The sequence below is a fragment of the Dromaius novaehollandiae genome, chromosome 3 (genome assembly GCF_036370855.1).
Source record: "Dromaius novaehollandiae isolate bDroNov1 chromosome 3, bDroNov1.hap1, whole genome shotgun sequence".
NCBI classification, from domain to species: Eukaryota; Metazoa; Chordata; class Aves; order Casuariiformes; family Dromaiidae; genus Dromaius; species Dromaius novaehollandiae.
The window spans coordinates 55,978,479-56,266,836 of record NC_088100.1 but is presented as its reverse complement, the minus strand read 5'-3'; the positions used below and the strand labels follow the sequence as shown (position 1 = coordinate 56,266,836).

The 288,358-nt window shown below is 39.1% G+C and overlaps 1 protein-coding gene across 1 annotated transcript; it reads left to right on the top strand.

Annotated features, from left to right (window-relative positions):
• The first annotated feature begins 100,966 nt into the window (after positions 1–100,966).
• MAN1A1 (mannosidase alpha class 1A member 1) lies at positions 100,967–248,127 on the top strand. Its single transcript, XM_064508926.1, has 12 exons — positions 100,967–101,748; positions 136,656–136,752; positions 147,285–147,400; positions 158,641–158,721; positions 184,220–184,314; positions 217,689–217,812; positions 219,441–219,534; positions 223,554–223,669; positions 236,185–236,404; positions 237,199–237,371; positions 242,914–243,029; positions 244,502–248,127. Exons 1-12 carry the CDS (start codon positions 101,161–101,163, stop codon positions 244,626–244,628), a joined length of 1,947 nt encoding a protein of 648 aa, XP_064364996.1. The 5' UTR covers positions 100,967–101,160; the 3' UTR covers positions 244,629–248,127.
• The last annotated feature ends 40,231 nt before the right edge of the window (positions 248,128–288,358 follow it).

The following is a 288,358-nucleotide window of genomic DNA, read 5'->3' as shown; positions in this document are numbered from 1 at the left end:
TAATAACATTTTAACTAGCGCAGCAACAAATAAGAAGGTTAATTGAATCTCAAGCTTGAAGGCACAAATTGATTACCTGCAGAAGTTAGCAAGAAGGATCAGCACTACACAACTGACTAGATGTGTAACACCCTTCTTTCAGAGCATCTCGTGTTGAATACCACTATTCCTTCTATTTTCATCTCTCTTATTTGGGCTATTAAACATGCTGGTACCTTTCTGACCTTTTTCATACACGCATTTAGGAAACCTAACTCTAGTTACAAGGAAGACCTGTAGAAACATAGAGGATCTCTGTATTTCATTTAAGACCTTGATGTGTTTCCAGATCTTACATTGGAAATTTGTCCTTTTGCTCTTGAAACATCAGAAAACTAGTTTTCCTATCTTCATCCAGAACATAAATACAACAGAGTACAGTGTAGTTTTTGCCAAATTCTGATCATTCAAATCCACATAGTCAGATTTTGTCATTTATATATTTCCCTCACTCCCAAATATTTTAGTTTGGTTTGTTTTCGCTTTATAAGCAAAGACTCAAATTAAATATTTTGCCTCATCAAAGCTGGAAAATATTAGGTTAAAATAGGTAGCCCATTTTTCATCAGAATGTGTTACAGGATTTGTTCCTTCACTTATATGTCACATCAATACAGTCTCAATATGTTGTATTATTACGCTACTAAATGATAAAGAATTCCAAACAGTATTTTTCAAAGTTATTTGTTCCTTACATAATGTGTCATTCATATCATTTTATATCAACAAATATAAATAGGTATGCTTTCATCTGTCCTCAGTCATTCATCCATCTCTGATTTTTCTTATAAGGTAAATTCTTCCAAATATTTTGGACAGCTGCAGAGAATTTTTGGCAGGGATAGAAACACCTTCCAATAAGTTATGTCATCTTTGATCTATAATCTACAATGTAACACATAAAAACAAGAAAATATATAGTGAAATTTATCCAGGTTGATTACAAACAAAAACAAATTTAAAGAAACTTGAAAGAACTTAAAGATTTGGCATCATCTGTATAGAAAACAGACACTGAAAGCCAAACAAACAAATGCAAGGAAGTCCCAACATTGTGGAACTGTGGAAGCCCAAACAGAATTCTTCTTCCAGAAAATACCAGGTGCCAAAATGTTTGGGTTTGTGTTCTCTCTTTTGAAATCTGTTGTCAATCCACACCTACCCGGTGAACTCAGGACCTCAGCTTTACTGACCGGCCTATTAGCCTTGCAAGAGGATGAATTAAGATGATCTAGAGCAGATCTGAGACCAGTTTGCTTTAGCCACTTGTTAGCAGTATTAAATAGGAAATTCCATCATAAGGGTTCCTCTCGTTCTGTTAACACTCAGAAATACCAGAACTTCTCCTCAATACTCAGCCAAGTCAAACTGTACCTGACTTCAGGCCAGGTTCCAAAGTACATGCAAGTAAAAGGAAAGACTTACTCCAGTAGCCTTCAGCTCAAGCTTTTAGAAGCAAGAAGCAATCAAAGTATACTAAATTCCTATCAAAAAAAATTTAATCAAGTTGGGATTCCACATGGGTTGAAAATTCAACATTATACACTATTCAAAAGCAAGTTTATTGCTCCAGTGCTTATAACGAGCATCTCCGTTCTTACTGTTGCACTTGGCATTCCATCAGCCTTTGAACTAGTTGAAATGGGGTAGAAAATAAACCATGGCAGAAGTAAAGGTAGGGTGGGAACGAAAACAGCAAAGCAACAATTGGCCATGGGAAGGCTTGGCAAGAAAAGGCGTTTATTAAAAGCCATAGGAGAGGTGACAGTGCCAGGGGGGCCGGCAGGGTGTTAAAAAAAGAGCCAGTATGCAGTCAGCAAGAGCAGCAGCAGAGCTACAGAGCTGTCAGACAATAGTGACTAGGAACGTAGGTGGCAGTTAGGCACGCATGCTGGTAAATAATAATAACACAAGATATAATTTGACATGCCATGAGGAAAATTTATGAATATATTATTCCATTCAAATATAAAAATAATGATATTGTGAAATGGTAACAAAAATTTCAATTAAATTATAGGTGTTTCATTCTAACTCTTTCTTGGAACACTGTTAAACAATATACAAAAATCCAGCTTTTTTTCTGATGTATATACATGCAAACTAATATGGTGGTACAGCAGAAAGGAAAATTCACACCAAGATACTTCACTTTGGTCTGTTACAGACAGTAAATTTCTGTTTTATAAATTGTTCATATGCATGAAAAAGCCTCTAGGCAGGTGCATGTAAACAAATCTCAGGTCAATAGAGAAGTAAGCAGGACAGCTTAATAAAATTAAGCTACTATCACTCAGCTCTCCTCATCTTCAAAGTGCTAGCTCCCATGCTAAACAACTCACCCCCATAACAATATCAGCCAGATATTACCCTCATGCTGCAGGTAAGGTGACTATGGTAGAAAGGGCTAAATGGTCTGCCTATATCTACAAAGGAATACCAATGACTGAATTGAAAGGGAGGACTGATTGGGCTCCTTGCCCGGTTCTTAAAATCCAGGTCTTTGTCTTGCCAACCATATGCACGCTTTCCTGCAAAACTGCATAAACTGATACCATTGCGGTTTTGCTGCATTAGCAAGTCCAGTCTCCTCAGCCTCTCTCTTGTGGCCTCAACCCTCTTAATTAAGATTCAGGATGACCCTAGGGACTGCTGCTCGGAGTCACTGGGCAGTCCCACATGAAGCCCTGGTGCACTGAGGAGAAACCTTTTGGCAGGTGACCTGCTCATTAGGGAATTCGGAGGGTCTGTCTTTACTAACAGACTGTGGGTGATGGCTTTCCACAACCTTTCTTTGAACTCAGGCAAGAAAACCTATGAGGCAAACTGCTGGTGGTTTTTGCCATTTTGTGTGTCTGTTGTATAAGACTTGCTTACTCACACCCAGCAGGGAGAATTACTGTCCCTGTCAATAGCTTAATACTGTTTCAACTGGCTAGGATCTGATATTTCTCAGGCACATACCTATGAAAAACAGGATCTTCCTAACAGCAGCTCTCTGTGCATTTACACGGCAGGGAGGTTAAATGCTAAAAGTATGTGCCAAAATAAATATGATTATTATCCTTGCCACTGTAAAAAAAATTACTCAAAAGTGAGATCAATACAAATCTGTTAAAATTGTGTAAGATGATCTTTTAAATCAGGATAAGGATTTGTACAGAGCTAAAGGAGCAAACAAATATATAATGGGAAATAGTAAGTTATTGTTATTATGTGGGAGGAAGGTCTGACATTAAGGATTTTCTTTCTCTAAATATTTGTGAGCTGTGTAGTGACTAACATTAAAATACCAAAACAATAGTTAAATTCTTATATCAGCAAGCAGAGGCAGTGGTATAAGACTGATCACTAGGAGGTACACGGATAGTCAGAGACTGACTGAGGTAACAATATGGCCTTAATGAATGTACCCAGTAGAAATATTCTGGCATTCCAAAATTATGTATTTCAAATAATAACAGAATTTATATCTAGAACAGTGTAAAATGGGGCTTGCCCTCTCCCCTTAAACACTGAATCTTTGAGGCCAGCCTAATTATGAGATGACTGTGCTTTAGTTTCCATATCATTTAGTAGTTTCAAAGGTAATATTGTACCTGCTTTACTTATCAAAGGATAACACTCTGCTTAGTGACTTTATGTGCTGAGCATTAAAACAAAGTGGATATAGTTGCCTGTGGCAATAGCAAAAATCAGCTTCTCTTCTCCTTTCTCACGTTCTATATGTAACCAGTAATCAGTCTCACTGCATATCACAATTTAGAACAGTATTTTACAGAAACTTGATTAAAATGGCACAAGTTGGGAGGAGGAGGAAGAGGAAAGCAAAATGAATTTGCAATTGCCAGAGGAAAATTCATTAACCTTGATGGGGGGGTTTGGAAATTGCATTCTAATGCATCTGGACTTTCCTTTTGATGTCTGATGCATGCTGCAGCTCTGAGCACCCAGTCACTCAGACTAACACCTGCCTAGAGAATGCAAGAGCTCCCATCCAGGGCATGCATCATGTTTCTGTGTGTGAAAACCAAGTGAGAGGGGTCAAGGAAGGAAAGAACATAAGGAAATGGGGAGGAATATGGGGAAGCAGCTTGCTAAATAAACACTTCATCTTAATATAGAGTTAGGACATGCCTGGGGCTTGCAGCCAGGCAAGGAACCTGAGAAATGCTCCAGAGTCAAGTAATATAGGCTTTTTTTTTTTTTCTGCACAGCAAATCTTCCATTGAGGCTGATTCAATTCAGTGATATTCACTATATTAGCACCCGAACACAAAAATGTAATGCATTTCAATTTGCTTTCATGACTTTTCATTAGTCAAAGATTGGGTGGAACAAAACAACAATTTAAATTACAGATGACAGTACACAGTGACAAAAGTGACGCATGGGGAGTGATGGGGCAGGAAGGGGAAGAGCATGGTGTGTGCACAGTGAAGATGGAACAAGAAGCTGCCCTCCTGTTGGCTTGCCAAGTGCTTTGAGAAGCAATATTTCTTGCCATCCTGTAAGCCATCTTTGCAGTTGTGCTGAAGCACAAATTCAGGCGAGTTACCCAAGTCTATTAGGAGGGCAGGAGACTGCTGCCCAAAGGGGAAAGGGCCACCTACCTAGGGAGAAGGAGAAAGCAGAAGAAAAGGTTGAAGCCCAAAAGGTGGCAGTGCAAGAGATGGACAAGTTCCTACCACCAGGAGTAGCTCCACACTACACTCTGGAGAAGCAGCAGCCATGCCCACGTCTGTCTCCTGCTTCTCTCACAAAAGGATGCAGAAAGTTACAGGGTAATTATTTATTATGAGGAAAATATGTGACAAAGAAGAAAGAAGCTACTTTGCAGAGTTGTTAACATCCATTTCCATTGTTGTTATCTTTTCCTATCTCCTCACTTTTTTCTTGGCCAACAGCTCATTTTTTGTGTGTGTTTCCTCCACCATCCACTTCACTCTTTTTGGAGCACATTGGAGGCTTCTAACTCATCAGAGAAGCTAGATCAGAACAAGGGCCAGTCCTACATACAGTGAAGAGAAGAGGAGATTTTCCCCTCAAAACATTACCTGGTTCCTTCCTTCCACCCTTTTCAAACCATGTATTTCCCTCTTTGCATCGTTTTCCCTTTCCAGGAGGTAGTCTCTAGTCACCATGAAGCAACAGTGATGGGTAACTGCAGATTGCCAGAAACTGCAAAGAATACTGGGGAAAATAATTGTTCTCTGTTCTTATACACTTCCCTACAGATCTGCTTCTGGCCAGTGCTGACTACCAGGCTGCCAGGACACCAGACTAGGCAGACCTCTGGTCTGACATAACACATCTTCTCTTAAGTTCTTAGGAACAAAGCTGATAAGAACTGACAGTGCCAAGGCACCTGGTTTTGGTTGTAGTTAATGATTAATCGAGCCTCAGTTCTTCTTGGTCAAGTTTGATTTTAACTGTTGTATTATTTGTTCTACAGTCAGGTTGTCCAAATATGTTTCAGTTATTGGTACAACAAAGAAGCTTCATAAAAAGCACAGTACAGTCGAACAAGATGCCAATCACAGCAACAGTGAGATCAGCCACCCGATCCCTTTGCATGCACAAGGGTCTGAGAAGCCTAGCGCAAAACGTGAGTCTGCAACCCTCTCTTGAATAAAAATCCAGTGTAACAAGCCAGTCCCTGCATCACAGTACAGAGGGCCACCACTCCAGTTAGGGAGCCCTGCGTACATAGAGTACTGTGGTTCCAGACAAACAGGAAGCTTGGTTTGTCCACCATCTGTCTGCTCTGTTCCTTCTTCTATGAATAAACTTCATGCGACCTGGCCACCTCCAGCTTCCAACTTACTTGTCATAATATAGTCATGCATATCTGCCATGAATACACTTTTTCCTGTTGTGGAATTCTGTCACTGAAAACACTAACCTGACTACACACCTCTTCTCGTTGACAGAGACACAGTAGTGTGGCACAAAGATGGAAAAGACTGAGCTCCCTCTCCATCTAAAGTAACAGCCTTTCAATGCAAATAGCCAGGCTTTATCTGCAAAGGCAACTTAGTAGGAGAAAAAAAATAAAGCAAGTGTCCCTTCCCTTTTTTCTGTGCAGCTAAGGAGCAATTTTGGCATTATATTAGGGTTTAATGGAAAATCAAATATACTGGATTCACCTTTTTTATGCCACACATCAATTCCTATCACCTACGTTGTTATACCAGGACATCTGCTTTTGCATCTGAAGACATCCTTCCATATTGGATTGTGGTCTGTTTTGGTACGGCACACTGAAAGGTCCATAACACATAATGCAACAGATCTACAGGAAAAGCTACAGTAAGACAGGTATGCAAAAGAGAGTTTAGAGTAATACAGCTGTAGATGTGTTAAGTAACAACAGTCAAAGAGTAAATTTGATTCTAAGAGCTCTTATTTCAAATTCTACTGTCATTCATGTTTTCCTGCTTCGGTATGTAGTTCACTTCCCAGCCCTGACCTTCACAGCTTTCCTGACAATACGAACAGGAATCCATACACAATATTGGCTTCTCTGTCTGTATGCCTCACTGGCTTGTTCTGGATGTGTCATGCAAATACCCCGTAGATAGATATTTCTGCCTCATATGCACACGCAGGTTTTAGACATTCCTGAGAAATAATGTACATACACTTGTAGCCTCTGGAGCAAGTATTTGCTTGTACATAGGTGCACACACACTGACTGTTGCATGTTGACTTCTTTTATGACAGGATTCAAACACACTTTTACCTGTAACAATAAGTTGTTCCTCTGATATTTTGATCTTAATAACCACCTGGACATTTTTAATACTACCAGCAAGGGTCACTTCAACACTGCAGGCATGGCCTCTGCTTTTACCCCACGTCCCAGTCACCCTCCCCTCCATTTCTAAGGTATACTACTTTCTGAATCTCATGCATTCAGACTAGGCTCCGAGATTAGAGATGCACCTGGTTCACCTTAAAAACATTCATGTTACTTTCATGACAGAGTGAAGAAATAAATGAAATCCAGACAAACAGTCTGGGCTGATTTACTCTCTGCTACTGCTCATTGCAAAAGCTAGGGAGACCCTGGTCTGTCTCAGGTGCCTGCATAGACAGCAGGTGTCAGCTCTTTCAGAGAGCAGTTCACTCCATCTTAAGATCAGTGGGATAAATCTGCTTGTGGAGGGTTTTTTCCTCTCTTTTGACTGCAGAGGGATTCTCTACAATTAGTTTGGATTAGATGACCAGAAACAGAAGAGATGAAGCTACTCTCAAACTATTAAGCAACAACTATACCAGATTAGTAGCCCTCACAGAACTCAATTGTACTTGATTTTAATTAAACCATTAATTCCTCTTGGCTTTACTGTTTTTAAGGCATGTGGTAGTCACTGATCCATTCTGAGCACTGTTGCTATCCTTCACATCTGGGTAGTGTAGTTTGACTGATTCCCAGGAAAGCAGCCAAGTCATGTGTCCATTCAGCATCCCGTTGCCGAGACAAACTAATCTCTTGCCAACTTTTGACTTATGCCTGGTTTGGAGCCCCAGCTGGAACAACAACCAAGTCCTCCAAATCTAATACAACTCCTGAAGTTATCAACAGGTTTTGCTGACTTGCCCAAAATGTTTTAACATGTCCAGGGCTGTTCATCTTTCGAAAGTAGTACTGCAGAAAAAGCAGGCCCCCAGTGCTGAGGCTCAAGTCCTTCAGAAGGCAGTGAGAGAAACAGACAGCAGGAGGATGGCTGTGAAGGTTGGATTCTTCAAATAAGAGACCTAACTACACTGGCAAGCTAATGATCTCAGGAAAGAGATCTGACAGGCCATTTAGGAATGTCAATAGAACATCCAAGAAAACAAACATTATTTTGGTTGATTTCATTAGTCTTGGACCAAATGTTGCTTCCTAAGAGCCAGCACAATTCAGAATGGCAAGTACTTTATCCATGTGACAGAATAGTAAGAAAATTGCCACTCAGGCTTAGGAAATGAGCCTTTTCCATTTTCTGACATCCATTTATCCAGAGGAAATCAAGCAATATCTGAAATTACGTAGGCCTTATCTTGAAAAAAAATCTTATTGAATCATAGAAGCTGTCAATACAGTTTTAACCTTTGAAAAACACTTTCTTTTCAAAAGGAGTCATATTGCCTTTTGCAAGAGTAATTCTTGGACTGACCCATGAAAATATTCCAGAGAGTTCTTTCATATTACAGTATTTAATGCTCTCTAAAATGATCTCACCCCTACCTCTACCAATTTGTCAGTTCAAAGAGTGGCATTTCACCTAAGTGCTATGACAGCAAACCTCAGTAATTAGTTATTAGTAACAAAATGTTCAAGTTACCATCTACATTTAACAAATCAAAATCTGAGCAACTGTCTCTACACAATAACATAATAACAAATAATTTCTCTGAACAATTCTAGCATCTAGAAATTTAACTTCACCTTCTTATAGAATATAGCATTTCTAACCTTTACTTTTTAAGCTACCTAAAAAAAAAAAAAAAAAAAAATGCCAGTACAGAAAAGGTAACACAAAACCAGAAAATGCACATGATGCAATATATGCTTCAGATTGCTCAGAATAAATATTAGAATAGCCTATCTTGCCCATTCTTCTAATACAGTTTTGCTTTTCATGAATTATTCGTCCAGTCTAATTCAAGCTAAGTAGTGACTCTTCCACTACTTCTCTTGGAGCTATCTACAATCTTACAGAAACTACCGTTAGGAATTACTTCCAGTTATTCATCCTTGGTTTTCTTGGTTTCTTTTGCTCAGTTTTAGCCTATTATTCCGACTTAATCTTCTCTCTATGCCCTGTTAAGGTGTTCTTGTAAGGTATGAATATAACCACAGCTATGTAGAAAGCATTCTTTCACACAGATTTAAGCAGGCAAAAAGTCACTGAGTAAGAACCAAAGCAAGCTTCTTACACACTATAATAATCAGTATAAGCTGTCTCACAGTGCTAGATCTGATTGATTTATTCACCATGAATGAGATACCTGATGAAGCTAGCCCACTTTTTGTTCACAAACCATTTGCAATTACGTGATTTAGGAGTCTTCTCCGTAAACTAGAGGGTTTACCCTACAGTCAGAACTATGATTACAGCACATGTAATCCATGCTAGCTTTAAAATCAAGCTAGCACTGATATGGCAATGAACCAATTGCTTATGAGCTGTGGAGGCCACAAGGGACTTAGTGTACTTAATGAGGCAGCCAGTTTATATCCCTCCCTGTTCCTCCACGCCTGGGGATACCAGCTTGTACTATCACTCCATACCAGCTGTGGGAATCAAAGCATCTACTTCAGAATTGCCTGTCATTCTCATGGTTTTTATACCATCACAATCACTTTCCCCCTCCTGTTTTTCCTATAAGAGAAGCTAACACAAAGAGAGGAAAACCTTGCTCAGGAAATTGGGGATTATGCAAAGTTTAATGCAAATGGAAAAAGCTTTCCACAGTATCTTTCGATTTTAGCAGCCTTCTGTATTTATCTTGAAAAGCACGTATTTCTGACTGACATGCAGCTTTTAATTTGCAGTGATATCCTAACAAGTCTTATAGTCTCCTATAGGAAGAGAAGACATTGTGCTGAAGAAATGGAAAGAAGACATCCGGCAGCTATTCACCTGTCATTGCTTCATATCAGCTGTTCAGAAAGTCAGTCCCTCCCTTCCTACTCCCCTTTAACTACAGATATTCCTATGCTGATATATCTACCAACCAGTACATAAAATATGACAAAGACTACATCTTACAGTGTTTGCAGGCATAGGGCTAAACAGGAGGTATTCCCTCAAAGTCGTGACTGAGTCATCAATAAGAGAAATAGAGTAAGTACCACAGTCTAATTGTCCTCCATGACATCCATATGTATTAAATACTGCTACTGTCAGTTTGCTTGCCAGTGAAAAAGGTGCATACAATGCAGCAATCTGCAGGTTTTGAGCACCATCAGTTGCCAGCACTGCAAAACAAGTAATGCAAGAAATGCCTCTCAGAGACAATGTATATCAGTTCAGCTATTTACTTGATTCACTCATACCTACAAGGTGAACAAGCATCTGAAATCCTACCATACAGATGAGCAGACAAGCCACTCCTCCATCATTTCAGAAACAGGCTTGTGACGTTGAGTGGCTCTATTCAGAAAAGGTGGGATTTGGTTCTTCTTGAGTAAAAGACAAAATACAGTACAATAGTTCATGAACTAATTTCAGATGAACTGTTCCTGAGACTTAGACCTTGCACTACTGATTGCTACTGAACTAAGCAGGAGCCACAAGCTATTGATGAACCAATTAAGATCCAGCTGACTGAGTGCTTTAAACATTTTTAAAGTATATCTGAACAGAAGGTTAGGTCATGTTTCATCTCCCTTGCCTTATACAAACATGTGTTCAAAGTACTCAGCCAGTGAGTTCTAGGAAATAAGAGTGTGCGGGAGCAAGGGGTTCACTGAACAGGAATTGCACACAGTGACAGTGACTGATGCTCTGATCATCTCTCCTCCTCTCTTCCTATGCTGCTTTCCATAGCACTGCTTATTCCCTCAGTTCTGTGGTTCTCTCTGTCCTTTTCTCTAAAATTTGTCCCATCCCAGATTTTATTCCTTCCACTCCTTTTTGTTTGACCTTTCCTCCTTGCCATTATTCCTTTTCTTCAGCTCTCTGCCCAAATCCCTGCATTTAATTCCTCCTGTTAAACTAGGTCAGCCCTGTTGTCCATGTCAGCCAGTGTTTCTCATACATTTTGCAATCACTGGCTATTCCAAACACTTGCAGCCAGTAACCACAGCTGGTCCTGTGTGCTGGAGGAACCGAGCGGCTGCCAAGTCAGGGAGAAATGAGTTCTTGCTGACTATTGACATCTAAGACTTCACAGGCTCACCCCCCAACCCTTCGAGCTCAAAAGCATCACAGTCAAGTCTGAGAAACATTGATCTCACCTCCAGCTGTGGCCAATACCAGATGCTTCAGAGAAACAAGACACCCTGTTTGGATAAATATGCCAAAATTTGCTGTGATCACACAGACAAAGCCCACAGCTAGAAGAAGATGAAACGTCTCTCCTGGAAACAAGGTCAAAAAGCTGACCCTCCCCTGAAATATATATCAGCAATATCAAGTTTGGAAAGAGCTCCATCCTTGTGGAGGAAATAAAAGAAAAAGGCTTCACAATACTGATATTCAGAGACATATCCTAGAAGAGAAGGATTTTTTCTGTTTTGTTCAGTGATGACTTACAGCAATGAACCCAACCTGGATTTTCATTTTGAGCTACAAATTTATTTTCCCTGTAGCTTCCGTTACTGGATATGCCTCTACTGTGCTATTTCTACCACGTTATTTGCTTTCTTTCTAAACTAGAAGAACATCTTCTGCTTGTTTTACACGTCTAAATCACAAAAAGAAAATACAGTCTTTTCCTCTCGTATCACCTCACTTATCACCTATCTCTAGATCTCCTTACCTTTTCACATTCCTATTTCTTTATAAAAATGAGGCTACCAGAGCCAAACACAGTATTGCAGGCAGCAAAGGATAATGCATCACCATCACTTGTATTCTCTGTACTGTTCTTTTCACAAATTTATGTTTTATACATACATATATGTATATATATATGTATATATACAATACATTTTTTTTTTGGCCACTTTTGACTTGTCCTCAGACATCCAGGGAAAACAATTGGTAACATTTCGTTATGTTGAAAATCAGTCTTCTAATCTTGCTGTGTCTTTAATTTGTGAACCATGACGGCAGCTCAGGTGAGCAGCTTTTATTAACTTTGTGAGAGACTGTGTCAAAGGCCTTTATAAGGCCAAATAAATCCTTAATCTATATTAACCTGCTGAGCTCAGGCAGAGTTAAATCTCCTCAGCATTAAAAAAAAAAAAAAAAGAAAGAAAGAAAAAAAAAAGTTCTTTATCAATCTAGCTTTCAGACCTTCCATGAGAAAAATCTCAGATGCTACTTCAAATAATGTTTTAAAAATACTGAAATTGTTTGTCTTTTCAACTTCATTCTCATTCTCCAAATTGCTAAAGGTAACTGGGTGATATCAGTATGAACTGATACCGATGGAGTACTGCATTTGTACATTTTTCAGTATTCATATTTCAAGTATACTATTGGCTCTTCACACACTGTCACTCTCAGAGAAATGTTCTTTGCTTCCTCATCTAAAAGAAAAGAAGATGATATTTCTAATATTTTCCAGGAAAAGTTATTATTTCCATACAGAAAGCCAATTATCTATTCTGCCAGGTACCACAGATGAGAAAAAGGAGTTAGTCGTTTAGCTGTAGCAGTACTCCTGTATCGTCAGTGGCTGTCTTTGCATCTCTGCTTCTAGTTTCCATTTGCAACAATATTGTGGATTTTGCAACAAAATTCTTTTTCCTGCCTCAGCTTGATGCAGCCTCATTAAATGTTAAAATGCACAGAGGAGTGTCTTCTATAGTAAATTCTATATATCAGCTTTATTTCTTCAGCTGGAACAACTGATAGAGACTGATAGTGATTCTGTGTCCCTGTATCTCAGCTTCTCTCCCACATTTCCAGAAAGGCATTCCGTGGATTTGTTTCAAAGAGCTGAGTTTTGTTCTCTCCCCTTATTTATGCTCCTGTCTTTGAGACAAATGAACAAATGAGTCACAAAAGCAAATTAGTGAAATGAAATGAATAGACAAATGGAAAAGAAAAAACAGCCATAAATAAGAAATCACCTATCAACACCATGGACATTTAAACTTTGGCAGCCCCTCTGAGAGGCAGTTGGAGCCAAAAGTGAAAAATTAACTCATCTCTGTTGCTGTAGGAAAGCAGTAGAATTACCAAGTGGATTAGCACTGAAAATCAAGCCAAGCTGACAGAACAAACACTCTCCTTTTGTGATAGTACAGTTATTGTGGTGACAAACACCCTCGAAAAAACTTTCCAAATTCTGCAGTCAAGTTTATAGTCCCTGCTCTCAGTCAATATTGGTCTGCAAGTACTTTCAGTTCCAGAATCTAAATATATAAAGCATTTAAAGATTTTAAAAGCAAGTAACAAAATAAACTTCCCAAGGAGTATTAGAAGAAAAAACAGAATTAATCTCAAATTTTATCAATAATCTGGTGTTTTTGTCTGCAACTGAGCCATCACTAACTCTCATTTTTCATTTTGATACAATACTGGTTCTCAAGCACTGAGATGGCTGGTTCTGATCATCCCCATTCCCCACTATTTTGCAGCTAGCTTGCCTACTCAACACCTTCCCTTGGATGACTCGTCCTCAGCTACAAACAGCCAAAGCAGAAACCTCAGTGCCCCCACATTACCTGACACTGCTAAAAATTTAAAACACTCCCTTTCACTCTTACTACCACTGCTGCAAGCTGCATCACTAAGTCTACCCTCCTTCCAGACATGCACTGTAACACAGCTCACACCCAACCTGTGAGCTCTTCTGTCTCATCCACTCCTCTGGGAGGGATCTGTATGTGTTGTGCAATATCTCTCCACCCAAGGGAAAATATCAGCTTTCAAAGTCATCTTTCTTACCCATCTGCCCACTTACAACAGCTTGGATTTTATCCTTTAACTCCTCTACTGGCTCCCAGTGTTTCAGTAAATCAAAATCAGCATTTCCATTGGGTGCCTAAACTTGTGTCTTGGTACACTTCTCTTTCTTTCCTCTTCTACCAGATGCAGCATATCAGGCCCCTGGATGCTCCAGAAGTCTCTGAGCTTCCCGCCTGGAAGCTTCTTCAACACTGAATTCCCTAACCAAGATAAATCTGAATATCCTTTTCTTCTCCAAATCAGTGTTCAAAATCCATCTATCTCCATTGTTTTGCCTATAAAAAGAGGAGTCAGATAATTAATGATGGCTTGGGGCACAAATGGGGACATCTATCAACTCACAACAACAGTTAAACAGCGCTCTCAGTGTATGCTCTCAAAATAGATCTATTTTATTGCATTGCTCTTTTGAATCCCTATCAGGTCACATCTTTCCCTAAATTGTGCATCTTTCTACAGCACTGAATACAGTGGGGTCCTATTCTTAATTGGGGCCCCTGGGCACCAAGCATTACAAAACAATAAATAATAATGTTACACATGCTTAATGCTGATACATATAACAAGGTTTTTAGAAGAACAAGAAGTTTGATTAGATAACATGACAAATGCAATCAGCTGAAACCATGTTCCCATTGCTTGCCTACATCGCATTATTATGTTCTTAACTCATGCTCATTAAATCGAAGGACTAAAATCCTAAATATCAGACTGTATCTGTAGGCACATGTGAGCACAGATCATTCACATTATCAGTCTTATGTTCCTGTTGTTTGTTTCCTTATAAACAATTACCATAATTGTCACAAAGAAGCTATGTTAATACAAAGGGAGACACATGATCTACATTAATCGGAAGAGAAGGGCAAATAGGCCAAGAGCTAATTTCCATATTAAAATATGATCCCCACTACAGAGAGGTCAAAAACTCCCACGGTACCAGAAATCATTTGGAGGACTAGGACTCAGGGTGAGCCTCACCACCGACATCCTGCCTCTCACCAGCAGCCAGGCCTAATCGCAGGCCCTGCCGTCCCCCCAGCCCTGGGCATCCCCAGCTACTGGAGGGAAGAGGCTCAGGGCACCTCCATGCAGAAGCAAGCTTCCTGCTCTCTGTCTCAGTCACTTTTTGCTAGGAAAGGAGAAAAAGGAGTAATGGCAATAATGGCAGTGCCGTGCACCTTTTGTGTCACAGCCTAAGTCAGCTCCTGCACTGGTCAAATATATAAGCAACAGCAGGAGCAGCACCTGAGCTTACTCCCCTCGCTCAGCACCCTTAGGGCTGGGCTAAGACAGACCCCTTTGCTTGCTCCCTCTTGCCTCACAAATCTTGCAAGTGTGGCTGCACAAATCCAGACACGAATGCCAGCCACATCTGGCTTCCTTTCACACTCGATTAGAAGAGATCTAAGGGCAACTCAACTTATTCTAAAATAGGTCAAACTCGGGGAGCTGCCCATCTCTCTCCCGTGACTATCCCACCCTGCTAGCACTCTCCTGGGAGGCAGCTTTGAATGCTGTCAGGCTGAGGAGGGCATTGATCCGCATCTCCTACTTCCAGGGATAAAAGGTTTTATATAGAAGCATCACTACTCTTTCTTCTTAGCCGTTGCATTTTTTAATGAAGTAGCCACAGCTACTGCACTTCACGCTCTGCTGGCTCCTGTCAGCAGCTAGCCCATGGGCACCTGGGTGAGCTGGGAACAAATTTAGAGCACCCCTGCCATACGAGGGCCACCCGAGCAGTACAGAGTGCACATTCACCACGCTCACATATCCTGAGAGGCTTACACACGAGATGGGGGCTCAGGCACCCTTCTCCGTCATGACAGCAGTGATTTTAATCATATGCATGTCCTTCACCACTCCCCAGTTTCTAGCTGACACTCACTCTCCTTCAGCCTTTTACTGGTGAACCTGTATACAGGACAGATAATGGAAAACGAGCTCTTGACTGTAAGTTAATGCAAAACAAAGTCTTAACTGTAAGTTAAGAAAGTATGAACTACTAAAAAAAAAAAAGAAAAAGAAAGGCTGAGCATTTCAGACTGCTTTTGTTTTTCTTTAAGTGCATGCTGAAGTACTTTAGTCATTCACTCTATTTCATTTGAAAATACAGTCATGGGTTTTGTCTCCGACATTAGCTAGGGACAGCATTAAGTCTTTTAAGAGTAACATTTATAAAACTTAATCGGGGTATCACTGTGTTCTGTCATTGAGGCTACACCTCACATAAACTTTGTTTTGCACAGTTAGGCTTTACATAAAAGCCTAACTGCTGATACAATGTTTGGGGATCATCTTCCTCAAACAATGAAAACAACAGACTTTTCAAAGGAGATCAGAAACACGCTCTTTTCAAGAGCTGACATGAGTGCTTTATAATATAGCCTAGCTACAGATAAGAGAGTTCATTGAGGTATTGCAGCCCAAGATGGGGAGTCTTTCTGCAGCAGCTGTGATAGTTAACAGCTCTTATCAGTACAGACAGGAGCATTTTAACTGCTGAGTAGTAAACACCATCCAGCCTTTCCCTCCTGCCCCGCAAATTAAAACTAGGAAAAATAGCCATAGTTACCAGTAAAGTTTTCCCCTGTTTCCTGCCCTGCTGCCTATCTTTTACTGCAGAGTAAAAGAGAAATTATTGGATTTTATCATTGCACTACATATGCTTTACCAGAGTTCCCTTCTGCCTCAGGCATGAGACAAGCTTAGTTGAAAAGGAAAGCTATGGAGAAGATTGTCGCTATGATGAAAAAAGAAAGGGGGGGAGTAGAAGGACAACCAACAAGGGTATCCAGCCTTGCATTATCCATCAGCAAAGTAGCCCATCTGCCTGCCACAAGCTGTATCCCTAGCACAAGCCTTCACTGGAGCAGTTAGTAATGCTGCTCTCATTCACACAGCACTGATGGTCACTGCGATCACTGCAAAAAAAAAAAAATTCTTCTATGTTCTTTATTTCTTAGCATCAGCCTTACAGTCTTTTCAAATTTCCACAGAGGAACCTTCTTAATTTGAGGTGATATGAGATGCTGCTGCTAAAACAATTTGACAGTAACATTCAAAGGGCAGTAAATACATGAGCTTCACCTGGGGGAGATATTCAAATACACCAACTACAGAAATAGACTACACTTATGAAGCGTGACATGCCACACTTCAGAAGAAACTAGATTTTGGTAGTGTGTTTTTGATAAAACCTTGTCAGCTTAGAATAAGAAAAGACAATCAACCCCAAGATCTTTAAAAATCTGTATTATAGATCCCTATTTTCACTTTTCTTATTAACAGTCATTCTATGAGCAGCATCAAAACCTTTCTGAGAGAAGGAGTTAATTGCTCATTGAAGTGATGGAAGTTAAGCATAAAAAATAAAGACCTATGATGCATATAAAAGAACTGGCAGGCTTGGGTTCAAAATGACTTATATTACTCATGAGTGACAAAACCTCAAGCAAATTTTACAGGTCATCCTAAGTGTCAATTAGACTGCCATGCCCCAAGACACCAATACTTTTTGCATCTCTTCACCAATATAACTGGATTTCCTCAGTGCCGTGCATCTAATAGTGCCTCAGAAGAAAATGAAATTGTCACTCCTAAGACAGAACAAAACTTAAACCAAACTCCGTTCAGTCCTGGAAGCAACTCCTACTGGGAATCTCACCTGATTAATGATCTTCTGGACCAGATGAATTTGGAGCACTAGACAAAGTGGGTTTATACCACTCTGGAAACTGGCTCTTCCTATGATAAATGTTACAGGCTATGTTAAGCACTGGGCTTTCTTGCAGTTCAATTCATTTTTGAAGTACAGGATTTCCAGCCCACAGCTACTCCAGATACAAAAATAATAACCTATGCACATGTGTGGAACACACGAAAGGCAATCGGAGAAGGCTGCAAAGCTTTTCTGAGAGCTACTGGCTCCCTCCTCCTATGGACATCTGGGGACTGCTGAGTGCCTTTCTAGAAGAAAAGAGTACCAGTTCATGAGTTAGTCTCCAGCAAGCAGCCCTGACCTGCACGGTGTCCAAAGATAAGGAAACAGGCTTTCACCAGCTCTGTCTTTAATGACTCCATATAAACTTTACACAGGATGATGCTTCATCGCTTGGTCCCACAGCTGGCAACTTTGCCAACACAGGACTCATGTCTCTTAAAAGTATGTTCATGTTAAAAAAACCCTGCCTATCAGTCATAACTCTCACATGTGCCTAATCAGTGTAGTCAGGCTGGACGCTGTTGATAACTTTCTTAAAGCATATTTATTGCCAAAGTCAAATACTTTCATCCATCAGGTAAATAATTTGGATGAATAACTTGGAAAGATGAAGAGCTGTATTAGAAATCACAACGGTTTTATGTGAATATATTATTTATTGAATTATTATTATATGTATCACTAAATGAAGAGTAATATATTTTATAATACAGAACATCTAAAGGCCATCATTTTTATTTTATTTTTACCCATGCAGTGGAAATAATGTTAAAGGACCATCACTGATCTGAAATGTGGTCATTTCTACACTTAAAAACAGAAATTAAAACAAATTCATATACTGCACACACTCTATATTTCATCTTGCCACTTTCCATGAGTTTTATGACTACATTTTTCAATTAATTTTTTTCTCTTTCATTGATCACTGTGGAAAAAGACAACAGGGGAAATCGATTAAGGCTCTGTCAGGCCTTGTCACATTTAATAACAGTGGGTTCAGGCATTGCCATCTAAATCAAACCGATCCCAGCAGTTTGATCCCTAAACTTCTCATCCTGCAAATAGGCCTTTGCACAGACAAACCCTTAGGCTTGCAGGGAGCTTGCTAGAGATTTAGGATATGACTGACCACACAGAAGGGGCAATGAAAATGATAATGTACAGGCAACAGGAACCCAGACCAAAAGAAAGGGGGTGCAGGGAAAGGGGGGAAGGATCCCTCTCTCATCACATCTCTGTAGCAGTCTTACATATCACCTGTAACAATATCAAGCATAAAATAATGAAAACAGAAGAAAGATTTTTAAATTGGTGGCTGTTCTCCATCACCACTGTCCAAAGAGGCATTTGCACATAATAAAAAAGTACTTTGCAAAAGGATATTACTACACAGATCATAAAAGCAAGATGTTCAAGTTAGATTTTGAGATGAAACACTGATCTGTAGAACTTTACATTGCCAGTGATTCCCATGCATTTCCACTGAGGGCAGGTTTTATCTCAACACAACAGCTTTAACTGCTATTGACTTTGCTTTTAGGTGATCCAAAACCCTGGTTTAAAATTACAGTCTTGAAGTAGTATTAACCCTAAGGAAAATAAGGCCTTCTAGTCAGAGTGCCTACTGAGTGCCTTAGGAAGCACACAGACTGGGAGGACAGGATTCCTCTCAGCTAAATTTTGCAATCTAAAATATAGGCACACAGTGGATGCTAATGATCCCTCCATAATTCAGAGAGGGGCAGGCTGGTCTATGCCCAATGGTGACTCATTTTACCCCAAAATAAATGGGATAAACATCTCTCTGGAAGTGCTCAGTCTTCCCCCATAAAGAAAACCTCAAGACAGCCTTAAAGAAGTTCTATCAAACCTCTGGAGAGCTAATGTTAGAAATGGCTAATTTGCAACTTAATCCAGCTTGGAAAGAAGTTTAAATGAAACCAAAAACAAAAAAAACAAATCTTGTAGAAAAGGAGGAGCAGCCACACATGGAATCAAAAAGATATTGGCATACCTGTTTAAAAAAAAAGAAAAGGTCTGAAGAAAAGATGAGAGCAACTCAAAGGAGAGAAATCACAGTTTATCACATTTGCATATATTTTCCAAGATAACTTGAAGCTCTCAAAAACTGAAACTCCTGATAGATGCCTCAAGAGGCTTCTTCATCATGGATAATCTATCTCCTCAAGGGATGCAGTACCAGTCTTATGCACAGTCTTATGCAGTACTTTGACTAAAGCATATAGACAGTGTCCTCAAAATTTATTGCTGGGTGAGAAAAGAGACCTGCATGTCTCTATTCTACCCAGTTATGAATGGAATGTGAATTAAATTTTCACACTTTCATATCTGGTGTCCCGTTTAACACAGGCTGCAGTACTTCACTCAGCAATATCTTCATTGTCTTCTTATCCCTTCCTTACCACAGAAGGTAATGGCAGTGAGACAGTGAAAAACTTTTTACTGACTACGATCAAAGCTGAATTAGATCATAGTCCAGTGTTCTGCTTTCCAGTCACTTATTACATAATCTTTGGATTTGGTAGCAAAAGTCCACATATATTTTTTTGTTTTAGTCTAAAAAGCCCAGAAATCCATAGAACTATTTATTGTAAAAGGCTATTTCAAAAGCAATATCCGTATGTCCATACCTTTCAGATGTACATTCAAAGAAGAACGTGCATTCCCTACACTAGAGGACACAAAACCAGGCTCCATGTAACAACATCATGATGAAACGCTGTTTCTTTAAATCAAGTTTATATGTAAAAACCATAAATGCACCAGCATAAATCAGTAGTTTAACTAGAATATTGTTTCCAGCTTTGGCCATTACTAAATGTTTCCAAGGAAAAAAATAAACTACCTAAAGTGGGAATAATTATGAATCAGTATGTCACTGAGTGATATTTTTCCCCCAGCTGATTAAGTCCATGCCCTGAAGCATGAAAAAAGATAATCCTCATATTCTTTCTAGCACAAGCTTAGTTGTTTTAGTTGCTTATTCGCAGAAGCAATTAACCTTCTTGGATTACAATAACTGTTTCAATATTCAATATTCAGAGACAATTAGATCTCCAGACTAGGCTGTGTTTTTGGTGTAAAATGTACTTCCCTTTTGAAAAGCTCTCAGGGAGGTGGTCTGTCACTCAGCATGCTAGAATCCACATTCATGCATAATTTTGCTCATAGAGAATCCTTATGAACAAAAGCAAGATAACAAACACTCTGCAGAACTACTCTTAAGGGAGAAAGGACTCCCTTATTTGTCAAGGACTCTGGGCAAGTGTGAGGCTGAAATACGTAGAAATGTAAGGAACAGCATAAACTAATTCATGCACTCTCAACATTTACACACCCATTTTATTTACAGGCTAAAGAGGGAAAAATCACAGAGGAGAAATTTTATGCTGCAGAAGAACAAAGTATACTTGTATTTATGGAAAGAGCATCAAGATCACCAGCACTGTATGTAAACAATACCACAAAAGAATAGGATTGCTTTTCCCCAGTATATTTCTGAAAAGTGTCATCTCCACATATTTGATTAAATAAATTGCCTGCAATCTTATTCTTTTGGATGCTCTTTTACATCTAATTGTAATCCTAACGGACCTATGGCACCATAGCTTTTGCTGCTATAAATCTTACTAATGACAACATTTTTACAGCTTTTTTGTTTCATACCCCAAGCACAGCAAATTGTCAGATCACTTCATGAAGAAGTGGCAGGCTATTGTTCTTCCCTGCATTCATGAATGCATCATTAATACTAATTTAATACCCGTAACATTTTAGTGGCTTCGATTAGGTAGAGAAATCTCGCTACAGTATGTAAGGGACAATAGTATGCTAGCATCATTTCACAGAACACAAGCGAATGTTCACAAAAATTCAATCACTATTTTCTTCAGTGGAAACTAGAAAAAAACTTGCAACTTCATTAAAAGCAATCCTTTCCAGCCCTCCTTTAAGGATAAATATTTTTGTTTTGAAGTAGAATAAGTGAATTATTTATGTCAGTCTAAACAGAGTGGTACATTAATCCATGGTTCTGTAGCTTCTGCCCAGATTCAGCTGACTGTAGGCTATAAAAATACTCAAGGGAAGTTAGTTTCATTTGGATTAGCACACATATTTAGTGTATAATAACTCACAATATGGAAGGATCTCACACTGGGACAGAAAGAATGCCTTTTAATAAAAGAGATCCGGATTGCAGTGAAGCCATGAGAATTTCTAGTCAATGGTGTATGAAATACAATTTAAAAGTTGGTTATTCCATAAACTATCTTTCGATATCAGTTTAGGAAAAAAAATAGACTTCACTATCGCAGTGCATGTCTATTGCGAGAAGTGAGAAAAGGGCTACTAGAGTAACAGTTGTTTTATAGGGCCAGAAGCAGGGAAACATCCTAATTTAACACGTTAAACCAAAGGACTTTAAGCAGAACTTTACAGTTAAGCTTTCTCTAAAGTGTTTTCCTGAGGGCCCTGGTGAGGTAGTCATTTCATCTTTAAGGCCCACTGTTTTCTCGTAAGCCAAAAAACACTGAGAAAAGGCAGATGGAATAGGAAGATGTTTTAGGGATGATAGGGCTGCTAATGTCCAGAGGAAGTGACAGAATTCTAGTGTTGTTGCAACTGGCATGGAAAAATGAATGAATTAAAAACAAAATGAAAAGAAAGGAAAGAAGAATTTCCCTGATAAAGGGCTTTGAGAATTGGTAGATGCAGATTTTATTTCTGCCTTCCCACTTAGTGAGGTAGGCTAAGCTCTGCTTGTTTGACCCATTCCCTTCTTCACCTGCCCCCCCCCCCCAACCACCACTACACACACACATTCAGTTTAGAAAGTAGAGTTTTCAGAATGGGGATGAAATTCCAGTTCTCTAAGTAAAATGCGAATATATAATAAAGGTGTAGAAATTCAGTATGATCAGTTTGGAGCTCACCTGTCACACACACCTTCAAACTGTTGCAGTTTCAGTTTATAAAACACGCAAGTTTTTCTCATGGATGCCTCTCAGCTTGAAAAGGCAATCCTACAGGCAGCTTCTGTCACCATAAAAGTGGACATATTTTTAGATCCTGATATGCTATTCCATTACATGTAGGTAGTCCTTCATGCCCAGACTCATTTCCTGTGCCTTCAACAGGGCTCCCACAAGTGGCTGCAGGAATATGTCTTCACTCCTCAGAAAGCAGAGGCAGCCTCTTAGTATTTCCTTGTGAGTCAAACCCAAGATGGAAGCCTGTAGGGTTTTCAAGGCACAACTGAAACCTCCTCGCTGAGAGGCTCTGGTGGACACGGCATTTACAGCATCTTGTTTGTATGAATAATTTAAACCATGAGGGTGATGTCTGTGCACACTGAAAAGCAACTGCATCATGCTACCGTGTATTCAAAATGTCCAGAAGGCTTTCAGATAAAATTTTTCTTAGTTTACAGGCACAAAATGATTTTTTTCCTAGCTGCTAGCTCTGAAAACTTCAACTGAAAGTTCATCTGAAAGTCAAGGAAGGATCCCATTTATTGCACATTGCAAAGATTTTGTGAGCCAAACTGCACTCTAAATTACAGGTATGAAGCTGCATTTGTCCTCAAGGTCTTCGTTTCTGCCTTGGCAATTTGTTCTTGTAACTGAAGCTCAGTTAACAATTGTTGATAATGTATGAGCCAGATGGAATCCATTTTGCCTTCCTATAACTATAGGTTTTGTGATTTGAGCAGGAGTGAAGCTATAATAAAACCTTTTTATCAACGAGAGTGATAACCATCAATGCCGACTCAGAAAATGTCATTTCTATTCTTGTTTCTCAGATACCAACTGCCGTTAAACTACAGCTCCAGGGACTAACAAGAACCAATTGCATAATGAAGGTGGTCTTCACAAGTAATTTCAAATAAATATTTGAAAATACTGTGAAATGGTCACTTTAGAAAAATATTGTCTTTCACATGCAGTCTCTCATACTAATTTCACACTGAAAATAAGCAGAAAAGTCCTGGTATTAACTTCAGTATAATAATTTTGGAGGAGGGGGACATAACACTCAACATCTGGTAGCTGTGAGATAACAGCACATTTCAAGTATGCAGAGAAGCATGAGGGAGCTTTAGTTCACAACAAAACGACAGCTGTACTGGCCCATTTGAAGTCACTGTTAAAGGGACTGAAGTGGTCCTCCTAAGATCGTCCTGATGGACTGCTGTAAATCTATATGTCTCATGAAAATCTATTGTTACTTTGGGTAAATCCCTAGCATTCTTTAGCCTACCTGACCTTTCTAATACTGAGACATGTAAAGTGATAGCCAGATTACTTCGATTTCTCCTCCATCAATGACTACAATATTCCTTTGGAGTTGCTCTCTATTAGGAAACACACACAGAGATCAATACTCGGATCTTTATCTGTTTCAGCTTTATTTGCTTATTCCCCACTGTGCTTTCTGTGGGGGAATGATACCTAGTACTTTGTTTTACAGGATTTTGAACAACACCGAGATAATAGTTCAGGAGAACAGCTTGCTTGAATACTAAACTCATATGCACGTAGAGCTAAAATTAAGATAAAAAAATTGCTTTGTTGGTAGAGAAAGAAAAGAAATTCTAAGTCTTTTCCTCAGCTCTGATCTTATCCCATACCTTCCTGCTTGCTTTATATGAGGTAAGAAATCTCGTGCCTTGCTTTAAATCTCCATTACAGTCTCTGTGCTAGCACTTTACATCAGCCTTTGAACTCACAAGCAATGGATAACTAAGCTGTGAAGTAATGAGAATGCTGCAGACAGATGTTCACAAATTGCTGTGCCCGCTGAGGACATCACGGCCCCTCTCCCTGCCTCTCGGTTACAATCTCTTCACTGGATGTTGTTGTCCCTAAGGTCTGCCAGCAGAAGAGGTGGTAAGATAGCTTCAGGCAAAGTCAGTAAGGTATTTTTAGCAGCTGCAGATGGCATCTCACCTCCTCTGGGAACAGACTTAGAAAAGCAGAGCCCCTCCACCACCGGATGCTGATGAGAAACAAGAGGCAGCAGCATCTCCCACCAGCTCCATTTGATCCAGCATAAGCACAGACAGGAGAAGGCTAGCTGTAGACATTTAGGTATTTCATTTGGCTTTCAAGTCTCCACAAACACGTGCAGAGAGACCTGAGCTTTATCTCCTATGACCTAAACTATGAGTCCACGCAACAGCAACCTGCATTCCTAGGCAGTACACGGCTGAGCTCATGGGCTGCAAAAGGACATACAAGCCCAGGCACAGCACTGTGCTAATGTAGCTTGCAGCACAGCCCTGTTTCATGCATGTGTGTAAACACAACCTAAAAACTTCCAAATCTTATTTTGAGTCTTCATGAGAAGAGAGATATGTACTTGTGGCAAAGGCAGCAGAATGAAGATAGTTGAGCTCTATTCCTAGCTCTTCCATGCTTTCTCATGTGTCCTGGGACATCACAGCAGACCTCCTTGCCTTGTTCTTCAGTCTTCCCATGAGCAAGAAGTGGTCTTTCCTTCTCAGGGTTGTTACAAGCGTTAGTTCATTAGAAGGGCAAATATTTTAAGAATCTCCATAGGAGGACTTGCATTAGGATTTATTCTTCCAATATGCCTAGCAGGCTGTGCGTGATTTAGCTTACACACTTCAGAGGGACGTTCATGCCTTTAAAGGTAAGCATGCATTCAAAAACATTGTTGGATCAGGATCAGAGTGCTCACCACCAGATGGCACCCACAGGTGGCCAGTTCTACACTTTTTATTGTGTACTTCTATGATTTTTCTTGCGCAGTAGCAACTAGACACGAGAGTATTACAGGACACTATCCTGGCAGCTGTGACACAGTTTTTCCTTTGTCAGTTTAAAGCAGTCTAACATTTAAAATCAGATGACTCAATATTTTTTATGTGAACAGTCATCTGAAAGCAGGCATATCTGTAGTACCACACACAAGTCAGACCATTACCACATTCCCACTTCTGCTTAGGCTGATTACTCTACTACATATTGCTGTGCTCCAGATTTCATTTCTCTGCATGCACTCTCAAATCCTAGTACTGTGGACTGAAATGGAAAGACCTCACAGCACCAATAACAGAGGTACCAACATGAGATACTGTAACTGCTTGCTGTGTATTGCAGCAGTGAGAGACACAGGTTAATAAGTAGGTCTGGGCACAATATCTGCAGCAGCTCCTTCTGAGAATGTACCAACAAATCATGTCAGTCTGTACACTGTTAAGCTGTTACCGTGTCAGTAATACAAATTCCAATTTATTGTGCACATTTCCAAGGCCAGATGCCACTCTGCTAGCGTCAGAGGTGTTCTCAGGCATACAGGAAGCCTGAGCCACACAAAAATAGCTTTTAATATAAAGTTTATTCAAACTATTGTCCAATAAACTGGGAGGCCACTAATCTCCCAGGTTTGCACGCTTCTGAAGAATTAGTTTGGCTCAAAACAGAACCTTAAACTCTGAGCCCCTGAAACCATCAGAGCCTCAAAACATTCCTCTCTGCATTCATATGTGCCAGTCATATAGCCTTAATATTGCATGGCAATTCCCCCAGTCTACTGGCAATGAGCCACCATCCTGTCTTACATTGAGTCACATAATGAAGGCATGTGAATAGATGGTATTTAAAAAGAGAATTAACAACACAAAATCAGTGCTATGTTTTCTCCTAATAAGGTACAAGGCATTCAGATCTCCAGAAAATTGTATGGCACTCCATAGTCCTATGGTGCATCCATATTCCTAGCATGACAACTCTCCTATAACGACTCTTGTCCCTCTATTCTACGTTTCAATAGTTTCTCCTGCCTGAAACTCTCATGTAGGGCACTATTAGTATTACATAAGCAGTTAAACTACTCTTCAGTTTTCATGCTTCTTTATGCAAGCTGATATTAAACAGGTTCCATCAAGAAAGATAGGTTCAGATATGGAAATACACACACACATACAGATTTAATAGTTAACAAAAGATTAAAGCTGTTTGAATAAAACTTTCAGTAAAAACTCTCAATGAAATTCAATATAGATAAATGTAGAATAATGCAAGTGGGGAAAACAATCTAAGTTTTACATCTGCAGGAATAGATTCAGAACTGACTACCAACTGGACTGAGATTGTGACCTTAGGTAATCATTCAGAAAAAAACACCAGCATGACACTGAGAAGGAGACAAATAAGCAAACCAGATGCTAAGAGTCATTAGAAAAATAATAGAGAACTAAACTGAAACACTCTTATGTTACCATATAGATGTCTTCATGAATACCATGTGGTGTTCTCATTCCCCTTCTTGTATCAAAAAGAGGCTGGGAAAAGATAACACAAAAGGAAAACAAGGATGGTCACAGTTACAGAATGGCTTCCATATAAGGAACAACTGCAATTACTAGTCTTTGATCCAGAGTCCATCTAGGGGGATTGCAGTAGAGATCTATGAATCTGTGAAAAGGTGAACAAGGAAGAAGGGTCCGCTCTCTTTCCAATAAAAGAACCAGAGTTAACCAGATGAAGCTAGCAAGTGGCGGGTTAAAAATAACCACACCAGAACATGTCTCTGTGAAAGAGCAGTAAAGCTGTGGAAGTCCATGCAGCAGAATGCACAAAATTAAGAAGTTCACATGGGCTCACAGAGTGACTGGACACAGAAGAAAACTCCAGAAACACCACATGGCTCAAGAAGTGCATGATCTGGAACAGGTTGAGGGCATAATCTGGGCAACTATCGCTCTGTGCTCGCTCTGCTTTCACATACATCCCTGTACCTTACTGTTCCACTAAGGCAGGTCTTACATCCATTCCCATTTTAAAAGGGTTACAGAAAGTAGTTTCTTGGATTGACCCATGTTATTAAGGACAGAGTGGTATCTGATTTAAAGATTCCTTTGCAGTATGCTCAAAAATCTAAGTATAAGAAGCTTTTGCTTCATGTAGGAACCTCAAGAAACCAATTGCAGGAACCTCAAGAAACTTCAAGAAATCAAATCAGGCTGCTTCTGTTTGTAGAGAAGCATTGGTGAGCACAGTACTTTGCAGAGAGTAATTCCTCATCCTGCAGACCTTCAAGCCAGAATATAGACATGGAAGACAGTCCACATGAAGCAGAATAACCTAGGGCTTGACCCTGCCTTGTGACTTTCCAGGACACTTTAGTTATTTATCCCAAACTGCAAATACTAATAGGGTGAATTCCCATGGAGGAAAGGATAACCTAAAATGGAGCGGATGTGATAAGCTTAACCAAAAAAAGAATATCCAAGGCATCCCAGGAAAGTAAATGAAGAGCTCTAAGGAAGAATCAGAAAGTGGAATTGTTATCAATAGGGCTAGGCCAAGGAAGCATATAACTTAATGGAAACACAGCTTTTCTTTGGGAAGAGAAGAGAAAATTGAAAGGGAACTTTCAGCTCCTTGGTTCTTCCAAAAATACCTGAAAAAGCCCACAGTTAAACAGGTGCAAACAAAGCATGTGCCCGAAGGCCTCTCAGATCAATAGCTGTCAAAGAACTGAACTGGCCCATCTAACTCATTAGGCTGTTAAGCCCCAAGCTCTTATGGAGCCCTATCAACCAGCAACCACTAGTCTTGGCTCACATGCTACCTTTGTGCCTGCAGCCTCCCTGACTCCTAAGGCAGTTTTACATCACATGCACTTAAAACAATAAAATGCTTTCCTTTTGCCTGATTACAGCTACAGAAAGCACAGAGAAAAGCTCTGTTCTCCAGCCCACTGCACCAAAGAGACGCTTACCTGGAAGGAAGGAAGACTCCTGGAGACAGATGAGAGAAGCTAGCTGTGATTGCTGATTGATAAACAAACATCACCCTAAATCACATTAATTAGTTTAAATTAGAGTCTCACATAATGCTACACAGTGGCAGGAATGCAGTACTGCAGTGCACAGTGAGTGGGAAATTACAGGTAATTGCTTGTGGGCATTTTTTCAATCCTGTTTATCATAGATCTGAATAGACTAAAAGTGTTAGTATTCCCCTGAATACAACTGAGCAGTAAGGCTAATACCCTAAAAAACAAAAGTATAAACTATGGTACAGGAAGGAGCATGATGGGGAAAAAGTAAAATAGGAATGATGAAAGTGCTCAATAAAGTCAAGAGAAGGACTTGGATCCAGTAGTCCCCAGCAAGCCTGAAGACTGACCATGGTGTTGTACAGAACAGCAATTCAGATGAGTTTGCAGGTTTGGAGACTTTTTATTTATTTATTTATTTATTTGTGTTTTGATATTGATTTAAACTATATTTTGCAATGACTATATTTCATATAATGACTATATAAATGATTGTACAATGGATTTTCCTTTCCCATCTTTCCTTCTGATTAAGCTAAAAGGTCATCAAGGCAGGAAGTTATAGTGAAATGAGTCTGAGTTTGAATTGTAAGCACAATAGCTACTCTAGGCTATTTCTGGGCTTCTTCTACACTAAGAGCATTGAGGGAGTGGCAGTTTAGACTACACAAATGGATTCTCGGTGTGGGATGAAGCATCCCTTCGGAGAGCTAATTGAAAGAAGCAATTCCACAATAGCTGTTCAAAGCCAGAACTGAACTGGAGACAGTTTGGCCAAACCAACTGTTGACACAACAGCCAATATCCAAATCAGCTGTGTGAGCCAGTCTCTGGCACTCCCTGCTTTCTTTCTTGCTCAGGTTCAAATCTAGAAGCCCCAGGTCCCTGTGTGGAGAATTCAAATCCCTGCAGGTCATTCCCTGTGCTCTGACCCCACTCTCCCTGGGCACAAACCAGCTGATTCTGAAAACAGAGCACACCTGGGTTATTTTCTGTATATAGACAAGTCCTTGAGTGAGTCTCAAAACCCTAATTCTTATATACAGACTGACATAGGAATAGTTTGAGAGAGAACAATTATTGTCAGACCATATGTAGCTGGAAATTCTTTGAAAAAGAGGCATAAATCTATGCATCTGTTTAGAGACTTAGTTGTTCAGCTGGGTGCCTGCAAAGCCTGCAAACTGTGTGCTGTTGTTTGCATTAATTTAAACCTCTTTTAACACATTAGAACTAACACTCTGTGAGAGAATGAGCATCTTCCCTTGTTTCCAACACTGCCAGAAGAGTTATCTAAGTCAAATCAGAATGATGAGGGCATTTTGTCTGCAAAATTCCATGTTAAAAGATGTTGATGGATAGGCAAAACAGAAAACGGTGGAGAAAGGAGGAATACTACTCCACATATGAATGACTTTTTCTAGGATCAGGATTAAGGTCCTCTCATTTTACAGTGATGTGTAATGCCATGTCCATCTGAAAATAAATAGTGTAACCCACGTCCATCTGAAAATAAATAGTGTAACCCACATTGGATTAAGTGATCTTTAAATTTTCTATATGAATTGGATCAGATTTGATGTGGAATTCATTGACACAAGCAGCAAACTCTAAAATGCTCTTTTCATCCGGACATTATTCAGAGAAGAACTGCACTCAAATTATTTCCACTGATTGGGCCAACTTAAATGTCAAAAGCACAAAGACGCATAAGAGTACATGAGGTCATATCATTTCTTTTCATTCTGATAATCTAAGATCCTAATGGTATAGGTAGCAGCTATTTTAAGAACAAAGTATATACATTTCCATCTATGCTTTTCCAAAACTACTTTCTTTACTGCACCTGACAGTCTTTGCAATGCTCTCCACAAACTATAAACGTAATTAATTGATTGTAGGCTGTATTAAACTGCTCCAGCAGGGGACATCACATGTACAGCTGTCAGCTGCAAAACTCATTTCTGTCCCTCAGAGCTTTGTCTTTCATGTTTACATTATGCCGCACCTGGAAGACATTTTTCACCATTACAAGACACATATAAACAGTAGCTCAAAAGCATAAATAAACATACAGAGAGGCTACTCATTAAGACCCAAGCATTGATTACAGAAAATCTTCAGCCCCAGATAGCACTATGCATACAGCAGAGGATGACTTTTTTTTTGATCCATGCTATTAATTCTGTGAAAGTTTGCAAGTCTGCTGCCAGAAATCAGTTAAGTCTAAAATTTTCCCTTCTGTAACTCCTTCAACTACACTGAATGTTAACTGCTTGATGACTGGACCTGTTCCTCTTGAGATGGTGGTGATCATTTAATCTATCAGGTACAAATACATTGCTCTTCATTCTGCCTGAGGGACTATGCTGACACCATTTCCATATGTAAGTTAGCACTGCAGAGTATCAAAGCCTCCCATTCATTCAGCTGTTGAAAATTTATGGCCATAACTCAGATTCCACCTGCTGTCAGAAACAGACAACAATGAATGGGTGGCAGTGGGCGACATTTTTTTTTCCTTTTCTTACAAGCTGATAATCATTGAAATTAAAATCATAACTTTGTGTTAGGCTGCGGCTTCTAAAAGTCTGCTGAAAGCTACTTTAGAAGAGTGCTTAGGAGACCAGGAGTAATCAGCTGCCTATGGACCTGATCATCCCCATGATAACAGGGGAACAAAATCATGAGTAAATAAACAAGAAAAAGTGCTTTAAACAAATAATAAAATTCTCCAAGAAAGCAGCAGAACTCCAGACTGGAACTTCATTCTACCCTGTCTAGTTCATGAATTTTGGCACTATTTTATAAAGTTCCCCATCTCCTGAGTCTAATTTAAACTAATATCATTCATTAGACTATGGGTAAAAGCTGAGGAAAGCTTACGGTTTCAGGAGACTGCTCTAAATACGTTCACACAGAGATTGTTTCTTTCTCTGATATAACCTGCCTTGAATGTGAAAACTGATTTTTCATTACTTTGTTCTATCTTCAGTGGATACCTTTTTATTTTGCTGTTGTAGTTATTCTGAAACTGTTATTTATTTTAAAAAATACAGAACTTAATTTACTTTTTAAATCTCTTTGACTTTAAACACAGAGATATTCTCTAAAATCAGTTGTATTTCGAGGTTTCCTATCTTAACTCAATCTATTCATTTAAAAATTGTCATGTTCAAAACTACACCTAGTTCATATTCTTCAAAGTGCTTCAGACACTGTGCAAACTTTTAAGTATGTCATCCTTGCTAAAATAGGCACATTTCTTTTACATAATTCTTAACCCCTTTGCATACCACTACCTTGCTGTCCAAAAGCCATGCTTCAGCTCAAACTTGCATATGCATTGCTGCATTCAAGATGGTAAGAAGCCCTCTGGTAACTTACCTCAACTGACTTTTAAAAATGACTCAGCACTGTTATTTCCCTTCCATAGATGGTGAAACACAGTCAGAGGGTGCAGTTTCATAACTGGTTAAGCCCAGGTAAATTCATGCCACCTGTGAATGAAGGGCTCCTTCATTTCTTTCCTCACTCCAGGTCGTATATTCCTGGGCTCTTCCCTGTATGTGAGAGCTCATAGGGGCACAGAGAGAGGCAGCAAACTCATCTGACTGAAAACTAACCCAGAAAAGAATTGAGAGTAAACAAAAATTAAGACAGGAAGTATCATTTAGCATGTATTAGTGCTTGGCACAATGAAATCTCCAAGTGATACATGTTCCCCAAGGGCTGAGAGCATACAAATGGGATCCCATGATACACACCCCATGCACACAGCACCTGCGTCTGGGCTTGTATATTGGCTGTACTATACAAACATTACCAAAGCATGAATGTTTAATAATGCAGTGAGACAATGTGAATGATATAACTAGAAAGCAAATCCGGTCATGTATTGACTGCACTATTATGAAACAAAAAGAGTATGTTAAATTCGTGCTGACAACAAAAAACAAAGCAGGGATCTCTCAGCTTTTTCTAGGAACCATCCGTAAAGGTTAGTTGGCTTAGAGCAATAGTAAGCCAACATCTTTATATGGAAAATATGTGATGATGTAATGCGGTCATCCCAAATGCATGGTCATAAAAACTCTATAGCATGCCACACTTTGTAAGGCACTATAAAGATTTTATGGCCATGCATTTGGGATAAGTGCTTTGCTCACAAGTGGTGGAGCCACAGGTGAGTTATGCAAGTCTTGGCAGACAAGTGGCGTAGACTATAAACATTTTATAGCACTCCACACCAACTCATATAATAACTGGAGGGATGGACCTTTTCAGTCCCCCCCCCCCTTCTTTTTTTTGGTCCATTTTGGAAGTGCAGTGGTTAGAAGCAATGTTGTATGAGGAACAGCAGAACTCATTTCCATCAACAATGCCCTACAGCAGCCATTTTTATAATGAAGTTCAGTCAATTCCATTTGTATGGCTGAAATGGGATTTACAGATGCCTGAACTATTGCCATCAACACAGATGTGATGGACATGTGCTCAGGAGAGGTAAGAAGGACAACAGTGGCCGCTCTCCTGGCAGGCTTAAATACCTCTTCTCCCATAGTCTTTGGCACCTCTGTGCGCACATTGCAAAATGGAGCTCAAATCATTCCTCTGCTTTCCTTTTGACAATCTCTATGCTTTGGTTTGGGCGGTTGTTCGCTTTTTTTCTGTATATCATGTTATGCAGCCAATATAAAGCATGCTCGCCATGACAAAATAGCCCCTTCTACAAATTTGGGCTCCTTGGCTACACAGTGACTCTGATAGTAGCCAGTTAATCTCTGTCCCCCTCCCCACCTTCCACTTGGCAATGTTATCAATCAGGCACTTCCTCAAAGCACAACCTAAAAGAAAGTGCTACAACACATACCCAGGAATTATTATCCCATATGCTAAAGGGGAGTTGCCACCTTCAAGGAACTACTTGGGAAGTTAGCCAGCCTGGAGGCCACCACAGAGGGACTGCAGCTGGTTAGCTGAAGGGAGAAAAACTAAACCTCTAGAATTCAAAGCCAGCATGATTTGCTGAGATGGCTTCATCTTTTCTTTTATGCTTGTACATTGCATTTGTCTCTTTTGAGTGCCAGCAAATTGGTGTGTTTCTCTGAGGGCCAGAATTCAGGTTGTGTTTTGCTGTTCCACATGCCCTTAAGTATAAGTAATTTGGCAGAGAACTACTCACTATATATTAGCCTATCTGGCCATGCTGAACAGGGAAAGTCAGCAGCCAGATGAAGGCTACTGAAATTTTTTTTCAAAAATGGAGCTTACTTGATTTTTAAGAGCTTTTTATTTTCTCTTCCATGCTATCTGGTCAAACTATTGACCAATAAAGGAGGAGTATCCTGAATTGCATACAGTTCCTGTCATATCACTCTTTTTGGCTGCTGGAGTAGTACTGCAGGAGTCTGCTGCCAATTTCACTAAATCCGAATACTGAGACTTCGGTTTGTGAAAACAACTATCTTGAAAAGGATGTTACAGCATGTAATACTTTTGCAGCCTGTGTAACATATGTGTTGCAGTATGTATATGTGTATAAAGCATATTTTAGTGCTTCAAGTAAGGAAATGAAGTGGAGGACAGATTGAACACCAAATGTTCTTCAACCCACAGAGAGAGGGGAGGATGTCTGCATCAAGTAGGGTGTATATTTTATGACAAGATTGGAGGGGACTGCAAAAGAGTAAAAAAGAGTACAGATAAACAAGAATAACAGGAAAAACAAGACAGAGTAGTTTTGCTGAGCAAGAATGATACATGCAAAATATGAAAGAAAGCAAAGAAAATTAGTTAAGATTGTGTCATATGGGAAGTGGGCTTACTCTTCTTTAGTGTACAGTTTGGGTCTGAAAAATGCTGTGCAAAAAATTGTGGCATTTTCCCACACAGACCTGCTCCCTATGCGTTCCATTTTGGAGACAAAAGATATAAAACCTTCCGCTTTCCACCTCTCTTCAGATACCAAAAGCAGCAAAGACACAGGGAGCTGATTTATATTTCCTTTTGCCATGCATCAACAGAACTCCTTAATAGCTTCCAGTCACCTGAACAAAACTGTGGAAAACATGGGGCTTTACAGGTGGCACTGAACATCTCGTTCAAAGACAGCAGGCTTGCTGTGGTGTAACTGAGGGCTTAATTTGGACCATAGAGAGCTTCATTACTGGCAATTACGTGGGAGAAAGAAAGAATCCAGCGTGAACTTCAAGTCCAGGTTGAGTTCACAGGGGCTGGCAGGCTGGAATAAAAATAAGCATCTTTTTCACTGCACACTGAAGACATTTGATATGGAAATCATTAAGAGATGATAGGGACAGAACCCCACAGTGCCATTTTTAGAACCATTTTTCAGAGCAGAGCTGCACTTTAAACTGCTGCCAGATAATCAAAGGCTTTGGGAGCATCAAATGATACTACTACTACCTGATGCTCTTACCTTTCTGCCAGAGACCACCAATTTCTGTCACCAAACAGTAAAGGGGGAAAAACAGCCAAACAGAAGAAAACAGATGAAAGGATGAAACAACTGCTCTCTTTTCATGCTGTGTCATGATCTAGGAGAGACTGTCAGCATCTGACTTCACAAAAATAAGGTTAGTGATGTCCAGAGCCACCCAGCCTGGCAACGTGTAGCTCACTGACTGCTTTGGGAGGTGCTCCTGAAAACTGTACACGTGTCTTGCACAACACTGAAACCGACACTTCATGCCTTCACCTTGGACACTTTCCCGACTGACTAACCTTCTTCTGTAACAACCTGAAAGTTTCAGCACTGGGAGACATCTCAATTACAGAAGAAAAGTAATGTTGCTGGGGAGGTCCATTAATAACTAGCCATACAGCTTTCAGAGCCGTCAGTCTCACAGTGTTTGCATATGTGCTGTCTTTTTCAGGCAGCAGAGCCTAGGGCAAAAAGGGGGAGCTTCTTTTATTCATTTTGGCTGTAGCAGCACCTAAAACAACTTAACTGGGGGAGCCAGCACACAGGTAAACTGAGTAAGACACAACAGGTGGGCAAAGGAGTTTTTCAGAGAGGTCAGGCTCTCTCCCATGTGCAGAAACTCTTTCCTTGCTCTCCAAGACTGCCAGTGGGTTCTGCTCTGCTGCTGTAAGGGGGAGCTTATCTAGCTCCGCTCGCAGTGAAGCATGTGATTAGATTAGACAAAATATTCACATGGCTGTTTCAGAAATCTTCTTTCTAATGTGTTTCTCTATTGCAATGACAATGGCTCTGTATGAAGAAGGCTGCTGGTCAGAAATCACAGGCTTTCAGAAGCAAGGGATTGCAGGTGCCTGAACTGAGTCAGAAATACAGGGTGCAATGCACTAACTGATGTAGAGTGGTGACCTTACCTACTACTCCTGGAGATGAAACCAAAGGGCCTAATTTGGGTTGCATTTCTACCTTAGGATAGCTTGAGTGCATTAGTCACCGTCAGGTTAAAAAAAAAAAAAAAACTTTTTGGTTGTGCAGACAAGGGCACAGAAAGGGAACAGAGGTACAACACCGAAGTCACAGTCATGTGTAAGAGCTCATTTTACAGCAATGAGTGTGATGGTAAGCCAGTCACCAGTCACCTCTAGCCAGTCGCCTGTCTGCCTGAACATGCAACACTGGGAGGTGAGAGCATTGGGTGTGCCAACTCCGTGAGTCCTACTACCTACTACTAAATCCTACTACCACCTTTCTGTCTTTTAAGTATGTGTATTTGACACTTGTAGGCAATAGAAGACTTCTCTAGCCAGTTCTGTTGGGTAAAAAAACAAAACAAAACAAATACCCTTGGCTCATTACTATACTTTTATTAATACATGGCTCAACATAGAGCATCCCTGGTTTGCCACTGTATACTTAACAGTTTAAAACTTCCACTGGGAGACTGTAAATACTGTAAAATAGACCGGACAAGTTAAACGTGACACTTTAAACAACTGACTATTTCCCAAAAAAGATATGTGAAGTGCTTCAATTGTTCAAACCCTATCCTCTGTCATCTGAGTGCTGATGAAAACTGAAGGTCTCAGCTCTGCAGTGGGATTGCTGGTGCTCAGTGCAAGGCTTTCTTTAAATTCAAGGCTGGACAGATTACTAACTCACAGTACAGACCTTTCCACTAATGTCATATATTATCTTAAACTGACAATTTTTCCAGTTATGTCTTGCTCATCTCACCACATGAGGAAGGGTTTGTCTGACATTATCTTTGTCATTCAGAAATATGCACTTAAAAGAAGAAAAACAATTGTCAGAATAAAGAAGAGGAGAATCTTTGTAGTTCAAATTTGGAAACTTCCATAACTATTCCCATTAATCTCATGATTTAAAGCAATGTTTTTTACTTCCCTCCCCCTAGATAGATTCAAATCAAAATAACACCAAACTGGCTTGAGCAGATCTAACCACCCATGTGTTCTGTCTTCTCCTTGTAAGTAACAGGGAACTGGATGAGATTATGAAGATGGGAATGAGTTAACTATGTGTTGCCAAGTTTTGTGATGACACAATTAGGATGCAATTACATCCGAGCATTTCAGACTAACCTGTGAAATTCAGATCTTGTCTTGAGTCCAGATTTGCAAAGGGGCTGGTTTGGGATCTCTTGTCTCTGTTTTGAAGAGTACAGAGCAGAAAGAGTTACAGAGGATAAGGGCATATAATTAAGAAAATCAGGCTAATATTTAAAGAAGATCAAGTGAAAGCTATCAAAAAATTCTTCTGACCATGGAAAATTCCCCCAAAGGAAGGAGTAGCAGTCCTATTACTTGAGCCAGTTAATCTATTCAAGACTGATGTTCAAGAGAAATAATCTTACACTGGCAGAATGATGGGCTACATGACCAAAAGCTTTTCCCTTTGCTGTGGGCCATTTTTTCCCTCTGCACACCAGTATATGTGTCCTAACCTTTCAGTTGGGCATTATTGTAACTGAGGAGAAGGAGGCAGATTATGTCCTTGTAATCTGATCACCTGAGATTTCCCTAGATAGGAAACGTACCTCAGGCTCACATTAGCCTGTCACAGCTCAACCTACGCTGTCAAATGACCTAGGCCAAAGTTTCACCCCCACCCACCTCATCCTTCATCAGCTTCAAGCAATAGCAACAGAGCACTCCAGTGTCTCCAGGCAGATGGTCCTGTGCTCTTCTCAGATCAGTGAGATTGCCAAATGATATCACCCAAATTCACAGTGGATCAGGAAAGACTAATTTAAATTTGCCTGCCCCACTTCATCTCCATAAACATTAAAACTTTCTATTCGGCCCTCTGATATCTCAGAGGTACAAATACAGATATCCATTGCAGTATAGCAGCAGTATCTCTTTATGAGAAAAAAATTGATCTTCATCTCTTTTCTAACATATCCACTGGCTATTAAGAACAGTTCTCATTAGATCACTCAGTAAAATTATTGTATCCATTTTAGAATTAAATTTCCAATGAAAACAACAAATGGTGGGCACAGAATTGAAGAAAAGAGAATTTAATAGTTTTTTCTCATTGGTCTGCCATGCCTCTGATATGGCAAATCATCTTGAAAAGTAGAAAAACAAATAGTAACAGCACTATGATCAAAGAAAAGTAGTTCATATTTCAGATACTAGCAACTGAGACAGCAAATGTAAGCTGGGACACTTGGGATGTTCCTGTTTTTCTATTGAAAAGTATTGTGAAATCTGCAGCCGGTTCCGAGTCATAAATGAACACACAGGGAAGTTATTCATCTTCCTGTCTCATCCGAAGGAAAACATTTCCTAACAAACCACAGAGCCAAAGATAAAAACCCTAAAGCTACATCTATACTAGTAAAAGAAACATGCCAGGGCCTATTTTCTGGCTCTGAGATCAACTGGCACAATGTGGCCATGTCTCTACTATTAAGCTCTCTTAGCCTCCAGAACAGGGTCATCCAAACTGCCACTGTGACTGCAGTCCCTGGCTTGCTCAAACTCCTACACTGTGCCTGGAAATTTTTGGGGAAACTGATAATTAGCATGCATAAAAAGAGCATCAGAGACCATTCCAGCAAGTGAGGGGAACGTTGTGGCATTGTTTAATTCACTGGTACAGGTGTAGCCTAAGTCTCACAAATCAGAGCTAGATTGTAAATTCTTGGAAGTAAGGGAAGGCAGGGAGCTGCATCTGGGACTTTTATATATGGGGGTATATGTGGGGCTAAAACAATTGTCTGATTCATTACAAAAAAGAGACTAACTGTGAAAGTTATACTAGGATTAAAAATCCTGACATTTCAGAGCTGTTCAGATTTAGGCTATTTGGGTCTGAGATTGCGGTTAAAGTGTATCTCTAACTGAAACACTCCACTGACATCAGCCTTGGCTAATGAGCATAAGCTGCTCTACCTCTGTAACCACAATCGTAAATATTTATTAAAGTTAAAAGACTATTTTTACCATGTTGCTTTGGTACAATGAACTGATACAGAATTTATTGTACCTGGAGAATTGCCTCTGAAAAATCTTAATAAGAGCATGAAACTAACCTTAAATAGCTTCTTGCTTATGGATGATAACACTACCAGTTTCTTAAATTCTGGTTTGCAAGATTACAGAAGTAGACTGAAGCACATAGCACCCATACAGAATTGCAAACTGCCTGTGATTAGGTAGTCCAGTCTATATCCAAACATTTAATCAAATGCTGACCAAAAGATCAAAGGGAATTAGAGATGTATGGCTGTGAAAGGAAGACAGGATTTCTTTCTCCTTTGCCCACTGTGATCCTCAGTTACTTTTATATCACTAGCTAGAAATTCCAGAATACTCTTGCCAGCAACAGGAGCTAGTTCTGTCTATGCTCCTGAGCTTCAAAAAGAAGCAGCTCTGAAAGCTCAAACTTGATGCAGTCCTTGGAAATCTGTATATTCAGCATTTTCTTAAATTGAAACCTATTCAATGGGCAAGGCACTTTCCTCAGTTACTCAAGAGAAAAGCCAATCACACAACATGAGTAATCACGAGCAAAGTGAACAGTGGGGCATGGCAACTGCTAAACAAAGTCTCACTCAGGGTGCCAGCCTGTTCTTCTCTCCTCCAGCCCTGGGACTCCCCTTACTTCCAGAGATGCACCTATAGCTCATCCTGCTCCCATAGCTGTTGCAGTCATAGGCATCAGCCCTGCAACTCCTTCTGCTTCTGAAAAAGATTCAGCATGAGAAAAGGGTTGCAAGGCTGCTTCTCCCTCAGGGCAGTGAGGAAGCATGCAATAACATTTGCATACTCTCTCAGAGAAAAGCAGCAATCAGAGAAGGGTAGCAATAAGGGCAGGAGCAAGCACCCTGCTCAAGTCAGTACTATGGGAGACAAAAGAGGTATCCCTGTAATTAAAAGCCTGGAGGCAGGACACAGGCTGAAGGACAGAACAAGGTCTCAAGAGCGCAGCATTGGGAATGCTTAGGAGAAGTCTCATAAAAGATTTTCTTTCTCACTGGGATATCTGAATTAGCTGCGCATTGCCTGGCTTGTTTTTCCTCTGTGCCTATTTGCAGTATGAATCCAAGCTCTGAAATTTAAATGGCTACTTGACATGTCTGTATTAAGCAATTGCACCTCAATGAACTTCCTTCAGCTTTGATTGTTTACCAAAGTTCTGACCCTTGAACTTTATTTCCTTACTAATCTTATCTTTTACAGAACTCTAGGAGCCTGACACATGGATCCGTGTCACTGAAGTGACTGAACAAGGTAAACCTAATAATCCAGCCTGCATTTTTACATATTTACATAGAGGGTTGAAGCGAATGCAGGAGACTAATCTATGTTTGATCTGAAAGGACAGGAGAACATACTGTCCTGATCTTGTTAGAAAGAGCTGGAGCCCCTCTACTTTCTCTCACAGTCTCCTTATGGTAAAATACTAGAAATGATAAAATAAATGTGATTTGCAGATAAATGAATAGCTTGTTTTTAAGGCAATGGCTGTATTTTTGCTAAATATAAATTTGTTGACAAAAGGCTCAGAATAATAGTTACTAGTAGGCCAATATAAGCACCTTTAAGCTTCTTCACTCTGAAATATGTCTGTCTGTCTCTAAATATGCCTCCTCTGCTCCTGCTTCACACACACTGAAATAATCTTGTTCCCACTCCTGATCATAGCTTATATAAGCAGCAGAAAAAGAGAAATTGTTAGGAGCAGTAGTATGGAGGGATAAGGCAACATGCCTCCTTCCTGTTCCTCACGCTATAGACCTAACTACTATCCTCTTCCCATTTGCTGAAGGTTAAAATGAGAAAAATCAATACTCATCACCAAAAGAAACAGGTGTCAAGAAAACAGTGGAAGCTCTCTCTACATTTGTATGAAATTCAGATTAAGAAGTCAAGGTGGGAGGGCAAGGAGGTACTTTCCTCCAAGGCAAAACTTAAATGTCAGTAATGATTACCAGTTGAAGCTGTGTTACTTTGTGCTTATTTCTATGCCCAAAAATCCAAGCACAAGCTTAATTATAGTACCAAAAGCAGGGATAGAGGATGGGTTACCACTTTTTTTTTTCTTCAGGGAATTAATATAAGCAGTGCAAGCAGTCTCCCTTTGCTGATAAAACTGTGCCTACATTAGAACATCTTGCCAGTGTAGCTATAACAGCAAACCTTTCCCAACATTGGGTAAGTCCTAGTTTATAAATCAGAGGACAAAGAGATCCTTATTTATTTGCCAAAGAAAGGGCAAATAAAATACTTCTGTTGATCCCTGCTTTTAAGAAAGGTTCAGCCCTTACTCCATGTAGGATGAGTTATTCCTGCAGTTGTTATTTACACATGTTAACACGTGCCTCTGCCATTTTATCTGTAGCCATAATCTCTAAATTCAAGGGTAGTCCTCAGACTGTGCTCAGTCCCGTGGCCAGCTTATGCAGATCAAAGTTTTGCCTCCCGTCCTGCAAGCTTACACCAGAGAAGAATCTGATAATTTTATAGGTGTCCCTTGTTTGTATTAAATGAAGGAAGACTAAGACTTACTAAGTGGGCTGAGCAATGCCAAGGGCACTAAGCTGGTTGTGTTGTAGGCATGCAGCTATAGGTATGAGAGACAGTTGTGAAACACTGTGTATGTCACATAATTACAGACAGGAATGCCCTCGCATGTCCCAGTTATCCAGTCCTCTCTTGACTGACATTTCCTGAACCAGGCAGCATGGAGGGCTGTGATGGCATGCCTAAATCATAAACAGGCACTTCTTTTCGTAAATTATGTCATTCCCTGTACTGTTACGGAGAAATATTATGAAGACAGAAATAAAGGATTTGCATAATTACTACCTGGGTATTTCCAAATGAACATATAATGATTGTGCAAATCATTACCATATACTGGGTCCTATCATCTTTCCTAGAGAATTTCCCCATATTCCCTAATCTTTTCTATCTAATTCTGATTCTAGCAGAAACAGTGCTTCTTTTCATGATCCACTTCTTCAGTTCTTCTCTGTTTTTTCCCACTATGTAAAGAAAATGTCTTCCAGCCCCCCAAAAAACAAGCTACTTTCTTGTAGATCTTCCATATTTTAATAATTAGAGCAATGCAGTGTGACAACATAGGAAAGCGAGCTAGAAACTGAGAGTACGTAAAATACCAAACAACTTAAGTCTTTATCAAAAACTGAAAAAGAATTTTGTTTTTGGGTTTGTGTATTCTGTTTTTAAAAAGTTTCCTCCTTCAGCTTTTAATTTCCATTTAATTTCCAGTATTTTCTAGTGCTGGAAAAAAAAAACAAGAACAGAGCCAAAATAAAGCAGGAGCTTGTCCTAGTGGTATTCTCAGCACTTTTTGAAACAGGGAGTCCCAAGAATTTGAGTTTGCAGTTGGTTTAGGTGATTGGAAAATACATTCATACTCTTTAAGTATTTTCCTAAACCAAACTTTCAACATTTTTGACATTTACACTTTGCCAAAATAGATCTCTTTATGTTTAACTAGATCTCTAATCAGCTTGTATGCAGCTTTTCTTGTTTTATCATTACATAGTATTGTGGTATTCATATCCATTTTTGCCTTTAGAGGCACACAGTTCTCCTACACTTCTGTAATGGAAATTAATGTAAGTGCAAAATTAAATCCTCAGTTCTACTAATTTAACACATATCCCATACAATAAACAGTTGGGCTTCAATCCTGCAAACTTTTACACATCTAAGAAAAACAGCTTCATTGAATTATATGGAAAAATAATAAACTTAAAAGCTTCCACCTGCGTGTTTTCAGAACCAGAGCTGCATGCTAATATATCCTCCTCATAGATTTTATAGGTAGGGAGAAGGCCATTTATCACTGACTTTTGCAGGGACAGGACATCACCCATACTATTTCACTTGCAGTAATATCACCTTTCATGATCTGCTGTCCTCGGAGAGGCCTGGTTTTGAATCTCTTGTTAGTTTGAAACAAAAGATTCATCAGTGTAGGCTACCCTTGTGTTAACCAAGCTCGTTTCTGTCTGGGGACTCTAAATCCCATGCTCTAAAGGAATCTGCAACGCTTGAAAACTTTACCAGCACTCCTTGCACTATCCTGCCTGCCCTTCATTGGGTTGTCCCAGCCCGTGGCAGGGCTCACAGGAGCCAGGAGCTTGTGCTCCTCACTGCAGCTAAGCCTGACGTGCGAGTGCAAATTTGTCTCCACCAGCTATGCCAGATTACATACTGGGACATGAACAGGGATAGAGAGGTGCGGGCACACATCCTTCCCTGCTTTTTCGGCCACTGCCAAAAACAGGAGGTGGCGACAGCCAGACCTTCAGCCAAGCACGGAGTGACCGCTCTTACAGACATTCGATGCTCTCAAGCTGCAGAAAGAGGCAAGGAATTGCTCACGGAGCAGTGGAGGGCTTGGGGACAGTGATATCTTAAAGCACTGCAATTAGATCTGCCACAGCCAATCTGTCATGGCATTGAGCTCCCAGTTTAACAAAATTTCACTGTTCTGGAGAGTAAAATGAAAGCCAGCCACACAAATCAAGCAATTAGAGCTCAAGTTTTCAAATCTGCATGAACCTCAGAGCAACATCTATCAAAGATTATTAGTACCACAGTGAAGAATTAAAAGCCTTATTGTTAAGACTTCTCATTCATTGCTGTCCTATTTACTTCTTATCCATTGCCCTGTCCTATTATTTTAGTTTTGCAGTTACGATGCCTTTCCTCATTAACCACATCCCACCTATCAGATTATTTTACCTTCCTAGCACAGTATTTCATCACCCTTGTTCTTTTGCCCTGTGTTATATTGCTTACCACCTTCTATTAAATTCTATGCTTTTTTATCCTAGTTTCCTGTCCTTAGCTTCCAATATAGCGAATTGTTTATGCTCTATACTTGTATTTGCATTGCCTCTGTAGAGTATCTTGCATACATAGAATATTCAAGTGAGAAAAAATTCAAGGACAAACAGAGTTTACACAAAGTTATTTTATAGATTGAGTCATTTTTGCTGAAGCAACTAAACAGTTATTAGTACTTTACATCATGAATACACATCCCATAGAGCACACAACAGAAGACTTGTTCCTTGCCCTGAAGAGTTTTGTTTTAAACTATAAATCAACAATATAGTTAGGATATACTAAGGATATATTACCATAATATATAGTAAATAGCCTGTGCTTGGATCAGTGGGTTTCTTAGGGGCCTCTTGTCCAGTCATGCCACTCGTGTTTCATTCTTCAATTTGCCTGTTATAAATTTCTTGATGATTAGAAAGAGGATAAAATGTTTCCTAGAAATACATAAAATGTTTCCATACTGCACTTAAATTAATTATTTTTAAATTATAATATCTAAATTCAGTCTAATATCTAAACTAAATTATTAGTGTTGAGGTGTATGTCTGGTACAGACCACCTGATCAGGAAAAAGCAGGTAAGACCTTCTTCACACAAATGGAAGAAGCCTCACAGGCCCTGGTCCTCATGAAGAGCTTGAACCAATCCGACATCTGCTGAAGGGACAATACAGCAAGGCACAAGCAATCCAGGAGGTTTCTGGGGTGCACTGATGACAATTTCCTGACACAGGCAATCAAGGAGCTGATGAGGGGAGCTGCTCTGCTGGATGTCATATTTACAAATGAGGGAGGACTAGTTGGGGATATGAAAGGCAGAGCAGCCTTGGCTGCAGTGATCACAAGACAGTGGAGTTCAGGATCCTGTGAGAAAGGAACAAGACAAAAAGCGGGATCACAACCCCAGACCTCAGGACAGCAGACTTTGGCCTGTTCAAAATACCTGACTAGGGGGTGGGAGGGTGGGGGGTTGGAGGCAGGGAGTAAAGGACATTACAGAATCACAGACTAAATGTGAGATGGAGCCAAGCTCTTCTCAGTAGTGTACAGTGAAGGGACAAGAGGCAATGGGAACAAACTGAAATACAGGAAAATTCACCTAAACATAAAAAAAAGCCTTTTTTACTGTGAGGGTGGTCAAGCACCGAAACATGTTGCCCAGAGAAGCTGTCGAGGCCTCATCCTTGGAGATATTCGAAACCCAACCAGATGCAGTCCTGGGCAACTTCTTCTACCTAACCCTGCTTGAGCAGTTTCCAGAAGTGCCTTCCAACCTCGGCCATTCTGTGAGTCTGTGAACTATCTTTATTTGAATGCTCAATGAGTAGGATCCAAACACCCAACCTTAGGCACCCAACTTGCGCTTACTTCAGTCCTCCAAATGTAAAGGTTAAAGTTCCCTCTCTAATCAATGGAAAGAAGCTAACATTTCCTGCAGCAAATTTTATCTGCCGAAGCATTAGGGACACCTAAGTTAAAGCACAAGGTTGTTAGCTAGATTACATAGACTGGAATTTATCCACTGGTTTTTCTGCTGACTGAGGGCTGCAACTCCAAATAACCTACTGATCCAGAGAATTTGACCAAAGTTCAAGTGTTGCACTTATCAGGGAGTTATTATTTAAATAACTGGGAGACAGTACAAAGGTCTCTTCCATGGCAAAGTTTATCCTATCTTACTGCAGTTCAGCTGATTCACTGCAATGCCTTACCCTTAAGTAAATTGCCTGTGTGTTTGAGTCAGTGCTGAGGGTGGGGTTACATGATACAGGTGAGCCTATTTAACACTTGCTGTCACCAAAAAGGAAATGCAAAACAAAAATAGACAATTCCTTTCCTCATTCCTGGCTAAGCAGCCTTTTTTGCCCCACCAAGCTTCTTCTGGCGTGCATCTCATGAATAACTGACTTTGTGACACAAGAGAAAATAATGTTTATTTTTCTTTTTCACTAGGTTGATTTTCTACTAGTTTAGCAAGTTTGCATTGGCTTGGAGCAAGATCAGAGGAACCCCAGAGCCAGCTCAACAGAGGGTTTATGATTGTGTGGTGAGGAGCAGTGGGTAGAAGAGAGGAAGACAAGACTTGGAGCCAGGGGGCTGAACTGCCCAAAGGGCAGCACTGAACCTCTGGACTGGCTTGTGTGGCTTTACCCTTAGCAACCAGGAATCATAATTCATAATGTCCCTAGCTGTAAGCAGGTGACACAACGGAGATTTTCAGGGATGGACAAAGGAGAATATGGCATTAGAATCACAAAATCACAATGGCATTTTTATCCTTTAAGCACTGGGACAGCATAGCACAAAGTACACAGATATTCACGTGCAGGGAAAAGAAGAGTGGATGATCAAGGTTAACATCACTAGCAGAACAAGGCAGGGTTTAATGTCACACTGTCAGGACAAATAGACTGAGTGGGGCCAAACTGGGGAGAACTTTTTTTTAATCAAAAAAAAATGGTTTGGCTTGATATACCACAAGAGAAAGAGCCAAAACAGAGGAAGGAGGTATTTTAATAGTTTATGCTTCATTTCAGGCTTGCATGTATTTCCATCAATATTGTTAAGCTTTAGGCAAAGTGCCCCATAACCAAAATAATTCCTCAAAACAGAATGTTGCACCAGGCAATACATATCTTTGGTCTATATTTCCTGGGCTCCCTGCATCAAAATTCATCATTTTCAATGATAACATGGCAAAAACATAATTTTTTTAAGTTAAAGAAAGTAGTGTTTCCTATAAGGTAAGTTGTTTCCTCCTATCCCACGAGTGTCTATTATGATTAATTATTCAAGTGCCCTCTGGCATGGCTTTGTCCCATGCCGGCTAGTACTCTCCTAGGTAATATACAGGCATGATTTGGAGGATGGTACATGCTTGGGACTATTCCTAGTAGGCACTTTGGATGCAACAACCAACCCATTCTGGAGAGGATGAGAGGTTAAAAATGGAGAGAAGAGCTATACTGTGAATTTCGTCTCAGGGACAGAGGACAGTCCCTGGCCTATTTTATTAAATAGCTCAAAAGTAGTCATAGAGGCCATGCTAAGTATTTTTAAAAACTACCAGTCTATTAAGTGATAACTGTTTGAAATCTACATAAAACAAATAACTTTACTGTAGTGGTGCTTGTAGATCGCTTGGTGCCCGGACCCTGTGACAGATTGTGTGAACATATAACATAAAGACAAGTGATGATTTTTGGTTTCAATCTTTCTGTTGTTATAATTTTTTTTAAGGTTTAGTCTAGCATCTGGTTGAGGATGGGGTCCAATTAAAGTTCACTTCCCTGAATTTATGATTAGCAAACAAGAAAACAATCAAGGCAAAGACAGATAAGACAACTGCAAGGAAATGGCAGATAGCTATAATTATGTTTGCTTGCCTAACTGGATTGCACATAGGTGTTTTTCCCTCATTCAGCAATTACTGGGTGAGAACTGTGAGAACTGAGTGAATCAATAGAAATACTTAAATAATGGTATAGTAGACAGGCATTATCTACAGCATGAACATGGAAGAGGTGAAATGAAGTTATTTAGTCAGATCACCTAAAACAAGTGTTAACAAAACTTTTAATACCTCTTCTGACTCCTGACCTACTTGTAATTGGCTTATGCGATACACAACAGAACTTCAGGATATACTTCTAAACCTAGGTAGTTTCATTACAACCTCAGAGAGCTACTGAAATTCATTATTTCATTGCAGTTCTCACAACAGTAACAGGTTTCTCAGAACTTTGGTCATGTCATTTTGTGGAAATCTCACCTTGCATTAGGAAAACAGTTCTAGGAATCATATTTGTGAAGAGCATAGAAATATGTGCCATCCTCCAGTCCAAAGAAATGGAGACAAAAGTAAAGGGACTAAGAGCTGCAATGGAAGTTATGAGAAAGTAAAACAAAAGCAATCAGGGGAAGGGCTCATAATTTATGGAATAAGATTATTCATAGTGAACCTGTGTGAGGAATGAGTTTTAATGTCTATACGGTAATGCAAGAAATGCAGTAAATAAGCAAGAGGAGGAAGTTTTAATACGATTATGCTTATGACTTAATTGCTGCAAAAGACTTGGCAAACTAGTTCACTTGGCTACAACATAAATATAGACAAGTAGTTTCTGTAGGAGAAGTGTGCAGGGAAAGAGAACAATAGATGTTACCTTGCATATACTGAATGTATACCTTTGCTCTGAAATCAGAAAACAAAAAGAGTAGAAATTATATAAGGATAATGGAATATATACAAGGTCTTGCAGTACCAAATCAGGACTATGAGGATGGGTAAGCATTTTTTTCTGAGTTATCCAGACCATAAGATTTGGTTTAAGAATTTTAATAACTACAGCAGGACACAGCCAGTCCAGCACATTCTTAAAATAGAACAGGAATAATTTTTTTGTGTACAGAAAACAGAGAAAGCAACTGAAGTGGAGGTGTCAATAGATTAGATTCTAAGCAGTAGGGAAGGAACTGGTTGAGAATGGGAAGGTGAAATGCAAGCTGGGTGAGAGCATATACAAAATAATAGATAAACAGGGCTCTCCATCTAATGAACAACAAGAGACTTCAGGAAGGCAAATTTTAAGAAATCTTAAGAACTGATGGCTAAGATCCAATAAATCTAAAGTTCCTTAAAGAAGGAGATACAATCGCAGTGCAGAATAAACTGAATAAGGGTGGTGGCTAAATTATTAATCCTTTGGTGATCTTAAATTCAAATCACATAGAAAATGTAAATTAGGCATAACTAATACAGATGAGTATGAAAGAAGAGCACACACAAATAAAGGGAAAAAATGGAAAGACCAAGGTCCGAAATGAGATATCTTTAGCAAGAGAAAACAAGCATATTGAAGAATATGCCACAAGCACAGTAGACAGAGAAGCCCAAGGAAAGGATTCCCACTCTGTGGGAGGCAGGCATTTGTGACCTGGGTCCCCAAGAAAGAAAAAATGCAATTCTCATGTCAGGCAGTTAGTATAACCAGCACCAGTGATAGTGGAGTAAGAACTCAGATACAGCAAGGAAAGAACAGACTAGAAAATATTTTGATAAATTAGTTGTTTTCACATCAGTTGGGCCTAATGAATTTCACTCTCATGTGTGAAAGAGAACTAACTCAGCAACCTCACAAGCATTAGCAGTTGTCACTGAGATCTCATGGAGGATGGAGAGATATTCCAGAAAATCAGGCAAATATAATGCCTATATTTAAATAGGGAGGGCAACAAGGAAGAAGAAAATAAACAGCTTTTTCTCAGAAAAAAATGAAGTAAATAATCAGTGTGTAAGCACCTGGAAAATAACAATGGGATAAATACCCATCTAGAACAAAATCATGTCAAGCTAATCTGATTTGTTCCTATGACGCAGTAATGGTTCTTGTAGACAAGAGACAGGCACTACATACAAAATACCTTGATTTCAGTAAGGCTTTTGACATTGCCTACCCTAGCTCTCATAGGCAAGCATGGATTACATGGCGTGCTACCACACTGAAGAAGTGTATCTAGGGGGTTCCAGAAGGGTCTGCCCTGCATCTTACACAACTTAATGCTTGCCCCGATGATTTGGATGGAGGATGTGCAGCTAACACAAGCTAGAAGAGTTGCAAACGCATGAGAGGACAGGATTAGTATTAGAAAGCCTCTTACCAAATATGAAAAACGGTCAGGAAGAAAAAGGATGCATTGCAATAAGGACAAATAAATAGAGTTCTATGCTTAAGCAGGCATAATCCACTACATAAATAAAGAGTGTACAATAACCATATAAGCAGTCACCATGGAGAAAAGGATTTGGGGCTATTACGAATTACCATCTGAACTTGAGTCAACAATGCCACAAAACTGCAAAAAAAGCAGATAGCATCCGAGGATCTACAAACATGAGTATCAGCTATCAGCATAAAGGAATTCTTCTGTTAAGCCATGGTAGGGCAGTAAAGCACAAATATAGCATATGTGAGGAACTTAAATCTTCTCCTTGGAAGGTTTAAGAAAGACAAGCATCTGTCAGAAATTATCCACCTTTGAACAGAGGAATGGACTACCTGGCCTTTCAATTTCTCTTAACCGTATCATTTACCATATCTGTGATCAATGAAACTCATCAGTACAAATTAACATTGCAGCTGTAGCTCTGCCTCCACCAGTACTTTCCCGGCTGTAGGAGGGCAGCAGAAAGCACCAAGTGCTATCCTCCAAACAGCATGCCCAGTGAAACCACCCTTTTGCTCCTCTCTCTGGGAGCTCTGGGCTTACAAAGGAAAGCCACTCAAATACTGAACCTATAGCTGCAGTGTTTGGGCAATTTGAAACTGAAAGAGAGATGGGCCTACATATCTTGATTTTAAATATATTTTTCTCAATTTTTCTCTCAGGATTTAGAAGGGAGGAAGGAACAAAGCAGAAGAGCATGCTGATGTTTTGAAAGACACCTGTGAAATACGTGCACTAACTAGCTAAAGCACACAGAGCTAAATCAGGCCTTGCAGTCCTCTAATCTCCCGTCATTCCCACATGATTCTCCATCTTCCTCCTCCCCCAAGAGCTTCCTTCCTGCTCCCACTCCCACTCCCCCCAGCTTTTGGGAAGGTCCCCCCCAGTTCCCACACTTCTCGCAGTGCAGCCAGGGGCGAGGAAGGGGCCAGGCCACCGGCCAGCCTCCTTGGGCCTCAGGGGCTGCGCAGGGGGTGCCGCTGCGCAGGGGGTGCCACTGCTCTGCGCGGATGAGGGGAGCAGGGAAGGAAGCAGGGAAAAATGAGAATTTCTGCTGCCAGGAGTGACATCATCCCAGCAGCAGAAGTCTTTGCAGGCAGGAGAGAGAAACTGGGTGAGCAGTTGCTACTCCAGCAGGCTGCTCCTGTGGGCAGCTGCCCACACAGCACTTTTAGAAAGCCCATCCTAAGCTGTCCATAGAGGCGACCCACAGACTGTACCTGCTGCCTAGAGGCTCTGCAGCGCAACAGCTTTGCACCACTCCCTTTGTGCTCAGGGAGCAGCTCATCTCACTCTCATAGAGAGAGTCCTCATTTCCCAACACACTAATTTTGGTTTGCTTTTTAACCAGAAGAGAGCATCAGTCTGTAGCAAAGGGCTGCATCATGGAGCTGCCAGTGCTACAGGCGTCCTCCTCGTATAAAGCTAAACAAACACGCAAGCAAAATTGGAACAAAATCATCAAGAAGAATATGATGCTTCTTTGAAATTGTCATTACTGAAGAAAATCCCAATGCAAAAAAAATTAAAACTTCCCAAACTCCTATTTAACAAATTTAAATAAACAATACTTGAAGGAACAGGTACAAAAGCAGAGTTGTTAAAGCTAAAATACACAGCTTACATGCATTTTATACCTAGAAATTAGAATTCTTTCCATCATTGCGTTCTAGAGACTTACACACTAATTTAGACACAATGCAGCAGTACTCACACTGCAGTAATAGAATATTGATTGTACAATGTTCAGAGACAAAGAACTCATGTTGCCGAACTTTATACACACGCATGTTGCTGCAGCAAGAAATCCACATCAATATTCCTTGCCAAATAAATCCAACCAGCACTGTGCCTACTGGTGATTTAATTATAAAATATAGAATTTTTGGTAGGACACAGTCAGTTTTGCATTAAACTAAAATGTCAGTAATGGAAATGACCTTGACAAAAGGAAAAAATTAAATTTTCAAACCAAGGAAAATATGATGTTCATTTAGCTCTACTTCTTTGTTAGTTTATTAAAATATGAAATATATACTTTAGAGCTGCCAGCAACTTCTGTAAAGATAAGTAATGTCCCCATAGTGCAGATTTCGCATCCTAATCTAAAGCAGCTTGCATTTTTGTAGGTCTTTGTTGGTCTGAAGCCCATTGTTAAAAAGGGAATAATGACTATACCCTGATTTCTAACTGAGAATTGAACCAATGGTCACTATGTATGCACTAGTCCTCAGAACAGCTTCCCAATGTACCACTCAAAAACAAATCAAGGATAGCAGAGGAGTAATTTGGGACTAATGCAGACTGATTGCCTTGTACTCCTTGCTCCAACCTCTCTTTCTGAAGACAGGCCATACATCCCACCTCACAGGTGAGGAGCATCTCCACCATTGACAGCTGCTTGGCTGCTTGCTTCTGTTCCACTGCTGAATCTAATCATCTTCCCAAAGGTCTCCTCTTAATACCTCTATGGGATTTCATGACAGTGCCATGAATATAATGCCAATTTGTATGTACTTTAAGGCAATCTCTATGTAATGGTGGTTATGCAAAAATTATATACATAGTCAAGTTCTTCTCTGAGTCTTTTGCTTCACCATTATTGGTAGAGAGAGCATTAGGCACTTAATCAGCTAGCACTGACAACTCTTAGACAAAATACTGGACTGATGGTCTGATCACCTAAGGCAATTTCCATCTTTCTGTTTTCTCATTTGGAATAGAACATTATTCTATTGTGTCCACTGAGCAATATTCTCCCAGTGATGCGTTATGAACATACATACCCATTGAGTACACTCTGGGACTGTAAGTTGTTTAAAAAGTCTTTACACTGTTAAAATCACTGTAAACAAGTTCAAGACACTCAGAACCTTTGCAGTCATTTTTAGCTGCACAGTGCACAGTACTTTAGAAGCAAACACTTTGCATACTTCCGAGGTTTTGACTCAAGATGTATTTCAGTACGTCATGGAATACTGTCTATTGATAAAATAATAGCATACAAATAAAGAATGAGATCCTGACCTCATCCATTTGCTTCTCCTCTGCTCATTATGCTTTTCATGCCCTTTCATCCTGCTGAGACAAATGTTGATTTCTAGGTCATGTGTACTGCTTCCCTCCAGTTAATATTTCCCATTGCAATATACAACAGGGGAGCAAAAAATATTACAGTTTACATATCTGTAGTCTCCCCTGTATTCCCATTAACGGTTAACTATAAAACTTGACTTAGGATTCTTAATTTTAATCTTTTAGAGGCGGAAAGCTCAGTACCATTAGCTGTTCAACCTCAACCTTCTACCAATACAAAATATTTCCCTGAGAATATTTATGGTTATTTAAAATCTAAACATGTCTTAATCATACCTAAGAGGAAAAACATAGTATCTGTCTTTTTGATTGATATTCATTATGATCTACTGTGTAATTACCTCAAAAATGTTTACAGAAGATATTGCTTGCAACGAATTTTATATCTCTTTGTATTGTCCCTTCAAGGCATGAGTTTCATATACTATGAAGCAAAAGAAAGATGCCTTTATTACCACAGTTCATTAGAATGTGGTAAACTGTGCCAAATGAAGAAGCTTTTTTTTCACAGACAATTATTGTTATTACATAGTGCAATTTACATTTTGCTGAATAGAAAAAAAGGAAGTTATCTTCTAAAATTAAGCTTTTGTGAAAAAATAAGTTTGATTCTAAACTACAGTGCAGAAAAAGCCTGAAGGCTCTCTAAAATTGCAGCTTTGTGTATGAAATCCATTAACCTGCACCAGGACTGATTTAACTAATCCTGAACATTTGGGAAAGAAAAACCAGCCTTCACTACCATCTAAGTCACCTGCATGCACAAATAAAAGGATTTCTGCTGGTGGAGCTAGTTTACAAAAAGAATCTTTCTGCACTTGGAAATATTTTTTTAGTGGATGGACAAATAGACACTATTTAGAGTCTTCGTTGTGCATGTCCCATTTTAATAGCTGTCAGGATTCAAAGGACAGACAGATTAACTCCCTCCTAAACTGTTGGTGATCTACTTCTGAGGGAAGAAAAAGCTGTAGAAGGGCCTATTTGGTATAATCCCCTTAGGATTTTGCCTAGTGGAGAAGGAAGTCCTGCTGCAACTCACAAAGGTAAAGAGGCTTTGTGCCAGATCTTAGACTCACTGAGCCAGATTTCCCACCACTTGGGAAAATGAGAAGATACCGTCTTTCACCAGCCCAAACGCAAGGCAAACAGCAGGCTATCTCCCATTGTATCTCCCTGGAAGAAGCAGAGGAGGAAGAAACTGTAGGGCAAGAGATTTAGTCTCAATTACTGACTTACATTGGCCACAAAAGATCTCTCATGAATGGATCTTACCTTCTGACCAGCTTCACCTCGCTCCCTTCCCACCCAACACAGCTGCCTTTCTCAGCCTTTCCCCATACATGCCGCAGGATCCACTGAGTCCAGTGTTTGTTGCCAGGCCTCTTCTCCAGCAGATCTTTCTGTCTGAAAGACTCTGCATTCGCACAGACAGAGTTCGGAGTTGAGAGACAAGCATCCTAAAAAGACTTCAGTAAAAGAAATAGAGCAAAGTCAGGACTTCCAAAGCAGAGAAGTAATTCACACTGGGAAAGAACTAGTTGCTCCAGGCTACATTTCAAGCATGATAAATGCAAATGATGAATCTATAGTGTTAAACATCAACAGCTAGTTATGATGGCATGATCAAAAGTCAGAGTTTGCAGGGAACTGTAGCACCAATAATATTCTTCAATGTATGCTTAGTAGTGAGGGACTTTTATGGAAAGTCTGAGATCAAAAGCAATGGAGCATGGAAATCAGTGCACTCAGAGAGCTCTTCCCAACCCCATGCAAAACTAGCAGATGCTGTTCTTCCACAAAGGTATCTAGGAAGTTACTTAGATTTTCCAGTACAGTTTACCCCAGAGTCACATTGATCCTTTGTGTTTTGGAAAGACTTCTAGATCATCTCCAGAAGGTCAGAGAAAAGAGAAGCCCTGACATCAGAGGACACCACAGACTATGTGAGGGAAGACTGAAAAACAAGGCCAAAGAAACATGAGTTAGTGATGCCTATGTCTTGTGAGGCATTACTCTCTTTTTAGCAATAAACAAAGCCTTCTGCAGTTAGTTCATTAATAGAACAAAGGAAGTAATTGAGGCAAACCTAAGGGAAGAGCAGGCTGAATTTAGACCCAAAAGATTAAGTGTCAATCACATTTGTGTTCTAAAAATAAATACGGACAGGAATTTCAAATAGCAAAAACCACAAGCCACAAATGTCAGAAATTTTAAGAAACATTTGGCAGCCTCCACTGTGATTGACTCTGGACCATCTTGAAGTAAAATAGCATGCCAATAAAAACAATTACTATCATCAGGGTCTTATGTCAAGGTGAAGTTTCCATAGTCAAAGCAAATCCAGACTTGATCATGCTTTAAAATGGTGTCAAACAAGGTCATATTTCTGTTTGACACTGCCACTGACTTCACTGTTAGCAAGAGTGTAGACAAACTGTAGATAGATACAACACTGGCACTGCCTACCTAAATTGCACATTAGAAGAATTAGATTTTAAATAAAGACATTGTTCTTCCCAGTAATAGAGGAGCTGATTTGTAAGCTGTAGCCAAAAATGATAGAGTTAAAACTTTAGCGAATTTTAAGCAAAAAGGTCCACAGAGATTTGCAAGAAAATTTTTCTCCTGTCCTCTCTCCCTGAAAGGACGTTTTGCCAGGTTTCTAACAGTTTAACCTAAATAATTCTCCCCCCTCCTCCCACACCAGAAGGAGTAGCTCCCTCTCTTTCTGAAGTCCACTCACATGAAAGACGGGTCCAAATCCTTGCCCAGCTCCTCCACTCAGTCATCCACTCCCAAGATAAAGTGCTCCATTAAGACAAACCAATATAACAGAAGAAATCAGATTATATACTTTGAAAGTGACATGCAAGTTAATAGGAATACCCAGAAGGGAAAAACGTTACTAATCGCTAAGGTCAGACTACAGACTCTCACTCCTATTTCCAATTTAACATACTGATGTGAGGGCTGGAAATCTGCCCATGCACAAGAAGGCATCAAAATGTCTTCAGAAGCAAATAACTCAGGAAAATATCAGGTAAGCAGGAAATTAATTTCTAATGAGTGTTACAACTGGCCACAGAGTTCAACAGCACTGTATTTCCACAGGTATCTAGAAGGAAAGTACCTGGGACTGGGACACGTTAAAAATGAAGGCAGAGAGTCTGTCAGTGTCCATATATCATTGGGCTGATAAAGGAACATTAAGGAGGCTGATGGACAGTCATCTGTTAAACAGCACTTTGAGAGAAAACACACACAACTGTTTTAATATCAGATAAGCAAAAGGATGTAAAAGAGCGACCCAGGATAGACAATGCTGGCCGAGCTCTGCCTATGCTGTAAGCAATGTTTGACCATGTAGGAAAGATTCAGGATTGCCTACTGGCTTTTAGGATAAATGAAGATTTAATTCATCACACTGCTGTCTGGCTTATAGTCAATTCTATGGAGCTTCTAGGTGTAAGTTGTAATGTAAACACTAGAAAATGGAGTTTAGGAGTAGGAAAAGGGAGAATACTTGAGCAAACAATCTACTCATGTATCTGAGGAGGTTGAAGTAGACAAATTCTACACTCATGAGATGTATTACAAATCCCATTACTTTCAAAGGCATCCAGTTGTCTTACAGTTGCAAAGAGGTTCCTATGGAAAGAAATAGAAATTGGACTCTGACTAAAACACTTGAGATTATTTTTCCTTTTATTTTAATCATTTGCAACGTAGCAGAATTCCTGACTAAGTAAAATAGTCCTCTCTGTATAAATATTTTACAAAACAGTGTTCTAAAATAGTCAAGATTAATTTTCTGAAGCAAATCATACCATACTATTTGATATGTGCTAACATTAGGATCATGATATTGCAGTTCTTAATTTTTTGGAAAGATTTTAGAAAGAAGTATTTTCTGTGCAAGCTACACTTCTCTTTTGTGTGTGTTTGTGTAGGTATGAATAAATAAGGACTGTAAATATAACATAACTGACACCTTTATTGAACAATTCTTTTAATGTGTTCTTGAAAATGTTGAAGAGTTATATTTTTCTTGTGGATTTCAGGAGTTTTGATCTGTTATTAGCAAATTCTCTGAATGGTACGTTCATAAAATAATTTTTGTTTTTATTTCTCCTGGTAGTGCAAACTTAAAGATAATGTATTCTGTACCAGCTCCCCAATAAGATAAAACATATAATGACATTATACAGTAATTTGGATATTTTACTGACTTTATATTCTGGCAATATGTTTCATGCCTCATTTGCTAGGAAACTCATTAGATAAGTGCATACCATGCTTTAATGCAATAGGTTCAGACTTCTTTCTCAGCTAACTTGAGCCCCTGCTTATTTTCTGTACTTTCATGCTTGAGTTAATAAATTGCAAAGTTTTACTCTTCTGTTTGCTCTGTTCTCCTTTACATACCATTTATTGGTGGCTCTATGTTTTGAGAAAGAAGGAAGAGATGAAAAGCAAATTATCCCCTTGGGCTCATGGAATAAAGTTTGCCTTCATACGATCTGTATTCTTATGGGGTGTTACGTTTCACTGAGCTCTCAATTTGTGACAAGAGCATACACTGAAACACAGATATATCAATAGGGGGGAACATCCAAGACCAAACCACAGAGAAGTTTCAAACCCAAACAGTTTTAGCCATGAATTCAGATTTAATAGATCACTTAAATCCATTGAGAGAACTGATATCAAGATCTACTACATTCTAACATTGGACATAAGTAGATTACTGAAGTGCTTATAAAATGTAAAAGAACACTACCACTGTTTAAATATAAGTAGTGCATGTGCATACATATGCATGTGCAATGATACATGTCTGCTGCTAGGTTTCTTAGTTAACCAAGTGACTATCCCACGAGGGGGAACTCAGGAGTGGGTCCTTCAGCAACCCTGTGCTAACCAGGCTCAAGATCTTTAAAGGCCAATGCAGACAGAACCATAGGGGTGCAGTAACTATGGGACACTTGCTTTACCCATCACATCAGCCTGTCTCTGGCCACCCCCTCATGGATACGCCACCACTGGGTCTCTGTACTGATCTCACTGTGTCATTCCTGTGTGACAGGAACAGCAAGGCCAACTGTGATAAATCAACTACTTTGGAAAATATCAGTCTATCAAGTACTATCAGTCCTTGCTTCCCACTGATCTGTGGTGGACACCCAGTACATAGAATCATGGGAAAAGTGTGCTGAGTGACTCAGTGGGTCAGTTCTCTGACTGCAGGCAACCGTGTAACAGATATTTAGTTCACAGGTGCATTCAGTAAACTACTTCAATCACCCCTACACATCAAAGTCCATAAAACACTTCCCAAAACTATATAATAACCTTAAAACTGATAGCAAGAAGTGAAAACATGCCTGGGTAACAAGAAAGAGGGACTGCCAACAGAAGGTAGACGCTCCTTAGGTGTTTGGGAAGTCCAGCTGTGAGCAGCCTCAACCTCCTGTTGAACTTTACCCACAACAACTCTGCTAATGAGGACTGAAGGGCACCTCTAGACTATGTTGGAAGCTCCTGGTTTTGTTGTCGTTATTAATCATTCACATCCAATTTATATATACTGTTTGTTCCTGCAGCAGAAGAAAAGCAGCAAAAACTGTTTGAGTGCTTATGGAAGCTAGAACTCTTTGCTTGAGGATCTCCAGCCCCTGCCCTCAAACCTGCAGTACACACCAAAAGCTCCCAGACAGCTAGGAGACGTGTGTACCATGGCCCTAGCTCCATTGTTCAGAGTACTTACTGGGGCTAGACCTGTAAACTCTTCATCAGAGGGTCACGAGTTTGCAATACAGCACAAAATAACAGGATCACTGTACCATGACCCCGAACAAATAGCTTGCCCTGTCTCTAGCAATTCTCCATAATGTTTTCTCACTGAACTATAAGCTGTTTGGAACAGTGTATGTACATACAGTGCCTGACAAAACCAAGCTGAAATCTTATTTAGGTCATTCAACTAGAGTACTATCAACAATGTAATATTTGTGGTTAGAAAACAAGAGCTAGCAGGAGTGTCAAAGCATCATGCATATAAAAAGAAGTGGAAAATGCAAGTTCTAGCCTTGCAGGGTAATTATTTGGGGAAAAATCTTTCAGTTTTAGGGAGAAGACATATCTACACTCTCCTGGAAATGACTATTTGAGAGGATGTAGAACACACAAACTAGAAGCATCTCTAGTACTGCGTTTTTTTCCTAAAATTAGGTCCCTAGATAGGATCATAGGATCATGGGGTAATTCAGGTTTGAAGGGACCACAGGAGGTCTGTGCTCCAACCCTTGCCCAAAGCTGGCTCAGCTGCACAATCAGACCCAGCTGTTCAGGCCTATGTCTGGCCAGGTCTAGAAAACCTCCAAGGATGCAGCTGCCACAGCCTCTGGGGACAACTGGCTCCGCTGCCGGCCTGTCCTCATGGGGAGAAGACTTGTCTGTACATTGCTTCCAAACACCTGGCTCTGCTGTCCCAACCCCTCCCTGGGATGTGGGGGTCACGAAGCCCCCACAGCCATCTCTCCCTCTGGCTGACCCAGCTCTGGCACCTCAGTCTCCCCACATGGGGCCAGGGCTCCAGCCCCAATCAGCATAGTGGCCCATGGTGAATTAGCTCCAGTTTATCAATGTCTTCCCTGAACTGGGGGGTCCAAGACAGGACACAGCACCAAGACGCGGTTTACTGAGCACTGCTGCATATGCAGGGTGTTCCCTTCTCTTGAGGGCCTGGCCATGTCCCTGGTCACACAGCCCTGGGCACTGCTGGCCATCCCTGCTGCCTGGGTGCTGCTGGCTCCTGCACAGCTCTCTGGGCATCCAATCCTTAGGGCTTCCCGCAGAGCTGCTCCCTGGCCAGTCCATCCCCAGCCAACATCACTGCTGCCTTATGCACTTTGCATTTGTCCATGCTGAATCTCATGAAGGTCCTGTTGGCCCATTCCTCCAGGTTGTCTAGGTTTCTGTGAATCGCAGTCCTGCCATCCAGGCTGGGCCCACCCCAGTTTTGTGTCACCTGCAAATTTGACAAGCGTGCAGTTGGTCATATCCTCCAGATCACTGATAAAGATATTTATTATACAGGACAGGTTGCAGGGCAGACCCCTGCCATACACCACTCGTTAACAGCCACCAGGGAAAGTATGGTCCACTAACCCAGACCCTTCAGCCATGCAAGCTGTCCCACTGCATCTCAGTTGATCCAAGGGAGTCATAGTTTTGGGCAAATACCCAGAGCTCCAGTTCCTCCTGCACTTCTCCCAGGCTGTATGCATTTGGTTACACACATGAACAGGGGGCATCCTGCAGACCCCCACAACCATTGGCCTCCTTTTTGCTGCAACTCTTCAGCAAGGATGGAGCAGGTAATCTCAGTCCATCCCAGAGAAGTGTTGAGAAAGCTCTATGAAGGAAAGTGTATGTGATTATCTCCACTGATTTTACCAGGACTTAGCATGTTAGTGAAATGTTAATTACATCACTTGCGGTGCAAGTAGTTGCTTTGCCTCTGGTTCTCATATGCATAGTACACGTTGCTGTCAGATATTAGTGAGATTATTGTAACCATAAGGGTAGTCACAATAGCAGAACCAGAGAAATAAAATTGTAGTAGGAATAAACCATTCACTAATTTTATTACCAAGGAAACAGTGTAAGTTGTATCTTCTGCAAGTCTAGTCTACCTATTTTCTCAGGCTTTCCATAGGCAGTAGTGTACACGTGTAGTGTGTTAAAAGCTTGTGCAGACAACTGACTAACCATGTCCCTGAGTTGCACAGCAAGGAAGAAACCTGCGTCAGCTCAGATTTCTTTATTTTACTATTTTTCACTTCATCAGCAAAAAATATGATGAAGTCTGAAAGGGATAGAATTTATGGGACAAAAATTGTGTATAAAAAAGCATTTCAAATGCAAATGTTCAGAATTTTCTGTGTATTTTTAAATGGTGCACTCATGCTTAAAGTATTTATTTAGATATTTTCCCATAAATGCCACTGTTTAGCCTAAGCGTTTCACAGGTAAACATTAGTCATTTCATAATTCTTCTCTAATCTGCAAGATAAAACTCAAGAAGAACATAACTCTTGTTTCCCCAAAATATATAACATGTAAGTAAGAGAAAATGAAATGTATAATGGTTGATAACTACCGCAGTCAAAGGAAAAGGAAAATGAGCTTATAGTTCCTCAGGATTATCTACAAAACATAAGAGTTCAAACAATAATATAAGCATGTAAGAAGTGGTAGCTAGCTGAGAATTTCATTTTTTGCCTGTGATGCCACCTGCACTCTTTCTCTTAATCATTCCAAAAGAAAAGCACTGAATAGACTCAAACAGTGTCATTAAAAAATAACCAAAAATGATCTGCCAGTGAAATAATTCCTTCTTCTTCCCTTAAAGAATACTCCTCTCCAATAACAGGAATATTCAGTTCTGGACGTTACAAATTTATGAAATATACAGATAATTAAAGATCCAAATATCCAGTAGTTCTGCTAGGAATTGTCTTTCCCTCTGATTCCCACTGAATTCCCTTTAATGCTTTGAACCCCAGTATTTTGGTTTCTCTCATGTCCTGGTGTATGGTTTGTCTGGATCTATGTCATTGCTTATATGGATCTAAAAATAATTATTTCAGGTTGCTTCCAGAGATAAATCTTATTGTAACTAAAATATCAATCCTTATGGAGAAGAAGAAAAAAACCTCAGTAATTAATATAAACAATTTCTGTGTAGCACATAATAAAGGACAGTGTCTGAATAAGGCTTTTTTGGTATTCGTAGGGATGACCTACATAACTAGCTCTGGCTTTTCCTTCTCTTAAGTAATGCAGGAATCTCATACTCATACTGATAAATTCTTTATACTACACCATCATGTATTCCCTTTACATGATGCATCATGCATGGCTTTTTTTTATGTTATGTGTTTTAGATACAGTCCCATGCACTTATGTTTTCCTGAGGGAGGGAGATTGAAGAAGATGTGTGAACAGAAGGGGGAAAGTGTTGGCATGGCACAGCACTTACCTATGCAAGCATAGGCAGCACACGGTCTCTTTATCTTAGTTGTGCAATAGTTGAATAATTCTGGGCCCACACATCTCTTTTAAAGTATTGGAACCACTTAAAAAGTTATACATAAAGCAGGAGAGAGAGAAATGAAAGCAGTATGTACTCCAGGGTCTTCAAACACTACACATTTTTTTTTGCAAAATGCATACTCTGACATCTTGTTTCTGCTTAACTTAATGACTCAAACTCAAAATTTACAGGTGATGTTCACCTCTGTAACATCCTATCAGCCTTTTCATGAGGAAAAGACTGATTAAAGCAGAATTGTCTCCCCAGAACAGAGCAGCGCAGAGCGCCAAAGTTATTTGCTTTTCCCAATGTTCCTGCTGTATACTCAGTTTGGTTCCCCTATCATGTATCATTTTTTTTCAAGAGCCTTTAAGGTACTGTGACCAAGCTGCAGTATTCTGAAACTAATTAATCTGTGGCGCATTTGTACGAAGCAACTGCATCTCATTATAGATATATATCGCTGTAGTGAAAAGCAGCTTAATCTTTCTAATATCTAGTGTTACAGGGTTTATTACACAGCTTCTGGCATGCCAATTTTTCACTTTTTTGACTATTTCTCTAATGATTGTTAAACATTCTTACCAAGGTGCTCCGGTAGCTCATTACTCAGTTTAAAGCTATTTAGAGTGCAGTTATTAATGCCTGTGGAGTGTAACCAAGGCTGTATTTATTAGTGCATGTGTGAGGCCTGGGTCAAAATCAGAGTACATGGCACTACCTGTTGTCCTGACACAGGGTCCCCCACATGCTCCCTGGGAGCTCACAAGCTACTTTGCACCACTGCAGGCAGGTGTGCCAAAAAGAATAAGAAAGGGAGAGAGGGGCTGTGATAATAAAAACTGTGTGACTGAATGAAATGTTAAAACAACACCACAAATTCCTCTAATTTAATTTAATGCAACCTGCCCTCTGTGACGGTTGCCCAGGTTAAGTGGTATACAGAATAATAAAATGGTACTGAGTTGAATTCCATGAATCCTGCTGAAGATCCTTCTCCTTCCCTTATCCTCTCCTCCATGCCCTAGTATTTTCCAATGGTATATACTGGTGGCTACAGAGTAGATTTCTGTGCAGATGAAGCGGAAATCTTAATTTTAAAAAGTGGGAGTCTGCAGCTAGGTTCTGAAATCTCATTTTTTAAAGGTTGACCTTTGGGTTTTCATAGCAATACTGAACATCCTGATTTTTCAAAGCAGGCACTGTGGTGTGGAAATGCAGATTTTATATTTGTGTTCATCCCTTCATATTTTAAACAGCTTTTCTAGGTGACTCATACTTGTACCATTTTCACAAAAAAAATCCAAAAATAATTTTATGTAGATGTGAACGTTTGGAAAGTGCCTGCTTTACACACTAACATTCACAGCTGTCTGCATGCATGAGTACTGATGTGTGAACATTATCTGTTTGGTACTTTTCTTAATTTTATTGTTCTATTTTCTTTGACTTACGATGTTTCAGTAACCCAATTAAAGGCCAGATATAATACCATGTGACCGCAACTTTTGCACATCATAAAAATTCATTGTAAGAAGACTGCAAACAACCCTTGTGCCTACAAGCTATTCAATCAAATTAGCAACTGATTATAACTAATAAATACTTTCTCAGAAATGAATGCACAAAAGAAGGCCAATTTTAACCCTAACATATCTGCAAGGAGTAAGACACTCGACTCCAATCCAAACACAAATAATTGCCCCAAATAGAGTTCCCCCAAGATACTTCTTCATTTGTTTCTTGAGTTACTTTTGTTTTCGTATCAGCAATAGCAGTGTTCACACTGCACAGCAGCAAATAGCTAATTTAGGAGAATGAATCACCAAACCATTTCACAGCCTGTCAATATCATATCAATACTGAGAATTGCTATTGTTTCTGCCATTAACAACCCGTTCAAAGCAAGCTGCTTAAGGGAGATATGTTATTGGGTGTGGTATGTTGCCCTGACACATTCATTCCGAATTCCAGAAGAGATGCAGACTTCGGGGAAAATCTCTCCTTCCTTGCTTATCGAGCAGGGCTGTTGAAACCTTGACACTTCCAATTTGCAGAGATCTATGCAAACCTTTCTCCTGGCGTGGATTCAAGCCTCCTGAATTTCACTGCGAGCTTTAGGTTTGAATTAGTCCAAACTCCACAGCGATACTCAGCCAAAATTGTTAATTTCTGCCAAATTCACAGAGCTTTGAATGGTTTCCATTTCTTGTTAAATCACAGCTCTGTACAGCTGGCTTAGAAATTAGTTCGGCTTTGGCAGTAAACCCCCAAATTAAATCTGACTCAGTTCTGCACCCACACCAAATCACGCTTAGTAAGTCCAAGCCTGCACTGGGGAGGGAGCAGAGCTGGGGGGCACGGAGAACGCGCAGCCCCTTCAGTGGCAATAAGCCTCCCGTTCTGACCCGCTCTGGACTGAAATGACTCACTAGGTGCTGCAAAGAGGCGACCAACAGGATAAATGTACCCTAATTCTGGCCACCGTGATTCCTTCTCTCCAGCCACGATCACATCCGGCGTTTCATATATTCCATGTAGCTGTGCTGTCCTCATTTAGCTAATAATCACTATATCCCTATCATCTAGCACTGTCTAAATCTCAAGGACAAAACCTCCAGATAAATTCTCCCTATTGGCAAGCTGCAGTTTCCAAAGGCAGCAAGTCAAGGATCAGGAACAATAATACCGAAAGAGGAGCAAGTCACTTCTGCTGGGGCTGTTTGGTGTTCTTTTTTTTTATTTTGGGGGGGTTTTTTGCTACAAAATTTAAGGCAGGGATTTGCTAAAACTCAGGCGCAATTTTGAAACATGAAAATTTTCTGATTTTGGAAAGAAAAATTAATATTCTCTAATATAAAACTAAGTCCAGTCAACTAACAAATTTCGTTTTCTCATCCCAAACGAAGCTTTTGTCTTCATTTCAGTGTGCTGTGATTGAAAGTTACACCAGCAGGAAGGAAGATATATTCACATCTTTGCTTGTCAAGATAAGAGTGGAGTCCTAAAAACTTCAAAAGCACCCTAGCTATAATTTATATTTCCATTTTAAAGTCTAAAAGGACAGTGCAAGAACTGCGTTTTCTGTTCTACCCAACTTCATTTGCAAAATATTCCCTCATTTGACAACATTCACAACTCTTAAAACAAAGCATATTTAATTGTATCATAAAGCTAGCTGCTTTAGAAAATTCAAACTGATGTTTAGTCTAAATCTAATGTCAGCTGCAACAAACTTTAACACAGGCTGCACTCAAATCTATGCTACAAAAGCATTTGACTTAGAACAGCACATTGTTTCAGGCAAAATAATACAAAATCAAAATAAAATAAAATAATTTAATTTCAGTTTCCTTTAGGGGATTTCCTGGGCAAAGCACACAGCCCACTGTTTCCAGATGTGCTTACAGCAGTGCTCTGTTGTTGCAGAGTGGTATAATGTAGGCAAACATCAGCGAGTGGCCTAAAAATACAGGGAGGATCTTATTATTTTTTATCCTTTTTAATAAAATGAAAATCAAAATCTTTTTTTTTCCTCACAATTGTTATCTCTGTCAGCAAGTTCAGGAGGAAAATCAATGAGTAAAGAGCCCCGGAGTGAGAAGCTACTCTCTCTGCAGGAGGGTGCGCTTTGCCCCTGGGGCCAATGTCCTGGTGCAGGGGCAGGCGGGGGACCTGCAGGGCAGGTGCTGCGTGGCTTCCACGCTATGGCTGGTTTTAAACCATCAGTCTGACAGCTTGTGCAAACACCCAGGCCATTTCACAGGATAATGTTTTTAAAGGGCCAAGCTCAGAGACTTGCATCAGCTTGGCAAAAAAAAAATAAGACACCTGGTGTTTTTGTCTCCTCATACTACATTCATCCTCCTTCTCCTTTCCTCACCCTCTCCCGATAGCTCCCTCTCCTCCCCTCCTCAGCTGCCTTTCTGCCTCAGGCAGATGTTAACTGTATAGGTCAGAGGACAACACATATCACAGGAGACTTCAACCTGTGTATGGCTGCTAAGCTGCCTTAGTAAAAATACATATTGATGATAATGCTAATAGTGATGAGGAGAATGACAGGTTTTTAAAGTGAAAACATCCTGGAAAAGGGTATGGGGAGAAAAGTCATGCAGAAGGCAGAACGATGGAAGATCTGGGATCCCTTCACAGGAGGGTTTTGGCAGAAGGAGAACGGGGACCAGAAAGAGCCTCTATCCCCATGCTTTTTTGCTTTATATTTCTCCTTTCCCCTTTCCAATTCCTATCTTACTAGTCTTCTCCCCTTCCTTCCTTGTACACTTGGCCCTAATACTTCACTCTTCAGACTCGCTCTCCTCTCTTCTTTGTTCCTTTTCCCCTTCCCTCTTTCTGTGTCTGGGAGATGTAAGGCTCACCACCAGAAAAGCCTGGCTGCCTCCCAGACCTGAGGATAGGAGCATCTTTCCTACCGAGCCCCTCAAATCCTCATCTTTCCTACTGAGCCCCTCAAATCTGCCTCTGCAGCCTCCAAGGACCGATTCCCTCGGCTCAGCAGCCGGCTTCGACAGCAGTGCTGCACGACAGACACTGACACCGCAAGAAGTGCTCTTTAATCAAATGCTTATATTAAAAGGATCCAAACAGTCCTAACGGAAAAGGAGTGTATTTAATATGTTCTTGGTATGCTAGGACTGATTCCTTTAATCCTTTACATAGTATTTCAGGCAACAGTCATTCATTGTATTAACATATCCCGGATTTTCTAGTCATCACGTTATCTTCTGCTGTTTAACACACCACCAAACATTTTCCATTTCTGCCCTAGGATCTATTTCCTGCTTTATGCTAAACTTAATCCTTTTTCACATTCCTTTTATAAATTCTCATTCCTTTTAAAGAATTATTATGCTAATTCCAAGTCAAGTTATGATCATTTAAGGATGCAGTTGTGAAAGTAACAGAATGTTATTGTTCTCACTGAGTTGTAGCATTTACAGTATAGCTATTTTTATGAGAGATTAAACACCTCCAAATTTATAAAGGGTATTATGGTTTTTAACTACAAAATTAAATGATAGCGAGAAGAGAATGAAATCAATATATTCAGACCAGGAATCGATAAAATCTGAAATAATTGGGATGATCCTTTTGACAGAGAGAAAGAGGTAATACATTTTCTACACTGTTGCACAAGCTTTATATCAGAATAAACAGTGATCTTACAACCCATGTCATCCAAAGAGACATTTCTGGTGTCCCTTGCCATAAAACTGGAGCTATATAGAGGAGAATCACTCCCAGAAGTTTTCTTCAAGACTGGAGAAAGGGGCTTTGGGAAAGTGGCAATTATTCTGTAATACTCTGGAGGGTGTTCACGCAGGGAGTTATTCCAGAATAGCTTGTTTCACTATCCATGCATGCTGGTGAGTTTGTACATGTTGGCAGTCCCTCACCACTTAAAAAAAAAAGAAAAGAAAAGAAAAGAAAAAAGGAGAAAAGGAGAAAAGAGCACAAAGGGAGAAGATATACAGACTTGTGAAACTGAGAACTTCTGAAGCGAGCAGTGTAAATTTGACTTTAAAAAAATGGTGAGCAAAATCGTCTGATCATGCAGGAGAGATTATGACCATTTATACATATGTGCAAAGGGATTTACCATTCTGTGTGTGCTGCAATACGGAAAAATATGGAAGATGGGAAACTGGAATCTCATGTAGAGAAGAGTGCATGATCAAATGGCTTTTAACTGACATTGCAGCAATCTGTAGGAGCAATGAGCTAGGGCACTGCTCTCTTATTATTTGCGCAGTCACTAATACTAGTACAAAATATTCACAGCAGTGCTGTTGCTCTGCTCTCCGTCCCATGTGGATATAAACAGTCCTTCAACTGGGGGAAGGGAGGAGACAGGGCTCAGAGTATGGTACCAGTCCAGCAAGAGCTAGGTTACAGCTAAAAACGAAAAATCCTAACCTGAGAACAGAGCAGGACCTGTAAGACCCTGCTGCTTACAGGGGCAATGCCTTGCTTGCCGAAAGGGGCACAGAGCAGCAGGTAGTGCCCCGTGGTAGGACCTGCCAGGGCCTCTCAGAGACCTACTGCTGCCCGGGGAGCTCCTGGAGGCAGGCAAATGGGACTTTCCTTCCTTCCTTCCCAAAGTGGAAGCAAGGCCAGGAAGTAAGGGAGGAAACCAAAGGATTTGTTGGTTTTTCATACTTCAGCAAGAAGCCTTGCTTTCACCCTGCATCAGGGCACACGAGCTATCCTGAGGGAAGTGCCCTTGCATCTCATCCTTTTTTTCCTCCTGTTTTTCTTAATCCAGTCACACAAAGGTAAATTAGTATGCAGGGTATAAGGCAGAGGGGAATGAGGCAGTCATGGGAGATTTATAAGAGAAGGAGATTTTGGCGTCTAGGATAATGTAATGCAAACAAGAATTCCAAAGCACAGAAAGAAATTAGAGATTTACTCTGCCCAAGAAGAGCACAAAGATATCAAGCCAAAGGGAAAACTGTGCATCCTCAACATCAGCCAAAGGCAGGGATAAGAACAAGAAGATCTTTACATCTTCTTACAGATGGTACTATGTGTGTACATTTGAGAATGATTAGCATTAAAGTATGAGATATGAAGGTCACTTATCTAAGCTTCCATCCAGCCCAAAGCAATGTAGATGTTCATATATACTCATTACTTTGAAAGCTCAAATGAGTCGTAAAATGGGAACTAAAATCTTCCATTTCCCAGCATTATTGCAGAGTTTTGTTAGTTAATACAGAACAAATTCTCCCCTGCATCAATACAATCTTTTTTTCACGCTATTTAAGAAACGAGGAGTTAGCAACAAAAGCTCCATTTCATTACTGTTAATTTTGTTATTATCTGCCATGTTTTTAAGCTGCCTCATCATCATCCTTCTCAGTTTCCATCAGTTTAGTAACCAAACCATGCAACTACAGCTGCTTCCCAAAATATCACGACTGTTACTTTGGCTTCTTGATAATGCCGAAGATTAAGCTTTGATTATCTTGTTTCAGAGCAATAGAAAGCAGTTTCAGGCAGATCTTGTCTCCAGACTAAGATACTTAAATATAGGTGTCAATATGTGGTAGATGCCTATGTCAATGAGACTTCCATTTGCTTTAATTGGAGTTCACCCACCAAGCTCACATATAGACATCATTTAGGTATCTTTATTTGGAGCTGAATCCCACCCTAAACCCTCACTGGTGGAATTACATGGGAATCTGTTAATGTTTTAACAATATGTATGGTGAATTCCTGCAATTCTTATTTTTTCTAGAAGGCAATTGTACACAAACAAGTGCATATGTGGGTATGCATGTTGAGTGTGCACAAGCGCATACACAAATTGAAGGTGGGTATCTCTTCAGTCATGTTTCCTCTAATGATGAAATTAAACTGAGTATGTACATATGGTTTTTCTTATTTCAACTCATGAGAGTAGGTGATAGTAGCAGATACCTTTGCTATGGCATTACGACTTTTCCTCTTCAGTTGTCGCATTCTGTCTGTGCTGTTTGTATCCTTGTCAAGGATGTCTATTGCCATCTCTCTTGCAAACAGCCACTGGCACCACTAGAAGCAAGGTTGTAACAGGTTGATTTATCACTGTCAGAGGTATTCTATTTCATTTTATCTCAAATGACTGTTATTATTAAAGCACTTTTGTGATTACAGAATTATTTACATGCTCACTATTTGATATTAAGGAAATCATTTGTGGTTTTGCAAGAGAAAATTACCAGGGGCCTGTAACTTTCTCACCTCTTATTTTGTATTGTTAGGTGGAAGCACAGCACTCTCTTTTCCCATATAAATTGCTGCCTGTAAAAGAGAACATTTGCTGCTCCCACTGCAAATGCCATGGTTTTCATATTGATTTATCATTTTCAGTGGGACAGTTATCTCAGCAACTAGTAACTCCTGTGATTCTTTTAATGTGACCCAGCAAAGGGGGCAACCTTCCCAGTTAAGGTGCCACTGGACTGAAAATCTGCCAGTGCTCCTCCATTTCCCTACACTGAATGTTTAGTTTTCCCACAGTAGATGTCTGTCAAAATCACTCTGGATTGCACTATCCTTTTCAGCATTCACAGTTTACTCTCAAGCTTTTGTACCCTCTGGGACTTCATTCCTATAGTTCCATCTCCCTGTACACAATAAAACCTTATCTACATAGAGGTCTTTGTGGAACTCCCTTAATATCTCACTTTATCATCAAATAGTGCATGTAGGGATATATAAAGTATACCAAAGCTTTTCAGCAGTGACTCGCTGCAAAGATTGGTTTAAAAACAGACAAAAACAAGTAAAAGAGCTCAGCAACATTGTAAAATTGCATCTTACCTGGTCATCCAACGCAATTGAATGTCCACATGATAATGTTTGTCTGAATTGAATGTGAAGTCCTTTGAATAGAGAGGATCTTAGTGAACAAGTTAAACTATGTCTTGACGACAAAGGGAGAAGGAAATTTTTTCTGTGCAACCAAGAAATACAGGAATTATGGCTGCATAAATGAGCCCCCCCCAGCTTTCTTGGCGAGCAATCTGAGTGGCAGACCTCATTCCCGGGCTTTCCACTTACCTGGCTTGTTCTTGATGTGTTAGGAGAAAGGTTCCCTCTGTCCTCTCCCTTCGTAGGCCCCCTGTGCAAGGTGAAAGTGATGGGAGCACTAACATAACCACAGCAAACATTGAGATAATTGCAGCTCACAGCCCTTGCCCTTTGCCCAGGCAGAGGATTACCAAGGTCCATAAAATTAAGTCTGGTCCTGACAGCTTTATTGGATGAGGACTGCAGTGCCTAGTCCTGTGCAGGACTCAGCTGCAAGCCTGGCTGGTCCGTCTGGGTTGCTCTCACCTTGAGCAAGGACTCCTCTGGGAAGTTTCAGCTCCAGTTCACATGCACACCAAGGGGCTGGGCTGATCACCCCAGCTGAATTGTTCTGCCTCTATCAGTTACCTTCTGACTACAAAGCTGCCTTGGTTTTGTTTTGCTTTTTTTCTGATTTGACCCTCCAACCTCAAAAATAGCCTTCTGCTTTTATATAACCTCATGCCTGCTGACAACATAAAAAACAATTAAAGCTGGCTCAGTGCTGTTATTAAACTGCCATCTAGCATAGCCACATTTGAGGATACGCTCCTTGCATCTACAATACGCTGGCTTATCTGCACCCACCAGAGGTCCCTCATAGCACTTTATTCTCCATGACAAGCCTCATGTGGCAAAACACCACCAACAAACTTGGGACTCGCTGCAAATACATCCTCAGCCGCTTGTATTATAACAGGGGTTCTGTTAATTTTTATTTGTTCAAGGCTTAAATTAAGACTAAATGGACCCTACACAGGCCTATCACAAGTAATTCGCAATCTAAGAAAGTAGAAGCGATATGAGCAATCTGCTGGGGCAGACGAACAAGTCAAAATTGTTTGTCTGGGCCTTGTCTGACTACACTGGCAGGTGATGGGAGCATTGCATTTACTTGGTTTTTCTTCTTCATAATCAGACCTTAGAAAGGAGGGTTTCTTTATCATTTTTAATAAAAGCTGAGTGTCTCAAAACTTCTAATGACTCCAGAAGATAGGATTTTATGGAAAGCACAGGTTATAACAGGACTTATATAACAAGACACTGTCTTGAGTGGTGATGATACATAAAAAGCATCAGTAAATATTATTCACCAACCCCTTCAATCAACAAATTTCACAACTGGCTCTCTCCACAAAGGCAGCTGCATGCACGGGCATGGTGACTGACTCTGCCCCCCAATGCAGAGGTGGTCTCTCAAGTGCAGGAACTGTGCAGCAAAATTCACACTGGCAAAAATAAATAGTATTAAGGTGACAAACAATTGCAATAAACTGAAGAGGAAAGATGTGTGTTCTCTATTTCTTGATGTGTTCTGGAAGCTACGCATTAACCAAATGCATATGGCTGGCTAAAGAACTAGAGGAATCTCACAGCTTATGTTTCACGGGAGGTGAGACTAGCCAACCTATTGATTTCTTTTGGCCTTAAGATTTAAAATCTATCCATCTTTGCCAATATGAAGCGTTGTATAAGACCAAATTCATGCTGAGGGCTTTTGTATATAAACATGAAAAAAATAAGCAAACTCCTTAACCTGTCCTTGTGATCTGAAATAGCAGCACGGTGCAGTTTGATGCCTCCCAGTAACTCGTAGGCTCAGCCTGCAAGTGAAAGTGCGCAGAGCAGATGGGTTTCCACCCTGCCAGCCTGGCACAATTTTGTCCTTTCCATAGCACACAGTAGTAGCAACACAAAGGTTAACAGGCCAAAGTGTGCACATGCAGGAGCAAACAGGAGTCAGTCCTTTCACCAGGTGTCCTATCACAGCAGGGGGAACAGATGGGAAAATCAGCAAAATTTGAATGCACAAAAAATCTGCTCCACAGGGCAGAATGTTACTTATTTCAAAATATGACCTTCCAGAAGAGAGCTTCCTTCTGAAACCATTAGCTCAACATTGCTTTATGTTAAAAATAAATTTTAAGAATTTGAGGTAAGCAACAGGTCTGGTGCTTCTGGGTTTGTTCTTGAAAAGACAAATTTACAACTGAATCATTCATTAGAAAGTCAATTTGCAGCTCTGACAAACAAGTGAAGAGCTATTCAAGTCACGGTATTGCCAATAGTATTAATGATCTTAGTAATGAAAAGCTGATGACTTTTAACAAGTGTTGTCTGACACACAAGATAAATACTATTAAATATGAGAAGTCTCTTTAATTACAGATGGAGTTTAAAGGCTTGAAGAATGAAGCAAATTGGTATGCTGTTGTGTCCTTTAGCTGTCACTTGGCCGAATAATGCCATAGCTCAATTACTGTGAGCATCGCTGGTGCCTAAGCCTCAGCTCCCAACAAACTGGCTGCACAGGCTTCATTTCTGAGTCTTTCCACCAGGAAACAGCAAGTTTAAGGCAATACAGAAACAATGGTTAACGGTTCCGTACAACCAGGTAGTACAGGTGATGCTGGTTCCCTGCTAACAAAAAGGTTTTAATCATGTGTTTGTTTTTCCTGCGCAAGAACCATACAGAGCTGTCCTTGGCATTTTTTTTCTCTAAGACATTTGTATTCCCTGTGGCATATTGTACCTTTAGGAGCATTAAAAAGGCAAGGTCCAACACTTGATTCCTGACCAAGTTTTCAATATAGAACTCAGTAGGCTGTTATTTTGTTCCCTGTGATAAACAGCCTGCTTTAATACTTTTACATGCCAATCCTGCTTTCTACCAAGATGGTGAATGTCTGTTTAAGAAAAAATTCCTTTCCAGCCTTCACACTTCCTTACTTCTGTATTTTATAACAATTTTTAAAACAGAAAATAAAAGATGAGTCTTTTTCTTTTTAACAGGTAGCATGCTATCATAATATTTCAGGTGAATCTATCAAAGTCTTCCAGTGAATGAAGTTTAACCTATTCCTATGTATCCCCCCAGCAGCAGAAACACAGGAGAGAAATACGATTTTCTGAAATGTTCATACTGATTTGGAGGGTAGGCATGTAGTGCAAGGCTTCTCTGAAGGGGAATCAGAGGAACCTTTCTCTAATCATAGACAGATTAAAACTAGGATGAGGTACTTTGTACACAGCATTTTCTTAAATCAGATTTCACTTTTGATTTAATTGGATCTTTGCTTCATTTATGACTGAAAGATATAAAATGTCACTTAAGATATATGACATAAGAAAAGACATAAAAATGTCATTTGTCAAAAACATAACATATATAAATTTAATTTTAATGGCATTTACACAATTACAGTTCATATATTAGAAAACTCACAGTTTCACTTAACAGAGAACTAAAATAAAAATACTCTTAAGGAAGGTCCTTTGAAGACCTGCTATCCAACCTTCCTTTCCTATATTCTGAGGGAGGAGAAATGAGCTTCTAACATGTGCATAAGACATATAAAAATATTTGGCATGAGTTTGTAATGCATGTGTTCACAAACTTACTATACCCACACATATAGGAAAGATTCTGTATTTGATTTTAAAAAATCATTAAATTTATTTACTTATACTTGACTAAAAAACAAATTCTAGCCATGTGTGGAAGTATGGAGAAGAAAAGAGAGGGAACAGAGGAGAAAACCAGTTTGTGAACTATCTTAGCTTCACTTACCAGTTGTTTTAAAATAGAAATAAAATCTATTTCTCCTCTGTGACTTCCTAAATGGCAATTTAGCTATATTTCCTATACTACTAATTTTCTCTTCTCTGTCACAGATATTGGAATTCTTTGGTGGGAATCATTTGGCAGTGCTTTGAATAGCAATTTGGATGTCATACAGGTAAGCACCTAAGCTGACAAGAACTACCTGGGCAAACTTCAGGAGGAACTGAGGCTCTGCTGCACCTTGCAGGACTGCTGTTTTACATTCTGTGCTGCCACGTGCTGTGGACTCAGAGCCCGTCGCTTTTTACAGGATTATGAAGTACTGTACAAAACACTCTGCTCCCAGTTGTCAAGAATTACGGGACCCGACCCTGCAAAATGCAGTGTGTTTCCTGTGGGATGTTCCTTTTTATTGCTGCTAGGAGCTGAGGCCCCTCAGTCCTTCCAGGAGCTGCTCGGCGCACTGCAGGATCCGGTCCATTTCAGCCTGTTGCCATTCCTTTTGTCCTAATTGTCATTGCCATAGAAACCGACATAAAGTGCATTTGACTTAAGAAGGAACCACGATTAATATTTTGTAGTTCTAACTTAAAATGTTATTAACCTTTCCTAATCAGAACCAGATACTCCCAAATTTTGAAAAGATGCTGTATTTCATTAGGGCCTGAAGGTGCCTCCACTAAAATCATTGGAGGTGCTAAAGACATGCCTTTGACTTTTAATGGGAACACGGCAAACTCCTGAGTATCTGAACTAACCACAGGAATTTTTTTGAATTATGGGGTATGTCACCGCATGAAAACATGGAAAGAGTTGCATAATCTTTATAATCCTAAAGAGCTTTTCCATATTTATTGCTCACCTTCTTCTGGCCTAAGAAAGAAAGGCCAAAAGGAGATGTTGAAAGGAGGCTAGGAGGGGATCAGCAGAAAAAAAACACAGTATGAATAGGGTGTGGGTACTGTCATATTATCAGAAGGAGACTAAAATTCTAACTTATTTGATTATGGAATTTTTATGTGATTTGTAAGCCAAACCCTTGACTGCCCTCATTTTACCAAACAGACCCAAACTCTGTAATTCGTGATACCTATGGGACCAAGGCTGTGTCATCTGTTGGTTTTTAAACCGATATAACACTGCAGCAACTTGTTAAAAGATGACACATAACAGTTTGTTCAAGCTCACCAGCTGTATGGCCAAACCTGTTTGCTGATGCCTACCTTTGGTCTACTGGAGGAAAGAATTCATTGTGCCTACTGGAACTGTCTTTACACAACCTGTTTTTTCTGAGTGGGAACATGGATTGACCTTTTTTTTTGTATTATTTTGGTCAATAGTCAGCTCATAGGCATCTCAGAAGCACTGTGGGAAGGACGTAAGTCAGCAAACTGCACAATCCGTAGCTACAGCTGTGGTAGCTTTAGCAACTAGGTCTTTCTTGGGGAAAATCAGAGTGTAGAGGTATCACGGTGTATATCACTGTGCTCCAGATCTTTGGGTGCACTGTGACAGCCTTCAGCTGCCTCTCCAGCATAAATCAGCAATGGGAAGACACACACACAACTGCAAGTACACAGCATCTTAGTTGTCCTGGGACCTTCACAGCAGCTCAGCTGAAGTTCCCGATGCAGTAAGGACAGCTAGGGAAAGCACGGTAAAATCATTGCATTTATTTTAGGTCTCTTTAGCTGTTGTAATGGCTTCATAGCTACATGCCACGAGTTTAAGCTGCTCTTACTTTTGCCCAGAAGGAATAGCCTGCTGATCACTGGAATGCAGTCTGGGTTTCACGCCACCTTCATGCCTACATTTCATCAAAGGCAGAATTCCTATCAACTCTAATGGTGCAGTATCAGAGGGAGAGTATTCCTAGAAATCACTTGGGGATCTGGCCACTCTATTTAGGTGTAATACAACAGATGATGCACCGACTCCTGAAACAAAAACATTTTCTCTCTCAGAAAATGGAACTGTAAAAACAAAGTGTTAATAGTTCATCTGGTAAAAGCTTCACAGCGTGTTTCATCGCACAGCAGTTAGGAACTGCCTTAACTTTCTTTCTGCTTTTAGTGCAAAGAACAACATAAATCCTCCAAATGCAACAAAACTCCACGTACAACAAAATTCTTCATTTCCATATAGTTTTACATAGTCACAATTTAACTTACACTGACTTTGTTTTATTTTTGTTACTTTTTGTACAGATCTGCCTTGCAATCAAGCCTTAAAAATGCATGCAGGTTCATAACTTTGAATAAACCATATGAATATCACTAAGCTGCATTGCAAAGAGAATTTGAAAAACCAACCAAAACTTAATACCTAGAGTTATAAACTGCAGGAATATTAAGACCTTATCTGGTAACAGCTTCACAGTATGCCATCTGGAAAATAAACATAAGTGATAGTGAGGTTCTTCTTAGTTTTCTCAACCTAAAGTAACCCTTTGCATTTTTTCCTGAAAAAACAACCAGTCAGACAAACCCCACAAGGAACCAAAACAGATTTAACATACATACAAACACATACATGAATCTATCTGTGTCTATTGATACAATAGATGATGTAGTTTAACATGTGATTATATATTTCTCACTTTATATTCACAAAGAATTCACAAAGAAGTGTAATACCAACTTTAATCCACTATAGAAAACAATTAAAAGCAATAAATACATGCTTATTTAAAACAGAATTCCATTCAGCCCAGAACCTGCCAGCACACCTATATCTATATTCTTCCTTCAAGTAATATTTAGCATTCTTCCATCTATTTACATGCTTACATGAAAATATAGATACTGCAGTCAGGGAAAGCAAGAATGTCTTATCCCTGTTTTACAGGTGATGGAGTAGCAAAGATGGAAATATTCAAATAATAGCCCCAAGGCACAGGACGAACCAGTATTAGAGGCAGAAACAAAATTCAAGCATAAACAAGACTGAGAGAAAAATAAAGCATAAAATCCAGTTTAAGCAAAACTGCATAATTGTTGTAGAAAGGTCTTCCAGTATAGGCATGGCATGGGGGGGAGTGAGTTGGAGTGACCGATTTTTTTGTCAAATTCAGAGACAGAAGAGAGCTCTGCTCCTGAATGGCCAAGCAATTCTGATACTCACATCAGATGTGGGAAAGAAAGGCTCTTGCACCTGAGCTAAAGTAGATAAGGGATGGTTTTCAGCATCCCATGTGAATGTCCCAAATACTCAGCTGCTACTCACTGCTAGTGTCTTCGCTCCAAGGAGACAAATAAAATGAACATAAAAAGGTTTCAGTTCCATCTCAGCCTAAACCACGAAAAAAGAAGAAATGTCAAAAATTTTCCAGGCAGGGAAAATATTCAGGGAGCTATATTCAGGAATCATGGACTCCCAACCACATATTTCTTTCTCCATACTACTTCTACATAGGAATATCTTCCCATCAGACCAACACAGAAGCAGCAGGGCTGGGAGATGCAGCCAAGTGCAGCCATGTGCAGACACTAGGAAAACCACAAAATATTCCCCGGAGCAGCAGATGCCTGTGTTTAGATTGCTACAGAGATTGAGGAGAAACAAGAGAAGGAAAGCTCAAGGAGAAGAAAAACACAAGGAAAGATTCTGTGCTTAAGTTGTTGAAGGATGGAGAGACTGAATCATGAGATGGCTAAAGAAAACTATAAATCTGGGTTCATATGTCTTTCTGGGAGATGTAAAAAGTGCAGAACAAGCAGGAATGTATGAATTTCTTTTTTCCTTGATTCTAGTCCACATTCATGTTTTTGATCTCAGAAATCTTCTCTCTTGTTGCAAATGAGGTGTTCCTTACAGAAGGAGTTTCACATTTTAGAAGCGTTTAGCCTAGGGGGTCTGAGCTAAAGTGAATATGAATCAATAATGCAAAGAGAAACAAAGTAAATAACGAAATCAATAGAAAGACTCCCATCAAGTCTAGCACCCAGTGGAATACAGATCAGGCCATAAGGTAGGAAGAATATATCCAATGGGAGAAAATCCTGAAAGGAAAATGTATTTAGGAAAAAATATTCCACATTTCTTAAAGCAACTAGGAGCTATGGAAGGCATTTAACAATCCTACACTACAATGCCCCTCATGACCATCTAATGACCTACCTCACCAAGGGCCCAAATACTGCCAAGGCTAGTAGAACTACGCTTCATTTGTGCAAGACAGCAAATTGTTCTTGGGGAGAGAAATTATGTTCCCTGATTGCTGTGCATGTTGGCAATAAACTCATATTTTCTGCTGATGAGCATTTTTAAATGTAAGGTAAAGGAAAAGAAGGTAAAAGGAAAAGAAAACATATCCAGGCTGAGAAATACATCAGGAGGAATGTACAGATATTACTCTGAATAAGAAGAAGTCACAGCTTTTCTTCTACTTGTTGATTTCTTCTCAAAGGTTTCCTTAGAGCAATGCCTTAAAAAAGCTGAACAATTTATAATGGTTGATAAAAAAAGCAATATGGGACTCATTTGAGAAAAGCTAGGCTGTATGTACTTATGTGAAGGGAAGGGAAATGTATTGTAGGTGAAAAAAATATTTCTGCCTGCCATTAAAAAATTCGTATGATTACCTCTTTCTTCCTCTGCCAGTCTCTGGTTCCTGTTTTCCAGCACAGTAGAATTACAAGAGCTTAGTTGATTCCTTCAGCTCCATCATTTTCTGCCTGACCACAGCTTTTAGAGGATCCAGAATTTCCAGGTAGTTTTCTGGCCAAGAATTATGTCAATCGAGAGCTGCTTACCATCCATGTTTCTTAGGTAATGAACTGAAGCACAAAGTACTTAAATGACTCACACAAGGCATAGGGGAAATCTGGAGCAGAACTGAGAAACAAACTTGCATCTCCCTAGCCAGCATTCAGCACTGTAACACCTAGACCACACTTTTCTCACTACTTCATCATTATCTCAAAAATGTCACAAGAAGGAAATTCTGATGAAACCAATAATTAATCACATAAGCAGTGCACTCTGTTCTGGGAAAAGTACGTTTTACTCAGCAGTTTCCCTCAGTCTTCAGTCCAAGATCTGACGGCCAAGATGTTGGGAGTCAAGAGATCAGATCTGGCAGAGTGAAATAGAGAAAAAGGTTACACATTCTTTAGTGCTGTGGTTCGCTGAGGGTAAAAAATTGCAGTAATTGTCCTCTGCACTACTTGAACTGTTGAGGCTCCTTTGGAATTCTAGGGATGACTTCTTAACTTCTTATTGTTTCCTACCTCCAGACATCTCATTAAGGACAGGAGAAAAAATGTTGACTGATAACTCTTTTGAAATTATAATGAAAAAGTTGATTCTCTTGGAACCAATTAGATGCTACACACCCTTCTACAATTATTCTATTGAACAAAGGTCTGCCTAAAGCAAATTAGTCTAACACCTTTAAATGATACAGTCAAATGTGTTTTCAGTGCTGACTGAAGTTATCACGAACAAGAGATCTAGTCATGCTCCTAGCATCAATTTCTGTTGTAAAGCCTTGCAGAAATAGTTCTCTCCAAAACCCATAAGATCTCTCTGTTCACTTATTTGTATCCATTTTGAAGAAGGATGTTAATACTTTGGCAAGGATCCCGAAGTTGTTCTCTGTAATGAAGACTGCCCAATAGCTGGATGAGGTCAGATGATCTCTGCCTTTTTTTAATCAAGACTGAATAGCATTATATTGTCTTTTGAATGCTAGGCTATAAAACCATCTGTCCGTACAGTTGTTTTAGATTTCTCATTATTTCAGACTGCATACTATGTATTTGTTATTTTAAATTACAGTAGCTGTAATTCACACCCACTGGCATGAGAGATGCAAACTGAAAAATCTTAATGCCTACTAAAGGCTAATGTGCTCAAGAGAGACTGAAAAGCATAAACAAGTTGGCATTAATGCCCTTGTCAGTGATTTTTTTACAGCAGGTGGGTTGAAACCTGTGCTTGCTGATGAAGGATACATTAAATCATCACATCTAGAAGCCCTGACTCAACACCTCCCAGTTTTAAGACTCTGCTGGCCACTCTTGCAGCTCTAACACTGCGCACACAGTATTTGCGCTGTGCTGCAACCTACCCGAAGACAAATGTGCTGCCACTGGGCTCTGCACGGCAGTGGACGCCAGCACAGGAGCTTGCGTGAATTGAGCTCCCAGAACTCTCCAGAATGACCAGAACAACTGAATAACTGAAACATACACAAAAAAGCTGACTTCCCGTGAAAAACATTAATGTTTCTTTGAGAAAGTTCCATCATAGTCCTAAACTAATAAGAAATGGCCTAGAGATAAAAGGAAACATACATTAAAAGAAAAACAAACTCCTGGCTCGAAATCCCAGAGGCTGGAAATCCCTATACAAGATCTGGACTTCTGGGATTTGTAATACACTTCAAGGGCCATTGCCTTTTTCTTTTCCATCTGCATCCCACCAAGACCCACCACAATGCCTGCCTGCCAAGCTCACTGTACGCCAAGAACTTTCCATGAATTTAGTGAATGAAAATATCATGCAGCAGAAATCTGATGCCTTGCTCCAACTTTCTATTGCCTTTTCTGACAAATAGTGTAGAGAGGTATTTTCATACATATTTGCATCGGGCTGGATCTCATCTACACTCAGAACTGTACCACTTTACTTCAAAACTGTTTTAGTCAAAATTAGTGCAACCTCTGTTTAGAGATCTGTATCAGCCTTACTTCAATTTATTTAAAGCCCATTCTTAGTTATGTCCTGATGTAAGCATGCTGAGACATCAACATGAGAAAGTGGTACTGTGATTTTATAGTACAACAGCAATTTCACACTAACTTTTTGTGCAGCCCTCTCATTCCACATTAAAGGTATTTCTGCACTACAGAGGCTACCTTCTGCCCCCAAGTTTGAGTTCTCCCTTCTGCTCTAGAAGTAGTCAACAAGTGATAACACAGGACACCAAAAAAACTGTTTTACTCTGCTGAGAAAAAGACAAGCTGTATGGGTGGCTCTGCATTACAATATACCATACAATACGTATATAGCCTAGAAAGTATTTTTGTAGCACTTAGGTGAACTCCTCAGAATCTTAGTATGGCAATAAGAACATCCATAAAGGGCACCTAAGCAAAATAGCTATCACATTTCAAAAGGTGCAGCCTAAATTGTTCCATATGTATTTCCTTGCATGGACAATCCTCTAATTCAAGAAAGTTTATACAGCCTCCTGCATTGACTCCCTAAATAATTTAAGATTTGCATTCCTGGCAAGTGGCTTATTTACGGTTAGCAAAAACTTCTTCCTAACAAGAATAAACTAAGCGTGACAGAGACATGGGTTTAATTTAATCATAGAATCTCAGCTGTATTTAAACAAACAACACTATGTGTAACCAGCTTTCAGTGTTTAAAAGCTGGAGAGATTGGTGAGAGGTTCAGTAAACTACTTGTTGCTTCTGTTACTGGACTCTCAAGGGAGAAATCTAAAAACAAATACACATCTATGCAACACACCACTACACTCAGTCGATGGTACGCTCTGCTTTAAAAGTGGCATGAAAGTACTCAGCTGTAAATCGAGTGTTGGTGTTCTCCTACACTGACCACACCAACTTGTTTGTAGCCTACTGCTGTGACAGCAGAACAAGCAGGCATGCATGGATGCTGCTTAAGGATGGCACTTTTGCATGTAATGGTTCCCAAAACTTGCTCAAGGACACATCATCCTTGGAACACACAAATCCTAATTCTGCCAAGCTTAGTGTCTCCCTGGGTTATCTGCCAAGTAATTGTCAGTTGTGTAAGCTAAAAGTGTCTGGGGACAGCATCAAAGATCAGTGGGAACACAGAGATACTTTGGCTTTCTCTTCTCTGCAGACTTACCTCCCTCCAGCTGTGGGTTTTCCCCAAATCACATTCTGCTTTTATACATCTCTGTCCAAGCAAAGTGGTGATCCAGCCATAACTTCCTGCGGCGGCGGACAGACCTGAGCTAGCTTATACTGAGAACCCACAGTAACCTCAATGAAACTGCAGGCAAGGCACGGCACAGCAAACGAACGCTTGATAGCATTCCCAGCCGCCCCCCCCAGGCTCTTCGACACTTGTGCCTTTGTATTATCACACTCACACTTCTGCTGCCATCTCAGGCTGCAAATAATCTGTCTTCACACATCTCTGCTCAGCCTCTTCAATCACACTTTGCTCCGAGTTTTCCAGGCTTCACTCCTGTGTTCTTTAATGCCACACCACAGATCCCAGCAGCTCATCCTGCAGCCACCAAGCCCGGTGGTCGGACCAGGATCTCGGCACAGATTTCAGCTGAATGATACAGAAAGCACTGATTAGCGCCCTAGAGAGTACATCAGCCTACCTCACCAGCTAGTGCCTAGGATCAGACAGACCAGAAAACACTGAGCATGCAAAGTGGGGGCATAGGAGCCCAGTGATGAAAATTTTGGACCTAAAGCTGCCCCGAAGCAGCTCTGTGTCACGGTAGATTTACCCAGCTTCTGAGCACTACCCTGGGCACACACACAGAGACTTGTCTGTGGGGTCAGGAACACCCTTGCAGACCTTAGATGTGAGAAGACCTGCTCCACTGCATTTTCAATCCAGACAGGGATGGCACTCATCTCAGAGATATCCGTACTCCTGAATCACCTTGAACTGACTAGGAATACAGCAGAGTGAAGATGATCTGCACAGGGAAGGGAAGGGAGAATAAAGTATATCATCAGGAAAAGGTATTATTATGAAAGATTTACATGAGGTTTTACCCTCTAATTTTAGCTGTGACTTCCTGAGTGGTCAAATAGTACTTTGTCAGCTCACTTCTAGTTGTCTGCTTCCTTTGCCCTCCTTCTATGCTGAAGATGCAGACAAGGGGAAAAATGCCATGCCAGTAGTACAATTGTAGTCTTACAGTTTTCAAACAGAGTATCATCTTTCTTATGGTAGAGAAGTAAAAATAACAAGCTTTATGCTTGTTGTAAAAAATAATATGACATAAAACACTATTAAATACACTGCCACCCAAATACCAAGTCATCTAAGTCTCCCTCTCCCAGGGAGAAGCTGAAATCAGTTTGATCCATTATTGGAAAGTGATAAAATAGCATGTGTTTTGCTCAATAAAAATTATAGCTGATCTCTGAAATTTAAGGGAATTAAGGCTAGCCTCTCTGCACTATCCTTGTAATTTGTCATTTTTATCCTGTCACTAACCCAGCTATCTGTTAAAAATGCAGAAGAATTCATAGATGGGAAAGAGCATGTCTTCTCCACCTTGGTCCTACCTCACTGCTCCGGTGAGACAACAACAGGAATGTGTCCCCAGCAATGGAAATCAGGCAGTCTGCAGCCAGCTTCTGCACCAGCCTTTCGAGAAGCAGGAGGCAGCTAATGCGGGAGCAGAAGGCACCCTGCCTTTCCTACCTCCACTCGCTCTCAGTACCCTGTTCCTCTCACACCTACCCCTTGCCTCCCCCAGCCTGAAAGCACGCTGACCAACCCACAACACCGTGCTGCAACACCGCTTGCAGCAAGCAGACGTAACCCACTGAGTTCCCGTGCAATGAGCTGCGGGATGCTCCATGCTGTCTCCCACAGTCAGGCAGGTGCCGAGTTGGGGACAAGGTGAGAAGGCAGCCAACACGATGGGGCAGTTATGCTGTAGCGCACTGACAAATACGTCTACTAACATGTTGTTGCTTACCTGTGGGTAGACCACAAGGAAGACATGGCCTTCTGTCTTATATCCTGATCTGACTGTGGCTAGAAGAAAAAAGCATTTTAACTTAAGTTTAGGAAAAGGGATTCTGTTCTTCCCACTGGTACTGCTGGAATTAAAACATTTATTAGAAAATACAGTTATGTCATGTAGCTAAAAGCAAGTCTTCTTCCACTGCTAAGAAGCACAGTGTCCCTTCAGCCTGCAAACATAAAACATGAACTCTTGGTATTCTCAATTATCAAGAGGATCTTGAATCAAAACTTTGAGACTCAGGAATAAGCAACATGCCTATGCTCTTCATGGAGCATGCCCACGCTACGCATCAGGGTAGCGCCTGCAAGACCCTCCAGATCTTGTCCCATCATTCACTGGACTTAAACATCAAGAAAAGATGCTCTGAATGAAAATTTGTTGTGTTGCTCCAAAGTTTGGGTTAAAATCTAGACAGAAAATCTGGAGGGCTTTGTATAATCTTCCTCCTCAAGTTTGTTTAACTAATGCTATATATTCCAATTTCTTCCTCTTTCCAAAGTCCTTTTGCCATTTCCCATTGCTCTCTAGCATTGTGATCTTTAAATTTATAGCAGATCAGAAAGGTTGAGAAACTTAATCTGGCAATAAATTTTACTTTTGTAAAAATAGAAAATACATTCAAAACAAGCTAGAAAGGAAAATAGGGATGAAACTTTTTTCATAAATCAGTGTTTTTGGAAGTGGGGTGGATACCACTGCTACTGGGGATTTTTGTACAGTGGCAAAGCAGCAACCAAAATCCATAAAATATAGGCAAAAAATTCCATTTGGGGACTGAAATTTTTGGTGGTCTCAAGTAAAAGACCAGCAAGCTTTTTCTCGTTCCACTTCTCCTGATGCCATCTTGTCTCATTTGTGCCCTGCTTCTTTAGGATAACTGCTTTTTAGCAATCTTTTTTTTTCTGGCTAAGGAAAACATGTGAAAAAAGGAACACGCACTAGTTTTAAACTGTGCAAAAGAGGCATCCATCACTTTATTTTCTGGCCATTCTATATATGCTGACACAAAGTCAGCCTTATGTAGACTATAAGTTATTCATGAAGATAGTCTCATTTGCCCTAAACAATGGTCCGCTTTTAATTATATTGTTGCAAGAGAGCTGAACAACCCTCAGGAGTCCACTCCAAAATTCTAAAAAAATTGTTTGGCTCAGCTAGGAATTCTCTTTTCTGCAAGGCTGTATTTAAACTGTGAACCTCTATATATAAAGACAGAAACGTAGCTGAAGACACAGATGATAGATCTGACAGTAGCTACCTCTTGGCTGCTGCTGCATCAGAGATGTAGTTTCCTCTGTGTATTCCTTCCTCAAAAGCAAAAACAGAATAGAGTTGTTGAACAAAAAAACCCCCAAAACTTAGACCCTGTTCCTTCCTATGCACTTTGACTCCGAATCCTATACACCCGGGCCATATAAGCCCCACTGCTATAAAAGGTGTTCAAATCTTCTGCTTCTGTTTGTTTCAGTTTATTTCCTCCCAGATCTTTATTTGGATATGTGAATGAGGTACCTTAAAGATGCAACGATACATGCTTGCTCTATCTGTACAGTATGGCGGGGTCCTAACTACATGCTCCATAGTCCTGCTTCCCAAACAGGTGTGCTCGAGCTGTGATTTCCTTGGAAATGGGACTACAGCAAAAGAGGGGTGAAGTGTGAGCACAAGTCTCCTGCCCGGCAGCTCACACCTGAACCAGTGAGCTGGGAAGAGCTCTTGGATGGTACCCGGGCTTGCTCTTTCCATGTGTTTCACTGTTATTTAGGATACCAAGGAAGAATAAACAACAATTTATAAGGTAAAGGTTCTTTTAACCTGTGTGGGACTGTGATATTGCTCAGGCTATGTTAAGCCTGATAGTGAAAAAATCTGTTCTCTGTAATTGCAGATATGCTAAAAATAAAAGATCTAACTTAAATTGGTTTTCTTAGCTGAAAGCTGTGACCGAAGTCTTAGTAAAATACTCTGATAACATTAAGCCTCCTTATAATTCATTCAGAATGGTAATGTAATGAACAGTAAATTCAAACAAACTGAAGATTGAGCTGTTGGATTCTTAAAGTCAAACATTCACTCAAAGCCTTTAAAAAAAAAAATTATTGTCTCTCCACAGACCTATAAAGCAAGAGAAAAACAGATTGGCCATTTAGTTACAAGTTTAAAAACTGATTCTGGTGCTGTGCTTAGGTTTTGTTTTCACTGCACTACCTCAGCTTTAGAATCAGCTCTGCAAAGTTAGCTTCTGATTAGAACCTGCTGGAAGGAAATTAAATTACTTTTCATTAATATAGTGATTTGAAACTTCATACAAGACCCAGTGTTTATTCCTAAAGAACTTCTGAATTTTTAAAATCTTATTTTTAATCATATTTTAAATACATCACTTCAAAAACACTACATACATTATAATATAAAAAATTAATATTACATTATAAAATAAAATAATTCTAAAGAGTGCAATCTTGCTAAACTTTTTGAATTAAATTTTTATATTGTATTACAATTCAAAGCTTAGAGTTTAGCTGTCTTGTTCTTTTAGTCACTGTCGATATAGAGAAGATAGAATTGCATAGTTCTAATAATCCACTTATAACCTCCAAACAATAATCTCTTACTACTTAGACCATTAAAATCAGATGCTAAGATTCATGATTATACTATAGGGGAGTTTATTTACTCTTAATTCCAATTTTTTGCCCAAACTTCCTTAGCTGTTCACTGGTTTCCAGTGAAACAGTGTCAGATATTCTAGCAATTAGCAGTTCAGTGTATTTGACTGTCTTATATATTACAAAAATAATTTATTCCACTGAAAAACTATGCCTTGTGCTTCATATAAAGTCATTATAATTGCAAATAAAAAAGACGTATTCAACTAATAAATATTCTACCTTTCCACACCCAATGCAAAAACAACATATAGCACTTTCCAAGAAAACACCTGGGAGGCGGAAGCTTAGCCTGATAAATTCCCACCTCAGCAAAGGCTTTAGGAGCACACTTAACTCTGTATTTGAAATGAAGAACATGATTGAAAGTTTTCATGAATCAGGGCCAAGAAGATTAGTAGTCATCACTGTGAAGTGTGGAATAAGCACTGTACATTTACTCTGCCATAAATATTAACTTTCAAATCACAAAAGGCATGTGCAAATCACCTTTGTAAAATCAAAGAAAAAAATATCAAAGTCCAGGTACTAAATAATAAATCCATCAGGGATTCAAATGACTCTGTTAAACAGTAGGAGAGTCTGAAATTTTAATCTCTAGGTCACCCATTCAAATCAAGCTAAATTCAGTAATTTAAGGTTATTGCTATTTAATGACAGCTTCTTGACCAAGCAAAATGAGTACATTTAAAGGTAGCCTTTAAGAAAACCCAGGGACAGGGGGAGTCCTTAGTCTGTGAATCCAGTAATTTAAAAGAAAAGACACTTGTGTTAACTTCAGTCACAAAACATCAACAACCTTCCCCACATTAATTGTAAAACTATGACAGCATTACATCTGAATAAATTGAGATGTTTTCCTGTTTTATTGTGTTAAATTCTCTCAGTTCTTTGCAACGATCCATAAGGAAGGAGTTTCCCTGCATACAATGCTTCTGTTCTACTGAGTCTCTGCGCAGGAGTGGCTTTGTGGAAATGGCTTTTGTAGATTTTGTGAGGGTAATCTAGGAAGCAGTGGTTCAAGGAGAAAGGAAAACACCCCAGGTATCATGGGGCTGACTTTCCTACATTAGTTTTCAAAAAGCTTAATTGTACTGGCTTTTACTAACTGGCATGGATATTTCAGGGCACGTGGACACTTCCAGATGTGGGTATTATATATAAAGATTTTTAACCTATAAAGAGGTTTTACAGGGTTAAAAGTCTTTATGAAGGTGAAAGGGAAAGGATGATCAGGACAACAGGGTCATCAATAGATGGTCATCTCCAATAGATGGTCATCTCCAACAAGAGCCAGATATATATCTCTGGGTAAGAAATCTACCAGCATTACAGTCAAAAACACTGGTAATGAGCTGCAGCTAGGTTTTCTTCTCAGTGCACCTCACCTTAGCTTTCCAGCCAGCTCTGTGACGGGAACCCGTCAGAGCGCAGTTCAGTTACTTTTCATTAATGCAGTGACTGGAAACCACATACAAGACCTAATGTTTTAATCAGTGCTTGTGAGAGGAAAGCTTATTTTCGCTAACAGTTCATGCTTTATGAACGAGGATACAGACTTACTAGCACATCCTGTTGTCAAGCCAGAGTGGTCTCTCTCTTGATATTATATCCCAGCTCATTCCTTTGCCTGCTTCCCCATCTGATTCAGAAAGATAAATCTCAAGAGCTTTCCTACAACCCTGGAAGAAATTATAGGTGCTTATCTTCTGCCTTTTGTGATTATCACAGTGATTGCTGTAAGATGGAAAAGGGTGTTCATCACTTTAGGGTGGAGTTATCTCTATTGCTGATGGAAAGAGATCATCTCTTCCAGGAGAGATTCGGAACAAAAGCTCAGTGTGGCTGTTCTTTATCACACCTGAAAGAGCTTATCTTTCTCTAGTGACTGCAGAGGAGTCCATGGAAATGGCTCTTACTAGACTAATGTTAGCCTTTGAGAATAGCCTTCTTCCTTTCCTGTCCTTTTCCATTACTTCAGTTTTCTTTGTAGAGCAGCCAAAATAGGAAAGCTTGACTATCTACTATGTATCTTATTTTGTAGTTTTGAGTATTTTTGATGAAATGTAATGGCAATAAATTATCTTGATAACATTTAAGGGGGGTTGATCTTTATTGGATTATTTATTGCCTTGAACCCCTAAATGATGGGCAAGAAGAATAATAGAAGACAACAAAAGAAGCTTCAGCTGATTTTAATGTCCATATTAACAACTAATAGTATCACCTTACAGAAAATTTTTCTGAAGATACCAAGATCTAGACCATTTTACAGAATCAAGGCTCTAAACCAATCGTTCCATTTCACCTAAAATTAGCTAGAAGCTATTTTAGACCATGGAGGACAATCGAACACTTCCTGTGATAGATACCCCTAGATTTGATTGCATTCCACACTGACTGAAGTTTCTCAACAGCCTTTTACCATATTTTAGTAGAACAGTCTTATTAAGACAACAAAAGCATGGGACACCAGGGCAAGGCAAAAGAAAGGCGGGAGCCTTGTATTCTTGGCCACTCCTACATGGACACAAAGAAGAAGCTGGAGATCCAGTGGGCTCCCAGATTAGGACTTGGTTCAGTACCACTCAAAAAAGGGTCAAGCATAAATTTTCCTCTTTTTGATGTGTTTCTTCACTCATCAGCATTATTTCAACCCTGTATTGTGCCACACCCTGAAAACTCATCTTCATCAAGGCCCAGAGTCAGATCCCTCTCATTCAGTACCTGAGGCTGAATGAAACTGAGACACATAGTCTCAGGCGACAGAGAGCATCACAGCCCAGCATCATGATCCCTTTTGATGACTACAATCAACCTAACTATAATTGAGTGCAGAATTAGATTTATGTTTATAAATATCTGAGTTCTGCACTTAAGCATATTTGCTTGTCAACTCATCACAGTTTTATGCCTTTGAATAATATCTATAGTAAAGTTTTTTAGTGACAAGTCATAACTAATAGATTTCAGTACACTATAGGATAACTTACTTAAATCCTTTATTCATTTTTCATTAAAAACAGAAAACAAATGAAAATCAATTTTTTGCAGTGTATTGCTTTATGACAAAATAGTTTGTTGGACAAGTCAAGGGAAAAGAGGGAAAAAGCAAGAAAAAAGGACGTCTTAGGAGGGGCCAATACCCTCCTTAGAGACAAGGCAATCTAGTATAGTTTACTTATGGTCATACAAGACTAATTTAATCCCTCAAAACTGTTTTAAGAAAAAGCCTAAACTTATCCAAAAGTCATTCAAGTCTCTGAGTAAATAGTTCATTCAAGGAGCTATGTTCCTTCCTATTACTTTTGTTTTGTTCCTGTGGGAAACATTAGGCAGGACTTATCGTCTCTGTCAGATTTGTATAGCTAGTGTAAGAGAGAAATTTTAGTACTGGACAGTTGTCACCTCATGAGTCTTTCACTAGTATCAATCTAAAATCCAGTAAAGGCAAAGAACATGGCAATGAAGTGGTAAAGGTAACTTGAAAATATATGACTGGGTTAATAATAGCCCTTCAAGTGAAATACATCTTTGTAATTTTGTAAAATCATTCATATATCATTTTATTACTGTTATATTAATATCTGGCTGGTATTTTCTAATTTTAAAGCTGATTATTTCCCATATTCCCAAATGCTTAGACTCTCTTTGCTACCAGGTCTAGTTCTCTACCTCTTAATGACAGATAGTTCAGAGTAAATCTCCTCAGCTAAAATTGAAGAAAAGGAAAGGATAAGGAGCATTGGACTGACCTGACACAGGATGCAACCCAGCAATTTCTATTTATGGATTCATTTTCCATATCCACCCATCCCGTTTTAGGAAGGACAGTAGAGTAACACATTTTAGGATAATGCATTAAACAAAAGCAATTGATTCAGATATCCCTGGTTTTTTACATATACATTTACATATTCATCATATTATTTACTTCACTGCATTAACCATTCATTAGCCACTTCACCGACTAGCACGGTAGCAACCCTGCTGCCCTGATGGTTTAACCTCCAAGCCATGTTTATAAACAGAGACAGTCATAGGGAACAGCACTACTCCTATATGAAATTTTTCGGTCAAGGCTTCTTGAGCAGATGCCTGGCACTCCATTACACAGATTATTTCCACATCACAGTAAGTAACCCAATTGATTAAAATAGGACAGAATTAGGTCATATCAAACAGCAATAATGGCAATAAAACTGGCCCTAAATAAGACCTCAATCATGATTTGGAAAAGTTTATATCATTTCCAATTCGTCACACGCATATGCTTGACTTTCAGTTGCTTCAGTACAGGCCACGTGATGAACTGGGGAGCATGGGTCATCCAGTTATACTCACACTGCTCTGTTGGTCTCCAGGGCTGCAGCTGCCCAGTCTCATTACATTGCCCGGACCACATTTATGACCACTCACTGTGTCTTAGCCATGGAGGGCAACAGGAGAGTTTCCTCGCTAGAAAGCTGTGGAGCAACCTCAGGCATAGTGGGCCTTTATAGACTGGCCACCCAGCTGCACCAACACAGGGAGGATTTTCCTAATCCTAGTTCCCACGATACACACAAACACCCCAGCTTTCTCCAAGAAAGACTGTCAATAGTTGTTAGGCTTGCAATGACAGCAAGAGAGGGAGTCTGCTTCACTCCCACAAGACAAACAGAAAGCTGCCCGGATGAACTGTCCTAACTGCATTATGTGTACTTTCCCCGATCACTGTGCACTGTTTTTGTCGACATCTAGATGATCACAGGGCAGTGAGGCCAAGAAATGCTGGTGTGTGGTGGGAGGTAGGACTAGCTGTTTCAAGGCCTCCTTCCTGCCTATGGCTGGTGCAAGAGACAATTATAAAGAAATCTTCTCCTGGACAATAAAATGGGTTTTAACTCTAGCTGGCAATAAATATCTTCTGAAAATGTCTTATCTCCAGATACAATGCCTCAGGGATGGACTTTTGTTCCCAGATGTCTGCTTTCTCTTCATTATTTTTCCTTCCATATACATACAGCCCCAAGAACTGCACTCCACCTTCATACTTCCAGTGGCCCATATTCTATACGGTACATATGGTACATACTCCACGGACTAATAGTCCATATTTGTGCTGTCAGTCTTGAATGACTCTGGGCCCAGAGAGCAGCTGGAATAATGATCCTTGCAGGACATGCCAATGGGGGCAGCTCCAGCTTGGCCGAGGGCAATGTCTACTTCTGTGGAGGCTACACGAGGATGGGAGGGTATCAGCAGCTTGGCCTATCAGCATGACTGGATATTGGGGTGCACTGCCTCTGAGGCTATAGGCAATCTGTAGCCTGCAAGTCTGACACTAGCCCACGTCCCTTAATCTCCCACTTTAGTTAGGAGGTGCTGATGGGCAATGGCTTAAATGAGGCTGTGGCTGTTCCATGGGACCACAGGATGGCACAAACATGCCAGTGAGCGCTAAGGCCTTGCCAGAGGTGCAGAAAGACCTTTGTGGTACTGGTGTCGTCCCCAGGGTGTCTTCTGGAGGTATCCCTAGAGCCCACAGTAGGACTGCAGAGAGGATGAGTCAGCATAAGATTTCACCAGTGCAGCAACCCATCTGAGGGACCTAACGAACCTGCATAGCCTTGGTCAGAATATTCAGAGTTCTTTGGAGTTTTGCAAATACTCTGATACAACTTCAGCAAATAGGGTGTTACTTTTTAGTGGTGTTGTATAAAAGGTTTTCTGCTAAAATTCTGAGGCAAGCATTTGACTATCAATCTTTCTGCCCACCTGAGTTCCACATTAGCAAATCACCACTAAAAAAATGAAACAGGAGTAAAAAGGGAGGTTTAAGAAGGCAGAAAATCTGTCTTTAAAGAGAGATGGTAAGGTCGCAGTAAGAGACAGCATGACACCAAACCTCTTCTGATAAAGTCCTTTCAAGACAGCTCCGTCTGGTTTTTCAAAAGCAGTATGTTCCAGCTCTCACAGAAGGCATCGGATAGGTCGTGTCAGCCTGAATCACTACAGAAACACGATTTTTCCCTACCTGCTAGGTAGGATGGATTTATTCTTTATTCTACTCCACCTAGAGAGAAGGATAAATAACTTGTAGGTGCTTAAATGCTATGTGGTAAACTTTGTTGTCTATCAGGAAATACACATTACAGAAAAATTTAAAAAAATCCTAATTTTAAAGATCTGTGCCACAGCAGTCTGCAAATCGATGCTTTCCTACCATAGATCAAACACTAAGCTGTGTGCCTCTTCACTAACTTTTGGTGTAAAAAAAGTGGAACTACAAGGTAAAACCTAGATTTAATGGGTGATTTTAGGAGTATGATGACCTTATTCAGATGCCTTATTTTGCTCTGCTTGGAATTTGTCCTCTGAGTTCATGTACATATGTTAACAATTAACCTGTTTTGCCATGTCTCATCTGTTGATTCAAATACATAAGTAGAGAGACATGCCAAATTGTTTTTATTTGAGCAAAACAGTTGATGCCAATGATGAATCAAAAAATAATTTTGATAATAAGGAACAGAATATGATTTTTCACAGTGTAGCCAGTTATTGGTTAATCTTAGAAAATGTTACATATTATCTTGTACAGTAGATATATTATCTAAATATGTTAATGTTCAACCACTGTCAGAAAGACCAAATATTCACTTTCCAGGTTGACAGTTACCCTGTAGGTTTATTCATAAAGACAATGGCAGGTTCCCATCCTACTGACAGAGAAGTTAAAGGAAACAGTATAAAATAGAAATAGAAAAGTATGCAAAAAGGCAAGAAGCTATGCAAAGGGAGAACCTTCTTCCATGTGTATCCCAGTTCACAGTTTTGATTTAGATATAGATATTCACCCTCTCTCCAGAAAATCCTCATATGCAGTCCCTCTTTAGCCCTTCAAATACCCTACATACATCAAGACCTCCATGCTACAGATATCAGTCCAAAAGGGAAAAGCCCATTCTCCAGTCTTCATCAGTTTCTTTGAGCCATGAGGGCTTTTCTAAGAAACATTTCCTTCTGATTATCTTCAATTATCTTCCCTTTTCAGCCTTGGATATTTTCCTGAGTCTCACCTTAAACAGAAATACACCTGCTCTGATGCTACTTCCTGCTAATTCACTGTTGGCATTCTCAAGTCTGTCTACGATCCCATGCTGCCTGGTGTTTTGGGGGGTACATAAAGCATCCAAGATGCCTCAAAGTCAGGAAAGCAACACATACTGCAAGCTCAGGGCTGTGACAACAGACCGGATCAAGAGATGACACCAAGGCAATGCAGCTGTCAATAAAGCAGAAGGCTCAGGAACCGTTGGATGTATGTGCAGGAGAAAGGAGACCTGTGTTTGATGAAGACAGACAGAAAAATGAAACAAACCAGAAGTGATCTAGAAGGGATTGTCAGTGGTGTGCTGCAAGTCCTTGGATTAGTAACTGAGCACTGTAAACTAAGAGAAGAATTTAATTTCTAAGGAAAACAAAGCAAAATTTTGCACCCAAAGCAGCATTTCATCTAAGGATATCAAAGCAAATTCCATACCTTAGGTCTCACTGTGAAATAGGTTAGCCATTATTATATAGCTGAGGAAAATAAGGCTCACCATCATACAGACAAATAATGTGAAAGCCATTCTTCTTATCTAGGTTTTCAGTAAGATCCTGGTTTAGCACAACAGCAAGAGCAAAGGTCAGATTAGCTGCGATTTTCTTCTGCATCATTTAGTCCAAGCAGTGAATCAAACAAGGGAGTTCCAGTAGAATAAAAAATCGGTTTTGAGCTGAGGCTGAAAGTCCTGGGTTTCATTTAGAAAAGACAAATAATTCACAGCTGCATAAGGCCTGAGCAGAAGCACACGTACACACACCAGCTAAGAGCCACTGCTCTGTGAATGTTTGTACCAAGTAACACTCATGCAGTGAATCAGGTGGTAGCTGGGCACATCTGACCCATAATCACTGCATGTCAAAGTAGGTCAGATCACAAGTGGCATAGACAGGAAAGTAATAATAACAATAAAAAAAAAACCTCTCAATCATCAGAAGACATTTATAGTTTGGGGTATGGAAATATGTCAAGCACTGATAGAACCAGCCTTAACAATTCTGAACAACAGTGTATGAAGAGGAAACATGCAGTGATCTTAATTAGAAGCACTGGAAAAAGCTGCATCACTTTTCCCATATGACAGAGCTAGTAAGCAGTGCAATATTTTCAGTAGGTAATATTAAGTGAGTAAATAAATAAATGTATAATCTCTACTTCTCATAACCCCCAAAGCCATTTAAGACTTACAGAAGGGGAAAGTGGCTTTTAAAGAAGACTCAAAAATAAAGTCAGACTAATGCCTCAGTCAATCAGTGTACAGTCAGTAAGCCTCATCTGTACTTGTCCTACTAAAATGTGCTGTTGAGCAGAATTAACTCATCTAGTTAGGGAAATAGCCATTGGGAAGAAAGAAGCACAAGGACACCATTTCAAATAATAACTGAGGGCTATTTACATAATCCACATGCATCACGCATGGTCGGGGTAATAAAAGCTCAGGAATATTTTTGGCTTTATGTTTTATGAAATAGCCAAGGACCCATTAAATATGAAATTAAAATCTTGTGCAAACCAATCACTTCTAATATAAAGGAATGAATGAATAATTCTCAGCATCCTCTGTTTTTAAGATCTTCTTCTGATTCTTTCCATCATCTATAATAGTATACTTTTCTCCCTTTACAGTAAGTCAAAGTAATTCGGTTATATAAGTTCTCTTCAGCAGGTTAGCAATCTCCACCCCGAAGAATAATTACCACTTTTTCCTCGGGCTATTTACTAAAATAGTCAGCTCTAGTTTGCAACCAAGAGGTCCAGATAGTCCCATCAAATGGTTGCCAAATATAGTGGTCACATGTCTATAAAACCAGCTCCAATGCCCATGTCTCATTCTCCACCAACACTTCTCCCCTCTTGGGTGGCTCTGGTTCAGGAAAATGATGCTACTTTGGAGAAGAAATTATGTCTGTTTCCCAAGTGCCCTCTCACAAGTTTTTTTTTTCATTCCTTGTCTTGATTTAATCTTGGTAAACTCCAACTTTATACCTGTGGATGTGATATACAAACTTCATGATAGCCAGGAAAGGGTGGCTGGGAGAAGACAGGCATTACAAACAGTTGCAGTGGCAGCTTAAGATATTTTAGTTCTATTGCAGATAATTAAGACTAAATGAAAAGTACATTGTTTTCAATCATTCACAATCCACTGAGCTTTTTCCCTTAACTATATCCTATTTTTCGGCCTTCTACATTTACTGAGGATTCTACATGTAGAAATGGGAGAATGGAAGTAAAGGAACATAAAAATCTTTATGTAATACTAGTCTCCTAAATTCTGACGGGCAAGCGGACTGAGGTCTCAAAACATCTTTGTCCTTAATTCATATAAGAGAATTTCCATGAGGTGCCTATCTGAGTCTTAAATGCTGAAATGCCATAAAAAACTAACTTCCCATTTCCCAGATCGGTAGCTAAAATTCCTTTAAAGGACATGAACAGTGGAGAGATGTTCCAGAAAGATGGAGATACACAGGTATCAAATATCTTTGTATACCTGTGAAAGGGGACAGAAAAGCCTGTAACTCTTTTCCTTTCCTTTATTTTCATACCACTCCCCTGCACATGACACACCGTGGCTTTGTTTGCTTGCCCTGACAGAGTGCAGAGTCTATAACACAAGTAATTAAACAAACAAACAAACAAAAAAGATGAAAAGCAAGCAGTAACTCAAGTGTGATGGTATCAAAGATGCTACCTGGAGTGTGCTAGCTTCCTGGTAGTACTGTACACTAACCTGCAAGTGGTCAGAGTTCAAATCCTGGACTCACATGTGTTGTAATTAGCTGAATGTTGAAGAAAAGGGTTTGTCTCTCTCATGTTTTTCTAGCAAAAAAAGTCAAGTACCTTTTTGTGGCAGAATGTCTTACAGGTTGTGTCCTGCAACATCCACAATCTGGGGGAAGAGATAAGGGGTAGAGCCCCTGTAAAGGGATGCTTAGCTGGACAGTTTTGGTGAATCCTCCTGAGAGGCAGTGAAACATTTACAGAGCTGCCCTCATTTGGAGAAAACTCCCTCAAGGGGGAATGGAAAGAGCTAGGAAGGGTAACTCCAAAGATACTGGGAGGAAAAAGAACTGTAATAGCATTAATGGGCCATGCCAGAAAAGGGTCAAAGGAGTGGAGTAAAAAGTTTTGCAAGCTTACAGCTTCATACTCCCGCTACATTTCTACAGTATTTATAAAGTTTGGATGTTAGCCACATTCATCTCATACGTTCAATTAGAGGAAATCTTTGGGAAAGCCTGCCACAGAATTTTTTTTTTCCTTCTGCTTTTCGTTCTCAAAGCAGGAGGCCAAACTTCAACACTCATCCCATAAGGATGGGGCTAAACTGCTGTCTCTGCAGCTCTGAGGTTAGTGCCAAAGATCCTTCGGGAGTGGAGTGTCCTCACTTCAGGACTTTGGAGTTACCCTCCCTCGTGGAAAACTTATCTCCTCTCCACCCTCCGAGTCCTGCACTCCTTTCTGCATTGTAGCATATCTTCAAAAGGAATGGTGGGAAACACACTTGTTGTCTAGGATACTCTACTGCAAGACAAAAGAGGTGAATTTGAACCCTCCAGACTCTGAAAGGTTTTGAACAACTTCCTGAGCAAGTGTTATAACCACAAGACTGCTAAGCAAATGGCCGGTATTTCTTTCTTCTGAGATCTTAAAGGGAAGCATGAGAGAATCCTTGTACTCCTAGGACTAAAGATCAAGTGATGTTTTTGTGGCTGTGAATCACACTTTCCTCACACATTGAACTCAGAACGGCAGCCAAGTGCCAAAATCTGAGAGACAGAGAGCATTTCGTACACATCTGGTCTTGCATGGCCCAAGCCTCCTTTGAAACTGCATGCTGGGTGTTACGAAACCTGCTTGTGAGCCCTGTGAAGCCCATGTCTGCGTCATGCTACTCACTCCATAAAGAAACGGACATCTAACTTGGGTTTGAGAATTACATTCCCAAAGGCAAGGTCATTAAAAGCATCTCTGAACATGTGGACATAAGTATTATGCTTTAAATGAAGGTGTTAATTAATTTTTAAAAGCTGTCTTAACCAGACCTGATACTGTAAACCCCTTGTAAGGGAGTGGTGCTATTACAAACTCCTCACCTAAAAGGGATCAATATCTCTGCCTCAGCTAAATGTGATTAAAAAATGGGCCAGCCGTTAATACCTTCTATATATGTTATACGTATCTTTTAAAACTTGCAGTCTAATTAATTTTCTATCACAAGGCAAGATCTAAGGCTAGCAACACTCTGAATTAGGTTTATCTGGTTAAAAAAAATTACAGTAAAAGAGACACCAGAGGTATTTTTTCCAGGCCTTTCAGTCAATATGCAGCCAATTTGCCCATTTATAGAAAAGTGCCTTCTCCCTTCATTGTTCAAATTTCTCTCTCACCACCTCTCACACTGCACTTCTACCTTTCTATAAACGTCCAACTTGTGCGTGACAGCTGGAAAATGACTCCAGATCCTGCTACCAAACCCGCAGAGCAGGCATTTGCCTCTGCAGAAGGGAGGCAGACCTACAGCACAGCATTTTCTTGGCATAACCAGACTGGATAGGGCCCAGCCTCACCCAGCAGAACAAAACACTTGCCTGAAGACTTCGGTTTTTTCCCCATTTAGCTGACGTCATCCAGGAAATAATGGATAGCTCAATTAGAAAAAGAAAAAACCCTTGTAAGCCTGCTCAGTGTTTCCTCTAGGTGGATATGCTAACAAAGCTATACCAAAGAGGCTCTTCTCCTGCAAGCCTTGGGTGCAGGCAGCTAGGCTTTTCACTGCCATCCTTAGGAGACTATTGCAAACACTAGGCTTAATTTATTCACAGTTTATTCTGATTATTTGACACTATTTAAGTACCTACCAATGTGGGTTAACTTTATAGGTGCTTCGCCTGCTTGACACAGCCAGCAGAAACTCTGAGGATGCACTACCCTCAGTTCCACTACCTATTTTACACATTTTTCTTCAACTACTCCCTATATTTTAATGTTCTTTGGAATATTTTGTATGGTTCTGTATTTCGACTAAAGTAAATTGTCGAAGAAAAAACAAGGGACTTGTATGGTGATGTTGGTTTGAGGCTTTTTTTTCTTTTTAGCCTCCACTGGCCCAATCTTGTGAACAATTATGTGTGTGAGTAACTTTGCATGCAGGAATAGTCCTGCTGAATAGTTCCCGCCTGACGCTGCCGGTAACTGTTTGTAGCATTAGGTGTTAACAATAGGAAAACTCTGCATACAAAATTTAGGGATCTGTTCAAAGGAGGAGTCTCCCTTCAGGGCCTAAAGTATTGTTGTCCTTGAAGTGATCATCTCCCCACACAGGCTAGATTATTTTAACAATTTCTATCTTTGCACAGAACACACTTGATGTTGCTTCCCACACACTCAGGAAATAAGCAGGGTGTCCCAAAGATAGCGATGAGGGCGGCAGTGAAACCGCACGGATTTACATTTAACCCCTAGCACTCACCACTGGACACCAAAAAAAGCAACAGGCAGGTGAGTCTGAGCACCTGTGTTTAGGAAGATGAGACACAGGAGCAGAGCCCTATGCGATGGTATTTTCAACTATTATATCAGTTCATGCAGCGCAATAGAAATATGGCAGCCTGTGGAATTACTTCAAAACACTGAAGAAAGGCACTAATTCCAGCAATAAATTCTACCCCCAAATATTATCACATAAGTAGTGATGAGTTTTGAGGGCAATCTGTGAAAAATATTATACTACCACATGTGCAGTCATTGAAACAGAACAGGCTCACTGAAGCTGAGAGTGGTATTTCACCATTTAGGAAACTTTATTGTTAGTCCACCGTCTTTCAAAAGCTAAACTGCATATTTGCTATCTTAAAATGTTCCTTTAAAGAAAAAAAAACCCAGATTTTTATCTCCTTTTCCAAGCAGTCTGAATTCTTCAATCCTAACCAGTTTTATCTTGGCACAGCTATCAGGCTACATTACACACTTCCGGGAAATGCATGTCAATACCACAGCGTGCATTGTTCAGTTCATATCTAAAAGTGGGGAAATGCCATTCAGGAAAAAAAAAAAGGATTTAAAAGAAAAACAGAGTAAACATTAATGGAAATAGTGATTTTGCTGGATGCAGAATTGGGCCCCTGATCCTTCAATTTTGGTTATAATCCTGAAATTTTACACAAGCATTTGCTGATATACTTAAGGGAGTTTTGCAGGACTCAGTCCAACATTTGTATGTAACCGTCTCTCCTAAACCTGTTTTTAATGAATCCATTACATATTCTAACTTCTAAAGAATGGGATTTAGAAAAGCACTGGGCAGCAGCCTTGCTTTATTCCTATTAAGTCAATGGTAAAACTCCCCCTAATTCCACTGGGAGCAGAATTAGGCCCATGCCAAGCCCATTTTTAAAATTGAATCTTTACAGCTTTATGCAACGCTTTCTCCCTGTCCTTAGTAACGCACAGACTTCCCCCTACCATACTTTTTTTTCTTGAAAAATAAAGTAAAGCAAATACCCAAACAAACCAACCTCAGCATCATAACTTCTGGAAACAACCCATCTCATTGTTTTCTTTCTGATTTTGTGGTTCACCTCCTGGAGGAAACATTAAAATAAGTTTACTGCTCCTCAACGGTGTCAAAGTCTAGATAAGCGCCAGATAAGTTCCAAAAAGATTTCGAGATAAACCTCTGGCTGTTGGCCGGATTCCCTTTCCCAGTTAAAGCAACCCAAGATTTTACTGTGGCTCTGTTTCCCTGCTCATTACATCTCCCCTGTTCATTCTATCATTCTGTAACAGGAGCAAAATAATAAATTTGTACCTTAATGTTGTTTGAAAATTTAGCGCTCGCGCAAATCTTGGGGAGCTTGGATGCAGGGATTTGATCAGCTGACGAATACCACGTTTCTTTGTGCCAACGTGTTCTTTTTTTCATTTGCATCAGCATAGATAAAAAGCCAAATTTTCACACTCGTCTAGATACAGTTCCCCTACCTCCTATCAAAAAGACATGCCTTTTTACCAGCAGGGAGAGAAAGCGAAAAACCTTTTTCTCACAAAAAATACAGCTCCTTCTAGAATAGCGCGCGTAGGGAATTACACCCAGCCCTGCTCTGCTGCCTGACCCTGCTCACCTGGGTAGGTGTGGTGCTGCTGCCTCCCCCTGCGCTGCCCCTAGGTGTACATGAGTGTGTTTGACCATGTGTGTGTACACCTGTGTGCATGTGCGTGTATGCACAGGCATGCGTGTATATGTGCGTACATGGGTGCATTCATGTGCGTGCATGTGTCTCCATGTGGGTTTGCACATGTGTGAGTGTGCATCTGTATGGGGGGGTGCCGATGTGTGTGCATGTGCAAAGACAGATCTGTGCGGGGGCTTATTTATGTGTGTATGTGTGCACGTGCATGTGTGCACCTGAACATCTGTGTGTGGGCGTGTGCATGCCTGTGCATGTGCTCACCTGAGGATCTGTGTGTGAACATGTGTGTGTGCACGTGCGGGTGTGCGTGCACATCTGCATGGAGGCATGTGCGTGTGTGCGTGTGCACAGCCGTGCGGAGAAATGTGCGTGTGCGTGTGTGTGCGTGCGCACAGGGGTGTGGGGGCATCCACATGCGTGTGCGCCTGGGCATGCACATCTGCTGGGAGCGTGTCCGCGCCCGCACACACATCTGGGCGCGAGGCGTGCGCGCGCACGTGCGCGTCTGCGCGGGCACGTGGGGGCCCGCGCGCCGCCCCCCGGCAGCACCTGGGCGGCCGAGCGGCCCCGCGCGCCGCCACGCGGAGGCGCCGCTCGCGGCCGCGCAGCCCCCACGCGCGGCGCGGCGCGACGCGACGCGGCCCCGCCCCCCTGCGCGGCCCCGCCCCCCGGCGGCGGCCCCGCCCCGCCCCGCGCCCCGCCCCCGGCCGCCCGGCAGTTCCGCGCGGGCGGAGCGGCGGCGCGGCAGCAGCATGGGCTGGAGCTGACAGCGCCCGCCCCGCACACGCCGAGCGGGCCAGCCCGGCCGCCGGGGAGCGAAAAGTTGTCGCGGGCGCCCGGGGAAACTTTGTGCCGCCCGGCGCGGTCCCTGCGCGGCGGCGGGTCGCGCTGCGCGGGCCATGCCCGCCGCCAGCCTGCTGCCGCTGTTCGGCAGCGCGGCGGGGCCGGGGTCGCTGGGCGGCCCCGGGGGCGGCGGCGCGGGCGGCGCGGGCAGGAAGGCGGCGGGCCCCGGCGCGTTCCGGCTGACGGAGAAGTTCGTGCTGCTGCTGGTGTTCAGCGCCTTCATCACCCTCTGCTTCGGGGCCATCTTCTTCCTGCCCGACTCCTCCAAGCTCCTCAGCGGCGTCTTCTTCCACTCGGCCGCCCTGCGCCCGCCGCCGCCGCCGCCCGGCGGGCAGCCCCGCGCCCCGCCGCAGCCCGGCGGCCCCGCGGGGTCGTCGGCGGCGGCGGCGGCGGGCAGCCTGGCGCGGATCCGCGCGGACCACGAGCGGGCTCTGCGGGAGGCCAAGGAGACGCTGCAGAAGCTGCCCGAGGAGATCCGCAGGGACATCCGCCAGGACAAGGAGAAACTTCTGCAGGACGCCCGCGGCAGGAAGGAGGCGGGCGCCGCGGGGCTGCCCCAGCGCCTCTTCCGCCAGCCCGCCGGCGCCGTGGGGCAGGAGCCCGTCGACCCCGCCGTCCGGCAGCGGAGGGACAAAATCAAAGAGGTGCGTGGCGGCGGCGGCGCCGCGGCGAGGGCGAGCCCGAGCCGAGCCCGGCGGGCGGCGCCGTGCAGCCCCGCCGGCGCCGCGCAGCCCCGCGCCCCGGCGGCGCTCGCCGCTGCTCCCCGGCTGCCGCGGGGCCGGGGGCGCCCCGTGCTGCGCGGGTTTTCCCACGCGCGGCGTGCGGGCGCTCGCGTGCCGCGGCGCTGCGCGGACGTCGCGGCGGTGCTGGGGTGCGAGAGCGCGGTCCGCGAGGGCCGCCTGAAGAGCGGCGTGGGCGGCGAGGCGCGCCCGGTTCGGGTTTTCGCGACAAACGCCCTCCGGGGGCCCCGTGTGCGTCCGTGCTGCGCGGCCGGCTCCGAGGCCATTTGCAAGTCCCCCGGTGCAGAAACCCCCCACACTCCGTGTAGGTGAAGCCTGTCGGGAGCGGGTAGGCTTCTGCTGACAGCAGAAGAGTTTGGCTGGTGCATAGTTGAACTTCCTGCTGTTACTGGCCGCTTTATTTATCAAACTGACGATTGCAGCTGGTTGTGGGGATTAGGGTTTGTGAATTAAGAACTAGCGCATGTTTCCTGTTCTGTGGTGATGGAAGTGAGACGGGGATGAGGCTGTAACTTCTGTGTATTTCTGCGTTTGCAAAACATCGTTAGCCTTGTTTGGACTGATTTATTTTTATTGCATGTTTCTACTGAGCAGCATGAAAAGCGAGCACTGGCATCGCCCAAATGTCAGATAATAAGCTCTCACAAATCTCGAGTTGTGGTCTGGACTCTGGAGTCCTCTCACCAGTTTAACTACGTTAGCAAATTATGCAGCAGTTGTTGGCAATGAATGCCAATGCAAAGGTATTTTGAGGGGAGAAACTCTCAAGTGTGCATGTTACAGACCACATATTAAAAGTGTGCAGAAACAATTTTCTCCCTTGTTTGTAGCCACACGCAGCCTCCCTGAGGTATATAGAACAATTAAAAGTACCAATAAACTGTTTTTCCAGTGCTCTTGAGTTGCCATGCTAGAAGTACTTGGAACTGGCATAGCGAGGCTCCAGACCTGATGTGCTAAATTCACTAGTGTAAAAGAGCTGGTGCTTTCCTATGGAGGAATGCTTAGATGCAACAAGTAAATAAGCTGGAGGAAGAAGGTAAAACCTCAGTATACCACTGCTTCTGCTGGTCTAGCACTGTGCCTCCTAGTCCAGTTATGTCTTTTAATATATGTAGATACATGTGTATGTGTGCATATATTTGTATGTTTGTGTATGTCTGCGCACTTACCTATATACATACCCTGGGACCTCTTCATTTTTTTTCTCACTTTCTATCTGATCACTCTTCTTTCTCCCCTACTTCACCCTAGAAGCCACTGACAGTACAGCAACCCCCAAAACCAGATGCCTGGCAATGTAAGCATAGGAAATGACAAAAAGCCTGTACTTAGTTTTCAGATCTTTATTTTCTTCATGTCTCAGTATGCTTCCCTCGATATTATTTCTGTTGCTTCTGGGAGTTTCCTTTCCTCTTCAGTCAGCATCTGAACTTAACATACCGTTTACTTCATCGCTCTTGATTGATTTTTTTCTTTTCTGAAGGATGAGCCTTGCTCTCTCTTTTTTTTCCCCCCGATGTTAAAACAGTGTTTCCTATTCTGCTTAAATTGTTATTTTCTTAGCTGCTTATTGTTTCATATATTGCCATTTTTGTTGCCATTTTCCCTGTCTTCCCAATTCTTTGTCCACTTTTTTTTATGTTGTAACTTTACTGGCAAACTAATTCTAATCTGCAGTGTTTTTAGAAAGAGTTTTAAATTGTAACTTTTGCAAATACGAACTTTGTACTAAACTGTACATGTGGGCAAACTGGGGAAACTGCCAGTTCAAGTTCCTTTCCCTGTGCCTTGTATTTGCATGCTGGTGGTGCAAACTTCAAGAATCTTTGTGCTTGCATAGTCTCTTGAGCCTGGAATTTGAGTCCGAATTGCATAATGTATGTTGTATAACTAGGACTCAAATTTTGAATCTGTTCCTGTGGGTACTTTTGACAGAGGGGAGCAGACTACTTTAAAGGAAAAGAATGCCAAGGAGTAAGGTTGTTCTGCCCTGCGTTCCTGTCCTCAAAGACCTCCATGTCATCAACGTGTTGGTGTAAAGCAGAGGGGAGGAGAGTGCTTAGAGAGGTTTTGTTCATATACCATTATAAATTGTAAGTTGAATTGTTTAGAAGTCTAGCCAGTGCTAACTAATATGGTTTGTGATTGATGATATGGATTGTGATTTTATGGCATTTCTTGACTAAATTTTGTTATAAAACTTTTACCTATTTTTTCTATGGCATACGTTTTGTAAAAAATGTGAAACTTTATAAATTTCCCCTTAAAAAGAAACTTTAACTTTATTTAGTATCGAGACCAATATAGTATCACAAATGACTAGAAAAATAAGAAAGTTGCTAAAAGTTTTTAACAAGCGGGTGAAGTGGGACACAGAAACATGCAGCAGTGGAGATTGCATTGCTGGCACCGCTTACCACTCTGTAAGACAATGCCATTGTTCTGAGTGCGTGTGTAGTAACTGTTCTGCAGCCGTGTACCTCCATGTCTACCAGTGTCCTCTTATGATGGATCAGGGGTGTAGACCAGAGGCTAGATACTAATGCATGCTGTATTTCTCTTCAGATGATGAATTGCCTGCAGACGTTGAAAGGAGATCTGGCAGTACTGCCTGCAATGAAGTTTGCCCAATACTTCCTGTTATAAAACTGCTGTCAGTTGCTTGTGACTCTGCTAATTTTTTTTTTACTGGCTGACCTGGTGTTGCCTGTACTGACTGTCTTCCTCAGGCCAAATGTTTCAGGAGGGTTTCAACAAAGTCATACCACTGTTTTCAAGTATATCAGTGAAGAGTTGTATTTTGTTAGTCCTTGAGCTCTTCAGGCAGGTTCAGCAATGCTCTGACATCTCCATGCCTTGGAGCAGGGTCTGGGTACCTGGAACATCTCATGCTGGTCTCTGTTTTTGTGTCTTACCTGGAGCCCTAGACCTGAATGAGGAGGCTGTGGTTGATGTTCCCCTTCTGTCACTCACTGTCACTGACTAGATAAACTAGAGGGCCCTTCCTTCAAGCAAGTGCTTCCCATGGTATCTGTTTCCTGTCTGTAAAAAGGGGGAATGGAAGGAAATGGAGACTGAAAAAATTTTGGTATGTGTGAGTGGAACAGCCTCTGCCATTGTCCAGCTGCAGTGACATCAGAAATAACACCAGGGATGACTTGCAAGTGCATAGATAGTATGGAAAAGGTGGCAGCTTGATGTGAACTAAAGCAGTGATTAGCGGAGGACAGAGATAGTGGGGACAGGCTAGGGAAGCAGGAGATGCGCTGTTTCAGTTAGGGAAATCTGACTTTGAATCTTTTCCAAGTCCAATTCCCCTCTCTTGAGAAGGGTGGGGGGAAGTGATTGAATTATTTAGGTGTTAGAAAAATAACAGAAACTGAACTGTTTCATTTCAGAGAAAAGGACTTGAAAAGGACGAATGAGCTAGCTCAGGTACTGGAAGCAATATAATCACATTAGTGCAGCACTCTGCTCAGGCTAATTAATCCTGCTGAACAGCAAGCTATTGGTGTTGGTGGCGCACCATACTAATGCAGCTGTGCTGCTCTTGAACCAGATAGCTAGCATGGATACTCTATGCGTTATTGCATGGTGCTGTTCAGACACGTCCTAAGGATAAAAGCATCCTTGGAAAACTGGAATCCAACGGCTTAAGTTATATGACCATGCTCTCTGTTTCTTCCACTGCTCCAATCACTTCCACACCTCTCAACCACTGCAGTCAACTAGAGAGTTCCTGGAGGGGAGAATTTTATTCACTAGTTCTACTGTCATTCCTGAGCATCAGACCTTTGAGCTGGACAGCGCAGCAGTCATGAGGCAGCAAAACAGATTCAGCAGCTGCAAGTTACCTCATGCTGTCTTTAAAGCAAGAACCCAAATGAGGTTGCATTAGTAGCATGAATTCCGGAACTTCCTACCTGCTTGTTTTGTTTGTTTAGTTTCAACATTACTACTTTTCTGTGGTGGCAGTTTAATTGGAAATCATTGGATTAAGCCAGAAGTCTTAGTAATACTGCAGGGAAGTTCAGAAATACCTGAAGGGCAAAAAAAACCCCAGAATGCTTATGAGCATGGAAATAAAATATAATCAGAGATCTAATGTGCACTTGACCTAGCAGCACTTGGGTGTGATTGGAACTCCCTGATAATGTGGAGGAGTGATGGTAAAATTGCATGTGGTGGCTCACCACTGAAAGAGGGCAGTTGGCCTCACGTTGCTTCCTGCACACTCCTGCTACTTGCTGTCCTGCTGGCCGATATGCTGGTGCTGCTGGGCTGGGGGGTCTTATGGACAGTGGGGGTGTGAGAAACAAGACTTTTTGCTTTGCTTTGATTTCCCTGGAGCTGTCTGTAAAGCTGTCACAATTCACTAAAACAGCAGAAAAATAACAGAGCAAAAAAAGTTGGCTTGTTCCTTACAAAGTTGGCGAGTCGGAGTGGTTAATGGAAGCATCCGCTCAGTGCTTGTTCTGGCTGTAGTGGGGGAGCAGTGCTGTATGGAGGAAACAGGTAGAAAGAGAAAGAGGAATAAACTCCTTCCTTTCAGGAGGAAAGCAGGAACTTGTTTAAGGAGCTGATCTGGCCTACCTTTGCCCTTAAATTTGAATCTCCACAATGTGACATTTTCAGAGCGAAGGTTCAATCTACTGCACTGACCTTCTGCAGCAGGTGAGAGTGCTGCACTTCAGAGGGCTGTTGCTTCCCAACTCCTATTTCTACTCTATTCCCAACAGAGAATAGGAAAAAAAAATACAGTAGCAGTAATTACTGAAGCCCTAGCCCCTTTTCTGTAATTCACGGTGCTTTTTTTGGGAGGAAGATTGTGGGGCCACTATAGGAGGGGAAGGGGAAGAATTAAGAGTGCTGTGCACCTATTGAGTGGTTCCCAGTTTCAAATGCAGAAAGATGCATTCCCTGATGGTATATTTCTTTAAGAATAAGATGTGGGTAAAGGAGGTAGCATAATGAGTTAGCAAGGTAGTGATTCCCGGCAATATGTTGATGATGCAATCCAATTATTTATTTATTTTTAAGTTTTCTCAATGTACTTTCTGACCTTAATGTTGACATCTTGTAGCTGTCATCCAGTTTCCTCAAAGGAGTTTAAAATGAAGTTTAAATGAATCTTGGCTCCCCCCCCAACTCTTTTTTCACTTATCTATTATCTTCAGTGTTTTCTTATCTGCTAGTTGAGTTTCAGGGTTTTACAGTGCCTTCCTTCCTGAAAAGCATTGTTGATGTACTTCTATTCTTTTTTTTAAATAATTTTATAAAGAAGACTAAGGAGGTGAGTTAGTGCCTAAATATAGGGTATCCAAAATGGCACATAACTTCAGCATATAAGACACCTATTAAGGCAGTCCTCAGGGGGCTTGTGGACATTCTCCCAGGCTTTGCTGGAAGATCTGTGCTCTTGTGAAGTGGCAGCTGGAGGTGGGGTAGGATATCTTACAGCATCTAAAATGTCACAAAATGATATGTTAAATTGCTTGCTTAGGGATAATGACAGGGAAAGATGAAGAGAAGCTTCATCTAAGTAACTGAGACTATGATGCACTGACTCTGTTATGCAGATCTCTTGGCTCTGGCACTTGCCAGACCCTCTGCAGAGCCAGTTCAACTCACCAGCCCAATAGAAAGCTGCCCACCCGCACTGGTGTTGGGTTTGCTATCCAGCGAGGTTGGGAGCCAGCCTGGCTCTATGGGGTACAAATGGAGCAGTTGACCCCGCTAGGCTGGTGCATTTGGAAGCAGGTGCAAAGTGGAGGCTGTGGTGGAGAGTGGGGCTGGGGCATCTTTTGCCATGAGACATGAGAGTGCCTCAATGATGGGATGATTAGCTATAGCAGCGGTGAAGAGCCTTTGCCAAGTCAGTGTCCCATCCGCTTCCTGGTGCCTTCTTTTCTGGGAGCCCCTTGTTTCAGGTGAGTTGCTTGGGCTGCCTGCCATGTTCTCCCCATTTTTTGAGGACCTGGCAGCCTCAATCAAATGTCTTGAAGTTTCTGTCAGGTAGGCAAAATGCCTGTCTCACTTGAACGTTCGTCATGAGATGGATGAATATCTCGGCCTGTGACAGTGTGCACACTTGACGGGAACAAGAAACTTTGGCACTTGGGTGAGTTCCCATGGCTAGTTCATGTTGTCAGCATTTACCAGCCCTCTGTGAGCTGATTAAAAGGAATGTTTCATTTTCTTATGCAATGGAATATGTTCAGGCTTGGTCTACGTTCTTAATGGGTAAATTTACCAAAACTAACTGAATGTCATGTACAACTGGATCCTCTAGAACTGTGAGGAAAATGGAAAGGCTTTAAATGTTCACTGGAAAACATCTGGCTTTCAAAAAAAAAAATCAAGCACATGATTTATTCTTTAACTGAAAACTGTGCACGTTTTAGGTAGAGGCAAAACCTAAGTTCCAGACACACAAGACTCTGTTGGTGAAAATTAAATAAGGTGATGAAAAGGAGTGAGGTAGAGCTTAAAATGGAACGTCTCCTGTATTTTGGCACAAGCTAGATTCTCATGGTGGTAATCTTGTATTTAATATTTATGTAGCAGCCTATGGCAGCCAGTTAGCTTAGAGAAATGGAGTAATTGGTAATGTTGGTGAATACAACTACTTAAGGCTGTAGTTCTATGCTTCAGGCAAACTGAAGCAGAAAAATTCCACCTGTTTATTAAAATGTACTATTAAGGCTGAAAAATGTGTCTCATTCAGAGGAAAAATGCTAGTGTAGTAGACAGGCAGGCTTCAGTAGCTTTTTCACGTGTAAATGAAGGCACAGAATTATGAAAGCAAATTGTGGACGGAAAGGAGACAGTACTTCTTACGGAAGATAATTAACTTCTTTATGCTACCACATGTATGACTGTTGGACAGATATGCTTTCCCTGAAAGCTCTCTGAAGTATACTGCTATTAGAATTCTCGAGCACGTTCGCTTTCTGGAATTTTAGTCTGTGGAGCCAGCATTGATGTAAATTTTTGTGGTTTTCATCTTTAAATAGAATACCGTAACATGCAAGTTTTTTGTTTACACATTAAGTAATATACGTCTTCCTAACTTACTTGGCAGAACAACGTTCTAATACTTGGAGAAGGTGGCTTTCATTTGGTGTTTGTTGCTGTCAACCAATGCAGCACTTCTCTGGCAATAAACTGTAGTCTAAGGTGGTATAATGATGATAAAATATTCTGGTACTGTGTGTTTCTGGTAACAAACTGTACTATTAACATACGTTTTAGACATTCAGTTTTGAGGAATTTTGTGGTCTATTTCTAAGTTATTTCTAGAACTGCCATTGTAAGCTTGCAGAAAGTAATTCTATAGGTGGGCCTATGAATTAAACAACATGGGCAATGTACCAGTTACTCAATATACTGGATCCTTTTTTTGTGCATGTGAATACTTTCTTTATCCAAAAAGTGAGGTTTTTAAAGTATCTGATATAAAGAAATGTGTGCATACTTGTAAGAAGTCTCTAGCTTCCTCTTTTTCCATGACTTTTTATAACCAGGCCTGCAGATCTCTCATGAAAACATAACTGGTGAGTAATAAAGCACATGTTTACCTGAAACAGATTAAATGAAACCCTTTTGCAGAACTGTGTTACAACACTTACTGTTGTAACAGAGCACTTGGCAGCCTTTCCTGTAACATTCAGAAGACTTTACCTTTGTCAGCAAGTTGTATTTTTCTAGGGGTGAGAGGGGTCTAGTGACTTGTGCGAGATCACACAGTGCATCAGTGGCAGGGTTAAGAACAGGCCTTGATTACCTGGCTCCAGTTAAATTGTCCTCCGCTAAGCCAAGGGCTGTTGCTATGTGCTGCGTAAAGGCTGTCTTCATGCTTATCCGCTGCAGATCTCTTGCTTGGGCATGTCGGCTTGCTGGGGTCAGCCTAAAGCTGGGTTTTGGAGTGTGATTCAAGACCACACATGGGCAGCTGTGGTCTGCTGCTGCTGAACTGCTGTTAATGACCACGTTCATTACAGGGACAGACTGAGCCTGAGACTCCTTGATTCTGTGTTTAGGCCACCAGCTTAAGCATTTTAAACAATACTCGAAATGAAATGCTCTAGTCCAGTGCTGCTTTGAAGGAAGGTGAGTGGGATAGTAAAACTCCAGCCTTGCCTTTCTTGCATCTTGAAATATGCACTTTGAACTCAGTTGTAACCAAAGAAATGCTTCTATGAAATAACATGACAGCCTGCTATAATTCTCCTCGGTAAGCTGATTGGATTTTATAGCTAGTGTTTATGAAGATACAGGTATTGCTCATTCTGATGCCTCTAATTTTAAAAGCTTTTCAAACAGATTGGATGAGCACATAACCTGCTGTTACATTCTTAAAACTGTTAAACATTCACAGCCCTTGTGGGAGCATTGAGATATGCAGTCTCTTACGCAAAGGTAGCTACAAGTGTAAAATCTACTTTCATTTGTCCTCCCACTCTCTTGGAAACTGTATGTACCTTGGCTTTTATATTGTTTAAGAAATAAAGCAAGTGGATGGAAGTCTGACTTCTAAGAAACTAGGCCCTTTGTTTAAATACAGAGCTCTAATAAGGTAAGAAAAGACATGAAAATCAGAAGAGACAGAGAAGGCAATATTGAGTGAAGGGCCAAAAAGATGCTGTACAAGGAATGAGCTAATGATTTAGGAACATCTGGCTATTAAAAGACTTCCTGTGTGCTTTTCAAAAATTCTCTCAGAAGAATCAACTCTTTTCTCTGATGCTGGATAGAAGCAGAAGTTGCAATTTCTATGTAAAAACATGCTTTCTTGAAGTTCTCATGTGACAGTATGTATTGTTTGCATTTACATTAGAGGCAGTATTATGCTTCCTCCATAAGATTAAAGTAGAAAGGAAAAAGAAGCAAGGAGCAATATCTGATACTTTTTCTCCAGAAATTTACATCATCTAACTTGTGTAGGGGTGATCTTATTGCTTGGCAACATGAAACCTCTTTTTCAATGATTTATTCAAAGTCAGAGTGTGCTTTTAAAACATTCTAATAAAATTGCATTAAACCAGTATGGCTTGCTTCTTTAATTAGCATTCAGACCACTGTGAGGTGCCTTTTTATTTTTTTATGTATTTATTTTTAATATATCTGCATATTTTCCCTTTGCTTAGCTCCCTGCATAATAAACATCTTTTGTTCAGGGACTGCTTTTTTCTAAGGAAATAGGAAGTAGCTTGTGCAAAAGAATATCAAGATTAAAAAAAAAATTGCTTTGGAAGAGTAGTGCTTAGGGAGATAGCAGTTTTACTATTCACTGATATGCACACACAGATGCAAACCCAGTCTTTAACTCCACTGTCAGTTTTCTCACTGCCTTGAGTACTGACATCTGTTGGTGCACTGAATAGTGATAGTCAGAATAAAGCTTTGCCCATACTGCTGTCTGTAGGGAAATCTGCTGCTTGGTACCGTGGTTATAGTTCTCCACCCATCTATGATTCTGAGAACTGCACTCCAAATTTTGTCCTGGACCTAGATAGTAATATTAGATTCTTTAAACTAGACCTTAAAGAAGAGAAATAGATATTAATAACTTGGAGTGACTGATATCCTCCCTCCCCCCGTCATGTAACAGAAAACCTAATTATCACTTAGAGAGCAGGAGAGTTATAACCACGATGTATTTAAAAAGTCATAACACTTCAAAGCTGTATGCTGCTTGCTTTGTTCTGATGAGATTGTCTGAAGAACCACTGTGGAAAAAACTGTGCTGTGTAATGCCAAACTGCAAGTTGAGTGATATTTTTATGTCCTACTCCGTAGTGCTCTAGAGCAAGCATGGCACTGAACCAGAACTGAATCTTCAAAAAAATGTTTATGACCTTGCCAAGGGCTAAGGTGACATCACAGATCAAAAAGGGCCTTTCAAAAAGCAGCCTTTCTGAAGAAAAGCCCTTAAGCCTCTTAGGCAGTTTCTTTAAAGGTTCACTGTATTTGCGTGCGCATGTAGGGGTGTGTGCATGTGTAGGGATGTGTTTGTGTGTATATATATATACAGAGAGAGAAAGATGTATTTGTATCTCTCTATATGAAAATGTTTTACATTAAAGCCAAATACTTTGTGCATTTGGTAAAGGATGAATTCTCGTCTGTCCCCAAGGATGTAGTTTGCTGGGTGCAAGCTCTGATCTGAATAAGCACCCTGAATAAAATCAAAGGCATTGACTTTACAAACAGTCATCTAAATTGAAAAGGTAAGCTGCAAGCAAAATCCAGAGCACTGGGATGGAGCAAAGAAATTCTTGGATTTCAGCAGTTAGCAGTTTTGAACAGATTATTTTGTTATACAAATCTAAACCTTGAAAAAGTAGATGCTCTGCAAAAAAGTTTTCAGACTTCTTGGAAACACAGTTTTATTATGCAGCCTGATCATCTCAAAACATTACAGGGGCATGGCTGGTCTGCATTTATGTATGCTGGAGTTTTGTTTGTTCTTTCCCACAAGCTTCTGCTTACCATATAATTTTGTTATTGAGAGAGAGAGAGCAATTCAGACTCACTTAATTATTTTGCTAGCCTATATAGACGGAAAGCAATCTTTTTCAGTCGTCGTGAAGATCCCATATATAACATTGGATTATGATAGTCAGGATGGTTACTGACTGAAAAAGTAGTTTCATTGCCTTACTTAGATCCTGCTTCTTATGAAGAAAGATGTTCTAAATTTAACTTTTTTTATTGTGAAATGCACTAGTTTTATGAAGTGTAGGGGTTCATGTTTCAAACTCTTCCCATTTCTGTAGAGACCAAATTTTATTTTTTACACTTACAGCTTTTTATTTTGATAATGATATAATTTCTAAAAAGGAGTTTCTTGATTGTTCAACCCTGTACTGAGATTGCCATTTTTTTCCATGTGGAGGGCAGATATTACTCAGAATAGCAGTTACTCTGGAATACATCACAAGTATACAGAGATATATTAATAACATCATGTAATGTCATCATTTAAGAAAATCATAAAGATTTACATTGGAAGGGACCTCTGGAGGCATGTGGTCAATCTCTTGCTCAGAGCAGTACTGATTTCAAAAACAAATCAGGTTGCTCAGAGCATTGTGCAATCAAGCCTGGAATATCTCCAAGGATGGAGATTCTGCAGCCTCTCTGTACAAAGCTATTCCTGTCTCTCAAGACCCTTACTGTGTTGTTTATTATTATTACCATACCTAGTTTGAATTTCTCTTGCTGCAGCTTGTGACCATTGCTGCTTCTTTCACCATGCACCACTGAGGGGAGCTTGACTCCCTTTTCTCTGTACACAACCATTAGGTAGGTAAGACAGCAATTAGATTCCCCCTGCCCTCCCCATTAGTCTTCTCTAGTCTGAGCAAATCCAGCTCCTTCAGCCTTTTCTCATACATCATATATCCCTTCCCTCCCCCCCCCCCCCCCAATCTCTCTATGTTGTTGTACTAGGGAGCCCAAAACTGAGAACAGCATCCATTTGAGGCCTCAGGAATGTCAAGGAGGTGGTGTTCATCACTACCCTTGACAAGCAGGCACACCTGCTAACTTGCTAACACTATATAGCTAGCCTTCATCATTGCAAGGGTGTCTTGCTGACTTGTGTTCAACCAGTTGTCCACCAGGACACCTAGCTGCAAAGCTGCTTTCTAGACAGTAGGTTCTCGGTGTGTACTGTTGCAATGGGTTATTCCACACCAAGTATAAGATTTTGCCTTTGCTGAACTTCATGAGGCTTGTCAGCCCACTCATCCAGCTTGCTGAGGCCCTCTGAGCAGGAGCCCTGATCTCCAGCTTCTCAGTTGCTGTCCCATTTTGGCATTATCCCCAAACTTGGTGTGATGTCTTCTGTTGTCCAGATCAACCGAAGAGGAATGTGACTCGTAACTGGCTGCTAGTTTACTTTGACTGATTTACTATAGCTTTTTGAGCTTGGCAGTCCAGCCAGTTTTTCAGTGACCCTGTTGATCACCCACTTAGTCCATGCCTCTCTGCTTTGGCTGCAGTAGTGCTAAGGGGGGCTGCGTCAAAAGCCATGCTAAAGTCAAGGTAAACAGTATCTGCTGCTCTTTCCTCATCCACAGAGACAATTGCTTCATCATAAAAAGTAATTGGGTTGGTTGAGCACAGTTTGCCTTTGGGAATCGTGCTTGCCGTTTGCAAAGATGTTTTTGTTCTTCATGTCCCTGGAAATACTTTCAAGGAGGATTTGCTCCACATTCTTTCCAGGGGTTCGGATAAAGCTGACCAGCCTGTAGTTCCCTGGAGGGCTAGCGCCTCTCTCAGCAGGCTCTGCTGCTCGGCCTCAACAGCATGCCTTGCTGGTAGACCAAAGAAAAAAGATTGAGCTCGACCCTTTTCATGTATTTTGTCATGACCGCATTTCATGCAGTTTGCCCAAATTGTTCAGCAGCAGGTCCCTGTTTTCTTAGGTCTTCCTTCTGATGCTGAGGTACCTGTAGAGGCCCTTCTGATCCCACGGTGTTTCCAGCTGAGCATCCCCTCACCTGGGCAGTGCTTCTACCTCTGCCTACTCTCCTGCACCCTTCCCTCAGGGGTTTGGGCTCATTCTTGTCCAGGCAAGCTGGCCTCCTGCCATGGGCTTGTCCCACGCGTGGGGGTGGACCCTGCTTGTCCCTGAAGGCCAATCAATTCTCCTGAGCACCTTTGCACTTAAGGACAGTCTCCCATGGGATCCTGTGGTCAGGTCCCTGGACAAACTGAGTTTGCTCACCTGAAGCGCGGGGTCTGTTACTTGCCTTCCTCACTTCCTCCAGGATCTTAAACTCTCCTGTCTAGCATTTAAATGGGTTGATTTATTACAGCTTGTGGTTTAGACAGTCCTTGTTTGTAAACTAATTGTTCCGAAGTAAGCTTTTATTATGGGAAGTGGGGCAGTGGAGGAGAATGGCTTGTGGCCTTTTTTGACTCCTTTATATCCATACTACATTTCTCAGTTTCACTTGGTAGGCATAGTAGGTAGTTGGATGTTAGCGCTGGTATTTTGAATTTCTTTTAAAAATGAGAAAATGTTTACTGGACAAAAAGATATAGTTAATATATGGAATTCTGAGACTGCTTACTTCATCTGTAAGCATTTAAAATTATCACGTAATTATAACTAGCTTACAAACCTGTTTTTTTAATAAACTTGCACCTATCGTGTGACTTGTTATGGGAACAGTGACCACTCATAATTTTTATTTGGCATGTAAAGGATAAGTATGAAAAAGCAGCTGTAAAGCCTACATGAGTACTAACTCTGGGAACCAAGTAAGTTTGAGGAACGGGCCTCTGAGTTTTAGAAAGAAGTCAAGCTTGCTTTAACTTCTGTGTAGAAATGTTTTCCTAAATTATCTAGGATGGACTGTATGGAAGTTCATTTCATCCAGAAAATAAGTTACTTTGAGTTTGTTTGGCATTTGAAAGCTTGACCAGTGGCTCTGCCCATGCTATTATGTTTTTGATCTGCGACTTGAGGTAAAAGTCCAGCATTCTGCTTTCATATATACAGCAGGTCCTGTATGGTAAGCTATGGGACATCTGGGTCTCTTTAGGTGAACATTCTGGTCTGTATCTGCTGGGCATTGAAAGAAAAACTTTATGGCTGTGTTTTTTGGGTTTTTTTGCTAAAGTCTTGAGCACGAGAACCTAGAAGGACACAACTACTAATAAGTAGTCTTGAACGCATAATAGTACACTAAGATGTTTAACATAGTTGTTTTAGAGTGCCTTTATAATAGCCTGCTGATGGGCTAATTACCTGTTACCAAGTTCTGTGATGGGGGGGGGGAAGACACTGTGTGTGTATGGGGGAGATGTCTTCCCTTTTGTTTGAACACACTATTTTCCAGGTGCCTATTTTACTCTTGATTTGCTATAGGGAGCCTTTTCCACTTCAGATTCATGCCACCATTTGAAAAAGGCATGTTTTTTTTTCCTGAGGAAGGAACAAGACCAGCAGCTGATGCCAGGACAAGTCCTAAAAAGAGCTTTAAAAACCCTCTGGGTTTGTGTGACCAGTGCAGTGCAAACAGATGGGGCTGTGATCTTCTCTCTTAATGTCAGACACATCTAATGTCTGTTTTACAGACCATACTTCATCCCAACAAAAACAGAAACGTTTCCCTAAGACCTTTGTGGCTGGTATTACTGCAGCTTCACCAATGATGATTCTTCTAGTGCCTAACTTTCTGTTGCTATTAATCTTCTGTTATGCAGGGAATTTCTGCAGGCTGTAAAATGAGAACTGAAAGTGCTGTAATCAGAAAGAAAATAATTTATTCATAATTTCTCGTGGGTATTTCTGCTGTACTTTAATATTCAGTTTCAAATATGCTGCTTATAGGAAACATCCTGGGTGGCATTTTAAGTGCCAAATCAAAACAACTTGTGATTTGTTAAATGTTATTTTTCTAGGAAAAAAAAAATCTCCCACATGAAATTTAAGCTTCTATTTTTTCCTTAAAAGCAAATAATTAAGAACTTATCTAAACTCCCCAAAGATGTTATATAGGAGGAGGAAGAGAGAAACTTTGTGTGTTTTCTGATAGGTTAAGGAATAATAGAAGTATGTTAAGGAATACTTCCTAGTCTTTCATTTGAAAACTAGTACCTGGGAATTACTGGTAGTAGCAGATGTACCATGTTTTACCAAAGAAATAAATGTATAGGGAGTGTTGGAGGAAAGTGAAGGAACCTGAGAGTAATCAATCCTCAGACATTTTTGAGAAGTGTCAGTTATACCATACCCTAAAAATTACATACATCCGTACACACACACACACACACACACACACACACACACACACACACACACACACACACACACATTTATATGCATGTCAATCAGATGGACCAAAGAAAAAGCTGATACCTGAACACACTGAATTACTGTCCATGTAATATTGCCAATCCATAATCACTATCATCTTTTTAAACATGAAGAAGATTGTCCTGCTGGGGTTGTAGCATGCTTTTCTATCTGAATTTACTCTTAATGTAGTTAGCATGGATGTTTCAAAGCTGTTATGGCTCGTAGATGAGATTGGAACCTGAGAAGCACCCTCATTTTAGCTGGTGAGTAGTGCAGAAGTGTTTGGCAGCTGGAATGATAAGCAGCCGTTCTCAAAATTTATTGTATAAGGATGTGTACTAATGTCTTTATGGTGTCAACACTGATTTAATATTTTATTCACACTTTTTAACTTTTACCTTTTGGACCACTGGAGAGAAGTAACATTTTTGATCTTCGGAAATGCTGTTGCTAATTAAATATAGTCCTTTTTGAATAAGAACAATATTTGGTTGCAATTCACATTATGTTTAAAAATATATTTTATTCGGTACTTGATACTTTTCTGAAAATCCTAGTCAGCAGTTCTCCATCAGCTTCTTACACAAGGAGTTTGATAACAGTTAATGTCTCTAGTTAATCCCTCCCACTTTGGGACATCACTGAGTTCCGTTCATGCTCTCTAAGTTTGGTGAAATGGTTAGTGTTAAGTAGCTATGATCTCAGTAACTAACTGTGGGTGAATTTAGAAATACTTGCTTTTTCTGGCAGAAAATATGCATCATTAGGGAGAAATCATTTTTACATCTTCCTAGACTTTTAAGATTACTCAGTCAACCACTTTCCCCAAATCAGTACAAACCCACATTCCTTTTTCCTCTCTTAGACTTTGGCAGCACTCTTTAAAAATCTAACCAGTCTTGGCTCTGCCAGATCCAGGCTGGAGGCAAATTCACTAAAAGATAGTGGTGGTCTGGCAGATGCCTTGCCTCTGTAAATTTTCTTTGCCCTGAAACTTGGTTACATGTTGTTGATCATAGGAGAGGAAGAGCACTTGGGTGCCTTTTGGACTGCATGGGCCAAAAATAACTTGAAGTAAGTACAGACTATGGAATACTTGCACAGTTTTCCTGAAACTTTGGTCATGTTATTAACACACATTCCTCTATTTGCTTTATAACTTGGAGGAAAGCCAAGCTAACTAAAATTATAGTGGGCTTCAAGTGATCTGTAAATCTTACCCTATATGTACAAGTTGATTAGTTTGCTCTCAAGAACATACTAATGTGCATGTACTGGATGACCAGCAGACCTCCAGCTGGGGCAAGGCATTAAACCTTCACACTATCTTCCTTTTAAGGAGACCCATGACTGATGACATGAAACTGGCTTTTTGCATGCTTTCTTAAACCATTCTAGTATCCCTTCTTCAATATTAAGAAAAGAAACTGTGAAAACTCAGGGCAGTAGAATGGGTGGGCGTGCTTTATTTATTTATTTATTTTTATTTTATGGCCGTATCTGAGAGTTTCAAACAAAGTAAATGATGCTCTTCAGGGACTGCCATTTTTTTTTAGAGAAAGAAAGAAAGCAGTAAGCAACTTCTGTTAAAATCAGTGAAAAAAACCACCAGACTGCAAATACTAAACTAGTTTTTCAGAGTATGTTTTTTGGATAACTGTAACTTTTGAACTCGAGTTTATTTAATACTGTCAGGAAACTTCAAATGCAGATGTATTTCTGATGTATTGCCTCCCTTGCAAACCATTCTTTCTTCATTCTGCTTGACAGCCCCTTGACTTTAGTTTGCAGTCTAATTACAGCACTAGTTTGCACCAGCAGGGATTATTGACTTTTAGAAGTAAGTATGTACACTTCATGTTGACTTTGAAACTTACTCAAAAAAATGTAAAATAGTTGCTCAGTTTGTTGCTGTGGGTTCAGGTTATTACCTGCTAGCGAGTAGCAGTGGCATCATATGCAAGGTAGACTTGGAATCAACTAGACAAACTGAAACTCTAAGCTCGTGCACGTTTTAGTTGCACTGATACGTTTATGGGACCAGAAAGCAGACCTGTTAGCTGGCTTTCAGTCATTGGCTGGAGGCCTTGATATGAGAGAGATCAAGTCCAGTAGCAGCAGGCACCAGAGCAGAGCCTTCTCTGCTGCACTGCACAACTCAAAGACTGTTCTGCCACATCTCAGTGCTCCTGGATGGGATGTGAAGAGCTCTAGGGTTTAGCACTTCAGCTGAGGGTCCTGACTTATGTGACACTTCTGGAGGAATTCACTTTAATTTTAGCTGGAGCAGGTACTACCTTAGGATGATTAGTTACCTATTGCAAAGTCAGTAGTAGATTAGCCCAGCGCCTAGGAGCTCTAGTCAAACCTTCTATGCTAGTTCCTGCAAAAGGACAAGACTAAAAGATAATTTCTCCTCAAAGAAATGACAGCCTTACAAGAACATAGACTATTAATGGTTACAAGTAGAATAGCAGGAAATGAGTCACTCTTGCCCTGTGGAGTAGGGCAGTGGTGGAGGTTGGTTGGTTTGTTTTTCTGACTGCTAGATGGGACACGAAGGAAGACAGTGAGCTGGTGAGGTGGATATTTAAGGGGACATCTTATCTAGTGCACATGAATGTTAACTCCCAGTTAATTATGTCAACTAAAAGTCTGTAAAGAGGATTTATGGATGTGTCAGAAGTTTTTGCTTTTTAAGGGTCCATTACAGGTTGGAAAGCCCAGATAGTTTTTGGAATTAGAAACCAAAGTAGCTTTGCCTTCTTAAGAGTCCTAAGCATAGTGGCAGGGAAGTATTTGGAAGAAATGAAATGTCTGATTCAAATCAATAAATTTGAGAGAGAAGAGTGAAATACATCACATTTTCATGCAAGTGTGAAAACACAGTAAATATTCTAATTGTAACTACTTCTTCCCTTTTCATTTTGAGGGAAGAAGTTATCAAAAAAATTTCTCGGAATGAAACATTAGTTTTGGGAAGACTCTAAGAAGCAGTCTAAATAGCTTTTATGTTCAAGCAGCTGCTTTGTGTGCTCAAGAAGGGAGCTTTGTATAGCTCTGAGGAAACAGTATGTTAGAAGGACTAAAGCCTCTGTTGTCCTAAACTCTCCTCTAGTGTGCTAAACATCATATATGTGAATCCCTAAAAGTTAAAAGCTCTAGATTTATGTAGTTTCATTCTCTGAGATGAATGTGTGTACAGAGACAGTGAGATCACAGACAGGTAATCTGCATGTTAGTGTAGCGAAAAGGGTGCTAGTCATGAAAATTGTGTAATAATAAAAAAAAGCCACGATAGCATAAAGTTATTTGATGTAATTTGCTATCTGATGCAATTGGCTTTTATTGGTAGATCGCATTCATGAAGCATTACAGAAAAGGTCAGAACCGTTTCCCCATTTTAGTCTGCAAGAACTAGGGCAGATTTAAAGCACTTTAGCTGTTTATAAGACACAAATCATAGATGATTAGGAAGAATCTAACTTACACATCTCTGAAAGTCAGTCTGTTCTCCAGTACAAAAATGACTACCAAAAGATATAATAAAAGCACACTTTGTTTCAGAATTCTCAGATTAAGTAGGATTCAGGATCTTCCAGGTAAGTAATGTAATTTGGAGAAAGAGGTAAAATTCAGAAATCAATTTTTATGGTGGATTTAGAGGTGTTATTTAAGTGTGATCTGAGAGATGTTCCTCTTTGTCCACTAATAGGTCACATCAAATGAAACTACTAGGCGACAAAATCAAAACAAAACGTTCTTTACACAATATGTTGTTGACCTGTGAAGCCTTTGCTGCAGGATGTTGTGAATGCTAAAAATTTGCATGAGTTCAAGAAACAGTGGGGTAGTTTTGTGGAAGAAAATGCTACTGGGGTTCATTCATTGAACAGACACTGCATCTGGCTCTGGAAGATTCCTGACCCTCAAACTCTGAAGACTCAGTGTATTCACAGGAAGTATTTCTGTTTGCTTGTCCTGTCCCTAAACTTTGTTAGGGATAGGATGATGGAGTAGATGAGCCTTCTGTACTCGTTTAGCAATCATTCTTCTGTGACAGTGATATTCCGGGAATTGGAATAATTGTTGCCTGGCTTGTACTCAGAGAAATCTATTTTTGAGAGATGAAGAACAACAACAACAGCAAAGACCCTAAAGATAGATGCTGAAATTATTTCAGAACAGCACAGATAAAATTCCTAACATTAACGTCTTAAATGAAAATACGTTATTATTACCCAAATGCTCAGTAAATGAGCTGTAAACATGGGGAAAAGCTCTGTTCCATCCCTTTCTCATGTTGCTGTCTTGTCAGTGACACCACAAGTCAGGGTGGGCCATCTGCATATACCCCCTTCCTTATCTGTAGCGTGCTGTGCTTACTGGCGTTGTTATCTTGTTCGAGGCACCACTGTTGGGGTGGGCTGTCTGCACACGTATCTTTACATGGAGTCTTTTAGTCTAGAACTATTTGTGTCCAGGCCTCAGAAAAGATTCCAGAACAATATATATTATATTGCCTATACCTCAATGTTTGCATGACTTAATAGCCATAACTTAATATTGCTATGGATTAAGTCATGACCTAATATTGCTGTGGATTTCCTAAAGTCTTCATATCAGAATAACCACTGCTGCTTGTACTGGAGATTAGGGGACTTGATATGAGGAGAAGGAGAAGGCTTGCTAGGACTGAGCCCAGAGCTGACTAGAAAACATTTCTGGCAGAAAACTTTGAGGTTTAGGAAGGAAACATGAGACGAAAGAACAACTTAAAATTTTTCAGAAATGTTTCACCCAAAATAGAGTATTCAGAATTTACAAAATTTGCTCACAGGCAGCCAGTAAGGCATAAATGAAAATTGACAGGGACCTGTCAAGCAGGCTGTGAGGGAAGCTCAGCTCCCTCCCCGCTCTGTCCCTCACCTGTCAGCCTGCCTGGAAGCAGCTTGTCAAATCCTGCTCTCTGTCCAATGAAGTAGCGAGGGAAATTGATGTGGGGTTTTGTTTGTTTGTTTGTTTTTAAACATGGGTAGTGTTGTTTTTTGTTTTTTGGGTTTTTTTAAAGAGGAAACTTCTCACCAGCTCTAGTTTACTAGACACTTGTAGCTCCAAGTGATTTGACGTAGGTATTATTTTGGGAAATTAATATGACAATTTGGATATTTTGTTTTCATTTTTGCCATGTAATTGGACTTGTTTTTAAAGATTTTCTTCGGTAACAGCAGCACCAGCAAACTTCATAGATTATTTTGGATAGTTTAGGCTGAACTATCCAAATCATGGTTTATAATGAGGGCCTTTTTCTTCTGTATTAAAGTTATAACTGCAATAGCTATTTTGATTGGTCTCATTTAGGGAAACTTGAAATAAAATGTGGAGTCAACAGAACTGATCAGGAAACCTGTGTGGTTTTCCATGCCTGACCCCAAAAAAGGCAAACAAATTAAAGGAAAGCAGAAGTAGATATTGGAGAACCAGTCCAGTCACATCCTTTCTTCTTCCTATTTCAAAGCTTGCAGTCTTTTAAGTGTGTAGCTCTCAGTTGTCTCCCCCCCCACCTTAGGTACGAACAGGAATCTGAGATAGCACTGTTTGATTTCATTGTGTTAGGGAAGAACACCCTATCTTCTGTATCTTTTTGCTGTACTTCTTGTATTTGTGTAATGTACCATAAACGCCGAGAAACTGGTAAGGTTAGACGACAGTGCAAAGCTGAAAGATTTTCCCATTAAGGTAATAAGTCTCTAGTGGTGCAGTGGAAGGTGTCTCCCCCTTGTGACACTGTGCTATGTGAAAGTTGGCGTGGTGTGAGCTACGTTAGACAGTGCAGACTGGACTGGTGCTCCGTGTGTGCTGCAAAAGTTGTAAGGCACTTGAAGCGATTTTTGTAAAGAACCTAGGAAACGCAATAGCCAATCTGTGCTGTAATGACCATCCTCTCCCTCAATTCATCTGGTATCCCGTTAGGCTGTTACCCTCTGCTGTATCTTATGACAGTGATTCCTGAGTGTTTGCTTTCTTTTCAGCAGCAAACTTAAGATTTGTGTGTTTAACTTTCTCCTTTCATCTTGTTCAAGATGTTCAGGAGAAGCCCATGTTTTCTATATGCCATTATTTTATCTTGTTCACTTTCTGTCCATTTGCAAATAAGTAGAGCCAATTATTCAGCACCTCCATTGAGGAAAATACCCCCGTGCCTCATAATTTAATTATTTCCATTTCTGTTACATTCTGTACTGACAGGAGACGATTGGAACGGAGCTCTAGTATTCAGTTTGGTTGTATTAATTGCTCATCAGTCTTACATTTTTTTCATTTGTTTCCTTGTACATCTGAGCATCTGATTTCTTTTGCCTGTCATGATAGCATGAACACAGACATTTTTACAAGCCTGTGACATCTCTTATCAAATCTGTGTAGATCTGATGAAATATTAACAGGACTATAATTTGGTATCTCTATTATAAAGGCTTCTTGCTGAGGAACATTTGGATAAATAAGAAAAACATTGTGTGAAGTATTTATATGCTATTTACACCATTGAAGGAGGTGCTGCCTAAGAGTTAAATTGCTTAAAGGACATAAATACAAATTTAAAGTTGTCTTTAAATTGTATCCCTCCACAAAAAGATTCACTGTATATATGTACTTCTCACTGTAAAAGTGTCATTTCCAAGCTGTCATGTTTAACTCCAGCATGAATGAAGGAAATCATAATAGGTACCAGTAGGCACATTTCATCTGTTGGGCATGAGGGGAAGTGCCTTATTCCTTTTCTGCAGATAAGTTTATGTGAATTGGAAAGCTAACTTAACTTAGAAGAGGGGTCACTGTTCTGTAAAGTGTATATCGTGGTAGTGGAATTAAGCAAAAAACTTAAGATTTGAGTGTTATGTATTTTAGGAAATTTGCAAACACTGGTTGTGTCAAGATCCACAGGCTAGATGATCATATAAACACTTCAAGAGGAAAAATAAATTACATAGGAAGAATGATAATGTTTAAGTTTAAAATATAAATCTTAAATGCTATGGTAAAACTGTTAAATGAAAATAACCTATCTGCATTTTTTTGTTGTGGTGGTAGTATTTTCAGTGTTCCTACAGAGAGTAATGACTAATTTACAATAACAAATTTTTGCATCAGGAAATTTGTTATATTGTAGCCTGTATTTCCTAGAGAAAGTTCTGCAGAAATAAATCTCTCTCAAAATAACTTTCTTTTAAAAGCAAATGCAGTGCTGAGCAAGCTGTTTGATCAGTCCTAGCCAAGATAAGTATGTATAAATGTGAAATGAGCAGAAATAATTAAAATATACATGACACTGGATCTTCATCGTATTTCTCTAGTGTCTGATTATCGTAATTGTTCTTCTTGAATCTTTCTGTACTGAGCCAATAAGTAAATAGTTCTTAACTTGCTGTCTGAAATAATCCAACAGTTTTGCATTGCTGAAGCAGTTTATTCAATATAGAAAGCCCCTTGAAATATTTCTGAAGGCTGGAATATTATCTTTAAAATATTCCAGATTAGAGCTATGAGTTGTTAAACTCTGTCAAAATCTCAGACTGGAATTTGAGTTGCTGCCTCATTGTGCGGGGGGAGAGGGAGGTTGGTATGCTTGTCCTGCAAAATTTTGGTAAACATGAGATCCTTACTGAAGTTTAGGGGGATCAAGTTCAGGCTGGAAGGGAGCTCAGGAGGTCTCTGGTACACCCCCTGCTCAAGAGAGCTCAGCTGCACAGTCAGACCTGGCTGCACAGGGCTGTGTCCAGTTGGGGCTGGAAAACTCCTCGGCCTCCCTGCGTGGAGCCCCAGCCCCCACCAGTGCAGTGGCCCCCATCGACCTCACTCTAGTTTATCGACGTCTCCCCTGAACTGGGGGGTCCAAGACCAGATGCAGCAATGAGATGTGGTTTAATGAGCGCTGCGTACAGGGGATGCTCCCTTCCCTCGAGGGCCTGACTGTGCTGCGGCTCGTACATCCCCAACTGGGCGCTGGTGGCTGGCTGTCCTGGCTGCCCAGGTGCTGCTGGCTCCTGCACAGCTCACTGGTCCCTAGGGCTTCCCACAGAGCTGTTCCCTGGCCAGTCCGTCCCAGCCAGTGTCACTGCTGGGTTATGGACTTTTTGTCCATGTCAAATTACGTGAAGGTCCTGTTGGCACATTCCTCCAGCCTGTCTAGGTCTCTGTGAACAGCAGCCCTGCTGTCCAGGCTGGACTCCCTCCAGTTTGGTGTCACCTGCAAAGCTGATGAGTGCACTGCATCACCCCCTCCAGATCACTGATAAAGAAGTGCTGTTTTCTTTGTTGTTGTTGTTTTTGTTTTTAAAGGTGATGTATTAATACTATCTGCTTTTAACCTCTATGCAAATGGTATTTAGCTGTTGGGAAACAGTCCAACCCTTTTGCTCCAATTTCATACTGTTAGGCTGAAGACACTTTTCTGTGCTTAGTGATAATGATGTGGACTTAGCTGTTGATCTGTGCAGCAACTGTGTATCAGATTAATCTATGTAAATACTTTTCACTGAATAGGCTCTCTGACTTCTGAAAGTGCAACTTTACTGTGGTCACAATAAGAGTGGAGTACTTAAGTTTCTTTGGCCTCCACTGTCAGCATTTGGCTGGACACTGGAGAAGTAACAGAAGGGAAGGATTAGTTTGGTAGCAGGGGAAAAGGGAAAAAAAATACTTACAGCTGAGAATTAGTAGCACATGGATAAGGATTTGATATCTTTTGGTCTGGTCTGGCATCTTGTCAGGACCTGTGCTTGAGGGATGGGAAAAGTACTTATTTCAGCGCTCAGCATTTTGGAAAGCTCAAAGTGCCCAGCACTTTGAATTCAGCCTCGATATCTAGCTCAGTAAGTCTCTCATTAGCTCATATCTAGTACAGTATTTATAAATGGTTTATCTTGTGTTTTTACTTACTGCTACTAGTTAGTTAACTAAGTCTGTAATGCTTCCAAATCTACTGATAATGCATGACTCACTGTTTATTTTTTCCTTAAGACCAAACTGCTCTGCAAAAATTCAAGAATAATTGCGTCAAAAGAATGTTAAGATTGCACTAGGAAAATGCATCTGAAATTCTGCCCTTCAGTGCCTGCCTAGCACAATTAAAACTTCTCTAGTTTTTATAAGTTATAAGAACATGGCAAACTTCTGTGACTAGTTTTGTTTCCTTTTGTTTGGAAAGAGGTCCAGCATAGGTCCGTCCACTCGGTCAGAACTAAATTTACCAACACTTTCCGTGTAATGGGGTGGATGAAAGCCTGGTCCTTACTGACTTTGCCTATAAAAAGCAAAACTCAGAAGAGCAGGAGTGACGATTGCAAGTTCAAAATGTGAGAAAGAGAGTAGTAAAGTGAGGTGCTGAGTACTTCATACCATGTCCATTCAGGTAGTTTAGGAAGGACCTTGCGCTAGAATTGCAAGAAAGTAGGTTTCAGTCATAGAGCCATCTCCAGTGCCTCTGCCACCTGGGTCACTGGTTTTCCTGGTCTGAGGGATGGCTAATGATGGTGGTGAAAAGAGATCAAAGTCTTACAGCCTTGAGTAAAGGAAAAATTATATGGAGGTACAGGAAACAGTTATGCCTCAGTCAGTTAGGATAGAAGTGTCGGCCTGGTGCATGCTGACAGGACAGGTAAGTCCCTGATGTGACATGCCAAGAGACATCAGACTATCCTGTCAACAAATTTGTGCCTATGGAGATGTGCAGGGGCACCAGTAATTTAAGCCTCCCGGTACACTGTTACTAACCTTTTGTATGAGGTTGTTTGTATTAAAGCAAAAAAACAAATAGGTTCTGTAAGCCCAGTGTTTTGTGTGTGTGTGACTTTAATCATGCTCTACAATGATGCCTTAAATCACCTCGATATTAGTCACTTCATCTGGATATGTTGTACTGCATAGCACCGTGCTTATTTTTTATTTACATTACTCCTGCTGAGTTTGGGAACTTCAGTAACAGCATGGCTATATAGTGCCAGATACTTAACAAACATGTAGGGGAGAAAGTCCCTGCCATGAATAATTCATAATCGAATTAGAAGCAAAGCTTATCAAATAACTGTTTAAAGAACAGTAGGAAAAAGAGGAGAACAAAAGCATGATTGTATCATGCATTTGCAGGAGCCTGGTTGTTCATGCTGTTTGTCCTGGGAGTTCCTGGAAGCTGCAACAAGTCATAAGCAGACCAGGGGAAAAAAAAGGTTTCCTACTGGGTGGGATGAGTCTGTGTGTGCCTCTGTTCTTAAGGGTAGCACTTCCACAAACTTTTTTTCTTTCTTTCTCTCTTTCTTTCCTTTTTATGACATTAGTCAAAATAAGCACAAACTTAAGAGACTGCTTCTAATTCTGCGTAAGATCAAAAAAAACCCCTACTTATTTGTACAATTCTGCAATACTTTTCTATTTTGAGTGAAAATACTTGAGCTTTCCTTCTGGTTATTGTCAACAGCGAACAAGGATTTTTCCTGAGTTCTTGGGCACTTCCTTATGATGTGATATGCTTTTCTTCTGATGGACGTTTCACTAATGCAAAACGTTTACATGACTGATTCTTTAAAAATTAGACATTAATGACTCTCCTTCGAAAAATATCCCTGGATTGTTTTTTGTCTCTAATTGTGGTGGACAAATCAAGCTTGTGAAATCATAGATCTTCTGAAGAGACATCATCTAGCTTTTACACTAGTGATAAGGAAATAGTTTTTATGTCTTTATGTTAGGGTGTCCACCCTGACTTCTTTGCCAAGTGTTTGAAAAGGATTTTGCTTTGGAAGAAGAAAAAGAACTTGGGTGACAAGATTTAGGCTTCTGATTTTTTCTTAAATGCAGATCTTGGCAACAGTTGCTAAGTTGTAAGATAGCGGCCATATGAGATCCATTTCCTTATTCTTTAGAGTGATCGTGTATTTGTTTTGGTTGACTTAAATAGTTCATCAAATGTTTCCATCTTGTAGATGTCCACAGATGTAAATGGAAACTGAAGCAATCTGAAAATAGAGCATCTTCAACATTAATGTCAGCTATGCTCAATTATGTACTGCTATACTTCAATACTGTATCTGCATTTTTTTCTACTAGTGTAATTACTGAGAATGTGCAATTTGTTCCTCCACTAATAGAGAGTTGGAGGCAAAAGCAGCATAATCGCAACTTAATCGACCCTTTCAAGGCAAATAATTTTAGGAAAAACTCTTTTAAAAAGCCTACAGAATGCATTCAAATCCCAGCTTACTTGGGGGGAGAAACAAACAAAAACATCATCCAAACCTTCAGCTTTTAAACAAAATAGTTTTCTTTCATATCTACTTTGCTTTCTGTACCTTGGTCAAAAGAAAGCTGAAGGTGAGTGAATGAATCTAAAACTGAGCTAAAACTGATCTACTCACCCAGCTTTGCATGGTTCAAGGTAGGACGAAGGCTGGTCTGACAGATTTGAGTAAATATATGGGCAAGATTTTTGAACCACACTTCTCCCTTCCATGAAAGTGATCATTTCATTTGGTTGAAATTAGGCAGATCTCAGGCTTCAGAAAATGCAAGGACCATGTTTTTCATAATTCGTGTAGGGTTGTCTGTTGTTCATGCCTTTCTAGTTTCTGTTTAGTCAGGAAAAGGTTCTTGCTTCTGTGCTACACCAAATAGCTTTTTTTTCTTATCTCAGTATTGTTGCCATGGGCAGGCAAGAAGTAGACCTTAGTTCTATCAGCCTGTACTGAATGGTGTTAGTATTTGGAGTGCGGAAGTGAACTCTGGTCTTCGTTCAAGTTGCTCTGCCTTATCACCCTAAAACTCCTACTAAAATGAACCGTGCAATAATAAAGCAATAAGGCGCAGCTCTGGTAACCTAACTGAAAAATATTGTGATACCTTCAGTTTTTCATTAATTTCATAACTTTAGAAATCCTTTACTGTTAGTAAAGAGAGATTTACCTGACAAATGGGTGAAACATAGCTTTATCATCACTGAGTAGTTTGGTATGTTGTACAATAATTTTCAAATAAACTAACTCCTGATTTTTTTTGAAGCAGACATATCACAGCATCAAGGCTGCCGTTCTTATTAACTTTTCTAATACAAAATAGTCTTATTTTTCCTGTGTGCTTGTGCATTAAATAAAATATGCAGTAATAGAAATAAGTATAGAAAATATCTTAATTGCAGATTTTCCATTCTTTTTAGTTAGAATTCTTGTTACATAATTAATGGAATAGTTTGTTCCTTTGAAAACGTATAACAGAATGCACCACTCTGCAATGTCTGTCCCTGGTTAGAAATGATACCCATGACAGCATGTGCTAAATATTAGTTGGATAGTTTAATGCACTACTAAAGATGCTTGCAAGCCACTGTGAGGAGTAGAAAGTACAGGAATACAAGCTTTATCTATAACTTAACACATGTGGGAGTAATACTTAACATTTCTGTCAGGCTTTCCATTTGAGGATTTTTGAAGAGCTTTGCAATACAAATGATGAATTAATCATCACAATGGTCCTTAGTGTTTTCATTTTCTCTCTACTTCCTTTTTTATCTATAAACGTAGTTAGATTTTTGGGTTTAGGTTTGGGGGGGGGGGGGCAGAAATGGATTGTTTGTGGGAGAACTCCTGAAGCACAGCAGGAGTTTGCTCATCTATCCTTTTAATGTAGAGCATTAAATATGGAACCAAATTAAATATTTCATGATTTGATACTCATATTTGATGGAGAATCCTGAAAATCAGTTTCGCCAACCTAGCTCTGTTGGCGTTTTCAGAGTTCTAGGTATCTTCCCCCCAAAACAGTACTAAAAGTCCTATATTGTAGGTAGAAGTTTCAAAAGTACTTATAAGACTTGTGTTCTTAAAGTCCTTAATTCCTGTGACAATATGAAGCACCTAAAAATAAATGACAAGCACATAAATGCTCCTGAAATCTCTAGGTGCTTCTTAGTGGAAAGCAGTAACTGGGAATTTTTTTTACTGGCCCATTAACTAATACAAAAGGTTCTTTGGAGGTTTCCTTGGCTAGAGTGAAAGACCCATGACCCAAAGTACTTGCAGGAACTCTAACCTGAACTCCTTTGCAACATGTTTGTCATCCATCTGCTAAGGCAGAAACAGTGACACCTTGGCTGTGGCTGTTAAACAAACATTGACAGCGTGCAACTTGCTACTTAACTCAGAATGATGCCATTAGGAAATGAGGTTATAAACACCAGGAATCTGTCAAGCTCCTGATTTGCAATAATTTCTTGCTGCCAGATAAGAGGTTATGTATATAAAGTTTCATAGTGACAGGATTAGTTTTACATGTTTTATGAGGAAAAACAAATTTTTGATGCCAGTAGAAAAATGGAATACGTTGTCACTTGTGTCTTCATCTGTAAGATTGAAGGCAAAATGTAAGCAGTGTCCACTGAGATGAACCTTCTTAGGATATCTAAGATTTTTGCAGCTTTGTTTCTGGAATAAAAAATATTTAATAAAAATGTAGAGCTTAGAGTAAAATTCCATTGATTATAGGTGCTGATTTTTAATTTAAAGTGAAACTCTAGATACAATTCTACCTACAGAAAGGGCTGAATATAAACTGGTTTTCTAGTGAATCTTGGTCTTCAGTCCAGAAGTTAGCTTTGAGTCTTTGTTTTGTAAAGAATCACTTAAAACCTAATGTTAGTAGCACTTTAGCATAACAGTAGGCATAGAATAGCTTAAAAAAAACAGATGTATTACTCTGTAGGAATAAGTATATGTCTTCTTAAATATGATTATGAACTAATTAGCAAAATAGTTACTAGAGTAGAACACCCTACATCTTTCTCTAGAATTTACACTGTAGAGCAAGTCTGAGCAGGCTAGAAAGATGCAAATACTGTTTTAAATTACTTTAAAAATCAGGGGTTTTTTTGTTTACGGGTAATCCAAATCTGTTATTAGTAATTGAGACAGTTCTAGATGGAAAGGTATCGGAATATAATAGGACTACCAGCAGAGCTGCAAGAAAAGGTTGAAATGACAGGTTTAAAGTACTAACAAAATAGTAATAGCAAATAATGACAAAAGTAGCAAAAGTCATGCTCTGAAGCAAAGGAAATTGCCAAATGATTTCACAATGTTACTGTGCTTACTAATCCTAGAAAAAAGTGCTATCTATGGAGATCTAGAGAAAAATCAACCTATTACTTCATGTCTCGAAGATGCAGATTATTGAAGATTTCAAGAAAATCAGCGAGTAACTTAATTCTTTAGAAATGCAATAGTATGCTAAATGCCACTATGAAGTTAAATGTAGTGAAACACAAATGTAGTACTTCTGATAACTTTAAAAAAAGACCCTGCTAAAAATTACTAATTGTAAGAAACTAGATTCCATAAGAGCTTATGAAAAAGAGCTCTTTACATATGCAGCATGATTTTAAGAAAACCCTGCTAGTGAATCAGCTTAAGGTGATCATACAATTTTTCATAGAAAAATCCTGTTTGATCACTTTCCAAAAACCTACAGAGGTTGTGAAGATTCTCAGCTGTGTTGGAATTTGGCCATATTTTAATTTGGAGTCTGTGAAAACAGTTGAGAATAGTTGTTTTCCCAGGTCTCTTTTGAGATTCAGTTGTTGATTAATAGTAATGGGAATGGAAATAAGAAGTCAGTTTTCTCTTCCTAAAACTTGAGCTTTTGCTAATGGCTGATGTAATACTGTGTTCACAGCAAGGAAACTAGCTGGCGGTTGTGTTGTGGTGACAGACTTCCAGTGCTGGAGGTGCCATATGAGAGTCATCAACTGTGCTAGCTGCTTTGTATGGGAGGAAGGTTTAAGTGGAATATGTCTAGAGCTTTCTTACTAATTCTAGGAACTTCCTTCATTTCCCTCACTGATACTGTAAAAGAATGAGGCTTTAGTCACAGCAAGAGGAGGGAGGGAAGATTGGGGGAAGCCAGACAGAGCAAACAGGAAGTTCTGGTAAGCATGAAATTAACAGGTGAGAATACCTTGAACTTGTAAAAAGGTTCAATATGGACTGAGGAAGAGAAGTTTATTTAAAACAAAGAAAGTTTAGTAAAGATTAGACAAACATATTTTCTTAAGGTTGTTTTTTTAAGTTGTCTGCCCTACTCTGTTAGGCTTCCAGTACCATCTGAGTCCTCTTTTTCCCTCTCTTGTGTTGACATGATTTAAGTGACTCTGAAGATAAGAATGATACTACTTCACGGTCTGAGATCTTTTTTTTCCTTTAATATCTCATTTCTAAAATCTTCTTGAATTCTTTTTCTTGACATCCTCTTTGACATCTGCCCAGGTTTTATTTAACTGCTAAAAATAGATCTCGTTAAGATCTTATTATTTTCACTCTGCTTGCAGTAGTTTGCATCTCAATACCACTGTTACTATACTGATTCAGCATTAGTCTTGTTTTCTGGCAGTGTTTCAAACTTGAAATCTTGGGTACTCCTGTTGGAATAGGACTATATTTCTTACATTTCAAGCAGCTTTCTTGCCACCCACAGAGAGTAACTAAAATACTGATAAATGAGAGTGTATGGTCATCATCTTTTGGTTGGCCAGCATGATAGTAAAAGTCTTTGTTTCTGGAGAACAAATCTAATTTTTTTGATTATGTTCATCTGATTGAGAAAGGCTTTAAAAATATCTTTTAAAAAATTTCTTCCAGCAGAGCTGCGGAAGAGAGAAATGCACAGGTACTTTTGTGAAGGTTGTCCAACTTTCACTTCCTTTTTCTTCTCATCAAAATAAACACACGCATGCCTTTGTTGCTATCAGTTATAATAGCACATTTCCTTGTTCCTCAGAGGTGGGGTAGTATTTAGCCCTTTCTGACTTCATAAATAAAAATCAGTGCCTCATGTTTTTCTGAAGATTAGTAGCAGTCTGCTTACTAGTGAGAGAGTGATTGCTAGTCAGGCATTCAGATGCTGCTTCTGAATGGTCTGCTGTAGATATCTGTCAGAGATGGACTTTGCTAATGTAGACACAGGACTTCCTTCCCAGTGAGGTGTCAGGCTCTTCTACAATTTTAGATTCGCTGAACTATAGCATCTTAGCAAAGCTAGAAGAATTGAGCAATGTGCAAATGTAACTCTGCCTATTTCCCTCCTGGAGGAATACCAAGGGATTATTTGAAAGCAGTCAAGTGAAGTCATCTTATTAGTTAGGCTATAGAGGAGTTTGAGAGTATCTGGAGTCATCTGGTCAAGAGCTGTAGTATGTTCTTCACCACTAGGACCTTCCTCCTTTAACAAGACCCTTTTCATTTTGCTGAAACATAGATGTTCTTGGTAAAGGTGGAACTTACTCAGAAAATTCTAGTGGTCAAAAGTATTTCTGCAAGTGGTCAGCAAAGTGATCAAAAAGGGCCTCAGCAAATTAAAAATATCTGGAGATACTGATTTAGGGAAGTCTCATGCCAACTCAATGGTGAAGACTCAAAGATAGATGGATTTATCCACATAACTGTTAAAATTCATTCCTAAACTTTCAGTGCTAGGAGTTTGGCTGAAGCAAAGATTAATCATCTCTGACTTGGGTCTATTCAAATTGTTTCTCGGTGTTTTAGAACTTTTTCATTCTTACATAGAAAATAAAGCTATTAATAACTAGTAAATTCATTTTAGTGGGAAATTTAGTACAGAGCCATAAATCCAACAAAGGGAAAATCATATAAAGCATTTTTGATGTATTGAATTCTAACAAATAAGACTTCTTGCTAAGTTAGAACCACAAACTGTGACTCATTTGCCAGGCAGACAGTGTTAATTAAAATCATTTTTAGCCTACTTATATCTATGGACTCTTCACACAATAAATACAGTAACACTGAATTCTAGTAACCTTTTGCTAAATAGACATAGGTGTTTGTGTTTAGCTGGAGTAATTCCTGCCTTCCTGAAATGCTGGAGGGCTCACTGACAGTTTTTGGAGTCGTATTTTCCTTTCATTGTTATATCCATAATCTCTGAATGTCTAAAGCAAAAATATGCTAAAGGTGCATCTCCTTCCTGAGGAAACTTACTTAGTAAGCTTGGTGTTTTATCAAAATCTGAACTATCTTAAAGAGTTCTAAATTAAATATATGGTTAGCTGAAAAACTTGAAGAATTAAATCTTTTGTTCAGTAGATTCTACTTTTCAGGGAAATGCTTAAGGGGAGGGGGCTGGAGGGGGAGTGTCCCCCCTGCTTACCCAATCACTATTTTTGTGTGTTTCTTTAGCTTCTTAGATTCATGCATTATAATGTCCTATCAAGTGGTTAGTCCAAGCTACCCAAGTAGTCACAGAAGCAAAATGGGAGGTCATTTGGGAAAAAAAAAAGTTGTTGTTCATTAATGTGTAATAATAATTATTATTAGAAGATAGTGACTAGAGTCTAGGTTAGCTTCCTCTCTTACTGCCTAGGGATTGACTGGCAATAAGGTAATTGAAGTGTTTCTGTTAAGAGTGACATCTGCATTTACAATGCAATATGATCTACAAAATGTAGATTGGCTGGAAGAACTAAAGGCACCTGAGTACATGTGGGGCATCTTGTAATGTCATGCACTTTGTGCCTGTTTTGACTGAACTGAATTGGATTTGGAGCCATTCCCTCCTTTCCTTTTCACTGACTCTCATACTCATCATACAGCAATCTGACTCGGGGAGCTAGACAGGACAAAAATGATCTCAAACAAAAAAATTTAGTTTACAGAAGTTTCTGCTCCCTGAAGTCACTTGATATGGGGACAGATGAGCACCAGATGTCTGGTGCAAGAGAAGGAGCATGGATGTGCTAGGAGAAGAGGAGGGAAAAGGGTGAGACTGTGGCAATACTGGCTTGAACAGCTCTAATTCTGTTATGAAACTGCATCTTTAGGCACTTTGATTCTGACCGCTTAATTGCAACTTTGATCTTAAAAAATAAGATAGCCCTTCTGTGTGGTGCTCCTAGATTATTATTGTTATTAAATACAACAACAACAAAAAAAGATGTGATTTTGAGGAAAATAAATTTGACAAAGCATAAAAATGGCAGGTTCAGTGCAGGTCAAGATATAGCCTGGTGAAAATCTTTGAAAACATCTACTTTAATATCTAAAGCAGAACCTACAGGTCTGGCACATGGCTGAAGGGCAGCATAAATCTTGTATAGTATGCAAAATAGCTGGAAAATTAAATAGTAAATTTTAAAATCATTTAGCCTTATGCCGTGCCTAAATGATCAATTTAGTATGATTTTGGTCCCTGTAGCCAGGGAATGCCACGTAGACATGAAGTCTCTTACTTAACTTCCTGTTACCAGCTCTGTGCTGAGGAAAAAATGCCTGATTCTTTGAGCCCTTGTCATTTCAGAACAAAGTCAAGGATGGTTGCTCCTGCCATCTGCTGTATCAGTGCCACCTGTGGCTCACCAGCATTTCCATACAACCTCTCACTCTCTTTCAGCTGAGATCTGACACCTGACTAACTTTCTGGATGAGAATAGTGCTCGTATGTTAAATTCTTGCATTGGTGAAGTTGGGCCTGTAAAGGTTCTAGAGTAAATCAAGGTCCCTGAATTTTCCAGCAGGATAGATACACATTTATGCTTCTATAAATAGGAAAGAAATGCTTGTTCCCACAGGTGTAGCAGTATTCTAGAGGATCTGTTGTCATTTATCATAGACTGAGTAATGCAGATCCTTAATTGCTCGGTTACATAGAAGAATTATGTCAAAGGAAGGAAGACAGTGCAGGATTACTATTATCAGCATGCCCTGAAGCTGTTGCTTTTAGATTTAGGATTATAGCTGCCATTTAACAAAATTATCCTTGACACACATGGCCTCAAGGAGAGAACTGAAAGCAACGGCAGCACAGTGTTGTCAGCTGATAGCCTGGGGCGGCATCTTTGAGAAGATTTGAAATTGTCACTTGGTATCTTGAAGATGACCTCTGGCATTCCTAGCCCTGCTCTGCCTCCTGGAAGCAAGGAGCAGAGAGGCTGAGGCAGCGTCGTTCCTGCTGTTGTGTAAAGTCAGGCTCCTTCTGCTGACCCCTAAAGAAGGCTGCTCCTGAGCAGGGTTTAAAGGTGGTGTTTGGTGAACTCCCTGCCCAAAAAGCATAGTTTTGGACTGTGTCTAAATAATCACTGTTGGGGAAAGTGCAAAGTGTCCTTGAGTTCCTTGAGTTGAGTGTCCTTGAGTTGAGATGGGTTCAGACCATCTGCTGCTGACATCTGGCATGAAGGTCCTCTGTGTCTGTCTGTGAAGGTCTGTGTGGTGCACCTCTTTATGGAAAATGCATTTTTGGTAGCGATATGTTCAGTGGTAAAAGTTCTGGGCTATTTCTGCAAAATGACACCTGAAAGTAACTAATGATGCAGTAGCATTGATGGTCATAATTTCAAAAAAAAAAAAAAAAAAAAAAGGGGGGGGGGGGGGGAGTAGGGCATGGTCTTCATGTTTACTCCGAGATGTTTTATCTACCTGTTCTAGCTTCCTTCCTCTGTTAGTAGCTGTATTGAGCTTAAATAAGCTAGTTTTATGCACGACTCTGCCAGGCACTAAAGGTTACTGTGAGCTTTTCCTACTTATGATATTAAAAAAAAAAAAAAAATCCTGCTGTAGGAGAATAAACTTTTGACTTCTTAAACCAATAATTATATCTGTCAGTTTCAGTGAGAGGTTTTAGGAAAAATCTTAGATGAATTTATATATAACACAATAAATTTCTTTCCTAAAAACTAATTATTCTTTATTATGACTTCCTTATAAGCATGCAAATAACAGTAGAGGTGGACTTGACAGACACAGAATTCTTACCATAAACATATGGAAAACAGTGCTACTGTTAGTTTTCTGTAAAATATTTCTTAGTTCTAATGCATTCAACACATTTAATTAAGCATTGAATTAAATATGTTTAATATTGAGTATATTCTCAAGTTAGTATTTGCTGTGGCTTCTTGCTAAATCAACATTAAAATCCTGCTTTTGTTTCCCTACAGATGATGAAACATGCCTGGGATAATTATAAGCGTTACGCTTGGGGATTAAATGAACTGAAACCCATATCTAAGCAAGGACATTCAAGCAATTTATTTGGTGAGTAGAGCGTACTTTTGTGCTTAGTGACTGTAACATGTAACAGTAAATCAGCTGAAAAGATTAAAGGTGATAAACACATGTTCTTCCTAGCTTTTATGTTGTGGTGTGGCACCTCCTGCTTATGCTGCATGTAGAAAATATCAGTAAATGAACGTGATACTTCTCCTGACTCTTAAAGATTCCCTTCTGAAAGAGGATAAATGAGGCATCTCATTGCTATATAATATAGTTAGTTTTGTTGCATTAAATACTGCCCTGCCTTAAAACTTTTCCTATTGATGTGGAACTCATTGGCATCACACTCGATAAGCAGAAAGCAAGCAATAAGGGAAGAAAAATAAATCCTGTATAAGGGACAAAAGTTGTTATTAGATAGTCTGTACAGTCGTGAAGGCAGCTGAAGCTCTCTACAGCGCTCAGAAATTTGTTTTTCTCACTCCTTAGAAGAACTTGTTGATGTATTTCAGTCAGGCTCTCTTTAACAGGCTTTCTCTTTCATGAAAATAATCATTATTTGCACCTCTAGATCTTATAGGGGAGATGCTTGAATAACACCCCAGTTATTCTAAAGTCAGGACTTTAGAACAAATTTAGGGCTGAAAAGTTCCAATATGAGAGGGAGACTGCAGAAATCTCATGTAATGAGGCAAGACTTTTTTTTTTTAACATACAAGTGGGACAGAGCTTGGGATAAACAGCAGCTGAACAGCAGCAGCATTCAAAGGAAGCATAAGAAAGCAGTCCAGTGAGCTGTCATCTTCAGTTTTGCAGAAAAATGATCAATTAAACTGTCTGACAGCAATCTTTGTATTCAAACAACTTCTGTTTTCCAAACAGAAAGCTAAAAAATGAACTGATTTCCATAGCCATCCCAAAATCAATACATTTTTATTTAGTTAGATATTTGGAAAAAATAGTTTGAGGTAGCAACAGTTTCTAGAACAGCCTAAATGGAGCATTTATCCAATCCTCAACTATATTTGTAAGTTGCTAAGACTGCAGTTGTGATTACAAAAGTAGTTGTGAAAATATACGAGTCACATTTGATGTTACTGCATTACTTTGTCTATCTAATGTGACACCCAAAAAGTTATTAGATAATTATTGTACAGTTAGTTATTGGACTTTAAATATGAGAAGCCAGAGAAGTTTGTGTGAACTTCAGAGTTGAGTGAAACTTCAATTTCTTGTCGAGAACCAAATTTTTTTAAATATCTTCGTTCAGATGACTGATAGTTGTGAGATTTAATACTAGATTTGAAAAACTGTTTCATGCAATCCAGTTTGGTTTGTTTTCTTGAAGGACAACAAAACGGTACATGATGTCTTGAAAATTAAAATGCTTATTCTAGTTCTCATTGGAATCGGAAGTGATATAAAAATTTAAGAGTTCTGAATTCTTCATAATATTGAGTGGATTTGCAGAAAAAGTGATAGATGTATTGACCTGTGGAATTCTTTAGCATGAGTGCCGTGAATATTGCATGAGAATAGATCACTGCAGGCATTCTTCAATGTGAAATAGGAAAAATACTGAATTTGAAAATAAAACTGCATTTAAAGGAAAAACAGCCAGATGCAGTCAAACTGCAGATCACTTCCTCATCACAGTCATGTAGTATAAGATCTTATTGCTGATGAGATTTCTTTAGAAATATCTTCACTCTCATTGATCTTGATGGCAAATCAAAATAAATATTGGTTCTTTCTGTTGCATTGCTTTGTAGAATATCAAAGAGCAGCATATCTGCAAGCAAAACTCTGTCTCATAAGCTACCCTTTCCTGAATCAATAATCTTTTTAAAGAAACAGATCCTTGTTCTTGTAACAGTGTCTTCAGATCATTAGATCTGATCTGTACCTTCATGTTTGAATTCATCAAATGCCTTCTCTCTTTCATAAAGCAATAAGCAGTTGAATTGGTTTTGCTTCTTTTGTCAAATATTTAATTTTTTTTTTATGAGAGGACAAAAAATTTTTCAACCTTCTTTGGCTTTTTTGGTTTCTTTTTTTCTTAAAGATTAGATTGCAACTGATTGACTGCTTTTAAGGTAATTCAGAACTAAATTAGTTGAGGATAGCTCACCTCCAGCTCTGAGTCCAGTGAATTTCCAGTTAACCTTCAGAAGTCAAGTAAGATCTTCAGTGCCCTGTCATCTGTCATAACTATCTCCAGTTTGCCATGGTTGTCTTTTCTTCCTGCTTCTGGATCTCATTTTTTTCAAAAATACAAGTTTCTAGTTTTCTTAATAGCAGTAAGATGGAGCAAACTTCATTAGCCAGCTGTTTAATTTTGAATACTTCTCCTCCTATGAATTAACTGGTGCAGTTAAGGTACTTTGAATATCCTGGGTGTGTCTGTTATGGGATACAGACTTTAAATATCTTACTGTGGGGAGTAGCAGATTCTAAAGCTGTGCTTCACTGGTGCTTAACGCTGTGTGGTTACAGACAGCATAGCTCTCCTGACATGGAAGGGGAGAGAGCAGCATCCCTGCTGCTGTCAAATGAAACATCTTTTTAAGCTTAATTTTAGATGTATAAATGCTTCAGTTCTAGCTGGAATAATAAGGCATTTTGTGGATAGATTACAGTGTCTAGTGTGTCTTGAAGTCTCTGAAACACAAAGGATGAGCTTTTAACAAATGTAATTAAACATAGATGTGATTTAGGCAATACCATCGTGAACTTGACAAAGCTTTTAATGTGATGTGATGCTATTGTCAGGCCAGGGGGAGAGGAATAGTGCCAGGAAAAGATGGGATGATGGCAGGAGAAAACTGGGCAGAAGCCCAGATGGTTCTGACCTGGGGGGAGAGAAAGCATCCAGCTGTAGCCCTTGTACAAATTCAGAGCTTTTGTAGAGCTTTTTTTGGCTGAGGATTTTTTGATGGACTTTGAAATGACATTTTGTTTGTCCTAATACCAGGCCATGAAAGAGATTTTTGAAGATGAGGATTTTAGACGAGACAAGGACTTGACTTGAACTTGTTACGCTGTGAGCAGCCCGTGTAGACAGTGGAGGGTGCGCTTGATAAGCGTGAGAGGATCTTAAGCTGGTAGACTGTAGGCATATTCTTATTATGAGCTTCTTCTCACATGCACACACTCAAAATAACTATTAGGAAAAAGGTTAAATTTATGGTAAACGGAAATATTTTTGTTTCAAGATGAAGCCAAGCCTCATGCTTGCCTCTGATCATTGCAGAGTCTTTTCAGCATATACATGTAATGTTTTGATTTCCTTTTATTTGCCACGTTAGCTTTTACCATGTTATCTTGGCAAGTATCTAACATTACTGTGAGTTTTTTAATAGTTTACACTAACTACAAAAAAATTCAATTACAGTAACACCTACTTGAAAAGGCAGAGCTGAAAAGGACATCAGTTGTCTCCATAGCGTTCTTAATAGTTTAATTCCATGGAGTTCTACATGTACAACTGTTTCTAGGCTAATCAAGAAAATTGGAATAGTTAAACATCTGCTTATACTGTACCTTTGCATCTGCAAAATACGATGATTACCCCTTTCAAGGCATGTCTTTTATACAAGTATATCTTTTGCTATATCTACAAATTTCTCCCTGCCTTGTTGAATTTAGGCCCTGTGTAAGTGTTGTTAACCTTTTATATGTTAACTTTTAAGTTTTCAGATGGTTGCTAAAAATGTTTGCTGAGGTACAGCTGTATCCATTTATCCTCCTACTGTGGAAGAAAGTTAGAGTGGCAAAAGCGCTATTAAAAAGCAAACAAACTTCCTTCTCCCCTCAAAATACTCCCAGAACCCAGCATCTATTCCTCCCCGAAGCCTTCTGTACTAATCACAAAACTACTGAGCATTGCTGCACTAGTAGAGAACTTCTTTGAGAAATGCCTTCTGCACTTAAGTGAGTGTTAGTAAAGGATTTTTTAATTAACTGTAACTGTATTTCCTGTGTAGCATTGCAGGAAATAATACTGTAACTTGTGGGCATGGTGTAACTAGTCTCACTGCTAGTGAAAAAAGGACCTTTTCTGGGTGGGAATGGGAAGGCATTTAATACACAGTCAAAATCTGCAAAGCCAAAGTATCATAGATCCTATTCCTTCCAATTTGAACTGATTTTGTACTTTCTTCTTCAGAGTTTTGAGGTATACGAAGATTTTTGAAGCCTGCCAAAATTCATATTTAAAACTCTCTTCTAGTGAGTTTTTAAACTGTAAGCTTATTAATGTAGCTCTAGAAAAGTAATTTTACATGTATTTAAATGTTACTTGAATTTAAATGTTAAATATTCTAAGCCCCACCCCTTCCCCCCCGAATCCTTTTTTCTCTTTTCTGTTGGATCCCCTGAAATTATAGATTTCTGTACACATTGTTAATTTTGGAAGTAAGCCTGACATCTCTCCCAGATAAATGAGTAGAGACTCGTCTGAAGAACAGAATTAGCGGTCGTGGATGAATGATTCAACACGGGATTTGTGAAAGGAGGTCAAGCTTCACAAATGCCTTCTCCCCTCCCCATCCCAAGTTAGTCAGTATTAAGACAAGGAAGTTCAGTTTATATTTTCTCCTTAGATTTCCGAAAAGCGTTTATCATGGTTATTACTGGACTCTCGCATGTGCTGAGGCCATGCTGTCACATTGCTAATCACAGGCCTGGAAAAGTAGGTGAATAATGTGGCAGAGTGGCAGAGTTTGGCAATGACACGAAGTTATTCAAGGTAGTGGCAGAGACAATGGCAAGCTGCAGACAACTCCATGAACCCAAAAGGATTCCATGATAGATGATGATTGCACTGTAAAATAGCAAATGGGATCCAATATACATAAATTTAAACTGGCACACAGAGGCACCAGAGAGATGATTGTAAGATTACATGCAAAACAATGGGCCCTGAATGCAAAATAAGTAGTAAAGATTGAAAATTTTTCAGTGTACTGTATGAAGGTCTATAAAAAGTGGCATAGATGGGGTGAATAAGGAGTTATTGTTCCTTGTGGGGAGCAATACCCTTTGTGTGAGGTTGAAAGATCAAATCAGTGGGTGGCATGTTCAAAACAAACGAAAGGAAGTGGCTCATAACAATATGAGGAGCTGAGCTGTACAGGTGCCAGAGGTACAGTGAATGCCAGAGGCTTGCACAGAAAGCAAACAGACAAGCTAATGGAGAAAAAATTCATTGAGGGCTGTTAAATACAAAGACACCAGAGCTGGCTCTAAAATGCACAGAACTACAAAATGCTAGAGATTAAAAAGTATTCAAGAAGTATCACTGCACTGTTGCATGTAGCAGTCACATGAAAAGCCAGATCTGTTTTTTTTTTTTTTTTTTAAAAAAAAGCATTCTTTTTTCACTCTTACCAGATGGTTACAGTGACTGAAATTCAAAAATCTTACTGTTGCTGGGGTTTTGCCAGTACTTGAGTAAGAGTTTCATGTTTTGGCATAGTATGTTTTAATAATTAATCACTCTTGGCACTTTAAATTGCTAATGATATTGGATAGCAACCTTTTCAGTGAACTTTAAATAAAGGAAAGCACTGTTTTAAAATCTGAGTCAGCTTTTGAGACAATGCTCTAACAAACCCACAGCTCTAATCAAAATGTTAAGATTTTTTTCAAACCTACTTGCATTCTTTGGTATATTGAGTATATAGTTTAGAGTTATCATTGTACAACACATGCACATATAGCTGAAAAAATCTGGATGCTTTCTATTGACTTTCTTGATATTTAATGTTATGAAGTTTCTGGTCTTGTTCCCTATATTAAGAAAAGCTGAATTATTCGTAATGGCTAGATAAAATGAAAAATTGTGCTGGATTATGTTTTTATATTTTTGGAATTTTGGTGAGTCTTAAATTACAAATGGTAGGAACGTTTCATAGAATCCATCTGCTTGAACTGAGCTTCTTCAATGTAAAATAGCTAGAAAATGACAAAACAAGTTTGTCTCACTGAGTATCGAAACAATGGAGAGTCTAGAAGATCGTGGGGGGCAGAGGGAGGTTAAATGCAATCTGAATATAGACAGCTATGTATAAAGCTTTCTTTTTCTTTTCCACTGTACTTCAAAGTAGTCAAAATTCATGTGACAACAATTGAGAAAACTTTTTGAGCACTTGCATTTTTTTCTGAAGGAACATCCATTATTTGTATGTGACAAACTTCCATCACACTCAAAAAATTACAAATATAAATATGTCAGGTACTAATTTTTGTATTTCATCTCAGGAACGCAAAAATTTAACCACTTTTCTGGAGGAAAAAAAAATTCTACTAATCTTTTACAGTCATGCAAGAACAAGGAATTTTAATCTTGCCAAGAAATCCTAGTTTATAATGCTTTTTGGATAGTGAACTATTATGGGCAAGGGAGCTAACTTCTAGCATGAGCTGAGGCCACTTCATAGTTCCGTATCTTTCCGTATCTTCCAGTTTTGTTTTACACTTTGCCACAGTTTTCTTCCATTCAGAGTATGACAGTGAGTCATAAAAAGAAAAGCAGTTAAATTCAGGTAAAGGGGAGAGCAGTATTTTTGCCTGGCTTTCATTTGATTATAAACAGTGCATTACCACAGAGCTCAAATTTTTCTTTATGTTCTCTGATATGTGTGTGTGCACGCGCACGTGTGTGTGTTCATATATGTGTATATATTTTAATTATTTCTCAAATTCAAATATATTTAATGGCGAGGAATGTGGATGTTCTGGAGAACCAAACTTGGTATCAAAGGGAATGGAAAGCTGTAAACAAACTATTAAATGTACTAACATGCATTGATTCTGGCATGCTAACAGACTGTTTTCTATGTCAGACTCTTGGCAAAAATGTAAACCATGTCTAAAAGGCTGGGCTAGACAAATAAAAGCTCCTTTTGGCCCACTCTCCAAACTGCTTGGCCGGGAGCCAGCTGTGGTTCTTCAACCATATGGCCACATAAGCTCAGTCAGAGCCCTGCGAAGAAGCCTGTCATCCAAGGACAGCCGTAGCAGTTCTCCCTGCGGTGTCACCCTGGAAACTCATACAGAGCCATTCACCCTCTGATCACTTTATTTTTATTCCACTCTTCCCTCCTGCCCCAACGGGACTACCCCATTTTCTAATCCAGGCCTCCTTTTCTTGTTTGTGTGTGTGTTCCTTTGCATCAGGAGGTATTAAAAAGCATATTGTTTAAATGGACCCACCGTGTAGCACCCAGATGTGGTCCAGTCTGCTCTGTGTTTCATACCATGTTATTCAGAAATGCTGGGTAATTAGTCATCCTTATTCATCATCCACAAGTCATAGCAGCAGAGATCTCTTTATATTTTCTTCTAGATCATTACTAAAAGATTGCCAGTGTTAAACTTGAAAGAATGTTGTTCAGACTCTGCTAGATAGTCTGCTTTCAAGTCTCATGTTGACTGATCTCTCTTGCTTTCTCTGCAGTTACCTAGCTTGTAAGCTATGTCACACATGCTCTGTTAATCACTCACAGCAGCAAATGATGCTGGTAGTAAAGAGGAGAGATAGAAACATAGGCATGTTTAACAAAAGAACTACTACAGAGCTTATATAAGTATGTGGTTTGGAGGTTTTGGTAGAGATTAGCAGTATGTTTCACCTGGTTTCGTGAGCTTGTGCATCTCTATCCCTTTTATCTGAGACATTCTATTCAAGTTTGGTTTATGAATTTTGGTCTGTTTTCTGTCTTGAGAGTACTAATTTTCATATTATCTGATAAACTCATCTGAAGTATATGAATTTGGTCAGAATATTAGTTGTGATATTGTCTTCCTGCCTAAAACAATTGTGAAACTCCACTAAAGTACTTGTAACTTTTCTGGGATTTTTTTTGTAGCTTGATGCTCACTGTTAATCAAATTTGTAGTGGTTTTCTAAGGTGTGTTCTCCTTTTAATGAAACGATCCTCCTGTCCAAATCTTCTGTATCACATGAAAATAAGCTTGTATTGTAATTGCCTAGTAATAATCTTTGCCTGATGTAATCCTTGGCTGCTGAGTCGCTTGGGAGTCTTGTACAGAAACTTGCACGATGCTGTACTGAATAATTTATCTGGCCACTTCAAGAAGTGTAGCATATATAGGCTTATGAAATGTTGATCTTACTCCATAATAAGAAATTTTCTTCTCTTCCCCACTTGTTTGACTGACTAGTTACAAAAGAACTGCTCAGCTGCACAATTTTCTTTACACTCTTCCAAAGAATTTGGGTTGGCTACCTCAGCATTAACTGCAGTTGTTCACAAGTCGTAACTCTGGCCTCTAAACTGACACTTTAAAAATAAATTCTCTGTCCTTTTATCAGGTATTTTGAAGTGTAACTGTTAGGAAGGGAACTTGACTTCTGTATTTAATATTTATATAAATTGCTTTATCTTCTGAAGCCTTCAAAATAATGGCAAATGTTGTTTCAAATAAAGCAAGATCTACTTTAGATTCTCCTATTTTCTTCTCTCTGCTCTGCAGAGAGAGATTAGTGCTTGAAGTAGACCATGTTCTCGTTCTGCGTAGGCTGGATGCAGAAAAAAATCGCAGGAAGTGGAGGATTCCAAGGACAGTTTCCCAACGGGGTGGAATTCTCATCTTTTCCTCCTGACTCGGTAGTGAGTTAAGTAGTAATCCTCAAAATTCAAAGTTTAACACTTTAGAGGTGGCGTTAGCTGTATTACAAGAGGATTAGCACAAAGAATGTCATTGCACTTGCAAGCCTATCAAAATCCACTGAAGCAAATGAGGATACAGATGATTTTTCTGTAAGTGGAGCTCAGTTGTAAAACTTCACTACGAGCTGCTTTTGCTGTACAGAGTTATTAAACATCTCTAGATTCTTTGTATTAATGTTCTTGAGCACATGCGCTCAAGCAATTTTCCATGGTTGTCCATCTCACTTTCTTGCCAGCTCAGGGAAAATACAAGTTACTTTGCCAAGTTTAAAGTGAAGTTTTTCCTTTTGAGAGGAGAGCAGCCAAGCCCCACATAAGCTGTGGGAAGATGACATGTCCTCCTTACCAAAGTATGCTGCAGTTTCGTTAGTATAATAATTTAATAATTTAAAGTATTATTAGTTTAAGATGTCATACATGGAATTTTTTTTCCACCTGGAAGCTTAAATTGAGAAAGTGATGTTTATCCTGCTTATATGGAGGATTCTAGTCTCTCATCCGTTCATGAAGAAGCAGAAAACCTTGATGCTAGTAAACCACGAAAGGGTTCACTTAAATAGTTGATTTCCTAGTTAAATATGAACAGTTAAATTCTGATACTGGATAAAAGTCTACAAAACGAAGCTTACTTTTTGGTAAATCATTTCATAGATAGGGTGATAATCAAATTGGGTAACACTGGAACTAACCACTGACACATTATTCAGCCAGTGAAATGTATTCCTGAACGAGTAGTCAGTGACTGACCTGGGTCGTTAATTAGCCCCACTGGGACTGAGGGGTTGGAGCAGACAACTTCCTGTGTCCCTTCCAACCCAAATTATTCTTCAGTTTTGAATGTTCATTTCTGTATCTAGGATCCTCTCTCAGGAATGGTAACATCATAATTAAGATAAGCAGAAGAGAAAAATACCAGCATTGAAATATAAAATTAAGTAAAGTAGCTGAAATTGAATTTTTGACACTATTCATTGACTAGGAATTTAAACTTTTTTTGAGCAATTTTTTGGTCTTTTCAAAAGATCACTGTAAATTTGAAGGAAGCATGGGACAGTAATTTGGGTGACTTCACATTCTCCCCCACCCTCTGAATTACCCTTTCAGTACAGAATCATGAACATATTTAGTCCATGCCAGAGTGACTGTCTTGGTGATACTTCATCTTGCAGCTTTCACTGAAGGCTAGTAAACTGACTTTTATCAGTCTACATATTAGAGGTAGAAAGATGCCATCCGTATAGACAGCAAGAGCTAGCTCTGAAAACCAGTGTCAGGCAGTCTGTCCGAAGCTGAAAAATTCTGCTGTGTGCAAGTCAGCTTTTCCTCCCCCTAATGCTATCTTGTGCAGTTTATATGGTGATGCACAGTATCAGAGAAATTGTTTTCTGGAGAGGGTACTTCTAAAAGGGCTTGCTTAACTGCAGTGTAGTCACTACTTATCAGCTTCTTAAAGCTTTATGTATATTGTTGAGCAGAGTGTAAAAACAAAAAAGTAACTGATTTTTAACTCCAAACTGAAGAATCAGTCATCGTTTCCCAAAGAGATTTATTGTCTTCTATGAACTGTATTTTACAGTAACCTGTTTTAATCAGTGTTTACAAATTCAAAGGCAACACTGAAAATGCAGTGCATCAGAGCCACTCTTCAAAACTTCATCCGTGAAAAAAATACTTCAATATTATGATGTTGTGTTGCAGCACGGGTATCAAAGTTAAGATTGTCAATTACTAGTTACCCTCTTCAATGTTTATACATCCAATTTTTAACTGGATTAATTAAAATTGGATTTTGAAGTTAAAATTACTTAAATTGATTAGATTTAATTGAAAAGACTTCTGTTGGAAAGTAAATCACTTGGTCTTTTTGTATTTCAGGTAACATTCAAGGAGCAACAATAGTGGATGCCCTTGATACACTATATATCATGGAAATGAAAGAGGAATTCAAGGAAGCCAAAGAGTGGGTTGAAAAAAACTTAGACTTCAATGTGGTAAGTAGCATTGCTGATTAACACTTAACACTATTTTTAGTATTCAGGGATCAACTGAGGACTGGGTTTAGTATTGCAAGGACTATATAAGGCTACAGAATTTAGACCATTGATAGAAAAAGTAGGAAACAGGTGTAATGAAGCTACTGCTCTGCTTATATGCAGTTTGTCAGTCTGAGAGATTTAGATAGTTGAGATTCAGTTGAATGGAAGGAAGGAAGAAGGAACAGAGTATTACTTACTGTAAAGTGAGTGACAAATGTTTCAAGCCTTTTGGATGGAAGAATCAGGACACTTCAATGTAAGCATTAATTATTTTTTTTAAGTTATGCAAGCATGTTGTATTTTTGCTTTCTGAAATCTTCCATGAACTAGACTTGCAATTAGAGAAAGCTACACAACAGAAGTGTCAGTTAAACTCCTTTGTATAATATAGTAAAGTGAAGTTGAATCCTATGAGTTAGGCTGAACTAGGTGGCACAAACTGAACTGCTTTAGTTATATGAGGTACTGGGTCATCACAACTGCATGTGGAATAGATCCTATTATCTGGGAACTATGCAGTGTGAGAGCAGAGTTCATTTATAAGGCTCTTATTCTAGAAATGCATTGAACAGGCTAAAAATTAAATTTTAGAAGCCCTGGTTTTGGTCTTTTTTCACTTTTTGGCAAGGATACGTATTGTAGTTGCTGGGCACAGAAAGCTAATGGAGTACTGACCAGTATAGTTAAAGTAAAGCAGTAAAGTATTGTAGGCATGGTACACTGAGCACTTTAAAGCTCTTGTAGTTATGGTGTGTAATGGTAAAAACACTTCCTGAGGGGGAAAAAAGTACATTTTCTAATATGTTATGCAAAAAGGATTAAGTATCTTTTCTTACGTACTTGAGAATTAATTATCATTGTAAGGAGAAAGAGTTAAAAAGAGTGGATATTATATAGTTTATATAAGGAACAATTTAGTGTGCATTTATATTTGCATTAATAACTTAAATACCTGATTTTCAACTGTACTTCTGGGCAGTTTCAGATGTCTGAAAGACATGCGAGTTTTATCTTGAGTGTAAGATTTTTTCAAAGGAATTTTTGTAATATTAAATTCCTGTCTTATTAGCATAGCATTAAGATGTTAAAAATGTAATAACAAAACGTCATAGAAAATAGCAAACACTGCTTTAAAAGAAAAGCTGAGCTCTAGTTGGAGGAGCATTATAAAGCCCCATAGTGATTTACATTAATAACACTAAAATCTTTGGGTTTATACATAATCTTGCTCTACTGTGTACTGCAGACTTCTCCGTGTAGGTGGTATTGCCTACAATTCCTGCTCATCAAGTTAATTTGTTTTTAAAAACTATGTATCATTTAAGTATACCTGAGAAAAAATGAATACAAATTATAAAGTCATCCTAAATGTCTGAAATTTTGTATTGCATTAATCAGTCCATGCAATGATCAAGCAGACTTACCACAACTGCTTCACAGATAATATTGACGTGCATCTGAAACAACAGTCAGTGTCTTAAATGCCTGCCTTCAGCTCAACACCTCACAAAATTTATTTTCTTAATACTTAATACATAATATCTGTAGTAGTCATATAGAATTGAATTTTACACTGGCATCAATACTAACTAAATGAGCTTTCCCAAAGTAAAATGAGGAAGAGTTAAAATGAACAACCATAACACCAACTTTAATAATCGACTTCAGTGTTTGGTTAAATTGGCTGATTTTAACTTGTCTGAAGCTATTCAACTTGTACTTAACTCTTGTTTAGTTTTCCACATTAGATATAAGTTCTAGTTTAAAATGCTGCTTTGTATCGATATCTTATAGTTTAAAGCTGGAAATTACTCAGTGCAAAGCACAGCAGGGCCCTCTCTTTTTTTGTGCTTAAGCATTTAAAGCCCAAACCTAGTCATTTATCAGGCATTATGTAGCATTTTCTGCATTAACATTTTATGCGCTATTACTTGCTCCTATTTTAGAAAGCCTTTTCCTATGAAAGCAGTTTAGTCTTTAATAATTGACACCTCGACAAAGCCTTAAGTGTTGTTTCTTGCAAATTGTATGAAATGTGTTTCTTTTTTATGTTTCTGATCATTTGCTGGGCAGTGGCAGGTTAATCAGGCAGCTTTTTAGAAAGCATATTTGGTCCTTATTTGAATAATTAGGATTAGTTTCTATATACATCTAATCTTAGAACTATAATATTTAAATTCTGAGTTTCTTTAAGAAGTTTATTACAAAACATAGCTGTGACTAATCTGTGGCAGAATCTTTTCTGTTTACTTAATTTAGCCAGCTGTGTTAAATAGAATACAAATAATCTTTTCCAGAATTTTATAATACTTCAGATATTCAATGTATGTATTGAGCTATTTGGCTAGCACTAGATCGTTTTCATTACCAAATTTCACTTCGTAAAGTAGCCATTAGCTTACCCCAACAAAAGGAATTACAGAATAAGGACAATGTGACTAGTACTGGTGCCACATTAGTAATTCTTCATGTGTTGAACTGAGGGACTGAAATCTAATAAATTAGTTGTCAAGTACTACTTTTAATTGTTTACATTTCTGAAGATGTCACTTTTCTTGGTAAATTTGAGTGCAAATGTTTTGAACTTTCCTCTTTTTGAAGTGTAACACACTTAGGCAACTTTTATTGTAACTGGAGCTGGTGGCCCTCTGTTTTTAAAAGTGGTAGCCACGTTGTAATGCTCAGTGTTTGTTCTCTCATAACTACTGAAATTTCTCTCACTTGATACCTTGCTGACGTTTTAGCCAAACTGGTGGAGTAGTTCTTCAAGAATTAATTTGCCTCCTCTGGTTCTTTTGCTCTTAAGAAATTTAGCCTCATTGGAAAGAGACTGGACATTTAGCAGTGACTAAATCAATAGTCTTTTCATCATGAATGTGCACTTTTTGTCTTGCATGGTATCGCTTCATATGTGTTTGAATCCATCTTTGATCTTAAGCAGTTAATATAGCTGAGGATTTGGTCTGTCCTCACCACACGTGCTGCTGCCTGCGCCCTGTTTTTGCAATGTTTATGCACGATCCTGCCCAAGGCTGCCCTGGGCCGGGTTGAATACCAGCACTGCAAGTGAAAAAAGAGAGCCTGTCTTTCATGGCATCACAAGGAAATTGAGTGTTTCCCAGCTGCAACTGCATGCTGCTTTGTGCTTCTTTATTTCTATTTTTTCATCATTTGCTTTAGTAAGTGTGCACACCCTTAGCATTCAGTGCTTTCTTGAAAGACTCGCTGTACCACCGCCCAACTGCTGCTCCACACTGTGCAGGAAAAAGCTATCAGACTCCCCTGCATGTGGGGAAATGAGTTGATATTTAGGAAGACAGATTGGAAGAGGGTTTTTAAAGAAATGGATAAAGGGATCAGAAGTCAGGGAAACAGTGGTGGAGCAGCTGAGCCATTTGGCACAGCATTGAACAGCGAGGGGTTGTTGGATACTGGAATTGACAGTCTTTGCCTTCTACACACAGACCCCCCCTTACCCAATTTCTTTAATATGAGAGACTAACTGGTCTGCTCAGCGTCTCTCCCCAGTGTGCGGAGCTGGAGGCTCTGGCGAGGCGGAGGAAAGGGCAGTGCTAGTGTGGGGAAGGCTCAGAGCTACCTGGAGGTTTGGGTTTGTTCTTCCTCTCTGTTGGGACAGAAGGCAAAGACAGGAGACACCTATGACTTGGAGATACTCGAAAGCCATCTGGACAGGGTGCTGTGCAACGTGCTTTAGGTGACCCTGCTTCATCATGTTCAACTAGATGATCTATAGAGGTCCCTTCCAACCTCAGCTGTTCTGTGATGCTGTGACTAGTGGCACAGAAGGTGGGGAGTAGTTTGAGAAGTCAAAGAAGAGAGAGAGGATAAGTCAACACTAGTAAATTATATGCTCAAGGGTCTCTTCTCTGGACCTGCTGAATTCTCTTCCCCCCTAGAAAGGCAGACTTGCCCATACTGCATACCAGCAACTGTCCCTGGCCTGCACTGTCTTGTGAGGTGTCCCTGGGCACTGCCTGGGACAACAGTGGCCAAAATCAGAGCAGAACCACTAGCAATTAAACAAATGTGGGACAGTGCTTGTAGTCATCCCTTGGCCTGCTTAGCCTTCTGATGTGGGTATAGTCAGACAGGACCAAGGTGGAGACAAGATATGGAGCAGAAAGCAATGAGTTGTTTGTTGGGGAAAGAAAAAAATGATCTCATCTTCCAGAAAAATTTCTCAGAGCTGAATTTAGAAACCAGGACACCTGAATGTTAAATAATTTTCCTGTTTGTTAGTGGATTTTGCTTTGTTTGCCTCATCCCTCTCTATTTTTGGCCAAAATGGAGGATGGCAGGAAGTTATGATTGCTTAGTCAGAGGAAGGTGGTAGTGGTCTGCTCAGTAGCTCTACCTGTGTGGATGTAATTTAATTGGCTTTAATTGACATTTTGTGCTAGCACTGAGTTGTTGTGCATTATCTAATCATAGACCCCTTTCCGTTAGCTGCACAGGACAAATCCACTTAAAAAAGAGTGGATGTTACACTGTAGGGAAAGTATGAAGAGCTTTTGCTTACTTGTTGTCAAAGATAGGTGCTAAGTGAATCAGAGAAGGGATGGATGAGTAAGGCAGCAAGGATAAGTTAAGACTTGTGTCCTGCCAGTACTCCTAAGCAAAGTTGTTTACAGAGGTCGATCACTGCATCTGATTTTATAAGCCACCTCGAAGCCTGAAGACTTACTAACCACTCCTGATATTTATCTTTGTACTTAGCTTTGCAAATGTAAGTATCTTTTAAAGTAGCTTTGTATGAAGCTTCATGCAGCATAGATGTTTTGCATGTATTGTGTCTGCTTTTGGGGGACTAAGCAAGAATGGAATAAGTATGGAAATTTGATAATGAGGTTACATTTAACTCTACTGTCTTACATAGATTAATATATTCCTTTTCTGAGAGCCCAGAATTCTAAATGTTCTTTGGATGTAATCGATAATGCTTCCAGCATTTATTATTAATCATGCTGTAGTTCAAATCTGTCTGTGGTGTGGCAGTCAGTAACAGGGACAGACTTTGAGAATCCACCAAACTCTTTATTTCAAGCTTAGAAACATCTTCGAGCAATTCTAAATCCTACTGCCCTCAAACTGTACGTACTATGATTCAGTTGTAATAATTATCTTTAACAGTCTATAACCTAGCGTTCTGGCTTGGGAACAGATAGATTTTGGCAGTTTATCTTTTGTTGTTGTTGTTTTCTCTGTAAGCGAAAAAATTAGAAAGTTTTCTAGTATAACAACTTGTGATAAGATAGCTTTCCTAAATAAAGTGTGTGGGAGGTGCGAGTAAATGGACTTCAAGTAAATGTATAATAGCTCTGTGAGGAAGCTTAAGAAAGCCAGCACTTGAAAATGTGTTTTTAATTTGTAGGACTATTTGTTTACTAGTTTGCCCAAGTGGGCTTGTTAGTACATTCTAAATGATAAACTTCAAAGTGACTTGATCTTGTATGGATTATAAGTATGAATAACAAATGATTCTGATGGGTTAAAAGGAGATTTGAGTAAATTTATTATTAAATGCAGTTCTTTTTCTGCTAGAGTTAGTTAATGCTGTCTGCAACACTTTACTTCTGTGCTTGTTTTCCCTTTAAGGTTTTACAGTTTGCCAGGTGGGGATTTCAATAAGTTTAAGTAACAGGAGGTACAATAACCAGGCTTTGATACTTGCAACAAAGCTTGCTGAAAGTCCTTCCCTTATCAATGGGAACTGAATATTTTAACAAACTGCTGCCTAATTTCACTTGTGGAATGCAAATGAAATTTATTTTTTCCACTATTACAAGTAATTAAAATGTGATTTAATTAAACTACCTTAAAGCAAGCTGTTGTAGTAGTCTCCATGTCTCTATTCTATATTGCTTGGTAATGCCAAGATTTTTTTGGTTTGTTCCCAGCCTTTGTGCTTAAACAGGGGGATGATACTTTAGGCTCATATATGACCATTTTTTTGTCTAGAATTATGCAATACTGAACAGCATTGTTCAGTGTTATTTAATATAAGGTCCCTGGATTTGTTTTGTGTGTGGTGGTGTTGTTCGTTTTTTTGTGGGTTTTTTTGGGTGGTTGTTGTTGCTATTTTTAAATGATGGCTAGCTACTTGGGTGAGCCATGCCTGCAGGATATAGGCTGTTTATGATGGTACAGTATGATATGCAGGGGAGGGTATTGCTACGTTCTTTGTATATATAAACAATAGGTGGAAATGGAAATGAGGTGACTGAAATTTTGTTGCACTCTTGCTGAGACAAGTACAGGAGAACTGAAGGAAAAATGTTCTGGAATGAATCTGTCCCATAAAGACTGAAATTATTTGGTGGGATTGGAGTCTTATTTGGAACTTTATAAAGACTAGCAGAGTACGTTCTTTATCAAATATAAATTGAGGTGATTCAGTTAGTCCAAACACATCATCCATGTAGAGAGCATGCAGTGTTTTCTCCAACTGAATTATGAATGGCAGAGCAAGTACCAAGGCTGATGAGTGCCAGGTGGAAGCTGATACTGGATAAATAAAATTGTGTCCTATTTCAAGTGTTGCATTTATGACTGAGGATGACTTCCCAAGAGAAAACATAGATGGAAATTGTTTTGGCCTTCGTTTGTGAATTTGTGGAGAGGAAAATTTTTCAGGAAAGAGGTGTGCTAAGGAAATGACCCAGAAGGGTGAGAATACTGATGTTTAGGAAGCTGGAGACATCCAATAGGACAAGGGCCTCATGAGAGCCCAGCTGACAGTAGCTTTGTCTGAACAGTGCTTTAGGCATTAAATTTAACCACAGATGGCTGAAGCATCACCGGTTTACCAATTGTAGACTTAGTCTTCCTGCTCACATTAGAGTGAGGAAAGAGAGGTGTAGCTGAGGGCAAGTTTGCAAATAAAATAGAAATGAAGAATAACACAGACTAGCTAATTTTACACTTGGCACTTTTCTTTGTTTGGTAATATTTGTTGAGTTTTGGAGATGGAGCTTCCTCAGGTACAGTCAGTCCCCCTCTCTTTTCCAGTCTCAAAAAAACCGAAGGTCTGAAACAAACTGATAGCTAACACTATCTGTCAGGTTCTGCAGCTTCTTACAGTGTTTGAGTATGGAGTATGGCTCTTCCATTGCTTAAAAAATTTTGTTTCATCATTTCATCATTTCTGCTTATCAAGACAAAATACATGGTATGCTCAGCTGTTTTACCCTTTGAATATGGAGACTAGCTTATCTGCATAGCCTGAGTTTGAGAAAGTAAGCCTCCATTTGAGAAAAACAGCCTCGCCACATGTAAATCACTTTGGTTTTGTGTTTCTAGCCACTGATGTAAAAGACATTACCTCTTTGTCAATTAATAATTTTGTTTTCAGAAGCCAATAAAGGAAACCAGATGAAATTCCATTAAGCAGTCATAGTGTTGCTCCAGCACCACATAATGCTACATATATCACTTTTGATTTTCTATTTCTGTATATACAGTGAGAGGCAGTCACAGTTGCTCTGGATTTCAGGTAGTACTTGGACTATCCCATTTATGATTTACTTATCAGAAGATCAAATAGTGGATGATAAATTATCGATCAAATATAAGATGAAAGACCAAATTATCCACGTACTGCAGTTAACCTAAAAGCCTTGGAAGTAGAACAAGAATATGTTGTTCCCAATATGCAAACCTCTTTCTCAAACATCCACGTATATTCAGAATTCATAATGAAAGGAAGCCCTGCAAAATCAGCAGCTATAGCAAGATGTTTTTGCGTAGTACCAACAAGACATTAGCACAGACAGGTACTAGCAGATGGTGTCTCAGATATTGTTGTGCACAGCATGTGTTGATGAAATTTAAGTTAGGCTACTAATAAAAAGACTGTGAAATTAGAGATTACTTATAGAATAGTTATGGTTGGAAGAGACTTTTGGAGATCACCTGGTCCAACCCCCTGCTCAAAGCAAGGCAAACATCCAGCTGGGCAAAGCCAGCTTACCTGGGATCTTAACAATGGGAACATTGTGGTTACTTTAAAATAAGAGTGTCCAGCCACATCTCCTACGGACTTTGCCTTAGAGAAGTTCCATTAGATCTAACGGAAGCAATGGAAGTGTTTCTCAGATCTGCTACATAATGATAAAACGAAGGTCTGAGAGAGAAGGCTAACCTTGAAACTTAAAAAAAAAAAAAGAAAAAAAGAAAAAAAAAAAAAGACACCTTTGGCCTTTTCAGATGATAAAGTAAAAGTAAAGACTTTGGGAGATGAAGATTAAGTTTTTTCTTATGTATTTGGCACTATTAAGTTGATCATAAGATATTTGTGTGCAGTTGGGTCTGACAGCAAAACAAAAATAACATTCCGTATTTGACATTTAACTTCTGAATAGAAATGTAGAGACTTATTTGTGCAAAACTGTATGTGGATGATTTTAAAAATATGAGAGGAAGGTAATAGACAGGATGTGGCATCTTAAATGTGTAATACAAAAAGCTATTAAAAATTAAATTTCAGAAAGAAGGGTAAAGTTGATGTAGCAGTAATGTACTTCTTTTAGAATGCATCCACTTTCCTTACCAGACTACTTCCTAATAAAAACTTTCCCTGTAGAGATGAATGCTTCTTCGACATGGAATTATAAAACCTCTTTAAATGTTTTACAAGTTGCTATAATCTGTGCACTTTCCCAGAATGATACTAGCCTAGTATAATGAGTTTAGGAATACCGATCCTATTAAACATACAGCTTTCAAATCTACACTTAATGAGATGTCTGTCTATTGCATTCATTGCATGTGCTTCAGTGGCTCGTATAAAGATTTTAGTAAGAGCAGAGAATTTCAAACAAAGCTTCAGTTATCAGATTTCCAGTACTTCACTTGCACGCATTTAAACAATGAGTACCTTCAAGAAATGTCCTGGAAGATCACCACTTCAGCAAACATTCAGAATTACAGTAGAGTTAATTTTGATGGTTTGATACTAAAATCTTTATTCTCACATTACTTCTAAGTGTCCTTTTTGTCTTGTACCTGAATTCCAAAAATAGACGTCAGTGCATATATTCTGAGCTTTTCTTAATGGGCCTTTGAATTCCTTGAAGGATAGCAATGCCTCGTGAGGTTAAATAGTAATATTAAATCCAGACAGGTAAAATGTAAGGTTCTAGATTAAAAATATTCAGTTGAAGAGCTTGTCTACCACTGGATTTACTTTGACAAGCAATTCAAAATCAAAAAGTAATTTGTTTCAATCCTTATAGGAAAAACAAGTGTCTGGGATACCTGATTAACTCATTCCCTTGTCTATTATGTAACTCTTAACAGCTTCAACTTTCCTGCATCTGAGAAAAGAAAGTTCTTGGCATATACTGAGGCTCAGGATCACGATGGAGAATCTTGGGAAGAACGTTCTCAACTAAAACACTACTTATAGACGTTTCGTAAAGGAGTGTATATTGACTAGCTAAAGTTCCAGGGAAGCTGCCTCTCTCATTCCTTTATCCTTTCCTCAGTAGATGAGATCAACTTAAGACAGATCAGTTGTCTACACGCTGTTTTCTGCACTGAATTTAGTTAATGTAGATGTCTGCTCTTACAAAGGTAGTCTGCTTGGTACGTGAACAGCTGTACTGTCTAGTAGTTCAGATTTGTAGAGGATTTAAATGTTTTATCTCTCTCCTCAGGTTAACCATATTCCATCATATAATAATGAAAAAAAAAGTAGAAATACACAGAAATGACACTAGTTAAAGCTGAACTGAATACCCATTTCCAGTTGTTTCATTCCTCTTCTTGCTGATTTCACTGAGACAGTGACTGAACACTTAGAAACAGAAATCTCATCTGAATTTTGGAACCAGAAATTAAATCTGCCCCCTTCTTCCCCCTAAAATGAGAGTAGACCAGTATCAGGAAAGGACCTAGTAAGGAAAAACATCAGAATTTTGGTACGCTTAAAATTATCATCTTGGAAGAAACTTGTCATGTTCTGAACAGTGCTGCACACTAGCAAGATGGCATTTTCAGTTTGCAGTCTTAATACTTGATGCCTAGTGTGAGCTTTCAGTAGGCAGAGGTGTGTGATGGGTACTTTGTCCATACAAGTTGTATATTTGTGTATTAAGAAAAGCACACAAGCATGTATTTGCATATCATATGAATTACATATTATTCAGAGCAATTATTCTATGGAGTAAATTATATTTGCAGTTTTTGGAGGGGAATCTGCACAAAAGATTTTAAGAGGAGGAAAAGTAAAAATCTAAGGCAAGGTAGCAAGCATTTTAGAAAGCCAGTAAGTGTTTCTGAAGTCTGTACCTTCACAACTGATGAAACACTGAGCAATCTTCTGTTCTATGTCTAGAAACCTTTATTTAGTCAGAGTGGATTGAAAACTGACAAGCATGAAGTAGTACCTTTAATAAGTAACCTAGAGGTTACTTAGAGGTACCTAGGTACCTAGAAGTACCTGAAAAGGTACTTTGTTAAAATATAAAATTCACAGAAAACTAAGAACAGCCTCTTCCTTCCTATATAGACTGACATTTAAACTGGAGAAAAGTACAAAAAATAGCTGAAAGAGGAAAAAACCTGTAAGCCCTTTGGAAGAACATCCTACAGCCCCACCATGCATTGATTTATGCTGGATATAGCTATAGTGTGTGTCAGCAAATACCAAATGGAAAAAGCAACTAGAAGCAAGAGCAACTCAAAACACATGAAAGTCAAACACCTGATTTATGTGCTGAAAGCTTAGAAGCCCAACTGCTGGGTAGCAGTCTTATGCATATTTTGTGCGTGGGCTCTGAATCACCTGTAGGGAAGTGCTCAGATGCATGGATTTATAGAATGCCTCATATCCAAGTGGAAAGGATGAAAAGTTAAACAGGATGAGAAGAATGAAGTAGGCTTTTTTTTTCTTTTTTTTAAGTGGAAGAGAAGGAAATTCTTTAAAATGATTTAAGTTCTATAATGATGGCTTTCCCTCCATCTTCTGTGTTTTTCTGTTTAGTACTGTTGTAGCTTAATGCCTGTATATATTAAAAAAAAAAAAAAAGAAAAAGAAAAAAGCTTAATCTTTTTCTAGCCGAAACTATGTACTTTATGGAAATATAATCAGCATCTATAAATGCTGTAAGAATAATGTTTCTTACAATAAAGTATCAGATAGGGATTGTAATCATATTTGTTTATTTCACCAGAATGCAGAAATTTCAGTTTTTGAAGTGAATATCCGTTTTGTTGGTGGACTCCTTTCAGCTTACTATCTTTCAGGAGAAGAGGTAAGATTTTCATCTGTTTTATTTGAAATATCATCATCTAGATCGGTAGTTAACTTTTAGATTAATAATCTCTTTTCTTAATCAGAAATAAACTTGTTTAAATCTTTGAAAATTTGACTTGTCCAGCAAAGACCTCTCCACTAGATTTTCTTGCTTCTATCTGTACTCTCACTTTCTGCAAGTGTTAAGTGTTCTTTTTTCCTCAGTTCAAATCACACCCAGTATGTTCTTACTGGGCTTTGGGTTGGAATGTGTAATTGTGCTGTGGCAGTGGTAGACTTGGTGCAGGGGGTACCTGCTTCAAATCATCTTGGAGAATGTCCTTTTTACTAGTAAACTACGCCTTTGACAAAGCTATTGGCCTTTCTGATGTGACTGAAACTTCAGCTGAAAGGAAAAGACATGTTCAGGAAGAGAATAGCTGGTAAGCCTATGCATGTGAATGTCATTAGAGCATTAATCTCCAATTAATCTCTATTGCCTTCTCAGTAATGAGTTTCAAAGGTCCTGTCACAATGCCTGTCATGGTTTCTGGAGTGGATGAAGAACCAAATTTGTCTAAGAGCTTTGACTAATGCAATTATTTCTCTAATAAATTTAGAGAGGGCTACACTGTCACATGTCCTATGATATTTCAAATTTTTGGCTTGGCACTTGGTCTTTAATTTTACTAGTTTAAATTCTCATTTTTATTGTAGGAATAACAGATTAAAACTCTTAAATCACAAGTTGAATTTAGCATCAGATTTCTTTAAATCCAAAGCAATTATTTGTGCAAACTCCACAAAACCCTAAAGTTGTATAATTTTCTTCTATATATAAATTTCCTAATTACTCGGTAAAATTCTATTTTGAACCTGTCATTTTAAATTATCTTAAATTCTACAGCTTATGTGTTGTTTTTTGTTAAAATTCATTACCATGTGAAAGTTATATACTTGAAAAAGCAGTTTTGAGGAGACTATTTCTATAATATTTGTATGTCTTGAGTAGATTTACCTGCTTATTTCTCATGATTATTTTCTGTGCAAGTGGTATTGAAAAGATGTAAATGTTTTAAAATGTACACTTTTTCATGTTTTAACTTGCTTACAATATTCTGAAAAAGTTGCACTTTCGACCCATTTCAAATTCACAGTTAACATTAATGAAAAAAATTGAGAAAGGGTTAGTAGCTTGTTTCATCTTTACTATATATTGTTTTACTGAATGCTTCACCTCTGACTTTTGAAGGAAATCAGTTGTCTCCCTGCAGTAATTCAGCAACCAAGAAATAAGCATATCTAAGAGTATCTTTAGAGTTAAAGGCCCTTGGCTTCTGTGATTAAATAGTTGTATTCCACCAGTAGTCTCTTTCACTGCAGACCCACTTCTCATAAACTGTAGTGAGCTTTTTCAGTATAACCTATTGCTAAATTTTGATTAACTGGTTGTGACAGATATAGAGAATACTTCCGGACAAACAATGAGCTGGAAGAGGACATTAAGGCCTTTAAATTAAGTGGCGACTGACTGCCAAGAAATGCCTGAACCATTTGTCATCAGTGCTGTTAAGTTCATTTATATGTTGATGGTTTATATCTTGTGTCTATTGATGTGCAGTCTCACTTTTAATCAATGGATGTAGCTTCTCCTAAATAATACCTTGCCATTGCTTCTCAACCATTCCTTCACCTGAAGTGAGGCAGTTTTACCACTATATCTCGGACTAGATTTATAGCCATACTGATGTTAAATAAAACTCTGTTGTACAAATGCAATGAGGAAGTGGCACATTTAAAACAAAAGAAGGTGTTTCACGCGATACATAATTAAGTGGAACTCTTTGCCATGGGATATTATTGACGCTGGATGTTAATGTCAGTTCCCAAAATGAGTGGACTCATTAATGGAAGGAAAACAGGCTCTTGACAATGAAGATGAAATGTTTAAGTAAGGAGAGCCCTGAGTCCCTGCAGGCTGGGAAGGATACCGTCCATGCTTGCCTCTGCTTTTTATGCTCTTTCATAGACATCTACTGTCCAAGGCAGAATGGCGGTCAGGTCTTTACGTTCGTAAACTAGCAGTTGTAATAGCGGCTTAGAGAATGTACTTTTGCATGCATCTTCCTGGACTTCTTAAAAAAATCTTCTGCCTTTCTTAAAATTAGGGAAACTCCCTTCTTGATTTGTCTCCTACATCTAAGATACTGAAGCAATAACCAGCTGCTGAATACAGGAAGAGCTGGGGGGCAGCTCTTCTGATGACAGAGCACCTGTGCAGCAGTGTGACGTCCGCTTGTTGCATAAACCTGTCCTTCGCTGGTGCTGCTGACAGGGGTGGCAAGGACTTAGGTCCCCAGAGTCTGGCTGCTCGCATGGAAAGTATATCTTTCATCATCCTTAAGTCCATTATATTAGTGGGCCTCCCTGAGAAATTGGAACAGTCTGTGTATAAGAAAACTATGGTGGATTAAACTTTCTCAGTAAAAAGTTCATAATACTCTTTATCAGATTAACTATTTCAAAATCTTATATTCGCTGTGCTCACTTGTCAATATCCTAATTAAAGAAAGCGATGTTTCAGTAAAAGAAGTGACAGAAATAATTGTTTGTACTTCTGAATTACATTTCTGTGGTTAATGATCCAAAGCTGCACCATATTGTATGTCCCATAATCATTTGTAAGTCTAACTAATCATGATTAGAGAATATTCTGTCATACTGAGAAAATTCTAAAACACCTTGCTCACATAATAGTTCCTTCAGATAAAGGCACCAATGTGACTAATTTAAGAAATGAACAAATGGAATACTTTGCCTGCTGATAAGTGCGTGGTGCTCACTTACCAACAGAGCTATGAGCTGCTTTATATTAAAATTCTTAGAATTTGTGCCTTACTGGAATTAATTTGAACTATATAAAAGTCCTAGAAAAGTGTTACACACTTTAAATCACTGTTGCTTTTTTTATGATTGCTATTTAAATTCAAACTAAAAAGAATTCCAGTCAAATACCAAACTCCAGTTGTAAAATAGCTACAAATATCAGAAAACTTGATTTCAAGATAAGTTATTTTGCAACTTGGTATGACCTTTTTTCATATTTGCATTGCAAAGTAAGATGTTTGGTAAGGAGGAAGAGTGTTTAGAACTGCTCTGTGGTATTTTCCAGTCTGATCCTAAATTTCTGGTATGCCAGAAGGAGTCGAGAGTATTGTGTGCAACAAGTTCCCCTGTTCTGCAAACCTAGAAAAAATAGTTTTTTTCTCTTGCTTCCTACACACTTCCATATGCAGTCATATAAGGAGATAATTCTTTATTAACTTTTGGAGGAGGACAACATTATGTCCTCCAGCAGCAGCTAAGACCTCTTTTGGAAGTCATGGAGATGACATGAACATTATTTCTCTGTAGCACTGCAGTCTTCATAGGGACACTGATGCTGTATATAGACACTTAAAAAAAAAAAGAAAGAAAAAGAAAAAATCCAACTTGTTCTTCTATATTATTGATAGTTGGTTCTTATAGGCACTGTTAAAATTACTTTTGCTGCGTAATAAGGGGACTGTTTTACTGAAGGCTGGTTCCACAGTCAGGGGATATGTTGCATAGGCAGAAATGGAAGGACCTTTCAATGACAATTGCCGTTTGTTTGATTAGTAAATCCACCATGGTTTGAAGTGCATAAGGTGTATGTGACTTTTAGATCACATTGACAAGTTCTCAAATTCTTTTGAAGTTTTTTTGTTTTCTAAATGGGGTGACCAAATATTCTGAGTGAAAATATTTTCAGTTCAGCAGCTGTTCTTCCTGCATAATATAACTTTCTCTTCTGTGGGAGTAAAGACAGTTGTCTTCACTAGAGGAAGATGAAATAAATTTGATAATGATCAACTTGATGTTTGTATTGCTTCTTTCCATGGCGCGAAGCAGAAACGTGACAGAATTTCTTACTCTGGCACTGTATTCAGTTGAAGGAATGGGAATTGATCCTGATCAGGATGAAGAAAAAAAATACATTCTTCCTGTTGATAGCTATTGGACTTCATCAGTTTCATATATTGCTCTCTATAAACTTTTAATCTAAGCAAAAAATGAAAAGGTGATTACATATCACTTATTTAGGAATATATGTATTTAGAATAGGTGCTGTGTTACAATTATTTGACCTTGCTTGATGATTTTGGCCTCTTGTCTGACTTCAGGCCTAATCAGTGATGATAGTGCTGTCTTATTAGTGAGAGGTAGACAAGAAATAATGATCCAGATGCTATTGATCTTGAGCTGCTTTTGTCAGGCTGACCACAAAACATTGCTGACTTCAAAGAGTACTTACACACTACAGAATTTGCCTGTAATTTTTATCTGGCTATTCCTCCCTTCTATAGGTTTCTCTTATGGGGAATATTTAATTGAGTAAATACAAAAATACATAACTCATCATTCTGCTAAATCTTGAAGAGTAGCAGGATGAAGTTTGCTACATATAGAAGGCTATTGGTCTGTTTCCAATTAGTAATGTAAGTTCCAATAGAGATCTCTAGGGGTTCTTATCTCACCAGTGTGAGAATTGACCACATGTTTTATCTTATGCTTCCTTTCACTTAACTTGACACTAATTGAACAGGAGGACTTTCCTTTTATATCCTGAAAGCTTGATTTCTAATGCTGCTTGAAGCTCCAGGCATACTGTATCAGCTTGATCACTTCTGTATGCAAGCTACTTAATCCCTCCTTAACCATCTTCAGATTGGCAGTAGAATTCCCTATTTGTCCATGTTTAGTAGAAACTGGAAGACTGCAATTGCCTGTAGTTTTCTACAGTGCTGTTTTAAAATTTGGGTCATGTTTTCCACCTACTATCCATCTGCTGCCACTTTAAATGATATATCAGTACTTCTACAGTTCAGTGTTTTAGTTCCTTTAAAGCTCTGAAATGATACTGATAATTTGCTTTGGTCTTATTGATTTCTTTTTCTTTTCTTTTTCTTTCTTTAAACCTAAGTCGTTCAGCTTGGACGGGATCTCAAGAGGTTACCTAGTCCAACCTCAATATTCGGACAATGTGTTAGGCTTGTCCTTGGGAACCTGCCCAGGCTCTTCAAGACTAAACACTGCAAAGTTAGCTTTTCCGCAATGCCTTTGTTTAATGCAGTGCTCCTTTTACATACATATATATAATTGTTCCTCCTGGCTCACTGGCAAGGCCTCATGTTTCTCACTCTTTTTTTTTTCCCCTCAAAAATCACTTTTAGTCTGATTTAATAGATTTTTTTTTTTATTTAACTTGTCAGACTTTATTCATTTCTATGCTCATTATTTGGACAAAATACACTTGCTTTTAATTGCTGCCTTTACTGTCAGACCAAAAGAAGACAGTAGTCATCTGAGTATTGATTTAAGAATCTTTTGATTCTGAACCTTCTTCTTCTATTAAGTGGTCTCCATGTCACCTCCAAGCACTCTACCTGTTCAGCTGTTCCTTTCTATGTTCATTTCAGCTAGTCTCCTTGATTCTCTTTCATTTCTCTTAAACGTTACCAAGGTGGACCTTTTGTTTATAAGATGTTGGACTGGAGCATATGGTCACTGTTAGTTTCTCTTTGATTAGTAGCACATTGAACTTAGCCAAGAGCTACTCTTTCTCTTATACTCTTGAGTTTCTGCGAGAAGCAGTCATTGCAATGTGTAAAAATACAGTTTATATCCCACCCTGATGGAACATTTCACAGTCTACTCAGGGACAGAGAAGGATGTAAAATCTTCAATAATTGTTTCTTACAATTATAGTCTGTGTAATCTCCATTAATATTTCAATGACCTTTAATAAACCTAACATTTCTAGCTAGCTGCATCAAAATATACTACAGTGCAGTTATACTCTGGCTCTTGGTGAAACCCATCCCTCCTGTATAGGTTTCCTGGACTCTGAAAGCTGCCTCACTCTTAATTCTGTCCTCCTTCTGCCAGTGCTTCTTGCTTGGCTGCTCTGTGCAGCTCTGCCTCTCAAGGTGGCCCCACACATAATGCTGAGGAAGTTGCAAAGAACAGCAACACAGAGAGGCTGATTTTCAATCTCCTACTTGGTTTAAATTTTGCTTCTCGTTGTTCCACCTCTTCCCTCTCTCCTTTGGGGTCACTGATATCCACAAATATAAACCATGGCCGGGAACTCCTAACAGGCTTTAAGGAAAGTATCCAAAGCCTTGTGGAGCCTTTTGCCTGTACACCAGGCAAGCAATACACTGCTGGCACTGCCACTACCCACAGTTTTTTTGCCTCATAATAAAGACCCTCAGGCCAGGGTATTAATATAAAGGTATTAATATAAAGTGAAAACAGTGGCAATTTGCATTAATTCAGGGAATTGCTAACTGCTGCAGTTCAGCAGTGGGTATGCATCTATTTCGGCTGTCTGCTGTGAGCTTGAATATCTACAGTGAGGGGAAGAAGGAGCTACAGTGATAACTGCTTCAGCTGCCCTATGTAAGCCCACTATACAATCAGGAGCCAGTGCCCTCATTCTGGTCTGAAAAACACAAGTTTAGAACTCTGACCACCATCTTCATTTCTAATGGTTTTCCTTTAGCATAACTAAAAGGAGTGTGTGTGTGTTTGGGGAGTTTTTTTAATTTGTCCCAAGACGGGCTTATTTGTCATGTCTTTGCATTCATGCATTGAGTTTAGAAATAACTAAATAGAAATGCTTCATCACTCATTGCATTGATTTTAACAAAAAATCCCTGCTCACCTCAGACTACTGTGGTGTGATGCTAAAGCTGGTAAATTGTTAGATACGTTAGAAAGGAGAATGGGTGATAATGAGAGCTAAGTAATATCTGCTTCTGATTGTAACAGCTGGTGTGTTTGACATGAACTCATGAGCTATATTATTAAGTAGAATTCAAGCAGCTGAGAGGGAGCTGGTTTGTTTGTTATGAGGATTTGGCTCTCAACCAGCCCCTGCAGTTTCACTTGATTGTGGTTCTACAGAACAGTTGGAGAGGGCATGACCACAAGAAATCCTAGTGCTGGTCCTTTACTTTTGAGCAGCAGTTCTAGATAGACCTGAAACAAGAATTCTTAGCATATGTGCTAATATGCCCTACAGAAGAAATGATACATTATTAACAGTCTGTGCAGAGACAACTTATATGCACAAAGAAATTCAGTCCTGAAGACATCCATCTCTTTCATGTATCTCATTATTCTGTTCTGTCATTTTGCAGCACCAAATACTACCGTGATAATAAAACCAAGTAAAAGGAGAATAAAAATGTGTTGCCTAAGAGTTAGTGGCATAGTCCTGTTTGCAAGTTTAATGGAAAATGCAGAAGATATGGTTAAGTAGATTATTTCTGGCTCTGTGGAGCCACTTGCAAGCAATGTTGAGATTGTTGCAAATATACGATCCATATCTAAAGAATTTTTTATATGTATGTGCATGCGTGCACACACACACAGAATCTGACTTATCTCTGCAAATGAAAGGAGCAGCAAAATATCTCAGCTGGTGCTGACAGTGTAAGTAGATCAGCATTAGTTTAGCTTTTTTAATTACAGGCAAAATAAAATGCTTGGGAAAGTACATATTTATATTCTCTCCGTGGCTGTATAATAAAAGGATAATTAGGTGTCTCGAAGGTAACAAATTGTACTGCATCATTGTACTGGTGATTTTTTTTTCTCTCCAAAAAGTACTGGTAAAAATCATGTGTACTTGCATTTAAGTCTGGGCACAAAGTAGACTAGCTCTTTCTTAAAGTTTAGCCACTTTTTGTAGGATTCCGTTCTGTGCTGTGTCTCCATGGAGTGTTTCTGATCCAGAAGTTATTTTTAATTAAGTTGAGAATTAGGTAGAAATAGCCCTCCTCTCCTTATTAGCTTTGAGAAGATAAAAGTGTGAGCCATTCAGCAGAAGATTCATGGCTTTTTCATTCTGTAGGAAACTATTAAGATGTTTCATCGGATTTCCACATTTGACTTTCTTAAAGAATCCTTCAACTTTTGAATCTCTTTGCAAAATGTTTAATTACTTCTGTTAAAGAATACGTGAGAGTTACTTCTAAGTATTTTAAATATAAATCAAGTGAATAGAAGTGTAAGTATATGATGAAATGGGGAAAGTTTCTCATTTAAAAAACTGAATCTGAACCTAAAATTGTCAGAGAGTCTGTTTGCATAAAGCTCATGGAGTATGGTTAGGAAATGGTATTTCAGTAGAGCCTTACCCTTTATAAATGAGGGCATGAGATTTTGGACTGTGAGGTGGGCTGTGGATATACATTGGAGAGAGATTTCAGAAAAGATGCTTTCTTCTTTTGTCTGACAATGTCCCACACAGAGTATTTCTCAAAAAAACAATCTCTTAGAGTATCCTGGGGAAAAACTACTGGCATATTTTTTATTGTTGATGGGCTTTAAGACAAGAAACAGTTCTTTGCACTGGGAATCTTGTATTTCCCTTGGGATGTTGTGACATGCATTGAGAGATGTCAGGAAAAGGTGCTGGAGTACAACAAACACTCATTTTATGAAGCTCCAGCAAGAGGTTAAAACCTCATCAGATTTGCTGCTTGGAAGATCAGATTAGACATTCATTACAAAACACCACGTTCTGTGCCACATATAGTCCTGCTGCTTCAAGCTAACTGAAGATCATTGAGAAAATTGAATGCCTCAAATCAGAACTAGACATCGTTGCTGTTTTTGCATGCACTTCATGCCTTTAGCAAAAGGTACGGATAATAGCATGTTTGCTGCTGAAGAAACAGATATCCTGTTAGTCTCCTTTGGATTTAGCAATAAATCTTGCCCAGAAGATCAAATCTGAAACAGACCCAAACAAGGCTCTTGGCATTAAGTTAGCATGAACTCTTGAGATTGATTTATGGAGAGTGCTATAATTGGCCTGTATATCTTTTGGAAGGATCTATTGTTGGTACTTTTAAAAACAACAGAAATCTGAAAGATTTGAAAGTAAAGATAAGAATGGAGATTTTTATCAGGTCTTCCAGCCATTGCAGGAATCCACGTGCTTGTTTTGTGCCATTTGTTTGTAAAAATGCAACAGTTGAGTAATGTTGATAAATGTTGTGGTTGATAAATGAGTGCATTTCCTGTCTGTTCTGTGCCAAAAGCTTGCCTCTGCCATACACAGACTGTATTTGCACCCTGCGTGCAAATAATTGAGTTAGGAATTTGGAAAAGATATTCACATGAAAAATCTTGTGCACTTCCAGCAGAACTGATGCCAAGGGGAATTTGGGCATTTGGCAGGTGATTGTTCCTAACTAGAGCTGTCATGGAGCATATGAAAGGCAGATCTTTGTTCTTCTCAAGTCAATGAATATAAGTGCTTGTTAGGTATAGATTTGACTGCAAACCTTTCTCAAGCCAAAGATTGAGAAGAAGATGAGCAAGATCATTTCCATCAAGATCTGAAGGATGAAAAAGAATAGTAATATGTAGTGCCAGTGTTTCATAGGAATCTAGCATGCTTTCACCAAGGAAAAAGTAATTTAGGATATATTTAAACAGCAGATTCAGTTTTTGACTCTTTGTTTATGTTGCAAGTCTTGTGCCAATAAGTATGCAAGACTTAGCTGTTATAATGCACAAAATATTATCATATGGAGATAGTGTAACCCTTAGGAACATAATTACCATCACAGAGCTACTGATCAGCAAAGGTTTTTGCATTTGAATAGGTACAGAGTTCTACAGGCTAAGAAGGCATCTTTTGCACTTGTCACATCCGGTGGTGGTACCAGAATTCATTAACTAAACAGATTTAGTTTATGGAGCCTATTGCTACCAAGCTGCATGTGGAAAAAGCTGGCTGACGTGGACATGTTATACGTTTGTACTTCACAGGTGTTTTCTGATCAGTTATCCTACCATTTAATTTTCTAGTAATGCATAAGATATGAGAGGTCAAGAGATGGTAAGATATTCTGAAGGACTTGGGTTTTAAGTTCTGGTGTCATGTTCAGCTGTGATATTCTCCACTCAAACACCTTTGAGTCCTTACGTTAACCCACCTGACCTTGCTTAGCCCTTCAAATAATAATTAGTTAAGACAGCATAATGTTGTGGGATTCCAGTCGTTAGATGCATGAAGGCTCAAAAGCTTGTGTAAGACCTGTGTAAACTGACAAAACCCTGAGAGCAAACAAGGGAGAATCACTCCAGCAGCAGTGTTACTGGAGCAGAGTCAACTTCAATTAACAAAAACAGTCTTCCCTCAGGTGTCATGGGCCAGTTCCATTGTTTCTTGTGACTCAGATGCATCTAACTACCACAAGGGCTCTGCAGCTAGTTAATCTGAGCAACTGGATGTGTCTGGTTTGTTTGTTTTTTCTCCAGCCTTTAGGCAGTCATCTGCTTTTGCAGGCTAAGCAAAACAACCATGCTAGTTGTTTTTGGAAGCTGTTTTGGTCCTGTTAGTGATTTAAAATTATGCTGTCCCTTGGGGGGCATGTTGTCCTTAATTTTTGCAAGCATGGCTGGATATTTTTACAGTCCAGTAGATTCTCAGGATCATCATGTGAAAAGGATATGCTCTGAAACTCATTCTTTTCCATTTTGCTTTAAAAACCCTTTTTTGTTTCCTTCAAACCAGCAGCTGCAGAACAAAGTCAGCAGCTCACAATTCCATTTCTTAAAGGATGCTATTTTTCCCAACTTGTTCTTAAAACACCATTCACAGTATACAGACAATTTCAATCTTTTCCCTTTTATCATGCAAAAACAGTGAATAACTCAAACCTTCTCATCAGCATTTGCTGCTTGTAGGATTTCTCTTACAAACATCATTCAGCCTATGCTCAGTCTTTTCTCTACAGAGTCGCTTTTTTTTTCCCCCCATTTATATTCAAGAGAGAAGAACAAATCATCATCTTGATTCCAGGCAAGATCAATACCTGCTGGGATGTTCTAGGCAAACAGTGCCACACTGCTACAGGAAACCATGGGGATGGCCCTAAGCTTTCAGTTCATCTGGGGAGACTTGTTCTGATGTCAGATGCCATCAGCTTTTCTGACTTTTTTGGAGGATGTGTGTTAATATGTTTATTAGCTGACCCAAAGCCTTACCCAGAGGCTTTCTGAGACAGTGAGAACAACTCCTTGTTCAACCAATTTCTTCTTAAAGGACTGTGTCAGTTGGTGATAGAACTGAGTTTAGATGCTGCCAGAATGCCCTTTTGTATTTAAGACTTTCCTATATCTAGCCCCAACTTGAAAGTATAGTTAAGTGACTGTGATGTTTTAATTTAGATACCATCATACATAAAAATACATATATATTTTAGTGAAACCTGCAAAGTATTCTGTCTAGAATTGGTCATGTAAAGTATTCAGTCAAACAATAAAATAAAACAGTAGAGTCATGCAGTGAGTTTTGGGAAAACCAAAAAGAGTTTGCATGACTGTCATGCTTTATTTTTCTCCTTTCTTTTCTGTTTGCCAGATAATGCATTTTCCTCCTCTTTCAGGAAGAAACTCCCTAGTTTCTTTTGTCTAACAGGCATGTTTTGTAACAGAACGTGTAGAATTTGAGATCATGATGCACCTTTTTTTTAAACATTAAAAATTCTTTATATAAAAGGTACAATGTACATAAAAGAGCTTTCCTTTTCCATAGTCAAAGCAGAGATGGTAAGTGGCAGTATTTTGGGACGCTTGCATTGAGTGTGGGGAAGGGAAGCAACATAGTAATATCTGTAAATGCTAATACAAGTACTTGAAATCTTTATAGATACTTCTAACCATTGTTTCCTCTCAATATACATTGCATTCAAAGATCATGTAATGTTCATCTTTGGGGCGAACGCTTCATCATTGTTTAATTATAGAAATGATTTCCAGGTTTAATGGTAAGAAAAATTTAACTATAGGGAATTCAGAAAAGCACTTGCATTGCTCATAAATTTATGACTTGCTGGCAGCACTCCTCTTCAGTCAGAGCACTTCTTTCTGACTCTTAAGAATTGGAAATGTCTGTTTGCCTTCTTATATCTTAGTCAGTTTTATGGCTTGTCCAGTAAGAGAAACAGTCTTACAGTAAACAGAAAGGAAGTGAATTAGTCTGCCTGATGATTTATCTTACCACATAAAAGCAGCTTCCTAACTTAGAGTCCTCCTCTCTTGAAGCCTTCTGTTTGCTTTACATTAAAAGAACGTCAAGAGACTTCACACTTCCTATATTTAATTGAAGGAAAATATACAAACACTTTATATAGGCTTGTTTTGGATGTGCACATTATTCATCAGACAATTCAGCAACTATTGTCTTTCAGAGAAATCTCAACAATAAGGAAAGTAGTGAGTTAAGAAATCGTCGTGTTCCTTTCCTCCTGTACAAAATAAGTCTTTTCTTGTTATATTACTTATATAAATATCCAGCAAAGTAGTGTGCCAGAAATCTTAGGGAGAAAGGAACTTAAGAAATAAGCTAAACTTTAACATGTTCCTTTCCTCTGAGAAGTAACTTCTTAAAAAAGCATAATCAATGCAACTGCTGGCATTACAAAACTCACTTGTCATAGAATCAAGCTAAGTCGGTTCCTGTTTGCACAGAATTGCAGATACAGGTTGAGTTTACCTGAATGATGCCTTCTAAATCCCATTGTTTTAATGGAATTTGCCAAAACAAATGAGAAAAATAGTTTCTGTGTAGTTAGCAGGTGTGACAATCATCAATGTCCACTTGTAATCTGAGAAACTACTGTTCTAACATTAGAGTTGGAACAGATAGAAACTCTTGATTCCCTTTCCATAAATAAAAAAGTGAAACAGAAGTAGTCTCTAGCTGTTTGCGGCAGAGAGGCAGAGAAAGATTAATGACAGAGTTTTATAATCAAATGGCTTGTTCCAAAGTGATCTGTACCATAAATCTAACACAGTAATGGTAACACTGCCTTTGTAATTGTGACCATTTAACCTTTTTTTAAAAGATATTTATGATGTTTCCAGTATCAGAGATAACAATAATGTTTAAACATGAGACAGCCTTAATATAAAAATAAATTTCCACTGAATACTCATTACATTCAATATACGTTTGAACAGTAGAAGAAACACTGTAAAGGAGTAGTTTTTAATTTATTTTTCTGAATGCATGAACACATCAAATTAATGGTCAGTGGAATTACCCATGCATCAAGGGGAATAGAGCATTCCTGTAAAGAGCATTAAACTATCTATTGCAAATGAGATTACTTAAGCTTTTTGTTTAATGAAGACTGTGTAAAATCTGGAACCCTGTAATTCTGTGCCTGACATCATGACTTATTTTTAAAACTTTGGTATTCAAACTTTTCAGTTTGGACTCTCCCTGTTTTGCTCCTTGGCACTAATTCTTTTATCAGCTGCATTCCGTGTATATTAGTTTACTGCCTGCTCCTTTCTAAAGTAAGTCACTGCTTCCCTACAAGAGGAGACTACAAGCTACAAGATATAGCTTGGACAAAAGTCATATTACTCTTGGTCCACTCTGTTAGGACTGTCCCGTGATACTATCCAGTAGCTGCCCTCATGCTGTGCCACAATGTATATAACTTGCACCCCCAGCTTCATGAAAACATCATCCTGACAGACTGTAACACAGACCCCTGGCGTGGCTATCTGGAGCACTTTGAGTAAAAATAGCAGGAGAAAACTTGAATTTATCGGAGCAGTGGCACAGGACAAGTTCTTTGCAGCAGAGACGTAATTCACTGCAGCAGTGAGCCCTGAGCTCAGCCAAGAACTAGTTTGTGCTACCTCGTCTGAGGGCCAAAGCTAAGGTCCTTGCTGTGGCAAAGATAGTACAGACATTGTCAGTGTGAATTTTAACCAGTTGAGAGAGAGAGCTGATATCAGTACCTGACTTAAAATACTTGTGATGGTAGCAGGCAAACAAAATTTCCTTGTTTTAAATGTTTCATTATCCCTTCCCCCAGCTGCTAGCAGTAGTGGAATATGCAGTCATTCAGGATGCTTTGTTTTTCTCTCAGCTTAAATGACCTTTGGCTAAATCACTAGTGCTTAACCTTATGTGAACATCTCTATCGGACTTCAGTTCTGGCATCTCTATATTGTGAGACTTGCAGGTGTTTTTCACTAATATGCAGGGGAAGTTTGTCGGGATAGCCTTGTTACGTGTATGAAGGATAGAGATTTAAGGTTGGAAATACCTCTGGTCATCTAGTCCAACCTCCTCTCAAACAGGGTCGACTTCATAGCTAAATCAGGTGGCTTAGACCCCGTCCCACTGAGTTCTGAATACCTCCAAGGATGGAGGTTACACAGCCCCTCTGGTCACCTGCTCTTGTGTTTGACGCCTCATGACGAAGAATTTTTTTCTGTATGTCTAACCCTCTCTGCGACTGGCAGTGATTGTCTCTTGTCCTTTCATTGTGTGAGAATGGCATATTTCCATCTTCTCTGCTACCTCCCTTTGCATGCTGAAAGGCTTCAGTTAGATGTCCCTTTCACTTTTTCTTCTAAGCTGAGCAAAAGACTGTTTCCCTCCATCTCTCCTCGTACATCGTGTGCTCCAGCCCCCTCACCTACATAGCGACCCTCCACTGCACTCTCTCAAGTTGGTCAATTTGACAAATCTTGATTTAGATCACAGATTCACATGGAGGAGTCTGTGGAGGAGGAGTGGAATGAAGAGATGGAGTAGTTAAGGTGTTTTTTTTTCCATTGGCTTAGTAAGCTGGTAAGATTTGCTGTGCAAGTTCCCATTTGCTAGTACTCAACCTAAGAAAGGTGGCAGAATATGGGAGACCTTGACCCTGTTGTAAGTAATCGCCATTAGGTCTAGTGAACCATACAGAGAAATTCCGCTTTTGCTGCTTGCTCACTGGTCTGGTCACCACAGTCCTGCCATTAAACTGTTGTTCTGATGTTGGAGTAAAATATTCCAATGACTAAATGAAGTTAGGAGAAGAAAAAAGCCAGAGTGGAGGCACAATAAAAGTAGGAATAGTCAGTATCCTGCTCATGATGCTGCATTTAATAAATGTCATTTAAAACTCTTCCCATTAGCAACTGGAACAAGCTTACAAGCATCATGTAATGCTGTCCTCAAATTTAAGCAGCAGCTCTCCGTTTGCTATTGAGGTAACATTGAAAAGCAAATGGAACATCCTTTACCTGCACAAAGTGATTTTAGCCTTTTATGTGCCTGCTACAGTGGTAGAAGCTTACTTTACAGTGAATCAGTTAATGGTATTGGAATTAAAAGATAAATTTAAGTTAAATTTACAAGGCCAGGAATGAATCTTCTGTTAGCACTTTATGCTGCATTAAGGATATAATTATAGATTCACCATGCAACATTTATTAGGCTCCTCCAGCCCACCCTCCCTTTCACACAGATGGTGTTGCAAATCACCTCTCAACGGTCACCTGCTTGAAAGGAGAGTTTCATATGCAAAGTGCTATTCTTTGTTTAGATAGGATAGCTTGCAAGATGTAAAATGACGCAGCTATTTAAATTTGTTGTTACAGCACTTGGGCTGGGTACACAAGATTAAATAAAAAGAAAATTAGGAAGCAGATGCTTGTGGCTTAACAGAGGAATTGTGCTAAAAGATACTCCTCATTACTGGTGGATATGAGTAATTTTACTGAGGCAGCTGTTTCCTTAATCAGGAAAAACACAAACCTCTAAGATGACATCCAGATGTTTTCTGTATCGCTTCACAATATAATGACTTTTCATTGTATATGCCATATTTTTAATTCCATTTGTGTTTACTTATGTTGCATCCAGTGTATTTTCAAATACATGTATTATCTTCCTTAACTGTAGAAGAACTGAGCTCTAAATATATGCCACGTACTTTGAACTTTTGACATACTTGCCTAGTGTTAGTCCTGTAGCTGCTTCTAGGACTAACAGTGCTCCATGTCTCTCACTAGCATCCAAGTATTTAAATAACAGACTTCTGCAGGTTGTGGGCATTTGGAGGGGGGGAGGCAGGGATATGTTTGTTTGTGGTGGGGGGTTGGTTTTATGGGACAGTATCTGTTCATCTTCCACTTGTGCAATTGTACGGTGCTTCAGTTCGTGCTGCCTGGGACTGCTGAGTGGGATATACTGTGGTATAAACAGTGGGTTAAGACCCTGTGTCAGTTATCTGGATATTGGGCAAAGTCAGAGATTTAAAACTTGCACTAGCTTTCAGGTTTAGGCTCGGTCCTCAGTCATGGGCTGCTGACAGTTTTAATGGCTGCTAGCTTGCCATCTGCCATTGCTAGAAACATATGCTTTATTGGGCTGGAGACTTGGGATTCCAGACTTTTCAGTGATTCATTTCTACTTCTGACAGGACATAAGAATGGCATCCCAAATCTTTGACATTGATTTACCGACACTGAGCTATTTTATAATTTATTTATAAATAAATTGTGTGGGATTTCCAGAATCTTAAAATTTGAGCATGAGTTTTGATACCTGGGGTCTGGACCTCAGGAGCCAGCTACCAGTGCACAGTTGATCTGCACATGCGCAGCAAATGCAGCTCATTACTGTTTGTGCATGCTGTGTACACCTCTTGAAAAGTTAAAGCAGCCCTGAATTTGGGCTAAGGAATTCTCAAAGGCTTTTGTACACACAAGGAAATAACTTAATACAACTGGAGCAAAATCTTCCCTTATGATTTTTTAATTCTACAGTATTGAGCAATTCCTTCCCTCATTTCAACTTTGAGTACAAGGCAGAGGGACATGTGTTATTGTACATTGATATTTCTTAGTTTTATGCCTTGCCTCCTTTCTGCATGAGATTTTGCACCATTTATTACTGGCTTTCCTAAAATAAGATTTTAGAACATGATATATCTCTTTAAAAGTTCTTTAGTCAAAAAGCAACTGAAGTAATTATATGTTAGCTAATGCTGATAACTATTTCAGGTTTTTTGTTTGTTGCTACGTACATTTAGATTAAATGTGGAAATCTAACTAATCCTGTTACTTCCATTTGATTAAGTTCTATACAGTCTTTTGGGGTGGAGGGGGGTGTCTTTCATGGTACTGTCTGATTTCTTTGGTATAATGATCAGCTAGAAAGAAAATCCATTTTATTGCCATCAGTGAAAAGATAAAAAAAAGGCTAATCAAATAAAAGAAGGAATAAATTTTTTTTGGTGGAGTTGTAAGCTTTTTTTTTGCATTATCTATGTCTAATTAGATTTTCTCCAGAACAATAATTAGTCAGCCTGATGTATGTTTTAGCTTACTGTGTAAGAGAATAGATATTTGTTATGCTCTTCAGTGTTGGATATTCCATCCATCAGATTAGTGTATCCTGTAGTATAGTGTTTACGCACTAGAGCCTCGCATACTAGCATGTTCTGGAAATGGCAGTTCCTGCTCCCAGCTACCTCATGTTTCCTAAATCTCTCATGACCACAGGATCCAGTAAGGTTTTTTGCATACTCCTAAAATCAAGGTTTTCCAAAGCTGGAAACTTTTGTGCACCTTCTTGTATGGGCACGTCATCTAAAGTGCCCAGAGTTTTCAAGAGGCTTGAGCGCTCTAATGCCTTTTGATCTCACGTGTCAAATACAAACGTGGGGCTTCTGTAATGAAGATCTTGTTAAAGATATTATGCTCTGCCTGTTTCAGCCTTAGATTGAGGTAACATCCCCTTTTACTATTGGATCTGTATTTTCTAGGTTTCCTAGAAATTTCCTATGTGGAAACCAGTATGCGCGTTTGTCTGTTAACACATTTACAGCCCAGCACTGTATGACAGTAGATGTTTAACAAGATTGTAGAAATGACCATGGATGATAGTTATTTTTAAATGTAACGTTCTTCCTGCTTAATACAGTTAACACTGTTCTTATGTCTAAGAGATATGTGGATAAAAATTAGTGCTGCTTTGTTGAGGATTTTAATGAGAGAGGAATGATAGAGATCATTTACTATACTAAGTCTTTTTAGTTTAATCCTTTTGCTGGGATTTTCTTTCTGCTAGTAACACCAAAATGGCCCTGTGCCTGTGTAACAGCTTAACTTGTGCTCCCTCTGCTGGCTTTCCTATGGGATAGTAACCGCAGCTGCTCCGCTTTGCTAATTTTTGGGAAGGTTGGCTTGTTTATTTAAAACCTTGTTAAAATAAAATGCTGTTCTCTTCAGTCAAAATTCTCATGTCAAGCTGTGACAAATCTCCCTTTGTAAAGAAGCTAAAGTGTGCTTTCTTTCCTTCTTTGTGCTTTTAAGGAAATGATGCCTATTTAAGCTTCCAACACGTAAGTCTGCTCTTCACTGTCCGGGCTAGAGAGGCCTGGGATGTCCCTGCCAGTGGCTTTGATGGCCCAGGCAATGCGGGTCTGACTCTCTGCTTACCAACCAGAAAGCATCCCAAAACTCATCACCATGTGCAGTCATGCTGATTAGCTCTAGTCCATCCTGAACTACCCTAGGGCTACCCTCAGGCAGGGCCACCCCACCTTTTGTGTATGATCCTCTTTATCCCAGCAGAAAAACATCTGGGCCTGAGGGGGACCCGTGCATTTCTGTGGCATTTCACATGTGCTCCCCTCAGGTCCAGCAGGACCAAGGCTGACCCAAAACAGTGTATTCCCCAGAGAAATTGCTCAAAACATACTCTCTGGCACATCTGGTTCTGGGATTGCAATAAATACAATTACATCTGAGCAGGTCATAGATAAAGTCTGCTTGGGCTCCTTCTGTTAGCACTGGTTACAGTGCTGCTTCTCAGCCGGGATCTTGGATTATTAACCATCTTTTCACCCCATAGCACAGCTAATCCATAAGTGACTTGGCTCAGTCAGAGGTAATGGAGGATTGACTGAAATTAAACTCAAAACCACCTGTTCCTGTCAAGGTAATAATAATTGTAAAAGCAGTAATTGCTGCTGGATTAATGTCAGCAACTGGGTAACTTATAAAGGTGTCGTAAACGCTGAAAATATGATACAGGAAATGATTTCAAATAATGTAACACTTAAGTGTTATACTATTTAGTATTGAAGCTTGTCAAATAGCTTAGCTTTACACTGTTTCAGATATTCTGGTACTTCAAGTGCAGCACAAACATTCTTAGAGCTTTTCTAATCTTTCATGGTAAAAATAAAATAAGAGGGAATCATAACAAAAATCCTGGATTGTTTCAGTGGAGAAGGTATTAGAACAAACTCTGTTAAAAGATTTCTTCGTAGTTAACAGGTCATTTTAAACATAAATCAACATTTTTTAGACTGAAAGGATTTCTGTTTAGTGTTTTGAAGAGAAACAAAGCAGTCTGTCCTTGTTCATTTTTCTGCTCTCGTTTCCTGCTTTTGCACTGAAATATTCATTCCTTACTCTACTGGGAAAGGCGGTCAGGTACAGCAAAGAAAGCAATAAATCTTTCTTACTGCCTTGTCAGTTTTTATCTGTAGATATAATGCAAAAGTGAAAAATGCTTAATTTGACAGAATTAGAAATGTGGAGAAAATGTCTTTGTCAATTTAAAAAAATAATAAAGGATTAGGATTGTTTCCTCTGCTGCTAAAATTTGACTTCTGATTTTGCTATTATGCTGTAAATGTTGCTGTGAATGTTGTTTATATCAAATACTACAATGGATTTATACCCATCTGGATTTGAAGGACACAGTTACCCCATCTTTCTAGTTAGATTTCATATGGATTTTTTTTTAGATAGAATTGTGGACATTCTTTATAATATACCATGTTGTGCTATTGTTAATTATATGTGCCTCATACAGAATTCTAGTATATTTTGTTGTGTCCTGTGTTCTGTTTTCTTCTCTAACATTTTCATAGAGGTCTGTCATTCCAGCTAGAGGAAATGTGTTTGTTTATCCAGAGGAGATGATATTCCTGCACTCTAATGAAAGTCGCTACTGCATCAGATGCGACAGCTCTGGACTCAGTCCTACGGTTGTGTCTTTGCAGACAAACCCTTATTTCTCTGTTTCCCTAATAGGAGTAAATCTCACTGATTATTGGATTGGGTCTCATGTATGCAGTGCAGTTCTGAATGTTTGATCCCTTTTAAAATTACCTTTTAAAAGAGAAAGACCTTTCATCCTAAACCATTTATAAAAGAAAGTTGCACAAAACACACTTTTGGTATCTGCATCCCACAAGATTGTGTAGAGAATGCAGGTAACTGCTTTAAATTAAGTTGGCATTTGGAAAACTTGGTTCACTAAATTTATGACAAGGTTTCATTCAAAGTTCTTCTCTGTCCCCTGGTTTATGCCCAAAATCTCTGCTGTTGCATCAGTGACACAAAGTAAGCAGAGCAAAAAACCCCATACCCAAAGTGCTTTTCTAAGCAAGAGCGCTTCACTGAATTAAGGTCACCTTTGAGAGAGAAATGAGGAAATTTTTATTAAAAAAAGAAAGACTTCAGGAAAACTGCTAATGGAAGTACTGTATCTGTAAATGCGGTTACTTTCCTTACTTTTTTCGATAATAGCATAGTAGTGCTACTAGAATGAAAGAGGCAGAATATAGCTACTGAGGAAGCAGGTGACTTTTTGGCACTAGGAATCATGATATGCGTATGTGCTATGTCCTGCAAAAGCACACCTCCTTGCAGCTTATGTCTGGTAGAAGAAGGGCCTCAGTTCCAGACTTGTTAGTTTGTTATCTCTTATGAAGACCAAAAATATTTACATGTGTTTAAAAAAAAAAATAAGAATGTCAGTTAGTGGAGTGAGAAAATAATATCTTGCTCACTGGATAAATGAGCTCACTGGGCTTGATATGTTTGCTAGCTGTAGGATGAACGGACAATAACCGGAAAGCTGAATGTGCGTAGTGGTGACATTGATTTCTTGTTTATGCATTGCTGTTCTAAAATGTCATTCAAAGAATTGCTTGCTTGGAGTTATGGTGGCAGGATGGGGGGTGAGTTTTAAGGCACCGCAGATTGGTAGCTGAAAGGACAAAGATGACACTGCTGTTATTTTAACTTATTAAGAATTAACTTACGAATTATTATTCATAGCTCACTAGTATAAGCAGGCATCTCAATGGAAAATGTAGTTACTCTATTTTCTGTATGGTCTATTGTATAGATTATAGTAAGTATCTAATTTATTTTAGTGCTAATTTTAATTATGAGTAGGACTGCAGAGTGTGAAGGAGCCTATACACTTATTCTAGAGAGGAATTATTCTCTCATAGGACCCTCACACAGTGAAAATCAATAATATAAAAGATTGTTAGAGATCTTACATGAACCTTTTTAAAAATATTAATAACACTTTGAGTTTAAAACGAGAGATTATGTCACATTCATGGTCTGTCTTCTGACAAAGATGTTAGAGAGAAATGCTTTAAAAAGCATTTAGTATCCTACCTAATTTTACAATGTTATATACTGATCGTATATTTTTGACCCTTTTAAACTCTCATTTTCTTTCCTGAATCACCGTGTTTCTCTTAGAATAATTCTCTTTACTGTAGCATAGTATCTAGCAAGTTAAATGTCAGTGCAATTTTTAGTGGCTTGGTTGCTTTTTAAAGGTAGCAGTAATACTTTCCTCTCACTGCTCCGTTTAAGAGAAGGGGTTGATCACAGTGTTGCTTCCTTACTGTATTATCTGATCAGGTCAGGCAAATAACACCACAGTCCCTTTTCCCTAAAAAAGTGTGCAAGCTAGACGGGAGATATGATAGAGCAGGTGAAGCATGAACAAGTCATAGTGGTCTTGGAAGTGGTTTATGGACTGAGCAGAGAAATACTTTAACCCGGAGAGCTGAGGGCAGGAGGCTGTGGGATGAAAGGGGAGCTGCACTGCCAGCGTGGGACAGCAATGACTTGTCCCAGGTGTGATCTGGCTGCAGTCGTGTGTGTAAACGGGCCCTTATTACTGCTGACCCCAGCCGTCAGGAGGAGAGGCCAGAAAAAGTCCTCGAGCCTCTCGAGAAAACTGATCTGATGGGAAATTCTGCTGTGGACCTTTTCCTTCCTCATATATAATGGTGTTTCTTTTTTGTGCTCTGTCCTTTCTGCCTTTACCCTGCATGTCTAAGTGATAGCTATCGTACTTTTTGCTTACCAAAGAATGACTCTACTCAGTGTCAGTGAGTAGAGTTTAGGGCTTAGCAAAAAGTTAAAATTCATGTCACAGAGTTTCTTTTGTTTGCTTGTTTGCTTTTATTACCCCCGAAAATCTTATCCTGTACAGCATTTATTTCTTGTATAACATTAGAAGTTTGTGGTCTGCTAATGAAAAATATGCTTATTATTGAAGTTAATGTGCAGTAATTACAACTAATACCAGTTTTTCATATGGCTATTGCTTAAGCCTATTAAAGCTACAAATTGAAAAATAAAGTGGTTTCTATTATTAATCTTCACCCCCTTTCCCTTGCTGGAAGGTGATAATTTTTCTAGGTGAAGTTTCTATTTGGAATGTTCAGTCATTCACAAAGTGGTGTTGTATGTTTGTCATTCTTGGCTATACTGCTTTACTCATTAGGTAGTAATTTAGCAGTCAGTAGTTCACTCTCATTAAATTAGCCCTAGAGATAAAATTGGATAATATCCATAGTTGACTTTTTAGTAGTAAACTATTGCAATTCTCCTGTGAAAAAGAATTGCATTTGCAGCTCAAGACTTGTTCCAAAATTGCATGAGGGTTTAAAAATCACTTTTTTAATTCTGTTTTTCTAATTGCTTTTCTTTATGGTTCCTGTATATCGAATTGTTTACTGCATTGGAAGACATGCATTTTGGAAAAGAAATTAATTAGAAAATCCAACTGCAGTATGTATTCTAGCGTTGAAGATGTAACTTTTTTTTTCAAACTACTGTCCTTACCAGGATTGACTTATGGTTTCCTTGCCTATCCGTAAGTGGAAAAATATTTCCTTACCACATGATATTGGATTTGTTTATTTTTGGATGACTGTTAATTTTGGCATGTTTAGGAAGTAGGCGAGGTTCTTTTGAAAGGATTTAGTATGTTAAATAAATACAGTAGAATTGAATTGGTGAGAGCTTATTTGAAATTAAAGCATTTTTGCTGTACGTTGAGTCTTTATTTAATTAAGATACTAAAATGTTACATTTTTGTCCAGAAGCAATTATTATAATTGCTCTTTCTGAGTTTGCATTTAATCTCGTTAATGATGAAGGATTAATAAAAAGCGTAAGGTACAGCAATTACTGAGTCTTGGTCATTGCCTTGCTGCCAGTACTACAATTTAATATTTGTGTGTCTTTTGAAAGGGTGATCTCCTCTTGTCCCAAAATACATGTCTGAAAAGAGTACATCTGACACTGACAATCCCCACTTTTAATCACATTTCGTAAAATAGAATATCTGCCCCCTTCAGATATGAGAAAAGATGGGTCTTACACTGTGCCATAGATGCTTCTCCTGGAATTCAGGCTCCTGATGTGTCTGTAGCTCAGGATGTTCACCATAAAACGTTTTCGTGCTAATACTTCAGTGTTTCAAGTAGAGATGCTAAGATGAGCTGCTGAGTTGATCACATCATATGCTATGAAAGGCTAAGGAGTGCTGGAAGGCTGTAGTGCTGGAAGAGCAAAACATAGGTTTGGGTTTGGTGGATCAACATGAACAAATGCAACTGCTTAGTTTAACAGATCGAAAGCTTGTGTTTTCCTTGTGGAGTTACTGTCATTTGCTCTTCTCAAGTAAATCTGTTCAGGGCTAATGAAGTTCTGCACAAACTACTGTTTCTGGGTATCCCTCAAGGTTACCTCTGGGGAGAGCAAATTACATACTGTGTGAAGGTCACAAATCCATAACTCTTTTTGACAGAATCCACACAATCAGTACACTGGGAAGTCAGAAATAACATGGATTATGGAAGGATTTCCAAGTAAATTGTTTTCCCTGCTGCTTTGGTTCACATTGCTCCCAGCACTCATGTACTCCACTTGAAAATACAAAGGTACTAAGATAGGAGGATTTGGTATCTTCAGTTTTTTGACTCCAGTCATAATGTTGCTCTAGAAGCAGGAATACATTACTAAACCTCACTCAACATTTCCAAATGTCTTTTACTGTAATTCCAAATCCTGGACTATTGTCATAGAAATCTTAAATCCTGTGTCATAAGAAGAAACAGTGGCTATCACATGTTACAGTAGTTGGTAGCAGTTAAGGTAAAATATATGTAGTTATGGTAACATGTATAGTAGTGGGATAGTAGTTACGGTAACATGGTAATCCCAGAATTTCAAATTTTCTTCTGATCAAATACTTTATAATAATAAAAACCTTTACACAAAGTGACTTTTAGAATGTGTGATCTTATAAATTGTATTTTATTTGTATAGAAAGAAATTTCTTCTGTTATGTTGTTTTGACCAGCAAATATCTTTATCTACACATTCACATAAATGTTTAAACAGAGTTCCTGTGTATTTTCCTTCCTTCTGTGAAAATTTGCTCTATTGTACCTTCCTATACTGTGAGATGCATTACATGTACAAGACCATTTCTAATAAATAAGTAAATAAATAATTCATCATAAATATGTTTGAGGGGGGAAAATGAATTGAAGGGAGCCTTTATTAAAATCAGAGAATGACAAAGGTGACTTTGCTATTTTGGCTAATACACCTAGGATAATTCCTTTTGGTATTGCACAGAACCTCCGTGTAATTCCAAGCAAATAGGACTTGAACATCCACGCATTGTAATCGCTAAATAGGTTTCTATATTTAAGTTGAAACAATTTTGCTTCTAATTAGGAACTCTCTTTACTAGAGCAGTCATTGCTGTGAAAGTCAAGTTAATGTAACCTGACCCAGCTTGGCAGTTGGAGGAGAGCAAAATCCTCTTTGTTCTGGCTTTACAGCTATTACCTGGAACATAAAAGTTCCTTATGTTTAAATTGTATGTAATTTCTGTGGGCAGAAGTTAAGCATTTGAGGTCTTTCTCCTTCATCTTCTTAGGACGAGAGCTGAAACCCTTTTTTGAATGTGAAAGATTAGTCAACTCTCAGTTATCTGTAGGGGAATATTCTATTTTGGGGGTTAATCACGGTATCGATACCCATTTGTCTTCCTGCGAAGCCTGCTGAGTCCAGAAAGACTACTTAGTAGCTCAGTTGCGGTACTGCAAAAATACTATTGTGCTGCCTTCTTCTGTTGCGTTTCTCTGGGTTGTGTTTGTTTTGCTTTTGCCACGTGCCAACCAAGCCAGATGGGACAGCGCACAAGCGGTTTTGTGCAAGCCACAGCAGGTCCTGCCAAGTATATGACTCTGATTTGATGCTGGTCATACCAGATGTCATCTGGGTGTCTTTCCTGTGTAATACTGTTGTACGAATTCTTCCATTTTCTGTAGTGTCCACTACCTCTGTTACTTTGCATAGTGGATAAATGATTGTACTTCTTTGCTTCTTTAACATCACACTGAAAAAACAGGGTTGCTTCATTGTGCTGAGATGATTTTGTACCACACGTTCAACAGCACGATCATTCAAATTCATTCAGTGGGAGCAATGCCATCTTTTCCAATACTTTGTTTCTTCTTAATTTTCAGATATTCCGAAAGAAGGCAGTGGAACTTGGAGAGAAATTGCTACCTGCTTTCAATACTCCCACTGGGATACCTTGGGCATTACTGAATATTAAGAGGTAACATCTAATTTTTGATGACTAGAGCATATAAAAAAATCAGTTGAAATCCTGTCTTAACCACAGAGCTGTTGCAATTGCCTCACTATTTTAGTCTTTCCAGCTAGGCAAAAGTTCACGTAAGATCCTTGGTTTTATAGTTTAAGTTAAGAAACTTAAATAGATCTATATTGTACCCACAAGAGTGCACATAGCAATGCATTTATTCACCTCAGAACCAGCTGCTTTTCAGTTAATTAGCATGTTGCTCGTCACTTTTCCTGAAGTCCTCCATTGGTCTTAGTGTTGTTACAGGTAGGGTAGTTGCAAAAGGAGATGTGCTACTCCAGAAGGGCAAGGATTCTTGCCAGTTAAGCTACTCTGTGAAAAACACTATTGTTTTTACCTGTTCTGAGATCAGCATGCCCTAAGATATGAGGGTAATGTTGACTACAAGTGACTCATTGTCTTGCATTGTCTCCTTAGGAGTTTCTAGTTTGGTCAGTTTTACTCTGAACATGGCCAAGTGTTTGCTGCAGGAGAGGCTTGCTTTCCTGGAGCAGCTCTGGCCTCCAGTATCTGACTCCAGATGAATGTCAGCGGTCAGTCTCGGGATTGCTAGGCCTGCTAGCAGTGATAAAGTGAGGAAAAGGTTTCCTTTGCACTGTCTGAGGAAGGATATTGAAAGGTATACCTGTGGATTATATTTATATATATAGGGATACATCAACTTTCCTACTACTGCAGACAAAAAAACCCCAGCATCACCTGTTGCAAGAATGTGAAATTCTGCCTGTCAGGGATAATCAAGGGAAATTTCGGGGGGGCGCATTGGTGTTGTGTTTGTGTGGTTCCCCTCCTTGACAGTCAGCATCTTCCACTATTCTGTTTGATCTGTATTTATGCCATTTTTTCCAGAAGGAGACATAAGTTGGCATGCTTGGCTGTATTTGTTTCAGGATTGTCAATAAACTGCTCCGAACCAGATCTACAGAAATCCCTGGTGCATCAGTTTAGACAGGCTTATTTTTCCACCTGCCCTAAAAAAAGAAAGGATATGGGCAGTGAAAGACAGGAAGTGTGTGCACGCATGTGTGTGTGCGCGCGTGCTGGGAGTAGGAGGGAGTTAGTTCCTCATGACTTTCCCATTTTTAAAGGGGCTGGTGAACTGCTGCCCCGTGATGTTCCCTTATCTTCTAGTGGTTACTCACATGCACGTTATTGACTTCTTCTCAATAGATTAGTGCAATGGCTTGGGGTTTTTTGGTTCGTTGTTTCTAAGCTGTTACAAAAGCTTCTGAGTACAAAACTCTAGTATGCGTATGTGATACAGCACAACAGATTGTTATGCTGTATAATTTATTTAAAAATTATTAAGGTATTTAGGCCAAAAAATTAGTCTTAGTCTTATATGTAGCCCTTATCTAAATCCTTGCTTGTCTACTAAATATGTCCACAGTTTTTGCAAACAAATCAAATTCTTTGGTAGGTCTTTATGGGTTTGTTCCTAGCCTCTCACAACAAATGTGGTGGTACACTGCAGATGTAGGCCACAAACAATATCAGGTAGCTACAAAAAGGGATTCCTTCCCTATCTTTCACCAAAATGGAAGAGGATCTCTACCAACATAACTGTATCCCTTCCTTTGTTATAACAACAAGTGTTACATTAAATGCCCTGGTTTTGATTATTCATTCTGAATCTTTGCGCATCTGTCTAGATTTGACCTTCAGGAGATGACTCTTCCATAATATTGTGTGTAAACAAATATGCTGTCATCCAGGCTTAGGGAATGCTAAGCTACTGAAGCCTGCATATATTATAGATCCCGTACGCCTCATTTCTGATTAGTATTTTATTTTATTTTATTTTGATTTATGCTTCAAATTGGAGAACGCTCACAATAGATTGTGGGTGTCAGTGTTTATTTTTAAATGACTATTTTTGGATTAGCAGATGAGCTGGATATTTGCTTCACTATGCAAATATTCTTCACAAAATAGTTTGTTTACTCTGCTTCTCCTGTATTATCATATCCAGTCTTGTTCTTTCCTTGTCTGCCTGTGTGTGTAAACATATATGTGCTTGTCTGTGTGCATGTGTTTCAATGTAATAAAGGCATACACCTGAAGTCTTGCGCTCTTTCTCTTTTCCATAGTTTGTCTTCATCCTGCTTCTTTCCTGATGACCTAATGGCCACCCAGCACTTACTTTCTATTTGTGGAACTTTAATTATCAAATGTATTAAAAGGTTTACTGCACTATTCTTCAGCTAAAGTTATTAGCCAATTTCCTCAGTGTTTTTGCTTCTGTCTCGAATTTCTTTTTGTCTCTGAAGCACTTTTAAAGTAATTAGGTTGGTGGTTTTCTTTCTAAATGTTTCAGTTGCATTTCCGTATATCTGATATTTCTGATATTACTCTGCGTGTTCAACCTGTCTTCAGCATCTATTTTTCGCTTCTGCTTTAATGCTAGCTTTGAAGTTCTTTTTAGGGATCCCTTGCTTATTTTAGTAACCAGTGTTGTATAGCACTTGTCTGTTCTGTCTGAAACAGTGGCACAAACAGTGGTACAAACATAGGCTGCAGTGGGAGAATGTATACAAATTGGTGGCTTGCCAGATATGTTTGAGTCTTCTGTTTGGGATAAGAAGGACTTGCTGGCAAGGCTGCTTTTTTCTTTCTTTCTTTCTTTCTTTCCCATACTCGCATCCTTTCTTTCGACATTTTGTCTCCTGTCTGAATCTTCAGTGCTTCTAAAAAGGCAGCTACAATAGCCGCTTAAAATATCATTAGTTCATGATCTTTTTTTTTTTGCCCCTTAGTATTCTGTGACAAACTTTCTTCTTCAGGCTGAACTTTTCATTTTCATTTCTCTTTAAAAACTTCAAGTAAATTATGACTGGGCAATCAGATTGCTTAGGCATTTCTATAGTAAGCCTGTCTCAGATTTATAAAAATAAAAAAATCTGAAATTACATCTCTCTTAGTGTGTTAAGTAATAATAAAAAATATCCAGCTTCAGTCACTTTCATGGTGTCAAGTAACCTTTCTATGCATCTGTTTATTTTTACTTCTGTGACCATTGCAAAGGAGACTGTGTGGGCCTTGTGCTTATGTGATGGAGCCAAGCTGTGAGATACTGAGAGGAATCTAGATTGTTGTTACTTTATTGGATCAGTGAAGAATCCACTTCTGTCTCTGAGGATAAGATCCTGAACAATATTTCTTCTCTTTTGGTTGGAAATTGTATCTTAATATAATTTCACTTTTTTCTTTTGAAAGCAGACTTGTATCTTTTTTTTTGTCCTGTTAGTTCCAGTAAAACAACCTTACTGTTTGCTATTAAATAATCCAGAAGCATTCTTCTCTGAAAGAACATAGATTCCATAAAATACTTGTTTCCATAAATTGATCAGCTGAATCAGCATTTTAAGGTTACTTATTATCCTTTCTCTGCTAGCATGTAGCAATGCTGTTAGGCGTTAAATTCACTGACATTTTATGTAGAATCAACCTATTTTATAAATTTTAAGTGCATCTGAAATTTTGAAAAATAGTTATGCTTTACTCTTGTGGAAAAAAGCTTTCGGCTGTGCTAAATAAGATTTCTATTTCTGAAAACAGAATAAATGGGAAGTGGTTTGGGGGGGGCAGGTACCTCCAGCCTGTTTGCAAGTATCGTTATGGGTAGGGGAACACTATGCTTGTTCTGCTGGCTCAGAGACAAAAGTAACTCATATAAGTGTTTAGGGATATATGGTCCTTGGGAACTTCTGCCTAGAAGGAAAGGATATGAGGTGTGGATGCAATAGCAGGGATGCTTGGCTGAAATTAAAAACTAAGGAGGAGTTTGAAATAAATTTGAATAATTTCTATTAATAAAATCAAACCTCAGGAACTGATAAATTTACTCAACATAAACATGTTTGCTGTGTCTGAAGTCAGCCTAGAATTTGTTGTGCTATACGCTTTAGCATTAATTAAACATAAACAACAGACCTAAGTTGAACTCATTATTGCAAGTGAGGTAGCAGAGGAATTGCTAAATCGTTTGAACGAACTAGTTAGTCATTTGTAGGTAATTGAGGTTGAAAGTAACAAAACTGCAATATTTATGCTATTGGGATCTTGTCAGCAAGTTTTTAAAACAATCTCCTCTTTTGATTTTTTTTTTTAATTACCACATTCTGTACAGAATATTTTAGTTATGCCACAGGCCTAGTGAGTCCTCAAAGCGTTCCACATTTGCACAGAAGTTCCTGGAAGCTGCTTATGGCTCTGGAAGCCACCAGAGAGATTCTCAGCAAGCAGATACATCCACAGCTTCAAAAGTTATCTTTTCTCTTCCCCCGTTGTAACAAGGAGAGATACCCCCTCAGTCTTCCATATGAGGCCATGTTTCTAAACCAGCGCGTGCTGTGTTTGGGGTTTTGTTTGCTTTTCTGACAGAGGAGTTCAACTTTTAGCACCAGCTAACGTTCTCGTTCTCCCATGCCAAGCTGATTTCCTTGCAGAGCCTCGTTGTTCACTGGGCTAGATTTATGCTAAAATGCTGCAGTTTTAGTCGGGGAGACTAAGGCACAGGTTTTACGTTTACTGATGCTCACAGTCTGGCATGTGTAGTGATAATATTTTAAATTGTAGTAATTTAAAGGAACTGGCACTTAGCTATCAGAGCCTTATGTTTAGCAGGAAATGTGATTGATTTATTAGGAAAAAAAAGTATAAAATGTTGATCTTTAGACAATACAACTTGTTTTAAAATATTTTAGAAGCTTCAGAGTAATTCCCCATTTCAAAACATGTTTAAGGTCTTGTGTGTAGCTCACTTTAGTAATAGAAGTTGACCTTCTAAACCTTTTTAGTGTCCTTCCTCGTTAGAAAAAACTTCTTAGTATTCTTAAGGTAAGCTACTGATTTTAATGTATAACAGAATGGTTCATTTTGTGTTCTGGGACTTTTTCCAAGATTTCATAATCAATGTGTTTAAGAGTATATTCCATATAGTTTGTAAAAGAAGGTTGATACGTTAAGAAAGTTTTAAAATATAAGCAAGAAGGGATCCAAGCAAGCAAATCCAGTAAACAATTTTTGTCAGCTTAATTCCACTTACATTATCACAAATGCCAGAACTGAATGTTACATGATTTTGCAAAATTTTGCTAAGCATAAAGTTTTCTGTATGACATTAGTTAAAAAATAGTTCTTAACAGTACTTGTGGTAGTGATTCATGCCTTTACTTGTCCTAGTGACTCAGCTAGCTTATCACAAAACTTGCAGAGATTTGATCAGAATGATTAATTTGAACTTTCTGGTTTCCTCTATTTAAACTATAGTGTCAAAAGTATATCTAAAAGAAAAGACTACAGAACTGGATAAAAATTATTCCTCAAATTGGTTATCTTTAGCAAAAAATAAATCTGTGTGCTAAAAGGGTTGTGATGGGGAAAGATTCACACTATCTGCCCAATTTGTGCAGAAATTGTGCATTTATACCCTTAATTTTATCACTTCTATCTAGTTTGTGCATCATTTTAGAGGAGAGAACTGACACTATCTTAGAAAAAAAATAGAAGTAGTCTAGTTTGCATACTTAACACAGCCTTTGTGTGCATGGTTTTGACAAACACTCCACTGATGGCCTAAATTAAAGCAGTAATAGTAATAAACTCAACAGGCAAATCCTTTTTAACACTGGATTTTCCACTGTAGCAAAACAGCCAAAGTAATAACAGACTTTTTCCTTCAGGCGTTTGGATCACAGTGTGAATTTGTATTAGCTCTGGACCCCAAGAAATGAGAAGAAGCTGAACTTCAGCTATATAAAAATTATTTATTATAACAACTTTACATTTCTTGAGTCGGTACTCAATGCAATATTAAACGTGAGAAGTAGTTTTGAGTTTGGGGTATTTTGCTATCACCATGTTATAGGCCATCCTATTAGCTGTTTCAGTGTTTTAGATATTATGTTGTCTTCATAGGAAGTAAATTGGTTACCTGTCTTTGCCTTATTTGGAATGAGAAGCCAGTTGTATGTCACATGACTAGTGGTTTTTGTTCAACAAGACTCAAATGAACTATACTAAAATCAGGTTTCTTTGGGAAAAAAAAGAAAAGCAGCAGCATCCCTCTGCTCTTTCAAGTTAAAAAATAACAATTCTTCCATGATAACACCTAAAAATAAATAAATTGGTCTGAGAGTATTATTAAAATTTAGATTTTTCTGAATCAACATATCAACGGACATCAGTACATTTTTCTGGATGGGTTCTTCTGACCTGCAATGATGTCTGATTTGCCATTGGGCAATGCAAAAATCTCAGGTTATAAAATATAAGAAAAATTCCATGAGCTATATAGTTTGAGAAATGTAGCTGTGTTTAAAAAAAAGAAAATCAATGATAACCCATAAGTTTAAGCTGTATTATTCAAACAGCAGCTTCAATTCAATATTGTAACATCGAATTTGTGTGGGAGGCTGCCCTCTGGCAATAACACAGGAAGGATTTGTGACCTATTATTGTTACTGCAAAAAATATTTCTTAGTTCAAGCGCTTTTTTATAGCCAAAGGAGAGAGTTTCTTGTCCAAAATTCTAAGTTTAAACACACTCTTTCCCCACAGTTTATCAACGCACTGTAAAATGAGTACAAATGCTTGCAAGTTAAGAATTATCGTACTACTTATCTGTGTAAAACTGTATGTAAATATTAGTCAATAATATGATTTTTCAGCATGTGAATGTATGATCACAATCAGAGATCTCTGTGGAGATAATAGGTAATTTGTTTTTATAACGTAAAACAAATCTTGTGAGAGTCCCACAGCTTGTTACAGGACTGTATGTTAGCCTTCATTTCATGGTATTTGGCCACCTCCTAAGTAGACATCCTTTTCAAAGTATCAAAACCTTCCTTGGATATCATGAATTTTTATCTTGATGACTTAAAAAGAATGGGAAATGGCTTTTTTGTGTGTTATTTGTAAAGAAGACTTGAGAGTTTTCTGGGCTGGGAAAAGAAGGGAGGGACTTGAGTCAAGAACAGCAAGCAAGCTGTACTGTTTTGTGTTTTATGTTTGTCTTGGAAGGTGTCGGGAATATCAAGTGTGTTCACCCTGGTCGTTAATGGTGTGTACCAATTAGTGTTTCATGTATCAACCAGGTGCTTCGAATTTTCTACCAGCCGTGGCTGAAACATGGAGGGTATAGTGCAGAGCATGGGAAAGTCGCATCAGGCCCTCAGTTTGCTCCCTGCTGCTTAAAACTGTTCCTGCTCCCCAAAGGAATCTGCCTGCAAGATTCTGAAATTGCATTTATTGAAAATAGGATTTTTTAAACCAGTTTGCAGCTGTCTGGTGTTACTTGTATTTTTGCTTTAGCGGGATTACTGCTGCCATCACTTTGATATAGTCGAGGTAACTGGGAATTGTTTGTGTTAGGTACTTTCACGCTGCCTAGGAGAAAGAAAGGGGCCCTTCGACCTCTAAGGCAGTACTCAGTTGCCAAATATATTTTAGAGTTGGAGTTAAATGTTAAGATGCACAGGATGAGGCTCAGTTCAAGATTAGACATTTTCATATGTTTTACTGGCACTTACTCCCATTATAGTTATTAGGGAGCTCGACAGTACAAAGTAGCTCAGAAAGCAGTCTTCATGTCCTGCAGTAAATACCCGGTGCCTGTCCAGCTGACTTGCCCTTGTTTGACCATATTGACTGCGGTGGGAAATTGGATGCCTAAATGTAGATACGTTCATCTTCCAACTGGTTAGGGACTATTTCCCTTTCAATTGCTTGTATCATGATCATCCTAATTTTAATCTGTGTCTAGTAAATTATAATCTTATGATAGACAAGATGTGACAGTTGGAAGAGCCTTTCTTTGGAGGGAAGGGAATCAATTCACATAGCCTCCATATTTCATTAAATAAATCAAAAAGTGAGCACATGAACTACGCTGTCATCTCCACCACAATTCAAGTCACCTGAGGGAAACACTCCACCTAAAAAATAATAGTTGTATTAGAATTGTTTTACCTAAGAATTTTCTAAATGACAGATTATGAAGAAACTTGTAAGTTGTGTATGTTCACTTTCATGATTTTGCCTGCAAAATCCATCACTCCTTTCTTGTTAGGGAGCTATGTAAACAGCCATGAAAAAGGGAAAGGGGACATATGCGTTGTGTGTGTATGTGTATATATGTATATATATATGATAAATCTTTACTCATGATTGTATGGTTTCTTGTTAGTGATCATATGATAAGATCTCTCCTTAACCTCTTCCAGACCCTAAGATCTCAGCTGGATAGCTGGAACCCTGTAACTGAACCACTCCAGTTGCTGCATATAGCAGAAATAACTATTTCACTTTTTTAAACTTTTTACAGTACTTTGTAATCCTATTAATAGTCTTAAACTTGAACTTTTCCCTATTTTTCCTTAGTAATCAGTCAGCTGCAGAGTAGTAAGAATATTCATGCAGATCAGTGTTCAGCTTTAGAATCTATTTTTTTTAAACAGACGTTAAAGATTATTATTTTTTAATTGTCCAGCATTGGTTTAGCATTTGGGGATTTTTGTGGCATTTCCTTTCTTTTGGGAAAAATTATTGGCTTCTTTGCTTCCATAATTGCTGATTATTATTTGGATTTCCTCAGGCTTGTCGCCAGCTTCACACATCCAGTTGAATACAGAACACATCCTCGTTGTTAAATAATAATCTCAGCATTAAATATAGACAGCTGAAGTGCCGTACGTCTTACTTTCAGGTATCCCAGTCAATGTAATGGTGCAGCTTTTGTTTTCATACAGCTATTTGTTCCTCTTAGCGCAAGGTCTCTTCAGCACCGAGGCGTAGTTTGAGTCCCTAATCCAAGCTGCAAGCAGTTCTTTGTAGTATTTGTTTCTTATTACAAGCTTCAGTGCTATCGTTTAATGCCTTTTAGTTGTGGCTTCTGTGAGTCAGTAACTAATGCAATCCATCTGTAGTCCTGTTCTAATTTATGTATTTCCTAACCCTGCTACACCAGTTTTTTCTACTGAACTGTGATTTCCCCCACACCTGAAATCCCAGATGCACCATGTTTTCCAGACCTAGGGATTGCTTCTCTGATTCCCTCTTTGGAGGTCTGTCTGTAGAACATGGTTACGCAGGACTTTCATAATTTGTGCAAATTAGTATTTGGGAACTGTAGGGTATTTCTCAGACTTTTGGGCTGACTGTTTTTCAGCTTCCTCCTTCCTTCCTTCTTTACCTTTTGCTATTGGGTGATTATATTTTCATCAGGTTTTTTTCCTTTCTGAGAGAGACAAACCTAGGTCTTTCAAACACTCATCGCATTTTTTTTCCCAGACCCTCTTACCATTGATGTTTTTCTTTTTGAGGTTGTCTGATTGATCTTCTTCTCTCCCTCACTGTGATACCCCAAAACTGAACATGTAATCCAGCCAATACCTTAAGGTCAGAATGCTTTATTGAAGACCAACCAGTCTTGCTTTTACTACTTTATTATCATATAATCTGCTGTCTCTTAAGGCTTTTGACTATTCTGGAAGCTATGATAGTCAACCTATTCCTGGGCATAAATCCAGTACACATTCTATACATATATATATATGTGTGTGTGTGTGTGTGTGTGTGTGTATATATGCATATATCATTTAGCAGTGCAAGACAGATATATTGATATATTGATATATGGACTGCTTTAGGAAATTTGGGGAAAGAATAAAAAAAAGGGGGGTTTTGCTTGGTTTTGCCACTGAAGGCTATGTATTTTCAAAAATCTCTTTTCTTATCTCCCGTTTCTCTCAAACATAGAACTGTGTGTTTTTTACCATACCTTGGAAAACCTAAGGAGCAGAGAACACACTCTCAGCCTTCGTTAGTCACTGAATATCCAGTCTTCCCTTTCCGATATCTAAGCTGACCATATGAAGAGTTCTGTTTGATTCAGAGTAAAATGCAGTGCTGCTCTTTGGAAACGGTCATGCCGCAATTCTAGGGGTACTCCGCTCACTCTTCTCTTTCACAAGTGGTGAAAAAAAGGACAGACAAAGAAATAGTTTTAAAGCAGAAATGAGGCAGGAGAAATAAAACATCTTTCAGGCATAAATGCAAAATGAAAAAAAAGTCTCATTCATTTTACTTGGTTCTCTTTCCTCACAAGAGAATACTTGAATAATCCTTTCCATTTTATAAACCACCTTTTGATACTAATGCAGATATGGACACAGAAAAATTCATGCTGTTTAAACACTGCACTAATTGGCTTTGCAGTATTTACAACTGAACATTTCTCGATCAAAACTCTCTTGAATTGTACAGTAGTCTATATCTCTATGAAGTTGTTTTTGCTTAATAGTTCTTATAAATCCTGCAGTTTGTGCTATATGAAGCCAGACAGATATGGAGCACTTTTAATAGTTTCTAATGACAAAGTCAAATGGTGAAGAAACGCTTTGTTAACTTTGACTATTGTTTAATCATTAAAAAAAAAGAAAAATCCTGGCAGAGAAGTTATTCAAATAATGTAACTACATGTCAAACCTCTTTTATAGTTGAAATTATGTGAAATACTATCTATCTCTGAATTTTGCTATTAGAAGAGTCTTTAAAATCCATTTTTAAGTCTTTCGTGTCTTTTTACTAATTATATTTAATCAAATCATAATTTATTTGCCTTATTATGACACTTTATTAGAATGTCAAAAGATACAGGTTCTAGACAGGGTATTATACCAAGAACTGTGCAGACGGTGCTTTTTAAATATGGAAATAGCTACAGCACTGCTCTGCAATGTGAATTAACAATGATTGATTGCAATCTGTTTTTATTAACTCAAGAAAGAAAAACAATATAGTGATATTAAGAAAATTAATTACCAGGTTAGAAAGTTGTAATTAATGTGCAGCTGGGCATGAGTGCAGTTAGTGCAATTCAGTGATCTGGCAGTCCTGACAAACTATCATCATCTGTTTTAAGGTAGACAACTGCTTTTTAATCTATGCTCAAACTTTTATTGCCTTTCCCATTTGAGAAAAATTTTCACAGTATAGGTGGTAGCTATGCCCTTTTATTATAATAATGTGAACTGAAGTTCAGCTGTATTTAGAACCCCCTTCTATTCTTTCTCAGTGTCTTACTGAAGTTTCTTATGAAGCAGTTGCATGAAACAGTGATTACTGGTAATTGACCTGCATATGTTGAATAATCTTAAAATGCTACTGTGAATTTAATGTACCTTGTAAATTGAGAGGCTTCTAATTAAATAGAGTTCTTAGGATAATCACTTTCAAAACCAATCAAGTAGTATAATGATATTACTAAAAGTCTTATTGACTTAATTGTGACAAATTAATAAACCTAACCAATGCAATTACTGTAGCAGTTATATGAGTTTGCATTTTTCATAACCTGTCCATGCCTGTTTTTCTGAAACGCAAAGAGGAAATAGATATTACCTAGGTGTATTGAATTAGCCTGGCAAGGTGACTTTTGAGTGTGGAAGTGTCGGTACCCTTCTTGCCTTCTTTATGAGATATGAAGGTTATTGTGAATCAGCCCACACTCTCTGTCTTTTAAAATTTTCCTGTCTTGTCCATTAAGAAACCAAATGCTACTGGACAAAACTTAGAACTGGGATCCTAGCAGTGGAACTGATAAGAGAAAATTTTCTTAAGCAGTCTGTTTTTGCTACTATCCAGTTCTATCTCCTAAAATACACCGGGGAAGAAAATATTGTAATCTTGTCAATAAGTTTTATCTTTGTTATTATTTCTAACAATAGAAGGGAGCACAAAGCATGTATGTAAATTGGAGTCTGAAAACTGTGCAGAAACTATTCAATAACCTCAGAGTGGCAGTGAACAGATAATTTTAAAAAATGCTTTATTAATACGAGACTTATCTTCTTTCTTGTATTATTTTAGGGCTTTTTTGGTTTAAGTGTTCATTAGGAAGGCATTAGAGAAGTTGTTCTGGGTGGCCAAAGCCCAGAAGGTGGGTGGGTTTTTTTTGTTTTTTTTGTGGACTAGTACTTTATTTATTGCTATACTGAGCACATGTTCCCTTTTTGTATTTTGTATTCAGCATAGTGAATATTTCCTTTTGGTCGTTTTGTGACATAATTTCAACAGGAGGAAAAAAAGGACAGTCTTGCCTAGAATAGCTCCTTGTCCAGTACTTAAGGCTTTCTCCTGGAATTTAGCAGATGTTTGAACCCCTTTAGCGGGAGGAGAATTGAACTGAGGTTTCTCACTTCTTGGACATGTGCTTTAGCTCTCTAGATATTACTGCGTCTTTTAAAAGAAAGCATTAGCTATAGAGTTGAAGGCAGTTTGATCTGATTGATAGATGGACGGTGGGTATGTTTTAAGCATATGTACATTATGATTTAAGGCTTGTGAATAATGAAGATCAAGGGATCAGTGCGGCTGTCTGTATTAGCGGGTTAGGTCAGATCAGGAGTGAGCTTCTGAAGCTGTTCTCCCAATCATCCCCACTTGCTATGCTGTAGTTTGTATCACGAGCGGCCCTGGAGCAGTTGAACTGAATTCTTTATCAGTGAAACAAAACTGAAATTTGCATCTCAGGAATGCATCTGATTTGCTCCAACCTTTAATGGGCTTTCAGTGATGAAACCAGACTAGAATGGGTCTGATTTAAGTTGACATCTTTTAAAATGAAAAATGGACAGCAATGCAGTTTATTACATCTAGTCCTTGGAGTTTTATAAAGAACCTACTAGGAAACAGTTGTTTTTGTGGTAGAAATACTGAAAATAAGGCAGCTCTTGTGTTGGTTTTGATAGCGGAAGTATTCATTTTGAAACAAAACAAATGAAGAAAGAACATAGCAAATTTGGGTATTTTTTCTTCCCATTTAGACACATGTTCGTGGACAATTCATATTTTCCTTATTTTTGTATTCTTCAAACCATTTTATCGCTATCTTTGCATTGTTTTATTTTCATATTAGCTAGGTGTTTTCTTTGCACTCACCATGGTAGCACTAAATTTTTTGTGAGCATTCATAGTAGCGCAGTTTGCACATGGCAAAATGAGAACAGTCGCATGAATTGCAGCTAATTTGGAGAAAAAGACATTTTTATGCATGCTTCAAGGTCACTCTGTGGTAGGTTAGGCACTCCAGTACTTTAAATCAGTTCCATTATACTGTAAGTTCTCAGTTAGGTCAGCTTTATTTTCCTTGTATGCATTCATGTATTACCAGATCTTATGACTGTCACAGAGCACACATTCCAAAATTAGTCCACAGATATGTAGGATAAAATATAACCCTAAGTGATTTGAGGTGCTGTAATTCATTCAGCTGTGCTGACAAAATGGATGGTTGCAGAGCTGAGTAGCGGAGTCCTACAGATTCTCCAAAAACAAATTCAACCATCTATAAATGCCTCAAGGCTTTTTGTAGCTGTGTGTGGTCATTTCTCATGGTGCTATAAAGTATGGAATGTTAACTACAAGGTTTGAATGCTTCCGCTCAGTTTTGCTAGGTTGGCCTATATTTTCTTTTCTATTTTTTAACATTTTTCTTTTTAATCTCCTGATTGCTGATGAGTTGCATTTATGCCTGTACAGATAACTTTTAAAGTTTATCCTCTGCCATATCTTTGGTTTTCTGCTATGATGGCCAGCATGATATTCATATTGAGAAAAGAATCTGTAAAAGAAGTTGCTGAATTATTTTATCAGGAGGAGTAGAGGTTATCAGAGAATCTACATCTGATGAGACTGTGCTGGATTTTCTGTTACACTTTTTGCATTCAGTTGTTGCAGGAAATGCTATGTCTACTCATACTAACCGTATGGCATAACCATATCAATGTTATGGATGGGCGAGACAGTTTCAAGTCAGTATGCCTCTTGCTGCAGGAGGCTGCCTGTGTTAAGATGAATATTAGGTTCTGGATAGGCTGAATCTTCTTTTTTCCCCTAATGCTGCCAAACAATTTAGAGTGGCTGTGGTAAGAGCTAATGCCTGGCTCATCAGCAACAAGAATGAGTGATCCAGTGAGCAATACTTCCATTATTATATTCTCCTCTGATTGACCTTTAGCTCATTGAAAGCTGACTTGTTTAAGGGCAGAAAGGAGTAGGAACTCGCAAGTACGTCTTTTGGTTTTGGAAAACCAGGAATCTTTCTTTTTCCTCCTTAGTCTGGAGAGTTTATGTGGACTCTGTTCCATATGTTGGTTTGGGTGGATGCACCAAAATATGTGGTGTCTCCCATGTTCTCGCCGTAGTCTCACGTTAAAAAATGAGCCACTTTATGTTTACTGCTTTTTGATCAGTGGACTTCAGTCGCTGTAGTAGACTGTTATCTAACTGAGTAGACCTGGCTTAGACGATATGGTGTAACTGAACGTAATTTTTAAAGACTTACTGGAATAATCGGTTGCTCTATAATGAACAGTCCACTGCCCACCAACAAGCAGTAGTAAAATCCCAGCAGTAACTGCCATAGACACACAGATGTCACTGTAGGAATCTGAATAGTAGAGGGAGAAGACAAAATGAGACTTATACAACTGTGGGGAAGTTTAAGAGCTACTGAGAAGGAAATGAAGAGAGGCCAGCGAGCCAGCTAAGCGGTTTGTTCCAGAAATTTGCCTTCATTGGTTTAAACTTCATGTTAAAATTACATTTTTATTGCTACAACACTGACACATCTTTACGAGGAAGTTAATAGGAGGGAATAATCTTTCAGCAAATTAAATGAAAGGCTACTATTTCCAGCTGACATCTGTGAAACTGCTGCTACATTCCTTGCAGCAGTGCTTAGAGGAATAAATGAGCAAGTAGGCATTATAATTGAGCTTTAATGGTAGCCATATACTATATATCTTGTAATGGTGCTCATGTTGTGCAGTTTCTGTGTAGTATAAAAAAATAGAGTATTAGACTGTCAAAGGCCCATTAATGTAAATGTCTCGATTCAATACTTAGCTTGGTGAGACTTGTGTGTTTTAAATATATCCCAGCAAATATCAATAGGTGCAGCAAATCTGACAGTCTTTCTGGTTGACCTTTCAAGCTGTCCGTTTCATGTCATTTAGCTTACTTTATAGGTAGCAAAATCTACTGGAGCAAAGAAGACTTTAAGTGTTTCATTTGAATTTTAATTATTTTCAAATTAATATTTTCTAAGGGATATTACAATGTGCAGTTTTTCAGCAGTGTTGTCAAATCACATCATGAAATTCTACAGAGGCCATAAATAAACTATTTTCTCTATCTTCTATCCAGAACTTTGTAAAATGAATTTTGCATAACCATATTTTAATCAGCATTGTTTTAAAAGCTAGTAGCTGTTGTAGCTCTCTTTGAAGGCTTAAATTTGTTACTTTAGTATTCAGCCTGTTATATAGTTAAGGTTTACTAGCGCCCAAGGTTTACCAATGAGTGGTAGAAGTTCACAAACTTTGTTCTCAGTGAAATAAACTTGTGTTCAGTTCTGAGCTAAAGAACAGTCCATTTTGAACATAATAGACTGGTTCTATTGAATGACATATGACAGATGTTTTGATAATGCACACCTTAAAAATAAGAGAAGGGATGTTTATGGGCTTTACGTGCTTCCCCCTCCCCCTATAAGGCATAGAGAAGCTCTAAAATTCCTTTTACTACTACTTTTAAAAAGCTTAATTCATCAAGAATATAAAATTTAACTTTCTCTTCCCTTATTGGATGATTTCTGAGGGGCATCCTAAATGAAATAATTGTAGAAAATAAGGCAGAAGTCATATAATTAGTCCATCTGTTCCGATAGTGACGCAGCTACACTTGAGATTTTTCCAGACAGATATTTGTCAAACCATTTCTTCAAGATCTACAACATGGAAATTGTTCCACAAATATGTTACATGATCAATTGTTGCAAATTCTGATCCTGGGTAACTTAATGAATTCTCCAAACCTCTTTTACTTAAATATTTTCTGAGCCAGCAGAATACTTGCCTTCTCAGAGCAACTGATAATTCAGCCCTTCGGCACAGGCTCAGAATCACATCCATTTACTTCTGTCCTGCAAGAGCAACAGAAAGAGAAAACGAACTTTGGACAAAACCAATGCATCACCATCACTTATATTTTGTTTTGTTCTAGAACAGATCAGTACTTAATCCTTTGATATGGGAGTCTTTGTATTTCAGTATCTCTTGAGTCTTTCTGAAGTAAATAATCAGGTTTTTTTTCTTATCCTTTTTCGATCCTTTTTACTTGTATAACTTCATTTGTGGGAGCCAGATTGGTTTCTTATTAATCAGTCCTGTAGTGCTTTGGATTCTCATATTGACTAAGCATGCCTTACATACTTCAGAGGATCAGAAGCGGACGTTTTGCTGTCTGCAGAGATAGCAGCTGTCGTGGAGGTCATACTTTGTGATTGTCTGCTACAGTGGGGGAAGAGAGGCTGGCCTTGTGTACACCACCCAACCCTCAGCTGCACAGCTAAGACAATTCCAAATTGAGATAAGGCCCTTGAGGTTTCCTGGCCCTTGCAGTTGCCCTTTTCAAACTGCTTACCCGAAAGAGATGAGGCCGTGCAAGCAGAGCCATCTTCTTTTTGACTTGGGCCTGGTGCTGCTCTCATATTCCAAATTTGTAATCTTGTAAAATTCAAGGAATCAATTATTTTGGTAGACTAGATAGACCTATTTTAAGTTACTGGTAACAAACCTAAAAAGAGTTGGTTTTGATGGCTTACCAACTCAGTCTCCCTGGTTCACAAAAGACAATTGTGCACTTTCGTTTTCACAAAACCACAGAATCACAGAACGGCTGAGGTTGGAACGGACCTTTAGAGATCATCTAGTCCAACCGCCCTGCTCAAGCATGGAGTTAGGGAGACTTCATGACCTCCCTGGGCAGCCTGTTACAGTGCCCGATCATCCTCACAGTATTTCCTTGTGTTCGGACAGAACATCCTGTGTTTCAGTTTGTACCCGTTGCCTCTTGTCCTATCTTTGGGCACCACTGAAAAGAGTCTGGCCTCATCCTCTTTACACCCTCCCTTCAGGTACTTATACACATTGATAAGATTCCTCTTCAGGCTTCTCTTCTCCAGGCTGAACAGCCCCAGTTGTCTGAGCCTTTCCTCATATGAGAGATGCTCCAGTCCCTCAGTCATCTTTGTGGCCTTCCGCTGGACTCATCGCAGTAGCTCCATGTGTCTCTTGTATTAGGGAACCCAGTTCTGGACACAGCACTCCAGATGTGGCCTCACCAGGACTGAGTAGAGGGGGAGGATCACCTCCCTGAACCTGCTGGCAGTGCCCTGCCTAATGCAGCCCAGGATACCATTAACTTTTGCCACAAAGGCATATTGCTGGCTCACGTTCAGCTTGTTGTCTACCAGGCCCCCCAGGTCCTTCTCCATAGAGCTGCTTTCCAGGAGGTCAGCCCCCAGCCTGTATGGCTGAATGGGTTTATTCCTCCCTAGGTGCAGGACCCTGCACTTGCCTTTGTTGAACTTCATGAGGCTCCTCTCAGCCCAGCTCTCCAGCCTGTCCAGGCCCCTCTGAATGGCAGCACAGCCCTCTGGTGTATCAGCCATTCCTCCCAGTTTTGGATCATCAGCAAACTTGCTGAGGGTGCACTCTGTCCCTTCATCCAGGTCACTGATGAACAAGCTGGACAATCCTGGACCCAGTACTGGCCCTTGGGGGGCACTGCTAGCTACAGGCCTCCAACTAGGAGGATCACAACCCTCTGAGCTCTGCTATTCAGTCAGTTTTCAATCCACCTCACTGTCTGTTCATGTAGCCTGTACTTCATCAGCTTGCCTATGGGGATGTTATGGGGATGTTTGACACAAGACAGTGTCAAAAGCCTTGCTGAAGTCAAAGTAGGCAACATCCACTGCTCTCCCCTCATGTCCCAGCCAGTCATCCTATCATAGAAGGCAATCAGGTTGGATAAGCTTGATTTCCCCTTGGTGAATCCATGCTGACTACTCCTGGTCGCCTTCTTGTCCTTCATGTGCTTGGAAATGGTATCCAGGATTAGCTGCTCCTCCAGGGATCGAGGTGAGGCTGACTGGCCTGTAATTTGCTGGGTCTTCCTTCTTGCCATTTTTGTAGACAGGGTGATGTTTGCTTTCTTGCAGTCCACAGGCACCTCTCCTGATTGCCATGACCCTTCAAAGATGATCAAGAGTGGCCTTGCAATGATGTCCACCAGCTCCCTCAGCACTCATGGGTACTCCCATCAGATATCCCATCAGGGCACATGGACTTGTGGATGTCCAGTTTGCCCAAGTGATCTCTAACCCAATCCTCCTCCACCAAGTGAAAGTCTGCCTTTCTCCAGACTTTGTCTCTGGTTTCCAGGACCTGGGATTTCTGAGGACTAAATACTTATTAAAATATTTATTTTGATTGACATTATTTTCAAAAGTGTCAGAAAGGCTAACCAATGTGCAATACCTATTCAAAATACACCCCATTCCTGAAAAGGTCTTCGTTCTAGTTTGAAGAACAAGTATGGCACTTCTTGCGAGATGATACTCTACTATTCATGCTGCATTAGTCTATTTTACATCTGGAAATCAGAAAAACAAAAAAAAATGTTTAAAGTACAGATTTTTGTGCTTAAGGCATTGACCATAGTGACAGATTACAAACAAAGTTTAAAAACTTTCACTGAATGCTTTTCTGGAACTGGGACAGAAATCTATTTTTCTTAAATTCTTTATAAAACTATGGCATCACTGATCTCATCAAGAATTTAAAAAAAAGGCAATGTGTTTCCCTTATATGTACACTGTTTCATATTCAGAAACTTTTTCGATATGGTTAATGAAACAGTATGGGCTGATGCAGGAACAGAAAATACACATACTGTCTTCAGCAGGATTGAAGAAATTTATTTTCAGAGCCTTTGATCAATTATTTTAAATAGTAATCCTTTCACACTGCTTTCACTTCATCTGTTATTATTTGTATTTTCATTGTATCGATTATAGTCCCATTACTTTTAAGAAAAGCTTATTTCTATACTTTATGCCATCGTCTTATCCTCTAATAGTCTAGATTACAAAGTCTTGAGAGAAATATCTTAATCTTAAGTGTGGTCATAAATATTAATGCATGAATTGTGATTATTTGTTGAAGAATTACTTTTACAAGAAATGTTTACACTGCTTATTTTTTCTGCCCTGGCAAGGGAACATAGGTCTGTCAACCTTTTCAATACTGAATTATTTGGTAATTGAATGGAAAACTCCCTTCCTTCTTTAAGATATTCACTACTTTAAAGTATCCCAGTATCCTAATTTAAAACATGGATTGTTGCAAAAAGATTATGGAACAAAGTTCAGTTTTTTTTAAAGAATGTATGTCCTGCCTAATCTGACTTCAGTGAGTTTTCAAGGTAATGTTTGTCCCTTCCTTTTTTTTTTTTTTTTTCCCCTCATTATGGTATAATCAGATTGTCCTGCACCACAATTTTTACTGCATCTCTAAGAATTAAGCTTTCCTGTGTTGTGTCTAGCTATCTGTGATAGTCACCGTCACTGATTTCTTTTAAATAGCTCAGCTGTAAGACAGGCAGCAAGTGTATAAAAGTATTTATTGCTTGAAGCAATTATAAATAGATCCAAGGTGAAGTTCAGGGGTTGGTAGAAACACAATTGAATAACTGGTAATAGAGACCCTACCACAGGAAAAGCTGTAATGATTTTATAGGGATATTTTCCTCTTGGAAAGATCAGGTGCATGGTAGATGATGTGTTTGTTTTCCATCTGTCTCCTAGAAAGTAGTAAACTACTCCTATTTAATCATACCTTAGATAATCAATTTGTTCATTTTAGCGATTGTTTGACTTGTTCTCACCTCTCTCATTGTGTGTGCTGATTCCTTTAGAAATGTGTAATCCATTGAAATTGCATGTTTCCTGAAAAAACAGCGTTTGTTAAATCAGACTGTATTATGTTGGGGGCACAACATAATACATGGGGGATGTAATGGGGGATAAAATCCAAATCAGAAACTGATAAGTAATATGGGTATCTTCCACAAGCCTACTGATATGTTCGAAGCTAATATCACCTTAGAAAAATATGAATAGCTCTTTATCAGTAAATTGACTGGATCATAGTGAATAATATTCTTCTATAGATGTATAAAGTGGAAAAAAGGAGTCAGTAAATTGCATGTAAATAAGTACTGCTTATGTTCAAAGTAGTTGACTTTAATCTTGATTTTCAATTAGATATGGGCATTGAAGGATAAAATTGTGCATAAGCAAATGTGTCATGTGCTTGGAAAAGAAACCAGAACAGTCAGTTTTTACACTGTATTACTGCTTTCTGGAAAGAAAGACTGTTTTCAGTTTCCAAACCTGAATGGTGTTAAAGGAAAGTATTTATACAGCAATGCAAGTATTTTAGTCAGACTGCATGAATTTGCAATTCAAGACTGCAATATTTGCTCCCATTTACTTCTCCTACCTAACTATAAAGCTTTTGAATCATTATTGCTTCTTTGCTGTGTCAATCTGAAACTTCTCATCCTCACTTTCAAAGGCTGCACTCAGTCTGTACTGTGTACTTACCTAGAGTGCTTCCTTAATAGGATAAATAATTCCACTGCTTGATGTTACTCTTGAAATCCCTCTTGCAAGCTTCTCAACACCTGCTTTACAGATCCCATATTCATATTACCTATGTTCCATGATATAATTTTAATGCTAATTACAGGATTTTGATGCTTGATTGCTGTCTGTTGAAGCTACCAGGAGTTTTTCTGTTGGCCTGTGAATGAGGATCAAGCTCTTAGTGACTGGCACTAAGACAACCATGAATGCTTATCAGATCCCAGAACAAATGGATTTATATGACACAGCAATGTGTGGATGAGGAGGAGGAAGAAGATTGAAGCAGACTGGAAAAAAAAGGGACATTTATACTTTTCTCAAAGCATTTGTCAAAACAGATTATGTCTTTAGAAACACTAGTCTGGAAAAGACTGCTTCAGATTTTCTTATCTAGAAAAGTTATCCCTTTCAATGAACCAGAATGCCATTTTAGCATTAGTGTTTTGTTCAGCTGTCACAGAATCTGTGAAGTTGATACTGAAGAGACAGCCTTCTTTTGACAGAAATGGTGTCTGTGTTATACGTATTTAGATTGGCTTACATATCTGTTAATGCATATGCATTGTTAATGCATTGTAATCTATGGCATTTATAAGTTGATGTTACATCATAAGAGTATCACAGCTGCGAGTCTTGTGACAAGCTGTCCAGTATCTAAAACTACTGTTGATACAACAGTGGTATTAAAACAAGAAATAATTGACTGTCAGTCAGAATGTCAGTGGCACAGAAGCCTTAATGTGAGTGGTAGCTTCAAAACTGCTTGAGACAGATGTCTGCAACTTATCAGCCAATTCTTTTTAACAATAGAGCTATGCAGTTAGTGTAATAATTTTGATTCCTAATTCAAACATTCAGTCATGCCACATGCAATACCAAGAACAATAAATATGAACAAATGCTTTGAAAGACTTTTTAACTAAACATAAATGATAGTGAATCCACTTAAAATATTTTCTTGAAGATAAAGTGAGAAGCTAATAAAAGCTAATTAAGTTTGGAAGACTAAAAGATGAAAATCAGTTTTTAAAGTTACAGTATGGTAGTAAGAAATGAATATAATTTAAATAAAGCATGTATATCAACTTTGTTTTAAAATGACTAAGATTGAGATTAGGATGATCTAGAGTATTATAAAATTAGTGTTGAGAGGCTGCATGAAACATCCCTACTTGCTATCCTTTGCTTTGATGCACTGAATGTTTCCCTGCCCCGAAAACACCTCATCAAACTGGAAAGACCCAGTACTTGGATTTTGTCCTGTCCAGAAGATCAGTAGTGACTTTTCTTGAACATGTGACTCCTGCTCTTCTGATAAAGAAGATACTGTTTTCACGGTATTCTATTACACTGTAATTTTTTATTTAATTATGAGAGGTTTTAACCTGAACTAGAAGTGATCACTGGTGCAGAATCTGCATCATAGAAACATGCCTTGGTACTTTTCACTTCAGGCTGCATGGAAACAACTCAGGTCACTAGCAACAAAGGGAAGAATATCTGGTAATACAGAAGTCAACAGGGAGAGCAAGCTAACCTCCGAAATTCATCACTAAGCTGTCTGCAATCATCTATGCAACATTAGACCCACAAACAGCATGTTTTACGGACCTCCCCCAAAACACAAAAGAATACCTCACATACCTTTGCGGCTTTTACTCACATCACAGCAACTGAAGTGAGTATTTTGTGTCAGGCTTTATCATTCACTACCAAACCCCCAAACTATCATGGTACCTGTGCACAGAGAGCTTGCAAAGTTAGCATATCTTAAAAATAAGGTTGCCTGTAAAATGTTTGTTTCACTTTGCACCCATGCTGGCATCTGTATGAAAATGCTGCATTCAATTTCCTGATCATGTATTGCTTCGCACCTTTTTTAGGAGATGAAAATTAGCTTCATTTTTGTATCTGCTGCTTCCCGCCAGGGTGCCCTGAATAGAACAGGAGGATTTCTTTCCTCTTCCTCTGAAGGTGTCCCACCGTTCAGGAGGAGTGAAAGAGTTGTGTGGCCAGAAAGAAAGGGCCACAAAAAGAAACATATAGAAGGAAAAGGAAATAGAGACGTTCTGAGTTCTAACACCAGTTCTCCATATCCTTTATATTTTATCTAGTCACCTCTTAATGCAAAATGCTTAAGTAGTCATCCTCATAGCTTTCTGCTACATAAAAAATGCTTTTACAGACCAAGGAAACAAATAAGCTTTATTTGCACTTGAACAATGCAATTGATATGATTTAAGAAAAATTTAGCAAAAGTTATTAGTAAAGGAATTATAATGTGCTTGGGCTCTGATTGAATCCAGAAGTCAGTGATTGAAAGGAAAAAATCAATCACCAGTCTTCAGGGGAAAATTTTGTAGCAGACTCTTGGCAGGAAAAAAAAAGCTAAAAGTTGCATGTTGGAAAGTGATGTAAAGCTGGGAGTAGAGTCCTATAAAGAAATGTACTGAGCAAAGTAGATTGACAGTACTGATAGCTATGGCTGTGATGGTTTAAAGCAGAAAGCGGTCTTATTCTAAAATGCAAAATGTTAAGTTCTGAAATAACCTTGAGACTAGGAAAAATGAACTTTGTTTCTTTTTTAGTATTAAAAGGCATATCAGAGAGGAAGAGAGCATATGTAAGTGGTATTTTTCATGGACTCTCTCAAAACTTCTTTTATCAGCAAATATCTGTTTAGAATGTATTTTTCATTGGCTTCTCAGAACAAGATTGTGGGCTTTTCTTTTTTCTTTCTTTTTTGGCTGTCACTAAACCAACTTAAACTGAATTATAAAAGTTGTTACTGTAGGGAATTTTATTCTAATACCTTCTTCTTTTACACCGTCGAATTTATTATCGCTTGGATGGCAGAGCTGTAGACTTCTATTCATGACTTTTCATTTCCTGTTATTTTCACTTTACTTCAGGGACTTGATTAAAAGTAGTCCATGCTGGTACTTATTATCTCGAACCTTGCTCTGTTATGTTGTATTCCCTCCTGCTTTTTTAGCCCTTGGAAATTGATTAATTAAACCTTTAATGCATAAAGTAATAGGAAACATGAATTGTTTAGTTTATTCATTAGTGTATTGCAGCAGACATATGTAGGGCTGTGCTGTGCTTAAATAGATAACTTTTAGCAGAGATGATTACATTAATAAGTACAGTTTTAGTACATTTTTAGATGGTGGCACTGAAAATTACATGTATACACTTGACACTTCTAATAATGACATTTTAAATTATGTACTCCTTGGCTACTAATCATCTCTCCCTCTCTCACAATCCTCCATGTGGTGCATGCACCTGAGCTTGCTGCTGTTAGCTTTACTTCACTTCCACAAGCTTTGATCCCCCTTTTGAGTACCGTTAGTGTTATAAGTGTCATAGGGCAGACAGCCACGAAGATGGGATTGTAAAGCCCTGCCAGTAAAGTCCTAAAGAGATTAAGTTATATTTCCACAGAGAAATGCTACGGAAATTTGACACAAACCAAGCAGTTAAACAGCCTGAATGTAGTGGGAAGATTAAGATCCTCCAGTTACTTTAAGCATCAAGAGAGACAGTATTGCCAAATCCAGATGTTCAAAACTTCTAGATCACAAAAGAAGTATCCGTTGGTGCCCGATGGTTTTCAGAGCCCTTGGAGAAGTGGTCCTGCTTTCATTCTTAGCAGCTGGCAGATTTGAATGTGTGCGGTAAAGCATGCTCTTCCCACAGACACTGTCATTGGGAACTCTGCTCCACAGCCAGGTGAGACGGTCTCCTTTTCTTGTTTTTTGCTGGCCTTGTGGTCTCCCCCCATCTCTTGGTTCTTCCTTCTCTCTCTGCCTCTCCTATTTCCGTTACTTTCAGTGTCCACTCATTTTGAGTGTTTTGCTCGAGGCTATCAATATACTGACCTAAGGGTGAGCAAGAAGTTTTCACCGTAGTGAGACTGGTGCTATTGTTGTGACCGTAAGTTTTGGGATGGTATTGACCAGTGATGTTTTACTGGGCTAAGGGTGCTTAGTGGGGTTTCATGGACTATGACTTGGATGTGGACCAGGGGTAACTCTCTAGCCTCCTCTGTATGTGTTTGAATACACACACCCTTCCAACAACCTCCTTTACCACTGACTGGATCCTTCTGGGAGGTGGGGACTTGTCCTGGTGAAGACCACAGCCCAGGCTGTTACTGCAGATTTCATACTTTTTTTCTCCCTCCCTGTGAATATAGAGCCACTTCCCCTCGTACAGGCATGTTCATGGCCAGCTCTCCCTCTGACTGACCCCACAGGTGCAGCATCTGTTTTCTGCTTTGGTATTTTAGTATACCAAATACTGGGTATGTAACAATCTAAGCAGAGAAAAGAAAACCGCAGGTTGCCTTCAGCTTCTTTTTTTTCCCACAGCTGAACTAGCCCTGGTTTGGTTTGGGGCTTTTTTTTCTTTTTCTTTTCCTCAAATTAACGCTTTACTGCACTTTCTGTTTCCTTCCTGCTTTTACATAAACGTTTCTCTTCAATCTCTGTTGCTGTTCAGACCAGTTTGTAGAGAAACTGCCTGCAGGACTTGTCATCTTGGCCAAGATCAGACCACTTAAAATTCATTCTTTGGTTGTTTAGCATTTTCATTTTTTGCCTTCAAGCATCATGAGAAAATAGTGACCGTTCTAGGAGATCTCTGAAGGTTGCTTGACAGGTCTCCTAACAAAGATGAAAGCAAAAAAGTTGGGAAGAGGGTAACTTGTTCTTGAAAAATTTAACCACTGACAATGTGACTGATGTGCCTAGGTCTCTTCAATGACTGTTGATTCTCAAGAATCTGAAAACTATTCTGACTGGACCCATCTTCCTCCCTAAAATTAACGGGGACACAAGAAAACTGCTTGCTCTTCTCTTGCCCTGTTGCAGACAGACATCTCCATAATGTCTGTACTGCAAAGTGTGCCATGTACATTAGCTTTGAAAGACCTGACGAACCTCATGAAGAAAGGTTGGGGATCTTGTTTTAAGAGCTATTTCCTATTAGCTTCTCTGTGTGGAGCTGCCCTGATTGTTTCCCACATGATGAAAGGTTGGCCACAGTAATCTGACTTTTACTACTCCCATTTCTAGTCCTCCGCTAAAAGGTGATGTGCACATGCCTCCAGTACAAATTGATGAATCTCCTGTACTTGCAGAACTGAAGTTGCCAGGAGATCCGGGTGCATTAGTGGTGATGCTGAATATGACTAGGCAAATAGACAAAATTAATGTTTTCAAACTGGTAGCTTTGGGGGCTATACCTATTCATTTTCTCATTTGTTACAGTATACAAACCATTTGTGTTGTATTTGACATTACAGCGCAGAATTTTTTTCATTCCCTGTAGCACTGGAAAATGGAGTAACCACTTTTATTGTTAGACCTCATCCCACAGCTGCTGCTGATACTAATTCACTGGCTGCCTCCTCCTGCTGAGTCAGCATCCCTAGAAATGGCCTCACCAGGTAATTGCTGGTGTCAGTCAGTGTTTGGAGAGGGCAGCTGAGCTGAGTGGGAAGCGACCAGCTGGGCAATGATTAGGTGGGGGCAGTGGGAGTTGCACATTCATTGTCACAGCTGAAAAACTAACCAGCTGTTAGCATTTGCCTAAAAGATCCTAGCAAAACAGAGGAATAAAGCAGACATCAAAAAACTACTGCGTAGGCTAGCTGGCTGATTTAAGTTTCTTTTTGTGCTGTCTCGAGCTGTTGAGACATTGTGTGAGAAATGCTTAACCAGATTATTATAATTTTCCTTTCTAGGAAAAGAGATACCATGGAAAAGTCAGAACAGCAGCAGGCGTTCTGCCTTCCTTGGCTGATGCTGTTTGGGGGGAGATAGGGTTCACAGAGGAGAGCAAAAAAACTAGTTGCAATTTATTGGAAGCTGGATGGGAAGGTGTTTCACAGTTGCTGCTGGGACTAGAAGCATGCAGGTAGAATGCTAGCCCCGTCATGGATGTCCCTGTTTGACCTTGCACAGAAGGTGCTGTCCTGACAGCATGTACCCTCCAGGCTAAGGTAAAAGAGTTGAGTTGTGGAGCTCGGTGTTCCCATATTTCCTCTGTAATATATGGGTGCAGGGATTCTCCAGTTACGGGGAAAACAGAAATACATTGAATATCTATGAAGTGTTAACAAATAAATGATCAACTTCAGTGCTTGTGAGAACAGTCCCTTACAGCAAGATCTCCTGTGTTGTACCCTTTGGGTGAATGCGTGAAGGGAGCTGTCTGCTAAAATATCTTCTGAGGGTGTAATCTATCCAATACAGTAGCTATAACTTCAGCAGGCGTTGCTTGTGTGCTCCATGGGTGTTGTTTTTGTTTGTTTCAAAAAGTGTGAACCTCTAATGAAATTACTTTATTCTTCATCCCAGCTTCTTTATAAATTAAATCGTACAGCTTCTTTATAAATTAAATTGTAAACCATGCATGATTAACATTGTGTAGCCGCAGTATTAAAAGGACAAAGGTGCAGCACTGGAATTTGCAGAGAACCTCTCCTCTAGACTATCGACAGCTGATCACCCTTTAATTCCCCGGTTTGGTGTATGGTTATTGATTTAAATTCTCTCCTAGCAAATTGTTAGCAAGAGATGTGTGTCTGATGATCAGCATTGGTTTCTGGTGATAGAAGAATGTGCTCTTCATTTATTTTTATGATATATTGACAAATGCTTCCATTCAGGGAAAGATAAAAAATCATTCTTATGAAAGCATTTTCAGAGGTGGCAATCCTAAATAATGTATGAAACATTAGATATTCTATGAAAATGGCCTCTCAGAACCATCTTTTTGACTGCCATAGTGACTCCTCAGCTATATTCCTCAGGGAATCGCAGTATGCAACTATAGTACCAATGAAATATTTTTTCTCATTATTAACTTATTATTATGTTGGCATATGTGTCACAAAATATATATTTAGAACATACTAATTGTTTGTTATTAAGTCCATTCATTTGCCTCGTAAATGCTGAAAGCAATTAAGTTTTCTTTATCATTTTGACATATCTTATGCCATCTATGTCTCAGTAGCAACTTAATCCTGTAAATATATTTTGTTTAAAATTAAAATAGACATTGAGCATACAAGTGAAAACCTGACTTTGTACTGACCTCCTTTCATTTATTTTAAGGAGACTTAGTTGACTTAGTTAAATTAAAATATTATTATGAAAGAGTGATTGTAGCGGATAAGAAATAGACAGAAGGCTTTTACACTGTATAAGTGCTTTATTAGAAATGCAGTGACTGGTCATTATATAGATATACTGACTTTTATAAAAGAAGACATTTATTTAAAAAGAAGAAGAGAGCCATGCATAGAAATAATTACCAGTTTAGCCAAAATGGAATGTGCCTTTGGAGATTTTGCTCACTGGACTGAAATATTTCAGAGAAAATAATAAAACTGACATGTGTTACATCTATGATGGAAATGTCTCACATGTTCATAACACATAGTGTTAACTTGTTTATTTTACTAATTCAGAGCTGTAATGAGCAACCTATGGCACCATCTGTATGGCTGTGACTGGCTAGGTGTAGAAGTTTCATAGGTGTTTTTTATGTCACAGTACTGCAGAAAGATTTTCTTTATTCTTTTTAATTTAATCTTCTCAATAATTATCTTGCAATATTTTAAATAAATGTCATTGTTAGTGTGGCCTGCCCAAAAAGGCACCCTTAAAAATAAAATCTCAGATAGGAGAAATCTTATTTTATAATTCAAGAATTAAAACTATAATGTTATAAAGTGTTCATCTCCACTTCTGCTTTTAAAGAGTCAAAAATTAATCTGATATCTGAGAAGCTAATGGAAATCTTTGGGAGATTTGGGCATCAGGAAACGGCTAAGTGTGGGTGAGTCTGGTCTCCCTAGGTTTGCTTTGTAGATGGAGAGAGTCCATCTCTAGCTTAATCTCCCCTAAAAAGTGATTTAATTCTGCTCTCTCTCTGCACTGCTTGTCAAGGCAACCTTGGAGAGGTTCATTTCTGTAAATACCCTCTCTGCTCTCTCATTTCCATATCTGCAGTTATGGTAAGTTCTTCAGTTGATGCACAAAGTCAATATGCTGAATTATGCAGCCTTAGTTATGAGCCGTGCTTTTTAGGCCTGTGTTGTTAAAATTTTTAGGCTAAAATTTGGAAAAGCAGTCATATTATACTTGCAGAATTATCTGAGTAGTTTCTACTAAATGACTGCAAGACCAAATGGCAATCCAGGTGCCTTTTGCAGGGGTCGGGTGGGGATCCTTTCTTTCATTAAAAAAAAAAAAAATTCTACTTTTTTTTTTTTCTATTTAAAAGATACTCACACTTTGCTGGTGAGCCACAAGGAGGGCATGAAATACACCCTAAGGGAAGTGGGAGGGGGAATAAGGAGAAAAAAAGATTCAAAAAGTTGCAGGAAAACCTCTGCGTGGCTCTGTGCCTTTTCCTTGACCTCTGTCCGGGACGGTGCCTGGTGGCAGCGGGTGGCCCGGGGACAGGCCACTGCCATCAGATGGGCCAGGTGACCTGTCCATGAGGCTTCTTACTAAAATGGGATTAAGCTGAGCCAATTGCCATTGTAAGTCATGTTCTCCTGCCTGAGGATTGCCTTCCTCGCTGGTGCAACTCCCTTACTGTGACTTGAGTCTCCTGGCTCTGGTGTATTTAAATGGGCTCCTCTTATGGTCACATTTTATTTTTTTCTGCCTTAGCTTGAGTAGCTTTTTTGCAAAACAGCTCAGCACTAGAAAAGCCCGAAAGGATTGTAAGGTGTTATTTTCATATTTAATACTAGAACTTTTGACAATGGCAGCTCACAGACACTTCCAGTTATTCCTAGTGGGTCTCTCTTATTCTGGCCTTTCACCTTGTATACTGGCTGTGCCCACAGAAGTATATCAACTCTTAGAGTCTGCTTTTGCCTCCTGCGTTACACACTGATTTTCTGAAGTCTGCTCCCCTCCACAGCCAAGTGCAGGTAGAGCATCCTCTGCAATTCGTGTGACTGTCTCACGCTGGTGGAGTCATCCTGATGCCCTCTAGAAAAGGTTGGGGGTAGTAAACACAGTGTCCACGGAGACTGGAACAAGTGTTGTGACACTTAAGTGTTTTGACCCTTTAAAGTATTTATTCAGTTTCCCCAAGGAGTTTCTGTTCCTTTCATGCAAAAATTAGCTGCTGTTTTATATAGGAGTTGTAACGTAGTTTTAAAAAAGCCTTGTGTTGTTGTGCTGCTGAACTTCTAATTTACAAAAGCTTTAAATATTTTTCCTCTATGATTCCCCTCTCCACCTATATTTTAGATGTTTTAGAAGTGCTTCTGTTGTCATACTTTCTTCTCCTACATTCGAATGGAACAACATTGGTCTACAAAGAAAATACTGCGGTCTCAAATTTGCTGTGAGAGGGAACCACAGAAGATTTAGAAACATTGTGTTTCAGAGTCTGTGGAACCCAGTGTTCAGTAACAAAGTTTATAAACTAAATATGAAATTTCATGATGAAATAGTGACGGTCATGCTTTAATATGAATTTCTGTAATAGAAACAAAGTTGGAAAAAACAGCAGTACTTAGGAAAATTCATTTCAAAAATACAAGCACCCATCTTCAGTTTCCTCTCTTTAAGCCAAGAGTATGTACCCTGGTTGAAGAGGATCAGAGGGTATGAAATCTCTCTTATTCTGCATGTTGGAGAGCTTTGTTGAATATCTCCCAGGTTCTCATAATGTCTCTCTGGGAGCTGATTATCTGGATTGTCCTGCGTTCTGGACTATCACCTTGAAATGAAGGTAGAGCTAAATGGAACCAGAAGCAGCACTGTGGCTGCTGTTTCTGCCCCTCCAGATGTTCGGAGGGAATATGGAGAACTTGACTGCTTTGTTGCTTCCAAAGACGAAATATGTGATGGGATAGCAGACCCCCACAGCTGAGGTTGCAGGAAAAACAGCTAAAGGTACTGAAGTTTCTATTCTTTGGTTCTACCATTCTTTGAAACAAGCTTGCCAATTTTGACTTAGGAGAGAGACCCATGAGTCGTATCCAGCAGGTTTCTCCTAACTTTGTCATAATTATTTTGCAGTTGCCAGAAATATGTCCATGTTTTTTCTTTTTGATCACCTGTCCCAAATAAGAGCAATAAAAACCACCGTAAAAAGTACATAGGTGCAGCATGGATGTTTCTTCCTACTTTTATTGTACTAAGAGTAAAGAATGCAAATTTACCTTCTCATACCATCCTACAAAAGAAGAACCTGCTACTTATAGTAAAAGTTGTAGTGAATACATTGCTGCACGCAGAAAACCTCTCAATAGCTCTCCTTGGAAATTTTTCTGGTTGCCAAAATGCAGCACGTCAAAATGTTCCAACAAAATATGTTGATGTCAGCAAGAGTTCTGATGGAGTGCAAGGTAGGAACTTACTACATTTTCAGCCAAATTTGGTTGATGCATTGCTGCAGGAACAGCTCAGTGTTTCCAATTCGAGATTTTTTGAGCAATTTAATAGAAAAAGAAGCTGGGTTTTGGCTTATTGCACCAAAACATGGTAACTTTTCAGAGCCTTGAAATATTTCACTTGGGGGGGGGGGGGGCGGGTGGCAGTTTTGTTTACCAGTGGAGTGTTATGTCATCTCTTTTAACCCAGAGAATTTGAGTGCAAGTTAAAATCATTTGTTCTAGAAGTCTGCAGTTAGGCAGGATTTTGGCCAGTACACCCCAGAAATTGTACCTGTTTCTTGGGTGAATGACCAGTCTGTAGATGTAAGCTCTCCAATCCTTAGACAGGACGTTTCCAGACACTTTCTCTGTGGTACTCGCCTTGATCTTATTTTCCATGATATCCAAGGCTTTACAGCACCAATTGGTTAAATTCTGACGGAAGGTAGATTAAAGTGCAGACAGCTTGTAAGACGGATCATTTTTTTCTTCACTTTTTTTTGCATCAAATGTCAAAAGCACTGTGAGGTTGCTCTTAAATCAATGAGATATTTAGATCCCATAAAGCTTGTGTTCTGCTTCTGTCATATAAATATTGTATAGAAGTTCGATTGTGTGCATCTTTGCAGTACCTTCAATTCATTATTGATTTTGTCTTCAGTTAAGATTAGAAAGGTTATTCTCCCTTGGAGTTTTGGGTAATCATTTGCGTCTGAGGACTTCCAAGTGTCTCAGTCTCTTGCACCTTTACAGTCAGTCAGAGAAGCCTCATCAGATCTCTTTCCTTTTGCTCTACCAAGTTCTCCCTCCACCTAGCACTCAAAACAAATTTAGTTATTTCTATGCTTTTTATGGTCTAGAAAAAAGAAAATCCATAGTATACCTATGGGGAGTATTTTACAGATGCTAAGGTACTTCAGAAATAGGATATAAGTACATCTATTATTAGGTAATATTCTAGGTTTATTTTTGATAGTACCTAAGTGGGTTCCAAAGGCGCCTTCAGCTCCAGGCTCGACAGACAGAAGGAAATGCAAGAATTAAAGCCAGGCCAAAAAACACAAACGTGTTCCTTATTCATAGTCTTTACTTTGCTTTTAAAGTTGAATGACTTGTTTTTATTTTTTGTGTATGATGGAAATTTTGAAATAATGTGTGAATATGGCTAGTGGGGAAATGACTTTACAGGAGATTTTATTTCTTTATTTTGATTGAAATTTGGTCATAGATATTTGACCTTTTGAAGAGGAAATTTTAATAGAACTGATAACTTCCATCATAATGAACTAAAGCTGGTTTTCTTGTTTTGTTTTTCTTTTCAAAATACGAATCACATTTTAACTCGGGAAGAATACCTTATTTTCATGCTTGTATAAGTGCTAACTGATGACTCTAGTGATTGCTTACGTGCAAAAGTAAAATTAAGAAATTTTTATACATGCATACATATGTGCCTGCGTGGGTGTGTGTTTTTAATGCTATTTAGAACTATAAAAAAGGAAGACATTCTAGCAGTTAATAAGTCTACTTATTTATAACACTCATAATACTAATGTGCTGCTCTGATATGTTATTGTTCATCCAGAGGCTCAAGAAAGGTGGCTAGCTTTTCTTTAATTTCATTTTTTTCTGAATGTTGCTGATGGAAATTTCAAGGGGTGGAAAAAAGCTTTTTTTTAATAAAACATTTAAAAAGTTTTTCTCCTGAATTTCAGCCAGTATTAGTTTCTAGTGGGGATTTAGCAATAAATTCATTTTTCTCTACTCTAAGCACAAAACCAGGGATTAATTTTGCTGTGAAGTATCTTTGAGTCTTAATTAAAATTGAAATTACTCATCCTGGTAAAAATGCCCTGTCAGACAATGCCTAAGTATCCTCCTCCCCTTAAGATCTCTAATATTAAGCAGGATGTACTGCAAATACCCATCCAGTATTTTAAGGTAATAAACACTTGCGCTGTAGAAGGATGGAGACAGTTAGGATTGGAGTCTGTTGTGCTAGATGCAGGGAAAGCAGATGAGGTTTGAGAATGTTTTTATTATATTTTCTTTAAATATGATGTCATAATTGATACAATGATATGTGTAATAACGCTATTCATGAACTAGAAGACTGGCTTGATGCAAGTGATCTTATAAACCTAGAGCAGAGTGGACTGAAATAGTCCAAGGTCCTGTTATAAAGTCATGGGACTCCTGTGGCAGATAGTGAAAGCTTTTTAAATTCATTACCTTCTGTTAATAAAGTATAGCCATTACATTATTTATTTTATTAGCATTGCCTTATAGATGCTCATGCTTATTTTCTGTTTCTCTTTCCCTCCACCCCTGCTTTAGTGGGATCGGTCGAAATTGGCCATGGGCCTCTGGCGGCAGCAGCATTTTGGCAGAGTTTGGAACGTTGCACCTGGAGTTCATACACCTGAGCCACCTGTCTGGAAACCTGCTGTTTGCTGAAAAGGTTAGCCTGCTCAGAAAAAGTCATGTTCTAAAGATAAATCACATGTTGGGGAGATTAAATATCCCTGGGGAGAGATTTGGATTTTCCTCAGTTGTAAATATTTGTCACAGGAGGTGGGTATTTTCTAGGCAGACCCTAACCAATTTTCCATTTCTGCATTAGTTATAGAGAGAGAGACCTCTTCCAAAGTTATTGTGATGCATCTTCTTGTATCTAGCACTTACCAGGCCCCATAACATGTATCACTTTTGTTTATATTGTAAGTTAATGTTACATTAAGCAGTCAGACCATGGAGTTTTCTTCAGCACTTTTCCTGAATGTGTTGAAAATAAAAATGAATGTTATATTGGAGATAACATGTGATACTTGTAGAAAGCAAAGGACCAGGGCTGCCTTGCTGTCACTGCAGTAAGTTTTGTCTTTAAAATGCAAGATGACATCACTGCTGTCAGCGTGGTCAGAAAGCCCTTCCATTGAATTGTCTTAAAAAAATGTGCTCTGAACGTTCTTTGGGGGAAAAGGACAAAACAAAACAAAAAACTCCTTTGACAAGACAGTCGTAATGCCTACTAATCCCCCCCGACCCCAGCCCTCAGTTCTCAAGCAAATTTTACTTTTTCTTTTTGTCGCTCAAATAGTATGTGGAACCTTTTCTTAATATGCTACATCTTTTCTTTTTCTCTTTCTCCCTCTGCCTTGCTCACTCTTTCTCGCTTTTCAACTTACACTTGTTTTAGTTTTGTAGTCTTGTTCCAAGTAACACACAGCGTTATGCCTTCTGGCCCATGTTATTTACCTAAAAATCTAATTAATACTGAAATTTCAAATTTTTAGTAGTAGTTCTAAAAGCAGTGATGAATACTACTTACAATGAATACTACTAAAATGAATACTACTTATACCAACTTAAAGGATCGAACAGCTTTGCTGAGATTTCTGGATTGCGTTTGTCATGATCTTCGTTCTCCCAAGTTGCTAAATTTGCTTTTTCTGTGAATATTAAAATTCAGTCAAAAGTATTTCATGTGCTCTGCGGTGAACTGTGCTGGCAGATGAGTCAAGCCGCAGGGCATGTGGACTGTGACCCTTTCCCTGGGCCTCTCTGCACAGCTGGTTCCCTCAGGGTGCCTGGGGAGAGCCCAGAGCACAGGTTTGCTGCATGAAGCCCAGTTCCAGCAGCGCTCTGCTTTCCAGTCATAACAGCTTTCCAGGGCACTGCTGCATCTAAACTAGGCAATGGGCTTACTATGTAATACCATTTCTAGTTTGGATATATGAGGGGCGTAATGCTGAAGTAGCTGCACTTAGTTAAGGCAACTAACCGCCATGAATTTCAGCGTCCTGTGGCAGGGCAAGATGTTCTGGAGCTTGCTTCTCGTGTCTCGTCTCCTTACCAGCCCGTGACACAGAAACTCTGGAGGTTTTGCAGAGCTTGTTTACATGGTGACATCACCTGACAGGATCTTTATTAAAAATCATGTGAGTGTATAGAAGTATTCTGACACACAGTGCATGTCTTGAGTTATACTATTTGTAGGGATATTTGCACTTTAAGACTTTTGTACTGATGCTGTTTTATTTTTTGGAAAACTGGATCAGTGCTTAGTGTTTTGTACCTTTCTAATAGGTAATGAACATTCGAAAAGTTCTGAATCGACTGGATAAACCAGAAGGCCTCTACCCCAACTATCTGAATCCCAGTAGTGGCCAATGGGGCCAGCGTAAGTAGATCGGTTCTTTAGTACTATGCACATAGCAGTATGCTATTTTTAGACGTTAACTGCCTTCTATCCCAGTTACGTATTTTGTTGATTCCTCACATTATCTCTGAGTTTTTGTATAATATAAAACAGTTACACATTTGAAAATAATAATTCTATTTGTTGTATTTTAATGTACTTTTGATCTTTCAATATGGCTTATATAAGTGGGGAAATGTCTGAATATGCATGCTTTGTAGTCTACAAAGTCCCTTCCAGAAAGTCTTTTATTGAAGAGTCTAAAATGCTCTCTAAACCAGCTGTTTAAGGAAACATTACCAGCTTATCTGAATCGGTTTCCATATTTTTAGATTAGCGTAGCCGAACAGACATTAAAGAAGTCTTTCCAGTTAATACCAGCTGTGAGTTCTGTTGAAGTTTAATGCTGTTGGCAAACAGTTAAGGAAGCAAACTGAACAGAACAGTGATGGCATTAATTCCTTTGGAACAATTATCAGACACACCAAAATTAGAAGGGAAAGGGTATAATAAAATGCTTTGAGCATTTGTACTCCTTTGCTCCTTTCTGATCACTGACCCTTTTCTTATTATGCAATACAGCAACATTATAGCAGTGTTGGAGGTACTTAGACAGTACCAGAGATGGGAAGGGTTTGAGAAGTTCTTCAATATGATGGTTTGCTCAGGATGTACCTAAGCTGAAAGTGAAGTTTTGAAGTCTATATGGGACTGCAGTTGCTGCAGTCTGGATATATTAGATAGTTTTTGCAAAGGCAAAGGACAAGTCTTCTACTGAATAAAATATTTTTTTGAATGCTATGCATCAGTCTATGAGTAAAGAAACAAAAAAAGATGTCCAGAAACGTTGTGATGCTCAGTTGTATTGTCCCATCAAGACTAAGGCCATTTCCTTTATGAATTAGAAGTATCCCATTTGTTTTAAAAAAATGCGATCTGCTACACTTTGAGGCTGCTTTGAGGTCACTGTGCCACCAGGCCGGTGGCAACTCAGTTTGTATGACGACTTGACTCCAGCTGGCCTGTTTCTATAAGCTATGTTATTAACTCCATTTACAGATCTTAAAGACATTTGCCCACTGCTTACCTATGTTGACTTAGCATGGCTTTATAAAACATTCAAACTTCCCATTAGAAGCAAAAGGCACTGGATTTGGTTAGAAGGCCCCCATAGAGTCTGTGAGCCTATATTCAACCAGTTTCAGTTACCTGCTTCCTTGGCTTTAATCAGCTACAAAAAATGAACTTTTTGGAGGTAGGTTAGCCAACAACTTCCCCAAGCAGAAATTTGGATCCAATTACCTTATTTCACACAACAGCACTGAGAGTCAACAAACGCCTGTGGCTGAACTGGGCCATTATTAGTCTGGCATTAAACTTAGTTATACAGTATATATGAGCTGAATGAGAGTTGATTTTTCTAGCGGTTGACACCATTAGTGTCTCTACCTTATTTATTTTAAAGCAGTCAAATACCAGCTCAGTCTTGTGGCCTTTGACGTTTTCCTAGTTTTAATATTAGTGTCTTATGCGCTGCTCTTTTACATTAAACACCAGTTTTTGTTGGCACGCACAGGAAAACTTAACGTTTATACTGTCCCTGTTTTTCAATAGCATGTAGTATTGCCATAGAAATTAGCTTTCTGCATGTGCAAATGATGAACACAAACGTTGATGCTGGTCAGTCCCTAGCATGCTGAAGCAGCAAAAGCAAATTTGATCTTTACTTGTTGCACCTCTTTGAGTTCAGTTGCCTCTGTTTGAAGATACTGATTTTTTTTTCATAGTAGAAGATCAGGAACATAAGACTTGAAGGATGTTTTATTTGAGATTGCTTTTCTAGCTTTTTTTTTTCAGCTGATTACAACAGCGAAAAAAAACCCAGACCCTTAATTGGTACAAGACAGAAGTATTATCCCTCAAACATCAAGCGGGGAGGGGAGAGCAGTTTCTGAACATTACTTATCTAGCAATGCTCTAACTGTGAAGGACACTGCTGGATCACTGGCACTGTTCCTGTAAATTCATTTAGTCCTTGTTATTTTGACAGTAAACTGACAGTGATTTGCTGCAGCATGCGTCAATTGGATTTGTCTACTGCAATAATGTATATAATAACAGGGCTTATTATTGATGAAACTGTGCTTGTGCTATTTAGTTTGCAAATGTCAGAGGTTTCTATGGTAATTTATTTAGGAAACCGTAAAGGTCATTTAAATGCTGCTGTTCAAAGATCAGCCTTTCATCATAGAAAATGTGCTCATTTTTTTAAGAAGCCTCTTTTCCTTTTGAGTCATGAACATTTAATTAAATAAATGGTTTATTTGTTCCAGAAATTTAATAAATCTCATTCAAAAGAGGGAAAAGAGCTGTTTATAATCCAGGTTTGATGATGCAATGTATTTGTTTGGCGAAGAGAAAGGATACCTTTGGAAAATTAAATTGTTGTTTGTATGTTACAGGCTAGCGGAAGGAAAAAAAAACCACTGGTAGTCAAGATTTAATAGAAAAAAATACATCTTCTACATTGGCATGGCTTTCCAATCCAGACAGTAGACAAAAGGATGTATTCCATGAGGAGAAAATATTAAGGATTTTAAAAATAAATTCTCTATGTTCTTTTGAATTCCACCAACAGAGGCATAAGTCTGGAGCTAAGATCCGAATTAAATGTTAGGAAACATGAGCTATGCCATGGACTCTCAACTAACACATCTGCATCTCATTTTGGCTGTCAGCTTGGATCACCCCGAATGTGTTCTCCTTTTCTCCTGCCCAGAAATTTGTTGTATGACTCACTGACTTGCTGCACAATATACGTGCCCACATCTCCATCCTGGATTTCTGAGATGGAATTAGTGGAGCCCTTTCCCGCTGTAAAATTGACAGTTTTAAACAGCAGTCCTGGTGAAGCACTTGGAAATCCTTTCACTTGAAGACTCAATAAATGCCAAGTACCTTAATTTTAACAGGCAGTATCAACTTAAAAAAGGAAATCTTTAACTAATGTTATTAATTTAATGGAGTTTAAAGAAACACAATTTATAGTTGTAATATCTTTTGTATTTAGGAGATCTATGCTAAAGTTGTATGATAAACCACTAAAATTTTGCCAAGAACTTTTTTAGCAGCAAGTTTGTGCAAATCTGTGCCAACAGCTAAGATCATCAATAACTTCCATGTGAGTGGTCTGGCTGACATCAAAGGGCCTGACTTGTGCGTAGTTATTGCTCGTAGTGTCAAGTCCTAAATGTCTGCAGTTGAATAGGCACAGCATTTGTAGTACCAGATCATTTCATACTGTAAGCATAGGGCCATATAAAGGAATGCGATAGGAATAATCTCATGTAGATGTGGCAGAGTTGATGTATTCTTTTTTTCTCTAGAGCCACTGCTGAGTTCTAAGACCAGCAAGATGTTCAAAAATGTAAAATTATTTTTAAACATATGCATTGGAATTTTTCAAATGCCACTAAATAACCTGAAATTCAACTCTGCAGTAATTAGCTAAATCATGTTGGCTTTTTTAATGAAGTGACTTAAATGGAGTTTCAGTGAATAAAACAACACATACAATCAATGCCTGCCAATTAAGAGGAAAAGAAACTGTCAAAGTAGAGTGCATTTTCTACTTTGTTTCCTGTTTTTAAAATAAAAAGAACTTAGGTTAACACATTTATATATGGGGTAAACTATAAGCACGAACTAGATGCTAAAATTATGAATTCTTAAGTTTCTTTGCTATGAACTCCTGTGGCACTATATGGACATTAAATAAATATGATGCTTTATCCTGCTGAAGAAGTTATCAGTTTAACAAATTTTTGTCTTTGTATACCAATTAAGGTTTTTTCTGAGGTTCCAAGATTACATTTATTACAAGATTGCTGTAGGACTAGATGTTTAAATGCATTAATCTACCAATGTTTCAAACAGTAATTGTATTTTATTGCCCAGATCAAAGATAAAATTGCTGTTGAATCTGTTCCCTCCCTTTCTAGATCACGTCTCCATTGGAGGGCTTGGGGATAGCTTTTATGAATATTTGCTCAAGGCATGGCTGATGTCAGGCAAGACAGATGAAGAAGGCAGGAAAATGTATTATGATGCTGTTCAGGTAAATGAGATATTTAAATCTTCCTTGCCATAATAATCTAATCTATAATAATCCTAAAGACAGGCTGTGGGGATCGCATGAGAGATTTATGTCTTTGCTACCAGAGTGAATTCGTTTTTAAAAGACATATACTGTTGGAAGGGGGAGTGTCTTAAAGTACAGCTAAATTTTTTTGAACTGAAATATAGTCAGTCTTTTCTAATACTGGAGGTGAAAAGTATAAAATGTGCAATAACAACAAAAAATCTTCAAGCAGCTGTCAGAAGTTCAGGTTTTTTTCATCAGTTTTCCATAAATAAATACTTTTTGTCCTCTTTCTCTATATCCAAGAGAGAATTCCTATCTTTTGTGTTTCCACATTATTTCAGTCAATTTCGATTGTGGTCGAAAGCGCAATCAATATATTATGGTAGATAGTTATAAATGAAAATAGAAGGTTATTGCTGTGCAATCACCTTTTGTTACAACAAGCATGTATTTTCCAGCTTCTATGAAACAGCCAATTGTTTAAATTGGACACGAGCAAAAATTTTCAAAAATCGGAATTTATCATACTTACATTTTATGTGGTATTTTATTTATGATCCTTCTGGTTTGCAGTTTGCTTCATTATTGATGTTATTTCCTTAATATACTGGTTTTGGAGAAATAATGTTTTTCTGACACTGGACTGATACTTAGGAATTATTAAGTTTAAATCTGTATCTACAGGCTTTCCTTGCAGTCGTGGGCAAATGACTTATTTTCCCTGTTCTTTGCTTTCACATATATAAAAGAGAGGATAATATTGCTTCTTTTTTTCCCTATCCCTTCATCTGTTTTGACTGTAAGCTCTCTAGGGCCAGCACTTTTCTCTCTTATTAGCTGTATGTATGTACAGAGCCTCTGTAGACAAGGCTTCGAGATCCTAAGCAATATCTGCTTGTTCTTATATACATCTGGAAATACACTGTCCCTAGGGAGAGACAACAGTCTTCTTTTACTTCCCACGCAGCAAAACGTTATAGCATCAAAAAAATACAACCCTGACTCCTTGGGCCTATTTTCTTTCATTAGAGAGAGAAGTCACATGTCATCATTTGAGGGAGAGTGTATCCTATGCAAAGAAAATCCTGCCTTTAAATTTTGTAAGTGAAGATTTAGATTTAGTGAGCCTCATTGTCACTGCTAACATGGTTTCAGCTTCCGAGCAAAAGGTGGATTTTTAAATTAGACTTGAGTACATTTCAGGCTATAACATAAGAACAGTGATATTGAAATAGCTCAGCCATTAGGTTGGCAGCCAAAAAGAGAGAACAAAGTGTTTGATAATATGATATCAGTTCATCTTACTGTGGTAGGCATTTTGAACCACCTGAAAGCTGCTTCTAGTCTAGAAAACTTTGACTGGTGTAATAATGCCAGTTTTTCTTTTAAATACGTTCTTAGACAGGGTAAGATCTAGTATATGGGTAAGATCTAGTATATAGACACGTGCTTTAAAAAAAAATGGGGGTTTGCTAGTACAGCTATTCTGGAAACCGCTGCAGGTGGAATATCTCCAACGCGGTGGGTTTGTGACCCTTGCTGCCAAGCCTATAGGAACATCGTGTCCTGCCCTGCCAGGGATCAGTGGGGGCAAGTAGATTCCAGCCCATAACAAAGAGTGAAAGACAGCTAATTGTCTTGATGGCCGACACTCGGCTACTTTTGTTGAGGCTGAAGGTTCACCTTCTCCTGGCTTCAGTGCAGCTTTCTTCTGCCTGCAGAAGGGTGGTGGTGACGCTGATCCATAGCATCACTTCGCTGTCCCCTGGCAGCCTTATCTAAGTATTTGAATGGAGGCTTGCTTCCTTGGAAGAAAAGAAACAGATCAGTTAAACTGCAGAGAGGAATTTCCACGTGGACAGTTTTATCCTAATGTGTGTGGACGTGTTGAGCTGGCCAGAACGCTTCTCAAGGGAGATGAAGGTGAATCAGAAAATCTCTCATGTAGGACAGTACAAGCACTCAGACCATTGAATCACAAGTGGTTTAAGGAGTTGGCTGCACATCCGTAGTGTCTGAGTCACTCCTGAACCAGCCCAAATCGTACGAGTGTGACTTAGGTGAAGAGCTCCATCCCATTACCTGGTCATGTGGGGAAAGGGCCAGAAACGGCTACACAGTTACTGCAGCCTGTTTGACAGGCAGGACCCTGAGCTCCCAGCCGTGTCCACCCGGGCAGGTAACAGCACAGCTTCGTTTAAACTCGCACCTTAGCTACATCAGAGTAAGAACCTCCTCATGTACAAAAGCTGTAACCATCTCCTGCAGGAGCATGCCTAGATCTTGGCAGGGAGTGGAAGATGTGATCTCCAGCAAATGTCTCTGCCAGTTCTCCCCATTCAGTTGTTAGTTGGGGGAGACGAATTGGGCTCGAATTCCAAACTGGGAATCAGGGGCAGTCACTGAATGTAGCAAAATCAATGACAGGACTTGACCTCTGCTTGTATATAACTATATAATATATCTATTGCCTTAGTATTTTGTGGTAATCACTCTTAAACGATCCAGGCATCATGTCTGTCCAGAATATCCATGTTTGATGGGATCAAATGATCACAATTATATATGCATACATACACATATTTTTTACATACACATATTTATTTTTTACATACGCACACACACATATATATATATATATACACACATATACATACACACACACACACACACACAATGCTAGGCTTCACCATGTTGCTGGTTGAGTGTGACTTCCAGTGTGTCCTGAGTAGTGGTGTTCATGTTCTCAGTTTTGTATACCAATGTATATCTGTACCAAAGTTGAAAGTGCACACAGAGGTATAACTTGATGTTGTAATATAGCTAGTTCAGATTAAAAATAGCAGGGAAGTTGCAGTATCATGGCATTCATTGCAGACTGTTTGGACCCAATTGAGATGCTGGGCTCTTCACCAAAGTAACTAGCCTGTTTTGAAATCCATGCTGATTTTGACTTTATTGCTATTGATCCCTTACTTAGCTAAATTAAAGCCAATTTAAGTGTCTGCACAAGCCACAGTCATTCTTTATGACTACAGCCTACACATTTGAGGCATTCTGAGTCTGCTTCGTATTTCTTTAGGTAAATTTCCCCTGATGCTTTCAGAATCTTTTTAAGACTACACCAAAGGGAATAGCATGATTATTCCTTATACTTTCTGTCCAGCATATACCCACAACATTCTAAAATTGAGATGTAAAGATTTGATGCCTAAATCAGTATCTTCTGCTGTCCAGAAACCACAAATGAAAATATGGTGACTTACACTTCACTGTGAAAAGCTGACGTTTATTTAGAAATATTTAAAGCTTCAGGAATATTTCTTACTCTGTTCAGTAACTCATGTTACAAAACAAAAAATTATTCTTATTAGAATTTTTGTACCATCTGTAGATTGTTTTATGACTTAAGTTAAAAGCAATAATTAAGATGTCAAGCTGTATTTTACAACTTTTTCTGTTTGTCATGAATAAGGCATATATTTGGCTGATGCTGAAAAATTTATTTCTAATGGGAAAAGGGACAGAGATATTCTTGTTTTGAATACCAGAGCACAATTTTAATGCATTTATAAGGCAATCGGAGAGATTCATAAACTCTAGGATTTGCACAGAGACAAGTGAATATATTTCTAGCATAAGTTCTTTTCTCTCTTTTGAAAAGCAATGCAGTATTTTATATAAATGTCCTTTGTTTCCCATAATTCAGGAAGTAAGAGTACTTGATCTTCTTAAACTTGCTTAAATGGATAGCATGCACCATTTAGTTACAGAGCACACATTCACGCATGTGTTCAGCTTTGTCATGTTACCTATTTTGAGAATGTAATTGGTCGTAGGATAAACTCTCAGTCTTTGCAAGCATCACGTACAAGAATGATTCTACTGGTTTTGGTTAACACAGATGATCTCTGAGGGACAATCGAGTAGTTCAGCTTTAATAAGAGAATATGATAATTTAGACCAAAAATGGACCTTTGGGATTCACTTAAATCTAGTCTAGCAACAGCAGTGTCAGAAGCAATCGCATCAAATCCTCCCCTCTTGAGTCTGCCCTCATTTTAAAAGTTGCAAGGCGATTTTTCCACTACTTCTGTTGATAGGTTGTCCCACACTCTTGGTGCTCTGATGGTTAGTTATCTTTTCCTAATTTTCATATTACATGTATTCGTGGCCATTGCTGCAAACTTTCTTGATCTTAAATATTTCTTCTGTTTCTCTGACACTGTCTCCACCACTTCCTCAGTGTATTGCTAGAGAAGTGGCATATCTAAAAGCTCTAAAGGAGAGAAGTAACTCACCCCAGAGGAACTTTGCAGAAAAAGAGACTTCCTAACCAGCAGTTCCCGATCACCTTTGTTCGGTTCAGCCATCCAGTGGTAGCAGAGAGGTAAAGCAGCTGCCTTTCTGCAGTTCTGCCTTAGAAATGATAGTTTATTTTTAGTCATCTAGATTTTTCTTATTTTTTCTTACCTGGTAACAATTGCTTAGAACATGGTCACATGAGAGCTGGTAATCTCCTGACGACCTATGACATGGAGGTAGAAACAAGGGAAATACCAAAAGAGTAGGTAGCGTGAAGCATTAGCACGGCCATTCTTTACCATATCTCAACAGCACTGCCAAAAGTCTACTACTAGACTGTGTTACGTGATCGAGGAATGTAGCAAAATTTTGTGGGCATTAGAGGAATAAAAAGCCATCTTTCTCTGCATCAGGATTTTGAGTATTCACATAAGAAATGTATAGGGTCTCTTTCATTTAAATTTTTTTTTCCTGCACATTGCCACCATTTGAGACTAGCCTTGATATACTTAGTTTGTCCTTGGCTGTGGGAAGCTGGGTGTGGGGTTATTTTTAGGGAATATTCAACTGTCAGTGAATACTTTTCAGAGCTGTAGATATTTCAGCCTTTCAGATATATAAAACAAATCTTTGCAGAGTCCTTTCTCATTGAAATGAGGGAGAGAACAAAGTGGTGTTATTAAAATGAAAACATGATATTGGTAGATACGCCCTTTTTATCTCCAGAGTTGCATCAGGGTATATTTAACTGTGGTGACAGTCTGGTGGCTGGTCTGTATTGACTGCAGTTCCCATAAAGTTGTTTAAAATGGTTTGCTTTGCAATTATAGTGATCTTAAAAACTTCGCAACTAATGCAAACAGCGACAGAGCTGCAACAACTCAATTAGATTAGTTTGTCATATTGTGTAAAGCCAGAAGTATGTTAATGAATTGAACATTCCTTCAGCACTTCTTAGCATTCTAAAAAACACATTGTAGGATAAATCTACATTAGCAAGTACTGTGGTGCAGTGGGAGCTGATGTTTGGAAGGAAAGGGTGCTGTAGACCCAACATTACCCCCCAAAAATGTGGATAGTGTGAATGTCTGTAACTTAGATGGGTAAGAATGAGTAAACACACAGCTTATTTACATATTTCATCAGCTGTTGTGTTTAAAATATTTATCACACTACTGCACCAGTGTTCTGTGCGTAGTGATAGAGTTAGCGGTATTATGTAGAAACACAAGATTCATTACCCTTAACAGACTAGAACATTCATCCAGGCTTGTCGTCCCCTTTTATCCTCTTAGATATACTTCCCCTGTTATCAGAAGTAAGGGAGGAGGTTTGAGGATCTCTACCGTTGCTTACGGAAAGTCTCAAGACTTCTGCAGATTTTTATGTCATTAATGATTTATTCGTAACTACACAGTCTCTATGTTTTGGGCTACAGAAAGTACTTAATAAAACATCTGCATGTTTATGGATCATGATTAGAAGCAGCACACTATACCGTTGTTTGAACACTTTAAGGAGGACACGAACAAGGAAAGTCCCACAAGAGAAGCTGTCTCCTTTCTGCTTGTGGCTTTGCTGTTGTCGCTGGAACGTCCTGTCTATCTGAGCAGCCTTACTCACTGTGCCATTTCCCCTTCCTTCACAAAGGCTAATGCAGCAAAAAGTTTGTCAGGATCAATATATACTTATTCTAGAACATTTTAAATTATATAATGTAACTTTTTTGATAGTGACTTGTCTAAGTAATCATTTGATTCATGCTATTCCTTTAACACTGTTTTAAGAATATGGATAAACTTAGCCATCTGGTAGCAGACAGCACTTAGTATATGTAGTGCAAGAGCATTACTGTTCTTAGGGACACCAATAAGGTCTATACAGCAAAAAAAACATAAGCAGATTTTTCAGACAAAAATAAATTATTAGCTTTCCTCTAGAACTTAATGATCTTTTTAATGAATGGAGGGATAGGTGTCATAGTAGTTAAAGGCTCGCCAACATATCCATTTTAAAAACCTAGGTATTTCCATTACAAGCATTCTTACTTCATTTCACATGTAAGCTTGTCTGTATAGTCATCATATATTAGGTCATCAGTCTAGAAGCAGTAAGTGCCTAACAGCTTTCAAAATGTTTCTTATATATTTTGTGCTTAAACAAACGTAAGAGCCCTTCTGCGTTCAAATTTCTGTTTTGATCTTAGAAAAGCCAAGTTCAGTAAACAGTTAGGACCTCAGGATGAGAGGATACCACTTTTCTTTGCCAGAAATATTTAAATATGTTTTTACAAAAGCTTGAACTGCCTATTTCAATTAGTGCATTGTAGTTATTCTAAGAATATGATTTTGCATGATGCATGGGTCTTATAATACATATTTAAAACATGTATGAAAATATCCAAGAAAACACAATCAATTAGTAATTAAGTTTAAAAAAAAAAAAGTCTGGGAATGTTTTTCTGCATTCTCCAAAATGGCTGTAATAATGGAACAATGCAAATTTTAAACTTTTCATAATAAACTCACTGGAATTTTGGGCAAAGGATAAATGTGATGAATTACGAAGATGGCTAAAGAAAAGTATCTTTTGCATTAGATCAACTCAACAAAGAAAACATGAGGGAAGAAACTCCAAGTCAAGAAAGTGGGCCATTCGCTTATAAGCCCCACAGTCTGCAAAACCACAGTAATCCTGATCTGCCTGGTTTGCGCTGATTCAAAGCAATAAAAATGTATTGGTGCAAGCCATGAATATTTAAAAAAAAAAAAAAAAAAAAGCAACTAACATTTTACGTCTTTGAATCATTGGGATTCACATGGTAGATCTCTCTGTCATGTTTACTGTTGCTTTAAATTGTCAAAATACTTTTCATGAAGAAGATTCTTATAGGAAGAAAAACATATTAGAAGTGTCGACTGAGATAATTTATTGTGCTTCATTATAAAGAAACATGCAGAATTGTAATTATCCCTAAAACAAACATTATAAACCCTGGAGACTTAGAGCTGGGATCATATTTTTGAAGTTTCAAATTTATTAAGGTACAGAAATGCGTAATTATGACTTGCAAGACAGTTTTATCTCCAGCTACAGTGACATCTTGAGGAGGAGGAAATAAAATGCCTGATTCTTGTTCTTAAAATAGAAGTAATCATTGAAATTCATTAATCATAATTAAGCAGTTATTGTATAAGGAGAGTTAAAATGCATAAGCGCTAGAGGAAGTAGAACTGCAGTTGTACATTGCATGTTGAGGTTTGTAATTTATTGTTATCCCTGCCCTTTTAGCAGAGTTAACTTTTTTGCGATGCATGTTTGTTTTGAATTTAACAACTTTCTAAGGTGCAGAACATTTTTAATGTGAAGCCTACCTCTGCACTGGGTAAGAGGTCTTTGGTAATATTTTTATTACCGGTCTGCATAGTCCACCAAGATAATACTCTGTGTTAGAAAGAAGCTTGTTGATCAGTTTTTTACTCCTCATTTGGACTCTCAGATGACTTCAGTGGCTGTACTCTTTATGTCTTCTCTCGAAGTAATCCAGTTCAATGTCCTGAACAACTCGCAGTCAAGTCAGGGATTGAGGAAGGGGAACGGTGAAGATGGTGTTTAAGCTGCTTTTGGTCCCTCACAATCCCTGGAGGTTGAGAGGAACTGACACAGTAGCGTAAGAGCGTCCCAACTCCCTGAAATACAGATTCCGCTGGTGACCCCAGGGCAGGTACCAAAGGAATGAGAAAATAGGCTGAGAGGGACTGCTTCTGCATAATTTTGCAAGTATAAGGGCTGGCAATGTGATGTAAAGACTCAGAAGCAGATTGCTAAACAGAGAACACAGAATATATTATCTTAAAGAAAAGAGCAGAAGGGGGAGAAAAGCAGTTTGTGAAAAATTGGACCATTTTGGTTCTTTGCTGTCAGTTAATGGAGGTGGCCCGCACATGCAATTTGGAATCCTGTAACCTTGGAAAATTCAAATTTTTTAATTCAGTGCAATTCTTCCTGCATCACAGATAGGGAAGGGCATATTTTTTAACATATGAACTGAGAAGAAGCCAGGAGTAATACAAGGTGCGGTTGAGTCAGAATTCAAAATGCAAAGGGAGCTCTTATTGTTTCTAATGAGTGTTCAGGGATTATTATAGTTTTTCTATAGAAGGAATAATTTCCCATAAGATGAAAAAAAGGTAATCTAATCAAAGTCGTTATTGCATTTTGGGCAGTCAGAACTGTAAACAGAGCCCTGTACTATTGCACATGAAAGTAGAAAAAATTTGCAAGGAATTGTTTCAGCTATAAAAGTTAGGCAAGCTATAAGAGCTTTCAAGTACACTCCAAACTATGTGCCATGCTAACTTTACATTTTTTTCTCTAAATTTATTTCTCTAAATAGATCTGGCAAATAGCATTTATTTCCCTTTAGTCACCTTTCCTTCCTCTGCTTTTTTTGTTCCACTACAGCCTAAAGTCAGCTGTCTTTTTTTTTCGCCTCTTTCTTTTTTTCTTCAGTCACTCACACGTAGCATCTGCTGTTACTCCCTTTGGGAGCATACATTGCAGCCACTTTTTCTTTGCAGCCTTTCATGTTGCACAGTCTCTTTGCATTACCTTCATAGAAAGAAATTACTAGTTGCATTGCAGAAATATATTCTAGAAAACAGTTAGAAAAACCCCTTCCATTTATTTAAAAGGAAAACTGTACCAGTTCCAAACAATTATCCATCAATAATGTATTTTCAGCTAATCAAAGACCACTTTCTTCTAGCTTTTTTGATTCTTTGCAGATGTTATATATTGGCTTATATTGAGAATATTTCATTATGGTAAAATGAAGTAATAATCTCTATAGTGACAAATATGACACCGCCTGATCTGCAAGTCATGAAGCTTAAAAGGAATTATTCCTAGGTAGGGAGCTCTAATAGAGCAGCAGTTAAAAAAAGTATCCCTTTTTTAGATCTGTAGATAATTATATCAAAATAAAAGTAAATTGATTCTAAGTATGACATTCAAAATTAATTCTACCAAGTGGAACTTTTCATTTGAGTGGATCTTTATCACTGTACTCTCCAGTCTCCTTTTATACTAAAGATGCTAAAACAAACATCTTATACTTTCTGGCAGTATCTCTGCCAGAACAGCATCCACAGCACTGCAGATAGCATTTCAATATGGGATTGCAGCTCTATCATTTATGCTACTCTTCAAGTTCAGAGTTTCCTATATATATATCTTCATTTAAACTGGTAGTATTTCTTCTTTATCCTACTATTTTCTCAACTCTGTCTGTAATCTTTTTATTCTTAAAACAATTGCCCATATATTCCAGCTAATGATTTAGGCCTGCTCTTGCCATCAAGCTTATTTAAAAAAATAAATGTTTTTCAGAAAGTACAGGCCAATCTGAGGGTACTTACAATCTTTGTGAAATTCTCACTGAAAAATGTTTTGATATGCTGCTCACAGAAGCACATACCATTATATTCTATCCAGTAAAAATATTAAGAATTTGAATAGCAACGTCTGTGAATTTCCAGTAGATTTATATGTAATTTTATGTTTATAGCCAGGTACAGATATATCCACTCATCTAGTGCTTAGACCTGTGATTGTACAAAGTATGACATGGCAGTTTGAGAGTCCATAATACATCAAATGCATATATATTAAAAATAACTTTAAATAGACTCATGTACTAGTTCTAAAAAAGGCTGATTTCTAAAACCAAGATATTTTTCTTTACTAAACATGAATAATTAATTTAGATTTTTTTATTTTGTGGATGTTTTTTACTTTGTGCAATTGTTAATATCAATTATCATCAATTTTTATTAGTTTCTTAACATCAGTTTGTTAGATTAAGCTTAAAACTTCCCAAGTAGAAGTAATCTTTTCTTCCAGCTTGAAATTTAATCTTGAGCCAGAAGAGAAAAACTTGTGAAAGGTTTATTGGTATCTCAAAATCCATTTTCATACTAGAAGTCAGCTTCAGCAATCATATCTTGTCCACCTACTATCGTTCTAAAGGTGCATGTTCACTGTTATTTCTGTCAGGTACAGTAACGCTTCATTCTGTCTTTCATTAATTCTTTACTGAAAAAAAATTTGCTATATACTTTAATTTAGTCATGAACCTATCTTTATTTATTTTTAAATAAATTCCAACACAACAGCGAAGTGACATGTGGAGTTACCAACTATTACCAGAATTTTTTATTTGGTTAGATGGGAATACCAAAAATCAAGTGTTGTGAAATTAAAAGCTTTTGGTTTCTGGACTTGGTTTTAGGTAGCTTTTTTTTAACAATGCCTAAACAGCTTGAAAGCTATTTCTCACTAAATTATTGTGTATTTTGAACAGTAAGGCATCCTATTATAATCTAAAAGCAGTTTTATAATACAAAGAGCTGTCTGAAATAATCTAAAAGTTTTCCAATTATTTCTGTCTTCTGATAAATTTCATATGCGTGTGCAGCGGGACATTCTACAGCAGATTCTTTGAAACCTTTTCTTTAGTTATAAATTTAAATATTTTATACCCAAATGGGTAACTGAAAAACATGTTTTAAGCAGCATTATTTTAAAAAACATTACTCAGATATTCCACTGTTAGTTTCCCAACATGACAGAAAAGCTTTTTATGATGCACTTGGAATATGCAACCACTGGATTTGCTTGACATCAACTGAGCCTCTGTAATTCTTTCATTTCCCACAGTGGGGTCTGTGGTTTGGATGCTTTAAGAAACTGTTTTTTTCCCCACCCTTTCCCCCTTCATGTTTAATTCCTATTTTTATAGGATAAATTATGTGGGATTTATTTAAAGTACAGGTATTTTCATTATTTATTGCTGCTTTACAATTTAAGTATGCTTTTTGGTTGGTACCCAGTGCTAAAAACATTTGGTCAAGAAGAAAACAAAGGGCCTGAGGAGCTTTCTGAGCCAATAATAGGTTCTGGAGACAGGCACAAAAACCTCCTTACTAAATGCTTTGCACTAATATTAATGGAAGTGTAAGTATTTTTCAAGATGATGTTCTTTGCACAAAAAAACTACTCAATGAGTAAAACTTGTAGGATTCTTCTGCTGATGCTTCTAGTTTACAGAGGATTTTTCGTGCTTCTAAAACAACCTTTACAGACATTTAAATGGGAACAAATAACTATCATCAATACCTTCTATCATCATCTTTTTTAATTTTGGCTTATCTGTTAATAGTTCTCTGTACTGATTTTCTTTTTTCCCCCCTCCTCATGCAATGCACATTCACTAATGGTTCTGGATCTCATGATCCCAATAGAATAAACCAGAACACTGGTGGATAACTGAATGCATAGTAGCATTGTTCATCTGCTCTCCAATATCTTTTCAAGAGTAATAGCTTACTTTCTGTGTGGGTTTCTAGTTAATGTGCTCCTCTGCATCATCTCCATTGTTTTAACTCTGTTCCTCTCGTAAGGTATGGTTGTTTTCCTGGATTCTGTAATCGGTGACCATACCTTGCTGCACCCAGTTATAACTTTCTGACTAGGAGATCTATATATTTTTACTCTGTTTAGTTTTTTCCAGAAATCTTGAAAAGGTTCTACTTCTGATTGATAATTTTGGAGGTATTCTACTGGGGGGAAACTCGCTGGACTTTTGGGGGAATGCAATAGACTCAGAGGCCTAACATTGTTCAGTACATTGAGTTAGATCTTTTGAATATGAAGTATGTTTGCGTATGACTGACATTGCATTATATCAATAACCAAATCTTTTAAGTAAGAATTAAAATAAATGGAAAATATGGAAGCTGAACACAGCATCACTATTAAAAGTGCATCTCCCTTACCTGAAATTGCTCAAAGTAGAGAGGGAAAGTAATAAAAGAATATTTTAATGGATTTTCTTTTTTTAGGTCTTTTCAATATTTTTACAATGTGTATGGATGAGTTGCAATGAGTTGCAGCAGAACCAATCATCATTACTGATATATACTAGTCTGTGTTGATTTGGCTGTACTTTATGTGAAGTTATGTTAGCTTGTATTACCCATTTTTCTTCATAAGCAAAGCCAATACTGAGAGAAACAAGCCAGCCAACCTGTAAGACAGTTTTCAGTCTGCTGTGATTTTCATCTTTGTCCTTCATGCTCTACCAAATGGTACATTTGGTGTGAAACCATGTATTTGTGCAGGCCATCGAGACCCACCTCATTCGGAAATCAAGCGGAGGGCTGACCTACATTGCTGAGTGGAAGGGTGGACTGCTTGAACACAAGATGGGACATCTGACTTGTTTTGCTGGAGGCATGTTTGCTCTAGGAGCAGATGGAGCACCTAATGACAAGACAGGCCATCACATTGAGCTTGGTGCTGAAATTGCTAGGACTTGTCATGAATCCTATGATCGTACAAGTAAGTACTGTATTACAGAGATTAGTTTCATAATTCAGCTTTGTAAAGGCAGCTATCAGTATTTTTTGCATAATGGTCAATGAAAGTTTTATTATGCTGATAACTCTTCAACCTTCTTTTTAAAATGCTGTTTGCTCCAAGAGTAACTTTAAGAATGACTGCTCTGTTAACAAATATTTTCTGTGCGCTGGAATCATATCTACTCACTGACATTTCACTTTGTCAACTTCTATATAGCCAAATACAAATAATAGAGAGATTCTATTCATTTATGTATCACTGTAACTATTAAACATGTTTTACCCACAAAAAAAAAAAAATCTTATTCTCAGTTCTGTTGGTGCAACACTGCAAACAATAGAACTGCACAAAGAAAGTGGAACTCTGTGCAGGAAATTTCTTTGGATTGTTTCATCTTCTCAAGAAAACAACCCTGGCAGCATTTCAGGTCCCAGAGCGTATTTTGAAGTTTGATATGGAAAAGTAAATATCTTCATCTTTGAAGCAAAATTGAATATGCTGCTTGTTATATGAAGTCTTTGAGAATGCAGATGTTAGCATCGCTATTCAAACTGGAACTGCAGTCTAAGGCATTGACGAAGAATAGCTCTTTTCCATTATGAATTATTTCCAAAACATTAAAGCAGGAGATGCAGCAGTACCTTTCAGAAATTACATACCTTTTGGATAACATGGCTGGTGTCACATGAAAGGACACTTGATTTGGAAGGTTACATACACATTTGAAATTTTTTTAATGCCTGTATTTTTGCCTTTATTTTTATGTTGAGTAGGCATGAAGCTGGGACCAGAAGCCTTCAGATTTGATGGTGGTGTTGAGGCCATTGCTACAAGGCAAAATGAAAAATACTACATCCTCCGACCAGAAGTCATAGAGACCTACATGTACATGTGGAGGCTCACGCATGACCCAAAGTACAGGCAGTGGGGATGGGAAGCTGTAGAGGTAATGTTTTGTAGGATTGTTTTCTTCTTAAATCCTAGTATCTTGCTAAGCAAGCTATTGAACAATACCTGGATGTTGTGCAGCAGTTGGACCATAAATATTTGTTTTAAATCAGTAATATCATCTTTAAATATCCAGAGATTCATTTACTAAATAGATGAAATAAAATCTTTTTGACTAAATCAAGTCTTGCTGGTATTGCATTTTAGTACAACATCTTGCGATTTCAAATTTTTAAATACTTCTCAGGGTCACATTTGGATGTGCTGCTCAAGATACTTAGTATTGCTACATGTGAATAGGAGGTGCAAACATGCATCAAATTTGAGCCTTGGACACAAACAAGTTTTGTGAAGCATATTCTCAACAGTAATTGCAATAAAGAGATTTTAATTACTGCAATTAAGGCCAAGATTAAGCAACTAGGCAGCACCTAACATTTTGAGAATGAGTCACTTTTTAAAAGCCTAGGGCATCTGGATTGAATTCCATTAATGCTACCAATCTCATCTAGCTTTGAATTTCTGTATCGCACCAGCCTGTGAGTTTCAATTAGCTATGTTGAATCTAACAATTTGTGTTTGTCTAACTTGAGTCTTCCAAGAGGGCAGCTAGTCTAGACTGCAAAACACTGGCATGCAAAATCCATCGGTTCTCTTATTTCAGTGGTTAATTGCTCTTATTGTTAGAGCTGAGAGGCTTTGGATTTACCTTGTTTCATCCTCTCGGCATGGGTTCCTATTACACTTGTAGAGTTCACACAGCCTCATTTTCTCCTCACATTGCTATTTTATCTACCTTTCATTCTGCCTTTGGAATTTCTAAGCAGACTGAGCTCTTACTGGAGGATACAGGAAGCTGCAGAACGTTTTGGGGGGGTTCTCCTTAACAAAAACAGAAAAAAATTGAAAAAAGAACTCTGTGTAGTATTTCATAACTCGTTTTATTTTGTGGTCTTATTCTCTGCTGGTTTACAGTGACCTTTCAGTCTTTTAGAGAGTTGTTGCTTTCCAGGATTTTAAAAAACCTGTTCATTAGTTTGACCAACACCTCTTGTTTCTAGGAGCGTATATTATAGTTTTGTTTTGTTTTGTTTTGTTTTTTTTGAATGGTCCTTGTCCACTAGTTGCAGAAGATTTTCACACAGTTACTGATCTCTGAGGGACCTTACTAGAGAGCTGTTACTGGGTTATGATTCCATAGTTCTGGCTGCGTGACATCTACCAGTTAGCCGGTTCCCTCAACAACAACAACAACAACAACAAAAATATATAATTGTATTCAATAATCACAGTACGAGATACTGAGCTGAATACTGGGCATAAAGAACATTGTAAGTTTGGTAATCAGATACTCTTGAAGAATGACATTTATGGTAAAGTCTGCTTTTCCATAAAAAAAAGCATTAACTATACTTCTACTCTTTAACTCTTCATTGTTTGAATATCGTCAGCAGTATTCAGTATTCCATATTCAGCTAGGTAGACTGTAGTTATTTAGGACATATTATTTGCCTTCCTTGGGTATTGGCTGTATCTGCTTTGAAATGACACGATTCTGAGCTAATGATTCTAAAACAGTTGAAAAAAAAATGCCAATTTAGAGTGCTATTCCCTTCATTTCTTATTTGCTAACACCATCCATAGGACCATGTTTTACTATTGGAATCTTCTCAGGCAGATTATAATTGGAATGTTTAAAATCTCTGTTTATGCAAGTCATCCCACCAGGCTTCAGTAATGCCAGCTATACTACGTTTCTTCTCTAGGAGATGTTTTCCTGCCTCATTCTTGCTGCCCACACTGATAACATTGTTATAAACAATTGAAATGTTTTTCTTGTTATTATTCTTTACTCCATTGGTTCAGTTTGTTTGTACTTAATTCACATTTGTACACTCATTTGTCTTCTTAGCACTCTCCATGTGTTGCTTGTTTAACATTCTTGTAGTTACTCTAGTTTGGCTCTAATGTAATGGATTAGAGCCCATGTGTGGGAGATGCAGCTGGTCCCATTCTGTGCATTCCCATCTTCCGCTGTCCTAATCTGCAGCTGAGTGTTTCACAAAAACAAGCCCTGCAAATTCACAGATGTTATAGAGTCAGTCGTAGGCTTCAAATATTTTTCTCTTTTTTTCTTTTCTTCTCTTAGAAGACATCCCTGATGTCTTCTGTAGCCTGTACAGTTCCACATGATGCTATATTATTTGTTTCAGCATGTGTTGTGACCACTTCATACATTCTGCTCTCTCTTCCTCTTTGTTTTTGTACCAGAGAAGACATGAAACCATCTCAATGTTATTGGGGAAATCTCTGACCTCTAAATATGGGGGTTTAATTACGAACACCAGTTTCATTAAGAGGAAGCAGAGACTGAAAGAAAAATAAAGTGGAAACAATCAGACTGCCTTTGTCTGAAAAAGTGGTTCTTTAGGTGCTCTTTCCTCTAATTTTTTCCTTTGGAAACTTGCTTTGCTGCTTTAGCTCAATTCCAGGATTGTGCTGTAATTCAGTAGCTGGAGAAAATGCAGTTATGACCAACATCAATATCCCCTGTTATTGAGTCAGAAAGATTCTATCAGCTCAGCTCATGAAAGTCTCCCTTTCTGCATTTTAAATGTGGCACTTAATTTGAAGTCTTAACGCTGTTTTTTTCCCCTTTGTGATCAGCCAGTTTTCACTCCATTTGATGTGTTCCATCGCTAGCATAACTGATCTTAGCCACCCTCGCTTTCTGAAGACTACTAATTTAAATCATGGTTTATTGTTTCTTCCCACCCACCACCACCCCCCCCGACTCCCAGTGTGAAAATTACTGTATTCTGAGACTGAAGGTATGGAGACAAAAAGACATTGTTGCCAGTTAAAGGAGGGTGATACCCAACAGCCTTTATATTGCACTAATACCACACATGAATGTTCCTTTAGTAAGTGTAAGATAGCTCTGAGGGGTCAAGGTGCTTCACGTTTGCACCAGGTAGATGCCACCAAGTAGCTTACATGGTGTAAATTAACCTCTTAGTTTAAAACATAGCAGTCTTTTCAGGTGCTTCTAGTCTCTCTCTCTAGAATGAACTCCAGTGAATCCTCATAAAGAAGGCTCTAACTACATGTTAGAGCACATAAACCCCAAAGCAATTTGCTTTTATTTTAGCTCACCCTGACTAGAATGCAGATGTTTCCTTGAATAATAGCCTTATCCTTCAAGTTCTCCTTTTGCTACGCCTTGGAAAAGATAATCTTATGTTTGATACTGAAAATCTAGACACAGATTCAGCATTTTGAATTCATCACAGGTTGAAATAGATGAGAGGAAAGGAGTACCAGCCAGGGGAAATTACTTGCTAAGCTTAAGTATATTTGTCACTTATTAAAAGTGTCCAGAAAAATTAGAGAAGCTAAAGACAGACAAGGAAAGACAAATAGGCCTGTTATATTTTAAAAAGGATGTCTCCTGGAGAAAAGTTCCTTTTAAATATACACTAGGCAGCTTACTCTCCAATGAAAACTATGGAGAGCCTGACGTGCAAGCTAAATATCTGCCGATAGCTACGGGAACTCTAGCAAAAATAAGGAAGTGTAGGATATATACTCACAGCAAGACACAGATTTTTTGACAGCTTTTAGAGCAGGTGGAGGTGAAAGATACCTCAGTAATCATTATTCTATTCCCATCTCTCCCCTCTCAAAAAAAAAAAAAAAAAGCTTGTTCTGCCTCTTTGCTTGTCTTCTGCCTTTTCTTAGCTTTTTGCCATATGTAGCTTGAAATACAACATCTTTCTCTAAATAAAGGCTATACATCCTATTTGTAAAAAGTTCAGAAAAGGAGGAACTAGTTGTCTCATGGGAATAGATCCTCTCATCTCTCTGTCAGCGTTTCAATACAGCTGCAGTTACTTCTGCCTGAAAGCTGTCGCTCCGATACCTGTTTCCATAAAAAGCAGCATGTTACAGAGCAGTGTGGTCCTGAGTAAACACAGTAATCCAGAATGTTTACTGTCATTTTCGTTGTGAGGAATTATTTAGAGCTACAGATCACTTCCTGGATTTGTTTTTGAATAATGAGTTGTGTTTTGAATATAATAGTCTTAGATACTCTCGCTTCCTTTATTATATTGCATCATATCAGAAACTTATTATAAAACAGAAAAAGAAAAATGAAGAGGCTGAGAGTATTTTTGACCCTGTTATATAGGCCAGTTATAAAGGAAAAAGATGAATGAATATTTTTTAAACAAAGAGCTGCAATAAGAGAACTAACATTCAAATAAAGTATTGGATAGCGGTCTCCTTCAAAGAAGTTAGACTTGTATATAGATACCACTTTTCTAATGCAAACACCTAACTAATATAATTATAGAAAAACAGCAAAGTATATTAAATAACGTAACTGTATATATCTTCTACTATTCTATCACCAGATACATGTTCTACTTATTTTTGCCCTTCTGTATACACTCTTCATCAACCTCTTTTTTCTTTCAAAATTAGCTGGTCATATATAATAAGATTTGTGTGGGCAGAACAGAAATGATATTTGTGAGAAGGTCCATGCACCTGAGTCCTTGCCAGTGTGCGTGCTCTTTGTTATTGTAAAATAGGAATCAATCATTTGTATTACAAGTTTTTAATTGAATACACAGTCTGGAAATTAGTTAAAGAAAAACATCCTTATTCTCACATCTAAAACCTATTGCATTAAGTCTAGTCAGCTACTGTATTACCTTTCTGTCTACTTCTGTGTATACAGACAAAGCTTTTTCAGAAAGGTATTAAAAAAATAGGACCTTCTGCAGAAGAAACTCAGTCACAGCCCAGAGGTTTTGCACTGAAAGACAAAATAATTACAAAGGGAAGCTAATCAACCTATACAGCAAATTGAGAGCTAGCTTTCATAAGGGTTGAATTTTCACAAATTGGGCACTTGCTTTTTGAGAGAAAGGTGTTTAAGGCATAAATGGACCAACACACTACTATTGGCAAAGGTGGGAGACTTCTTAATTGAAAAGCTAAATGCTATCACTTTTCCAATATCATTACCTCTTTTAAAGGCAAAAATGTATGGTATTAAGAATCTTTGGACTTTATCATGGCATTTAACTCTATCAAGGTAATTTTTAAGCACTAAAATTTGACCAAGGAAGATGCATGTAACAGGATCTCTGAGGCTGGGTAGACAAGTCTGTGATAGAGAGGGTACCCTACTAAGAAGAGGAAAACTAAATAAGTTAAAATACCACATCCATATGTGTTCCTTTCTGAAAACTGGTATGTGTTCATTTTTATTAATTAATTCATTATTTATTAATTAATCATTTTGCTTCTCTTCCTAAATGTGAAATTAAACATATATGCCTGTGTCTTTAAAAAAAGAAATTTATATCTATAGTTTTATCTAGTTTTCAAGTCTTTCTCAAAAAGTTTTGAGAAAGTTTGTGAACGATTCTTTGTAGCTACAGGTTAGTGTCAAACAATGGAAAACGGACAAATGATTCATTTTGTTAATCTTGCTGAGTTTTTTTTCCCATTTCATCCCTCTTCAGGCACTGGAAAAATACTGCAGAGTAGATGGTGGCTATTCTGGCATCAGAGATGTTTATAACAATCATCAAAGCCATGATGATGTGCAGCAAAGTTTCTTTCTTTCAGAGACACTCAAGTAAGTTAAAAAAGTTGACTTTCATTAATGTAAAATAGTTCTGTGTATCATCTTTACAGATACGTGCTTATCATTAGTATCCTTGACATTCAGGTAACAAAATCTGACTTGAATATTAGTGCTCTTCCTCAGGGACAGGAAACCAAATTGCCTTTTTTTCTTTTTTTCTATATTAATAAACTAAATTCTATGACTTCTGGAAATTATTCTTCCTTCTGTTAAAGGTATTTAATAGTCTTTGTTGAGAAATTACATATCCTAGCTTTGATAGGATCTAATTACATACACCAACGCTAGTGAAACAAATTTAGTACACAGAGGACTGTTATTAGGCTTGTATTGTATATTTTTCATTTTAAAACTACAGACTAAGAAAAAAAGGAGTCAACCTGCATGGTAAGCTCACACAGCCTGATAAGAGGAAAAAAACAAAAGCCTTCATTGTCTATCACTGTATCCTAATTTTTTAATGAAATATAGGACATTTTGTCTCAATCTCTTCAGTTTTTTTACTGTGCAATAGTAAGCTGGAAAGCACAGAAAGAAGTAATTATGCCATTTCAACAGAGAGCATATTACTAAAGTAAATGGGATGTATGAAATACATACATATAACTACGTGACATTTTTTTAGTGTGTGCAGACAATGACCTGCCTCCAATACATCTTTTACATTGCCATATCAGAATTAGACCAAGTAAAACCCTCAGGGCTTTTTTAGATTTTGCTTTTAAATATCATGAAGCCAGCAAGGTTTCTGATTTGCAGCTGTACAGATTGAAACCACTTGCTAAAGCTGCAGAAGGTTGGTGATTGAGAAAAAATAAACTTTAATTTGCTAAGCTGACTTTCATTCCTAAGCAGACTTCTGTATTGGTGCTATAGTAACTACTACCTTTGTACTGTGAAAATAAGAAAATGTTGCATTTGTTTACTACTGTTTTTAATAGACCCAACCCTCCTTAGTAACTGGCTATCTAAGACTGGACAATTGCTAGTTTTATTCTTTAAATATCCTAAGCCAGATGTTGCTCTCAGAAGTCAGACAGGATTGGACTAGAGTATTTTCACTCCCATAACTTGATATATGTGGACATTCAAGGGGAAAAAAAAACTTGCTATGGTTGTATACTATCAAAACAATAGGTAAAAAATTTACTAAGGATGAAGTGGAAGTGAAGTGATATTTAACGTTGAAAGCCTAAACTTTACTTCTTTGTCCTCTATGAGGCTAGAAGAGTTCTTTCATAGGTCTGCAGTTGCTGTTGCCCTTGAATCCAGTCTGAGTTGCAGTTCCAGTGCTTTGTGCTGACCATTATTATGCTAGGACTTACTAAAGTATTGTGTTTGGTCAGTTCAGGTGTGTTTCCACTGATACATTCATCTGTAGAAGCTGGATGTTTATTTTTGCCTAAAAGCTATTTTAGTTTCACCTCCCTGATGTAGGCATGTTACCTGCTTTTTCTTGCCAGGTACTTATATTTGCTGTTTTCTGAGGATGATCTTCTTCCATTTGAACACTGGGTCTTCAACACAGAGGCTCATCCTCTGCCTGTTCTTCACAAAGATGATGGAAATAAAGAAGAAAACCAGAAATAGATCATGATTAAGCTACATATTGTTTCATTCCTTATGTTTCTTTCCAGGACTGGGGCACACAATTTGTTTTTAAATTCCTGAGTTAAGTTTTTAAATCAAGTGTTTTGCAGTCTGTTTTCTTTACCAGTAGATATTTGTGAATGGACCCAGACTCACGATAAATCATCATTCGTCTTATCCAGCTGAACCACTTCTTAGAAAAGAAATACAACATCACATCTCTCCTGGTTTTGTTAGGCTGCAGCGTCATCTTGGCCACAAAGAACAAGGGTCTGCATATTCCTTGTTTCCTGTTATGCTTTTGATTTGACTGCAAAATTCTTTCCTCCTCTGTGAGGAGATATCTGCTTTAAGCTGTAATATTTTGCCATGTTGCAAAAAGCCATATTGAATTAAGTATAAAGAGCTTTTTTTTCTTTTTGTTTGTTCTATGTTAATTTGTTTTGTTTGTGCGTCATCCCAGACAAATCTTGTGACTGTGACAGCCTCTTCTTATGCGGGTCTATCATTATTTGGTAAAGTATCTGATGTATTTCATTGTCAATGAAGTCTACAAAGGACTATTTTCATCTCATGCAGACATGACTGTTAGAAATTGCGGTATACGTTGAAGTTATTCTAGATAAGTTTTTATGAATTTAGCGCGTTCATTAGCAGACCTTAGTTTTCAGGGTTTGATTAGAATATTGTTATAGACCGAATTGTTTCTTCCCTTTTGTAGTAGTTATTCTCATCTGTTTAGTCAGGCTAATATTCAGTAAAATAAGACAGTCATTTCTCAATAAGTAAGGGAGTCTTTTCTTCTCTGTGAATTTAGTCCAGCAGCTTTCATATGGTTGGACTGCAAAAGAAAAAAACAAAAAAACTCAGTGACGTTCTTCTCAAAACTGAGCTGAGAATTATTCCAGAGACAATTTGTTTGGATTTGGGTGACTTTCTCGAACATTAGTTCAGACTGACACAAGCCCTCTGGGTTTATTGTCACAAAGCAATTTAATGTATTTACATGAAAAAAAAATTAGAATTCAGATGCCTTGAAGAAAACTTATCTCCTTAAAAAAATGTAATCATTCATTGCAGAAGTTATCCAGCATAGAACAAAAATTTTTGAAAGCACTAACAGTGCCTTCTCGAAGTGACAGAAATGCAGTGTGTTAAACAATATTCCTTAGATTAGAGGCCCAGTTTACTAAGAAAGGTAACAGCTTTGCCAAAAATGTTCTATTTAATGGCATCACCAAAGGGTAAAAATCAGGCACAATTAATTCCTTTCTCACTTTTTAAGTGCAGTTTGGAGTGTTTTACATGATTTTTACATCCATATAGATTTTCATTTAGTGACAGGATGACTTTTATACATTGAGTAGGAGGATATAACACCTGAGGATGTAACACTTGACTTCTCATCCTGAGAAAGTGCATTAGTAGCTGATTCAACTGCAGCAAAGCAAACATGGTTCTGAACAGCACTCATCTTTAAAGTTATTTAATTAGATCTCATGTGTCCTGTAGCTAATCACAGCTGCGGAAGCACATTTGTTTAGGCATTACAAAATGCATTTTACAGAGAGCTAATACGACTTTTTTCCATACTGATAGAGGTCTGCAGTGTAGGCTTGTCTTAGGTAGAAGCCAGGTGCAAAGATAACTGACTGCATTTTTATGTACAGCAGCTGGAGGCAGACCCGTAACCTTTGCATCCTGGAGCGGGCAGAGACAGCACTGCCCACCCAGTTCCACTGCAGAGCAGGGAGCACCCACTGCGTAAGTGGCCAAAGACATAAATATAGGGGGCATTTATATAGGGGTCTTGCGTGGCACCATTGCTGCCGTTGCAGGGCAGGCAGAGCTGCGCATTCACCCTCAGAGACTAGCAGAGGCCCCCTGCGGAGCCTGCGCAACCCACAGTGGGGAGCGCTGATCCAAGTGTATGCGCATCTGCCTAAAGAAAAGCCTGCTCACATGGACTTGGGACTTTTTTCCTTTAGTGCTATGATTAGTTTGGAAAAAAAAAGTATGGGTTCTCTCAGAGGAATGAGAGCAATGTATGTCACAGTAACAGTTTCAGAACTCGTGAGGATGAAGTTTGGGCTCTCCTCCATGGAAAACCAGAGCTCCTGCTTATTTTGATACTCCAGAATTTGTACCTTTGGAGGACTATCATATATCTTGGTGTTTCTTCAGAAACTATTTATAAGGGAGCATTTTTTTCCAGGTACCACAGAGAAATGATCACTATGGAATGAAACTAAATTCTCTTCTCCCTTTAACAAAAGAAAGTAGTAATATTTACTTTTGTCTTAATTATCTTTATCTCTAGGGTCATTTGCTGCTGGCTACCATGATTGTGCACATGCTGCTATAGGCTTATGTCAGTTAAATAACTACAATAGCTCAGAAAAAATAGTCTTTGCGAAATGTGTTTTGTAAGCCTGTTTTTATATGGTTTTCTTGACCAGCGTCTGCTTCCCCTAGATGTGTCTAGTGATCTTGTGCTCACTCAGTAAGTTTAAGAGAAACAATGGAAAATCAGATACCTATTTTCCTTGTTTCAAAAAGCAGGCCAACACAAAACTCCTGTATGCATTGGGTTCTGTGTACTTAGATATATGTGTTATGACTGTTTACTCATAATACAGACATTCAGTATGTCTTTTTATTTTTTTAGTTTAGGAGTTATGATTTGCAAGAGCACAAATTTGATGTGACTGGTATTGGTATTCAGGTTGTATGTACAAACTGCACTATACTGTACTTTTTGTAAACTAATGTAAGTAGACAAGAAGATTGTACAGCGTGTAGATCTGCCAACTGTAAGAAAAAAAATCTTTTCATAAACTGAGAATATATTGATTTTATTTCCTTTTTTTTAAAAAAAAAAAAAAGAAACCCTAAAACACCAAAGTTAGAACAGCCGTTTTGAAACAGTCAATACTTAGCAGTGGTTGCTAGATTGTTGAGAAAACACTCATTCGACTTCCCATTCACTTAACCAGCTGTGTGGAAGTGGCTAGTGGTGGTCACTCTGTGTACCTGGTTGTTCATAAAAGCAAGAGAAGTTGCTTTACTGGTGGGGCAGGGAGGAAAACTTTGGAGAAACACACTGCCTATGCTTCCTTCATTTCTTTGTAGCATAATAATGTAGGTAAATCTACATAAGTTAACTCCTAAGAGGTGAATAATTTTAAATGACACCTATATTATTTCATGAAAACAACAACACTGTTTTGATAGTTTGTGAAATAAGCATTACATGTGTTGGTTGTACACAGATTTTTGCAATGCCCAATAGTTCACTGTTTTTATGGTGACATCATCATACATACTATCCATTTCTTCGATGCATTTAAATTGTTTTTGATTTGTACATAGTCCATTTAGTCTTTTCACCTTTATATAAACTCTGAAATTATGGAATACATAATAGATCAAGATGCTTAATTTTTAAGAACTTATATTTGTAAAAATTTCTCTATTGTGAATAAAGTCTTTTAATATATCTCTTCAATTTGTTATAATTTTTTCCTAAATGTATTGCAGAAGTAACATAGTCCTGTTTGGCCGCTGTTCTCATGAGTTTTGGTGAGCAGATTGGTTTAAATACAGATTAGTACTCTGTTTACTTGTCAAGATACTGTTGTTAATAGTCAGTTCATGTTTGTCACATAGTGTACAGAATTACTATCACAGAGATCAATTTCTAGAAATTTTTACTAATAGTCAGCCGTACCGAATGTATTTGAGTAAAAAGTAAGGCTACTAATAAAGAGCAGGAAATTGGGAAGACAGAGGTGGCAAGTGGTAAGCGAAACGAAGGTCAGTCACTCAAATTCACGTTCCATACAAGACACGCGGGCTTCAGCTAAATGCCATTTAGGAACAAACACTGGGGCGGAGATGCCGAGGCTGTCACAGTGCCCAGTGCTACACGGCCACGTAACAAAACACTACCATTAGGCCACGCCATGGGGGAGATAGGAAGAGTTGTCATAGGAACTATAACTACGTTTTGTGACACAAGGATGTGTCATTAAAATCTCTGATCTAGATGGTGATTTAGCAGCCACATTTCATAGATAACCTTGTTTGTTTTATGATTAGTAGAAAGATCCAAAGATAAAAGTGAAATAAACTGCTGTGATTTTACAGAACAGTTTCAGAAGTCTCGATTCCTGTCAAAGGATTTACTCATTAGCCCTGCTTAGGAAGTTTTTGAGGGTAGTGATTAGTCAGATGTGGTGTCTAGTTTTTGAGCATAGGTACCAGTGGGCAGCTATCCTTCTAGGGGTTACAGTCCCTTCACGGTAGCTGTTTTTCAGGACTGCACAAAGTGCTATGAAACATGACCTGATGCAAATCTTAGTGAAGTGCATTATTTGCAAGAGATGTAGCTACAAGTCTGGATTAGAAATTAGACTGTGACATGCACATCTGGTCTCTTGCTTGAGCAGTAAGTGGATGTTTGGTTTGTTTTTCTGCAGGGGGAAAGGAACTAGCAGTGAGTTGAGAATGACTAGGTGAAGAAAAACCCGAGGATTTGCCTCACTGTCTGTATTGCTCTATGGCCTTGCTCTAGCACAGGTGTAACACAGCACTCATGTGATGCCATCTGCTGTGGGAACAGCCCTTCATCTGATATGCCTTAATCTAACCTTAGAATTAGTCTGTCCTGGTTGATCGCAAATGCTGGAGGAAAAATTATACAGCAAAAAAGCAGCCTACCAAACCCAGGAAATGGGCTCCCAGACTCAGAGTGTCTATCTGAACACTGGGAAAAAAAAAAAACATAAAATGCAGGGGTTTTCTACCTTCTGGTTTTGTTTTTAGCTACACAATTGGTGGATGGTGAAAGTCCCATGGTTGCAGAACTGCTCCAGTTAGAGAATAACAAGAGGGTGTTAGTATTCAATGGTACTTCAAAAGCTGTGAGTTTGTCCCTCATTTCTCAGGTATCAGCTTTGCAATCTGCACCAGCTCTCATCCTGTGATTAAAGCCACCATCATCAACTTTCCTTTTGGAAGTCTTTCTGTGAAAGTTTCATGTGCTCTTCAAACTCTCTACACCTGCTTTGTGGCTGATTTGTAGATGGTTATTTGCCTTCCACAGTTCAGATACTGACAGCTTACAGGAGGATAAAGACCTCTCTCACTATTGATCCCCACACACACATACATGCTTAAATTGTGCATTGCTTTCACACCATCAATCAGAGTAGCACCGAGCTACCATTATTCCTGAGCACCTCGAGAGAGAGAGAGAGAGAGAGAGAGAGGGGAAAAAAAAAAAAAAAAAAAAAGACTTATCGTAGGAGATGCACATGACAGAGGAGCCCAAAGTTATTTCAGCCATGTGGGATAGTTAAAGGATTCTGATGCTGCAATACTGATCCTACAATATGGCCCTCCAGCTGTGGAAAAGGCCAGGTTTTCAGTGTGGTGGGCAGCTCTGGCACTGGTTGAACTCTCATCTGGCAGTGACCTTCAAGCATGGTCATGCTCATAAACTACATGGTCAAAGTTTTTCAGCTTTCTTTCGTTGCTCTTGAGATCCCACAGCTGTGATCCTACCTCTCTTTAGCTAGCAGTTCAGATGTTATAATCCATCTTTTATCTCTAGTCAGAGCCTACAAATAACTTCTACCTGCTAAACACTCCCTCTTCAATAACCACTACATTTCCTCCTAACCAACTTTCTATTCTGATGTTTGATCTGGGAGGTACCTCAGCTGGCATAAAATATTTCTGTGCTTTAGTCCTGCTTTTCTTAATCCAGCATTTTATGCTTGCTACCAGGGACACAGCTGATTCGCTCAGTTCTAAGTATTTAAAGTCCTTCCTGGTCCCTCACAACGACGAAAGCTGCCCATTCTCAGCAAGGCACAATCTCAGAATTAGCTCTTGTTCTGCTTGAATCTTATGCGTCATTGCTGCTTTCTCCTAGCATTTTAAACCCCTCACTGTCAAAAATAAAATAGAATAAAAGTCAGTTTGTAGCTTTGCTTCTTTCACAAATTTTCTATGTCCAGTTGTATATTCAACCTTATGTGAAAAATTGTTGCTATGCACTGTGAAGAGCTTTATCCTTAAGTTTCATCCCTTTCCCTCAGTTTACAATACTCCCCCTTTTTTCAAGGGTACAGTGCAAAAAACTGCATAACACAGGGGCAAAGTCATGGATGAACGAAACTGTACCAAAAGCAGTACTTACAAGGGTTTTGTTGTTAGGTGGGTTTTTTTTTTTTTTCTTTCATAATTTGATTATCTTTTGGCTACAGCTTTCAAAATGGTCAGCCACAGTTTCTTTCTGTTCTATTTGCTTCTGGTTTTCATGCAATTCCCACTTCATCTTGTATGGGCACTGGTGTTTCAAATGCCTTTCCTTAGAAATTTGCATTAAAAAAAGATTGTTTGGCTAGTTGTTATCATTGGCAAGTTAAAAACAAACTTTGTTTATATTACTTTAAATATTGAGCAACAATTCCGTGGTACATAAGTAAACAGAAGCAGAACTTACTCTAAAAATATATTTTTCATGTGCCGTTCCAGACATCACAGTTTATATTAAACACCTTCTAATCTACAGCTGCACAAGAGTTACGGGATTCATCTCAGCTATCCTTAAAGACATCATCCCGCACTAACAAGGGCAGGAGCAGCAAATTAATCCTACAAGCTTCCATAGCCATTCTGGGAAGGACCTGAAGACCACCACATCACAGGAGAAACCTGAAGTGGTACATAATGACAAAAAATACTGCAAAAGTGCTTAGTAGGCCATTTCATTGGGAAAAGAGATTCAAACAACCAGCTCATGTGTCACAGAGCTCCCTTCTTGGCAATTCAGTAACCAGAGCGCTATTCCCTGATGTTCTTCCCACGCAAGAGGCTGTCTGCCACGCACCTGCTTTGCTGTCCATGCACATCGCCGGGTGCCCAGCAGCAGCGGGGGTGCCCCTGCAGCCCTTTGTGCCTGCCCAAATATCACTGCCACAGGGCAGACCCATGTCCGGGCTGAGACCTGGCCCCCTCAGGCTGTCCCCAGTGACACCACTGATCGGTAGCCACCCATCAAAAGCCTCTGCCCGCAGACTCTCACTTGCAATCCAGCAGAGCGCCGACTCTCATGCTTTAGCTTTTTAGTTCAGTATCATAAAACAAAAGGTTTCAACCACTCTGGAGTCTTACCCATTGAATTTAAGGCTGCACACATTGTATTGAAGACTGAATGCCTTCAGCACTTTCTGAAGCAATCTGAAACCTACCCAGGCATGTAACACAAGTGTGATTGATAAGGGAGAAGCCTCTATTCCCTGCTGTTACATGAAAAACTCATAGCAAAGCTAATTAGAGGAGTAGATTTGCTAATAGTAAAAACGATATTTCCCTGGGAATACACCAATTTCTGTGCAACTTTCAGTGACAAGTTTTTTTCTAACCAGCTGTCCCGATCCAGTATCGGGAGGGTTTTGTTACGATCCCAAGGACGAGATTAAGACGCTAAAAACCGGTCAAATATCGTACAACCTTTTACCTTTATTTTCCACGAAGTGGGGAGAAAAGGTCTGTGTGGGGGGAAGGCGAAGGGGAGGCAAAGGGAAAAAGGGAACAAGGGTAAGGGGAAAAGATAGAGAAAAGTTGGAAAAGGAGAGAAGCAGCTAGCTACCACCACTCCGAGGTCGACGATGTTCCACTGACTCCATTCGAATCACAGCTCAAGCTGGGTGCCTCCGACGAGGGATGAGGAGTGAGGGACAAGAGAGAGGGCGAGAGCGGGCGAGAGCCCAAACAAAGAAATCCCTCGGTAATTATAGCTTTTTCAAATTAAGTTTTCCCACCCCTCATGTGGTAGTTCAGACCAATAGTAATATTTGGGTCTGGGGTCTCCTGCTCCTTATTGGGTCTCATCACTGTCCCTAGGTAGGCCGTTTACTGTTGCCGTTTCTGCTGACAGGTGTGTCTCCATTCTTGGGTCCAGCCATTAGCTCTCAAGGTCCTGACAAAGAAGGTGATAACTCCAGCAATTAGCACTGTTTCAGCAGTGCACAGGAATGCAAATTGCTGGTAACGCCCTTATCATTCCCGCCTGCACCAGCTCTGGGGTCCTTTCTCACTGTACTAGGGAGTGCGGCCTAAGGCTTCAGCAAATTTAGCCACTCATGCCAAGCAGGTTTTATAGAAGTTGTGCTAAAAACGGACAATAATTTACAGTCCAGATCCCAAAGTCTCTGCCTGATTGTGGTCTCGTTCAGTGCAGGCTCGGTGTGTCCTGGGTGGTCGCGGGGAGACCATCTCAGGGGTCGCAGCAGCCCAGTCCTGTTTCCGCCAGGGACAGATGGCTTGTTCGGGGTTGTGGCCTGCCTGCACCCCATGCACCAAGAAATGGTTAAGGCAAAAAATTTATTCATCTGTCCGCCACACCAGCATTGCCACCTTTTGTCCGTCAAGAACAGCCAGAAGCTCAAGGCAGCAAGAAATGCAGGTCAAGTCACTGGTCGAAGTTGCACAGAGCCCAAACACTGTCCTGCAGAGCCACTGAGCTCTTCTTCTGCCCCTGTGTCCCCTCGGTCCCCCTTAAGTGCCACTTAACAGAGCAGACACAGCAATGTGTAGGTAGTAGGATGCTTAGAAGTGCTCAGCTAGAATAAAGTCAGGTATGGTTCTGTATCACGCACGATAGCCAGTAAATGCTACAGAGCTGAGAGCCGCCAGTGCCCTATGGAAAGCAAGCCATGCATAAGGCATGCTGGCATCAAGTCATTTCTCAAGCCTGAGAAACACTGCTGTTTTATTTTGTTCCAATAGTTTAACATTAAGTGGCAAATTGCCAAACAGTAGCTTCAAACATGCTTTTTCCATGGCCATTTACAGTGTAAAAGCACCTCTAACTAACTACAGTGATGCCTGTGTTTGGGAGTTACAGTACAGAGCATACAAATCAGAAACAAGCATGAAGAAATCAAAACTTAAGTAAGGCCAAGCAAAGTGAAGCTCACTAGCTGATAGCTGCTCTGATGACTCCCTATAAAATATGGGCCGAGCGTTAATCAAACGCTCATCAGAGCTGGGACCAGGGTGCTCCCCTCCCCGCAGCGACAAACTCCCTTCAGGACTGGAAGTCTCAGCGTAGACAAGCGTAAGAGTCAGCTTCAGGGGAGCAGGAGCCCTGATTTCTCAGCAGCAAAGCACAGGCTCTGTTATTACAAACTAATTTTGGTGACTTAGTTCTAGCGCAACTAATGCCAGCAGGAGAATGTATAGGAAAGGAGGAAAGTAATTAGCAGGCTAAAAGAGTAAGAACGTAAAAGAAAGATGCTAGGAAAAAGCCTGACAGCCTCTAAAGATTAAGAAACTTGTTATTTCCTCCTTCCCTCATGAAGCACCTTAATACTGTAAGTGTCGTTGTAAGAATATGGATGGACAGAAAACTAATTAAAATGCACCTTCCTAGCCCAGTGGGATACAGACTGAAAAAGGAGTTTATTATCTTATTGATCACCTCTCTGCCAACACTCGCAGACACAAACAAGGGGGTGAAGATAAGACAGGACCTCCATAATGAACAATTATCTGCCAGGCTTCTCCAAGGTCTCTCAGCAAGCAAGGAACAGAGCAATGCAAGAGTTTTTCTCCTGATTTCTATGAGGGCTCCTGACTACGATTGCAAGCTTTCTGCAGTAACAGTTCCAAAGAAAATAAGTTTATGAGTGAAAGCAGCTGGGGTTGCACCCCTATATAACATCTAAAAAACTACAGTCCAAATATTCCAAAAGTTCCCCATCTGTCCCGTGATGTCCCTGACAACAGCCCACGTCATGAGTACAAGCTTGCAGGCCCAGGGAGAGAGAGGACTAGAAGGTTGTTTTGCCATTTGTTTGGCTTTAAGTCTACTTTCTAAAATCTCCTTTAAGAACAGAGCGGCCACATATTTCTGTTGGTACAATCTTTTAAAGCCTCTTAAATAAATAAATATATAAATCCGTGATTATCACCAACAGTGTGAGCAACCAGAGGGTGACTCTATCTGCATTCTTCCGCCACACTAATTTGCCAAGAACTTAAAAGTGATGACCGAGCAAGGCATTTCTCCTTTCAAATTTATTCTGCTTAAAGAAAGTGGGTTCTTTTTTAGGTTCCTCTCCTACCACCACCATCACACTCCAATATAGACAGTGCTGAGCTCATTTCAACAGTAATAAGCTCAGCCCAGTGATTAAGGATGACACCAAGACATTAAGTTATTATGGAAAACTGAGGCTATACAGAAAAACAATCCTGTCCTTGAATTTGACGTTCTTGTCCAATGCTTCTCTCCAATTTAATAACCAATCTAGTATTCTTTGATTTTTCCTTAGGTCAGAAATTGAATACATTTGTTCAGTAAAGTGCTTTTGTCCATATCTTTCTTTCAAAAGCTGAACATTTCTCAAAAAAGAAAAAAGTGACTGCACATATAGATTCTATTAGTGTTTTATACTAAGACATATTTACAGATATAAACAATCCTTTAGCTACCCACTTCTACAGTACGATTTCTACCGTAGATCTTAGCATATAATTCCCAATTTCCTTCTGTTCCAAGGAAAAAAGGAGGAGGAAACACTCAGTCTCACATTCAAGCGTATGGGCATTTTCCGACTAGAGAGTTAATTGGCTGCCCATGGTCACAGCTTGTCTGGTGCACTAAATCTATCTTTATACCCGCACTATCATCAAGGTGGGCTAACTGTGGAAAATTTCTCACATCAACAAGCATTTTTCTTTCTAAAATAATTTATACGGACAGAAAACCAGCTCCATTTAAGTCAACAGCAAAGCTCCCATTTATTTTAGAGAAGTCAATTTTTCACCCAGAGAAAAGGATTTCATAGAATTTTACATGGAGATTTATGAAGCAGATATATCCTAAGGAACACTCTCTGAAAAGAAAGCATGGGTCCTCTGTCTTCTTTATATCCTATGGGTGATCTATTTTTCAAATGCTGTTATTGTAGGAGATAAACACTATGTCTAGATTTATTCTCTCTGAGCAAACTATCCATTTTCTTATCATTCAAAGTTATGTTGTACGTAGTGAAAACAGATCAGTGACTTAGATTCAGCTGTTTTGCTTCTTTAATTACAGTGTGCATGTCTTAACTCGAACAGCTCCAACAAAATTTGAAGCCAGATTTTCTCTTTCATTCATAAATGTCTGTGTATATCACATCTCCAGCTCCTTTGCTCTGCTTCTCACAACACTGACTGCCAACACAGATAAAGCAGAGTCCCCACCTTTCATAATTTTCATACAAAATCCTGCAGTCTCTTTCTATTTCTCAGCAAAGATTTAACAGCAAGTACAGTAGCAACTTCCCATTTTGTAAGACTACATTAATTTTGAAAAATACACTGCAGAATACTTAAAAGCATGCTGTAAATATTATATATTAAAATAAAAGTACACTTGTCAAATAGGAGACCATTTTCAGATGCATTATTAACAACAACTATTTATGCTCTATAATGCCATAAATGTAGACCAGGTTATACAGACATATTTTCTTCCTGAAAGTTTCTACAATATAAGGTAAACATAAATCATTGGACAATCATTCAAACAAGAAAAGGGCATAGGGAAATTTGTGGTGGAAAGATAGAATGAGTTTCTGAAAGCAGTGGGCTGCAAGGAAAGGGGCGAAGAGACAACAACATGGCTTTTACAGCCAGAAGCCACAAAACAGGGTAAGGTGATGCATTAAAACAATGAAATACTCCAGCAGGGAAAATAACGAGGAGAGAGATCTAAGGGGCGTGGGTGCCCCCAAGCCAAAACTGGTCTATTTAAAAAGAGCAAAAGCAAGTGAGCAAGAGAGAGAAAGCATAAGCGAGAAAGAGATGTCTTCACACAGGTCAAGAATTGAGTTATGGTGAAAATGGCACAGCTCTCAGAGATGCTTCCTCCTTTTCAGGGCCGAGTGGTGCAGAGCGGGCAAGCTCAGCAAGGAGGCCAGCTTGACATCCCTGCATCTCTGGGTGGCACTAATTTTTGAAATGTAGCATGAGAGTCAACCACTAGACACAGGACCTCCTTATTACAACCAGAAAAAAACTGTTACTCTGATATAGCCCTGTGTCTATAGGCAGGCGCTCCTCCAAGATCAGCCTCCCTTGTTGCAGTGTGTCCACAGGGTCTCTCCTCCTCTGTGGCACCTGCGGATGCTGCCTGCCCAAAAGGACCCGGTTGCTGGGGAAAGCTGAAACTATTCTTGCATAGCTTTCCCTATTATATTGCATTTTACATACACATTTTGTTTTTACAATGTGTTAAAACAACTAGAGAATCAAACAAAACCTAATGCATTCATAAAATAGTTTTCCCCACTGCAGAGATGGCAGTCGCAGCTTGTCGATTGCTCACCAATACAGATATCACTTAGCAGTTTCTACTGATCTCTCCGACTGTCTGCTCAGCCTTACACACTTCACAGCCTGCTTGAATCCCTCATTGGATTTGCCCTTTTGCAGTTAGGTGTCTATAGACTTTCTTCAAGTAAATCTAGAGAGATGCACACAGACCTCGTAAAGGTTACAATGGATAAAGATTTCCCCAAGCCCCCGTGGCTGATTCCTGCCTACCCAGAGCAGCCTCGGAGAGTTTGTACCATTACCTACATTGGAATACGCTTTTTAGAGCTGAACAAAATATCACAATCCAGCCTGCAAAGTCCCAGGCCAAAGCTGTTTCCAGTGCTTAGTGAAGAGCCCACAAAAACTACTGTGAACAAAATCATTTACAGATTTGAAACATGATAAACTGATTAAAAGCACAGAAGCAGCCACATCAATCTCTTTAGAGTAATTTAGGGAAAGAGAAACCCCATAAAAATGAAATCATAAACAAGATGATCACTATATTAATTACAGATAATACAAAATAATTAAATTTTGTCATTTTGATGAATGTTGTAAGGCTTGGCAGCTCTAGTTACATTATAACATCCCAGCTTCAAAGTAACAGATAGTAAAGACCTCTTAAAAACCAGAATGCCAGTAGAAATAAATCAGCCTTATTGTTTAGCACTCTTAGAAGAGTGAAAAAGTTAGGCAGAAGATGGACATTTTTGCTTTTTAATCCATTCACACCATTAAAGAAGTATTCCCAGTACTGTGGAACCACTGAATTTTTTGATAATCCCACAGAATTTCTATAAAGCATCCTCTTGAACCTGCTGAAAACAGAGGCTGAGTAACAGCTGATCCAGTTCATCCTTAAACCTCCTCTGTCCTCCCTGCCTTAAAAAACTAAACAAAACAAAAAACAACTTTACTTCTCTCCTTCACAGTGAGAGGCAAATTGCTCCAAAACCAATTTATGCAAATTCTTTAGTTATTTCACACATTTTTTGTACCCACCCCTCACCCTTGCCAGGTGTCTCTCTGTCTCTCTCGCTCTCTCGTTTCAGGCCATCTCTAGTCCTCAAAAGTTCATATATAGCCACTGTCCACCTGGTGCCACAGGACAGCCCTGCTCACAGGGACTTTCCAAAGATTTGCACTAGTAACAGGGGGAATTTTTTCTTGCATCGTTTTCCTCAGCCTCCTCTTTGCTTTGTGTTTTTCATAGGGAAGAAAGTGCTCCCAGGCACACTTCATTGGTACTTTCAGTCCAGCTTATTTGTCCAAGGAGGTACCTCAGAGGATCTTGTATTCATGAGCCTTATAATGCCTAGTCCCACAGGCCCTAATCTTTTTATCTTACTATTATGTATCTTTAAAACCAAGGAATATTTGCTTTTCCTTCAGGATTACATTCATCCTCTTTCCTACTCTCTCTGTCCCCAGGACAGATCTGGAGACTGAAATACACTGGTGGAGCAAATACAGCAGCCGCAGGAGCAGAACCGAGAGCAAAGCTCTTATTCAAACGTGGCACTAGACCAGCACCACACTGGAGTCCTGTCTGCTGCTGCGTCACACGGGGAGAACAAAACCCTTTACAGACTGGCCCAGGATTAGATCCATATTTACCGAAGGGAGCATTTACACCAGGCACACAAACGACTCACCTGAGGTTAGGCAGCCAGGCAGTCAAACCCCCTCAGCACAGCTGCCAACTCTCAATTCCACTCTGCTTTCCAGCCACTAAACAATATTCTTCCTCCCACCCCTGTGTAAGACATGAGCCAATTTTACTTTTATGAGACTAAATTACCCCTATTCATCTCCTGTCACGGTAAATGAGTTACTAGTGAATTCTCCCTTTTCTCAAAATTTTATTCACAAAGTCTTGTTTTTATAATTCCATTTACCTGTATGTGAAGAAATACATGCTGTTTATACAAGCATGAATAAATCAGGTATGATTTCCTCCACATTAAGCTGCTGTTTCTTTTACTGCAGGGGAAGAGAGGAACATAAGTAGTAAAATAATAATAATAATAATTTTTAAAGTACAGAGATTATGGCTAATATTCCTTAAATAAGAGAAAAGTACTTTCAGTTTCAGGAGGCAGGTTCAGAGAGGTGTCACCATGGAGTGATAGCAATAGCACACTTCTCTCAACATGTGGGGCCAGAGTCAGGACGCCTTCTGCACCTGCCCCTTTTTTCCTACCAGGGAAGCGAGGAGACAGGATACCCAGAAGCCAAACACACAGCAAGCAGATGCATGTGGAGTGGTCAGGAGTCTACAACATAGTGGAAGACTAAGGATAAAATTAAATAATTTGAAAGGTGCAAACAAATACTCCAAGGGATACTATGAGGTACTTCATGTTCATCTTTCATTTAATACTTTTTAATGCATCCAAGATGCATTTCAGACCTGCCACTGCTGAGCAACCCAGGACCATGCACTTTGAGATAGGAATGCACCTAAGTGATCAAGGCCTGACAAAGCTCCTGAAGAGCAGAGTGAATTTTTAGGTATGAGCCATATGATACAGGCATTTAGTCCGTCTGTGTTAGTTTGTCCCTCTCCCAGGGCTTTCTAACCCATCATGCGGATTTAAACTAAGCCTTTCTCCAAGGATGAAGTGCTCAAGTACCACTAACAACTACATGCCTGTAAGTAAGTCCTAAAAAATACACTTTTTAGAAAAGGAGAGCCCATTTACAATAGCTACAAACTTTTGATTCTATCGGATGATTTTTCAACAGTCAAATGCAACAGGTTGCCTATCACTGCTAAACACTTTGCAGGAGGAAAGCTGAAAAGACAAAATGAAGTAAAGCAGACCGAGGCACACAACCACATTAGTTGGGGCATGCCGGAACAAAAATTACCTGGCGTGTTCAGATGGGTAGTCTAGAGGCCAAAACTGGCCTACTCCAGTTGGGGGTGGGGGAGCAGCTGGGAATATGGAGCTACTCTTCTTTTAGCAAAAATAGTGTCTGAAGAGCCCAATACCTGCCCAATACGTCACCTGGAGCCTGGCCCTGGCCCAGCGGCCCTGGGAGGCAGCATGGGGGTGCGTGGCAGGGGGCAAGCCGTCCCGATGCCAGAGAGAGGACGGGGAGCTCCTCAGTGTCCCTACATGCAACTCAGTTCTTTTCACCGTGGAGGAATGCCCAAAACGTGCTGGGTGCTTTTCCCTAACCAGAGCGAGCAGCAGCTCCTTCCAGTAAAAGTTTACAGTTTAGGAAAATAAGAACAAAAGCTCAACTGCTAAATAAGCCTCTTACATGCCTGTAAGAATTCTGTTTTCCTGCCTTGTGGCCTTTTTCTGAAGTTGAATTTTCTTCCAGAGGCTTAGAAACGGTCACAAGAGGCCACATCAGCGTTCGTGTAGCCAAAAGTTAACAAAGTCCTGGTGAGAACCCTGCAGAGGAGATGAACCTTAAACAACTGCTTCTCCTTCACTGAACAGAATTAGGGAGGGCCTTTGGAGGTGTTTGGGTTTGAGCTTTATTTTAAGGCAGGTAGGGGAGGAAGAGAAGGGTGTCTTAGTAAAAAAATAAGTCCACTACAGTGCAGTGGACTTTGATCCACGTTTTGATTAAAAGCTTGGGAATTCAAAGTAACAGTGAATGCCAACTGGAAAGCCTGCATTTAACTGAAAAGCGAGACCAGTCCAGAGCTTTCCAAAACCATCACATCCAGTAGCCCCATGCAGGACACAGGGGAACGACGCAGACCTGCTCAGCCACCCGGGCTGTCAAATGGCTTTCATTTACCCGTGCGCAAGAGTGGCAAAGGTGTCGAGCCAACAGACGACGAAAAGGCGGGAGGAGGAGGGCAGAACAACAGAGGAAACAGATTCTTAAGAATAATTCAATTTAGAACATAAAATTAATCCAACAAAATAGAGGAACAGATGCAAAGGGAGTTGAAACTCCTTCTTGGATTATATCCCCTCAACTTTACCATACTCACAATTTGAATATGATCTTATTTATTCATAATGTTGAAACCATATTAATTAAGCAACAAAATACTCCAGACAGCTTATTGTTAGGATTATTTACATAATGTGTGTATTAAAGAGGGAGGAGGAGAAATTAATGGCTCCATCTTAAGAGGTGACTAAACGCTGGAGGAAAAATTCCTGGCTTTTTATATCATGATGGAATCCTTTTGCTGTTGGAGCATTGACACAGACATTTTTACAAAGAACTTTTCTAGTTAAGAAATGTACTTATATGAACAAACATTTGGCTATCTCAACATTGCTGCTATCTCCCATACAAATATAAGAAAGCCAAGGCAAAGCGAGAGGTATACTGAGAGCCAAAATCTTTTCTACAGCTCTGACAGCATTAAGTAGCCTAAGTCAGTCACCTACTTTAACCACAAACTGATTGTTACAGCTGTGACAGATACAAATCCAGATAAGCACCATGGGGAGATTGCCAAAGAGTATATTTGCTTTAATATATTAATAATTCCACTTAATTCCATTTCCACTGCTGCAAGTGGAAGAGGTATCATTCTTTGCTGTGCCATATATCTGATGTATGACCTCAGGCAGCTGACTACAGTTCTCAAGGACTTTTCTTTACCTGCAGAAGAGAGGACTTTCTTCTTACCAGCAGAAGAGAGGTCTCACTGCTAAGCTCCTCCTGGCCGCTACCTTCTGGGGGCCAGGCCTGTCTGTTATTATACAGCTATGTTGTACTGGACCTGGCTGAATTTTGCCTGTAACTTCTATGTGTCACAGGTTGCTTACAATTAAAAGCAGGGATGAGAAGGTGTTTTTCAACAGATGCTTACGTGAGTGTTTGGGGTACTAGGCAGCATGAAAGTCCTTTTCACTGTCCGTGCAAAAAGGCCTCTTACTTTACAACTCTTGTGCTATCTTCAAGGTTAGGGGAGGTAGATCCAGCCCAGCAGAGATAAGCATGAGCCCTGCTCACGTTAAAGCTGGATTCAGTTTTGAGGGACATCACTTATCTCTAAAGAAGTACTTAACAAGTACAGGTCAAGCCAACAGCCTGTGCATTTACTAACAACACAGCTGTATCTGTGCTCCAGCTGCCTAAGCTGTTTCTTAATCATTTTCTTTCAAAGAGGAAAGTACTACTACCACCCGAGCTTTTCTTTGTAGTTTTAGCCTACCTAATGCTGTGAGTCAGCCACTCCCTGCTGAGAAATGAGGAACGAGAAGATCTGACTGTTGCCCCAGCAAGTACATATGAAGGAGGAAACTGGATTCGTAACCTAATTCCTTTCTCATGGACACAGGCTTACTGTTCATTATGAACATCAGCAAAACAAGAGAGGTCTCTGGATTTTAACAACTTCACTGACTAATTTCACAGAACTTTAGGACTGGGTGAAAGCAAAAGAACACACCTGCAAAAATATAGGTTTGGTTATTTGAAAACACTTCCCTTTTCCAAACATAAAAATTTACCCTTATCTTGGGATTAGAGGTATTAAAATATTTCTCCCCAGCACCATCACTCCTATCAGTCTTCTTTAGGACAGAGGTTTGCTTTTTTTGCGTAGATATAAGCACCTTGCATAAGGAAGATTCAGTCATGCTGGGAACCCTATATAAGTATGTGTGTGTGTCTGTGTGTGTGTGCATGCGTATATAATGGTAGTTAAGAGTGAAGATTTCAACCTTGCTGTGGACAAACTTACTTTCTCCATTGTACAGTCTAGACATATCTCTACTCTTGGAAGAGAAAACTATTTTATTGATCTGCCTTCAGAGACTAATTGAAGTAAAAAGGTTTCAAAGGGTTGGTAAGAAAAAAAAAAAAGATTCAGCCACCAGGCCATTACTGACAATATGCTAGGATGCTGCAGTTATTCTGTCTAGCTTTTGATACAGCAGCTCATAAAGATCTTCTTCCCTTGAACAGAACAGTTTCATGAATGAATAAAAGAGTTTCTATCAGAGCAGGGGATTACCAGTCTAACCCGGCTACCTGAGAGGCCCAAGTCTAAATGCTATTTGCAACTGTGTCATTAGACAATAAGGAATTAGAATTATTCAGTCTGTCTAACCTAACCTCATTACAGTGTCCACTAGGAATAATTATTTCAAAATATCTCTTGCTGTTCAGAACCTAAGGGCACAATTTCCGAGTCTTCCTGAGCTTGGCTCAAATCACTTCCCTAAATTCTGAGGAGCTGCTCTGGCTCCCAGCACAAATTGAACCCACCGAAGAACTAATCTTATTTGCAGCAAAGAAACACAGGTGGCTACTGCTGCATTCATCCATCTGCCCGTCCCCAGTGAACATCATCATGCCGCAGCCCGTGGCCATGTCGTTTACATTCCTTACCATCCCAAGGTGAGGAAATCACACCTTTCAAGCCAGGGCAACTCTATCACCACCAGATTGTTACAAAGCAAACATGCCAAAAACCAGGTACTTTCCTAATTTACCGTAGTTACCCTAGTGTAACCATTTCCTGCAGAAATGGAAGTATCATTATATGCAATTTACAGTTTTCTGTATGTTTTGGAGAAACACTCTCTTCCCTGCCGCCAAACCTCTGGCAGAGGAAGCTTTTCCAAAACAATGATTTATGTGTGGCATCATACTTCATTTGCAGAAGATGGTGCATTGGATATATTTCTTTCAACATCTTGTCTGTTTTGTGGAGATCAGAATGTACTTAACAAGAAATGTGATGTCAGATAAATAAACTACATAAAGTTCTGGCAATAGTGTTAGCATAACTGCAGGAGATAATCAACTTGCTGTTAAAAGGGTAACTACAGACTGAGTAATATTTCAGATTCTTTTCACAAACATAAAGTACAGTTCCAATGAAAATGTGTGCTGTGACTTCTGTCTGTCAGGTCTTGACTTGCCTAACAATTTTTTTAATAGAGTAAATTAGCCAGCTCAGAGCTGATCTTTGTCCTTTTGCGGATGTTTAATGCCTTCATGAGAAGATCTACACTGCTGCCATCCAAAAGGAGTTGAGGTAGAAGGTACCCTCCTCTGTCTTTCACATTCAAAAGCATGGTCAGCTGAGAAAAGGACTTTCATTATGAATAAGACAAGTGATGATGCTACGAACAACTTCTAAAGACTGATCGAAATCAGAAATAGAAGTGACAGTCAACCAGAAGAGGCAATTCTTCTCTCCAAATCATACTGAACTTCACTGGAGTTAGTCTACCATGTTCTAGTACTGTTTAAATGTGTGAATAATTCTTCCACACCTGAAAATTTTTACAAGTTTCCAGAACACCACATGTTCAGGTCAGGAATGTTCTTTTGCATTGTTCTGATCTAAAATCATGACTCATACAAACAAGTATATACATCAGTCCCATTTCCTGTAAAGCTACTTAGCCTTGTGGAGACAATTCAGAACTGAAAATCTCTCCTGGGATTATCAGGCATAAAATAATTTCATTTGCACAGAAAAACAGATTGTGATGCATTTCCTAATTAGCTAAAAGAGCACAGGAAGACAAGATGAAGTAAGCCAGTGGACATAAAAGCAAGATATAACTTCTCAACTGAGTGAAGTGTTGAGGTACTAAAGAAAATGAATGAGGGAAAAGATATTTGTAAAAGTCACCCATGGTTTGTGTGCATGGTTTCTGTTTTGTAAAGAAGCTCTTATTATAGCACAAGCCATGATATTTTACCCCCATGGCATTCCAGCAAGCACCATTTGGTAGTTGTTGTCTCAAAATTATAGTGATTTTCACCCTACATCATGAATGAATTATACAGGTCCAAACCACGTGACCAATTTGCAATAGTATAAAACTGATAAACACAAAACTTTTCTGTTTGAGCTTTAACCAAAGTGGTCCAGAAACTTTGGTGTGCCATTTGAAAGCTGAACTCTCACTCAGAACACAGGAGGCAAAGATTATATGCCTGTTAATAGGGGAAACAGGCAAGGCTCCTTGTCAAAGGTAAGCTAGCTGCTTTTAAAAAAGCTATTTTTAGACACTCATTCAGGAAACCCTTTATTGGTATTCTGGATGCTGCTTGAGTAATTCCATAATTCCCCTCACAGTTTTCCTCAAAGAACAAAGAAAAGGGTTCATGGATACTGTTTTGGACACATGAATATCCTTATAGCATGTTATCAATAGCCTAGCACCTTCATTTCACTTAAGGGCCAATGTAAGAGAGGGATAAAGGTTGCACTAGTTTTTCAAAGAGGGATGTAGATGTAGACGGGTTTTTTTAGGGGTTTTTGGGTTGGTGGGTTTTGTTTGCTTCTTTGTTTGTTTTTGCAAGTTTTAGTACTGCACTGGACACCATAAAATTCCAGCCTCTTTCAGTAGCACATTAAACAATTTGTTATCTCAGTTTCTCCACAGGGAGAAAATGCAAACACATGCATCTCAGGGCATGGTCACTTCCTCTCTACTATTTTTGGTACCACCGGCTTTTCATTCCTCCCCCAAGTTAGACCTGCTACAGCCTCAGTACTGTAGACACCTGTTTAAACCTCTTTATGCTAAGAGGTGTTCCTTGTTGTCAGAACGAGCAGTAATTTATAGCATTTAATAAATCAAAGATTTGTGATTGTCTTTTTAAAGGCAGCTTTTGTCTCTGCATGCATATACCACGTACATAACTAATGGTTTAATACGTTTTAAATTTACTGACTAAGCTTAAGTCAAACAATAAGACACAATTTGAAAAAATACCAAAACACACCAGGCACACAGAAGTTATTTCTGCCCTGTTGTGATACAAAACAAAAAATATGTACATTTAATTAGAAGCAATTGTGTGTGAAATGTTTTACAGCCACACAGCACTGCCATAGCCGGTAGAATATGCAAGGGAGAGCTCCGACAGCGCTGTACTGCCACCCTCTGTCCTTCTGAGCTTTCCTAAACACCAGCAGTTAATATTGGGATAGTACTAACTTCTCTTCACCCTGAAAACCTGCGAAGGTTACAGTCTACGTCATACAAGCAGCTGATGAGTTACCAGAGATGAGTTACCTTGTTCTGCTTCCCAAGCATAATAAGCCTTGTTGAACCTCCAGTGGTAGCTGTAACATTAGTGTTATTCATGGGACCATTTGGGAAGCCCTCAGGGTAAGAGCTCTTGCCTTAGAGGAAGAGCCTCAGTGAAGCAGGCTTGTGCATACCTGCAGCTGTGCTTAGCATGTCGAGAAAGGAAGAAAACCTGAAGCTGACCCCACGTTCACATGGGTCGGACTGCTTCCACTCTGGTGATTTTGTTTTAGTTTTTAAGGTCTATCTCAGTAGTCCACATTCAGTCTATGATAGTCTTTAGAAACAAATCAAATTAAGCATTGTTACATACATATGTTTGTAATATTTCAGAATATTCACAGTGTGTTTCTTCAGAGGCAAACAGTATTAGTCATGTTTGAAACAACTGCAGGAAAGTGCTTTCCTTTGCAGGGTAAAAGACCACTGTTTTGCAAGGCTCATCAGGGTAAAGAGAGGCTCAGCATCTTCTCTCCCACACTGAGGAGCACTGACCAGCACAGGAAGTTTTCTCTGAAGTTGAAAAATAGGATTATTTTGTCCACAGAATCCTTTTCCAGGCTGGCTTTCTGTAGGCGTTTCAGATGAATATTTGTCCCTTTATAAGGCACAGAAGATCACTTAACGTAGCCAGAGAACTGAAAATCCACACTGACCCTCAACCATAAAGTCAGAGGAGCAATATCTTAGCAATCAATTGGAAAGTGGTGTTTGGTGAACTAACTTCAACCTTACCAGCCAGTGTGTGCCTGGCTCTAGTCCTTAAATTCAATGCCAAGTAACCGTTCCGGTCCCACATTTAGACAAGTTCCATCAAGAAATCAAGAGTTATGACAGAGAGACTAGATTAATAAAATCTGAGCAGTAGTTATGTCAAATACACACCATTCTACCTAGCTATATGACAAGTAAAATAGCCATGTGGCTTGTGACGTGGGAGACCTGAACAGAACATGGACAGCCCCCAGATGTCCTCAGTCTGTTAATCTCAGCTGTCCATAAGAAATGTCAATATTGTTTTTGAGTGCTTCTGTCTGCTCTGAAAGGAGAGCATAAAGCAGAATGTGGAGCTGAAAACAAGGATAAATGCCAATAAGACCTTCTGTTCTGTGTGCTTTTCCCATGGGAAAGGAAAAATATGGACCTTAATCTGCTAAAATGAGCTGTAGTCTAGAGAAAGCCGAGTATTTCTCAAGAGGCTGCCAAGCATTAACAGTATTCTACTGTACAGCAGCAAGGTTACACTGAAAGGATTTCACACTGTGCTAGCAACACACCAGCACCATTTTAAGCCTAGAATTAGGCACACCAGAAATACCCTTGTGAAGGTCTACAAACTACAGAGGAAAAACCTCTAGATTTTCAGGATGAGGTAAAGTCATTCCAGGGCATGTAGATATTTCTGGAAGATGGCTTTTAATCACTCTCCCCACCCTTTTCTGCTGTTTTTATTCATTTTCAGATTGTGTCCCCCCAAGCACTACTTTGCCTTGTGATGTTTGGAAGTCATAAGTGCCCTTTTGCACTCATTAAGCTCCCAGCAGAAAGTTGTTGTAAGTACAAAATAAGTCAGGGTGTCAAAGCACCTGGCAAGAAAAGAAAGCACAGCATGAGCGCAAGGAAAACATGCGGGCATGTATCAGCCCCTCCTTCCCAGGGCAGAGGAGAGTTCATAAATTGGCCAGGGGGCACTACACAATTGCTAATGCCAAACTCCCCTTAGCTGCCTGCTAAGCTCTGTTTGGGGGGGGTCAGTACAAGGGAAGGACAGAGAAAAGCCAACATTCCTCTATTTTATAGTTACAGCTCCCAGACATATCAAGCAAAGGAATAAAAACGCTGTCATCTGAAATTTAGGAGGGTCACTTCTGCTGGTGCTTGTGGCTTTATCACAAGCCATAGGGACAACAGCAGAGCAGTAGCCTGCTCTGTACATGCATGCACACACGGACATACACAGGGAAAGAAAACAGCTCCTAAAGAAAGGCACTCTAGCTGTACAACTATTTCTGAGGGTAGACACACTACAGAAACCATAATATATGTGATTCCACTCGGAGACCATAAAAACACAGTCCTTAGAAACCACCATGAAATGCAAGTAATGCATGTATTCACATGAGTTCTCACTGAAACACAGAATTTACTGAAGAAGAGAACCAACAATTTTACTTACAACAGTGACAGACGTTTTTCCTAGAGGAAAATAACCACTCTTGTGTAAAAATAGCCTCTATCCATTGATCCTAAGAAAGAAGAGAAACATTGCTTTTCTCCTCCTATTGCTCAACAGCAACTGCAAAACAGCTCTTAGAAGAGAAGAACTTTCTGGCCCTCTGCCCAGTTCTGACCTAGAACTGCTCCTTCATTTTTCCTCCTTGCAAATATATTTCTTTTCAAAATCAAACAAAAAGTATACCACAAGCATCAAGAAAGCCTCTTGACCTTATAGTCCTCTCCCTCTTGCTCTCAGTAGACATGCACTTGAGGCTCCACTGTTCTCAAAAAGGTCTTATTAGAGAGTGAACCAAAAGAAATACCACCCTATTCATCTCCTACGTGCATCCACTACCTCAACTCCATTTTCTTATCACACTTAATGCCTAATTTTTTCCAGCTCAGCTTTCAACCTTTCCAGCACCAAAATCCCTCCAGAAATTCCAGATGGCATCTTTCTTAGTAAACTTTGTATTGTTATAATTTAGTTTATTTCACCTTGTCTCTATTTTTTGATACAGTTACGTTCTTATTCACAAAAAAAAAAAAAAAAAAAATCCAAAACCAAAAACCATAAAACTGTTGCTTCCCTGAAAGTCCGCATTCTCTTATCTCTAGGACAGATCTGGCTGTGACAGCTGAGTGCATTGCTCCCTGCAGTTCAAAGATCTGTCCTCAATCTCCTTCTATCTTCCATGAACAGATAAAAAAAATACAGACACAGGCAAACTCATCTATATTTTTAGCTTCTGCAACAGATGTAACAATAAGCCCTACATCTCCATCACGTGCTGTGTGAAAGAGTACTATCTCCTCTGCTCTGAGGCTACCGCCTGAGTTTTATGGAGTTCTCTTTACTCCCGAAGAAGACAACAGAGGCACCCATGAGCTGCTAACAGTCCGCTACAGCACATATACATACAACCGATATAAACAACAAAGAACGTTGCTCTTTCTAACAAACTTTGACGTGAGATGTCTTTGATCAATCACCATTCCTCATAAGGCCAATTAAGCAACTAAGGTGCTTTAATACAGTAACATGACAGTTTCCCTCCCACCTTCCCAATCTGCCATGCCATACTTTGCCTTGGTTTGGAAGGAATCTGTCAGTGGCTGTAGTTTCCAAGTACGTTTTCACGGCTTTAATTTTCTCCTAGCAGTCAACGCTAGCCGGCAGAGAAGACGACAGCCAGACAGCCGTCTCTTAGTACCAAAGCACTGTCTAATGCACCTGCTATCAGAGGTAATTTTACGGAGAAGCCTGGAGATAATTTTTCAATTTGCTGTCTAGTGAATCAATTGCAGCTTAGTAATCAAGACAATGGCTGTAAAATGCAATGCATGGAGGGTATAAGTGGAGTGATGGTTTCATGCCGCAAATTTGAATCAGAGTGGAGTAATTGCATTTCCCCTTAAGCCTATGGAAACCCAGGAGGACCTCTGAATTTAAATGGGTAGAAGCAAGTTACAACTGCTGGTACTCTTAAAGAGGCTTCTTACTTCTGATGAAACTAGCAGGGAAATTGGTGTAGGCAGACTTCAGAAAAAACCATGAGCTGCGGAAAGGTATTGCTGAGATTACACCCTTGTTACGAAAGGACCAAAGAAAAATTTAGAACCAATGCAAATGAGGAAACAGCCCCAATTCACAGACATAACTGCTGCTCTTCACTTAAAAAGTCTGTAAATGAACCAATGGCACCCTACAGGCAGCTACGGCACAGTCATGTCAGTAAGTCTCATGTGAAGAGTTTGAAGAAGATTCTGGATGGACTTTTGTTCCGATTTTTAATATGTGTTTGCTTGAGAGGGAGGAAAAACAGAAGAAATGTAACAGGAAAAGATATAAAGGCAAGGCACTCGATATATTACCTTAAAGTGAACAAAGAAATTTTTTCTTTGTGCAAAGTCCTATGGGGGAGGTATTTCAGTTCTAAGCAGAGGAAATATTTCCTGTTTCTTCCTCTGGTTGCCAAGAAATAGAGTTTCCTCTAAGGTCCCTAAGACTGCCAAACTCCCAACAGAAACATTTTCAAGATCGCATAGTTGGGCTGATCATTTTCATATCAGATGAAGCCAAAAGAAAGTTTTGATTTCAGACAAAATTAGATGGAAGGTTCTATAAACTGCGCTTCTAGAGATGGGGAGATCCCTCTGTATGCATAATTTTTAATTCATGATCATTTACATTTTTAAGTTTACAATTAAAAAAAAAAGGTTGAGGATGTCAGGGCAATCACTGTAGAAGTAACATATTTTGTTTTCTTTATTCTGAATTACACTGTTTAGAGAGGAAAATCACACAATTTTCTATAGAAGAGAGATGAAAAAAAAGAAAAAAGCAATAGAAAATCACTTAAATTTAGTACCAACTTCCATACAATCTCAAAGCACTATTACCTGGAAATAGTTCCCCTAGTGAGAATAACTTCTCCCAGAGGAAAGACCATGCCACAACAGCAAAATGACATAATTTCCCACTATCTGCACAAGTGTGTTCTCCAGACTTAGGCAAAGCAACTCCTTAGTGAAAAGGCAACAATACCAAGTGGGGACTGGTGGGAGAAAAGGGAATGGCAATACTCTAACAGGCTACACCAGGACCATAATTTCAAAAGTTTTACTTAAAGGAATCTTAAACTCTGAGCAGTTGCAAAAATACAAGAATAGCAATAGCGGCAGAAACAGGCTAGATTGCAGCCTGCCTAGATGCTGCCTGGCATCAGCATATTTTGTACAGAGCCTGTAAAAAACGGTCTCTGTCTCAAACAAGTTATAGTTTACATGGGAAAAGACAGAAAGAATGCAGTATTACATTTATTTTCCAGGCCCAGAACTGAAATTCCAACCAAAAAAAGTGTTTAATTTGTTTAATTTGTCCATGGTAACACGGAAAGGCTACAACCAAGGGAAGAATTCTCAGACCAGTGCTTAACCCACAAGCCTGTTCCTTTTAGCCTCTTATACTAAAGGCTATTTAAATATTTGTCTTTTATGTTGCTGAAAAGAAGGTGAAGAATTACCTGGAATTTCTTGTGGGATAATGCAAAAATTAGCAAGCCAGGGTAGATTTATGTAATACTTTAGTTATACATGACTTATTTTGCCCATGAGCATTTGCAAAAAAGAAACCAGATGTTTCACAGCCTTGGACAGATGCACCATTCTTAGAGGCAATAATTTAAATTCATTGTCAGAATGAGCATATTTGCACTTTAGCCTGGTAATTTATCTGTCTGAGAAAACAGCTTTCGTATATAGAGCACTGCCTACTTTGTTACCAAATGCTTAACAGAATTGACACTGCAGGCTGTTAAAGTTTGGTTCATGAACAGACGAGACTGAGAAAGATAGTTTAGAGAGTAATAAAAAATCTTGGTTTTATTAGCAAATTGATCTATAGAACAGTTTTTAAAATCAGGTCTCTAGTCTAACAAATGAATTAACAATACTCGATCTAAAGATACAGGAAAAGTAGGTTGCCTATCAGGCTTCTGGAGCTATCTTAGTAGATATTCATTCATAACAGTCTAAACATTTCAGGTAGATAAATCTGAAAGAAGCTGTACATCCAATTTAAACATTTTGCTGGCTTGGTTATCATTTGTAAACAAGCATATAGGCCAGGCATTCATCTTCCAAACCATTTGAATATGTCCCATACCTAAACGTATATCTGTGGCAGATTCCAGCTTTGTTAGATAATGCTACCAGTTGGCTATGTTAAATGTCTTAATGTGGTGTTGGCCAGTATTTCCTGAGTTTAATTGTTTCATTTCATAAAAATGGACAAGTTTGTCACAGAGCTTTAGCTGTTACAGGATTTGGAGACATTCAAGGAAGTTATCCTGAAGTTTTCACCAGGGTCAAAGTGCTTTCCACATAAAGTCAACAGCTCTAGCCAACTCCACGGAGTCCACAGCACTTCTCTATTTTCAGAGGTAGGAATCGCACCTGCAAATTACCTCCCAGATAAGAGACTGGACATAAAAAGAGCACTTAGACTGCAGATTATTTATGGTGAAAGGCTTAAGAGGCTTTCCGAGCCCACAAAGATTATTTCATGAATCTCCCAAGACCTCCATTTTCTCACAGTCACCGTCTGCCCCACAAGTCCCACTACAGGGACTTGCATGAGGAAATACGCATGACAGACTCAAGCTGCAACTAATACGTAGCACCTAAAATACCCACAACATGATAAGAAACATCAAGATTGTGTGGGACAGCAATTTGGGCCCATGCATAAGACTTCACAAGCCAGGCCTGATCTTCCAGTATTCCAGGATTGGCTCTCCAGTCGAACCTAGCCTGTGTTTACTTGCATACAGTTCTGAAGACCTGGGTTCAGACCCTGTGTCTCTCACATCTCAGGGGATGTCTCCCCATTGCTCCAGAATCAGTTTCTCTCAATTTCTCCCTTTGTAAAGCTCAGCCATATGGACTGAGCCGTATGGCTTCCTTTATTGTCCAGTGCTTGTGGCATGTCTTTTGATGTGACAAAATAAGAGAGGGTGTCACTTACTGAAGTTATTCATACAAGTCCATAAATCCGGAGGACAGGCAAACATCTTATGTGCGAATTCACATTGTCCAGGAACTTCATCTAGCAGGTTTCCTGTACCATTGGGGAAAGCTCTGACCATTGCTAAATTCTCTGCAAAGAATCTCAATTTCCTCTTGTCATATTCTGAGAGAGACAAGCCAGTCTTCTCTCCAAGAGAGTCTATAGGTGTGAGTTGCGTGTTTATCTTTGGCACTTCCTAATGCTTTGCTTATCCAACTCTGACTCAGTGGTGCTCAAGAACCCCTTTCTTAAGCATCTATCCACCACGTATTATCTGGAAATCCCAAGAACCTAACTCTACGTTGAACATGCCTTCTCCACCCCTGCCAAAAAAATATCACTAATATAATGTGACAGCAGCCTCTGAACACGTTGGATTATCTGGGCCAAATCCTACTAGTCTCTCCACATAGCTCTGACAAGCTACAGTTTACCAAAAGTTTGTTTTTATTCCTGGAGACTATTAAAACTAGGACAGTTCAAAAGCCAAGCTGGAATACCATATACAGAAGGTGCTATTAAAAATGCATCCACTCGGAGTACGGTCAATTGATCTGTGCAGTACCCTTACAGAACTTCTGGACTTTTAGGTTGGTTACATGTTACCCAAGAGGCCTAATTCACACTTTACTGGAAAATATGTTTCACCGTGCCAAGTCGTAAAGGAAAATCAAAATAAAATGTTTCCTCTCTAGCAGGTCAGGAAGTATCACTGCATATATACTTGTCAGTTTAAACAGCACTTCAACCTATTCTGCACTTAAAACAGCTGTTCAGATTGTTTTCCATTTTGCCTGATCAAGACAAGAACCTCTAGAATATGAATTTTCAAGTACTTAGCAACTTTCATACAGCAGATTAATGGCCTTCACACTGAAGATGAAGTGCTCCTCTTTGCCAAGGCCCCTTTTAGGCAATGACTGGGACTTTAAGGGCTCTAGTAGTCTATCTAGCTCCCACGGAATAATTTCCAGAGATCATTAAAGAGAAGGCTATCTCCATCAAAGATAGAAAAGCAGGAGCAAGTTTAACTCCTTTGTAAAGATTCAGTTTTAATGCAAAAAAGATAATAACAAATGGTGTCAAAGCACTCAGAAAAATATAGACCCTAGCCAAAGAGATCTCAAAATAGAAAGATTGGCTGATAAGAATGGCACAAATTCTCAGAATCCTTTGCAGCATTCATTAAAAAAAAAGGGAATTGAAGATTAACAAGTCATTCAGCACTGACCTCCTCACTCTCAGAACAATCCTACTAAGAGGGCAAGAGCTTTGCACAAAACACAAAACACAGCAATGAGTTAGTTGGACAAGTTCTTGGACAGCTGCACCCACAAAACTTCCTTCAGCTGATGTCAAAGTGATTATTTAAAAGGCAAAGTGAGAGGCAGGAGAGCTGAAAACCCCCAGCAACACACCACTGCAGCTTTGTGTGTGAAATGCTCAAGAAGGGTACATAAAGGGAACAAAGCAAGGAAACTTTTTCCTTCAGTACCCATATTCTGAGTATGAATACTGTTTTCCCTGGAGTAGTTGATGTCTGGAAAGGCAGCAGCCATCAACAAATACTTCTCAAGAGACAAGGCCTACAACTCCTTGCAGCCTTACACCAGAAGTGGAATTTGCCTTAACAAATGACATTCACAAGGTACTGTCTTACACAAATAATTCTTGGGTCTGTATCCAGCCTTCTGCCCTAAATCAAATCACAGAATACTGAACTTTTAAACATATTGATAATCTTGGTTTAAGCACCCAGTAATTTCAGCCTTATCCTTCATCTTATCCCTCGAGGCAGTTTGTCAGGGTTAGATCCCCAAGTTTAAGTTAAAAATCCTTGTTTCTCACCTCCCATGAAAGTATCCTAATCACCATTGTAGGGGGATGGATATAAAGACACAGTCCAATTCCTGTTCAAGCCATGTCAATGTATAATAAAGGGAAATTAAGATTAATTGAGCCAGAATAAGAACACAAAACAGTATGACTCTACATTGATTGTAAGCTACAGTTACAGTCTGTTGGGGGTAAGGATTCATTTTCTTCATTTTCTCTGCAAATCATTTAATTTCAATACAGAAAAATCCTCAAGGCAAGGACCAGAGTCTGGAGCATCACCTTGCAGGTGAGTGATCTCATGACTATGCACATAAGGCAACAGCTGAAAGAGTTTGTTAGTGCTCGGGGAGAGCAATTCCTGATCCGCACAAGGAGTCAGGGACCACACTAATAATTTAACAGCATCGTTAGTCAGGTTCGAGTGCCCAGGCACCACTCTATTTACTGGTACAGACACAATTTAGGAATCACATTTGGTCACTTTGCCACCGCTCAGATATAAAGTGGCACTGAGCAGTTCAGTACCGTCTCCAATGTGGTGCACAGGTGCATGCTCCTGAGCTGCTGGAAGACTAAATTTTAGAAACACAGTCACTACATGTTAGGCATTTCTGCTATTGAGCAACAACCCAAGAAACGTTTTAAATGATCCTTTTTGAGCCATTTTTTGTATTTGTGTCCCTCTTTGGAGTGATTAGGAGAAATGCACTTGGTTTGGCTCCTGACGTCAACATAATTACTTAGCTTCTCCAGGCAGCTCTTGATACTTTTTTGTTTTGCTAAGTAGCTACTGAGAGCCTACTGGATATAAGCAAAAATTTACAGCAAAACCTTATATATAAATTTTGTATTTGGGAAACCAGCAAGGAAGACAGGATAGGCACTGAAAATAGTATTTCCTCTCCCCCACCCAAATACGGAAAGCTCCAATCTCAATAAAAGCTTGTCAGAGGGAATTCAGGAGCATTTGTCAGCCTTAGAGACTACCTTAGGTGGCTCTCTCTCAACCTAGATATTTTTTGCCATTTTGCATCATTCCTCATAACTGAGCTTCAACATTAAAAGGCAAGTGTTACATAATAGATCACATTAAGAGGATTTATTTGGTGGAATTCACCCTCAAACTAGGCATTTAATACATACACTTTCAACTACAAATATTTCCTGGCCCAGACTCCCCTACCTGCAAGGACACAGGTGACTGAGGAGCACACGAACAAACTACTGTGTCAACATCCCGTAGAGAGTATGAATTTTGCAGCAGTGATATGAACTGCTCTGATTACATGTGCTCGTAGCCATCACCAATTCTTCCCAACACCAGTGAGGACACATTTGGGGCTTCTAAGGTGTTTTTCTTTGATTATAAGCCCCCCCAAAATAGGAAAACAACCACAGAAAGTCCATTTAATCTTTAAAACTTCTACCTCAGAGAGCCATTTTCAATTTTCTCAGGCTTCCCCCCAAGATTAACTATCATAAATTCACACCACTGATGTTTCAGAAAGAATAGTTTGATTTTGATGAAGATACACAAAATTTTTAAAAAGTCAAGGGACAGACAGGCTAGAAGTTACCTCAGCCTTAACCAAGAAGATAGTAAAGCCTCTGCATAAGACAAAGCAGAGGACAGCTATGTTTTTATAACCTATTTAGGCATTCCTGTCTCCCGAAGTACACCTTCTCTGCAAGGTGTCAGCTTGTTGCAGTCACTTCCCTATCGATCCGTCTGCCACATCTCTGGAAAGGTCAAGTAGGACAAGGGCCCTTTCCAGTGCTCTTTCAAAGCACTTCATTCCCTTGCAGAAAGAGCGAAAGCTCTCAGGTGACAGGCTAATTAATTCAGTCTTTTCAGCTGTGCTGAACTGTGACATTTTTAATTTATTCTGAAAGGAAAATAAATATAATTTAATCCTGTTGAATACATCACCACATCCCTTATCAAAATTATGTATTACACTGTTTTATTCAGATGACACTTCTGACATCAGTGTCAGATTAACACTTTGTACATATTGGTATTTTGTCCTTGCCTCTTTTAAAGATGGCTCCAGTGCTACCACCTACAAATAGCATATGTATTTAAAAGAAAAAAACCACTACAGTATTTCACAGCAGTGGCTACAGACTTTTAAGCAGAGGTATTTTAAATTATTATTTTAGGACTATTATTATAGTATTTTCCATAAACAAGGTTTTTTGCTTTCTACTCATGTGACTGCTGCTTCGAAACCAGCACAGTTCCTTATTTCAGTCAGCCATGATACAGGTATAGTTTATTTTATATCAAAATAAGAATTCTGTGTTGAGAAACAGAATAGAGATTTTATGTCAGGAAAAGTGAAGGTTTTCTTTGCAATCAAGAGACATATACAAGATCGTAAGTACTGCAGAACATTTTGGTTAAGTTCAGAGAATGCAGTATATATTTAGAATGACTTTTGATAGATGCCCAAAACTCAGACTAAATGAAAACAAGCCAAATACAGACAATTTTTTTGTCCTGTTCAAAAAGCCACCATCCTAAGGCTTAAAAGACTCATAGGAAAGTACTCAGACGAGATTTGCTTTGAAGGTCCAACAGGGTGAGCCAAGTGTTTTTGATGAAGGCCCAACGGAGTCAACCAAAGTTGTGCCTTTGCTTTCCTTACATGCAGAAACATACATACAACAGGCCTCACTATCTCATTGGCAGGATGGGACTCTTTTAATGGCTTTAACTGGACAAGGATGACTCAACTATTAAAACAGATTTTCTATTTCAGATATAGTCTGTCCTTCAGATAAAAGGATCCCTGTAGACAGATTCATCTGTCTTTTATCAAAACCAGAAACCAGAACAATTTTCAGCTGAAGGCTGATCCAAATATATGGCAAAACTTCCCTTAGGCTAAGGTAGAATATAACCATTTACCTTGCAAATCCTCATGGCAGAAGGCCACGACAGCTGTACGGACTCCAGTGTAGACAGTTCCTGAATCTAAGCCTTTCTGCTACTGAATACCTTGTACTTCTTCCAGGGGATCGAGGTGTCCTAGATCCTTTGGAGAAATAACAACCCTTTAATACTAACGGCACTTAAGAATGGGAGTGACTTACTGTAGCTTCTCAGCAAATTTCTCTGCTTATATTCCTAGAAAGACAAGGTCCTTTCCAGGCTTTATGTTCCAAAGCCAGCAGCTCTTGCCCTCTGCTGTCTCAGACAGCCATCTCAAATTATTTATTTTAACAGCAGATCAAGCACCAGCTGAGGCCTAGATAAATTTTAAGCCCCATTACTCCTGCTGGCAAGCTACTTCAGAGCTTTATTGCTGTGGTGGTTTGTGGTGTAATTTTCTTCAGTGTATACCAGCCTTATACTCTGATAGTTTTGGAACTAACATCATCCTGTATCTTAAACAGATTTTCTTCTATCATGATGTGTACTACCTTGATGTACTTAAAATCATTAAAAATTGCTTCTCAATCTCAGTCTTCCTAAGCTAAACAAGTCAAGTCCTTTCAAGAAAATAAGGTCTCTATTCCCCCAATTCCTGACAGATTTATTATAATCTTTCCTGATAATGACTAACCAGGACTATATGTTATTCCAGACGATGTCTCACTGCAGTCCTATATAGCAATGTTTATATTCTCCCTTGACTGGAAGTGACTGTGAGTCATCTTAAAACTGTATCTGCCTTTCCCATGGCTGTTTCACACTGGTGGCCTGGTCATGTGGCAACCAGTTAATATGCCCTCAGTTGATTAGTTTATTCTTCCCAAAATGCTTGTTGTCCCCAGGTGCTTATATAACCTTTTGCAACATACAAAATTATTTCACTGCTATAATCAGTCTTATTTCCTCCTGGAGTATACATTAATCCTACTACCCATCATCAATATTTCTCAAATCTTCTCAGCCTGTCTCAACTGAAATAAGTAAAAATATTTTAAGAGTCCCAAAAATCCATTCTTGGAAAAATGTACTAATAACCGCCTTTCAACCCCAAATTTTGCTTTTGAACATAACCTGTCACAGAATCATAGAATAATTTAGTTCAAAAGTGATCTTTGGAGACCACTTTGTCCCACCTCTTGCTCAAAGCACGGTGTTAGATCAGATTGCTCAGGTTCATTTGCAGTGGAGCTCTCAGTGTCTTCAAGGATGGAATGTCTCCGGACGGTTTGATCCATGGTGACCCTGCTCATCACAAAAAATCTTTTCATAACTTCTAACTAGAATTTCCCTTGTTGCAACATGTGTCCTTTGCTTTTTGGTCTACCACTGTGCACCTCTGCAAAGCATCTAGCGCCACCTTAACCTCACCTTTCAGCAGTTGCTTGTTTTACTATTAATTCATGTCTATCAGGTAATGAGTTACTCAGTTGCATTATATGAAGTGCTTTACTGAACTGAATAAAAAACCTTTTAGTCTGATGCAATCTACCATTAGCAAACACACATATGATATTTCATCTCATTTTCCACTTATGTGCAAGTCTCCACATAGTCTCTTTTTCAAAGCTGATTATAAAAGCTTCCATATTTTGAGCGTCAAACAGGCCTGTAGCTATCTAGATCACAGTTTCTTTGTTTAATAGAGTATTTGCTAATTTCTCATTAATTTAGGATAGCATCTGAGCTTTTTATTTCGAGTTCATCTAAGAAACTTCCAATTCCAAACATTCTCATAGAAAATTTTCATTTTAGCCTCATGTTTAACTGCATCACTTTACTAAAAACTACAGAAAACTGTTCCCTTTGTTTTATTGCCACGCTAACACTAGCCCTAATTGCTAGCCCATCTCCAATGCACAGTTATCACTATATCATTTCCTTGTTCTCTTTATTTACTATTCCTTCAAAGCAAGTTAGCTACAGACATTTTTGGCCAACTCTCAGTCCACTTACTAAGCTCTATTAGTTATCTACAGTTTACTGTAAATACCTACCTCAGCAATGCCGATTCTTTTTACCCAGGAGGTCACACAACTATTGTTGATGATAAAATACTTTCAGATACCTTCAGCTGCAAAGCCTTCATCTCAACATCAATGCACAGCTCCCAGATGGTGTGTAAACCACCAAACCAGTGAAAAAACACACAGATAAATTAGAATCTCTAGAAGACAGAATTTCTTCTTCAGCAAGAATGAGCTTCATCTAGACATCCTTATTTACTGCTTTCTGTTGCTTAGTCTCCCCACTAACCACCAGCTGTTTGCCTTTCTAAAGCTTTTTCCTTAGCTGGCCCTGCCCCATTTACACTCAGCAGTTAGCTCTGAGCTATAATCAAAAGTAGGGAGTTTCATAATGTCAGCTGCAAGGTTATTAGTTTATTCATAACACACAGCTCCCAAAAGGGCACTAAATTGCAATCAAACCTGCCATCATACAATAAACAAGCAAATTGTCTTCACCCGGAGTAACAAGGATTGCTCCTTTCTTACTCAGTACAAGCCTCAAACAAATTCCCTGGCTTAACACCACTTGTCTGCCAGCTTTGCTAGTGCTTAGCCAGCTTTTGCTACCTATCCTTGCTACAGTTCTCTTTCGCATATCTCTGTGAAAGTATACCCATCACTGTTTCTAGGATTCACAGTGAATTTGGTACTTCCAAATAATGTTGGACTTACTGAGCATGCACTGAGTCTTACATTGTGTGTGTAAGACAATTATGCACCACAGGTACGGTAGCCACACTGGGCTCCAGGAGCATTAGATTGGGTGAGCACTCACTATAGAGCTGCATGCATGGAAAATGTTTCCAGATATGCCATAACACAGCCAGAGCTGCTGTTCCAAGGAGCTGCCAGATCTCAAGAAAAGCTGGGCTACATGTGGAGTCTTTAGACTCCACTTGGACACACTTTCTAGAAATGTCCAGGGAAACAAATATGTGGTGGCCTTATGCCAGACCCCGCTCCTCTCCACAGAAAACATGAGATTATTCACAAAAAATCATTACATTCTTTCTCTCTTGCTTTTTGAACTCCCCTTGCTCCCCAGGTCTATGACAATTAGTATTGTTAAAATTCCCAGAGACATTGAATAAAGTGCTTTGACCCTCCACACAAAAGTTGCCACCATAACTTGTGTTACAGGACTTTTCAGTTACCCTTAAGCTCCAGTAGTCTCTAATGCTCCTCCTAGCTCTCCTGTTTACACAGACTTACAACTTCTTCGCCAGACCTAGCAGATAGTTTTAACAGCTGCTGCTACCCTTCCTGTCTAATATTGTAAGTTAGACAACACTTAAGGAGGTTTTTTCTTCCTCTCCCTTCCTCCTTCCTTTTCCCTGGCCAAAAGAAGGACTTGGGCATCCAAGCTGAACATGAGCCAAGAGTGCGCCCTTGCAACTAAGATGGCCAACAGTATCCTGGGCTGCATTAGGCAGGGCATTGCCAGCAGGTCAAGGCAGGTGATCCTTCCCCTCTACTCAGCCCTGGTGAGGCCACATCTGGAGTACTGTGTCCAGTTTTGGGCTTCCCAATACAAGAGAGACATGGAGCTACTGGAGCGAGTCCACCAAAGGGCTACAAGACAATGAAGGGACTGGAGCATCTCTTATAGGAGGAAAGGCTGAGAGAGACGGGACTCTTCAGCCTCGGGAAGAGAAGACTGAGGGGAGATCTTATTAACGTGTATTAGTATCTGAAGGGAGGATGTGTAAAGAAGATGGGGCCAGACTCTTATCAGTGGTGTCCAGCAATAGGACGAGAGGCAATGGGCACACACTGTAACACAGGAAATCCTCTTTAAACATAAGGAAACACTTTTTTACTGTGAGGGTGGTTCACCATTGGAACAGGTTGCCCAGAGAAACTGTGGAGACTCCATCCTCAGATATATTCAAAATCCCAGCTGGACATGGTCCTGGGCAACCTGTTCTAGCTGACCCTGCTTGAGCAGGGAGGTTGAACTAAATGATCTCCAGAGGTGCCTTCCAACCTCAGCCATTCTGTGACGGTGAATCTGTGAAGTGTGGTAGTATTAAAGGAGTGGCAGCAAACTCACCTGTTTTGCAAACAAGCAAGCTGGTAAGATCTTCTATTCCCTTCCCAAAAGAAAAGTGAGCGGGATCAAGTGGAAGCTCAGACAGCACCTCCCTCTAGGCCAGCCTGAGATTCTCAGGAGGAAGAGCTTCCAGTGCCAGCATAAGCCCTGTGCTCAGCTCTGGGCAAAATCCTGTCTCCTATCACTTGCAAAAAGTCACTTAAGCCTGCAATGCAGTCTACAAAGCCTCAAGTTTTTTTTCCAGAAACTGTCTATTCTAAGTTGGAAGTGGTGGCAGACAAATTCAGATAGGCTTTAGTTTTAAGCTGCTGTTAAACTTTCAGACTGTAATACCCAGGCCTGCAACACATTCTCATGCTATCCTGGCTGATGACTTGTATCTTTTTAACTGATGTTAATGTGTTGGACAGAAAGATTATTTTCCCCAAGGTATTTTTTTCCTACATGAAAGAGAAGTCATTGAGCTCTTCTTAAAGAAAGAATTTTTCCTCTGTCAAAATTAGAGAATATGGCCAAAACCTGAACCTTGGATCTAAGCAAAGCTGAATTTCCAAAACTCATACACTAAGCTTACGGCTGGTATAACAAACTGAACCAAGTCACAGTCTAAATCTTTCTTGATCTCTCAGAAAGTTCATAACTCATATTTTGTAGTACAGGAGCAGCTAAAACAAGGTCAGCTTTAGTCATTAAGTCTAACACAGAACATAAGCCATTTCTTTCTGTTTTTCTTTTATTGGTTGGTTGTTGCAGGGCACTGTAAAGTATACCAGTAACTTAAGAAACAAACAAACTAAAATTTCTTTCAGTATTTGTTTTGGTTATATTCTTTACTAAGATATTATGGGGAAAATAGTTTGTACCATCCTTTTTTCAGGACACAATGTGAATGCATTACAATAAAATTATTTTAATTTACCAATAGAGTTTTGTAGCTATAGTTTTTATGAATTCTGAATGTGCTCATCATTAGCCAAATCAGATAATACATAATAAGAGCTTTTAAAGTACAGCAAGCCAAAAAGTCTCAGAATATTTTACAGACAGCAATCAACTAAAATTTATAATACATTTGTCACCCAGGTACTACTGTCCTTCTAATGCAAACACCTAGAATTAAACTTGCTCAAGGTTCCACAGTAAAAAAAGCCAAAAATAGAGCTCCCTAATTCCTTGATGCTGAACAGGAAGCCTGTGCACTTTTGCATATCTGAGGATTGTAAAGTCTCCCCATGAACAGGAAAGAGAGAAAATAAATTCTAACAAGATTATGTCCATTTCCCTAGCAAACAGAAATGCTCCCAGACTCCCTGCAATGCCTTTTGACAAATACCAGACCCCATAGACAGTCTCTTAAAACCGGATTGACAGTGGCTAACAGTTTTTGACCTTGAACTTAGCACTGAAATAGTTTCTTACTATGTAAACTTTAGGACTGCTGTGTTAAGCACTCTGTGAAAAAGATGAGCTGGAAAAATGTAAACACTCTTGTTTCATCTATGCACCATCTGCATGAGTAACAATCTCCATTTGTCAGAAGAAATTACGACATTGTTTTTGTGTGACTGCAAAAATAAGCTGGCATTTCACATAGTGATTAAACTATAGTAATTTGATGCACTTCATGCTGATCACTGTTATATTGTACTTTTATTATACTTGTTGATACTTTAAGTACTCCAAATTGGGCAAAAGAGCATAAACTATAATATGCAGAAAACAAACTTATTTGAATCACGATGTATGTTTGTGAGTGTGAGTGAAGTGTTTATGAAACATTTAAAATGTAGGGCTATATCCTCTGTTTACACAAATCTCTGCTGCTCTATTGGCCTCAGTGAAGAAACAGTGATTTAGAGTCCTCGAGGATCAGATTTGCAATACATTTTCATTTGGTTATGATTTGCATAGATCTGAAAATCACAAGAGATTTTCATATTAGATCTTTTCAGGTACAGAGATTATTAGTTTGTAAATGTACTGCATTAGAGTAGTTAGTGCTACTACCTGTGAAGCAGCTCTTGCAGTTCCCTTTCTAGAATGCAAGACGGACTTTTAAATTTTGTAGAAACTAGTATTTTGCTTTCTTTTGCAGATGGCCATAAATTATTTTTTTCCATAACACCTCAGTAAAGTTGTTTGACTAAATCTATTTGAAAAAAATACAAAAGTATTTTCTGGCCATAGCTAGAAAAGGTTCTTATCACAACAGTATACCTATTCGTATTCACTTCCCTTGCGGCCTTATTCTTTTACTTACTTCTGTATTTATTTGCAGGATATGTGAATAACTGCAGTATGAATTTCTCTCCTACTGCTTTATATGAATTATCCATACATTCATAAAAAATACATAAAAATTATAAACTGTATTGTTTTGTAAATTTTCCCAAAGATCTTTCTATGCATCTATATTTTTTCTGGATATTTTGGTGTCTAGAATGATTGCAATACTGTAGAGGTACTTAGAGAAAACTTGTTATTCTGTTCTATGCCAGACCGATGCACACAGATTTTAATGCCTTCTTGCTATGGACTAGGATCCACTGCATACCTCAATAAGAAAACCCACTACAGGAGTACTAGAAGAGGTAATTTACATCTCAGGCTGTTCTCCTACTTCCTTTTAGTGATGAAACAAGGAGACAGTCCAGCTCAGAAAATGCAGATGTCAACTCCCACTCCCAGACCACTCAAGCTCTGCATGAAGGTTGGAAAGTCTATGAAAATTTCATGCTCAAAATTTAAACAGGGTTGTTTGTGTCATGAGTGTTTATACACTTGAAATGGAACAAACTGACCAAAAAGTTGACTGAACAGATGACTGATAAGGTTTCCTGTCTGGATTATCAGTGAACTTTACAGACAGAATAATGTTATGGAGCACTTCTGGCTCCTCCATTCCGCTAGAATAAGAATTCGGTAGTCAGGATAAAATTATATTCATTAAAGCCAGCATGTCACGTCACTTGTCTGAGATTTGAAAGTCCTTGAAGATACTAGGATGAAAGGATTACTCATATAAACTGGGATTAATTTGCAAGCTGCGGTTTCAACTGCAGATGGCAGCAAACCCCCAAATATGTCTGTGAACTCACTCAGGCAATCTTTGACCCATACATAAGGAAGAGCATACTTTACCATATTAGAAATGTACAAAACTGTACTAAAAAAAAATGACAACACGTTTGCTAAATTAGAGAGTGATATAGTTCATAGAAACATGCAGGATATATTTTTTAGAAACATCCAACTGCCAGTAGATGATGAGAGATGACAGCTCCTCTAGTACAAGTGCCAATCACTTGCAGAAAAAGTCCCAGAATAAATGACAGTAAGCGCTGCATGTAAATTCTGCCTGCCTGTTGTCAGGCCCTCTAGCAGTCCCTGCAGTTCAGCAGCTAGTAGCAGGAGGAAGAAAGTCCGGGAAACAGGACACTTACATGCCCTTGCCTAATAAATTAATTCAAAATAATCAGGGGCACCCACTAAGGACATTATTATTGAAACAGCTAACAGTAAAAATGGAGCCAGAAGAACTTCCAGCTAGAAAACTGTCTTGAGCACCTACAAACTGACAAATGCCAAATGCAAAGGGTGGCTCAGTGAAAGGGGAGGTATGGAAATTAGAAGAGCAATAACTAGAAAGGTTATGCACATCTGCCTTCACAGAGGAAACAGATGATATGACAGAGTGCAGGAACCCTAATAAGGGATGAGCTTATAATTAAAACACTGAATCAGGGGTGTGCTACAAGTAGCACTGGCAAGATTCTGAAAACCATGTGGGAGGATGATTTTCTGAATGTATCTGAGCCCAGTAGCTTGGCAGATACATTAGCGAAAAGGTGAATTTGAAGAAAAGGAAAAGATCCACTGTAGCCTAAATAGTGCTTTTCTATACTGTCTTTTCAGGAAGCCTGAAATTGTTTACTGGCTTGGTCTATGGGGACAAGTTGGTCTCCTTGGTTAAACATCTGGCTCTTTATTCCTGCACTTTTTTGAAACAACTTATAGTAGCAAAAATCTGACATAGAGTTCCTCACTGAAACAAGAAGCTTTTAGACAATGTAGTTGTAAACAGTAAGCAGATCAGGTCTCATATTTTAACCCACATGAGGGGAAATTAGGGCTCATTTTTATTATCCTCTCACCTAATTCCCTTCAGGCAGTAGGAATGCTTATGGCTCTGTGCGTACCCAATGTTCAGTGCAGCTATGCCTGTGGCTAGAGGGTGGTGAAGAGCAAGTCGTAATTTTGTAAGTATATACGCCACCAAAACATAGAAGCCAGTGGCCAGGCTCTTAATAACTGAGGGAAAAAGAGGAAGGGAGAGAATGAGAGCAAACTCAAGATTGCATGAAACTATGTTTGCTGAAAGCTAAGTGCAGAAAAGCAGTATTTTCTTCACTGTAGATGCTCAGAGCATGGTTAGATAAAACAACAGTAGAAATGCATGAGTTACCTGCATCACAACTTCCATCATTGTTGGAACAGGAGGCATTGTCATTCTTGTCCAAGATATATATCAATGGAGAATCTGACCCTCTGTTACAGATATCTATGAACTGGCAACTGTCTACTTCTGATAATAGTTTGTCCCTGAAAAGATAATAGTAGACAATATGTAACAAACTTTGAATGGGAACAGAAAATACTATTAACATTTTCAAGAAGTCAGTTATGACATACAAATGAAGCCCTTGAGTGCAAATATAAGCATTTGCATGTCCCAGATCCAAAATAAATTTGCAAGGCAACACTTCAGCATCCCTGACACGTGGAAGACCTTGAAATCTAGGATTCTTCCTTCAGTGCAGTCTCACAGCTCTTATGAGATAGTTGTAGATAGGACAAAGAGGAGCTAATATTGTACATGTATTAATAATCACACTTCCCTTTGCAGCCTTACAGATGTTTTGTTTTATGTTCATCTAAGTGCCTTCTTACAGAAAAAAACAAAGAGGTGGGACACAATATTTACATTGTAATCACAAGAAGAGAGCTAGAAATTAAATCCTGTACATGGACTATTTAATTTATCATCTTTCCTCAACCTCTATTTGCAATATGTCTACTGCCTCCCAAAAAAGACCATTAGACCATACTGGAGGTGAAGTTACATATTGGTGTCTAGTTCTATGTTTCTAGAAAGGCTTTGCAAAAAAGAATAAAAACCTGCTACTATCCATATGAAATTTGGCCTTTGTGGAATTAAGATCTGTACATTCTCACTGCCTTTTATCTGCACCTATGACTGTAAGAAGCAGAACAACAACAACAACAACAAAATATAAAGAATAATTTTTGCATATCCTATATTATGATTAGCATCTATGCATTCCAAATTCCTTTAATAGGCCTTACTGACCCTGGCCAGCTTCCCCTGGAGCCCCCTCAACATGGGCCAAGGACCTCATTTGAGCTCAGCCTGGGGCCATCAGCCCAGAGATGCCACAGCAGTGCTGGTCTCCAGCCCTGCATTCTGGGTGGACCTGATGCTGTGCTGTAGGTAGCTGGTCTCCTGGGGGACCCCTCTGTCAGATGTTGTAACTTGTTCCCAGCCCTGGCTCCATCTCGTTTTGCTCCTGACAAGAGCCCCTGGCCCTGGACCATCACTTGCTACGTCCAGGGCTGTCGATGGACCTCATTACCAGCCCCAGCTCTACCCGCCATGGTCAGACCCTGTGGGATGGCCTCTGCTCTTGAGGGCACAGCTGGCATTGAGGTCCTCCTCAGCTCCTGGCTCATCCAGCCTTAGGGAGCAGCTGGTGTTTGCTGCTCCCTGACAGTAAAAAAAAGGCAGGAAAACTGTTCATATTTGATCATGAAGAGCTCATAATGCTGCTTCCTTATCGCCTCTAGGAGGAAAGAGAAGGAGAGCATACTCCTAGCCTTGGATTGGCAAGAATGATGCAGGAAAGACTTCTAGTGAATGGGAACAAGGTCTGAATTCTCATTGGCATCTTTGTACATAATCCAGCCTTCAGTCATCACTGTTTGATAATGGCACATTCTAGGAACAACTGAATCTGAATCTTGAATAACGTAAAGACTCACTGGGGAAAACCTGATTTTATTTCTATATGCACACGTAGACTTGTACAACTTGACTGAACTACGGAAAAGGGACAAATGACTGGATTGTTTATACTTGCTGGATGGTACTGTGAGACTACAACTTCTTCAGGATCGTTAACACTATTGTCTCTACACTGAACTTGCATTATCTTATTTTACAGCCTTTATGATACTGCAACATACAGGCTTGAGTTTATTCAGTAATACCCAGGGCTCTTTCAGGAAAGAAAAGCACATATTTTATTTATTGTCAAACTTTCACAATGAATGCTCGTAAATTGAGACATGTCACTTTCCTACAATCTATCATGGCCATAAGTTTTTATCTTTCCTTCTCTTCCCATGGTATATGCTTTAGCAGCAATGACCTTTTCCACATCTCTAAATATTGCCTTCAGACTGCTAGGGGCTAGTGCATAAAACAATGTGGCTTCTTGGATATAAGACTCTTCCAGGGGGTATTTATTAGGTTGATGTGTTTTGCATTTTGAAAAGTATATCTAAAATGTATTCTGCTTAGAATGCATTTCCCTAAACTCAATTAGGTAAGCCAATAATAATACAAAGAATAATGCAACTCAAATGCACATCAGAATATTCCCTGGGAAAACTACACTAAACCTGAATAAAATATGTA

Coding starts and splice junctions, on each gene's coding strand:
- MAN1A1 (XM_064508926.1), top strand. CDS start 101,161: ATGCCCGCCGCCAGCCTGCTGCCGCTGTTCGGCAGCGCGGCGGGGCCG. Junction 136,753..147,284: donor ACATTCAAGCAATTTATTTG/GTGAGTAGAGCG, acceptor TTTGTATTTCAG/GTAACATTCAAGGAGCAACA. Junction 236,405..237,198: donor TGAATCCTATGATCGTACAA/GTAAGTACTGTA, acceptor TATGTTGAGTAG/GCATGAAGCTGGGACCAGAA.